At 40.4% G+C, this 280,075-nt stretch overlaps 14 protein-coding genes, 1 long non-coding RNA gene and 5 other non-coding genes across 29 annotated transcripts in view; 5 read left to right on the top strand and 15 right to left on the bottom strand.

Moving 5' to 3' along the window:
* The first annotated feature begins 8,070 nt into the window (after positions 1-8,070).
* Positions 8,071-61,959, top strand: plcb3 (phospholipase C, beta 3 (phosphatidylinositol-specific)). Its single transcript, XM_058624916.1, has 34 exons — positions 8,071-8,675; positions 26,182-26,268; positions 41,620-41,688; positions 43,042-43,179; positions 43,763-43,842; positions 43,939-43,992; positions 44,137-44,209; positions 45,100-45,200; positions 45,311-45,477; positions 46,926-47,072; positions 47,553-47,710; positions 48,115-48,197; positions 48,339-48,423; positions 48,886-49,033; positions 49,769-49,870; positions 49,960-50,033; positions 50,119-50,215; positions 51,181-51,265; positions 51,577-51,701; positions 52,066-52,220; positions 52,308-52,469; positions 52,550-52,649; positions 53,675-53,779; positions 54,556-54,650; positions 54,776-54,905; positions 55,960-56,001; positions 56,189-56,298; positions 56,435-56,544; positions 56,644-56,803; positions 56,930-57,006; positions 57,096-57,182; positions 57,291-57,348; positions 57,616-57,702; positions 58,559-61,959. Exons 1-34 carry the CDS (start codon positions 8,577-8,579, stop codon positions 58,874-58,876), a joined length of 3,768 nt encoding a protein of 1,255 aa, XP_058480899.1. The 5' UTR covers positions 8,071-8,576; the 3' UTR covers positions 58,877-61,959.
* A 25,482-nt stretch (positions 61,960-87,441) lies between these two features.
* slc8a4b (solute carrier family 8 member 4b) lies at positions 87,442-182,468 on the bottom strand. Of its 3 annotated transcripts, XM_058625926.1 has the most exons (19): positions 182,393-182,468; positions 175,547-175,620; positions 175,274-175,355; positions 130,818-131,077; positions 129,972-130,111; positions 129,669-129,821; positions 129,353-129,580; positions 127,617-128,027; positions 124,659-124,769; positions 124,420-124,572; positions 122,383-122,479; positions 122,009-122,200; positions 121,299-121,491; positions 100,494-100,600; positions 98,788-98,912; positions 98,000-98,035; positions 97,260-97,359; positions 96,527-96,799; positions 87,442-93,728 (listed from the first exon to the last, which is right to left on the bottom strand). In XM_058625926.1, exons 4-19 carry the CDS (start codon positions 130,996-130,998, stop codon positions 93,349-93,351), a joined length of 2,880 nt encoding a protein of 959 aa, XP_058481909.1. In that variant the 5' UTR covers positions 130,999-131,077; positions 175,274-175,355; positions 175,547-175,620; positions 182,393-182,468; the 3' UTR covers positions 87,442-93,348. The 3 variants fall into 3 exon arrangements, with proteins under 3 accessions (XP_058481909.1, XP_058481908.1, XP_058481911.1); XM_058625925.1 differs by lacking the exons at positions 175,274-175,355; positions 175,547-175,620; positions 182,393-182,468 and adding an exon at positions 168,006-168,135; XM_058625928.1 differs by lacking the exons at positions 98,000-98,035; positions 175,274-175,355; positions 175,547-175,620; positions 182,393-182,468 and adding an exon at positions 168,006-168,135.
* Positions 180,168-185,443, top strand: badb (BCL2 associated agonist of cell death b). Its single transcript, XM_058625935.1, has 4 exons — positions 180,168-180,329; positions 181,811-181,963; positions 182,413-182,633; positions 182,842-185,443. Exons 2-4 carry the CDS (start codon positions 181,819-181,821, stop codon positions 182,977-182,979), a joined length of 504 nt encoding a protein of 167 aa, XP_058481918.1. The 5' UTR covers positions 180,168-180,329; positions 181,811-181,818; the 3' UTR covers positions 182,980-185,443.
* LOC131457111 (uncharacterized oxidoreductase YtbE-like) lies at positions 184,781-188,823 on the bottom strand. Its single transcript, XM_058625929.1, has 6 exons — positions 188,441-188,823; positions 187,509-187,823; positions 187,275-187,420; positions 186,378-186,517; positions 186,137-186,295; positions 184,781-186,034 (listed from the first exon to the last, which is right to left on the bottom strand). The coding sequence occupies exons 2-6, from the start codon at positions 187,757-187,759 to the stop codon at positions 185,855-185,857; spliced, it is 876 nt and encodes a 291-aa protein (XP_058481912.1). The 5' UTR covers positions 187,760-187,823; positions 188,441-188,823; the 3' UTR covers positions 184,781-185,854.
* Positions 188,824-188,934: 111 nt separating this feature from the next.
* LOC131457112 (glyoxal reductase-like) lies at positions 188,935-191,660 on the bottom strand. Of its 2 annotated transcripts, none has more exons than XM_058625930.1 (6): positions 191,546-191,660; positions 190,781-191,095; positions 190,547-190,692; positions 189,903-190,042; positions 189,662-189,820; positions 188,935-189,558 (listed from the first exon to the last, which is right to left on the bottom strand). In XM_058625930.1, exons 2-6 carry the CDS (start codon positions 191,029-191,031, stop codon positions 189,379-189,381), a joined length of 876 nt encoding a protein of 291 aa, XP_058481913.1. In that variant the 5' UTR covers positions 191,032-191,095; positions 191,546-191,660; the 3' UTR covers positions 188,935-189,378. The 2 variants fall into 2 exon arrangements, with proteins under 2 accessions (XP_058481913.1, XP_058481914.1); XM_058625931.1 differs by having other exon boundaries at positions 191,441-191,625.
* A 67-nt stretch (positions 191,661-191,727) lies between these two features.
* Positions 191,728-198,228, top strand: LOC131457113 (membrane-anchored junction protein). Of its 3 annotated transcripts, none has more exons than XM_058625933.1 (10): positions 191,728-191,843; positions 192,455-192,562; positions 193,239-193,266; positions 193,392-193,467; positions 193,634-193,744; positions 193,895-193,917; positions 194,264-194,400; positions 195,938-196,001; positions 197,369-197,553; positions 198,013-198,228. In XM_058625933.1, the coding sequence occupies exons 2-10, from the start codon at positions 192,462-192,464 to the stop codon at positions 198,050-198,052; spliced, it is 765 nt and encodes a 254-aa protein (XP_058481916.1). In that variant the 5' UTR covers positions 191,728-191,843; positions 192,455-192,461; the 3' UTR covers positions 198,053-198,228. The 3 variants fall into 3 exon arrangements, with proteins under 3 accessions (XP_058481916.1, XP_058481915.1, XP_058481917.1); XM_058625932.1 differs by having other exon boundaries at positions 191,809-191,949; XM_058625934.1 differs by lacking the exon at positions 193,634-193,744 and having other exon boundaries at positions 191,809-191,949.
* A 3,793-nt stretch (positions 198,229-202,021) lies between these two features.
* On the top strand, positions 202,022-205,454 carry gpha2 (glycoprotein hormone subunit alpha 2). Its single transcript, XM_058625944.1, has 4 exons — positions 202,022-202,332; positions 203,912-204,044; positions 204,306-204,490; positions 204,808-205,454. Exons 2-4 carry the CDS (start codon positions 203,924-203,926, stop codon positions 204,910-204,912), a joined length of 411 nt encoding a protein of 136 aa, XP_058481927.1. The 5' UTR covers positions 202,022-202,332; positions 203,912-203,923; the 3' UTR covers positions 204,913-205,454.
* A 1,793-nt stretch (positions 205,455-207,247) lies between these two features.
* Positions 207,248-209,578, bottom strand: LOC131457013 (glycoprotein hormone beta-5-like). Its single transcript, XM_058625762.1, has 3 exons — positions 209,500-209,578; positions 208,488-208,689; positions 207,248-207,564 (listed from the first exon to the last, which is right to left on the bottom strand). The coding sequence occupies exons 2-3, from the start codon at positions 208,686-208,688 to the stop codon at positions 207,376-207,378; spliced, it is 390 nt and encodes a 129-aa protein (XP_058481745.1). The 5' UTR covers position 208,689; positions 209,500-209,578; the 3' UTR covers positions 207,248-207,375.
* Positions 209,579-213,291: 3,713 nt separating this feature from the next.
* On the bottom strand, positions 213,292-241,541 carry ppp2r5b (protein phosphatase 2, regulatory subunit B', beta). Its single transcript, XM_058625460.1, has 13 exons — positions 240,115-241,541; positions 226,085-226,281; positions 224,837-224,938; positions 223,827-223,919; positions 222,980-223,110; positions 222,279-222,338; positions 220,221-220,329; positions 217,841-217,894; positions 216,738-216,788; positions 216,515-216,634; positions 216,008-216,135; positions 214,914-215,015; positions 213,292-214,469 (listed from the first exon to the last, which is right to left on the bottom strand). Exons 1-13 carry the CDS (start codon positions 240,305-240,307, stop codon positions 214,238-214,240), a joined length of 1,572 nt encoding a protein of 523 aa, XP_058481443.1. The 5' UTR covers positions 240,308-241,541; the 3' UTR covers positions 213,292-214,237.
* Positions 241,542-243,221: 1,680 nt separating this feature from the next.
* Positions 243,222-249,077, bottom strand: batf2 (basic leucine zipper ATF-like transcription factor 2). The gene is made up of 3 exons (XM_058626260.1): positions 248,609-249,077; positions 247,608-247,727; positions 243,222-245,728 (listed from the first exon to the last, which is right to left on the bottom strand). Exons 1-3 carry the CDS (start codon positions 248,936-248,938, stop codon positions 244,646-244,648), a joined length of 1,533 nt encoding a protein of 510 aa, XP_058482243.1. The 5' UTR covers positions 248,939-249,077; the 3' UTR covers positions 243,222-244,645.
* Positions 249,078-250,017: 940 nt separating this feature from the next.
* On the top strand, positions 250,018-252,554 carry arl2 (ADP-ribosylation factor-like 2). Its single transcript, XM_058626262.1, has 5 exons — positions 250,018-250,236; positions 251,127-251,237; positions 251,436-251,598; positions 251,838-251,918; positions 252,121-252,554. The coding sequence occupies exons 1-5, from the start codon at positions 250,025-250,027 to the stop codon at positions 252,253-252,255; spliced, it is 702 nt and encodes a 233-aa protein (XP_058482245.1). The 5' UTR covers positions 250,018-250,024; the 3' UTR covers positions 252,256-252,554.
* Positions 252,555-253,216: 662 nt separating this feature from the next.
* Positions 253,217-257,468, bottom strand: LOC131455729 (uncharacterized). Its single transcript, XR_009239834.1, has 11 exons — positions 257,408-257,468; positions 256,805-256,835; positions 255,768-255,808; positions 255,444-255,495; positions 255,209-255,260; positions 254,860-254,910; positions 254,589-254,635; positions 254,352-254,399; positions 253,890-253,945; positions 253,542-253,689; positions 253,217-253,361 (listed from the first exon to the last, which is right to left on the bottom strand). It is a non-coding gene; the product is annotated as an uncharacterized LOC131455729 (long non-coding RNA).
* LOC131457365 (small nucleolar RNA SNORD31) lies at positions 253,433-253,503 on the bottom strand. The gene has a single exon (XR_009240012.1). It is a non-coding gene; the product is annotated as a small nucleolar RNA SNORD31 (small nucleolar RNA).
* LOC131457364 (small nucleolar RNA SNORD31) lies at positions 253,761-253,836 on the bottom strand. The gene has a single exon (XR_009240011.1). It is a non-coding gene; the product is annotated as a small nucleolar RNA SNORD31 (small nucleolar RNA).
* Positions 254,067-254,192, bottom strand: LOC131457366 (small nucleolar RNA SNORD22). Its single transcript, XR_009240013.1, has one exon. It is a non-coding gene; the product is annotated as a small nucleolar RNA SNORD22 (small nucleolar RNA).
* LOC131457362 (small nucleolar RNA SNORD29) lies at positions 254,747-254,810 on the bottom strand. Its single transcript, XR_009240009.1, has one exon. It is a non-coding gene; the product is annotated as a small nucleolar RNA SNORD29 (small nucleolar RNA).
* LOC131457363 (small nucleolar RNA SNORD26) lies at positions 255,621-255,696 on the bottom strand. Its single transcript, XR_009240010.1, has one exon. It is a non-coding gene; the product is annotated as a small nucleolar RNA SNORD26 (small nucleolar RNA).
* Positions 257,469-258,175: 707 nt separating the features above from the next.
* Positions 258,176-263,625, bottom strand: sb:cb1058 (uncharacterized protein LOC394209 homolog). Its single transcript, XM_058625675.1, has 3 exons — positions 262,588-263,625; positions 260,634-261,380; positions 258,176-259,209 (listed from the first exon to the last, which is right to left on the bottom strand). Exons 2-3 carry the CDS (start codon positions 261,333-261,335, stop codon positions 259,060-259,062), a joined length of 852 nt encoding a protein of 283 aa, XP_058481658.1. The 5' UTR covers positions 261,336-261,380; positions 262,588-263,625; the 3' UTR covers positions 258,176-259,059.
* A 633-nt stretch (positions 263,626-264,258) lies between these two features.
* On the bottom strand, positions 264,259-269,989 carry b3gat3 (beta-1,3-glucuronyltransferase 3 (glucuronosyltransferase I)). 4 transcript variants are annotated; one of them, XM_058625672.1, is made up of 10 exons: positions 269,834-269,989; positions 269,321-269,423; positions 268,276-268,456; positions 268,006-268,189; positions 267,744-267,941; positions 267,457-267,543; positions 266,734-266,937; positions 266,532-266,624; positions 264,824-264,873; positions 264,259-264,274 (listed from the first exon to the last, which is right to left on the bottom strand). In XM_058625672.1, the coding sequence occupies exons 2-9, from the start codon at positions 269,412-269,414 to the stop codon at positions 264,856-264,858; spliced, it is 1,059 nt and encodes a 352-aa protein (XP_058481655.1). In that variant the 5' UTR covers positions 269,415-269,423; positions 269,834-269,989; the 3' UTR covers positions 264,259-264,274; positions 264,824-264,855. The 4 variants fall into 4 exon arrangements, with proteins under 4 accessions (XP_058481655.1, XP_058481654.1, XP_058481656.1 ...); XM_058625671.1 differs by lacking the exon at positions 264,259-264,274 and adding an exon at positions 264,304-264,407; XM_058625673.1 differs by lacking the exon at positions 264,259-264,274 and adding an exon at positions 264,304-264,407 and having other exon boundaries at positions 267,744-267,905.
* A 322-nt stretch (positions 269,990-270,311) lies between these two features.
* Positions 270,312-280,075, bottom strand: part of naa40 (N-alpha-acetyltransferase 40, NatD catalytic subunit) — a 10,178-nt gene continuing 414 nt past the window's right edge. For both annotated transcript variants that reach the window (XM_058625704.1, XM_058625705.1), the window contains 7 exons: positions 277,610-277,705; positions 275,753-275,805; positions 275,472-275,567; positions 274,778-274,936; positions 274,615-274,698; positions 274,178-274,255; positions 270,312-273,667 (listed from right to left, as the gene is read on the bottom strand). In XM_058625704.1, the coding sequence (XP_058481687.1) occupies positions 273,520-273,667; positions 274,178-274,255; positions 274,615-274,698; positions 274,778-274,936; positions 275,472-275,567; positions 275,753-275,805; positions 277,610-277,705 (714 nt within the window). In that variant the 3' untranslated portion in view covers positions 270,312-273,519. The remainder of the gene's footprint in view (positions 273,668-274,177; positions 274,256-274,614; positions 274,699-274,777; positions 274,937-275,471; positions 275,568-275,752; positions 275,806-277,609; positions 277,706-280,075) is intronic.

Here is a 280,075-nt window from a genome sequence, read left to right as displayed (position 1 = left end):
TGATGATACTGGCCAAAATGACCAGTTCAGATGTCACAAAAAAGAAAAGAAATTTAAAATACAATATGACCCGTACTGTCAAGCTCCGCCTAGGTGTCCTCCTTTTTTCCCAATTCCTTCATCAAGCACCTACTTATTTCTGGGTTCTCCGGTACACTCATCGCCAGAATGCAGGTCTTTTCCCTTGCAGCCATATCAGTTTGAAAACGCCATTCAATCATTGTTAGCGTAGCTGTTAGCAAAGATGGCGGACACCGTGTTTACGTTCTAGGAATTAAGTCTTGTGTGGGTGAGTCTAAAAAGTGCGGAACTGGCATTGTAGTGTCAAACCTTGAACTGAGGTTTGCCCGACTCAGTGGAAAACTGAGGCACAATTTAAAAAAAATACTACTATTCTAGCAATCCAAAGCCACATGCAAATCAGTGAAGTATTCCTTTAACACGTTCACACTTCAGTAAAAACATTTAATATGCTGCACGGAGTGATGTTCACCCCACTGTCATGTGACAAGGACGTGATGGTGCATTCCGTTTACTTCGGAAGTAAGAGGTCGGAACTGGGAGAGACATCGCCCCCCCGAGTTGACCACGTTCTACTTGAGAAGTAGGGTTGCCAACTCTCTCATGAGAAAATAAGGAACAACACATTTTCACAGTTGAGTAACATGACAGTTTCTGCTGCCCCACGGGAATCATCGCGACACAAACACAGCTAGTGGCGAGGAAAGCCGTTGTTTTCGGTGTAACTGAATCATTAGAATTGGTTAATTTGAAAGATTAGTTCAGTACTTCCTGCAGAGCACAGACATGGTCACTTAATACCGCGGAAGCTTCCGTTGGCTATTGACTGTAATATATTTAAAACAAGATGGAGATACCGTGAAAATACAAACTACTATATTCTAATGTAAGGAATGTTTAACATTTGTGTATTGTAATCTTTTCATTGGAACAATGTATTTAACCTTTATTTGTGCAGGTAGTCTCATTGAGGTACAAGGTCAAGCAACAATTAGTTCAGGACACAGAAATATAGACATATGGTAAAATCAGTACATTAAAATCAAGGTACCAAGCGGAGCAGATTAAAACGTGAAGAACAGGAACAAGTTTCCAGAGATTTTTCAAGTGCCCTTAAAGATCGTTTGAAGTCCCCCAATGGAATCACACTGCACCGGAAGAGTACGAAAATCTGTACGTACTGAAGGAACGCTGACAGTAATCAATAGAATGATTGAATTGCAGCTTTTGCGATTGGCTAATGGTGTTGTTTCAAATTGTGATTTATATTGGAAAATGACGTGTTTTGGCCTCACTGTAGTTGACGTATGAAGCTGAAAAAAAGGGGGCAGCAAATATGACTGAGTGGGTGTGAGCCTTCATAAGCCTCCTTGTGGCACCAGGTCCACTTTAGCCCATTATTTATCCATGTGTGCATTAATCTCTTACCAGAAGCAAACCCAGGTCTGCAGAGTTGTCCCTGGAGGCCTATAACTGCTTCAAACACTCGAATGCTCATTCGACTAGAGTTCATAACTGTTAAAATGTCCTCTCAGCTATGTGTGTCGGATGTTTGCAGTGACAATTTCACACCCATATTTCACACTCGGGGATAAGATAGGCTCATTTCTTTTTGCTCAAGCTAAGGAAATGAATGTTGTGTGTATTATATTTAAAGATTACTCACTGTATTTTTTGTTGTTTGTACAGTTTTAAAGCAGCTGTGACATCTGGACTTTCTAGTTGGGTTATTGTCATGTCCCAGGCCATGGTAAGGTAAGAAAACCAGCCACGTTTCTTCACAGGGAACCTCCAACCCCTAGGCAGGCTGGGTAATAACAAGAACTTTTAATCATAATAGTGTTAGGAAGTGAATGAGGAGGCAAAGACAAGGACAAGAAATGATTTCTCTGCCTCGTGTGTGTGTGTGTGTGTGTGTCATTTTCATAGACAGCCATGGCAACAGCATGGAAGACAGAAAAACGTGAATTATTCAGCGAGCATGTCTGAGACTTCCAGTTGAGTAAGCACAGACGGACCAACACACACGGTAACTTGAATGTTTACACATGCGCTCGCTTCATATATAACAAGCGCTCCGCCGAATGCACAGTATGCAAACTAGCTGTTCACGTGCATCATCATCATCGTCAGTGAAGCTGCTGGGCTCGTATGACCTTTCGGGTCCTCTGTCATCCAGACAGAGGAAGGTCAGAGTGGAATCTTTGCCTGTGTTGCCCTTGCAGAGTGTTGAATGTACAAGTATATGGCATGTGTGTGTGTGTGTGTGTATGAAAGTCATGTCAGAGGCTCAAACAAGAATCTCAAACACTCACTGGAATCTTTACAGAGAATAAAGACCAGACATGGGTGGGTGCATGCATGTGTCACGAGGAAGGTTTCCTGACACTTACTTTATTATATATATATATATATATATATATATACATGTACAATACACACGTGTGCGTGATGAAAGGATTCTCCTCTATTACTTTTATTGGCAGGAGTTTCACTTTAAAGCCGTATGACTCCGACATCTCCAGACACATACATAACAAGTCATTAATAAATAAATAAATAAATAATAACAATGACAAAATTGATACAGAAGAAGTTGGTCCTTTTACAAAAACACAGTGTATGAAACCAGCACAGTAAAAACTATCGGTAATAATACATCAGTATTTGTAATACATAAAAAATAATAGTATTTTTTAGACTTGTAATGTTACTTTACATACATTTCTGGGTTTTTTTTCTTTCAAAGAGATATGTGACTTCCTTCCACATGGGGGAGCTGTGAAACTGTTCCCCCACACACAATGAGAAAGAGCACAACTCCGACCTGAATGTCACAGTTTTGCAACTTTATTTAAGTGACTTTTAACACCAGGTGCTTTACACAACAGAAAGCAAACAGTAAAGAACAGTGGAGCATCTTAAAACAACAAATAATAGTATGAAAGATAGAAAAAATAAACACACTTCATATTAATCCAAAAGGATTAGGAAATTACTTTATAAAGACAAAAAATAACCACATTTTCACTACAATTTTAGTTCGTTTTAGTTACTTTTATAAGCACACAATTCAGTTTCAGTTAGTTGTTTTTGGGTTGTTTTTTTTAAACTTTCCAAAAGTTTTTATTTTTATTTCAGTTAACAAAAATGTTTTAGTTTTCGTTAACTATGATAGCAGGGAAACACACCCCGACTATACACTCACAGCAGTATCTGTCAAATTGTATTGGCCCAATACTGCCACTAGATGACAGCACAGGATTCTAATGCAGCCGTGTGCAGACTGTGACAGTGTCAAACGTTCATACAAAGCAATAACCGTTTAGAGGCAGTAGATAGGATTTCCTGATGCAGCTAAACAGATTTGGGCAGACATGAATGAATCTCTTGTGAGAGTTGTTTTTGGTCACATTTATCCAAATGATCTGTGAGTGCCTCTTCTGCTCTCTGTAATCCACATTGTGCCCACATGACTGTGACAGTGATGCTGAGATGTCATGGACACAGATGGGTCCACTCTCCTGTGACCTGTCGTTGCAGGTTTGGGGCCAGAATCTCCAAAGCGTAATCTGATCAAGGTTTTATTGCTACTGTTGACTGAGTCAGACCTTTTCCATTAGAGCTTGTGTTTGTGTGAGTGTGTGTGTGTGTGTGGAGGGAGGGCAGTGGATATGTCTGTGTACAATGTGTCTTTGTGAGTTCCTGGCTTTGCGTTGGAGAAAAAGAGCTGGCTTTCAGTCAAGAAAGAGAGGGAAAAAGAGAAGCTGATAGAGGAGAGATGAGTGGTTGGAGATATTTTTTCCTTGCAGCATCTTTTCCATATGTCTCTTCTTCAATATTAACCTCTTTTAGTAATCAATGTTGTCTGTTTTTGAACCCTTTTTTAATTTTTTTTAATCAATAGGCCATTATGAGTTCACCTTTTCTTTCCGAGCGTGCTCCTATTCCAAATGTTTCCTCCTTTCCAACATCCATTCTTTCACTTTTCCTTGCTTCCTTGCTTAATTATGTTGCCCCAAACACTTGGAATGTCACTATCTGCCACACATGTAGTAGTGAAGACTAAATATACTTGCTTCCTTGCTGCCGTGAACACAAAAGTCTACATGCCTGACCTTGATTAGATCTCATTTTCATTCCAGTGCCCATGAATGAAAACTATCTCTGTCTTTGCTTGTTCTATTTATTATTATTATTGTTATTATTCTATCTATCTATCTATCTATCTATCTATCTATCTATCTATCTATCTATCTATCTATCTATCTATCTATCTATCAAGCATCCCTTTTTAATGGCAAACTAGCACTCAATGACTGCTAAATAACAGTAACATATGGTATAAGTCCTGTACGATTGTACAGTACTAGTGCGAAAGTAAAGTATACTATATACAACTATAGTAGCCAGTATCAGAACTGTGAATGTACAAATATTCTTAATTTTGAATGGATAAACCAGCCATTCCCGAGATATATACAGTACATATATATATATGACAGATGAATCACAAGTCCATTTTATGGACAACAGACAAAAAAGCAGATGGACACATGCATTTGCATCCGTCCGTGGGTCCTGACCCAGCAGGCAATGACTAACTGCTTCCTTGACACTGAGCAGAAATGATGGAGGAGAGAAAACAGGGAAAAACCATCTGAGCTGTATTTACTGCTGTTACTGAATAAAAAATACATTTGTATCCCATGGGAGAGAGGGACACCTGTTGGACCAGGGGGCGCGATAGGAAAAACACTGAGGACGAAGCGGGTTTGTGAATGTGGCCGGGAGAAAAGGGAGGGAGGTAAAGAAAGAACGTATTCATACAGAGAGATAGAGGAGAGGTGAGGTGAGGTGAGCTGAGGGCAGAGGCAGACTATTGACACCACAGGTGCTTGTACTTCAAATGCAGCATTCAACGCAGCATTGTTCATCTAAAAATACGAGTATTTGCGTGTACAAGAGAGGAGGGCTGTTATTATGTGTCTGAGAAACATAATATCCCTGTTTCACGTGTGTGTGTGTGTGTGTGTGTGTGTGTGTGCCATGCTGCTGAGAGAATGCAAATGCATGTGTCCATCTTCTTTTTGTCTGTTGTCATCTGAGAGGTCGCGTTTGTGTGAGAGTGCGTGCGATGATTCAACAGATGAATCAATGAGTCTGAGTCCTGGTCCTGGTCTCAGTTACAGCCAGAGGTGGAAAGTAGTGAATTACATTGACACGCGTTACTGTACTTTGTAATTTTACTTTTACTTAAGTACTTAAGTACTTCACTATGCTTTAAATAAAAAGTAAAAAAAGAAGTTGGCTTGAATTAAAAACATTTTTTTTAAATTCATGCACAGGAAACTTGCTCACAGGTGCACCCATGGTAATAATACACACATCCTTATATGGACATCCTGGGGATGTGTCTATATGTTTTTTTCATGTTCTTCCATGTTGTCGAGTCAAAGTTAAGATTCATTTCATATCGCATTTTTAGTAGTGGAAAAAAAAGGATATAACACACTCCATATTGCACATTCTTATAGTATATACTGTGAGTTTAAACATAGTCATGGAAAAAAGCAGCCGGAATGCTCTGTGTTCTACGGGCTAAGGGGACAAAGTAAAAGCATTTGTGACCTTTGACCCAGTTTGACCCATACATTCAATGAGTTTACATATTTTATTTTGTCTAGTTGTATCTCCTCTGCTTCCTTGGATCTGGTCAAGGAAAAACACACCAACACTAAGTCACTCACTCCATCACTCCCTCACTCAGTCGGTCAGTCAGCAGGCTGCAGCATAGCAGACATTCCTGCTGGGTGTAGTGAGGGAGTTGCTGCCAAAAAATCTGTTGCTCCATAATGTTTTTTTTTTTTTTTTTATGAGAAAGAGAATAATGTTGCTTGGCAGCAGGATTTGGAACGGATCGGACTGGAATTGTGCAGCCTCCTTTGCTCTCACGCTTCTTAAGACATGAACCACGTTGCCAGGGACGCAGAGGGAAAAGTTACCTAATGACCCGACCTGGGATCCTGGAAATCATTTCCTGTTCCAGACTTTAATAATATCATCATTCATAAACTATGCCACAATGGGACTGCCCGAGTGCTACGAACACTCGCTTCATGTTGCTTTCAATGAAGTCGAAGTTGATTACCGGCTTCCAATAACTGTGATAACTGCTTTCATATTTAATAACATTACCGACGACAAGCGTAATCTGTCAGTGTCAGTGCTGGGGAAAGCAATTAAAGGCATGATTAATTCAAAGAATCAATGACGTCATTAGATTACACTGAGGAAATGACTCGACCAGTGAGATTAAACTAAAAACAAGATCAATAACACTTTTATTTCTGCAGGTAAATATGGAGCAAGTTCATTTTGCTGACTGGAAAATGTGCCAGTCAATATCAGCTTATCAACTCCTATATTCTGACTTTTTTTTAATTAGCTTTGATTAACCTGCACTCACTTATGGTTTGGCAGCAGCGCGACGGCTTCCTACGGCAGCTTTGTGGCTGCTAAAAACAGTGGAGTTTTATATTTGTCCTGCTAAAGACATTTGCAGCCAAGGACAACTTAAAGAGGCAGATTTAATACATCAAGGTCACCGTATGGAAATGGCTCTTCAGCATACAGTATATACTCTGAGGCACTGTAAAACAAAATTGCTGCTGTTTTCCCCTGAACTGGTTTTGATTTTTATGTTCAACAGTTGTATTCTGTAGTGTGTGTGTGTGGGTGTGTGTGGGTGTGGGTGTGGGCATATTATTTTAACTGAATAATAACTTAATTGGTGAGGCTTTTTTTTGGCCCTCATTAAAAAACAGATTTCTTTCTTCCTGGTTAAATAAAGGTTAAATAAATAAATAAAGAAAAAATGTCTTCTGGAAGTTTTTCAGTTTGAAAAAAAAATAATTTTACTAATGGGTATTTGCAGGGCCGACCCAAGCCTTTATGGGGCCCTAACCTGACTTCCCCCCCTTCCCTCTTGACTGTTATTGATACTAATGTGACACAATAAATTGCACCAAATCAGTGTCACTCTTGTGTTTTTCTTAAACCTTAGAGGGCAGGAAAAGCACAAAAGTGGTCGCGTACTAATTTGCATTTTCAAAGAGCGCGTTCGGTGCGCATGGACAGCACATGCGTGAACTTAATTTCCCGTAGCTCAACACTATTTAGATATCGGAATATATCTAAAGAAAACTAGAACTTTCCACACACTACCAGGGGGGCCCCCCCAAGCAGCTGCTTAGTTCGCGTTTGCCTTGGTGCCGACTCTGGGTATTTGCCAGAAAAGGAGGGTCTGTGACGTCTACGGGAGTTGCATTATGGGACACGTATGATCTATGTTAAGTGCGTGACTCCATGCTGAGGAACAAACGTCAGGATATCTCGAGCCCAGACAGGATCACGTCACCAGATTGATATCTCCTTCCAGCTCCAATCATCTGTGTTTCACACACATGAACACACTGTTAGACGATTATATCTGCAGCCACTGATTTTTGTGTCCTTGTCTTGCTGCTTTGGTCATGTTGATTTGCTTTTTTTATTCAGTATTCTGTCGATATGTCTTAGTTTTCTATGTGCTGCTGAACAGGAAGCTACTGTGGAACACTGTGCCAAACCACTTTAACTGACACTTTCTGGCCATTTTCTATAAAATAACGAAAAGAAAAGCAAGAATAGCTGGTGTAATTTAGACAATTCTTTTAATGTGAGTCTCCTAACTGAAGGGAAGTGTAATATTACACCAGTGGAGCAACGTTCTAAGTTGTAGCAGACAGTTTTGCAGCATTTAGTATTCATAATCTGACATTCTATACATATGGCATCATTCACTACATTTCAACCCCTCTCTCATTTCATCCACTCAGCTCGGTCAGATGCTGTTTTTTCCTCTTCTTTCTCTCTCTCTCTCTCATCCTGAAATCTTCTCTTTTTTTCCCCCTCATAGAAAACATGTAGAGAGGAGAGGAGGAGACACGAGAGAGAGAGAGGGAGAGAGAGAGAGAGAGGAAGCAGAGAAAGTTGGTGGAGGAGTGAGAGGACGAGGGGTGAGTTGAAGGAGAGGAGAAGGGTCGAGCAGATGGGAGGAAGGAAGGAAGGAAGGAAGGAAAGGATCGCTCAAGTGCGCGATTAAAGGATTCTACACGAGTAAACAAACATATGAATCAAATCCATAATAAAAGCCGAATTATATGCGCGCCACCGCGGTGCTTGCGTGGACGCGGACAAGATAGCGGCGGTGCGCGCTGGAGCAGCCAAATCCTGTCTTCCTCCCGGACTCCACTCATGTTCTTCAAACTCTCCGCAAAGCTCTCCTGAACTTTCGTGAAGTCCGTGTGTGAATAGACTACTCCCCCCCCCCCCCCTCCTCCGCCCCCACCCGCCCGCGCGCCTCCGTCGTCTCCCCGGAAAAGAAGAAGTAGAAGAAGAAGGAACTCCGGGGTGGAAGCGGAGGAAGGAAGCGCGTTTTTGTTCCCTCCGAGCAGTGCAGCTCACCGCAGCCGGGGTTTAGGCGTTGGCACCCGGGCAGGCAGTCCCTCGCCATGGCCGGGGCCAAGCCGGGAGTCCACGCGCTGCAGCTCAAACCCGTGTGTGTCCACGAAGCTCTGAAGAAAGGAGGGAAATTCATCAAGTGGGACGAGGTGAGGAAGAGAAAATGTTTGAAAGTTTCCCCGTAGCCCAGCGTGCTCTACTCTACTCGACAACAGTGTACTGTGTAACAGGCTGCTTTCAGTCAAGTCATGAATCAGAGTTTGTGTCATTAAACAGTCAGTTTGACTTAAAGAGACGACACGAGACATAACAACCTGTTTTTGACAGTAGGCCCAGTGTGTGTGTGTGTGTGTGTGTTTTGACACAGTTAATGAGCATGTGTTGGGGGCAGGTGTGTGTGTGCACACACTCCGTCCTGCGGTGAACACAGTAGCCCCACTATACTTGTGTGCAGTCTTGTGTAACATACCTAGAAGGAAGGGATACTTGAGTAAAGGTACCTCAAGTATCTTACCAGAAAATGTCTTTGGTAGAAGCTGACGTCACTTTTATAATAAAGTATACTTTATATGATATGTACTGTACTTGAGTATCACAAGTAATGTGCTGATATGACATGTACTCAAGTTTTAGATGTAAAAGTATTAAGGATTGAAAAGAGTAAGGATTGAGCCATGGTGGCTCAGCAGTAGGACAAGTTGTCTTTCAACTGGAAGGTTGTAGGTTAAATTCCTGGCTCTGCTAGTCTATATGTGTCCTTTAGCAAGACACTAAACCCCATGTTGGAGTGTGTGAATGGCAAAACTGTGGCGTCAAGACTAGAAAAGCTCTTTATAAATACAGACCATAATACCAACTCTTCTTCTTCTGATTTTATTTGGTAGTAACGAGCAACAAAGACAGTTGGAGGGAATGTAGTGGAGTTAAAGTAAAAGTTGCTAGAAATACAAATGACAAAGTAAAGGACAGATAGGTGATTTTTGTACTTTAGTACAGTAACAAAGTATTTGCACTCTGTTACATTACAACACTGCTTGTGTGTGTGTGTGTGAGAATCAGAGGCTCTCGTAGAAAAAAAATTCCCCTATAGTTGCCAGCAGGCAGCAGAGCCTGAATGTGTGTGTTGCGTCGTTGTGCTGAATTCTTGTTCAGCCGGTTTTGTACCAGGCTCAGGTTTAGTTTAAGAGCTTCCCTCTTTTTACACCCACTTCTTCTCCTCCTCTCTCTCTCTCTCTCTCTCTCTCTCTCTCTCTCTCTCTCTCTCTCTCTCTCTCTCTCTCTCTCTCTCTCTCCTCCTCCTGCATCTGTGCCTTTTTTTTCCCTTTCCTCCCGAGGATCAGAGGAGAAAACACCTGTGACCTGTCAAACTGGAAATAAGGAGAAGTTGTTTGGGTTCAAATCAAGCACACAGATTGTCACCTTGATCTTTTGTTTTTGTGTTAAAGCTGTAACACTTTACTATGATGCTGCTGTATGTTTTTTTTTTCTTTCCACATATTTTGTCTTAAACCCATCATAATAAGAGTGTGTGTGTGTGTGTGTGTGTGTGTGTGTGTGTGTTCCTCCAGAGAAAGTGTGTGTGCATGTGTCTGAATGGCCATCAATGATTAACTAAGTCGCTGTCTGCCATTGAAAGCCTGTGTCTTCCACTTGGAGGAACCCCCGTCTGTGACTTACAACACACGTGTATGTGAGATATGTGCTTCTTCTTGTCTACAACATAGAGAAATGCATGTAGTCTTCCTGTTTGGAAAAAATGGAGCCAAGGATGTATGACAGAAACCAAGGAGTCACTCCGGTGCTTGCAGAAAGAAGTCCTTTTGAATGAGAGTTGGAGAGTTTATGACATCAGTAAACATTTTCCTGGGGAGCTAATGGTCGCTGTACCTAATTTCCGCTCTTGTTCGACAGCACTTAATGTCAGTTTTGTAAATAGTCTTCCTATTGAGAGGAAAAAGGGATGATAAAAACAGCACATGAGCGGAAATTGGAAGACTATGCCCATTTAATATAGTCTGATACCCCTATCTGTCCAATACAGTAGTTTTAACATCTTAGTGTTGATGCACTTACCACCTAGTCATAGAAACATTTTAAAAACACCATGTTCCAACCGGATAACACATATTCTGACTGACCAGGGCTGTTATAAAACATGATTTTTATTGTTTGTAGCCGAATACACTCTCTTTATTGTGATAAAAGGAGTGAAATAATCACTTTGAGTATGCATGTATACATATATACATTAACCACAGCTGTAAGGTGCTGCAAAAGTGTGAAAGTGGACTTTGAATTTGACTTTGACCCTGTTTAAATGGTTAATTTGTCTGAACTTTAGGCTTTTTGGATTGTATCAGAGTCTCTATATGTGGCGCTGTGATGGACTGGCGATCTGTGTACAGCTGAGATTGGCAACCCTCATGTGGAGGATCAAGCAGTAGAAGTTAGATGGATGGATATCCAAGCCATTGATTCTGAACAGCATCAGCCCGACACATATACTAGTGTAGTACTGTAGCGACTCATCCCTCCTGTGGGTCGTCCACATCTTGCAGAGTGAGGTGTTATTACCATATGTGTGTAGATATGTGGTCAGGTGTGGTGTTGACACTTGCATGCACTGTTTGTACTGTATGCAAACTGCTGCCAAAGGCCATAAAAAATGGTCAACATAAGTAAACAAGTTATCAGCAACAGAGCCGCACACTCTGGAATCATGACGTGATGTGTGTGCACAAGTGTTTGTGTGTGGCCTCCAAAGAAGGATCTTGTCACGCAAACAGTGAATGCCATGTCCTTTTGATTTCCTCTCTCTCTTTCCCTCTCTCTGTGTCTTACTCGCACACACACTAACCCTCTCTGTCTTCTTCCCTCTCTCACCCGCTCAAAGGGAATTCCCAGGAAATGGTTATGTGGCAGATTAAGTGTGTGAACACTTGAAAACATGTGCATGCTTTCTCCCCCGTCCGCCTCTCCCTCTGTCCCCTCTTCCCTTTTATTTCTCTCCATCAGCAAATTGTCTTTTTTGGAGAATTGGAACACTGCTTTGGGAAATATACAGCAAAGACGTGAACTCTAATCACAAAAAGAGGTTGAGATAATACAGATTTGATCTCGAGGGAGTTAGTGGAGTAAATCATGATGTCTATTCAGTGAAGTTATCCTGTTTTATCTGATTGTAAGAAGTGATGCTTCTACTTTCCTTGAACTTAAAGCAAAGTTACTGAGGTATATCTTACATCATTAGGGATGGGAATCAGTATCTGTAGTGGCAAAGGTGAACTAAATTCCAAAGCCACCCAAATCATTAGCTGTAGGCAGCTTCCTATCAGCTGATTTGTTGCTACCGTTTCAATTCCTCAATCACTAAGGTGAGGAAGAGTCATGTAAAGGGTTTGCACATTGATTTCCACTTTATTGTACGTCCAGGTTACATTTCCATCCACATGTATCCAAGCCTCTCTTGGATCAGCAACCCTTGATGTTCCAGGTTGTCAATGGCAATCTATAGATTTAACAGTATCCATCCATCGCAGGGTGTGGCCCTATAGAGACAAACAACCATTCACTCTCACTCTCACACCTATAGTCATGTAGGAATGTTTTTATCTTCTAATTTTTAATATAACTAGTACAGAACCTGTTCAACATGTGCCTGTTTTTACTGTATTTTACTGCAAATATGTCAAATATGGGCTGCATGAGTGGCGTTTAAAATATCTTTGATGTCAATGTCAATTAGAGTGGCAAGATGCCATTCTGTCTGCCACTTGTTGTCTGTTGCTGGTTGTGCTTTGCATGTGTGGGATTCTGAAACGTCTTTAAATTCGGGACCATTATCGCTCGTTTAAATTTGGGACCTTGCATTTGGAATTGTCGTTGGTTTATTTAAAGTCTAAAGACTGTCCAAAGAAGGCTGGGCTACTCTAAGTGTCAGTTTATTGCACATCATGTTTGGCATAGTTTTGAATAGCCTCTGCATACCCGTGTTTGTTGGCCTGTTGTTGCAAAATCCGCTGACTCATTTTAATGCAGGCACACCGCATTCAGGGAGTCTTTATTGTTGAGGTCAGACATAATAATCACCCACACATCTTGCACTCGCTTAACTGTTTACCCGCTGATGCTTATCCTCTCAGGTAGCCCACAGTGCTGTGTGAGTGAGAGGGGGAGGGGCTACAGTGGAGCGGCGAAAGCCAATGTGTGCTTCTTTTACCGAAACGTGGCACCGCACTTACTCGTGCAGGTAGCAAGTAACCTGTCAAGTTTGAAATCAATCTGACCATCGGTTTGAGAGATATTTAAATAACAGACAGACACAGACCGACGTTCCTGCAGTTTATAGATAGATTACACTCCAAATTGCTGACAAAGCTGTTAAGTGAAGTGGACTTTGGCATCTTCTTTGCATATTAAGGCTGTGCTGAAGCAATTATTGCATTAAATCAGCCGTTACTAATTTTCTATTTTATGATTTATCAAGATAAAACTTGAACAGTTTGGCTTAAAAACCTGAACAGTCACCTGACCCGACACAGAGAAAAATCATCTAAACTGACAGGTCATACGAGGAAAAGCTGACGGTCGAGTTCCCTGATGGCTCCCTGTCCTGTCTTGCTTGAAGTGAACGGAGACATTGTTGATGATGTCAGAAACACCTGTGCTTTTCCTGTTAAAACATGTGTGAGTGTCTGCAGTGAAAAAAAAGGGCCCATTCCCCATTAAACCCCTACTGTCCCCTGAATAACACCTCTACTTCGTCAGGAACTCAACAGCATATTTTCCTGTTTAGTCCCACAAGGCACTAGAGTGGATTTCCTGCCAAATCCATAATGTAAATCAGTCTTATCCGCCCATTTTTCTTTTCCATTTTTCTTGCGGTTGAAATTAAACTAGCTCTGTTGGTGCTTGGGTTCAAACTCTTACATCATTAATTGAAAACTAAGAGAATTTTTTATTAAACAAATGTTCAATGCATGTTCAATAACAAATTCTCTTAGTTTTCAAAAATCAGTTTTACATGTGAATGATTATAACCCTTTTTAACGCCTAAGCCTCAAAATGTCCGTCTGGACTTTTTTTTTTTTCCTGCTTATTTTAAGCATAAAAGTCCCAGAAAATGCTTTTGTCCTTTTTTTCCCCCAGATTAACTTTCAATATCTGGCAGTTATTGTCGATTTATGGGATGTTAACATTATTTTTAACAATTTAAAATGAAGGAAAAACAAGTTGTTTTATTTAGAAAAAACACTGTACTTGTACACAAACACCAGATTCTGCCTGTCAAATTCGAAATTTGAACAGTATAACACAAAATAACATTTGTTTGAGTCTTTTGTCTCAATGTCCAAAAACAGGAAAATGCAAACTATGTACAGGCGTTTTTCCAATTCTCTCCTCTCTAGTGACAAAGACACTGATTCGTCGGCTTCTTTACCGTAATAACCACACATTGGCTTTGACGTGCAACTTCTCAGCTTTCAGAAACTGTTTTAAGTAATTACGGTAAACGTGTCACCTGCGATACGCTCGGTGTTGAAGAGTTAAAACATTTTTTCAGGAAGTTAATACAATATAGCCTGATTGTGCCACAGAAAAAATGGAGAGGAGAGAGGGGAGCTGCTAAAAATGTTTTACGGTTACCTTTTTAAGGTCCAGTATGTAAGAATCTCCCCTTTTTCAAGAGCATCAGGGAACTACGGTGGCCTTTGCATGCCAGAAAGTAAGTTTTCAAGTGTGATTTATACTTTCATGCAAAGATACTTATGGGTAGAATATTCAATTTAATGTACACACCGGTCCATTATGATGTATTGATTACCATGTTAAAGTAACTTTTTTAGCTAATAAAACAACGTAAACATTCAGAAATGAGTGGTCTGATGGGAACAGAGTGGTTTTATTTTAGCGACTGCAGTGCTCTATAGGGAAATTTGACCATTTGGGCTGTCGTCCCAAAAACTTGGCGTGTTCCTTTAAGGGCTTGGCAAAGTGAGAATAGAATTAGGACACACACACAAACCAGAAAGTGCCTAAGGGCAGTGCCGCTTGTTTACATGAAAAACCCCACTTTTGACCCCCAACCCGTTCTTCCCCCGTCTACTTCCTCATCGCTGTGTTGTTCTTCTATATGGCTTTATTTCTATATTTATCTTCTCATCTCCTTTTCCCTTTATCTTGTATTCTGTCATATGCCATGTTTTTTTTCTTTTTTTTTTTTCTCCTTGATTCATTCACCTCTCCTGCAGACCATACAGTCTATCACTGAGCCGCTGCTGTCATCTCTTCCCCGTCTTATCTTTTGGTCTCACAACTAAACCTCTGTTTCTTAATGGCCTGGGGAATTCTACTGTAGGGCCCATCAAATCTCACACACACACACACACACACACATAAACATGGACACTGACTCATGTAAGGGGGAGGAGAAGGAGGAGGAAGAATGCATTCCAAATTGACCTTTTTTCTTCTGTGCTTTGGCTTGTGTACACATGTGCGCTCACATGCGTGCACGCTCGCGTGCGTGAATGCGTGTGTGGTTGCTCTGGGTGTGTATTTCACGTTGAATGACTTCCTGTTCCAGCTTGTTGCAAGGGTTCCAGAGCCAAACCATTTTCCCTCTCTGATTCCCTCCCTCCCTCCCTCTGTCTTTGCCTCGGCCGTCGCTGCTGCTCCGCCCTCTGTGGCCGGGCTGCAATTCAATTGAGTTGAATTCCAACTGGAATTCAGTTAAAATTCCTCTTAAACGAGCAATTAAACAAACACAGACAGACAGTTTGTCTACGGAGCAGCTTGGCACTCTGTCAAAGTGTGCCTGCAGAGTGCTTTGATACGAATCTTAAAAGCACACAGAAGTCAAATAAATAATCATCTTAACACATAACATTAACATTTACCTCTTCTGTGGAGTATTTGGGAGTTCCATTCAGCTGGATTATATTATCATAAAGCCCGAGAGACCACCTTTCCTTGAAACTGAATGGGGAACGTAGCGTCAGACCCGCTGTGTTTTGTAAACTCACTAGTCTCCGGCATTGTGTGCTCAAACCAAACACTGTACATGAACCTTTCTCCGAAGCAAAACACAGCTTCCACACGTTTTCTTTGCCCAGAACCATATGAGGAAAAAGTGTTTTCATCCACATCTCTGGCCTTGATTTGTTTGTTTGTTTATATTAACGTCGCACAATTAGGAGGGAACCGGGGCTTTTGAGCGCAGTTGCGTATGATGACAAGATGTTCATTAATTGTATGGAGGAATGGGAAGGTAACATCTTTTTGAAATTAGAGGTTCTGGCTCCACTTTGCGTCCCCGTAACTTTGAGCAACATACGACGGACCATAAAATGTTGCATTTCACGGCCGTTTCCTGTAATTTGGGTGCGATTATTTTGTTAGACCTTGTCGATGGCTCTGCACTCCACTCAACTCTGTACAGACACCGCCGAAGACATCAAAGATGGTCTAGTGCTATTGTTGCGTCGTTCCGCCAGGTTTCCAGTTCCTAGATATCATGACGAGGCATTTTTCTGTCTACTGTTTTCATCACCGGCAACAAATGTGTAGACGACACAGCGCTTTGATGTGTTAGCCGACAGCTGGGAGTTCCCACACTGACTCTTTGCCCGCTCTAAAGGAAATAGTTTTAGAGGGAAATATACACTAACTCTGCTGCCTGCAGGCTCTTCAATCAATGAGTCATAGAAACCTCTGACAGCACGTCTCCACATTTTTAACATGTTTTCCTGATTTAGTGTGATGCATCCAGGAAACTTTATATCCTTTAAAAACAGCCAAACGTTTAGCTCAGTCTCAGGCCTGGCCCTGGCCCTGGCCACTTTTAGCGCATCTTAAAAACACCGTAACTGAGCAGGAAGTGTGATAAAATGAACCCTGTCACACTGAATGTGTGTCTTGTTTTGTTTATTCAGATGAACAGAGAGAAAATGGATGTTTGTGGGACATACGATGAGTTTTAGCTTCATAATATTCTATCATCCATCAACATGGATTCTCAAACATTTTCATGCGAAGGAATTACACTATAGTAAATCTCATTACCAAGCTATTACCTGGAAAGATCTCCTTATTACTAACTAACCATTATTTTTATAATCGATTAATCTGTCGATTATTTTCTCGAATCATCGTTTGGTCCATAACATATCAGAAAACCTTAAAAAAGCTTCAAACCGATTAATCGATTATCAAAATAGTTGTTGATTAATTTAGTAATCGATTAATAATCGATTTATCGATTACTAGTTTCAGCTCTAACTATTACCAAGCTGGAAATTGCATTAGAAATCAGATTACCATAATATACAAGGGTTATTCCCATACTGTTACATGCTGTTACTATAATATCATGTTAAGTGTTACTGCATTCACTTCTTTTTCTTTTAGGTGGGATACAAAAAGACACCGCTATGATTTTAGGTGGTTCCACGGGCAGAATATTCATAATTATGTTTTTTATATTAGCTTTTATTCCCCTTAAACTAAGAATCACGTTTTCATTTCCTCAGAATAACTATCGAAGAATCCATTTAATAACCAAACAATGCATTTAGAAGTTAAATGACATCACATTTACCCTCTGCAGGATTGAGCAGCTCCTTTTTTTTGTTGACTTGTTTTTTTTTTTATCCTATTTGGCTTCGGGTTGTTTCTCATGACGCCTCAACACGGAGGAAGCTGATGCACCGCAGCTTCTTAGCTCCTTACACAAGTTTGGAAGATATTTTGAGAACATCTGAACGCCGCACTCACCGTTCATCTGTTAGCATTTACTGTTCTCACAACGCGAGCGGCGCTTGATATACGAGAGAGGTTTTATAACGGCTCGGAAAATACTTTGCACCTGAAACATGACAGCCCATTTTTCAAAATGAAAAGACTCCTCTTAGGAACAGATCTCTTTTGTTAAAGAGAGCTTTGTCAGTGGGACGCTGCAGAAAAGCACAATTTGTTCCTCTATGTCTTTAATGCATTAAAACCAAAATCCAGTCACTGGATAGACGTTTAGCGCAGAGAGGAGGAGGAGGAGGAGGAAGCACGGGCTTGTGTGAAGTTGTGACGCTGAGCTGAGAAACACTGCTGACATCTTGACAGAGTGGTGAGAAGTGAGCGAGGGATGGAAGGAGGGAGGGAGATGCAGAGTGAGGAGAGAGGTGGAAGGTCAACCACAGCCACATGTGAAGTGTGGGACTGACATCTGGACTGCTCCATCTCTCCTCCTCCTCTTTGGCTCTCTTCATACACACTTCCCTTGTATTTACTACACATGTGACCTCATTGTATCTCTATAACTTAATGTGACGCTTTGTAATCTCTTAACCACTTTCTCTTCCTCGGTGTTTGTCCTTTTTCAGACTCTTGCTTCCTCTTTGTCCACTTTTGTCTCTGCTCTTTTTTTTTTAAAGGTTTTTAGAAAATACACTTGCAGGCTTTTAATCAGAGCTGCACAATAATGGTTATAAGTAGGGCTGAAAAATCGCTGTTTCAAATAATGCAATGTGTAAATGAGTTGTTCTATTTTTATTCTATCTTTCTTTTATGGTACCTAATGTTCTAAATCTAAAAACACAGTGAATACGGCTGTAATCAAATATCAATGTACTGAAAATATTGTGGTACTGTGTTGTATTTAACCCTCCGACCAATTGAGTTGAAACATATCACCTTTCTTATTGTATCGCAATGTATTGTTACAATGTATCGGGATATCGTATCATCAGATTCTTACATTCCTACATACACAGCCTTAATGGTGAATGTTGAACCGCAGAATCTGTCAATTATTTCCAAGATTAATCGAGCACTCGTTTGGTGAATGTTGACGTTCTCGAATGTCTCGATGTTTCGTCCACAAACGTTTTTTTAATGATTTCTTTGTTACGTGGAGCAGAGAAACCAGAAAATATTCACATTTAAGAAGCTGGAAAACATGCTTTAATTATTCAAAAGAAAAACAAAAAAACCTTTAACCCTAATGTATTATCAAGATAGTTGACAATTCATTTAGTAATTGATTAATAATCGACCAGTGAGTAATTGTTGCAACCGTACTTGACTTACTGTTTTTAGATTCCATAGATTTTTTTTTTCCCCTCTCTGGCCTCAGTTCTCTCTCTTCACTTCACTCTCAGTCCAAAGGTTACCACTGTCATCAACTTTTACCGTGTTGCCAAAGCAGCAGTTCAAACACACTCGCAGTGAGCGTCTGTTGGCCTTCTCCCACCACACCACGCCCATACGCACGCACACGCACACACACACACACTCAGAAACTGAGCAAAGGTGCACTTGAATCAGCCTCTTTTATCAGTTTCTCACTAATGGCCCTCTCTCCCGACTGATACGACTTACCACACATTCATTTGCGGTGAGGACAGTCCATATGAGGAGTGACGGGACGGCTACGTCTTTACGTTCTTAATAGATTGTGATAGTGTGTGTGTGTGTGTGTGTGTGTGTGTGTGTGTGTGTGTTACCTCTTTTGAACCTTTCCTTGCACGGACGCTGACCTTGTCAGGACCAGTAGTCCTCGTGAAGACCAAAAAACCCAGTCCTAATGAGGCAGAACCTCATTTGTGAGGAAGTGTTTTAAGTTTAGAGCTAAGATTTGAATTGTGGTTGGGGTAAGGCATTAACTGGTTATGGTTAAGGTTTGTTGAGGCTGTCCAAATGAATGGAAGTCAATGTATAATCTGTAAGTGTGTGTGTGTGTGTGTGTGTGTGTGTGTGTGTGTGGTGACCCAGGTAATGAGGGTCAGGGCATCTGGAGGGGGTATGAAGAAAGAGACATGATCTTCAATCAATTAAGGAGGGGAGAGAGAAATTGGAGGGGAAGAGGATGATGGACATGAAACGAATGAGCGGTGAGGAGGAAAAGTCAGACTTCAGAAGGTTTCTCTACACATGGCGGTTAATTAGCGAGTGGGCCCACATCCAATTATAGACTTACCACCCACTCTCACATAAAAAGCACGCAGTAGGGTGCGTGTTTATTGTAAATAAAAGTTTTTTGATTTGTGCTAATGACTTCCTGTGTAGGTGTCGTAACATTTCAAATTGAGCTGCGACTTCAAACTGAAGTTACCTTTTGTTCTAACATAAAGATGACCTTGAAAATCTCTATTTCTTTATGATCTGGAAACCTGTTGATTATGAACACATGTTTTTGTCCAACAAAAGCCGAGTGATGGCAAATTTATTGTGGAAAAAGTAGTTCCTCTCATTTAAGATGCTGGAACCACCTGTTTTTCTCTTAGGGCTGCCATGATATGCTTTTGTCGTGAATATACTTTTGCAATTGTGGTTCTACAAGCTTTTCGCTTCCTCCATAAACCAAAATGAAATGATACATTTCTTGAGATCTATTTGAATAAGTCCACATTGTTTTCACAATAAGAGCTCTGAACTTGATGTGAAGATAAGCAAATAATTTAATCAGATCAGATTTGTTAAATCATCTGCCGGCCAAGGGACTGATGCTGGCGGGCCGGTTTTGGCCCACAGGCCACCAATTGCTGACTACTGGCCTAAATGAATAGAGCCTAAATTTGAGCCTCTGATATGATATAAGACGCGTGAGAGAACAGTTATGACAGTTATGGCATGCAAATATTGGTGGTGACATGCAAATAGTCCAGATCATCATGACATGTGCATGTGTTTCTCATCCCTGTGGCGTTTGTTAGAAATCTGTATGTTACCGGTCACATGAGCCTGAAGGCCACATTCTTCTGGGTGAATGTTTGTGAGTCCGGTCCCACAGGAAATCCGCATCTACTGTAAAGTCATTTTACCGCATTGTTGGTGGATTGTCCGTTTTGTTTTATGGTATTTGTTAGCGGTGTTGACTGTATCCAGATCCAACCTTCACCCAAGTAGTTATGGACAGTGTTGGGTTGGGGGGGAAGAATCTTTTTAACAGGAAGAAGTGTGGAGCAGAATGAGGCTCGGCGACAGCGTGGGCGGCCATCTGCCTCAACCGGTTTGATCTCAAAAAAAGTTAGATAGAGAGATTGAGAAAAACATCATCGGATGCCAGTTTTGGAAACTCTACCCAGCCGTCTTACAGTTCGCCAGTGTTCCCTAAATGTCTCGCGTTGGTACACGCGAGCACACAGGATCCTGCAGTTGTCACTGTTGTCAGTGAAGCATCTCAGCAGCTCACACCGTGGCCAAAGTCATTCAGTGAAGCAAGATGTTCAGATGGTAGACTCAGTCTGGGTTGAAACGGAGTCGACATTTAAAATGTCCTCTTCGACCGTACGTATGGAAAATGCTGTATAGCAGAAATGCAGCTGTGTCAACACTCTGCACTTTACTCTTGTGATAGTCTTGCATTTGTTTTTTTTTTTTCTATGCTTCGCTACACAAACACAGTCACTATCACTCGATAAAGAATGTTGACACTTGTGATGCATACATGTGCATACAGTACATGTGATTCTTTGTTTAGTGATACTAATAAGACTGATCCAGCTCTTGTGGGGGCAGATTGTGTGTTTAGTGCTTGATGAATACAGGTCTCTGTTTCATCGACCCTACAGCTCCTGTCCCCAGGGCTGTGTCCTCCTCTCTCCCCGCTTTTGTTTTATACACAAATGAATGTCGAAGCCATTGCAGCCGGCGCCATATCATCAACTGTGCAGATGATTCTGTGATCGTGTCTCTCCTCAATAATAATGACGACGACGACGACTGTGATCATGGTCCTGGAGTGAGAGATTTCATCCACTGGTGTCAATCTATGGAATAAGATTTGTGTCGATACACTTTGTCACAAAGCAAGCAACACTTTATGCATTGAGCCAACAAAAATGAACCACACAATTGAAAATACACTTTTTGTTTGCATTTTAAGAGTTTGCTTCGACTCTTTTGCGCTCCCCGATTTTGTTCTTTGCGCTGCGTTTTTTTGTTTGTGATTCTGACCCCGCCCATGGTCAGGAAGCTTAGGAAGCTGCTTCCTGATTGGCTGCTGAGTTTTAGAGTGACAACTCAACGGACTGATTGATCCGTCTGGATCAATCAATTATTTTGTCTGATGTCGACGGGGGGGAAAGAGTTCCAGACAGAGTTCCGATCATTGCACACAGAAAGTCAGTCAGTCAGTCAGTCAGTCAGTCATCATCTACCGCTTTATCCTCCACCAGAGGGTCGCGGGGGGTGCTGTGCCAATCTCAGCTACATCGGGCGATAGGCGGGGTACACCCTGGACAGTTCGCCAGTCCATCGCAGGGCCACTGCACACAGAAAGTGTATTTTCAAAAAAATAAAATACAATATTATTTTCTTTAAGTGTTGTTTGCTTCATGAAAAGTGTTATTTGAAGATATTCACACAGATCTACTTCCATATGAATCTTCCTATTTAAATATTGACATTGAAAAAACAAGAGATGCAGATTGATTCTTAGGGAAAAACCCTTCGTCTATCTCTTCTGTGGTGACAGTCCACCAGCCCCTCAGTACTATAATCGACCACATGTTGTGCTTTGAACCCGGTGTTGATGCTGTCTGTAGAAAAAAGCCTACACAGTTTTATCATCGACACCACTTGTGTCACTCTTGTTTTCTTAAATCTCTTCTTACTTTCTCTTATCTGCTAGCATGGGAAAAAATGCCTTATTGTGCAGTAAAATCCCTGGAAAAGCACTGAATGACCTCCAGGAACTTTTATATCAGGTCAGGTGCTTGAAAAAAGCCCAAGTGCAGAACAAATGGGTTTAAATCATCATTTATTATTCCTGCGGTAATCTGCCTTCTTAATGGATCTTAAATGTGATTCCACGCTTATTACGTGTGATGTGGCGCTAATTAATTATTTTATGTATGTGAATGCTGGCTGTAACCCAAATTGCCCCTTGGAGATTATAAAGACATCTTGAACCTAATGTGTAGTAGCTGAACAAAAAATATCTTTAAAGAAATGACTTAAGATTTCTTATGACCATCATTTTTTTTTTTTTTTTTTTTTTTTGCTTTTATGAAGCCCAGATAAACTTGAGTGTTGAATCCCAAGTGAGGCCTGAATGTCACTTGAAATTGGGTCTAACGGTGTAGGAGTGAAGTGTGTCGTTTATGTGACATTTGGTATGACGAGGTCAAATCATAGTCGTTATTATGACCTTGATGAATACTATCATCTCCCTTTTCTCTAGTTTCATGCATTTTTCTCTTTGTGATACTTTATATAGTAGAAAGTAGGGATTGGAGTTGAGTCATGTTTGGGCTGTTATGTTGTTCTTTTTGGGAGAACAATGTTTGTTACACAGCTGGAGAATTATGTCTTTAAAGATGACTCAGCATAAATATGTTCAACAGCTTTATAGTTCATAAATGGTTGAAAATGACTGTATCGGACTGGTATCGGTAAATGCTCGAGTTTGTGATTTGGGTATTGGTACAGGACACAAAACAGTGGTATCGTCCCATCCCTAGTAGAAAAGCTTGGAATCAAACTTCTATACACATCTAAACGTCCTCGGTGTCACCTCCATATAGAGAAATATCACCCAATGAATTCATTCCATCAAGCATTTTTTTGAGTCTGTTTAAAATGCCATGGAGCTGGAAAATAAAGTGAAAGGATTTTATCGTAATGTGTATTATAAGTTTTTGTTGAAATGGATTTCATAAAGTTTATCATGAATTAAGTCCATAAAAGGGATTTATAGAGTATAAGTCTCTGTATAAGTGAATGTGTGGGCACCACTGATTGCCTGCTTTATAGTAATGGCTTCCATTATGTGTTCACCATGATCACATTTCAAATGTATTATGAGTTCTTGAGCATGTGAGATGATTCTGTTTACAGGTTAAAGTGAAACTGGTCGCTGCTGAAAAAACCCTGAATCTGACTCATGCAAAGCGTGGATTAATCCGGCCCCCGCAGGCATTTTGCATATGTTTTTTCTGTACAATATGGATTTGAATCACAGTTTCTAACTAGGTGTATCATTGTTTTTACAGCACTTTGAGCAAGTGTAGCGGTCTCGATTGTTTGCCGTTTGTATTACACGCTTGAGATGAACAAACTTTGACAAACGGATTGACAAGTTAAAGAAGTGCTCAGTGCTGCCATTTGCAAACAAGCATGTCTGACACGTCCACGGCCTTGAGATGAACACAGCGTGACATTTGAGTAATACATGCTGTTCTATGTAGCGATGGGCACTTCACAAATAATGATCAGCCGCCGTGTATTATCTGACAGTCGGCTTAATACGTAATTCTACGTATCGTCTTTATGAAACGACTGCATTTTCCAGTGCATATATAAAGTTGAACATAATGCATCTCTTCTTTTACTCCTGATCATTTGTTTCTGTCTTTTTACCTTCACCCCTCTGTCAAACCCATTTACTCTCCATCTTCCTACTTCCTACCATCCTGTCCTCCCTTTTCCTTATCCCCAATCCAAACGTAACCATTTCCGTGTTAGCCAATCGTGGAGCCTAAACTTAAGGTACGTTCAGCTTTTCTGAGGGAATAGGACAAAGTAAGAATAAGCTTAATGTTGAACAATTTGCTTTTGTTTCCTTGTGGATGAAGCTACTGTGAAAGCTGTGTTTATGCATTCTGCTGAGATGAAGCACCAAATATGATATAATCAGTTGATTGTAATAACGAGTAAGTAATGTGAGTCTTTTTGCTTGAAGTTAGAATTAGGTTATGCTATAATAAACAGTCCCTCATGGACCTGCTGCAAAGTTTGCTTTAGTTTCCCAGTTGGACGTCACGAGGAAACTGATTTGCATTAATCATTTTTACGCTTGGCAGATGATCATTCAAACGTTCATTGCTCTGCTTGGCAGCTTTAATGATCTTTAATAATTCCACTTTGGTTAAATATTGCACTCCATACCTTAAAACCAAACACCTGCTGTTTATGTGTGGTCAGTGGTTTTTGTAAATCCTCAGTTTGTTTGTTGCAAACCTTTCGGTGGGTTTTGCAGGCCGATCTTTTCCACTTCTTACCATCTGGTGTTGATGATGATGATGATGATGATGATACTCATGACGACATGTGAACATGAGTCATCTGTCACTGTAATAACAAGCAATCTGGATCATCATCATCGCTGTTTACGCTGTTTGGTTGGATGATGTGTTTGTTGGACGGAGCATGAGCACTTACTTCTGTAATCACACTGTCTGTGTGTGTGTGTGTGTGTGTTGTATTGCTTACCTCTTTGGGACCTTTTCTGGCTTAAACGCTGAACTTGTCAGGACCAGTAGTCCTCATTAAGACACAAAACCTGGTCCTAATGATGCAGAAACACATTTTTTTAGGAACTGAATATGTTTAGGGTTCAAATGAATTAATTTGTGTGTGTGGTATCTTGTGTATGACTCCATAATGATGATGCTAATGACATGTTGATTCAGACTAGTGCACCATCATTATGCTCTGCATGAATGAGGACTTCATATGGCCAAACTGTCTCCAGCATCGAAACAGCTGTTGCATGGCAGGTGCACACATGCACAAGCTCTATATGTGTGTGTGTGTGAGACTGTAATCCCATAATGCTTCAGACTAAGTTAATTTTGGGAAGAAAATAGCTCACTGGCCCTGTGTCTTTTTGGAGCCTCTCGATGAAGTAGCTGCACATAAATAAACCTAACAACATCTAAACGGTAAATGGTTAAATATTGCAAATACTACATTGTTTAGATGTATTGATTTGTTAATTAGAACCCAACTGGATTTACATGTTGGGCGCTTGCAGTTACAGTCAGTTTTATCCTCAGTTTCTGCTTCTGTCACAGTTCTGCTCACATGGTTTGGTATCTTTTCTTACCCATTCAGAGCAGCTTCCTTGTTTTAGTAGGAGCAAAGAGGACAGGACACCAGTCTGCTTGACTGATAGGGAAAACAGGGCATAAAGATGACAGTCTTGTGTCCACAGAGTAAAAAAGCCTGGTCATGGTGGCGGTGCTAGCAGGCAGTTTGCTTGCACACTGTTTTCCTTATGTAGTGTATGCTAATCATCTGTTTTACATATTGTGACGTGAAATGCTCTTCAAGTCAAATTTCGGTAAAACAATTGGACATTACCTCATGAGATAACATTTAAAGGAATACTTGACTGATTTGCATTTAGCTGAATGCAAAGACAGAATGTAAACAGTGTCCGCCATCTTTGCTAACAGTTACGCTAACAGGACCAAGTGTCACTGGTGGGCACGTACCAAAAAAATAAAGAACGAAGATATTTCTTGACTCGGGAAACTGAGGTTGGGAAGCACAATTTTTCAAAAATATTACCACTATTCTAGAAATACAAAGCTAAATGCAAATCGGTGAAGTATTCATTTAACTGTTAATCTCTCCTTAATGCTAGGATGATACCTTAAAGATATGAGATATTTCTATCGATTTTTTTTAATTGGCAACGAACCATCAAAAAAATAATTGTGAACATTTTTTTTTTATTATTTGTAAATTGAGCCTTTTCACATTGTCATTGTAGTTTGAGGACAAAGTCATTCTTCAGCCCAAGTGCTCAGTGGTTAAAAAAACTCACAGTTTCTCTTCACTTGCATATGTGAGATGTGTTAGTTGTGACAAATGGTTGATGTTCTATTTGGAGTGTGTCCATCTAACACTTTTATTTCTGCGGTTGACTAGGATACCAACAGTGGACCTCCCACGCTGGTCACCCTTAAAGTCGACCCAGATGGATTCTTCCTCTACTGGACTGGAGGGTCCAACCTGGTAAGACACGCACACACACACACTGATCTCATAGTAGACTGTAGAAGAGATGGAGTACAAACAGGCTGCTCTAAATCAGACCACAATAAGTTTTTAATGCACCATCTTAAGTGCTGATACACTTTACACTTTGTCGGTGTTAACTCCCTCCTTAACCACACTCCCTCTTCATCCAGCTATGTTGATTGATCTTCTAAAATGTGGTTTAGTTCTCCTCCTCCTCCTCTCTCTCGTTTGTCTCTATCCGGTCTGTTAGTTTAGCCAGAATGGGTTTCATCCATTTTGTTTAGGTTTTGTTTTCCGTCCTCTCCTTATTCTTCCTCCTCCTCCTCCTCCTCCTCCTAAGGTCTCCCTGTGGTCCTCATCCTTTTAGTTTCTTTGGTGAAGTCACGTCAGTAGTTAGGTGTTTCTGTGCACGTGTCCGTCTGATTGTTCACAGGATAAATTTAAAAAGTAATGGATTGGGAGATCTCCTTTTATTTTAAACCTTTTGAAACTGAAAAGTCATGGCAAAGTCTTACGCTCTGTCTTTCTCTAGCTAGATTTGGTATTTTCGGTGTTAAAGTCACATAATTAGCCTCTGCGTATATACAGTATATCCATATGTATATGTGGGAGATGTTGTCCTGCTCGGATCAATTAACTCTCTTTCTCCACCCCCCGCTAACACACATTGCACTCTTTATTTCTGGCCGTCTATTTATCCCAAAGGCACGTATGGAATGACCTGTTGATGTATGTGATAATATCCCCACTGCTTTGTGTCCACTACTTTGTGCTGTGTGTCCGTGTCTGTGTATGTGGGCCTAATCACCCGCATGTCTCCCAGTCTGTCCGTCTATACGTGCGTCAAAATGTGTTAATGTCCACACAGTCTTTAAATACTCTTTTCATCCTGGTGTGTCTCGTGTGTGCGTGTGATATTAAGATAATAGGCCGTTTGTCGCCTGAGGTGTAGCTGTGACACTGTTTAGCCGAGACGCTCTTTCATTACGGTGATAAAAATGACTCTCTGACTGCAGTTTTATCTCTCAACTAGAGAGAAGAGGCTGCTCCGTTGTCACATTACTTGTAAATGATCAGTAATCAGAGAACAGTGGTCTTCTCTTAGAGTAATAGAGCAACATTCTCCCTCATTGTTCTCAATCAACATTAAAGGAGACTTTTTTTTAATGTTAAATATTGTTATCTCCATTGTGCAGCTTGACAGTGTAGTCAGGAGTTTTATATTTACTGTAAAGGGAGGGACTGACCTGTAACCAGTCTCTGATGGGTGGGGTTTCCTTTCAAGACATCATTGAGTGATTAAATTGTATGTCTTTTAAATCTGTCCTGGTTCAGTAGCAGGTTAGTCAGGTCGTTCTTTTTTAGCCCGTTCAATGCTCGTATAACACATCGCCTGCATGTAGTTTTGCTATATTCTTACTGAGGGGTGTGAATATTAGAAAGTAAATAAGTAAAAATAACACATTTATTCAGAATTAGTTAATACAGTAGCTCTGTCCTTCTGTTTATTATTTGGGATTCTTGAGATAAGCTGGCATAACTGTTAGGTCTCTACTTTTCACAACAAAGTCATCAGGGCTCATGAGTTTCCTCTCATTTGTGTTTGCCAAAAGAACAACATTGGCTCAGTTTCATCAAAGGGCACTTGGTTGTTGTTGATATTATTCTGCCGCTCTTTTTGTCTTTGTGAACAGAGTTTGTTTTTATTTGTATGTGGGCCACACGGTTGGTGTAGGGGTTGGCACTCTTGCCTTTGCAGCACATAGACCCGAGTTTGGGTTTTCTCTGGTCCAGAAACATACAGATTTTGTCACAAAGCTGCAGCAGGAGAAGACGTGTTTCTCTGTCACTCACTGCAGACGCTCGATTCATGTCTGTTTACATCCAGCAGCTTGTCTTTGAGCTTTAGCTCACCCACTCCTCGTTGTAACGTCTATTATGGTGCCTGAGTTACTTGGCTTCGCTTTAACAACTAGAAATCATTGACATAAGAAGGATATAATGCTACCTTATTTGACTGGTTGTTCCTGATTTTCATCTGTTAATGTTGGCATTATCCGAGCTGGCTAGTGTTCACTATTCTTACTTCCTCCAAACATCCAGACCTCTGAGGTCAATTGCAGGGAATTGTGGGTATAGTACTGCATTAAGTTTTTTTTTCTTTTTTCTTTTGATTTGATTTATTTTTTTTGTAGTAATTACTGTGGTGTTTTTGAACTATTCACAAAGATCACTTGTCAGTCAAGCTGTGTGGCCAGTGCTGTGATGTCTGTTTCTTCAGCTTGTCTCTGTATTGAGTTTCTACAGTGACGCAGATTGAAATCTGGACAGTAGACATGGAAAACAGAACTCTGCCCCTCTGCAAACCTAGTTTTAGATCTTAGATCTAACAAAGCTCCTTGGCAGCGCCGCTGTAAGGTGAAAATAAGTGCACCCAAATAATTGTGGCTTCACAGAATTCGTTTTTTTTAAAAGCACTTTTCTGGGCTTAATGACCGTTCATATAGCACAGTGCGTCTTCATCATTCATCCATTTGAGGGCATTTGAAGGAGCAGGGTTCAAACCACTAGGCTTCTGATTGGACCTGCTGATCCACAGTCGTCTGCTCAAGTGTCGGGAGTTTTGATTTTCTAGAGTGAAGCTTTAACTCAGTGTTTGAGCTCCCCAGGAGATTTGAAACCAGAGCTGAATAGAAGGAGGGCATGGCAACACAGACACCCAGCAGTTATTAATGAGACGACAAGGGCATTCTAGATGGAACCCATTTCTCTGAATAGAGGTACCTAAAATATTTGAACTCCAGTGTGGTCTTCTGTTCTTCTTATTACTTTTAGATGTGAATATTTAAGTGAAACTGATAAGGAATGCATCATATTTAGTCATACAATGACCATGATATGTCTTCAGAGGTTAAGGATTTGACATTTTGGTCTGTTGCACCAACACTTTGATACTTGGGCTGCAAGCAACACACCAGGCTGCAGCTTAAAATGTCTCACTACCCTTCTCAAAGATGGGGAAGAGGAAATATGAGGGTGTGCAGTGGAGAGGCGTTTAAATATAGACTGTTGAAGGAGGAGAGGAAGATGAAGACAGAGGTGCCAGTGTGGATAATGTTCTCGACAAGGAAGCAAAACAGGGAACTGTCTCCTCTCATCATGAGTCCACTGCTTTTACCTAGAATTGGATTTGAATGGCTGACGTTATGAAAACGTCCGTGAGCAGAACGACAATGTTACACCGCAGTAACTTTTAGTGTCTCAGCAAAAGACAAGGACGTCGTCCAAAAGTCCCGCAACCTAAAACTGTCACACTGCTGCACTTGGGGAAAAGAGGATAGTAAGTTCTGCTCACAGTATCAAGGGAAGAAGGAAGGAGTACGTTGCGAATAATATAGGACACGGATGAATATGTTGAAAGGCTCGGTCTCTGTGGGTTTAAGTTTTTAGTGACTCAGCACATGGAGAACCTTTTTAAAAGCACACACTTTTCCCAAACTAAAGAAATAGTCTCTTTTTTTTGGCAGTAACTGGTAGTTTGGGTCAACCAGTGCCATGATGTCATTTTTAACTAACAGTGTTTTCATGTCTGTATCTCTTATGTAAAGATGTTTCTCTATCAAACAAACCATGTCCAGTCCTTTTCTCTGTCTTTTTTTTTTTTTTTTTTTGATCATCAGTCATCCTTTCATTTTGTCACATTTTCCTTGTAATTTAATCTGAATAAATTGTATGTCCTTCACTTGTAATCGTCCTCATCCAATTCCATCTGTTTTATGTCACTTTCTTCATAGGCCTCGCTTTGTTAAACATTCACTTCTTACTTTTTGGTCTTTGGGTGTTTTCATTTGTCTCTGTCACTTTCTTTAGGACAGGATTTATGCGCCTCTCCTTAAACAACATTCTTCCTGCTCTGCTCGTCAGCACAGATTTCCTCTCTTCATGTGAAATTATCTTCCACATCAGTCCCGTTTTCTTCCTCCCCTCCTCTTCCTCCTAAATTCCTCCATATTTTTTTTCCTTCTTTCCAGTCACTTAGACCACTCTCTACATGGTCAGATGTTCAACTGAGGAGAATTCTGAAGTGTGTGTCTGTGTGATAGAATTCCCCACAATGCTTAAGGCAGTGGCGATAATGACCAACTTTAGCACACACACACACACACACACACACACACACACACACACACACACACACAGTGGTTTGGCAGTGAGACGAAGGAGACACACCCCACCACACACTAGTCTCAACTGTTTTTCTTTCATTTTCATTTACTCTTAAAATCCATACGCTCTTTGCTCTTTGACAGAAAAAAAAAAAAAACGTACTAACATGATCCCAGATTACCTTGAAAGAGTTTGTCCCCATCTAACGGAGGCGTAGCCACACCTCGCGTGATTTATCGTGGACGTTCTGGTCGTGCAGGCGGAAATCTGTGTGGGGTACACAGGAGGTGGAAGTAATGACAGCAGGACTCACTAACATAACACACAGGGCCAGGTCATGCGTTAGTGTAACACGGCTGACACTAGTTGATGTAGCACCACGGAGAGATACTTTCCTCCTACACTGCAAATTTATACAGTCCAGAAAGGGCTTTGCTCTAAGTGGTAGCTTTACTTAAACAGTGCATATTTCACCAGTCCCCAAACTTAGAGACTGGTCGCATGCTTAAACCATATAAACCTATTTGACAAAGGAGTTGCTGCAGGGGAAAAAAAACTACCATTGTATACATTAAAGTGATAGTTGAGGTTTTGTGGGATTGGATAGAAAATAAAAAAGATTTTAGTGGGGACGATGAGACAACAATGAACAAGTAAACTCGCTCATCTGTTGGTTAATGCAGGACAACTTCTGTTTCCGCCACATGAGAGCAAAGCATGGAGCTGCATCAAATCCCATCGCCTTTTGTTTTATGTGAACATACGACACAAACACGCTGCAACAATGGGCTCAGCCATTTCTCCCGGCTATCATTCTACACGCACATGTGTTTTGGTTGCATTTACCCACAATGCCCTGTGTTGTAGTCTGCTACCCTCAGTTTCCACTTGGCTGTCTTCTGTGAGATAAAGTGAGGATCATGTTGTTTCGATAACATAGACTTATGCGTATAGATCTATCTATACGCATAATCTATAGATTAAGGGAGAATCTGCGTTTCCATGTGTCATTACTAAGCGTACCCCACTTTAACATGCAGCATTATTGTGTTATCCTTTAAATTTACCGTGCAACTCTATTACTCTCTATATTTGGGACTTGTTATCGTGTCATTAAAGAGGTTATAACAGCATACCAGTGTTGGTGTCTACATTCACATCCTAAATCCACACATCTGTCACAACATCTGCTTGTCACTTCTCTGTCCTTGGACCAAACACACTTCCCACTTCCTTTTATTTTGCAAAATAAGTGAGAATTTTGAGGTGTTGAATGATACAGATTGGTGAAAAATTAAAAATATCAAATGATCAAAATAGAACCTGAGTTCCTGAGAACCTGAGAATGCTAATACCTCATTCGTCGTCATCCAAAAATCCCCCCCCTGTGCCTGGATTTGATGATTCATGTGTTTTTTTTAAAAACCAGCACCACTTTAAATCAGAGGACAGGTCTTATTCTTGGGACCTGGTTTTATTGTTTAAGAACATTTAGGCATTAATTCTTCCACATTGTCACAACCAAAGCAGGTGATTTGTCAGTTAAGATGTAGTTTATAATAAACAAAGAGGAGCTATGATTTAGAGCTGTGCAGCTGCTCCTGGCAGCTTCACCTGCCACAGACGGGGAGGCCTGAAATGCACCTGGCATTATGGGTAATCCTCCCCATCACTCTGTTTAACTTTTGGCTCTTCTTTCCCCTCACACTTTTGCTGTTGGCTGCTGTTTTGCATCTACACTGTAAATCCACATTCAATTTGTTTTTCTCTCCCTCTTGTTCTCGGGGCAGCTGGTAGTCGTCAGGGAGATGAAGCAAAGGTTGTTTCTCTAATATAAACTGCAGGATGACATTTCCTCCCTCTCTGGTCTCCGTCTTCTCTTGCTCTCTGTCTTCCACCCCTTTATTTCCATTCCCCCCCCCCTTCTTCTCACTTCTTCCCATCTTATAGCTGCTTAACTTCTTGCAGCAACACTTATAATCTTCCTCATTCCTTCTCTTGGTGTGGGAATGTGGGCAGGAAGTTGCACAGACGGGGAGTTTGGGATTCTGGGGAATTTCATTGCCTCCTTTTCCCCCTCCTCTCAAATTCCTAGTCCCCTTTTCCCTGAAATCAGTTCTCCACTTCCTCCGTCCTTCCTCCTCTCCCTCCCTAAACATGTGCAGGTCATGTCAAGAACACCTGGGCGGTTAGACACTTGTCCCCAGGGATGTTATTTAGCTCCAATTTAGACCTAATTGTGTGGATCTGATTGTTCATACCCTGAAGAGATTAGGACTCGTAAACACCAACTACAAACAAACACTCACTTTTGTGTGACAGGGATTTTTAACAAACATCCCAGGGGAGTTTAACTCATTCCAGGAGGTGACTGGAGGCATGAAAGGTCAGGGTTACATAGTGCTAAACAAGGGTTATTTTAATTTTGTCAATAGTTTAGTAAAGATTAAATATGATTTGTCTTGCTGAGAATCACTGGATTGGATATCGGACAGATAAAAATGTAAAATCCGAAAAAATCCCAAAAAAATCTTAATTGCAAATAAAAATCAGCAATTTTTGGCACAAATGTGTTGTTAACACCTTTATTGTTAATAAATGGTCTAAAATGACTCGTTATCGTTCACAAAAAAAGTGGTACCGTCCCATCACGAGATGTATTCAAAGTAATATTCAGGAAATGGCCTGATCATTTTCTATTCCATTGATCCTTGTGATAGTATAACAATAAACTTCCTTATTCTAAAGCATTACCATATTGTTTGTGTACTGTAAAGTACTGATTATTATTATTATTATTGTTATTTTCAAATGATAAGTGACATTTATTTCAACAAATAAGGTAAAAAAAATAAGTGTTTCTTTAAGCAGCTGTGTGAAGTGACTCTCTCGTCATTATGGATGTGAACGGCTTCACTTCCCTCCACTGAGGCAGTTCCAACCATATCCTGCTCATGTGGAGACATATGAGGTGCGTGTGGACACGTGAAGGAGGCGTAATCTAAAGTCGGACTTGTGTTCTTCATGGAGTCGTGGCTTCTCAAGTGCTGCCGCACTGAACCAGGCTTGTTCCTAAGTGTGCTAATAAGTAAGCCAGCTGAATTGTTATTAGAACGATTATTGGCAGTTACAAGTAGAAATCTAATAGAGATTATCTCCCCGGCCCAACTCAAGTCAAACACCCAGAAGGAATTAACTTGGACTTCTCAAGTGCTGCCGCACTGAACCAGGCTTGTTCCTAAGTGTGCTAATAAGTAAGCCAGCTGAATTGTTATTAGAACGATTATTGGCAGTTACAAGTAGAAATCTAATAGAGATTATCTCCCCGGCCCAACTCAAGTCAAACACCCAGAAGGAATTAACTTGGAAACAGGGTTTGCACAGCGCGCACACACACACACACACACATTCTTCTTAATACACTGCACTGACTTTCATTAATTTGAGCAGCCTAAACAAAGACTTGTCCCTAACCTCAACCATAACCACAATATAAATCTTAGCCCTGAACTTAAATAGTTCCTAAAAAAATGGCAGTTCTGCTTTAGTAGGACCAGGTTTTGGTCTCCATGGGGGCTACTAGTTCTGGGAAAGTCAGTGTTTATAGAACAGAATAGAATTGTATTGTTCCTAGTTGGCATGCTTACGTTACACAACACATACAATGATAATGCATAACAACTACCAGCTAAACTACATTACACACAATAACAATTGTCAAATGATAAATATAAGACATAATCAGTTCAATAAAGTATGATAAACCCTGCTAAAAGTACACTTTATGCCAGAAAAAGGTCCTAACAAAGTAACAAATACAAGTGAACACACACACACACACACACACACACACACACACACACACACGGGGGACAGTTTGCAGGGGAAGTTGAGGGTGTCAGTAGATAATGAGACAGCTTCCTCCCTTGTTGTCCTCTCTTTACATGCTTGGTCACATGTTTTATTTTCTGTTGACATTATCTGTTGGTGCACATGACACACACACACACACACACACACACACAGAAGCGTACACACAGAGAAATTAAATTCAGTTCTTATCTGTACGATGGACTGACACTTTACATATTGAGTTCATTGTTATGAGCAGATGCTTCCTCCAGTTTTGGGGTGGGTGTGTGTGCGACATGGTGTCCTGTTATTCTCTCTGCTCTGCTAATTAAGGGCATTATTACATTTGGCTCTTTACTTTTGTGGCGAGCATTTCTCTTAAAAGAAATACGGCGTACCTGAGGACAGTAAAGACATCGCAAATGAGACAATTTAACCCTTTTTGTTCAATATATATATATACAGAGTACGCTTCCTCTGTGTTTTGCACCAGTGAGGAATCGTTTTCATTTTCACCTTCAAAGTGGTTTAGATCGTCTGGTTCGACTGTTTACACCACATGTGAGAGTGTGACTGACTCCAATGTTTCTCCTGCTGTTGCTGTAGCGACGTCCGTGTCTTTCCAGACGTTGGTTTTCCACAAGCTTTTACACTGGTAGTTTGGTCAGCGCAGCGCTGAAACACAGTTCAGGCTGCAGTGAGTTTAAGCAGACGTAAAAGGATCAAAGAGAGAAACGTAATCATCCAGACTGCAAAGTTATGTTTAATGACACATCGGTTATTAGAAAGGGTATTAACACAAAACTAAAAATACAATGTAAAATGTAAATGCTTCTAAATATCATCTGCATGAGATATATCTTGATATGAAGCTGGACAGGCTGAATTGTTGAGCTCATTGAGTTTTCTTCTTTACAGTGACAATTCTTTTTAAATACCGTAATAAAAGAAAACATACAGTCACCTTTAATTCTAAATAAGATCTTGTGTATTTTTTTTTGGCTTTTTAATGTTTAATAAAGGATATTTGCATGTGTCAGAAACAGCGACATTGCCCATAAATGTGGCCAAATTCTCCCGTAACACAAATAATCAGGCTTACATCTGAAGGATTGTTTAATAATTATAATATTGATACATTTCCCAGCCCTTGTGTCCCATTTGTGCTGAATTCAGACTCTCACGCTAAGCTATGTGGAACAACTTGTGTCTCTTGCTTCGTATTTAATTTTTGAATCCCATCATTGTTACATTACATTACATGTCATTTAGCAGTCACTTTTATCCAAAGCGACTTACAATGGAATTGAGTACAATCAGCCAGGGAAACGTCATTAGCCTCAGTCCGTGTTCTGTTACAATTCACTAGCACACGAGTGTGAGCACACCTGAAATAAATCTTTGTGTCCTGGAATGGTTTTTTGTATTGTAAGATATGACGTATTTGTTAGGCAGAGACATTATCGGAGGTGAACATGCTCGGTGCTCACAGTGCCCGGCACAGAGAGCAGCGTTAGATGATCAAGAGATTTGGTGTTGACGTATTATTTAGTTTTTAATGTAAAAGTTTTGACCTGACTGAATGCTATACATTTTAAGTTAATGTAATAATTAATACCCCAGTATGCAAGTAAATCCTTGCATTCTTGGCAATTGAGAAATGGCCTATCACTTCTGTTATCTCACCCAGTGTGTGTGTGTGTGTGTGTGTGTGACAGAGAGACATATATCTGCAGAGACAGAGAGAGGCTCATGTTGTAACTTCACTCCCAACGATCTGTGTGTGTTTGTGTTTTGTTAGGGAAGATTTATGGCACACGCAACTATTTTTGTGTGCTGTTTGTTTTTGTGTGCGATCACTCCCGTGATTCCACAAATCTGGAAACTGAAGATTGCACACCAAGGTCTATAGTGAAAATCAGTGTTTTACTGCATCACGGCACATAGATGATGTCGATCCACTGTCACCTTATTCATTCAGAACACTGGTTTCCTCTTTGGTGTGGGGGAGTGAGTGGTTTACAAACTCATTTTATTGAGGTTCAACTTTGCATTTCCTGATGCCGGAGATGATGTTTTTTTTTTTTTGCATCCTCTTACATCTGGATGTCATTTCTCTCATGTTTTATTCTCTTTCTGTCTTTCATTCGTCTCTTTCACAGAGTCTAATATTGCACCGATTACAAATAACTCCACATTAGTTTGTCCGCTGAATGGCTTTAAACGCAATCGTTAATGCACTCGCTCTCGGGTTTACTCTTCGTTTTCGTCGTCTCCAGAGCACGGAAATACGAGCACTCAGAAAGCAAGAGAGATAAACTGATAAAAGAGGGAGAGATAGAGGAGGAGGAGGAGGGGCGGAAAAGGAGAATGACATCCTATTGATATACACAGAGGAAATATTACGAAGTGACACAGAGACTGTTATAGAACCGCTTTCTCTCTCTATAAACACCTTGCCAACTCTCCCACAGGCAGCCATTAAGTAGTTTGAAGTTCTCTCTGTTCTAGTTCTACAAAGTCTCTGTGTCCTTTTAAAGTCTTCTGTCAAGTGCTGCTCTTCTAGCAGAGACTGGATGATTCTCTTAGCTTTTTTTTACCCTCAGATCATATGCACACCAACTCCCTTTTTTTTTTTTTTTTTTTTACCAGCTCTTCTTCTTGTCTCTTTTGCTGCAAAAGTCTATCTGTCTTTCCTCTCCTCTCCTCCATGCCGATTGACCAACTGGGTTGTAGCCAAGTGGTAATGGGTGGAGAAGTGATGGACACTGTCCCTGGCACATTATGTGCGTGTGTTCATCAGAATCACTTTTCTAAATGCCGTCATCACGTGCCATTTGATCGGGGCCACGAGTGGTCATCTGAGACGTGTTTAGCTGCGGTCATCTTTCAAACTCCCTTGCAGGCGCGCCACAGGAAAAGGAGTGGTGCTCTCTCGATTGTTTAGTTGCCCTTTCATATTCCTCTAATCTGGTGAAAATGAATGGAGTGGAGTGGTGGAGGCAGGAGGGACGAGGGGAAGTGGAAAGGCAATCAAATAAATGAGGGAAGGAAAAGAGTCGGTGAACGATGCCTAATCAAAGTAACATTTACTGTAACTGTGTTTTTGTGCCTTCATATAAAGATAAACCTGAAAGTGTGTGTGGAGCAACAATAGATCAGTGTTTTCCTAGCGTATTATATGGGGCCCAACTTTTTAAACAAACTGCCATGACCCATTTCACAACATACTGTAAAACAAAAGTGCACAAATGAGTGCATTGTCTAATGTTTCAGACTATTATTTATGGCCATATCCGTCACACCTCATATTATTCTTAAATGTTAAACCAGCAGTTTCGTGCCAGACAAATGTAACATTAATCAAAAAGGATGACATTATGGGAAATGAGTGTAAGATGAGCATATTTGTGTGACGGATAAATGAAAAGCTCCAGCCTTTGCTAATCAAGGGCTTTCTGTATGTTGTTTATGTACTGTATAAAAAACCCACGTATAAAAACATAGCTAACTTCTTTTTTTTGAAAGGTATTAGTTGGACTTATTGGAGGAAGAAAATCTCAACTTGCTTGTTTTTAAGGATTAAACAGAAGAGATTGAGTTTAATGAGCTCTTGATGCATCAGTAGCTCAATTAAGTGGAATTATTCTTGTACCCAAGTAACCTGCTGTACTACTGAAGTACAGTCATGAAAAGGGATGGATTTATACCTCCTAAATACTTCACGGTGCCATTCACACTATCATCTTCTTTAATATCTTTGCATGTGAACATATTGGAGGCTAATACTTGGCAGGTTATACCTCGCCTATTCCTTTGTACTTGTTGGAATAACTTTAAATATGTCGGTACAACCCCATAAAATGCTCATTTGCACTTGCGTAAAAGTAGCTGCACCTCCTACCTTGTGAGGTAGGTTTTTATTTTGCCTCAAAGTCACTTGATTTCATTCCAGACCAAGCCTCCCTTGCCATTACACTAAAACGAAAATCCTGTTTAGAACCCTGTTATTGTTTATTTTTACTGATGATAACAAACCTGCTCTGCAGAAATGACATATTGGCTGCATGTTGTTTGAATTGTCTTGTCAATGGAACGGTGCTATATGAATAAACTTGCCTTGCCTTGATATGTCATGTCGTACTTACACTGATGCTGACCATAACTAACTTTGATGGCAGAATCACATAAATGGGGAACTTTGTGTTTCTTCTGTGTTCTGTGTCGACAATATATCTTGAGTATGATAAAAGCCAGGACAGTTTTGAAACCCACAACACTGCCGTGTATGTAAACTTATCTTGATTGCGAGAGGCACTGCTGACTTAAAATGACTGTGAATGTCTTTTTCACTATTGCACAACATCCATTCTTAACCTTGGAAGCGGCTGCTGCGAAAACAGTCTCACCACAAGGTCTGGTTAAGACGTGGAGCTTTCAGTCACATCTGTATCTGGACAGCGGCGTCTGCTCAGCTGTCATGGAAGTGTACATGTTCAAGTTTGGTGGCTAAATAGCTGCAGCAGTTTGTATACAAATTATAAGACGTTAGGTCGCCACGATTTGGCAGCGGTGGATCACAATCACTGCTGTCATTGTAGATAAAGATGATTCAAAATTGTAATGGAGCAACACAAATGGATTTGATGTGCCTCTCTGCTTTGTTGCACTACAAACGCATTAGGTTTTACGCAAGTCAGCTTTTCCCAGCTGGAAACATGCACGGTCCTCAGCTGTAGTGCAACAAGTTCAAAATAGAAGGCATGTGAGCGTGCACGCACACGGGGGGAATGGAGTAAGTGATGAGGCAGAGGAGAAGCTTTGACCAGTAAAACCTGCAAATTGAGGTGATATATGACACCCAGACTCATTTAGAGCAATAATGATCCTGCAGCAGAGTCTTGAGTGATAAATGGAGTGAGCTTTGCACTGAGGGATGATTGGAGGCTACAGCTGCCATGACTGGCTAAATATTACACACAGATACACACACACGCACACGCACACACACTAACTGCGAAGGTTGGAATATGTGAGGAATGTGCTCTTTGAGATGACCGACCTTCACACGGACAAATGCACCACACTGTGTGTGTGTGTGTGTGTGTGTGTGTGTGTACAGATACACAACCATGTATGTTCACGCTTACACACTCGTCAGATCACATGATGACACATTTGTACTTGTCTCCAGTGAAGATTTGCTCATTGAGAATTGCTAACACCCCTGATGTGCACTGACATACAAGGATTTTACACACATACACACACACACAGGCACACACACACACCCTATCTTGCTCAACAGGTCAGGATGTTTCACAAGTTGGGACCTGCATGTTGAGGATTTGTGTGTGTGTGTGTGTGTGTGTGTGTGTGTGTGTGATTTACAGTACTAACCGGTGACAAAATGTTAACTGTCAAAGATCCACGCGCGCACACACACACACACACACACACACACACGGTTGTCACAGTTGTAGTCTCATTATGGTGGTCTCCAAGGAGTCGCCATGGTAATAGCAAAATGAAACCACGGCCTGTGGGAGGGCAAGAAGTGTGTGTGCGGTTTGTGCGCATGTATGTGTGTGTCCTACAGACTCCAGCACTTTTATTTTCCCAGGAAGTAAGTTAGTCTTCACAGGCCAATTAGAGGACAAAGTTTGAGGCAGAGATTGATCCAATTGGTCCAACACTTCTGATCTTTCATGACTCGCAGCCAATCACAGGAGAGCGGACAGCCCCGCAGGGTGATGACATCTCAACTAGTGTGAAATAAAGAAAGCAGGAATGAGGAAGACATGGATTCCAAAGAACGACGCCAAAGAGAGTGACTTTATTTATTTGTGTGTTGTTGTTTTTGGAGACCAGACGGGGAATAACTGGAAGAGAGAAGTGAACATTCAAATATTTGTCCTTTTTTTAATTGAGTTTATGATCACTGGACGTTGTCCCAAAAATGCACTTCATTCCACGGCAAAGCCACAGAGACATGGATGAAGTCAGACAGCTTAGAGAACAAATGTGGAGCTAAACAAACAGCGAATTGTTCTCTGTGTTTATGGCTGCGTTTATGACCACACTCTCCTCCTCCTATCCATCCCTGCCATTTTCTGAACTATCTTCGTCTCAGTGTTATCCTCCACGCTCAGGGAAACGTCTTCTTTGTGTTTGTCTTGTTTGCGTAATGTACCCATACATATATTTATCTGTGTGTTTTTGCTGCATTATCAAGTCGTGTAAATTTGCTCTGAAGATATGTCTCGGATAAACAGAGTTAATATGGCCGTGGTTGTGTTTTATGTCTTTGTCCATTAAAAGATAAATAAAAGAGGTTTAATGAGATGAGAGGAGAAGAAAGGCTGGCGGGAGCAAACGCTTTTAGTCATCGTCAGACTTTGGAGTGTCCCACCACCTCAATGTTCTTAACAGGCTTTAGAGTGTGTATGTATATATGTATATACTTAATCTTCTTTTTTTTGGGAAACATTTCATAAATTTAAATGTTAAATATTTCAAATGGTAAAAATAATATCCAGACTAAGGAAAAAGTTTTGATGTATGAATTGTGGAATTTTGGCTGAAAACTGTAGTAGGATATAGTGACCATTAGGGGTGGGTGGGGATTGATGCAGTGAAATATCGCAATATTTTCCATGGTGATATATTGTTTTTCAGACACCAAGTATAATATATGTGTGTGTGTGTATATAGATTTTTTTACTAATGTTACAAATAAACGTGTAACTGTTCGTGGATTAGCAAAAAAAAAAGGTCCACTAGATGCTGTCATTTTCACTCGAACTATTGTGCGAGTATATCACAATTAGGGTTGGGTACTGTTCATAATCTGGTATCTGGAATCCAATACCGGTAGCAAACGGTACCTTATTTCAGTACTTTTAAAATGTTTTTCAGTTGTAAAACAGTCTAGACTTCTCAGTTTCAGTTTTTTAAGATTTAAGAACAGTAAATAAATAAACAGAAATAAATGTTAGTTAGTAATAAATATAGCACATTTAGGACCAGGTTAACAACAAGACCTCTCTCTTGCACAACAAAAGTGGTAGCAGTGCTAGCACCAGCACAAATCAGTCCACATAGTGTCTATACCACACTAGCAGCTACATGAAGCGAAGTATCTTTTGGAAATCTTTAAATGCATGTAATGTAATATTATTACACGTTTATAAGAAGGAAATGTTCTACCATTGATCTTTTGTGTCACTGATAAGGTGACACAATAATATATTAATATTCTAATTACTGATGCTGTTACTGACCCAACAAAGTGATTGTGGGCTGACATTGTTTCTCATCCCTCAGGAGGTGGAGATTCTGGACATCAGCAACATCAGGGACACCAGGACAGGAAAATACGCCAAACAACCAAAGGTTTGTACTGTACTGTGTGTGTGTGTGTGTGTGTGTGTGTGTGTGTGTGTGTGTGTGTGTGTGTGTGTGTGTGTGTGTGTGTGTGTGTGTGTGTGTGTGTGTGTGTGTGTGTGTGTGTGTGTGTGTGTGTGTGTGTGTGTGTGTGTGTGTGTGTGTGTGTGTGTGTGTGTGTGTGTGTGTGTGTGTGTGTGTGTGTGTGTGTGTGTGTGTGTGTGTGTGTGTGTGTGTGTGTGTGTGTGTGTGTGTGTGAGAAAGAGGGAAGAAGAAGAAGAAGCTGTCACCTCCTGCTGTTGACAACTTTGTCCTCTGACCAGGAGCAACGTTCAAGTGTAGCTGTCACCGAAATGTGTATTTGCATGTGTATGTCTGGGCGTGTGTGTCTCTTCTCTCAGCTGATGATGCAAAAGTGACAGAGCACTGATGGGCCTGATGACAGATGGACTGTCAGACAGGAAGTGATATAACCGACTGTTGGCGAGGAAGTCGTTGTGTAAAAGAAAAACTGGTCAATAGAGAAACTAATAGATGTCAACCGTTAAAAAATGCACAGACAAACACATTAAACGGTGATCGCTATACACATTGTTATGGTTTGATTTGCCCCCAGGGTTCACTTACTGTATCTTTCTGTTGTCGTTTTATTGTCCTGCAATTTTACTTTGGTCTATTCCCATCAGCTACAGCAGACAGATGATTTTAGCGTCAAAATATTTTAATGTTTTCCTCAGGATCTGGTGGACATCCTAGCTAAAAGTCAGTGAAAAAATATCGGACTTTTCATTAATCAGATGGACAGGAGGAATTCTTATCTAAAAAAACAAAACAACATTAATATCCAGAGGCTGTACGTGTTCCTGTTATTCTCGAAAAACTGCACTATCGAAAGAGAAAGTAATGTAGAAGAGAAAACCTCTCTTCTCTTTAACAACACTGATGTTTCTTGAAAGACAGGTTGCCGCTGACTTGTTGCTTATTTTTGATAACGCTGACCATTTTTAAACTCGCCGTTTTCCTGTTTACAGTAATGGCAGTGTACACTATTCTGGCTTCAGCCCTCCATCCTAATTTGTTTAATTGAGATGAAACGGAGAGGTTGAAGGAGGGTGCGTTTGGTTGTAGAGAAACGGTCTAAAAAGCAGGAAAGAGTCATTTGGTTAATTAGATTGAAATGCTTCACCACATGCATCACATTTACTGTTACTCAGGAGACAGAGAGACAAGCGAAGAGCGGATGTAGGACGGTACTTTGCTCGAGTCAAATCAGCGTGTATGGATTTTTGTGACATGTTTGCATTTAATCTAATCAAATGTCCCCCAAAGTACATCAGCATTACAAGTGTTTGCGTTTGTCAGGACGCAAAGCTGCGGGACGTGCTGGGCTTCGGTAAAGGTGACAATGGAGAAGGGAAGCTGGTCACCGTCGTCCATGGCAACGACCTGGTCAACATCTCCTTCCTCAACTTCCAGGCAATGCAGGAAGATACAGCCAAGGTAACCATAATCTGAAGTTGCAACTAACTGTCTGTTATTTTCATGATTAATCAAGTCATCGTTTGGTCCGTAAAATATCAGTCTATGTTAAAAAAATGTTGATCTGTGTTTGTCAAACCTGGAAATGATGATGTTCTCAAATGTCTTGTTTCGTCCTCAAAGCAAAATGATGGAGTTTTAATGATTTCTTTATCTGAAGCAAAGAACATCTTCACATTTTAAGAAGCTAAACAATCAGAAATATTGTTTTAATCATGAAAAAAGGCTTCAAATTGATTAATCAATTATCAAAATGGTTGATTAATTCAGTGATCGATTAATAATTGATTAATCGAGTAATTGTTTCAGCTCTACAGTAATCCATTCAAATGAATGATACTTTCATACCTTACTCCCCACTAGATAGGTTTAGTGTATGTGATCTGTTGATACACTGTAGAGATGTACATGTCTAGGTGTTTAAAGGATTGTTTCCTCTCTTTTGTGTTGTAAATAGAAACTGTTGCTCTTAACTTTGACATCAGCTGAACAGTGAAACAGCTCCGTGTTATCCTGTCGTTCTCGCTTGTGTGTGTTTTCCCAGATTTGGACAGATGAGCTGTTCACTTTGGCCACAAACATACTTTCCCAGAATGCATCACGGAACACCTTCCTCCTCAAAGCGTAAGGAGCTGTGTGTCTGATCCTAACATTACGCAGCTGCAGACTTTGGATGGTGATCTTCATTTGGTTTCTCTCCGTTTGTCGTCTGCGTTTCAGGCACACAAAGTTAAAGTTGCAGGTGAATCAGGACGGGAAGATTCCAGTGAAGAAGTGAGAACCACAAACTTCTTCTTTCCTTTCCTCTTCTCTGCCCCACTTTCACTTTTATAAACCATAGGATGCTGAAAGGTTGTAATGAGTCTTGATTTAAACACTACTAATCTCTCTCTCTCTTTCTGTGTGTGTGTCTGCCAGCATTCTCAAGATGTTTTCAGATAAAAAGAGAGTGGAGACGGCTCTGGAGCAGTGTGGCCTCGTCAATAACAGGGTAATCATTCAAAACTATCCCCGCCGGCCACTGAGCTACTCCACATATTTGTGTGATCATACGCGGCAGAAATGGGTTGAAAAGCCGCAATTTAGCATCTCACCCTAAGGTGACAATGTTACAGAGCATTCTTTACATGCCTTTGTAAGAATTGTAAACAGCTTTCTTCAGGGGAGAAGCTTCAGAATAATATGAAAAAGCACATTTTCATTAAAGGTCGAGTCCACGTGGTTGTGGTGGAGTTGGTGAAACAAGGTTCAGTCTGTTTTGATCAGTCGGTGCGATTCTTCTTCTTTTTTTGTTGTTGTTGTAAAAGAATCACTTTGGAGTCACAAGACATTTCCTTTTTGGACAGAGAGACTTGATTGTGCAAACTGCACTGTCAGCATTTCTCTTCTTGTACTATTGAACTCTTTTGCCTCCTGCTGGTCACATGGAAGAAGACACACTGTGGGGAATCTGAGCTACAGGTTACCATGATCTCCACATTACCAGTGTTACATGGTGCCTTAGAACACATCATTATTTACCATATAAATACTATATATTTTCAGAGTTTTATTTAAAAAGAAGGCATTTTGTTTCTTTATAAAGCAAATGAAATGAATGATAAAAGATAATCAAAGTAGATAATATTCAATCTATCTTAATTATTGAAACATTTAACAACTTTTATTTAAAAGAATGATCAGATTAAAACATTTTTGGTCTAAAAAATGTGCTTTTCACGGCTGGTCAATAAAAGAAGAGAGGAAATAGTAGTTTGTTGAAAGTTAAAATGGGTATGACACAATTCTTCTTCTTATTATTATTATTATTATTATTATTATTATTATTATGAGTAGAAATATTTGCTTTTTTAATCTCTTCTTCATGTTGTCCCTCCACAGTCTGAGGGATTAAAGCCAGATGATTTCACGTGGGAGTCCTTCCAGAAGTTTCTCGACACCCTCTGTCTGCGGCCTGAGATACAAAGCATCTTTGAGGAAAGGTATGATGTTATGTAGAAATACTTGCTGACATTTTCCAATAGTTTCTTTACCCCTTTTTCCAGTGACGCTCTCTTAACTCCACGTAAAATGCTCTGTTTTTTTGCTTCAGTGGCTCGAAGAGGAAGCCGTTTATCTCTCTGGACCAGCTGATGGACTTCATGAACCGCAGGCAGCGAGACTCCAGGCTGAACGAGGTGCTGTACCCCCCGCTGAAAAGAGAGCAGGTCCGACAGATCATGGAGAGATACGAGACCAACAGCAGCCAGCTGGAGAGAGGTGAGGAACTGTGTGTGTGTGTGTGTGTGTGTGTGTGTGTGTGTGTGTGTACCAGGTATTACTAATGTTGTGGGGACCAAAACCTGTTTACACAGTCACATTATGGGGACTTGTCCTCCTTGTGGGGACAAAAAGCAAGTCCCCATAACGTAAATTACTACATTTTAAGGTGAAGATATGTTTCATGGTTAGGTTGAGGTTGAGGTTAGGGTTAGGATTAGGATTAGGCCAGTAGTAATTGTGGTTAAGGTTAGAGTAAGTCTCCAAGAAATGAATGTAAGTCAATGCAATGTCCCCTCAAGTCATGAATGTGTGTGTGTGACGTAATCATGGTATTTTTAACTTTTCCTTTGACTTTTTTGGGACTTTCTGTGAGTGAATTTGATGAAGAGAGCATGAATATGTCTGCCTTTTATCATGAGAAATGACCGGGATAGACTCTGCTATTGTATTTTGTTTAAATATAGGTTTAGGACAGACACAAATTACACAGTTTTATAGGTATGACAACTTAAAACGTGATTGATACCAGCTGTCAGTCACACCGGTGTGCCGTACTTTGTCTATTTTCTCTTAAAAGGGAACGTAATATACAAAACTTGACATTGCACTCTATTGAAGGAGGCATGAAACCAGTGTTTTATTTATAGTTTGCTGCTATTATTCACTCTATTGTTTTACGATTTGCTAATTTATTGATGTGGCTCTGAGCAGCACTTGGGTCAACCTCGGTTGTTGTAAATGTTGGGACCATAAACTTCTCAGGGAATTTGTGTAGTAGAAACTCATTTTCCTCATTGGCTTCCATTCAAATGCACTTATTTTTGCAACCAGCAGAGGCGCCTCCTGGTGGCTATTTAATCTAGTTTTACTTCTTGATTGACTTCAGTGAAGAGTCTGTGATTCTGAGCTGTCAAGGGACTACAGTGTCTGTGTGTCTTAGTACATCACATGGTAACATTCATACAGTATATTGATTGTTTCAAAGAACTTTCATTAATATAATGGATCAGTTTCCTTCACTTGAACACAGTGAAGAGAAGCACAGGTTGCCATCTATAAAAATCCTGGCCGTGGACCTGATTAAGGCTTTTCCCACTTTCCATCTGTTATAATAAAAAAAAAAAGCATAATGTGAAAATCATCCACTTATGTCCTCCATGGTCGTCTGTGGATGTTTGTGGGGAAAGCAAGAACACTGTGATGCCAAACTGTGTAAGACGATCCACTGTCTGGCCCGCGGTGCTCAGACGTAACCTGGAGCTGCCCCGTTGTTGTCTGTCAAAGACACAAAAGCCTTTTTCCGTTAAGGGTGGTGTATTGCGCGGACGGATGACGTACATTTATTTGTTTGTTTTCCAGTCCTTACCCTTTAAATCAATGCGTCGTGATGGGCAGATGGATGCCGGTCGAACCAGTTCAACCAACTGTTTGTCTCTGTCTTGCAGACCAGATCAGTTTACAGGCTTTCAGTCGGTACCTGGGAGGAGAGGAAAACAGCATTGTGCCCCCAGAGAGGCTGGATATCATCGATGACATGAACCAGCCACTGTCTCACTACTTCATCAACTCCTCACACAACACATACCTCACAGGTAACAGTGAAGCAGAGGAGGAACACGGGCCTCTTGTTGCCCTTGTCAAATTAATACCACTAAGAACTGAACTACCATAACATATAGATGGATAAGTATGGATTCAAAGCCCTAGAAAATGATTATTTACTAAGTTATGTTGCATGACAGACCAATATTAACTGGGTCTTGTGAGAATATAACTTCAAGTATTTATTACGCAATCACTTTTAGAATTATTTCCCTTATTTATCCACTCTTTAATCTTTAGAAGTTGTGTGTGCTATGGATTTTCAACTCGTGCTTTGCAAAAGTTAACCATCTATTTTTCTAATGAGGCATTAAAAGGCCCCGTCATGCAAATTTCATGGGCAATTACAGATTATTCCACGGGCAGTTTGCCTCAAGCCCATTGTAGCATGGCACACTTTAGGTCCAATGCCCCACATTGTTTTTTTTAAACCATTTTCCCCCTCTCTCTCTTTCTCTCTGTGTTTTCAGTCGGTCAGCTGACAGGTCTGTCTTCAGTGGAGATGTACAGACAGGTGCTTCTGACCGGCTGCCGCTGCGTCGAGCTGGACTGCTGGAAAGGCCGACCGCAGGACGAGGAGCCGTACATCACCCACGGGTTCACCATGACCACTGAGATCCCCTTCAAGGTGGGAGTCGCACGTTGTTCCTGCTTTCATGCAGCATTTGCTGCAGCACAGCAAAGGTTTTCAGAGCCGCTCTCCAGACAAAGCTGAATCAGTTTGAATAATTAAGCAACAGTAACATCATGTCTCCTGTATCATCTGTACCTGTATTTTAGAATAAACATTTGTGCAAAATTGTCCAAAAACCTTTGTAATTAGTTCTTTCTCTAAGCTGTAGAGACCGTGTATGAGGCAGATTCATGTCTCCACTTTCTGTTCTACACTCACTTGATTGACTGAAACGAACCTCTGTGCCATATTTTGAGGTTATATGTTGAAATGAGGACATGTTTGTGATGGTTGAATGTTCCGTGTAATGAGAAATTAATATCTGGTTTAATTGTTTTCGATCTTTTTCCTGACTGCAGGAGGTGATTGAGGCGATTGCAGAGAGTGCTTTCAAGACCTCACCATACCCCCTCATCCTCTCCTTTGAAAACCACGTTGATTCGTAAGTGTGTTTTGTCAGGATGTGGCTTCATAACTGGATTACACGCCAAAGATTCAGGGCCCGTAATGAAATCTTGTCTTCAAATGTGGGCGCTGTTAAAATGGATATTGAGAAGTGAAGTGAAGTCTCTTCTCCTTTCAGGGCCAAGCAGCAAGCCAAGATGGCAGAATACTGCAGGACCATCTTTGGAGATGCCCTGCTTATCGATCCACTGGAGAAATATCCGGTACGATTTCCTAGATTTCCTTCTTTATTCTATATTCCATTATTTTTGTTTTGTTTTGTGGGGCTTCATCAAAGGAAGAAACCGTGACATTTTGGATAGGATCTGATTACAACGCAGAATGGTGAGGATCAACTTGTACCAAGAGTGTGATATGCAGACACACGCGACTTTAAAGAAGCCTCTTTAATTTGAGGTGAAAAGTGTAGCTGCTACTGACTCAATGACATTTGCAGAACACAAATCCTAAAATGTACTCATGGCCTGCAAAAAGGGACACAGTAATGACCTGATATAATGATATGTGAATACTGTAATAATAAGATACTTCAGTTTCTGCTTTAGAGGATGGAACCATGTCTGCAACTGAAGCTTAAAAATAAACACAAAGAAAGGTGACGTGGCGTGATGTGATAGCACATTTATTCTGTATTCAGTTTACTCGTGTCTCCCGCCCGACCTTAGCTGGTCCCAGGTCAGCCACTCCCTACGCCTCAGGAGATGCTGGGGAAGATTCTCATCAAAAACAAGAAGAAGCACCACCACCACCGGCCCTCGAGCGGCGGCAGCATACGACGCAGAGAGCTGGAGGAGCAGTCGATGCCTAACAATGGTAAGTGGACGCACCTGTGGAACAGGAAACACTTCAGGTTTTCGTGAATGACTTTACGCGGTCACATGAATACTGCACATTGTAAATAACACATTTGAGTCATTTTAAAGCTATAATATTTACCATGAATGAATATTTTGTTCATTCATGATTGTGGATTTCCTGTTGAATATAGCCAGCAACAATTTTTAAAATAGTAATAAGTTAAACTTACTTAAATGTTTTGCATTCAACATTAAATTACACACATATATATATATATATGTAAGCTTGTTTTACAGTTGTCCACATTATTTACTTAATTTGAGATTTATTTCTCTGTTTTTGATATAAACAGATTTATTTTGGCACCATTAATATGTTTTTGTTGTGAAAACTACACCGTTATTATATATGTTTATAATGTTGTGTACTTTTTTTTCCACCCCCAACCCCCCCCCCCCCACAATTTCTTTCTCTAATTGGAGTTTGATTGTGTTTGAAGTGTTGTATTTACATGGTATACATATTTATAGCAAGTTTATGTTGTAGTATTTATAGTATACTGTATGTACTGTTTATATGGATATAAATTGATGATAACATGATGATATGTATTATTATTTTTTTATTTAAAGAAAAGCGACAGCAATGTTACAGCTAATGTGGATCCTAATAACTTCTGTTTAGAGGCATATAAACACCTGTAGAGTTGAAAACCTCACAAAAGCTGATAATTTGCTGCATTTGTCGTAGAATCTCCTTTGACAGAAAGTGAGAGCGGCCAGATCCTGTCCAACGGGGAGGAGAAGCTCGCCGAGAGGATGGTCAAAGACTCGGAGCCTCGCAAGTCCATCGGTGGGTTTGGAGTCTAACGGGATGGATGAGGCTGTGAGTGCGCTGCTGATTGTGTTCAACTGGTTTTTTGTTTTTTCCGTCCTCACCAGGAGGCGAGGGAGAAAGTGAGGAGGAAGAGGAGGACGAAGCCGCGACGGAGCTGAAAAAGCCAAACAGTGATGAGGTGAGAAGCGCCGGGATCACGGCTGATGGGTGTGTGAATGGCTGATGGGGCTGATTGATGGATCGGCGGCGTGTGTTTCTCACAGGGCACAGCCAGCAGCGAGGTGAACGCCACAGAGGAGATGTCAACCCTCGTCAACTACATCGAACCTGTCAAGTTCAAGAGCTTCGAGGTGGCCTGCAGTAAGTGTTTGTGTGGGAGCGGTAACCAGGCAGACGCGTGGAAGTGATGATACATTTAGTAACGGCTTATGAGGTCGATTATTTGAGCGGTTTATTGATAAGGACACATTTGTAGTTAACAATCAGTGGGTTCACACTAACCTGTCGCACAATTCATTTTTGTTTTCATTTTCATTCCAATGCAGTCATTTTAGTACGACGGAGTATTAGGGCCAAACCACAAAGAATGAAACATTTTATCTTTTGAGAATAAAGTCGTAATATTATGAGAATAAAGTCGTAATATTACGAGAACAAAGTCACAATATTACAAGATTTTGTATCATTATTTAGTTTAATTTTAGAATTTAATTGCTCTTTGAATATTACCAGTTTATTTCGAAAGATTAATATTTTTTTCTTGTCAGTTTGGCCCTGATACGCCGTCGTATACAAAGCTGTTAACAACACATTTGTGCCATTTCATGCTAATTTCAAAGACATCATTTTCTATCCGTGTAACAAATATTCTTCTCCCATAATGACGAAAATAAACAGTCCACAACATGACTCGGCTAAAATGCTGTTGCTGATTTTAATTGGCATTTTTACAGTCTGTGCATAGAGAAGCATGTGATAGAAGATATTTATAGACCAGTAACAAGAGAGACTGAGTATTTTATGGGCTCAACCCCAATGACATATGTATGTGTACTGTACATACACATACATTAAATGAATAGTTCTTCGGTTTGCATTTAGCTTTGTATTACTAGAATAGAGGTAGTATTTTTGATACATTGTGCTTCCCAACCTCAGTTTCCCCTGAGTCGAGAAATAGCTTCCTTCTTTTCTTTGTTACGTGTCCACCAGTGACTAAATACTACCCCTATTATACCCCCCCAAAAAAGCAGAAAAACATTTTAATGAGAATTACAGCTTGAGCAGAACTGTCTTCATTTTCCTTCTTTTTTTCTGTCCATCAGAGAGGAATAAGTTCTTTGAGATGTCCTCGTTTGTGGAAACTAAAGGCATGGACATTCTGAAGAGCTCCCCCACGGCCTTTGTCGAGTATCCTAGACACGTTGAGCTTCTCTGTGTGTACAGTTTAATTGCGATCTTTGCAAATACAGTTTGCGTGTGTATGTGTATACTTCACCTTGGACCTATAATACATTTTTTTTTCTGTTTTTAGGATATAGTTTATAATTCTGTGCGATAATTCTTTGAGATTTTTATTGAATGGTTTAATGTTTGTTGTCTCTTTTGATTAACTGTGCATTTGTTGGCAGTTTCACATTTTTGTTCCCACTGTGATTTTTAACACACAAACACACACACACACACACACACAATTTCATTCCTTAACAACACTCCTCCAGGTACAATAAGAACCAGTTGAGCAGAATCTACCCTAAAGGCACGAGGGTGGACAGCTCGAACTACATGCCTCAGCTCTTCTGGAACGTCGGTTGCCAAATGGTGGCGCTGAACTTCCAGACCCTTGGTTAGTCCTGGTTTTTCTTCTGTTCTTCTGCTAAGAAGAAGTTCAAGTCTGCATTATAGGTTTAGCTTTCCTACTTTTTCACGGTGTCATTACTTGAATTACCGAACTAGATTAAGCTTTTGAATAATTTCCAAGAAACATAAATAAGGTCTTTTTAAATGTCGTTAAGATTGATCTTTTAAATGCTTCCTCAGCCTCATAAATAACTAAACACTCTCAGGCCAAGTTAAAGCAATCAATCTTAACATTTTTCCCTAGAAATCTCTTTATCTCTCAATTTTCTTGGCATTTCCTTTAACCCTCGTCTATCTCATTGCCATCTCTCTGTCCCCTCTCTTTGTATCCCTCTCTTTATCTCTCGCAGACCTTCCAATGCAGCTAAACATGGGCGTGTTTGAGTATAACGGCCACAGCGGCTACCTGCTCAAACCAGAGTTCATGAGGAGGACGGACAAACAGTTTGACCCTTTTACCGAGAACATCGTGGACGGCATCGTCGCCAATACAGTTAAAATCAAGGTGAGTGCATGCTGATTTAAAGGGATTGTTTATTTAACTGCTGAAGAGTTGATATAATCACCACCGTGAATCCAAATCCCCCCCCAGGTGGTCTCGGGCCAGTTCCTGACAGACAAGAAAGTGGGCGTGTATGTGGAGGTGGACACATTTGGACTTCCTGCTGATACAAAGAGGAAGTACAGAACCAAAACATCCAATGGGAACTCACTGGACCCCTTGTGGGACGATGACATGTTTGTCTTTAATAAGGTAACTTTTTCCACACACTCTCACACTTTTTCACGTCATATTCTGTCCTAAACAAAGATTTACACCACTTTTCTGTCCAGGTGGTTCTGCCGACACTGGCCTCTCTGAGGATAGCAGTGTTTGAAGAAAACGGCAAGTTTATTGGCCACCGTATCCTCCCGGTGTCGGCCATCAGACCTGGTCAGTAAGCACACGTAACATGCAATACATACATAATATGACAATTTAAGTGTTTATAGAAATCCTTCTGTCTGTATGTTGTTCTATGTGGTGACATGAAATAGATCCTTTTTTATATCGGACTTAATTTAATGACTTTTCTAGGTAGCCTCCATGTTTATGAAGTAAAACAATTTACTTCCTCAGCAAAACGATATTTTATTCAGCTGTCCATGAACAGGGAGAAGTTGAAAATGAAATGCCCTTTTTTGTTTTTACTGTCTTTCGCATCATGACACAAACAACAAAATCCAGGTTCTTCTTTTGTAAAATATAATCATTTCTTGTCTGTCTCATAAATGCAGACTTCATTTTCTATTTAGGAAGAAATTCTTTGTTTTGGAATCTCATTGGTGTCAAAAAAAAGAAAAGAAAAAACAGTGGAGGAAAACAACTATTCACTATATGATATATTCAGTAAAGTTGTTGTTTTTTTATAGGGAACAATGTATACTTCACAATATATAATGTATAAACAATAATAATATAAATAATATATGTATATATGATGAAAAATAAATAAATCTAAAATTAAGTAAATTAAGTGGACACCTGTAATTAAAACACTAAACAAGCTGATATACTGTATATGTAATTATTTTTTATATATATATATATATAACGTTGAATGTAATACATTTTATAATGCCATAATGTCTTATTATTTAATATAATAAAAATATAGCTAACAAACATATTTAATATTACATTCTATCCACACATGCTGTGTATGGAAGAGGACGTCGTGGGCCGTGTTGTCATTTTTACAATGATATTGAGTTGTTGTGCCGCATGCAATCGATTTAGGGGGCAGCATGTGGCCCGCGGGCCTTGAGTTTGACACCTCTGGTATGGATTGTTTAGCATTCAATGGCCTCCAACATTACAATTGCTGCTGTACATGTTTTCTGTTTGAGTCGCCACATTTTGGTGCATGAAAACTAATAACCACTTATAACTAACTGTACCTGTTTGCTTCCTTGCAGGTTACCACTACATCAACCTGAAGAATGAGTTAAACCAGCCTCTCCTGCTGCCGTCGCTGCTGGTTTACACCGAGGCTCAGGACTACATTCCTAACGAACACCAAGGTGATGACAGTACTTGACTACTTTACTCTATACAACCCTGTCAATCACCTTAAACGAATACTTCACTGATTTGCATTTAGCTTTGTATTACTAGAGTAGGGGTTGTATTTTTTGAAAAACTGTGCTTCCCAACCTCAGTTTCCCCTGAGTCGAGAAATATCTTCATTCTTGTCATTCATGTCCACCAGTGACACTTTGTCTGAGGCTTGAAACTGCAATGCTAATTCCGCACTTTATAGACCCACTCGTAGGGGGACGGGACCTCATTCCCAGAATGTAAACAGTGTCCGCCATCTTTGCTAACAGTTAAGCTAACAGGACTAATCGAGTAATAAAAAGCTAAATGCAAAGTATTCCTAAATGTCATTTGAAATAATGAATGAATGTAGGTCTCTAAATAAGTTCCTGATAAGATAAACACCAGATTATTTCAACTGTTGGTTCACTGCCTTTGTCAAACATTTATCTATTTATGAACACTCAGTTTATTTAAATCTAGAATTGTTGGTTGACATCTGTGACAAAAGTGGTGGAAATTATTTTTCTTTATTAAATATCCCCACACTGAATTTGCTGCTCCATTGATCCATCGTGCACGGCCTTTAAAATAACATGAAGTCATGTGAGTCCATCTGTGGACGTTTGACTGAATCGCTTACTTTATCGTTTTGTATTTTACTTTTCTTTTGGAAGAATATCATGCGAGTGTTAAGTTGTGTTAAGATCTGTGTTATAGTCGTCTGTGTGTAACCCTGTGTTTGTGTGTGTGTTGTCAGAGTACGCAGATGCTCTGACCAACCCAATTAAACACATCAGTGAGTTGCACAAGAGAGAGACACAGCTGGCTGTTCTGCTAGAGGACAACAGTGAGGTGAGACACACACACACACACACAAAGAAAATAAAAAAACAATCTAAGACCAAAACATTTTCTCTCTCTCAGTAAATATCAGATTTTCACTGATTCTTGCCTGAAAGTTGCCTTTTTTTCCCCAGCATGTTCCCAACCAGCCTAAAGATGGAGAGAACAAGAGCGTGTGTGTCATTCCAGTCCGACCTCCTTCGCCGTTCAACTTCCCACCTTCCTCACTTTGTGAACCCACTGATATCAAATTACCTCCACCAGGTACACACACACACACCATTCTGTCGTTTATCTGCGATGTTGATCTTCATCTGGTTTTCTTGGGTCTAATCAGACGTTACATAAAATAAGATGCAAAATTGAATGTATAATGGAAACAAGACAAGAAAAGAAATACCATTATATCATCGCCAGTGGATTATCGCTGTTATGTCATATAGATAATATTGTCTGCCTCCATAGTGAGGTGGGTTGCCAGTTTAGGGTTAAGTGAAAAAGGTTAAGGTTGCTTCTCTGCCTAACTACTGTACTATGCAAGGTTATAATAGGTTTGCATGTATCTTTAGTTTTTGTCCTTATTTAGTTTAGTTTTTTGTAATGTGGAGTATTTGCCTGGTGCATGATTCAAAAAGGCTGTTTGAAAAATGTACAGACTGAAGACAAAGACAAAGAAAAACCTCACTTAGATGAACCAACTCAACCCAATTAACTACATAACAAATGTTGTGTTTAACTAGCATAGCCCTATGTCCCACACAGTAAACAAAAACACATTGAAAACACTTTATTATGAATGAAAACAATTTTTATTTTCAGTCACAAAATTTCCATCCAGTCAATTTGACTTTTCATTATTTTGTTAGTTTTCCTATAAACTATAAAAAGCCTGCTACTATGTAAAATTCAGTAAAAAGCAAGCTAGTGTTTTACGTCTAAGTAAATATCCCCTGTTATTATCGATGCCATTGAAAGCATGCGCCTCATTTGTCAATAATTATCTCCAGATGCTTCTAGAAACAGATGAACACAGTAGTTTCTCACTGTGTTGTTGTGGTTTTTTTGTTAAAACTCCATGTGCAGAAAATCCTGAGGAGGATTTTCATATTTCATCACGTTTTTTGTTTTTTTTGTGTACTCTCCATCTTCCATCTCAAACAAGTGTGCTTCTCCTGTATTCTTCTTGCTCTGCGTGTGTGTGTGTGTGTGTGTGTGTGTGTGTGTGTGTGTGTGTGTGTGTGTGTGTGTGTGTGTGTGTGTGTGTGTGTGTGTGTGTGTGTGTGTGTGTGTGTGTGCGTGTGCGTGTGCGTGTGCGCAGCTCCAAGTCAGAAGGAGGATCTCATAGCCACTGTCCTCACAGGTAAGATCACCCGCAGCACATCCATTTCCACACTGTGGGGATGGATGTTTCACATCTGTGTCACATCCAGAACATTTCTTAGGGCACTGTATTTTTTATTTTTCCACTGTGCCAGTTGTACTGAAGATTCCCTCTGGCTAGTTTTCATAATTCACTCACTGTGCGTGTTTGTGTATTCGTCTCTCAGACGTCCAGGTTTACTCTACAGAGGACCTGAAGCTGCAGAAGAACTATGTGAAGCTGCTAAAGAAACAGAGCAAAGAAGTCAAAGAGCTGCGCAAGAAACACCTGAAGAAGGTTCAGTATTTTATTTACATGCTGGGATTTTGTAGAATTGCATACAAAATTGATGTGAAACTGTTCCAGATCCAGGAAGTTCACCTCTTTTTGTCTGCTACAAAACAAATTGAGTTGTGTGATTGTGTTGGCACAGGTGGGGAATCTGAGTAAGGAGCAACAGAATCGCAGCAGTCAGCTTCAGTCTGACAGCCAGAGGAGGCGCACTCAGATCGAGAAACACCTCAAACGTAGCATTAAGAAAAAGTAAGCATGGGAGGATACGTGACAGGAGAATGAAGCTAATAATCTCTAGTTTTTAGTTGGTTAATTAGTTGCACCTGACCACGTAATCCCTGTGTTCAGTGAACCGCATGAGCCAGTGCAGAGCGAACTGACGGCGTTGGATCAGGAGCTGGAGAAGCAGAAGGTCCAGCTGAGAGAGTGTCGGATGCAGGAGCTGCTGAAACTAAGACAAGAGCTTCACGCACTGGAGAGAGAGAAGCAACACGCACACCTGAAACAGGTAACAGGTCACACGTACATGCCTGTGTGTGTGTGTGTGTGTGTGTGTGTGTGTGTAGAAGCATCACCGCTGCACACAGTGATGTGTTGACAAGCGCTCGTCCGCTGTGTTGTGCTGTGTTTTCAGGCCGTACAGAAGTTAAAGGAGACGGCAAACGAATGCCAAGCAGCTCAGCTGAAGAAGCTCAAGGAGCTGTGTGAGAAGTGAGTGCCACTCTTCTTTTTTTTTTTGTCTTCTTACACCACGTGACTTCCCCGCAGCCTTTGTTGACCACATGTGTCTGTGGTCGCAGGGAGAAGAAAGAGCTTCAGAAGATCATGGAAAGGAAGCGACAAAACAGCATCGTCGAAGCAAAGAGACAAGACAAGGCTGAAACATGGCAAGGCTGAGCTCGTCTTTGTTCACTCGTGCTCCTGAGCAGATATTAAGATAATTAGAGAGGTCTCTCCTCATTTTGATCTCTATCTTTTTTCTCTTCACTCTGCAGGGAACTGAATGACATCAACAAGAAGCACATTCAAGATTCTGTCGCCTTAATCCTCAGGGCAAGTTCCCGCTTATCTCATTCATAGCACATTTTCCTGCTGCTGTCAGCACCTTTAAAGCACTCTTCTTCTTCTTGTGTATTAACTTCCTAATGCTAATTCATTTGACATGTTTTGCCAATAATGCTAAATTCTCCCTCCTCCATATCACTTTTTTTATCCCTCATCTCTCCTCTTTTCTTTTCTTTTCCTTTCTTCCCCTCCTGCTCTCCTTTCCCTCCTTCCTGAATGGTCCTCCCCTCTCATGGTTCTGTCCTCACTCTGCAGCTGGAGGAGGCTCAGAGCAGGAGACAGGAGAAGCTGATGCTGAAGCAGCGGGAGGTGCTGCAGCACATAGACGACGAACTACCACAGGTGAGCGTCGCACATAAAGGATTAGGGTCCTATGAGTACCACCGAGACCCTCTTAGAGGTCCTGTGTGTGACATTTAGGGGAGGTTTGCCATGTTGTGTTTGTGTACAGTAGCCCTGAATGGACAAATCAAACACTGGCTCCAGGGAGAGCTTTGTGTGTTTCTGTGTTTCCTGAAGGCCACAACAATAGTGTCACAATGCAACTTCATCCCTAGATTCCACTTTATTTTACACAATGTATATATACACCTTTATATCTTTTCTTACGTTTGTTTTTAAAGGTCCAGTGTGTAAGAATTGGTGACTACGGTGGCCTTTGCATAGCAGAAAGGATGTTTTTTCTCCTTTTGTTTGCATAGTAAGCTTCTACTTATTAACCTGAAACACAAGTACGTATAGTGGATACTAAGGAAAGCTGAATAATTTTAATTTTAAAGCAATTATACACTAAGACAAGCATACTTATTGGTAATATGTTCCATTTCTGTCATAAATGTTACAAAATAGACCTTCAAGAGAGTTGACATGACTCATGACGTGTAATTATATTATGTTTTGTAAGAAAAAATGATTAAATGATACGATTGAAATCCTATATAATATCACTGCAGAGTTAAATAAGACACAATCACTCAGTATTGTCCACATGTGTGCATAATTCTCCTTTTCAGATCAATGTTATTCTCTTCAGTGTGGATTTGTGTTGCTTTTAACTTAACAAACATCCCAGATAAACGTTGGTGAATCTTTGTATAAAACTACCTGAATAGGCTTTGAGAACAAATTCGAGAATGAGAACACATTTGCCACCAAAGCAGATCGGCGACTCACTGTTAAACGCGCGTTTTCTCTCCAGCTGAAGACTCAGTTGCAGCGGGAACTGGAGGAAGAGTATCAGCGACTGCCCGAGGAGATCTGCCAGCACCTGCAGCTGGAGCTCCAGAACAAAGGTCTCCAGAAGGACACCCTGTTCTCGCCCTTCTCCAACCACAGCAGCTCCAGCCCCAGTTCCGGCTCGGGCCCGCCCTCCAACTGCTCCACCCCCTCCAACCCGTCGACGCCCAACCGGAGCCTGTGGAACAGGAGCATGGACAATAGCACCGCCTCGTTGGCCGATTCCACGTCGTCGTCCACCACTCCCGTCCAATCAGAGGCGGAGTTGTCCTTCAGTTAAAATCACTAATTTTATTTTGTGTAAAAAGGAAAAAAAAAAATAATACATACATTCAACCGGGGTCTATAATGATTATAATGTGGGATAGTAATGATATAGATTATTTACTAATTTTATTCTTTTTATGACGGACTGATTTGTTTGCGTCTGCAGAGCTCTATTGTTTTTTATATGTTGCAGTTTTTGTCACGTGAAGATTCAGAATCATAACCAAATGTTGTTGTTTTTTTACATTTGCCCTTATTTGTTTGTTATCATCCATCCGTTTTGTTGTGGTCGCTAAGCTTTGCTCCAGTTTTGTTGCCAGACCACAGGATATTTGCTCTGAAACTTGACTTGACACTCTGTTAAACCTTTAAACCTTTTAAACTGATTATCACGAGAGTCGGAAGATGCAAATCTCATCACACACTTTTGACATTTTGTCTTAAAGGCTGCATCTGACCCTTGATAATAATATTAATTGTTTAAAAATGTGCATTTTCCCAGTCTAGAATGATCACGTTTACAGAAGTTATTAATTCAGAAATTAGTATCAAACGGGGAAAGTGAGTTTGGAACCAGATTTTTTTTAAAGATCTCACTTTTAAAAGTTTTATCTGTAATGTCAGCAGCTGTCCAGTAGGTGGTGCTGCAGCCTTTGTGGTTGAAGCTGCACATACATGTAGTCTGATCACAGTATGCTGCTAATCTGCACACACACACACACAAGCCTCTAAAACCTTTGAAAAATAGAACTCATACACTTATTTAAGGTATTCCTGAGGTCAGAGGTCAGTCTTATGATCTTCAAACTGATTTCCGTGACGTTTACTGAACTCAATAGTCGTCACAGTCTCGTCCCGCGTCGCCGTGGAAAGCTGTCGTCGAGCTTTTCCAGAATTCTCAATTCTCGTCGTCATAGGAACAACTTGTGTACATTTTATTTGAGGATAAATATGCTCTTTTTTTTAAAGGTGTGTGTGTTAGGTAATCTACCCTGATATCGTCAGTGTGGCATTTTAAAGCCATTCAAACTAAAAGGTACTTTAACTTTAATTTAAAAATTCTGTTTTTGTGTCTTTGCTCTCTGTCTTCATTCTTTCTTTCTTTTTTTTTTTTAAAGCAATGTTAGTGGTTGTTTATTTTTTATTATTTTTGTGGCCCACTTTAAAGGGTCAAAGGTCGGCACCCTGTGTATGTGTACTTTGTGTATATGTGAAGCTGTGCGTGTATTTTACTACTGACCACAAGTGCTTGAGAGGGACGGCGGTGGAGGAAGACGGAGAGGTTCAGCGAGTCCTGACGTGTCCTCCTTCACCTCCTTCACCTCCCTCCCTTGGATGAGCACTGGCTGCCTGTCTGTCTGATTATCTCCCCTCACATGTGCGCACACAAACCCCTTGTAAACTATCACCTATTTAAAAAAATTTAATTTTAACAACCTTTTTTTCCCTTTTGTGGTTATTTAAGTTTTTATGGATGGAAGAAGGTGTAGAATTCATGCTGCTTATCAAGGTTTTCATTTTAAAATCCAGTCCCTGCCCACCTCAACGTCGTGGCTGTTCTTGGAATGGTACTGTTCCTGAAAATAGCATGAGACAATAACCGTTATGAAACAGTTGAATATGGGTCAACCATTGTTTAGGATCAGAACATGAATATGCTGACTTCTTTGTTGTCTGATCACCCTGCAGTATAATGTGCACTAATACAATCAATCAATGACAGAAGTCGGGATATGAGACATTCCTCGCATGGTGTCTGTTTTTAGGGTCCAGGTCGTCCGAACGTAACTTACTGTGTTGTCTTTAAGCTCCTCCTGTTCACTTAAACCAGGCACTTAAGGGTTTTTTTCCCACTTGTAGGAACCTTGTGTTCCTGTGACATGGACGTCAATACAAAAGTATCAGTGCTGGAGTATTTTGAGTATTTGAGGAGGGACATGATAGTCTGCGTCTTTATTCTTTGCACTTTGAGCTCGGATTTAGTTTTTGTTCCTGAAGTTAAAACACCAGATAAATAAGAACGAGGCTTTTTGTCAATACTCTGCCCTCGAGATAAAATGTCAAACCAATTTGTTACCAAGTGTGGTCGATCTAACAAAGGTGATGCTAACGTTGGATACAATATTGTTTTTCCCAGTCAATCTGTAGACTTACTGGTCATTTTGTTTCATGTACAGCTTTGGGACTTTAATCTTCACATGCTAATGCTAATAAGGACTGAGACCAGGTTTATCGCAGAAGTGAAAATGACTGCTTCTCTTTTAATGCATTTATTTTGAACTCTTCATTTATACTAGACTGCACGTTTAGATCCTCTCTCATCAAATCAGCTAATGTTGATTTTAGCGTTAGAGTAAAAACCGCTACAAGGATTTTTAGCTTATGTGTAAATAAACACTTAAAAACCAGTGTTATTCACAGTTCTTCATCTTTTCTAGTGTTGTAGAACTATAACAATAATAATAATAATAAGGTCTATATACCATAGTCCCTTTTAACATAATTATGTGGTAAAAAACTGGACGTTGTTTCCTTTAGTGCAATTTCACACTCTTTCATGCCCTGGCACACACACACACTCAAACTTGTGTTTATATCTTAGTGAGGACACATCATTGACCTAACCCTAGCCCCTAAACCAGGGTTTAGTTCAAAGGCCACATACAGCACAAATTTGATCTCAAGTGGGCCGGACCAGTCAGATTATAGCATAATAACCGACAAGCACTCCAAGTGTTTCCCTTTTGTTTTACATTCAATTATCTTTTTACAAAACAACCTGACATTTCTTGAGAAAAAAAAGTGGAATTTCAACAATATTACGCCTGTGTGCTTAACCCTGGAAAAACCCTTTAAAACCAAATGTCTCCACAAAGATAGGTTTTTCAAGTTTTTTGGACCTCACAAAGATATAATTACAAGTAACCACTCACACAGAGGGAGGAGAGAGACAGATTAACAGTTGGTTAAACGCCGATAGCTAGTTCCGCATGAAGCCCGCTGGTCATTTGTTGCCATCTGTGGACTTTTTCCGTCCTCTTCATATTGAAAACGTGCTTAAATGGACACAAACAATAAAAGACTCTGACTCAAACACAGCAGTGTTCCTGCTCACTTCAGCATCACACACAAAAAAACCCTTGTTGATCGTACTCTTTGTAAACATTTGGTGTAATTATAGTCTCCTGCTGATGGACCCTGAGGCCTCTCTCTCTCTCTCTCTCTCTCTCTCTCTCTCTCGATGTCCCACTTCCTTGTCCCCATCATCTTCAACATTGGACGAGTGTATAGAGTTTCAAGCAGCAGCTGTTTGTACTCTTTGGATCGTGGAAAGTGGACGCGGGCAATGATACGTCAAGACCTGCAGACACTCTGACACTGGACGTTTCATGTATATGATGTTTGAATAGTTCAATAGTTCAATAGTTCACACCAATCCAGGATTATTTCAATATGATGAACATAAACTATATGACTGAATATTCAGCAATAAACTCCCACATTCCTCTCTGAACTGTCTCTCACTTTTTTGTATATATATATATACGTATATATGTTGTTGTTTTATTATTGTTTTTTATTATTATTATTATTATTATTATTATCATTATTTATTGTTCATGTTTGTTTTCAGGATAACAGTATATTATTTCCAAATTGTCATTCTTTTTAGCCCGAGAAGTGCTTTTGTCTTTCAATGATTAAACATTAATTGTATTTTTGCATTTATTTTCAATTCAAGTGTCTAGTGAAGTATGTTTTTCATTTAAAATAGATCATTACAGCATCAACAATGTACAGAAAACATCACCCATGTGTCAAAGACGCCACCGATACCCAATAAAAAGTCACGTTGTTTCATTTGAAGCAATTTTATTTTGTGCCAGTTCTACTTGTAAAAGGCACAGTTAATCTCTCTAGATACCAACAAACTCAAAAACAGATGAAACATAAAACAATTCTCTCAGAACTTTTATGTTCCCCTAAGATGTTTTTGTCTCATTTTGGACGACATACTATACTATGACTTTTTTGACTGATTTTGGACGACATGCTATACTATGACTTTTTTGACACATTTTGGACGACATACTATACTATGACATTTTTGACTGATTTTGGACGACATACTATACTATGACATTTTTGACTGATTTTGGACGACATACTATACTATGACATTTTTGAGTGTTTTTTGGACGACATGCTATACTATGACTTTTTTGAGTGTTTTTTGGACGACATGTTATACTATGACTTTTTTGAGTGTTTTTTGGACGACATGCTATACTATGACATTTTTGAGTGTTTTTTGGACGACATACTATACTATGACATTTTTGACTGATTTTGGACGACATACTATACTATGACATTTTTGACTGATTTTGGACGACATACTATACTATGACTTTTTTGAGTGTTTTTTGGACGACATGCTATACTATGACTTTTTTGAGTGTTTTTTGGACGACGTGCTATACTATGACTTTTTTGACACATTTTGGACGACATACTATACTATGACATTTTTGACTGATTTTGGACGACATACTATACTATGACATTTTTGTCTCATTTTGGACGACATGCTATACTATGACTTTTTTGACTGATTTTGGACGACATACTATACTATGACTTTTTTGACTGATTTTGGACGACATACTATACTATGACTTTTCTGAGTGTTTTTTGGACGACATACTATACTATGACTTTTTTGACTGATTTTGGACGACATACTATACTATGACATTTTTGTCTCATTTTGGACGACATGCTATACTATGACTTTTTTGACACATTTTGGACGACATACTATACTATGACATTTTTGACTGATTTTGGACGACATACTATACTATGACATTTTTGACTGATTTTGGACGACATACTATACTATGACATTTCTGAGTGTTTTTTGGACGACATGCTATACTATGACTTTTTTGAGTGTTTTTTGGACGACATGCTATACTATGACTTTTTTGACACATTTTGGACAACATACTATACTATGACGTTTTTTGGGTGATTTTGGACGACATACTATACTATGACTTTTTTGACTGATTTTGGACGACACACTATACTATGACATTTTTGACTGACTTTGGACGACATACTATACTATGACTTTTTTGACACATTTTGGACGACATGCTATACTATGACTTTTTTGACTGATTTTGGACGACATACTATACTATGACGTTTTTGAGTGATTTTGGACGACATACTATACTATGACATTTTTGAGTGATTTTGGACGACATACTATACTATGACATTTTTGAGTGACTTTGGACGACATACTATACTATGACTTTTTTGACACATTTTGGACGACATACTATACTATGACATTTTTGACACATTTTGGACGACATACTATACTATGACATTTTTGACTGATTTTGGACGACATACTATACTATGACATTTTTGACTGATTTTGGACGACATACTATACTATGACATTTTTGAGTGTTTTTTGGACGACATGCTATACTATGACTTTTTTGAGTGTTTTTTGGACGACATGCTATACTATGACTTTTTTGAGTGTTTTTTGGACGACATGCTATACTATGACTTTTTTGACACATTTTGGACAACATACTATACTATGACGTTTTTTGGGTGATTTTGGACGACATACTATACTATGACTTTTTTGACTGATTTTGGACGACACACTATACTATGACATTTTTGACTGACTTTGGACGACATACTATACTATGACTTTTTTGACACATTTTGGACGACATGCTATACTATGACTTTTTTGACTGATTTTGGACGACATACTATACTATGACGTTTTTGAGTGATTTTGGACGACATACTATACTATGACATTTTTGAGTGATTTTGGACGACATACTATACTATGACATTTTTGAGTGACTTTGGACGACATACTATACTATGACTTTTTTGACACATTTTGGACGACATACTATACTATGACATTTTTGACACATTTTGGACGACATACTATACTATGACATTTTTGACTGATTTTGGACGACATACTATACTATGACATTTTTGAGTGTTTTTTGGACGACATGCTATACTATGACTTTTTTGAGTGTTTTTTGGACGACATGCTATACTATGACTTTTTTGAGTGTTTTTTGGACGACATGCTATACTATGACATTTTTGAGTGTTTTTTGGACGACATACTATACTATGACATTTTTGACTGATTTTGGACGACATACTATACTATGACTTTTTTGACTGATTTTGGACGACATACTATACTATGACATTTTTGTCTCATTTTGGACGACATGCTATACTATGACTTTTTTGACACATTTTGGACGACATACTATACTATGACATTTTTGACTGATTTTGGACGACATGCTATACTTTGACATTTTTGACAGATTTTGGACGACATACTATACTATGACTTTTTTGAGTGTTTTTTGGACGACATGCTATACTATGACTTTTTTGACACATTTTGGACGACATACTATACTATGATGTTTTTGAGTGATTTTGGACGACATACTAGACTATGACTTTTTTGACTGATTTTGGACGACACACTATACTATGACTTTTTTGAGTTATTTTGGACGACATACTATACTATGACATTTTTGACTGATTTTGCATCATACATGACACATACACTGCATCATACATGACACATACGCTGCATCATACATGACACATACACTGCATCATACATGACACATACATGCAAGCACACATGTACATCTCATTCTACAACGCCTTTATATTTTTTATATATTTTTTCTTTTTTTCCTTTTTATACATATGTTTCAGTTTATATTTAGACTGTACATAGACCTGCATGCCTCTTATGTTTCTATCGTGTAACATATTCTGGAGCTGCTGAACTGTGAATTTCTCTGTGAGATGAATAAAGTATCTATCTATCTATCTCTATCTATCTTTTGGACGACATACTATACTATGACTTTTTTGACTGATTTTGGACGACATACTATACTATGACTTTTTTGACTGATTTTGGACGACATACTATACAATGACTTTTTTGAGTGCGTTTTGGACGACATGCTATACTATGACTTTTTTGACACATTTTGGACGACATACTATGACTTTTTTGAGTGTTTTTTGGACGACATGCTATACTATGACTTTTTTGAGTGTTTTTTGGACGACATGCTATACTATGACATTTTTGAGTGTTTTTTGGACGACATACTATACTATGACATTTTTGACTGATTTTGGACGACATACTATACTATGACTTTTTTGACTGATTTTGGACGACATACTATACTATGACATTTTTGTCTCATTTTGGACGACATGCTATCTATGACTTTTTTGACTGATTTTGGACGACATACTATACTATGACTTTTTTGACTGATTTTGGACGACATACTATACTATGACTTTTTTGAGTGTTTTTTGGACGACATACTATACTATGACTTTTTTGACTGATTTTGGACGACATACTATACTATGACATTTTTGTCTCATTTTGGACGACATGCTATACTATGACTTTTTTGAGTGTTTTTTGGACGACATGCTATACTATGACTTTTTTGACACATTTTGGACAACATACTATACTATGACGTTTTTTGGGTGATTTTGGACGACATACTATACTATGACTTTTTTGACTGATTTTGGACGACACACTATACTATGACATTTTTGACTGACTTTGGACGACATACTATACTATGACTTTTTTGACACATTTTGGACGACATGCTATACTATGACTTTTTTGACTGATTTTGGACGACATACTATACTATGACGTTTTTGAGTGATTTTGGACGACATACTATACTATGACATTTTTGAGTGATTTTGGACGACATACTATACTATGACATTTTTGAGTGACTTTGGACGACATACTATACTATGACTTTTTTGACACATTTTGGACGACATACTATACTATGACATTTTTGACACATTTTGGACGACATACTATACTATGACATTTTTGACTGATTTTGGACGACATACTATACTATGACATTTTTGACTGATTTTGGACGACATACTATACTATGACATTTTTGAGTGTTTTTTGGACGACATGCTATACTATGACTTTTTTGAGTGTTTTTTGGACGACATGCTATACTATGACTTTTTTGAGTGTTTTTTGGACGACATGCTATACTATGACATTTTTGAGTGTTTTTTGGACGACATACTATACTATGACATTTTTGACTGATTTTGGACGACATACTATACTATGACTTTTTTGACTGATTTTGGACGACATACTATACTATGACATTTTTGTCTCATTTTGGACGACATGCTATCTATGACTTTTTTGACTGATTTTGGACGACATACTATACTATGACTTTTTTGACTGATTTTGGACGACATACTATACTATGACTTTTTTGAGTGTTTTTTGGACGACATACTATACTATGACTTTTTTGACTGATTTTGGACGACATACTATACTATGACATTTTTGTCTCATTTTGGACGACATGCTATACTATGACTTTTTTGACACATTTTGGACGACATACTATACTATGACATTTTTGACTGATTTTGGACGACATGCTATACTTTGACATTTTTGACAGATTTTGGACGACATACTATACTATGACTTTTTTGAGTGTTTTTTGGACGACATGCTATACTATGACTTTTTTGACACATTTTGGACGACATACTATACTATGATGTTTTTGAGTGATTTTGGACGACATACTATACTATGACTTTTTTGACTGATTTTGGACGACACACTATACTATGACTTTTTTGAGTTATTTTGGACGACATACTATACTATGACATTTTTGACTGATTTTGCATCATACATGACACATACACTGCATCATACATGACACATACGCTGCATCATACATGACACATACACTGCATCATACATGACACATACATGCAAGCACACATGTACATCTCATTCTACAACGCCTTTATATTTTTTATATATTTTTTCTTTTTTTCCTTTTTATACATATGTTTCAGTTTATATTTAGACTGTACATAGACCTGCATGCCTCTTATGTTTCTATCGTGTAACATATTCTGGAGCTGCTGAACTGTGAATTTCTCTGTGAGATGAATAAAGTATCTATCTATCTATCTCTATCTATCTTTTGGACGACATACTATACTATGACTTTTTTGACTGATTTTGGACGACATACTATACTATGACTTTTTTGACTGATTTTGGACGACATACTATACAATGACTTTTTTGAGTGCGTTTTGGACGACATGCTATACTATGACTTTTTTGACACATTTTGGACGACATACTATGACTTTTTTGAGTGTTTTTTGGACGACATGCTATACTATGACTTTTTTGAGTGTTTTTTGGACGACATGCTATACTATGACATTTTTGAGTGTTTTTTGGACGACATACTATACTATGACATTTTTGACTGATTTTGGACGACATACTATACTATGACTTTTTTGACTGATTTTGGACGACATACTATACTATGACATTTTTGTCTCATTTTGGACGACATGCTATCTATGACTTTTTTGACTGATTTTGGACGACATACTATACTATGACTTTTTTGACTGATTTTGGACGACATACTATACTATGACTTTTTTGAGTGTTTTTTGGACGACATACTATACTATGACATTTTTGTCTCATTTTGGACGACATGCTATCTATGACTTTTTTGACTGATTTTGGACGACATACTATACTATGACTTTTTTGACTGATTTTGGACGACATACTATACTATGACTTTTTTGAGTGTTTTTTGGACGACATACTATACTATGACTTTTTTGACTGATTTTGGACGACATACTATACTATGACATTTTTGTCTCATTTTGGACGACATGCTATACTATGACTTTTTTGACACATTTTGGACGACATACTATACTATGACATTTTTGACTGATTTTGGACGACATGCTATACTTTGACATTTTTGACAGATTTTGGACGACATACTATACTATGACTTTTTTGAGTGTTTTTTGGACGACATGCTATACTATGACTTTTTTGACACATTTTGGACGACATACTATACTATGATGTTTTTGAGTTATTTTGGACGACATACTATACTATGACTTTTTTGACTGATTTTGGACGACACACTATACTATGACTTTTTTGAGTTATTTTGGACGACATACTATACTATGACATTTTTGACTGATTTTGGACGACATGCTATACTATGACTTTTTTGACTGATTTTGGACGACATACTATACAATGACTTTTTTGAGTGCGTTTTGGACGACATGCTATACTATGACTTTTTTGACACATTTTGGACGACATACTATGACTTTTTTGAGTGTTTTTTGGACGACATGCTATACTATGACTTTTTTGACACATTTTGGACGACATACTATACTATGACATGTTTGACTGATTTTGGACGACATGCTATACTATGACATTTTTGACTGATTTTGGACGACATACTATACTATGACGTTTTTGAGTGATTTTGGACGACATGCTATACTATGACTTTTTTGACTGATTTTGGACGACATACTATACTATGACATTTTTGACTGATTTTGGACGACATACTATACTATGACTTTATTGAGTGTTTTTTGGACGACATGCTATACTATGACTTTTTTGACAGATTTTGGACGACATACTATACTATGACTTTTTTGAGTAATTTTGGACGACATACTATACTATGACTTTTTTGACTGATTTTGGACGACATACTATACTATGACTTTTTTGAGTGTTTTTTGGACGACATACTATACTATGACATTTTTGACTGATTTTGGACGACATACTATACTTTGACATTTTTGAGTTTTTTTTGGACGACATACTATATTATGACTTTTTTGACTGATTTTGGACGACATACTATACTATGACATTTTTGAGTGTTTTTTGGACGACATGCTATACTATGACTTTTTTGAGTGTTTTTTGGACGACATGCTATACTATGACTTTTTTGAGTGTTTTTTGGACGACATGCTATACTATGACTTTTTTGACACATTTTGGACGACATACTATACTATGACTTTTTTGAGTGTTTTTTGGACGACATGCTATACTATGACTTTTTTGACAGATTTTGGACGACATACTATACTATGACTTTTTTGAGTAATTTTGGACGACATACTATACTATGACATTTTTGAGTGTTTTTTGGACGACATGCTATACTATGACTTTTTTGAGTGTTTTTTGGACGACATGCTATACTATGACTTTTTTGAGTGTTTTTTGGACGACATGCTATACTATGACTTTTTTGACACATTTTGGACGACATACTATACTATGACTTTTTTGAGTGTTTTTTGGACGACATGCTATACTATGACTTTTTTGACAGATTTTGGACGACATACTATACTATGACTTTTTTGAGTAACTTTGGACGACATACTATACTATGACATTTTTGACAGATTTTGGACGACATACTATACTATGACTTTTTTGAGTGTTTTTTGGACGACATACTATACTATGACATTTTTGACAGATTTTGGACGACATACTATACTATGACTTTTTTGAGTGTTTTTTGGACGACATACTATACTATGACATTTTTGAGTGTTTTTTGGACGACATGCTATACTATGACTTTTTTGAGTGTTTTTTAGACGACATGCTATACTATGACTTTTTTGAGTGTTTTTTGGACGACATGCTATACTATGACTTTTTTGACACATTTTGGACGACATACTATACTATGACTTTTTTGAGTGTTTTTTGGACGACATGCTATACTATGACTTTTTTGACAGATTTTGGACGACATACTATACTATGACTTTTTTGAGTAATTTTGGACGACATACTATACTATGACATTTTTGACAGATTTTGGACGACATACTATACTATGACTTTTTTGAGTGTTTTTTGGACGACATGCTATACTATGACTTTTTTGACACATTTTGGACGACATACTATACTATGATGTTTTTGAGTGATTTTGGACGACATACTATACTATGACTTTTTTGACTGATTTTGGACGACACACTATACTATGACATGTTTGACTGATTTTGGACGACATGCTATACTATGACATTTTTGACTGATTTTGGACGACATACTATACTATGACGTTTTTGAGTGATTTTGGACGACATGCTATACTATGACTTTTTTGACACATTTTGGACGACATACTATACTATGACATTTTTGACTGATTTTGGACGACATACTATACTATGACTTTTTTGAGTGTTTTTTGGACAACATGCTATACTATGACTTTTTTGACAGATTTTGGACGACATACTATACTATGACTTTTTTGAGTAATTTTGGACGACATACTATACTATGACTTTTTTGACTGATTTTGGACGACGTACTATACTATGACATTTTTGAGTGTTTTTTGGACGACATGCTATACTATGACTTTTTTGAGTGTTTTTTGGACGACATGCTATACTATGACTTTTTTGAGTGTTTTTTGGACGACATGCTATACTATGACTTTTTTGACAGATTTTGGACGACATACTATACTATGACTTTTTTGAGTGTTTTTTGGACGACATGCTATACTATGACTTTTTTGACAGATTTTGGACGACATACTATACTATGACTTTTTTGAGTAATTTTGGACGACATACTATACTATGACTTTTTTGACTGATTTTGGACGACATACTATACTATGACTTTTTTGAGTGTTTTTTGGACGACATACTATACTATGACTTTTTTGACACATTTTGGACGACATACTATACTATGACTTTTTTGAGTGTTTTTTGGACGACATGCTATACTATGACTTTTTTGACAGATTTTGGACGACATACTATACTATGACTTTTTTGAGTAATTTTGGACGACATACTATACTATGACATTTTTGACAGATTTTGGACGACATACTATACTATGACTTTTTTGAGTGTTTTTTGGACGACATGCTATACTATGACTTTTTTGACACATTTTGGACGACATACTATACTATGATGTTTTTGAGTGATTTTGGACGACATACTATACTATGACTTTTTTGACTGATTTTGGACGACACACTATACTATGACATGTTTGACTGATTTTGGACGACATGCTATACTATGACATTTTTGACTGATTTTGGACGACATACTATACTATGACGTTTTTGAGTGATTTTGGACGACATGCTATACTATGACTTTTTTGACACATTTTGGACGACATACTATACTATGACATTTTTGACTGATTTTGGACGACATACTATACTATGACTTTTTTGAGTGTTTTTTGGACAACATGCTATACTATGACTTTTTTGACATATTTTGGACGACGTACTATACTATGACTTTTTTGAGTAATTTTGGACGACATACTATACTATGACTTTTTTGACTGATTTTGGACGACGTACTATACTATGACATTTTTGAGTGTTTTTTGGACGACATGCTATACTATGACTTTTTTGAGTGTTTTTTGGACGACATGCTATACTATGACTTTTTTGAGTGTTTTTTGGACGACATGCTATACTATGACTTTTTTGACAGATTTTGGACGACATACTATACTATGACTTTTTTGAGTGTTTTTTGGACGACATGCTATACTATGACTTTTTTGACAGATTTTGGACGACATACTATACTATGACTTTTTTGAGTAATTTTGGACGACATACTATACTATGACTTTTTTGACTGATTTTGGACGACATACTATACTATGACTTTTTTGAGTGTTTTTTGGACGACATACTATACTATGACATTTTTGACTGATTTTGGACGACATACTATACTATGACATTTTTGAGTGTTTTTGGACGACATACTATATTATGACATTTTTGACTGATTTTGGACGACATACTATACTATGACATTTTTGAGTGTTTTTGGACGACATGCTATACTATGACTTTTTTGAGTGTTTTTTGGACGACATGCTATACTATGACTTTTTTGAGTGTTTTTTGGACGACATGCTATACTATGACTTTTTTGACACATTTTGGACGACATACTATACTATGACATTTTTGACTGATTTTGGACGACATACTATACTATGACATTTTTGAGTGTTTTTTGGACGACATACTATACTATGACTTTTTTGACGCATTTTGGACGACATACTATGCTATGACATTTTTGACTGATTTTGGACGACATACTATACTATGACGTTTTTGAGTGATTTTGGACAACATGCTATACTATGACTTTTTTGTCTCATTTTGGACGACATGCTATACTATGACATTTTTCACTGATTTTGGACGACATACTATACTATGACTTTTTTGAGATATTTTGGACGACATACTATACTATGACTTTTTTGTCTCATTTTGGACAACATACTATACTATGACTTTTTTGAGATATTTTGGACGACATACTATACTATGACTTTTTTGTCTCATTTTGGACGACATGCTATACTATGACTTTTTTGACACATTTTGGACAACATACTATACTATGCCTTTTTTTGTCTCATTTTGGATGAAATACTATACTATGACTTTTTTTGTGATTTTGGACGACATACTATACTATGACATTTTTGAGTGATTTTGGACGACTTACTATACTATGATAGTATAGTATGTCGTCCAAAATCAGTCAAAAATGTCATAGTATAGTATGTCGTCCAAAATGTGTCAAAAAAGTCATAGTATAGCATGTCGTCCAAAAAACACTCAAAAAAGTCATAGTATAGCATGTCGTCCAAAAAACACTCAAAAAAGTCATAGTATAGTATGTCGTCCAAAATCAGTCAAAAAAGTCATAGTATAGTATGTCGTCCAAAAAACACTCAAAAAAGTCATAGTATAGTATGTCGTCCAAAATCACTCAAAAAAGTCATAGTATAGTATGTCGTCCAAAATCAGTCAAAAATGTCATAGTATAGTATCTCGTCCAAAATGTGTCAAAAAAGTCATAGTATAGCATGTCGTCCAAAATGAGACAAAAATGTCATAGTATAGTATGCCGTCCAAAAAACACTCAAAAAAGTCATAGTATAGTATGTCGTCCAAAATCAGTCAAAAATGTCATAGTATAGTATATCGTCCAAAATCAGTCAAAAAAGTCATAGTATAGTATGTCGTCCAAAATCAGTCAAAAATGTCATAGTATAGCATGTCGTCCAAAAAACACTCAAAAAAGTCATAGTATAGTATGTCGTCCAAAATCAGTCAAAAATGTCATAGTATAGCATGTCGTCCAAAATGAGACAAAAAAGTCATAGTATAGTATGTTGTCCAAAATCAGTCAAAAATGTCATAGTATAGTATCTCGTCCAAAATGTGTCAAAAAAGTCATAGTATAGCATGTCGTCCAAAATGAGACAAAAATGTCATAGTATAGTATGTCGTCCAAAAAACACTCAAAAAAGTCATAGTATAGTATGTCGTCCAAAATCTGTCAAAAAAGTCATAGTATAGCATGTCGTCCAAAAAACACTCAAAAAAGTCATAGTATAGTATGTCGTCCAAAATGTGTCAAAAAAGTCATAGTATAGCATGTCGTCCAAAAAACACTCAAAAAAGTCATAGTATAGCATGTCGTCCAAAAAACACTCAAAAAAGTCATAGTATAGCATGTCGTCCAAAAAACACTCAAAAAAGTCATAGTATAGTATGTCGTCCAAAATCAGTCAAAAAAGTCATAGTATAGTATGTCGTCCAAAAAACACTCAAAAAAGTCATAGTATAGTATGTCGTCCAAAATCACTCAAAAAAGTCATAGTATAGTATGTCGTCCAAAATCAGTCAAAAATGTCATAGTATAGTATCTCGTCCAAAATGTGTCAAAAAAGTCATAGTATAGCATGTCGTCCAAAATGAGACAAAAATGTCATAGTATAGTATGCCGTCCAAAAAACACTCAAAAAAGTCATAGTATAGTATGTTGTCCAAAATCAGTCAAAAATGTCATAGTATAGTATGTCGTCCAAAATCAGTCAAAAAAGTCATAGTATAGTATGTCGTCCAAAATCAGTCAAAAATGTCATAGTATAGCATGTCGTCCAAAAAACACTCAAAAAAGTCATAGTATAGTATGTCGTCCAAAATCAGTCAAAAATGTCATAGTATAGCATGTCGTCCAAAATGAGACAAAAAAGTCATAGTATAGTATGTTGTCCAAAATCAGTCAAAAATGTCATAGTATAGTATCTCGTCCAAAATGTGTCAAAAAAGTCATAGTATAGCATGTCGTCCAAAATGAGACAAAAATGTCATAGTATAGTATGTCGTCCAAAAAACACTCAAAAAAGTCATAGTATAGTATGTCGTCCAAAATCAGTCAAAAATGTCAAAGTATAGTATGTCGTCCAAAATCAGTCAAAAAAGTCATAGTATAGCATGTCGTCCAAAAAACACTCAAAAAGTCATAGTATAGTATGTCGTCCAAAATCAGTCAAAAAAGTCATAGTATAGTATGTCGTCCAAAATCAGTCAAAAAAGTCATAGTATAGTATCTCGTCCAAAATCAGTCAAAAAAGTCATAGTATAGTATGTCGTCCAAAATCACTTAAAAATGTCATAGTATAGTATGTCGTCCAAAAAACACTCAAAAAAGTCATAGTATAGTATGTCGTCCAAAATCACTCAAAAAAGTCATAGTATAGTATGTCGTCCAAAATCAGTCAAAAATGTCATAGTATAGTATCTCGTCCAAAATGTGTCAAAAAAGTCATAGTATAGCATGTCGTCCAAAATGAGACTAAAATGTCATAGTATAGTATGCCGTCCAAAAAACACTCAAAAAAGTCATAGTATATAGTATGTCGTCCAAAATCAGTCAAAAATGTCATAGTATAGTATGTCGTCCAAAATCAGTCAAAAAAGTCATAGTATAGTATGTCGTCCAAAATCAGTCAAAAATGTCATAGTATAGCATGTCGTCCAAAAAACACTCAAAAAAGTCATAGTATAGTATGTCGTCCAAAATCAGTCAAAAATGTCATAGTATAGCATGTCGTCCAAAATGAGACAAAAAAGTCATAGTATAGTATGTCGTCCAAAATATGTCAAAAAAGTCATAGTATAACATGTCCTCCAAAAAACACTCAAAAAAGTCATAGTATAGCATGTCGTCCAAAAAACACTCAAAAAAGTCATAGTATAGTATGTCGTCCAAAAAACACTCAAAAAAGTCATAGTATAGTATGTCGTCCAAAATCAGTCAAAAAAGTCATAGTATAGCATGTCGTCCAAAATGAGACAAAAATGTCATAGTATAGTATGTCGTCCAAAATCACTCAAAAAAGTCATAGTATAGTATGTCGTCCAAAATGTGTCAAAAAAGTCATAGTATATAGCATGTCGTCCAAAAAACACTCAAAAAAGTCATAGTATAACATGTCGTCCAAAAAACACTCAAAAAAGTCATAGTATAGCATGTCGTCCAAAATCACTCAAAAATGTCATAGTATAGTATGTCGTCCAAAATCACTCAAAAATGTCATAGTATAGTATGTTGTCCAAAAAAAACTCAAAAAAGTCATAGTATAGTATGTCGTCCAAAATCAGTCAAAAAAGTCATAGTATAGCATGTCGTCCAAAATTAGACAAAAATGTCATAGTATAGTATGTCGTCCAAAATCACTCAAAAAAGTCATAGTATAGTATGTCGTCCAAAATGTGTCAAAAAAGTCATAGTATAGCATGTCGTCCAAAAAACACTCAAAAAAGTCATAGTATAGTATGTCGTCCAAAATCAGTCAAAAAAGTCATAGTATAGTATGTCGTCCAAAATCAGTCAAAAAAGTCATAGTATAGCATGTCGTCCAAAATCAGTCAAAAAAGTCATAGTATAGTATGTCGTCCAAAATCAGTCAAAAATGTCATAGTATAGTATGTCGTCCAAAATGTGTCAAAAAAGTCATGGTATAGTATGTCGTCCAAAAAACACTCAAAAAAGTCATAGTATAGTATGTCGTCCAAAATCAGTCAAAAATGTCATAGTATAGTATGTCGTCCAAAATAACTAAAAAAAGTCATAGTATAGTGTGTCGTCCAAAATCAGTCAAAAAAGTCATAGTATAGCATGTCGTCCAAAAAACACTCAAAAAGTCATAGTATAGCATGTCGTCCAAAATCACTCAAAAATGTCATAGTATAGTATGTCGTCCAAAATCACTCAAAAATGTCATAGTATAGTATGTTGTCCAAAAAAAACTCAAAAAAGTCATAGTATAGTATGTCGTCCAAAATCAGTCAAAAAAGTGATAGTATAGCATGTCGTCCAAAATCAGTCAAAAATGTTATAGTATAGTATGTCGTCCAAAATGTGTCAAAAAAGTCATAGTATAGCATGTCGTCCAAAAAACACTAAAAAAAGTCATTGTATAGTATGTCGTCCAAAATCAGTCAAAAAAGTCATAGTATAGTATGTCGTCCAAAAAACACACAAAAATGTCATAGTATAGTATGTCGTCCAAAATCACTCAAAAAAGTCATAGTATAGTATGTCGTCCAAAATCAGTCAAAAAAGTCATAGTATAGCATGTCGTCCAAAATGAGACAAAAATGTCATAGTATAGTATGTCGTCCAAAATCACTCAAAAAAGTTATAGTATAGTGTGTCGTCCAAAATCAGTCAAAAAAGTCATAGTATAGCATGTCGTCCAAAAAACACTCAAAAAAGTCATAGTATAACATGTCGTCCAAAAAACACTCAAAAAAGTCATAGTATAGCATGTCGTCCAAAATCACTCAAAAATGTCATAGTAAAGTATGTCGTCCAAATTCACTCAAAAATGTCATAGTATAGTATGTTGTCCAAAAAAAACTCAAAAAAGTCATAGTATAGTATGTCGTCCAAAATCAGTCAAAAAAGTCATAGTATAGCATGTCGTCCAAAATTAGACAAAAATGTCATAGTATAGTATGTCGTCCAAAATCACTCAAAAAAGTCATAGTATAGTATGTCGTCCAAAATGTGTCAAAAAAGTCATAGTATAGCATGTCGTCCAAAAAACACTCAAAAAAGTCATAGTATAGTATGTCGTCCAAAATCAGTCAAAAAAGTCATAGTATAGTATGTCGTCCAAAATCAGTCAAAAAAGTCATAGTATAGCATGTCGTCCAAAATCAGTCAAAAAAGTCATAGTATAGTATGTCGTCCAAAATCAGTCAAAAATGTCATAGTATAGTATGTCGTCCAAAATGTGTCAAAAAAGTCATGGTATAGTATGTCGTCCAAAAAACACTCAAAAAAGTCATAGTATAGTATGTCGTCCAAAATCAGTCAAAAATGTCATAGTATAGTATGTCGTCCAAAATAACTAAAAAAAGTCATAGTATAGTGTGTCGTCCAAAATCAGTCAAAAAAGTCATAGTATAGCATGTCGTCCAAAAAACACTCAAAAAAGTCATAGTATAGCATGTCGTCCAAAATCACTCAAAAATGTCATAGTATAGTATGTCGTCCAAAATCACTCAAAAATGTCATAGTATAGTATGTTGTCCAAAAAAAACTCAAAAAAGTCATAGTATAGTATGTCGTCCAAAATCAGTCAAAAAAGTCATAGTATAGCATGTCGTCCAAAATGAGACAAAAATGTCATAGTATAGTATGTCGTCCAAAATCACTCAAAAAAGTTATAGTATAGTATGTCGTCCAAAATGTGTCAAAAAAGTGATAGTATAGCATGTCGTCCAAAAAACACTAAAAAAAGTCATAGTATAGTATGTCGTCCAAAATCAGTCAAAAAAGTCATAGTATAGTATGTCGTCCAAAAAACACACAAAAATGTCATAGTATAGTATGTCGTCCAAAATCACTCAAAAAAGTCATAGTATAGTATGTCGTCCAAAATCAGTCAAAAAAGTCATAGTATAGCATGTCGTCCAAAATGAGACAAAAATGTCATAGTATAGTATGTCGTCCAAAATCACTCAAAAAAGTTATAGTATAGTGTGTCGTCCAAAATCAGTCAAAAAAGTCATAGTATAGCATGTCGTCCAAAAAACACTCAAAAAAGTCATAGTATAGTATGTCGTCCAAAATCAGTCAAAAAAGTCATAGTATAGTATGTCGTCCAAAATCACTCAAAAATGTCATAGTATAGTATGTTGTCCAAAAAAAACTCAAAAAAGTCATAGTATAGTATGTCGTCCAAAATCAGTCAAAAAAGTCATAGTATAGCATGTCGTCCAAAATGAGACAAAAATGTCATAGTATAGTATGTCGTCCAAAATCACTCAAAAAAGTCATAGTATAGTATGTCGTCCAAAATGTGTCAAAAAAGTCATAGTATAGCATGTCGTCCAAAATGAGACAAAAATGTCATAGTATAGTATGTCGTCCAAAATCACTCAAAAAAGTCATAGTATAGTATGTCGTCCAAAATGTGTCAAAAAAGTCATAGTATAGCATGTCGTCCAAAAAACACTCAAAAAAGTCATAGTATAGTATGTCGTCCAAAATCAGTCAAAAATGTCATAGTATAGTATGTCGTCCAAAATCAGTCAAAAAAGTGATAGTATAGCATGTCGTCCAAAATCAGTCAAAAAAGTCATAGTATAGTATGTCGTCAAAAATCAGTCAAAAATGTCATAGTATAGTATGTCGTCCAAAATGTGTCAAAAAAGTCATAGTATAGCATGTCGTCCAAAAAACACTCAAAAAAGTCATAGTATAGCATGTCGTCCAAAAAACACTCAAAAAAGTCATAGTATAGCATGTCGTCCAAAAAACACTAAAAAATGTCATAGTATAGTATGTCGTCCAAAATCAGTCAAAAAAGTCATAGTATAGCATGTCGTCCAAAATGAGACAAAAATGTCATAGTATAGTATGTCGTCCAAAATCACTCAAAAAAGTTATAGTATAGTGTGTCGTCCAAAATCAGTCAAAAAAGGTCATAGTATAGCATGTCGTCCAAAAAACACTCAAAAAAGTCATAGTATAACATGTCGTCCAAAAAACACTCAAAAAAGTCATAGTATAGCATGTCGTCCAAAATCACTCAAAAATGTCATAGTATAGTATGTCGTCCAAAATCACTCAAAAATGTCATAGTATAGTATGTTGTCCAAAAAAAACTCAAAAAAGTCATAGTATAGTATGTCGTCCAAAATCAGTCAAAAAAGTCATAGTATAGCATGTCGTCCAAAATTAGACAAAAATGTCATAGTATAGTATGTCGTCCAAAATCACTCAAAAAAGTCATAGTATAGTATGTCGTCCAAAATGTGTCAAAAAAGTCATAGTATAGCATGTCGTCCAAAAAACACTCAAAAAAGTCATAGTATAGTATGTCGTCCAAAATCAGTCAAAAAAGTCATAGTATAGTATGTCGTCCAAAATCAGTCAAAAAAGTCATAGTATAGCATGTCGTCCAAAAACACTCAAAAAAGTCATAGTATAGCATGTCGTCCAAAAAACACTAAAAAATGTCATAGTATAGTATGTCGTCCAAAATCAGTCAAAAAAGTCATAGTATAGCATGTCGTCCAAAATGAGACAAAAATGTCATAGTATAGTATGTCGTCCAAAATCACTCAAAAAAGTTATAGTATAGTATGTCGTCCAAAATGTGTCAAAAAAGTGATAGTATAGCATGTCGTCCAAAAAACACTAAAAAAAGTCATAGTATAGTATGTCGTCCAAAATCAGTCAAAAAAGTCATAGTATAGTATGTCGTCCAAAAAACACACAAAAATGTCATAGTATAGTATGTCGTCCAAAATCACTCAAAAAAGTCATAGTATAGTATGTCGTCCAAAATCAGTCAAAAAAGTCATAGTATAGCATGTCCTCCAAAATGAGACAAAAATGTCATAGTATAGTATGTCGTCCAAAATCACTCAAAAAAGTTATAGTATAGTGTGTCGTCCAAAATCAGTCAAAAAAGTCATAGTATAGCATGTCGTCCAAAAAACACTCAAAAAAGTCATAGTATAGTATGTCGTCCAAAATCAGTCAAAAAAGTCATAGTATAGTATGTCGTCCAAAATCACTCAAAAATGTCATAGTATAGTATGTTGTCCAAAAAAAACTCAAAAAAGTCATAGTATAGTATGTCGTCCAAAATCAGTCAAAAAAGTCATAGTATAGCATGTCGTCCAAAATGAGACAAAAATGTCATAGTATAGTATGTCGTCCAAAATCACTCAAAAAAGTCATAGTATAGTATGTCGTCCAAAATGTGTCAAAAAAGTCATAGTATAGCATGTCGTCCAAAATGAGACAAAAATGTCATAGTATAGTATGTCGTCCAAAATCACTCAAAAAAGTCATAGTATAGTATGTCGTCCAAAATGTGTCAAAAAAGTCATAGTATAGCATGTCGTCCAAAAAACACTCAAAAAAGTCATAGTATAGTATGTCGTCCAAAATCAGTCAAAAATGTCATAGTATAGTATGTCGTCCAAAATCAGTCAAAAAAGTGATAGTATAGCATGTCGTCCAAAATCAGTCAAAAAAGTCATAGTATAGTATGTCGTCAAAAATCAGTCAAAAATGTCATAGTATAGTATGTCGTCCAAAATGTGTCAAAAAAGTCATAGTATAGCATGTCGTCCAAAAAACACTCAAAAAAGTCATAGTATAGCATGTCGTCCAAAAAACACTCAAAAAAGTCATAGTATAGCATGTCGTCCAAAAAACACTAAAAAATGTCATAGTATAGTATGTCGTCCAAAATCAGTCAAAAAAGTCATAGTATAGCATGTCGTCCAAAATGAGACAAAAATGTCATAGTATAGTATGTCGTCCAAAATCACTCAAAAAAGTTATAGTATAGTGTGTCGTCCAAAATCAGTCAAAAAAGGTCATAGTATAGCATGTCGTCCAAAAAACACTCAAAAAAGTCATAGTATAACATGTCGTCCAAAAAACACTCAAAAAAGTCATAGTATAGCATGTCGTCCAAAATCACTCAAAAATGTCATAGTATAGTATGTCGTCCAAAATCACTCAAAAATGTCATAGTATAGTATGTTGTCCAAAAAAAACTCAAAAAAGTCATAGTATAGTATGTCGTCCAAAATCAGTCAAAAAAGTCATAGTATAGCATGTCGTCCAAAATTAGACAAAAATGTCATAGTATAGTATGTCGTCCAAAATCACTCAAAAAAGTCATAGTATAGTATGTCGTCCAAAATGTGTCAAAAAAGTCATAGTATAGCATGTCGTCCAAAAAACACTCAAAAAAGTCATAGTATAGTATGTCGTCCAAAATCAGTCAAAAAAGTCATAGTATAGTATGTCGTCCAAAATCAGTCAAAAAAGTCATAGTATAGCATGTCGTCCAAAAACACTCAAAAAAGTCATAGTATAGCATGTCGTCCAAAAAACACTAAAAAATGTCATAGTATAGTATGTCGTCCAAAATCAGTCAAAAAAGTCATAGTATAGCATGTCGTCCAAAATGAGACAAAAATGTCATAGTATAGTATGTCGTCCAAAATCACTCAAAAAAGTTATAGTATAGTGTGTCGTCCAAAATCAGTCAAAAAAGTCATAGTATAGCATGTCGTCCAAAAAACACTCAAAAAAGTCATAGTATAACATGTCGTCCAAAAAACACTCAAAAAAGTCATAGTATAGCATGTCGTCCAAAATCACTCAAAAATGTCATAGTATAGTATGTCGTCCAAAATCACTCAAAAATGTCATAGTATAGTATGTTGTCCAAAAAAAACTCAAAAAAGTCATAGTATAGTATGTCGTCCAAAATCAGTCAAAAAAGTCATAGTATAGCATGTCGTCCAAAATTAGACAAAAATGTCATAGTATAGTATGTCGTCCAAAATCACTCAAAAAAGTCATAGTATAGTATGTCGTCCAAAATGTGTCAAAAAAGTCATAGTATAGCATGTCGTCCAAAAAACACTCAAAAAAGTCATAGTATAGTATGTCGTCCAAAATCAGTCAAAAAAGTCATAGTATAGTATGTCGTCCAAAATCAGTCAAAAAAGTCATAGTATAGCATATCGCCCAAAATCAGTCAAAAAAGTCATAGTATAGTATGTCGTCCAAAATCAGTCAAAAATGTCATAGTATAGTATGTCGTCCAAAATGTGTCAAAAAAGTCATGGTATAGTATGTCGTCCAAAAAACACTCAAAAAAGTCATAGTATAGTATGTCGTCCAAAATCAGTCAAAAATGTCATAGTATAGTATGTCGTCCAAAATAACTAAAAAAAGTCATAGTATAGTGTGTCGTCCAAAATCAGTCAAAAAAGTCATAGTATAGCATGTCGTCCAAAAAACACTCAAAAAAGTCATAGTATAGCATGTCGTCCAAAATCACTCAAAAATGTCATAGTATAGTATGTCGTCCAAAATCACTCAAAAATGTCATAGTATAGTATGTTGTCCAAAAAAAACTCAAAAAAGTCATAGTATAGTATGTCGTCCAAAATCAGTCAAAAAAGTCATAGTATAGCATGTCGTCCAAAATGAGACAAAAATGTCATAGTATAGTATGTCGTCCAAAATCACTCAAAAAAGTTATAGTATAGTATGTCGTCCAAAATGTGTCAAAAAAGTCATAGTATAGCATGTCGTCCAAAAAACACTCAAAAAAGTCATAGTATAGCATGTCGTCCAAAAAACACTCAAAAAAGTCATAGTATAGCATGTCGTCCAAAAAACACTAAAAAATGTCATAGTATAGTATGTCGTCCAAAATCAGTCAAAAAAGTCATAGTATAGTATGTCGTCCAAAAAACACTCAAAAATGTCATAGTATAGTATGTCGTCCAAAATGTGTCAAAAAAGTCATAGTATAGCATGTCGTCCAAAAGACACTCAAAAAAGTCATAGTATAGCATGTCGTCCAAAAAACACTCAAAAAAGTCATAGTATAGAATGTTGTCCAAAAAACACTCAAAAAAGTCATAGTATCGTATGTCGTCCAAAATCAGTCAAAAAAGTCATAGTATAGCATGTCGTCCAAAATCACTCAAAAACGTCATAGTATAGTATGTCGTCCAAAATGTGTCAAAAAAGTCATAGTATAGCATGTCGTCCAAAAAACACTCAAAAAAGTCATAGTATAGTATGTCGTCCAAAATGAGACAAAAAAGTCATAGTATAGTATGTCGTCCAAAAAACACTCAAAAAAGTCATAGTATAGTATGTCGTCCAAAATAACTCAAAAAAGTCATAGTATAGTGTGTCGTCCAAAATCAGTCAAAAAAGTCATAGTATAGCATGTCGTCCAAAAAACACTCAAAAAAGTCATAGTATAGCATGTCGTCCAAAATCACTCAAAAAAGTCATAGTATAGTATGTCGTCCAAAATCACTCAAAAATGTCATAGTATAGTATGTTGTCCAAAATGTGTCAAAAAAGTCATAGTATAGCATGTCGTCCAAAAAACACTCAAAAAAGTCATAGTATCGTATGTCGTCCAAAATCAGTCAAAAAAGTCATAGTATAGCATGTCGTCCAAAATCACTCAAAAACGTCATAGTATATAGTATGTCGTCCAAAATGTGTCAAAAAAGTCATAGTATAGCATGTCGTCCAAAAAACACTCAAAAAAGTCATAGTATAGTATGTCGTCCAAAATCAGTCAAAAAAGTCATAGTATAGCATGTCGTCCAAAAAACACTCAAAAAAGTCATAGCATAGCATGTCGTCCAAAATCACTCAAAAATGTCATAGTATAGCATGTCGTCCAAAAAACACTCAAAAAAGTCATAGTATAGTATGTCGTCCAAAATCAGTCAAAAAAGTCATAGTATAGCATGTCGTCCAAAAAACACTCAAAAAAGTCATAGCATAGCATGTCGTCCAAAAACACTCAAAAAAGTCATAGTATAGTATGTCGTCCAAAATCACTCAAAAATGTCATAGTATAGTATGTCGTCCAAAAAACACTCAAAAAAGTCATAGTATAGTATGTCGTCCAAAATGAGACAAAAAATTCATAGTATAGCATGTTGTCCAAAATCACTCAAAAACGTCATAGTATAGTATGTCGTCCAAAATCAATCAAAAATGTCATAGTATAGTATGTCGTCCAAAATGTGTCAAAAAAGTCATAGTATAGCATGTCGTCCAAAATGAGACAAAAACGTCATAGTATAGTATGTCGTCCAAAATCAGTCAAAAATGTCATAGTATAGTATGTCGTCCAAAATGTGTCAAAAAAGTCATAGTATAGCATGTCGTCCAAAAAACACTCAAAAAAGTCATAGTATAGTATGTCGTCCAGTGTTTTTTGGACGACATACTATACTATGACTTTTTGTCTCATTTTGGACGACATGCTATACTATGACTTTTTTGACACATTTTGGACGACATACTATACTATGACATTTTTGACTGATTTTGGACGACATACTATACTATGACTTTTTTGTCACATTTTGGACGACATACTATACTATGACTTTTTGTCTCATTTTGGACGACATACTATACTATGACATTTATGGGTGGTGTTGGAGGACATACCATTGATTCCCAAACTAGTAATTGTACCCCCAGGGGTACACAAAGTGATGTAGGGGGTCCGCGAAGATAAACAGAGAGACACAATTTTTTTTAAGTGTGCAGGAATTGGGGGTACATGTTTGGAGGTCAAATGTCTGAAGGGGTGCAAGACTGTGAAAGGTTTTTGAACCACTGTAATATACTATGATGTTTTGGTGTCATTTTGGATGACATACTATACTATGATGTTTTTGGGTGATTTTGGACAATCTTATATCCACAACAGTGTAAGTTTTGATGTGTATTTTTATGTTTGTACGATTATCGTGCTCAGAGGAGTTTGTTCATTTACGAAACGTGTAGTTTTCCAAATGGGTCCTTGCACCACTGTGTGAGCGCTCGGGCCCTAAAACTATTATAGTATCATGAAAATATTATAGTGGAAAAATATAATAGTAATGCACTAAAAAAGTTCAGGGGGAAAAATGACACAGTATAAGTTAAAGCATCAGAAATGTTGTAGTAATTTCAAATGAATGCGTCCAAAACATTGTCTGCTGAATAATAAGTTCACCAATTAGCCAAATAAAAGTGTCAAACTCAGTTTATTCATGAAGGCAAATGTGGACTCAGGAGAGGTGAGGTGATCAGTGAAGCGTGTCAATTCCTGTCTTTTTCCTCATCCCATCGGATGAGTCTGCGTCGTCTTTGTCGTCCTTTATCGTGTCTTGATCCCCCCCCTCCATCTTTTACTGTCTGTCCTCCTTCTCTGTGTCTATCTGCGTGCGTTTTTCTCATCCTCCACTCCACTATCTCCCTCAGGACGTCTGTGTTTATGCACGTCTCCGTCTCGTTCTTCTCCAGTGGAGGACGGAGACGTGTCCTACTGTTGTGGTTACTGCGGGGTTGCCGTAGGAATAACAGCTGCCACTGTGTTGTTCAGAACTGACAGGGATGAACGAGAGAAAGGGAAGAAGTGCGACAGGGTAAAAGAGAGGCAAAAACACAAACTGTTCCAGACCTTCAAGTCAAAGTTTGTTTGTTTTGAATCCTCGCAGTTACCAAACACACTCACTCTTTCCAAACTGCCTCACAGCAAATTAGGGAATCACAGTGGAGCTGTTTAACAGAGCAACACAACACAGTGGTGTGTGTGTGTGTGTGTGTGCATGTGTGTGTGGTTACAGGTGTGAGAGAATAATTCAATGTTTACCCTGTGGTCAGTGTTATAAATGTGTTGCCGTGTCACAAAGTAGTGAATACTGAAGAGCTGACTAATTACTCTGCAGCTATTTTGTTCGCCCATGAGACATTTATGTAAAAAGAAATGCGGAAAACAAAACTTTGACCTCATTCTGCTCTGTCTCACAGAAGTTGTGAATAAAAGTTCTGGACGACAAAGCACGCAATTCAAAAATGGGTTCTTAAAATCGATTGAAGAGGGAAATCAGAAATACCGTTCGACTGTTTGCACCAGGCTACGTGATCGGAGTGGAGCCGAGGAGTGCAAAACAAATGCTAATTTAAATAATAATAATTAGTCACCTTATCTCTCGCTACATCTAGCAAATCTAATTTCACTACACCAGTGTGTGAAGTATATGTGAGGAAGAGGAGGATGATGAGATGATCCTATTAGGAATAAATATCTGCCTCCTGTGAAAAGACTATTTACACCACTGTATTGTTACATGTTGATAATAGTGTGACATTGAGAGCTCAATATGTGCTCAGGTTGTACTTGGTATAAAAGGTTGGAGAACCACTGATCTTGCGTTGCATTAAAAATACAAAAAACTGTATTTTTCTAATCTGACTGAGTGAAACTTAAGCTCAAGCAGGTCATCTCATCCGTGTTCCTGTGGTACCTCTGGCTCCGCCTCCTCCACAGAGTACGTGCTGGTAGATTTGAAATGATCCTCACACAGTGTTCAGGTCAGCAGCTCTTCATCTAGATAAAACTTCATTTTTTTAGATGATTGCTCAAAAATCCTTTCAGATAATTAAAATGACTATAAACCATGTGACATAGTCTGAAGTCACGTGATTGTACTTCATCAAACTTGAGTGAAAACATTAAAAAAAAAAGGGATACAGAGACTCTTGTGAGCATTTGCCAGTGAAGTTTTATTTAATCTTTGAGAAAAAAAAGTTTGGTCTTTGTAAACATATAGAACATCTTTTCCAGTCATGTCATTTTCAGCATTTTAAAAATACTCTTTACTCTTTAACTACGACATTTCCAACACCAACATTGTATTCAGAATGAGTCTAAATTCATGCATCGACACACTCATGATATGATGGAATGATATGAAGAAATGCACGTCCTCACGCACACACACACACACACAGTTGTTCCACTCTCTGAGGAAAACACAAAACAATAAAGACAAATACGTCAATAATATAATAAAAAGAAAAAATTAAGAATACCAAGTGTTTATATCAAAAGCACTTTGTGAAATCATAAATAGGACTGCATTAGAAGTAAATAAAGTCAAAACAACATACATTTAGAGTGGCTCAAACATAAAGGTAAATCACCACGGTGTTCTGGGGCGTCAAACTGAATTTATTCATCATTATTTACTATATTTTACATCAATGTCAACATTTACCAAAGCACAGAAGCGCAGTGTCGACACCGTGCTCTGCTCGAGAATCTCGTCGTTAAATACTAAAGGAAAACATTAAATTAATTATGTGGATAAATACAGGCAAATTATACACGATCACAATTAAGTTGTTAAATAATCCGAGAGGAACGATAATAAAATCAGTCACATTGAAAAAGAAAAAAGAAAAAAAGAATGTTGTGAATAGAATTTGAGTGGGAGAATTTACAAACAGGAGCAGCAGCTGCTTTTTTAAACAAACCTGACGAGCTTCAGATCAGCTCGTAAAACGACGGGATTATTTAGTTTGAAATGGAAACACCTCTGGTGTCGACCACATGATCGCACGCTTGAAATGTGCATACGATAACAAGGCTCATGTAAAAGTGTGTTGCTTTTAAGAACGCTGTCACACTCATAGACTCACACAAACGTCTGAGAATCAACTTCACTGGGCCAGTGTACACACCACCTGACTGTGTGTGTGTGTGTGTGTGTGTGTGTTCACTAAACAGTGGATGAGTAAATGTTGTGTATAACACCAATGTAGTAATGGCAGTCTCTCCACACACAGTCTTATATATATATATATATATATATGTATATAATATATCCATCAGCCACTTTATTAGGCACACATGTTCAACTACAGATTATCTGATTGACATTGGTCAGTCGACATTGGTCAAGGTCACTGACCAGAGTTGAAAGAGATTTAAAATGACCTTTGTGACCCGTGTACCTAATAAAGCAGCCAGTGAGTGTACGATCAGCTCACAATTTTCATAGGATGTAGATAGACATAGTGAACATGACATGAAAGCTTCACATGAATATCAGTAATATGCATTAAATACATACTTTTTCATGGTGAATGTCTGGACTGGTGGCACTGCCATACATACACACACGTATCTGTCTTTACTTTCATAACCTTCACTTCACAAAGGAGTTGTGTTTTCATCTTGGACAGTTAGAGTTAGAGGGACTGCCAATCCCTAGAATTCAGCGGAGTGACGACTTCATCCGGAGAACGGACCATTAACGCTTAAATAGTGAGTGAAGACGTAACTGTGTCTCAAGGACACGCAGAGGACACGCAGAGGCCAGACTAGCAGAGCCGGAAACTGAACCCACAACTCGCCCGACCACTGAGCTACAATGGCTCCATCCTTACTTCTCACTTTAAGACTTTTACTTCCAAAACTTAAGTACATTTTATATCAGAAAATGACTTTTGATACTCAAGTACAGTAAATGTCATGTAATCTCATGTTCAAGATACTTGTACTTTTACTCAAGTGTCCCTTTATGGTACTTTATACAAGACTGCACTAGTGAGGACACTCATAGACATAATGCAATCCCTTACCCCTAACCCTAAAACCAGGTCTTAACCCCCATAAAAGCCCTTTAAAAGATAAGAGGACCAGCCAAAATGTCCTCACTACGTTTGGTTTATACCATTTTTGGTCCTCACAAAGCAACTAATACAAGAACACACACATCAAATTTCCGGACATTTCGGCATTCTGATTCATTCATCTAGCGTATGGGACTCAGCCAGGGACACGCGGGGTGAAGCCTCATTACAACACAATCACACACACACACACAGTCACAAATACACATGCAGGTGTGTACACAATGAACACACATGCAAACAAGGGAAGACATGATGAACATATGTTAAAATCACCCTCAGAGAGAGAGAGAAAAACTATGATGCATTTCCTGAAGGAAAAGGGCAAGTAGACACAGTGAGACCCATTAGAGGATAAACACACACACACACACACACAGGAACAAAGTGCCTCACACACACCAGCTAAGAAGACAACGGCTTGCAGAGAGATGGTCACTAAGCAACAGGCAAGAGACTAAAAATATGGTTGCATTTCTACACTCACTTAGAACGCGTGCATTTACATGTACACACACATGCACACACACACACACACACACACACACACACAGCTGTCTTCCAGCAAAAAGGCTTATCAACCTTTTTAAAAGCCAACATTTCTAAATCAGCCGCAGCATTCTTGTGTTCCCACAGCGCTCTGTCTTACACTGGCAGCCGTTCCACAGACGGTGAGGTCATTGAGGGAATAAAAAAAAAAAAAAAAAGGAATTAGAAAGAAGACTGGGCCAGTCGCCATGCCAACATGTGTGTGTCAAGTCAAAACTGGCAACAGGCTCATGACCTGTGTCACGTCAACTTCAGTCTGCTGCGCACGACAGAAACAACGTGACTGCAGGAGGTTTATTCATGAGAGTTCTGATGGAGGATATTGATCCAAACATGTCAGCATTCAAGGCCGGAGCCACTGAAAAGACCAGCATCACGGTCTGGGGATTATTGTTCATCTTTTAAAGATACTTCCTTGGCTTTCTTGAACGTCTCCGTTAAGTGACAATTTCATAAATATGACCAAAACATTCAGATGTTGGTGGTTGTTTGTCTGAAAAAGAAGGAGGGGCCAGAACCACCTGCAGGAGGAATTTAACAAGATTTTTTTTGCAATTTGTGTTCTCTTGGAACTCAATTAAAATAAAAGTAACTTTTTAAATTTACAGAAAGGACAGTGTTTGTGTAAGAGTGGTGTGTGTGCATCCATTACAGTACACTACACACAGTTCACTCAGCAAGTTGGAATAATGTAAATGAATGAAGGCTTTAATAAATCAGGGCTCAGGCTCAGATTAGACTGTAGTAAGTAACTAATAAGCTGATGTATCAAGAGGAGGTTAATGCATACAGACAGTTTTTACTCTCACTGATCAATGACCCTTTTCTCCAAAACACACTCTTCTCTCACACACCAGAGAAGACACCACTTCGCTCTCTCTCTGCTGAAATCAGTGGGTAGTTGTTTGCATATTTAACACGATACACGTTACATGACGGGCAGGTAAATTGTTGTTTTCAGTCTAAATGACCGTTTCCTCTGGAGAGAATTCACCTTCACGTTCACACTCAGCACTGTGGGCAGTCGTGAGGAACAATCACCTCCTCTTTCTGCATCCATGCTTTTGTTTACAACGCGCCGACAAGCCTCATGCTGCCCCTTCTGTCCCGCTGCAGTCCAACCGCTAAACATCATATAAATGTAGTCTAAGAAGTTCATGTCACATCACACGTGACGTTAAATGAATTGAAGCTGATTTGACGGCCTGTACTCGCTTCTACGCTGAACTCACGCACGCGGTGAATGGAGAGTCGATCGATCGATGCCAAACTGCATTGTGGGTCCATTCTGCTTTGCTCGCGTTGTGCGTGGCAGAACGTGAGAAATCCAATCACAAACGTTTACTTCAAACACTACACAGAGACGAGGCTGTTGTCCTCCGTCCGTCACTGATGGTTTTTGACGGACACCAACGACAATCTCCTCACCAGCGCTTTAGCAACATTAGCAGCTCTTGCTAAGTAGTTAGCCGCGACGGACCCAACAATCTCCAGCTCAGAAACCGGCGTTATCCACATGTTTAAATGAACAAACCTTTCACAGAAACTAAATAAATAGCACGTCTTAGAATAAAGGCTCACACCTATAAAAAGTACCTATGGTCAAGCACATTTAGCCATAAGTCTGAACATATTTATGACTCTTTTTATTAGTTGTTTTGTTTGAGCTACAGAGGCAGCTTGTGGCAGCTTATTCAATAACACTAAGATCAAACTACACACTGAAAATTGATGGTTCTCTACCAGTCTTCTATTAAACCTTTGGATAACAGAGACAGTGTGTGTGTGTGTGTGTGTGTTTACAAAGTAACGTTAGAACTGCCGTACATTCCCCTCAGAGCAGTGGTCTCTACCGTGTGTGTGAGTCATCTCTGGATTCATGTTCACCATCTCACAGCTGCTTTCCCTTAAATGATCTCCTTCAACTTTGTATCAGAGAAGGACGGAGCGTGCGGGGCCTTTCTCAATCTCCCGCCGTGGGTTTTTCCTTACAAAGAGAAAGACTTAACATAAATTAAATATCAGTTGAGGTTTTTTTTCTCTTTTTTTTTTGCACACACATCTTTAAAAGTTTCGTATACTACCATGTACAGATAGAAACACTGGTTTCTTCACCATCGACATCACCGCCATAGTCTGAGATTCTTCTGTCTCATCGGTCCTCCTCGTGTCTTAGTTTATAGACGTCACTTGTTCATGTTTTCCCTGCAGTTCACGAAAAACGTAAGATTGTAAACAGTACAGATGGCTACTTTGACACAAGACATAAAGTAGACTGCTTCCTTGTTGGTTCTCCAAAGTTTTTGATTCCACTTTTTCCAGACGCTCATCAGTCTTCTTGTGAACACTCTCTTCTCCTAATCCTTATCGCAACATACTGTATTTAAATATCTTATTTTCATCTTCTTCTTTTTTTGTACAATTGCACGGTAACAACATCAACAGGTCACATGACGCCATTGAAAAGTTAAGAAAAAAGGGGGCAAGGTACGTTTTTTTGTTTTTTTTTGAATAACGACGCTGTTGAAAGAATGGCGGCTTGAGACTGGATCAATGGTGTGGTGACTACAGCGTTTCATCATCACAACTATGAGACGACGGCAAGAGGGAAGTAGGGAAGGGGTTTGTACAGTATGTGTGTGTGTGTGTGTGTGTGTGTGTGTGTTTGTGTGTGAATAATCCATTTAGCACAGTGTTATTAAAAGGAGGATGATTAAAGAAAAAAAGGATGTCAGTTTTCATCTTGCCCACAATTGGTTAATCGTCCTCTGTTGTAGGATCAACTGAGGGTCCCCAAGTGTGTGTGTGTGTGTGTGTGTGTGTGTGTGTGTGTGCGCACAGAGGGAGGTTTAAGGTCATAAATCACTGCAGTCGTTCAACTGTATGATGGGAGGATCCACTGTTCCCACGACATTGGGATCCAGTTACGACCGGAGATCCAAAAGGAACTGAGGAGGGAGTCCTTCCTTCCTGTCGTCTTTCCATTAATGTTATAAAGAGCCATGTTTGTCTTTAGTTTTGTTTGCCTTCAGCTTCTTTTCTCTTATCATCCTTGCTCCGCTGGCTGATTGGCTGTTTGGGAGAAACCTGGAACATATTGCAATAATATTAGTCATTAACGCTGTGAATCATTCTTAATTGAGCTGTTGATGCATCCAAGACGGTGATGGTAGGGCCTCCATGTCTACCAGAGACTATTGGTGTCAGTTTATCATGATGTTACACGCTGACGAGGCAAACACTCAAAGAAAAAAGAAAAAAGGCTATTTTGGGCTTGTACAAAGTCAATTTGAAGATTTGCTGATTCCACCGGAAAAAAGCTCCCAATATTTCCCTCCTCTCGTCATCTCTGTGCGTGTTTCCTCCTTCTGTCCTCTTCATGTTGGCAGTGGGTCTCTCTCCCTCCGCTCACCTCTCCATTTAAAACAGTGGTATATGGCAGTAGGCCTCCAGTGAAGCCAGCATGATGTAAACCAGCCACAGCGAGATGAACATCAGTGACGTTAGCAATTTGCAAGTCCGTGGCCCGCCCAGCTCGCCGTTGGCCACATTGGCCCGCCGCCGGTACAGCAGTGTGACCACACACACCATAGCCATGATGGTGAACAGGGTGACGGAGAAGGCCAGGTTGCCCGGGTCCACGCGGAAGGTTTTGCCCCTGGTGCGCCAGACGACGGCTGCGATGGTCCACGCCACGCCGATACCCAGGAAGACGTTGACGGCATTGGAGCCTGTGACATTGCCGATGGAGGCGTCGGCGTACTGGTCCTGGATTGCCGCGACTTTGCTGGCAAATGTGTCTACAGAGACAAGACAGAAATCATTAATAAACTTCATCTTTTATGTACTTTTTTTTAAGTGTAACATACAGTTTAAAACTAGCCAGACATACAAATACACTGTGTATGCAAGGAAAAATGAGCGGATGATTGTTGGAGGCAGCGAAAGAGAAAAACAACATTGAAATAATCATAAAAAAAAAGAAGTGGTAAACCTTACTCAACACTTTTAGTCTGGCAGTCATCCTCCATTATTATAATGTATCTTATACTATACAATCTTACAGGGATTTTATCAACAATCTCTGCTGCTGCTGCTTGTATGAATGACACTGTAGTACTATAAACACGCCTTAACTGATTCAGAAATGTTATATATCTGCTCCAGGTCTCTACCTCACCTCCCTCCTTCACTTTCTCTCCCTTCCTCTCCTATGTCCCCCCCTATGTTTCAATTCACCCCAACCTGTCGAGGCAGATGAGTCTGGTTCTGTCAGAGTTTTTGTTTTTAATCTCTTTCACTGTTGGGTTTAATGTATGTTGTGATTTGGTAACTATACAAATACAACTGAATTGAATTGAAACATCAGTCTGACTGGTTTTCAGGAAGATTCATCCTTTTTCCTGGAATGTGCAGTTTTATGCTGACAACAGCGCGTGACACAACAGAAGTAATAAATGCTGTAGGTGTGTGTGTGTGTGTGTGTGTGTGACACAGTTTGGTGGTGAACATGTGAGGAGAAACTGGATTGGAGACTCTACAAGTGAGTTGGCAGAGTACGCCATGGAAACAGCTGCCAGTTACTGTGTGCTTGTCTTGGCTTACTTCTATTTTTAGACGAGCTGGTGAGATGGGTGTCAATTCTTATTTGAGCATGTCAGCAAGGGTTAGCAGAAATTCATAAAAACCAATCAAACCACCAGGGGGGGGGGGGGAATGAAGAAATTAAATACACGTCGACAAGCTGGCATATGAGATTGTTGTTATGAAAATACAACACAGATGATCAAACCTAACTTTAGACACCCACAGCTTCACGCTCTGTAGCCTACACTCACAAGGTTTATCACTCTCTCTCTCTCTCAGTCAAGAAACTATTAAAGATCCAAATTACACAACACAATACTGTGCAATGTGATGTTCATCTTTAGAGATAATTACTGTGCCATTTAAATCAGAGGAGATGCATCTCTGCAGCAAGACAAATATGAACCAACACATGCTATATAAATGCCTCCGATTATTACATGAAACTTCCAAACGGAGAGACACGTTTAATAGTTCAGAGTGAGCAATGTTTTAAAGACCTTCAAAGGGAACCTCTGAGTAGCATTTGCTTGCAATTTCCTGAATCTGCAAATTTGGCCTGATAATCGTCGAGTGTGTCTCTGATGTGATAACGGCAGAAAATGGTTTTAGGATTCTGAAGGAGTGCGGAGAGCGTGGGTCGGACACAAGTGCACATCAGAGCCCGGGCAATCACGAGAGGAGGCAGTTTAAATGTAACTTCTGAGAGAATCACAATCACACGAGGGAGCGCGCGCTCCTGGGGGAAGTTATAATGACCCGCTGGACTGGTCACACACAAACTTACATCACCCTGGCAGAGCAAACACTTTTTCACCCACACACACCTTGGCATGATGGATGATACAATAGTGAAAACACAATAACTCCACAACAGGGCGGGAGAGAGACAGTAGTGAGGTAGCACCCAGTCAGAATAATAAATGAAGCAGGATGGAGCATGAGAGCAGGCGTTTAAGATAAGTGAGGTGGAATATAAGAGTGTGAGGGAAGAACAGATAAAAAGAAACCCAAAAAGGTGTTGGAGGAAACAGTGAATGAGTGTGTGTGAGAACAAGGAAAGGGGTAAAAGAAAAGCAAGAGCAAAGTAACGTCTGCATGTATCAGGACAGAACAAATTAATAACTGACATCGGATCTGAGTTTACGGCTTCCAATTCCAGCACACAATATAATATGGCTGATGAAGGAATTGATTCTGCTGCTAATTTCCAGAGACCTTGCAGCAAGGCATCAAAGTTATCACTGGCAGGAGTCGCAACGCAGCCATTTCTATAAATCATACAGAGGGGCAACAATAAAAGAGCTGACGAGCAGAAAGAGGAACGGAATTGAATTAAAGCCTTGGGACGATGCGTCGCGTCACTCAGAGACGGGCTCGGGCTGAAGGCTCTGATGGAGCCTCGCTTTTAAAATGCAATTTTGGTCTGGAGTCTGCTTCCTGAGGACAGCTTCTTCTGGAATGAGATGGAGAGCAGATCAGTCACTCCTTTTATCCGTTTACTCACTTTTCTGGGAAGAAAACATGCGTCCTGCTTGGAAATCACCATTTACTTTTACGGTTCGCTTTTAGTGCAAAGAAAGAAAAAACTCATGGCTGTTGTGCATAACTTTCCATTGTGGAAAAGAAGTTTGACTTTGGATATCACTGTCTCACATTCCTGATTCTCAGGGCGACCATGATCTTCTGCAGCAGCTGACTGGCGTAATCAAGACCTTCAAACTCACGTCAATCATGTTTGCTTCTGCTTTAAAGCTGCAGTATGTCATTTCTGTTGATTTTTGTGGTTATAATTCCTCTGTCTGCTCTTTGTGACCAGAAATAATGTAACATTACTTGTCCTTCATCTATAAATGTGGGCTTTGTCAAGTAAATCTATCAGACATTACGGAGGGAACATTTGTGTGTATATGGAAATGAATTGACTTTGCTTTTCCTGTTAAAATCCAAACAGTACACTGTTTATTCATACCATAATGAATATTCATAGTGTATTATTATAATCACACACCTGGCACTGATGTTCCCAGCGCCACAAACACCACGGCCGTCACCGAGTCCTTCAGGCCTACCGTGCAGCCAAAGTGTGACGCCAGATCGCCGGTGACTGCCGTCAGGACGCCAATGAGCGATATTGAGACAATGAAGCAGGCCCAGCCGTTCCAGTACTCAGTGGGCGGGACGAAGGCAAACAGAACCTTCCAGAAAACAGTGAGGAAGTGCATGATGTAGTCGAAGCACGACGGCAGCCGCTCCTCACCGCTCTCCTCTTCATCGTCATCTCCTGTTACGTGCGAGAGGAGATGGAGATGGAGAAGGTGGCAAAAAAAAAGTGAAGTGAGACAGGGAAATGTGCAAGAATTACTTAACATCTCCCAATGAGGTAATATCTCTCTGATTAAAGAAGCACTTCACCATTGAGGAAATGTGCTTATTGGATTTACTGCTGCAAGAAATTGACACAGAACTAGAGTCGGGTAGTGAATAATGTAATTGTGACACAGCAAAGTCACACTCATGCGTGTGAGGACATGTTGACCTTGAGAAGACATTAGACTTTAAAACACTTAAGTCTTGGTTTTCAGGGTAGAATTGGGTTCATGTTAGAGTTAGGTAGACGGTTAGAGTTAGGTGTTTAGTTGTGATGGTTAAGGTTAGGGCTGGGGAATGCATCATGTCTGTATGTGTATGAGTGTGTGTGTGTGTGAGGGAGAGAGAGAGACAGAGAGAAAGAAGGGGTTTACCTGCACTGACAGTCACAGCATTGACAAACTGCTCCCTCCAGCTGCTGCTGCCCACCACCAAAGCCAGGTTTGTCTTCTTGATCAGCTTATCTACCGTACTCTACACACACACACACACACACACACACACACACACACACACACACACAACATGCAAGTGGATACAGACAGAAGAGGAAAAATAACCCTTTAAGTTGTTAATTTACTTGCAGCCACACAGATAGGAGAAAATGCTGATTCCATGGCTTGCCATTAGCTACATATATATTCAATAGGTCCACATTAAATAACACAAAGAATGTAAGGTATAGGATCTGTTCATTATAATTATTATTATGCAGCGAAAATTGAAAGTTCCACTGATGCACCCTGTGAAATCTAGGGAAAGCCTTCAGGCAGACTGGGTTTTATGTTAAAAGCAGCGAGGAAGAGGAGTAATAAAAGATGTTGATGCAAAACAGCTTGCAGCAGTTATGGGGCATCGCACAAGCAGTCATTATAATAACTCAGCTGACAGGGCTTTGAGAGAAGAGAAAAATCCTGCACGGTTTACAATCTAATTAGCGAATGGTACCATAAAAACATACTTAACAAAATATACATATCAGCACTTTCGATAGGGGGGAGAAAAAATGGATTTATACAATGGGAAATTCATACATAATATTAAATGCATTGTTGAGTAGCAGAAAGAAATAGCGTTGCATGCAAAAGGCAAACTGAGGAGAAAAATGTAAAACCTTTTCAGCTCTGCCAAATAGTGTATTCACTGCTTTCTGCACACACACACACACACACACACACACACACAAAACGACACAATGGATTAATTAACAAATGAGATAACAAAATCACAAATTAAATAAAACACAATGTTCGTCATGAAGAAAGATGAACAAAAACAAATCTGAGCTGAATCTCTTATGCTGCATATAGTCTGTACCACCATCTTTGCTTCCTATGAGGCGTGTCGTGTACTGGAACAAGATGGCAGCTCACTTTGAATGAATGATATGACACGTGTCCCTTCAAAATGAAAAGCATCTCATGAATCACTCCATCACACGCTAACAATGAATCATTCACGCCCTCGGTCAACTGAGGCAGCAGACGTTCACGTTAAATCACTTTAGATCTGATTTGCATTTCAAGTCGGGTGACTTCATAGGTGATTTTAACCACTGATCATTGTCATTGATACAACTGCAGATCAATGATATGCTCTAGATAATGAGCTGCTCATATACCAAGGAATTTCTAAAGGGCTAAATTAAAGGTGGGGTGGAAGATCATTTTCATTTTCTGCTGTGTTGCTTGAAATCCTCAATTTTAACCAATTAATTAATGCATTGTCACAAAAATGAAAAATATCACAAATCCGTGTCCGTTGCGTGTTCCTGTGCTGTGGAGGCGTAGCTACGCAGGGAAGTCTTTTGAGTTGCTCGAAACTTTATCCAGCTTCATCCAGGATCTGAAACATGCATGTTCACAGTTAAAAATATTAGTCCATGTGCAGCAACACGCTTACCTTAAACTCGTAGGATTCTTCTATGACCACTTCTACTTGTGTGTGTTCACCCAGACTGGGACAGCCCATTTTAGCCACCTCTTCATCCTCAGCTCCCACTAAAGGCTTGTTTTCATTGGAGTCACCTATTTGACCACAGAGATGAACGTGTCAGAAACTTGACTTTTCTTTTCCTTTTCTAACTTTTTAAACAAGTTTTAAGTACAAACGTACTGCTAAATAAATACTTTTGGATTAAATCTTAAAATACATGCAGTCACTTATTAAAGACGTAAATGCTAATATTCAAATACTGATGTGCCACATGGAAATCCAAGCTATCAAGCGCCCCATGTAATTATAAATACACATATAGATCAAGACTTTTCTCATTCTGTTCCACGACATGAGTCTCCAATGTCTCGCTTCCTCTACGCACACAGTGACAGCCCATAATTGATTCCGCGGTTATCAGTGCAGACCAGCTGTGAGTGAAAAAACAGAGTATCTTACAGTATGCGTGCTGCCGAGTGTGTGTATGGTGAGTAATTGTCAGTCCACGAGCTCCGTGACAGTGTCATGAAACTAATTATATTTCTCTGTAATGACACATGCCCCAGGCTGTTGGCTCTTCATGTCTGACATCGAAAGGATGAACCTTAACATCACCAGGAAGATTCTCTGGGTGAGTCTGCGCATTAAAAGTGGCAGAGCGATAAAACACTTGTTCAACACCATTGAGACCAGGCTTTAAGATCCAGTCTGGAGCTGTTCTCTCCATCATACACAACCGCTGTTGTTCACGCTGGTAAGAGACGGCGTCCACAGGCTTGAGGTGAGACTTTGTTGGCAGGTGAACACAAAGTAATACCGTGTCAGTCCAGTGGAGGCAGAGAAGAGTGTCAGAGGTTTTGCAGATATTTTCTCATAAAACAGTTTTTTAATTAAAAACGTTGACCTGATTAAGCACATTTGTTACAATTTACCCTGAGGTAATGAAGGTCAAATCATAGATAAGACATTTTTATTGAAACTCAGAGTGGCATTAGCAGTAAAAATGAAGGATTACTGTAGCATAGTGAGCAATCCTCTGAATTTCAGGACAGACCGACAAACCAACCAACGCTGCTGTTCTCAGATCTAAAAAAAAAAATTAAAGTGATAAATGGTTCTGTATTCTGTGTTAAATAAGTACATAATAATCTACAAATTAATCTCCATCCAGTCCCTCATATATGGAGTATACACTGCACCCTCACGGTGACACTACTGTAATGACACATTTTTCTGTAAAGAACTCAACCGAAATAGTTGATCGAGCAGAAATAAACTGAACACCTTGTTCAATCTGTTCCTTTTGTGCTTTGTTTGAAGCAGGCAAATCGCTAAAGCTAACACCTCGATGCACAGCATCTGAATTTTTATACATGGCGTGGTAATAGTGAATGAATCACATGGATGCTATTGTATCAGAAACATCAGAGTTTCTAATTCCAGTCAGGTCCATGGTGGTTCAATGTCAAATGTTTCTTATGTTAATCAGAGTTAAGATCAGAGGACTCAGTTAATCAATGCAGGTTTGAACTGATTATAAGAGACAGGTGTGTAGGAGGATGAGGGGAAGCTGAAAACACTCCATTCTCGCTGTCACACTCCCCTTACTCCTGTTCCGGCTCTTGAATTCTTCATATTCTCTGTGAAAAGCGTTTACAGGCGGACAGACCCACCGTGTTTCTGTCCAATCTCCAACAGAACCGGTTCCCCCAGCTCGATGATGAAACTCTTGTTTTTCTCATACTCTTCATCATCGATTATCTTCACCTCAATGATCTTCCTGTTAAACAAAAAGAGGACGATGATGATGATGATGAGACTGTGTGTATTTCATACAAGCGACAATTTTTGCTTCATGCACCCTCATTATTAATTAGTGATCACAACACAGTCTATTTTCTCCCTCCCATGACGGGAGGTCATTTCTTTTCTGCTCGGCGACAGAACGCGGCTCCACGTGTGAGGAACGGCTGCCATGTAAGTCACACAAAGAACAAAAAATGAACAAGATTAAATCTGCACTCCTCATGCACAACATGATAACGAGCCTCCTCTGATGGAGATGAAAGCTGAAGCCCGTGTCATCGTGCTCGGGGAGACACTACACGAGGCTGTTAATCTGTCACCAGCTGACAGTGCACAGTCCAGACATTTTCACAACAATTAAATATTAACAAGGCATAATATAGTGCAGGGCATGAATATCTCTATATTGAACCTTTGTTATATATAATATTGATAAAATGTATATTGTGATGTGCAGTGTAATTTCCCAACACGATGATCCTGACCAAAATAATTGTGATTATGATGTAGCCTTCCGTCTCCACTCCATCACATATAGGTTACATTTTATGGCTGAAACAATTACTCGATTAATTGATTACTAAATGAATCATCAACAATTCTGATAATCAATTCATTTTTCAGCTTCTTAAACGTGAATATTTTTCTTCACTCGCGATTATCACGATAATAAAGTAACTTATTATGCTTTTTTTATCACGATGAGTGATAATATTGTATATTGTCCCATCACTAGTGATGTATATTGTAACTGAAAGTCAAAAACTCACAATAAAATCAGTCATTTACTCATGAACACGGTACGTGTCAGTATACAGGAAAAATGAGCCATTACCATGGCAACAATAAGAACGTCATTAACGGAATTGAGCTAGAGTATAGGGTTACTGATGTATGAAATGTGAAGTCTCTCAGTTTGGGATCAGATTCAGACAGAAAAATGTGTCCAAAGCCGTCATCCAACATACACGTTGAGATAATTTGGTCTCTGTCGCTCTCTCTTTCACCCCGTGTGTATAATTTCCATTGCAACACTTTATCAGTATGTGACAGACAGAGGGAAAGAGAGAGTGTTCACTTCCACCTGGTTGTGTCATCATATGCTTCACTGTCAGCCATGTGGACTCAAACGCCACAAATAAGCTTCCGTTTCGACAGAGAGAAAAAAAAACAGGCGAGATAGATGGAGGGGGAGTGTATACCTGCGAGGACGGAGAGAGCGGTGTGAGTGATGGAGGTGTAGAGAAGTGGAAGCACATTGTTTTCATAGGTGAGCTGTCACAGCGAGTGTGGATTAAACTGACTGCATTTTGCTTTTTCTAGCGACACATCAGCTCCTCACGATTTAAATGCTTCCAAACAGAAGAGGAGAAGCACTTTGCAACTCCAGTCAAACTCATTTCAAGAAGGAGTGAGTTGAAACCATTTCGTATTATAAATGAAGTCTTACAGCCGGCTTCATTTCCATCTAAACTAACAATACACTGCAAACCGGAGCTCCATGTGAAATCACTTGGAAAGAAATGAATGGCAGAGTTACTGAAGGCCTGAGTCAAGAATTTTAATTCAACCATTTCAAAAACACATAACAGCTCTGCCATAACTAGCAGCAACAGTTAACTAGCTTCCAATCTCACACATCATCATTCATTTATAGGCCAAATAATAACGTGTTACGTTTGGTTGAAGGGGTTACAGGTTACATGATGCCACATTTTTGTGCACTACACACAAACACGTGGCCATAGGAGGGTGCACTTTGTATACGTGTTTATATTAAGGAGGTAACCCATAGACAAATACACACAGTGCACCCTCTTGTGGCCTCTTTAATACATGGATAGAGATGCCACTGCAAATATCGGATTAATGAACTGTCCCACATTTACATAAGAAAATAACATTGAATTTGAAAATGTATCAAAACGATTAAACAAGATGGAGAAGAACTCGAGGCAGAGCGAGAGAGATAGAGAGAAATGAGACTGAAAGAGGCTGAAAGAGCAGGATGAGTAATGCATCGACTTCACTGTGATGTGAAGGGTTATTCAACACTCGCTGAGTTCACTCCAGGGGAGAAGAGTGTACACACACTTACACACACACACAAAAGTCATCATCCTACAATGGCGTGTGTGTGTGTATACATGCCTACATACACACATATTTCTTACACATACAGTGGTTTGCGTAAACAGACACCCCCACACGTGTGCTACTGCTCGATCATCACACAGTGGATCTGAGATACAGGTCTCATTCCCACAACAACAGAGGAAGCTGGGATTGAAAAAAATAAATACAATTGACACAAAAGTCGACGTCAGAGTCACTTCCTTCCAAGAAAATAAAAGCCCTACACTGCTCTCTACTGTGACCATTTGACCAAGTGGGTCAAAGTGACCTTTAGATTAATTTGGACAGTCTAACCAAAGCCGTGTCCCTTAACATAACCAGAACCAGATAAAGCCTAACCAGAAACTTAGCTCTAAACTTCATCAGTGTTTATGCCAGAGAAGATTATAAGGAGGTAACAAATACTGTACAAGCACACACACACACACACACACACATACTCTTTGTCTTTCTCTACACTGACTTTAGTGCTTTCATTATTCATACTTGGTGCTGGCTGTATCAACACTCCCATCTGTGCCCTCTACTCTCCATCTCTGTCTCATTCCTCCTTATGTCTCTTTTAGTCCCTTCTTCTCTTCTTCCTCCTCCTCCTCCTCTTCCCCCATCACAAGAATCTAAATCTTTCTCTTTCCTTAGGGCCACACATGACAGTATATTCAGGTCTGAATTAAGGATGAACTTCTTTGCAGCTCTGAGTGTTTGGATGAAGTCGGGTGTTTGTGAAAAGCTCAAACATCCCCGCGTTGATACTCAGCACTTCTTGTTCCTGGGGATTAAGACCCGGTCCCATTTCTTATTTTTACAGCTACCACTTGCCTCTTGGAACTGCATTTTCAGAAGGCAGTGGTTAAAATCTAGCTCTATAAAAACGGGACTCCCCTTCAGTAGTGTGACAACAAAAAGCTGTTACTGGTAACATTAGTTGCCTTGGATTCGGGGATAAAAACTCTTAACTCTCCGTTTGACGTGTGTCCCTGAAAAATCTCAATGTGAAGGGCTCACACTTCACCCACGCCATCTACTTCAACAACAGTGTAGACACCTTACACCTACATGTGAAGGCACACAACAGAGGAGTAGGCCTCAGTGGTCGCGGTGAAATGGGATTGAGTATAAAAGTGCTGGCTACAATTTCAGTGCATATCTTCTCCCCACTCCCTATAATAACACAAGATGAACTGATTTCAGAAATCATGTATTTATGAAATCTGCTGACATTTATTAAAATTCAAAAACCATGTCAGTGTCCGCCTGACATTTAGCAGCACAGGCAGAGAGAGAGAGAGAGAGAAGACATATAGACCTCAAACTTCGACGACTACTGCAGATATAATCTTAATGCAATACATCACGTCATTTCCCTCCGCCCTCCCTCTTCTCGTCTGTCTCGCCTCGTCTATATATTTCTACCTTGTTACTTTTTGACACCTGCTCCCTGGAAAGTTCCTCTGTCAGACAGTAGCCTCGGTGCCCCAATCTGTCGACAGACTGACATGAAACACACAAACACACACGTCGGCTTCACTGAAAACACAGACCGCACTCCCAGAAATAGAGTGAGACATGAAAAACAGTGGCTAATTCAACAGGTCATCAAAGCGAAAAGCCCTCAACCGGAATCAAGTAGGCTTTTAATGACTTCAATGGATAAGTTTCATATTGCTGCATGTGTGTGTGTTTGCATGGGGCTCTAAAGTTTTTAGTTTTTTTTTGGTTGAGAATGATTGAGTGACGACTTGATTTGATTAGTTTTGACCTCATCACATTACTTCATCAACTAAACCTCTCTCTCCATCTCAGTCTGCGTTGCTTTCCATTTTCATTTGGCTGCAGTTCTACTTTTGATTCACCGCCACCGCGTTTACGTGCACGCACACGTGTGTGTTCATCAGGCAATGACACGCGAGACGGATCACTTTAGAGAATAACCACGTTAAACAATGTATTTCCCTGTGTGAGGCTGATTTATATAAATAAGCACTCCCGTTTAGCCGTTTCTGCATCGGGCGGAACCTCTAAATCTCTCTCTCTCTCAAACACAAATAAAAACAGTTGTGACAGAACTGCCACGACACAGCAAAAGTGATGAAATAGGAGCAAACATTAGCGAAAAACACTAATATTTCTTCTCACGGTTCGCAACAGATTTTGAAGAAATATCTAATTGCTATTATTTTTGACAGAAATTGCGATATGATTTGCGATTACTCTCTTTTTCATTTAAATAACATATTCAAAAGGATTACTGTGTGATATTTGTGCAGATCTGTGAGAAACAAAGTTGCTTTCCTCAGTTTGTAGAACATGACGTGTCCGCTCAGGACAATATTTGAGCTAAAATGAGACTTTTGATACACATATCGCGCCTCCTGCGATTTGAAAATTGCAGTAGGTCGTAATGCAAATTTTTGATGAATTATTCAGCCCGACTAAATACAATAGATGCACGATATTATCCGCACAATATCAGTATCAGAGATTGGCTTTAAAATGTATATTGGATATCGACAAACACGCTTAGATCTCCCGATGTGACTAATGGCTAAAACACTAGGCTAAATAAGCTGCTATGAAGAAAATGTAGATCTAGATCTGCTCTGACACGAGTGTGAAAAACATGATGTTAATTTCTATACAGATATAAGATTAAATACAATTGGGCTACAATTGGGTGCAGAATTGGGTGCAAAATCTAGCATTTTAGTATTTAGTAATTTATTATTTACGTACCTTTAAGTCAGTATACCCAATACCATTTTCATCTACTTAAGTGCATATAAAACTGCATAAACACAAATCCGTGCCTGAACTTTGTTTTAATGAACTGCGAGGCTGTTAAGTGCAGTTTGAATTCATCTGCAGTCACTTCAAAAGTAAACCAGTCTGTGTGAAAACTGCAAACGTTGCAAAGCTGAGCGACAGCGGCCATTTAGTATTTAGAGTTAGTGTGACGTGCTAAACGGCAAATATGTAGAGGTGTTTCGTATGAGTTGCTCTGAATATTTACGCCTTTGTAGCACACGCACAGGTTGTCTAAAACAAATCCTCTATTCAGCTCTTCATGTCTGAGTGAAGGCAACACACAAAACAATATGAGGGAGGCCAACAGGGAGAGTGAGAGAGCAAGTTAAAAAGCTCTTAAGGGGAGGGATATTACCCGTCTTAATCATATCATGGAATGCATAATAGGAAATCTCACAAAACGCACACTCTGTCACCCACAAACACAGTGGCGCTTAAGTGATCTCCTGCTGCGGTGAGTAATAATGTTGGATCTCTGGTGTGTGAGTGTGTGGGAAGACAAAGACGGATGCATGGGTGCAGGAGATGATCTGAGGGAGAGGGAAAGGGACAGAGTGAGATATGAACACAGGAGGATTAGACTGTGGCGGAGAAAGGGCGAGGGGAACGGGGACAAGACGGCAGGAGCGAAGAGGACGACGCAGCAGTTGGGATGTGAGCTGAAGAAAATGGAGTTAACTGAGGGTGAGAGAAGACGATAAAGGTTTATCCTGCCTCTCACTCTGGGAATTCATTATGTTAAAGGCAAAGTGACCCGCGGTTAATAAAAACACACACACACACTCTGTCTGATGAACATTTCCAGGGTCTTATCCTTCTCTACAGTTTCAGCTCATACCATTCCACTATTCTCCAAACTGCAGTGGATGTATTTATGGGAGAGGGTGGTGTTTTTGCAAAGATTTTCAAAACACAAACTTTATATGTATATATTGGTGTGTTTTGGTTTGTCTGAAGTGAACATCTGCCACAGATACGGTACACCTAGACCTACAGTAGATTCCATTCCACCTAGATTGGAGGCAAGATGTTGATCCCAAGTTTCCAAAGACTTAGGACGGAAATGAGAAGAGGAGAAATAAAGGAGAGATAAACAAGTTGAACCTTAAATTTAAATGCCTTTGTGCCTTTCTACCCTGTATGATCATTTGTTATTCAGATCATTAGACTACTGCTTTGCTAAGCCACTACAAACAAGAATGTTTGTGAGATTCATGACCTTTTAATCCATCGAGAATATGGCAACGGTGCTAAGACAATTTGTGTGGAACCCAAGAGGCCAAATCACCTCTATGGAGACGATATAGCGGATCCAGCTTCTCTCCTTCTAACAGCATTTAAAGTTAAGACTGTGGCTCGGGAGACTTTTTCACTGTGAAAGTCCGTCTTTGAGCAACTGCCTTAACAAGACTCTGCTGGTATCCGGGAAGGAAAGGGACAAAGGAAGGACAGATAAAAGGGTGATATGGTATGGAGGATGTATGGTCGGCATGGAAACCAAAGAGACATGCAAAGACAAAGTAGAGTATCACTCACAGCCGCACATAAGCATGATAAAACACACATTACACACACACACACACTCACCTCACAGTCACTTATATATCTTATATATCTTATATATCGTACAGGCTTAAATATGTCTTCAGATCAGTCTTGGGTTGTCTACACACATTAAGTATGTGCATGCTAATGCCTGCCTATCTGTATTAAGTTGTGTAGGATTAGGCAATGTCACATGCATACATTACCACACACACAGACAAGCATGCACGCACACGATGTGCTGTAATCCAGAGGAGCAACTGTACTGTTATCCACCGGGGGATAGAGAAGAGAATGTATAAAGAAATGTCCATGGTGAGAGGAAGAGAGAATGAAAAGACTGAAAGAAAAAAAAAGAGAAAATAAGGGTGTAAGATAACAGGCTCCGATTTATGTGGGAGAATGAAAGAGGTGGTGAAAAGGGCATTATTTAAGAAACGATAATGGGATAAAAAAGGATGAAGGGGAAATGAAAAGTGGAGAGGAGGAAAATAGAATGAAGTAATGAAGAGAAATAAGGGGAAGGAGGAGGAGAATAAAGAGGAAGGAGAAAAGGAATCGAGGTAGTAATGCCCACATGAAGGCTGGAAAAAGCTGGAAGAGCATGTAACCATGACTGTGACTTCTCCCACTGGGTTTAAAGTAGACTAGAACAGATAGGAGCTGAAGCATACACTACATGTATAATGTACATTACATACATTCAGCGTGGCAGCAGTGCAGCACGCAATCTGCACTAACAATCTGCACATTTCTCCTTTGCTCAATACCTTTCCACGACTTTTCTACCTTTTTGCAAATGTTGTAATGTTACGCCGAGAAAAAGGCTGCACTTGACAGTTTTCAAGAGCGAGGACAACAGCACCTAATAGAAATGCACACTTTGTTTACACTTTACGCACATTATTTAAGTAAAAAAACAAAAACAAAGACAGAATTTGATTCATATTGACAGCGTGGAAAGTCAGGATTAAGAGCTTGATGTAGCTGAAAATCCTCCTGCTACTTTTACACGGCAGTTTTTCCCTCCCTGTGCAATCTGTGTCCATTCTGAGAGTGAGAAAGACATTTATCATCCCAATCTCCGGCTGACAATATCACTGGTTTTGGATAACGAGGAATACCAGCTTGCAGTTTGTCTCAGAAGGGATTCACCCAAATTCACAACAGCACATGAATCTTTTTGATGTGGCGTGTTCATTATGGGTCATGGATTTGGCCCAACACACTGACTGAACATAATAGTTTATGTAACAGCTTGTGTTGTCTGCCATTTCGCATCCAAAACAGCCCTTATTTGCTTTAGGAAAATGAACTTTCCTGTTTCTTTATGTGTTTTATCTTATTTTTGTTTACAACAAATATGGAGAAAGTAATTGTTTTATAATTGCCTTTGTCGGACACAGTATTTAAACCACTGCAGCATCTTAAAATTGCCCCAATAGATGATTCCCTACACAACAGTGGAAAGCACAAATCATTAAGTCTCGCTTGACAGTGTTTCAACTTAAACCTGTCATTAGGCAGTTGCCATGGTGATGGCCAAAGTATGTAATAGCCACCCTGTTCGCCCGATGTTATTGTGGTGTTTCAGAAAATGATGTATAAATGTTACAGCTGCCAGTTCCGCTCTCCCCCGACTTCCAAACCCTTTCAGAGTCTTTCAATTATACATGAGCATCAGTTTTTTACAGTGCGCAGAGATGCACGGGGACATGGGCGGATGAAAAAAATAAATATTACAGTCGACGAGGAAGGAAAGGGGGAGTTTGGGAAAGGAGACCAACATTCTGGAAACACGGAACAGAGATAAAGAAACAAAAGAATGAATGGAAAGATGAGGGATGGATCAAAAAATAGGCGGCGACAGATGAAGAGATTAAAGACGAAAATCAAACAGACAAAAGCACTTTATCTTAACGACCTCGTCCACCTTTATTACGGGTGGAAACATTTGGGGGAAAAACAGCTGCGTTCAAGACAAAGGCAGACAAATGAACGACAGGCTCTCATCATCCGTCACCTGCCTCTCTCCTTCTCTATCATCTCCTCTGCTCTCATACATGTTTTAACTCCTGTCATCACATATTCATGCTGTTAGAACCTACTCATTCCACAAGTTTTTATACATGTATTCAGGATTTTTTTTATTATTATTATTGTTAGCACATTGAGGCCAGATTTAGTGATGAAATAGATGCAGTTATAAATGAATAATAATAATCTGGATTTAATGGACTCTATGGGTAAAATTTCTTTCTCTTTTTTAATGTCAATTCAATTAGCACAAATCACTTGACACATGCCTGAAGATTCTCTGACCCCTGGAATTTTATGTTTCATATTTTTGACCAATTGGCATTTCAGTCTTGAATTGAAAAAGTGTATCTGGCTGCAGGGCATGTTTTTCCAAACAGGCGATCAACTGGTGGTCTGTAATTAGTCGTGGATCTGCTTTTTGTGTAATAGCACCTTGGTTTGATTGAATGATAGAAGATCAAGGTGAGAGTCTTTAAACAGCGGGCTATAGACAGTATATCGTCGAGGTAACCACTGCCAAAGGATGCATGCGGCCGAGTGCCAAATGCTTCTTCACACACACCCTAAATCTTTCCCTGCCACAGTAGAAATGACCACTCAATTCCCCGCTTCTCAATCTTCCTCACATAATTCCTCATCTCTCTTTTCTTCTCTCATCCCTTCATTCGTCAGGGTGCTAACAATTCATCCTTTCTTCCTAACTCTTCCTCCTTCTGCTTTGTTTTGCTACATCACCCTGCAGCTATTATTCTCTCCCGTTGTCTTTTCCCACCTCGACCTGCCCTTTCTCCCCCCCCGAGCGATTCACCTGCCTTTTTTGTAATCTCTGCCTCTGCCTGTGTCTGTCCTTCTGTCTCGCTTCCCCTTCTCTCCCATGTTCTCATTTACTGACCGTCTGTGGTCATATTCATCTTCCTCTAACAGTGTCACTTACCTCCTGTGTCCTCCTCATCCATCTCTTTGTCTTATATGTATCATTTACAACACCTGCTCATGTGTGTTTATAATCTGTGAGAGTGTGAGGGGTTTTTAATCTCTGACCATCATGGAACGGTGCAGTGAGGGAGGTGAGTGACTCTCGCAGAATATTAATGTGCATTAAGTGGAAGTGGAATATTTATAACCATTTCAAGATTCAAGATTGTGACCTTCCTCCACACAAATAGAATAAAATCTACAAACTTAACGAAGTGCGGCCTAAATAAATATTAACGAAAGTGCGGCCTAAATAAATAATTGTGTACACCAGGTAGTTTATTTGTGCAGTACTGTCTCAATGGTAGACATTTGGTGCAAATGATATTGTATGTGCAAACATGCGAGATGCAGGATTTAGGACATGTGCAAAAGTTAGTGATTTATTAGTGATGTTATTAGCACTTAACTACATTTAACCCTTAGTGCTAACACGACACAGATCCGTGCCGCAGGTGCATCCAGGGTAAATTGCCATGGGAATAATACACAACTCCTTATATGGACATCCTTGGGGTGTGTGTTTATAGGTCACATATTCAGGCTTTTCAAAATGCACTTTTTTCCTCTTCTGATGTGTTGTTAAGTCAGAGTTATGATTCAGTTTATATGAATTTTTTTTTTTAAAGTAGCGATAATTGTGCAGAAGTCACAAAATAGTCCATTTTTTTTCATTTAGTTTTGTTCATTAAAAACGAGCCAAGTGAACTTTGAACTGTGGTGTGTTTCCAAATTTCACTAATTTAATCAGATTTTAAACATTTTGTCAATATAGTATAGTTGGTGAAAATATATTTTTATGAGACTGTCTATAGGTTGTGCGGAAAAAATTACTATAAGACACTCTATATTGCACATTCTTATAGCCTCTGTACATACTGTACGTTTAAACATAGTAATGGAAAAAAGCAGCGTAAATGCTCTGTGTTAAGGGTTAAGCAAATGTGGATTAAGAATTTATTATGGCAGATTTATCAGCTTGACATTTTCTTTGCTGATCAAGCAACTACAAATTCACGGCTATGAAGACGGCCAAAGTGACAGAATGTTAAACATAATGAAGTAAAATAATACTGTGTCCCTTATTACAATCCGTGCACCTTTACCCAGTTCTCTTCAGTATCTGTGTTTAGCGACTATTAAGCATGAAAGTCGTCTCTACACTGCACTTTATTGGCAGTGCATTTATGGCTCGAAAGGAAAATCAATAATCGCAAATGCAGTACACTAATAATGGCTTTCAAACACAGTATTAGTACAGTAGTGTGAGCATGTGTGCACCTGCAGTGTGAAGGTCTGTGTTTAATGTCAACCCTATGCTTACCTTTAAAAGGCCAACATTTCTTTTCTCTCCCACTAGCACACATTGTTAAAATATCTATTAATGCTCAGCCCAGGAAAAAAAGAAGAAGAAAGAAAGGAACGGCATGTTTAAAATACAGAGGGAAACAGGGGGAGCAGTGATACAGTGAAGAGTGATGAAGATGGAGGGGAAATGATGAAGGGGGTCAGATGAAGTGATGCAGAGAGCAGGGGAGGTGAGAAGGAAAGGGTGGCGTGGAACATAACACAGTGAGCGATGATGATAAATTGTCCTGTACAGTAAAGATAGATTGAAGATATCTACAGAGATTAATAAAAGGAGAGGGAGGCTGGAGTGATGGACAGAATGACGTGGAGGAATGAGGGGCAGGCCAGAGGAGAGAGTTGGAGAAGGGAGAATGACAGTGGAGGGAGAGAATAGAGTAAAATATGTGGGGGCAGAAAGATTAAGTCACAAGTTTAATATGTTAAGTGGAGAGGAGAAGAAGAAGAGCAAGAACTGTACTGGAAAGATCTCAGAGAGCTTGTGTGAGTCACATTGTCTCCTCTGCAAGCTATTAGTGATTTAATCACTCTGGCAGTGTGTGTGTGTGTGTGTGTGTGTGTATCATACCAGATTACCCTGAGCTAGTGCAGTCAGGAAGTGGCTCATCGGCCTGCATTCATCACGTCAGTCTGGTTTCTCAATCTCTGGGCTTAGACCACTTACAGGTCACCGCATTTTATGAGTGTGACCACTGGACTGATCTAAGCCCTTAGTAATCTATATCTGCCGTGAGACTGACATTATCAGTGTGATAAAGCGCAGGAGTGGTGTAATGTGGCGGGATTGTTGTGACACAGCAGTAAGCGCGCACACACATTACACTTCCTACTTGCAAAACTGAGCTACAAAAGGCCTCGTACACAAACAGAATCTTAACTAACAATGTTGCTTTGTTTTGTTTTATTTAAAGGTGTGAAAGATTTAGGTGGAATATATATATATATATATACACGTCACTTGACAGTGTTGAAATGATGCTAACAGTACCTGGAAGTTATGTATACTGTATATATAAAAGGTTTCTGGATCTGGAAGGGCGCAGGTTTGCATATGGACGATGGGGGACATGTCCCCACTAACATTTGGAGAATGCCACATTGTCCCTTCTTATATTAGAGGGCTGTAGGAAAATTAAAAAGGGCCGTTAGTTGAATAGGCCTGCTATAGATTCTCAAACACACTCGGAAGGGAAGGGTGAATTAATGGATATTCAGCTGCAGTCGCCAAGATTAGAGAATTCTATTAGTTGTTTTTAAACAATACATTTTTTGTGCATGCAATTTTGCAATGCTGCAGGCTCGGAAGCTTAAGCAAATGAAGGAAGCTATTTCAGCTTATTAGCTGCATTTGCTCCATCTTATTTAATCCTCCTTTATCACAGAACAAATTGTTCCGCCAAATGCCAGCAAGAACCTGCAGTATGGATAAACTCCTTCTTTAAAAGACAATAAACCTTTTTCTTTTTGCATATATATCATTGTACAAGTACAATGAGAAACAGAATGTTACATTTCTATGGTCATTAATAACAGAAATCACTAAGAAATGTGGAGCTAGTATGTAAAATCCTCAACAATTACACACTAGATATATTTTTTTTGTACCTGCTCTGGCGAGGTTCCAAGCGAGCTACGCCAATACTATGTGTGACATCATCATACTGAAGGCCACTGATTGGTCAGAGTGTCGTCACAGGAAGAGGCATGAGCAAGACATCCGACACAAGAATCAAACCGAACAATGCCGAACTGTAGATCAACTAAAAAGACTTCAAAATTCTGAAAACTTGCATTAATCTTCAACATTTGGCATGGAAATGTCTAAAATATCAATATTTAACAGAGGAGTCTGGTGTATTTAGCGATATGAAAAGCGAAAATTTTAATTATACAAGATCCTAAGGTCCAACACTTTAGAGGCAAATAGAGAAAGAATAGGCGGCACAGACCAAACAGAGAGAAGCTTGAGAGGGTGTTGTGTCTATTGTCTGATGAAACTTGAATATTCTTTCCTTCTTTCCTTGTTTCCTTGCAGCAGCCTCTCAGCAACCTCTACTTGACATAATCACACCCCGTACCTCTTGAATGGCATAAAGGAACAGAAGAACAGGGAACTGTTGAGAAATATCACTCACTTTTGTTGAAGCTGTGACAGCTAATTAAAAAAAACCTTCCCTTTTTTTACTGGAAATAAAAAGAAAAGTGAAAAAATTTTCATATGACACTGATTGGCCAAGAGAAGATCAAGCTGCACTCAGAGCGCCCTCTGCTGCTTCACAGACAGTCAATTATACAGCACTTCTAGGTTGTATAATTCATATTAATTATATATTAATGTACATCTCTTTCATTGGATGAATGTATAAAAGGTTTAAAAATGTACAAATCCAACCCTCGCTCGACCAAAACATACATAAAAATAGCACTTGATTTAGTCGGTCTCCTTAGAGAGTGTTTTAAAACTTGCAGTCAGACTAAATAAATAAAAGAGCAGCCCTCAACTGACCCACCCTGAAGCTTCTACCACAGCCTCAGTGGTCAGTGAACCCAGACTTTTAATGTGGTCTCCGCATAACAGGGTGGGGGCACTATGAACCGAGAGGCCCAGGGAGAATGTCGAGGAGGGAGCAGAGGGGGGTTCGTGTTTCTGTCCTGTGTTGAAGCTCTAATCATGGGCATGGAAGGGCAGAGGACAGCTCATGGTAGGTCTCCCAGCTGTGATTACAGGGTATGTACAGCCCACAAGGGTTTGATCACAGAGATTCGCTGGGAAGAGCAGCATGTGCATCTGCTTCTGTGTGTATAATATGATGTGTGTGTGGGGGCAGGGGTGGGGGCACAGAACTGACCATAGGGTGTGTTCTGTAGGAGTGTGTGTTACGCTTGGCAGAGAAAATTGCAAGGACTGCAGGGTTAAGAAAACGACCACAGGGCAAAGAAGTAGGGGGGGAAAAAAAGAGAAACACAGAGACAGGGAGCGACAGGGACGCTAAATGGCAGAAGTGCCGTGTAACAGAGAAACAGATGCAAGGAGGACAAGAGGATACAACAACAGCAGGGGTGGGGAAGAAAAAGAGAGAGCGTCGGATGCAGCGGAGTTTCAGTGTCAATGCTGCTTCATCTGAAAGCTGTTTTGTATTGTAGCATACAGCAACATCTCCACCTCTCCATACTCCCGTCAAAAGCACTGCTATAAATTCTTTAACAGCAGCTTTAAGTGTCAGGTCCCTGGCTTCATCTAGACCCACAAATCAATAGACTTTTCTATTGTTAAACAGCAGCAGTGCAAGGAGAAGATACACAGTGAGACAGAGAGAGACTGAGGCAGGGATTAGAAATGGGTTACGATTGTGTTTCGAAGAAGCCAGAGGTGTTGATTAAGTGTGTGTGTGTGTGTGCATGCGTGTATTTGTGTGTGTGTAATTACTGTCGTTCAGAAAAAATAGGAAAACAACAGATGGCGGAAGCCACATGATTTTAATACACACAGGCCTGAGCGCATGATAAGAAAAACTTCTAAAGTTGCTCAAGAGCATGACTTATCTACTTATCTCTGACTGCTGTGACATTAGAGGAGATGAAGAGAAAAAAATAAGAGCAGCAGGAGGGGAAAAAAGAAGCAGTACAGAAAGGTTAAGGAAAATGGCAGATAAGCACATTTTGCATCCTCCAGCTTCCTCTCTGGTCCAAATCTGTCATGTCCTTGGCTTTCTCTCTGCCAGACCGATCATGGCAATGTCACAATGTGATCTTTTGCTCTTCTGATCTTCATAATCCATTTAGTCTTCACTAATTAAAGACCAAACTGCAGTATATACACTATCTGGCAAATAGAAAAAAGTCACACATTTGGCTTAGTGACTAGACTATACAAGCCCATGGGGGCAGTGTTATGATCTGGGCTTGCTTCATTTGGTCAGGTCAAGGCTCATCAACATTATGAGCCCATGAAAATAACATCCGTTGATTACCTTAATAAAATAAATGAGTATTTCTTTCAGGGGGTAAGACATTATTTTCACTCGTGGATTGGCCACCACAGTACAGACCTTAACCCACTGAGAATCTTTGGATTGTGCTGTGGAAGAAAATGCAAATGTGCACTGAAATAAATGTTCTGACAATGCAAAAGCTTATTGAAACAATGCCAGAGCACATTTTAGCGTTTCAAATTGTAGTGCAATCGCATTGCAGCAGGAAAAACAACCAAAAACCAAAGCAATTTTGTACGTCCATAATTGTCCTCGTTCATTCTTTATCGCCCTATTTTCCTATCCCCTTCTGTTGTCTCCGCTTTGTTGCACATACAATAGTATGGAGAGATCAAAAGTTGCTAAGGCAACAAACATAATTAAAACAAGAAAACCCTGTCATCTTTGGAAACACGGAGAAATCCTGATGTTCTTCAGTGGAATGAAGAGAAGGGTGGAAATTGGGGGAGGAAGAGAAAGTGAGAAAAGCGTTTATCTGCACATTAGCAGGCTGCTATTTAAACAGGAATGAACATGGGGTGTGTAGACTATATGAGAAGACACAGGAAGGAGGAAATAGAACAAAGTGTGAAACAATGTCCTGAAATGCCCTGTAAATAGTGGTTAAATATCTAGTTAAAACACAGTAAGCAAAGAGCTTTAAGAGTCTCAGTTTTGTGGCTTTAAAGTGGTGTCACTGTACTGTGACTCATACCTAAGCCACAATAGGCCATATTTGTACCAAACCACCACCTGACAAATTTAACACATGTGATTCATGCAAACCTTCAAACAACAAGTTTATTTCTACAGAATTGATGGATTATTGTATTGTTTCCTCTAAGGCTACATGCATACATGCTTAGTATGGATGCAGATTACTTCTGACAAGGACCTAGATGTAGATCTATATACAGTATGTGGTGAACAGCACATACCCACTTTATCATCACACGTTGGTTGAGATGGATACGATGGAGCCAACTTGAGATAATGAACATTGTAATTTCTCACAAAAAAAGATATAGACAACTATCATTTTCTGATGCACACAGGCAGTGTCCACACACATTTGCACAAGAGTATAATAATGAATACAGTATCATGGCTGATGTAAGAGCAGTGGAGGCGAAGTCACAGTGAGTGCACACAAAGCTAATCAACCTCTGATCACAGTATTAATAATGAAATCACACACACACACACAAACAGACAGTCCACAGCTCTCAGGGATTTCAATTTTCAAAAACCTTGGGTAGGTCACCCTAATTTGGAGCCTAAATGAGAAACAAGTTACAAATATCACACCTTTTCCATCTTTTACTTCATTCCCCCAGCTCTCTTAATTCCAAGAGAGACTTTACCAGAGAGAGAGAGTGATGTTTAAAATGTATAGGGTGACTTTATTCCTCACCAGCAGCAGCAGCTGTAAGGCGTGATCTCAGCTCACTTCTGATAAACTTTGTCGGAAAGTAAGACGTTATGTTTGGACTTGATTAATACACAACACAACAGGATGCTGAGGTTACAGTAGATACAACTACTGTGAAGAGGCAATTTAGCTGATGCACTTCAGAGCACTAAATCACAGATGACCTCTCACTGAGCAGCAGTTGCCAATTGAAATGTGTTCTGTGTCTCGTGTTGACCATTCGCAGCTTAGCAACCATCATTAAGCGCAGCATGCGATGGATGCATGGACAGGGCTTGCTTTTCCAAGACCAAAATACAAGAATAAAAGCACAAAAATGTGACCAATGTGTCTGCTATAACATAAACTTCCAACATCAGCATAGTGAATGACTTAAATATTTCAATTCAGTCAGTAATAATACTGCACGTTCTGTGTTGTTAGACGCGACTAACCCTTCTGTTATCTGCTATCAGTTGATGAATATAGTCCGGCAGAATTTAATGATAGCAAGGGGGTAACATTTTAAATGCAGCGTCATTTGTATGATATCATGTCATAAAAAATTGACCCAAGTGAAGTGTTGCAGTGTTAATTAATGGGTGATTGTGCATACACACAGCTGTCTGTGTCTAAGCTATGACACAGAGTCACAGGCCAGACAAAGGCTAAAAATAAACTGGTACTGCTGTGTCACACATGGACACACACACACACTGTCCACTTTGCCTTTGGCTTCTGCACACACTAAACACAATTAAAATATTAGCCCTAAACTTAATCAATGAAGGTTTTGAGACTCGTAGGCTCCACAAATAAATGAAGCAACAACAGAATAAATGGAGAGAATTCTTCCATTTCTGCAGTTAATGGCTGAGTCCACATGGTTACTAAATATAGAGTTACTGTCCTCTATGCTTTGTGGGTATGTGTGATTTCCCAGTGTGACACTGAATAAATACCACATTCTGTGAGAAAACAACACACTGACAGTGACATACTTGCAGTATGTCAATCACTTCTGCTCTTGCATTATTAAATCATGAAACATGCGTACATACAATTTCTTTTCTCTTGTTCTTATCCTTGGCTCTGCCTCTCTATACTTTTTCCTCATAACTAAAAAATATGTTCTCTGTGTGAATTACCATACATGAGCCTCTGTGTTTTCATTTAAGTCACCGGCGCAACAACGTTCACACGACAGGGTGGCACGCTGGGTGAACAACAAGTGTTAAGTTAGCAGAAGCAATTTAAAGGGCTCCTAAATCTGGACACCTTCTAAACATCAGCTGCCCACGCACACAGCATGAAGTGGAATACAAGAAAAACAAAGAAATGTTCTATATCTGCCGTGTGCAAACCAGGCTTTGTGTGACAGGTGCTGCTGTTTCCTTCACCACGCTGCTCCAATAAAATACCTGGATGCAGTCTGGACATGTAAGTGAGTAGGAGTGGGAGTCCTTTTTTCCCTCCTCTACACTTCAGTCAGTTCAGCTCCATCGACTTTTAAATTCCTCGAAGAATCTTCAGCAGAAACTGGCTATACCCTCCATCACTCAAGCTTTATGAACGCTTCCTCTAAAAACTCATTCCCACTGGCTGACTAGACATAAAAATGAAAGATTTGAATGCATCAAATTCACAAAAGGATAAACAGAATTTTTATGGATGAGTGACTTTCAATAGGAGACACAATAATAGGGAGTGTGCAGCCATGGACTTGTGATCCAGCAAAATTACCTTCTCTCCAAGTAAAGATTATGATACAGATGAATGGAGAGAGAGAGACGATGAGGAGAGGGATTAAACAAAGGGAAGATGGAAATGTGTAAAGAAGGGAAGGGAGGTGAGAAAGTGAAGGTGGAGTCAGATGACATATTTGTGAGGAAGGTGAGGAGGAAAGAGGGGAGGAAAGGTATTGACAGTCTAAATAAGTGAAAAGGTGAAAGGCAGAGGGGAGGGAGATGCAAATGAGGAGCAGTCACGGGTGTGCAAGGAAGGAAGGTGAGAGGAGAGGAGAAGGTGAAGAAATGAGAAGACTGAAGACTGGAAGAGGAGGGAAATGACAAGAGTCATTCTGCTTGAAAGGAAGTCTACAAATATAGTGATGCAGGGAGGACAGCGAAATGAAAACAAAAAAAACAGAGAAAAATAAAGGAGGACTGTTGATATTGATAGTGACGCAAGTAAAAAGACACCATAAAGCAACCATTCACTCTCACACTTACAAACACATGTGCAGTTAACCTAATCTGTATGTTTTTGGATAGCTGTACAAGGACAGAACCCACACACCCGCGGGGAGAACATTTAAACTCCACACAGAAAGCATATGGGTTACACCGGGATCCAAACCAATGATCTTCTTGCTGTGAGGCAACAATGCTAGCCACTGTACCACGGTTTGGTCCAAAGGATACTTATATGTACCAGATTTTAGCATCTGAATACCGGTTTGTTTCAGAAGTGACTTTAAATCTACTCTTGACCTTTAAGGCTCTGAACATAACAGGCTTTGAAACTGAGATCCCTGGCTGAGATCCTGCGATAAGACCTCATTAGCTATATCCTCCAGTCAGGGCTGAAGACAAAAGGTGACAGGAGCTCCAAACCTTTGGAACAGCTTGACAAAAGAAGTCATCAAAACTTACAAATACTGCACGACTTTCGCCTTTGCTGCATCTGTTTCCCTTGTACTGTGCTGTATGTAATCCCGCTTTAGTTAAACTAAAATCAAACTCTGTTATTAACTGCAGGCCATTTCGTCACAACTCACCACCACCAGAGGAAGAAGCTTTTGTTTGTTGTTTTACGTTTGACCCACAAAGGTCACCTCTTTGACAGTAACACACTCTTAACACCAGAAGCTTCATCTATTCAACTGCAATCAAATCAGCACATATTCCATTTCCTGTACTGACACACAAGCTCCCTCTTAACTGAGATACCTCAGGGCAGCCTTGATACTGCACTATATCTGTATCTTATCTCTCCGTCTGCTCTCTTTCTGTCTACCTTCCGCTCACTCTTCTCTCAACCCTTCATGACCTTACTGTTCACCAGCAGCAGTGATTTAATCAGTGAATGTAGATCATTACAGACACACACACACACACACACACACACACACACAGGTAGTGACACTTTTACATATCAAATGGCAAGCAAACAATTACACCCCTTTAACTGTGAGGAGCCCAATTAAGATGCATTCATATAATGATGTTTACAGTACAAATACAAATCTGAGCTTCACCTCAAGGCAAAATCCTGACCCTGAAACAGTCCTTTGAGATGAACTATTCCTCACATTGAACGTACAAAACTAAAACTGAGCACGGAGTGGACACACGCTTCATTGTCTTAGCTGTTCTCTAAAGGGAAGCCACAGATGAATACCTCTTGAATGGCTTTGCCAACATTAGACACACAAGAACACACAAGCACAAGTCTGCCTGTGTATTACACTTGCAGGTACTGGCATAAACACAGAGTAAATACAGTGACTGTACTCAGGTCATAATAAAAACACAGATCCACTGTCCTAACCCTGTGTTTGACCTTGAGAATCAAGAGGAGGCAGGAGCTTTCATAAAAAAAAGTTCTCACTTTGCAGGATGACCCTTGTGGTTAATGAGTAAAACTCTAATTGGTTACCATACAGATACAAATACAGTATATGGATAGAAATACAACACTACATGCACTCTTTCACACAGAGCACGTGCTTTATAGGCCCCAGGAGGTTCTGAGTAAAACTGCTTTCCCAGCCACTTTACGTACTGGTCAATTTAACACCACTAACATCAGCATATTAAAAATGCATGTGTGCGAGTTTGCAAGGACGATTTTGTGCGACTGTGTGTGTGTGTGCGCGCTTAAAAGAATAAGAATGCATTATTATGCTGTTATCTACCTTTTAAAGCTATTTATATTTCTTGTATCTCTTCTCGCTGGCTTTTAGCACTGGTTAGGAAAGATACCTTGGTTTTATTGTGCAGACTTAGACTATTTAAATTCACTCATTCAAAGTTTTCCTTCTATACTTTTAAAGTTGTTTTTTTTATCATTTATCAAAGTGTGTTTATTTTTTAGTCCGTTGTATTGTACTGTTAGTTGTATTTTGTATTTGTTTTTACTTCCTTATTTAGTGATGTATTCAATCAAAATGAAAACATGATGACTGTTTCTGTAATGCAGAAAACATCCCAGCACTTTAACAATAGTGTGGAGGCTAAGACATTTTGAGCAGCTTGTACTGAAATATAACACAGTAAACACATGTGACAACCAGGAAAATCATTTTGGGAAGGAAAATGTATAACTTTTCATCACATCAAGAAAGTCTAACGTTCAAAAGCGGATTTCTCAAATGTGCATCACTCGCAGCAGAAATAAGACAACATCTCTGTACTCACATCGTCTCGTCGTTCTGAAACTCCAGCTTGCCCGCAGACAGCTCGTAGTCTTCCCCACCTCTTGCGGTGCCATCCAGGGTGCGATAGGGGACGGCTACCAGGCCTCTGGCTCCTGAAGTCCTCAGCACCTTCACTTCCATCACACCTACGCTCTCACTCACCCTCTGACTGGCACTCTCAAAGGTAAAGATACCTGGAAAAGAATGAAAGGGAAGGTATAACTTCACGGAGGCAGATGAGTGTGCTGAACACCCACGCTTTCACTCGCTAGCTTGCTCTCAAAGGTTTATGGTACATAAAGAGCTATGGCGAGGATAATAGATTACCACCCACTCTCTCTTGATGAAAGATAATTAGCATTAGATGAACACCCCCCTAAACACTTATCTGCGTGCATATCCATTCTCTTCAGACGTTATCAAAGTCCTGTAAGTGACTGGAACTCTTTAAACCTTCCTATGATAAATTTAAGTGCACAGCCTGGGAATACATGTGGCAACAACGCTATGATCACAAAGGGATTTAAACAAAAACTAAATGACACATTTCTATCACATCATAATACCTACTTTTGTCGCTTTTGCATGTTTTACTTCAAGTTTTTTTTACTTGTGCACTGATTTGAAAACTATATTATAGTTCTAAAGTTGTGTTATAATTCCTGTATTATTGTGAGTTGAAGTAGGGTATGAATTAAACATAATTCTTACCTGCATGATCGTCATCATAGATGGTCACTGTGGCTGTGTGATTGTCACCCAGCACGGCTTTGGGCGCGACACTAGTATCCAGAGGAACTGTGCCAATCTCAGGATAACCAGCCAGCCTTGGGTTACTGAGGTGGACGTAGAAATACTCATCCTCCTCAAAGATGTCATCGTCAATCACTCCAACTGTGATCTCTGGTCAAAGAAGATTTCATTAAGGATGTATCACAGCAGAGTGTTAGTGGTATCAAAATGATTTTTAATAGTGTTTTTATTGGAGCCAAAAATGTAGATGAGCTCTGCTTTTTCAGGATTAGCTTCAGTGGCTTGTTTTTCCAAACTATGCCATGAGTCACTGCTGTCACTGTTGCTTTTACCTTTGAGGGTCTCGCCGGGCTTAAACATCAGTGTTCCCTCCGCAAACTCATAATCGGAACCTGCGTTTGCTGTACCGTCCTCTGTGCGATAATCCACCTGCGGGAGAACGGGACATAAAGAGATAAGAAGTGGTGTTGGGGGAGAGGGGGAGGGAGAGCGTGAAAAAGAGCCGTCGGAGATGAAAGAGAAGTGGAAATGTGTGAAAGAGGCAGATAAGCACAAAGGGAGAGGAAGAATACCCGACAAGAGAGAAGAAGAAATTTAGAGCAGAATGGCAAAGAAGAGGTGCATTTGGGGGGGGGGGGGAATCAAGAAAAACAGCTCAATTAAACCGCGGCCTGTGGTCAGATACAGTCTAATAAACACAATTAATTAACATAACAACATTATCCGTAATTCTTTCCTCTCTGTTTGTCCTCTCACTCAGCATCTCCCTGCTTTTTAACCTCCTCTATCTCATACAGAAGTTTCCACATATACTTTCAGAGGTGCATTCATTATTTATAGTCAAAAACAAAAGGGTAAAAATTCAAATGACTTCAAATTCATCTCTGGCAGTTTATTAGCAAAGCTGAATCAGCGTTTCACTGTTGCTGGTGTTGTGTTGTGTTGTAGTCACTCTAGCATTGCTCTATTTTTAGCCTTCTTGAAATGTGCATACTGTACTGTGAATGCAGCTTTAAACCTATTTTTGAATTCACTAGTAAAGCTGGCTGATATAGTGACTTGATAATCAGCTCTGCTTTCAATAATTAATTAAATCATGAGCTCTATATATGATTAGTAGGACATCTGTTGCAGTAATATGGATAATCTATCAGTCAATCATACTGCTTAGCTTGACTTGACAGAGATTTCTGTATGCAGACCCTTTTTTAAAAAAAACATAAAGCAGGGGTAAGTCTTCCGTGTTAGAGCAATGCACATGGACAAAACCAAAAAAAAGAAGATAATTCAAGAAAAAGACAAGATGATTTTGATCCCAGTAGTTCAGGTGGGACTTAAATACTGTAGCTCCATGTCTAGATCACTACTGCTCTGACTAAGACACCACCAGTGCAAGATGTACACGTTGTCCGTCATCTTATTCACAGCTTCTTCCAGTGACTGAAGTCCAAATATACACCGTTCACAAGCTTCCCTGCAGCGGTTGACAGTTACCATGTCGCTAGTGAGTAGTGAACACAGTGGTGACTTCAGCAGCTTAAGATATTTCCCTGAGGAGTCAGTGGGAGTGCGGACTGAAGCTAATGTTACTCAGTGTCTGTTGGACGAGGTTACACACAGAATGTGTTTGTTTGCAAATAATTTAGCTACGTTTGCTTAAAATAGTGATGGATTGTGCCGAGCATAGACTATGATGGACAACAAAATGTTTACTCCTTTAAGTGTTGAACGAAAATGACTAAACATAATAAGAAGACTTTGTTTTAGTGATTCCAAATATTCTGAGACTAAGGATTGTTGTGTAGCCTTGTTGAGGCATTCTACTACGAAATATGCTTTTCTCATCTTTAATGTGCTGCTCTGACACCGAGCCAACAACAAGCAGGCTAAATAGGCCACTTGACTTTAGAATCAGCCTTCAGGAGTTGACACACTGAGGCCGTGCCATCACCATAACTCTGCAGACAAGGCTGACATTGCAGCATAATAATTTAATTAGTATGCAAGCAGAGACATAAAAGGAAGAGACCACCTTGTAAAACCTTTTTAGTAAAACCGAGCAGCTAGGGTTTAAATTCCAGTGACACAGACTTTGTAGGAGGCTTCAAAGTAAGTCTGTTCAGAATATCTGACTGCTGTCCTTGATCAAAAGAGGAATAACAACTCAAAGTCAAAACTGAAATCGAGAAAATGTTCTTTGGTCCACCATCTGTGTGTGTGTATCTGTGTATGTGTTGCCAGTCAATGTCTATTGATTAGCATTTTTTGCTTGAAATGCCTATCCCTACTAGGTATTGCTCTCTCACACATACACTTTCACTGAGCAGTTTGCTGTCCTGCAGACATCACACACACACACACAAACACACCTTCACAGTAACTCCAGGGTCTCCTCCGTGTCTGCCAACTGTCAGTTTCAAGGAACCACAGTTTTCAAAGCACTGGTACTGAGAGGGTTCAAAATCCATCCTGATGGTGTGAGGGTCGTCCTCCTGGGCTTGGGTCTCATGGCTGCTCACCACCTAGAAGACAGTTAGTTACACGTTACCTAAATGAAGAAAGGAAGCAATATTCATGTGTTCATGTTTTTGTTTAGTGCTCGTCTCACCTTGCGAGCCTGGTCGGCAGCGTGCTTCTTAAGGATGTTGCCGGCTCCAATCATCATCCTGGTCGCTTGGATACGATAGAACGCTCTGCTCTTCTGCTGCTGCATCAGGACCTGCAATCAATGCGTAAAGTCAATTATTGTATTGATCATTTTTTTTATCTTTAACTCAATTTGTCCCACTTTTGTTATCGCTTTCACTTCTAAACTGTCAAATGCAATTCAAAGGTGAACCTCTCATGGGAAATTCCTCTCATGCCCCCCACAGGGAGTTTAGAGATCCACAGGCACTGACAGATTCATTAAAGGAACTTCAAAAGGTTTGAAGCTGTGTGTTAGAGTCCTGTCCCCGAACTTAGAAAAGTGAGGGTTGTACCTTTCTCTGGAGTGTGGGCTTCAAAAAAAACCTTTACTGTAAAATAGTGAATTAATGGAATCCCACTAGTATAGAATAATAATAATAATAATATTGTGTTTGTTTGGCTGGCTTTTTTAGCTGCAAAATTAGGATCGAATGAGGCTTTCCATTATATTCTTAATGATTTTAATAAAAAAAATGATTAGTGACTAGCAATTTAATATCCCAATAACCTACCAAACTGAATAGGAAGAGTGTAGCTGCAGAGATCATTAGACCATTTGGTGAGCTGCTAAGTTTGAAAAGTCTGTCTCTTGAGAAGGACAGAGTTAGTAATTGCTAGGTTAGTGAAAAAACTTGATGTGTTTTTGCAGTACAACTTCTATCAAAGTCCAATTATTCCCCTTCTGAGTGAACAAACTACTTGTTTTACTTAAGTGTTCACCATGACCACAAGAACCCCAATTTACCTTGACGAGTAAAATCTCCAAGGCAGCTGTCTGTGACTGCAATGGGAGGGAATGAAGGTTGCCCAGTGTCGGAGAATGGGAAAGCAGAATGTTTCCCTTCATTTTAAGCCATCAAAACTCAATTAAGCTAATGCCAAAAAGCTCAGTGCTTGGCTCTAAATGAAAGTGCACATTTCATATAACATTAGATTCACTTGTAATGCGTTTGAAGAGCGTTTCCCTGCATATCAGGCTTCAAAAGTTAATTCACTGCATAAGATGTTTAAGGGTAATGTGCTAGACACCAGTCTCAGTAGCCTTAAAGAAAAATATATATCCACATCTCTAAACAAAGCAGAGAGAAACCTATTAGACTTTTTACTGCTGTTGCATTACTACCTTCAGGCTGCAGATACGGTGACCCAGACTTTTAAAGAAACAAAATTGTCATTCCCTGCAAGTGAAATAGTTCTTCCTATGAATGGCAATATGACTTGACTTCTCTCTGTGTCTCTTTAGTGGGCCTGAAAACTTATAGCATTTATTTTTCATGACTTACACTAGATCAGGAACAAATGTTATTATCTTTATTTGTTTCCACTGTGGACTGAAGCTCCGCATCTGTGATGGGAAAGTTTGTGTAGTTACATTTTAGAACGAAATTTTATAAACGTTAAATAGTTGAAGTGTCTTTTGTGTTTATCCTGTTTGTATTATCTCACCAATAAAATCGTGACATGTTTTTCTCCAAGGAAATGTGTTTCCCTTTGGAGGGAAAAAAGTACCACCACCACCACCAAAACTCTGTGCTGAAAACTGTGTTATCCGTGCCGAGTGAACGTTTAGATCATTAGGGATGTAGTGAGCCAGTTCAATTAATTCCTCCAGCTACAATATAAAACACAACAAATTAATTAAAAGCAGTGAGGCAGTTATGTAAATATTAGCTGTGCAAATGCATACAAAAAATTTGTTCAACACCTCTGAAGTTGCTGTTTTCAAAATGTTCTCTGTGTAACATCTCCGCTGTCACCTTCTAAACTCGTCTTCCTGCTGTCACCCAAAGCACCTTGTTAACCCCTCAACATTGTCACCTTCAGAGTCCCAGTATGTGGTGTGGTTGTGAGTCATTCTGTATCTGGGCTTCAGAAAACACATGTTTCGCGTCAGCAGAAGTGGGGAAAAAACAGGGAGCATTGTTTTCTTCAGATTCAGCTGCTTAATTTAAGCTACATCAGCTATTTTCCCTTGGACTAGTAATGCATTCACGCAACTCTTTTTGCCCTAACATTGTTCTTTTTAAGCTCTCAAAGCACCAAACACTAGGACTGCACTACTTATTCCCTCAGGTGCATCTCCATTTAAATTATGCAACTTCAAACCGTATGAACAGTTTTCAATATCTTCTAGTGCACCGCAGTCCTAATGCCACTGTTTACGTCCCGTTTACACTGTATATATTGATTTCCTTGTTTACTTTAGTGTTTTTATTGCTGCTGCAGGCAAATGTCCCCATTGTAGGGCCGACACAGGAATTTATCACGTTACAGTATATTTAATCATGTTAGCTTACAGGAGTTATAGCCGCAGCTTTACCTCTTTAACTACACCTCACTGCTGTAAATAGCTACAGCTTGTAAATGTTCTGTTTGTGTACAAATGGTAATTAGTTAATCTGTAGGTACCACCCAGAAAACATAGTTTTTTTTTACCTTAGCAGAGCCAGTTTTACCTGTTTTCACATGCTTCCAGTCTTTAATCTAAGCTAATTTATCTAAGCTAGCTAATTGGGTCCTTTGCACAGCAGCCATTTTGATAAGTAACATTAGGGGGGGGGAATCACAGGTGTAAATAATAAAATTGATTAAGCTTTCACAGTTTCATGCTAGTTTACTGTCACACTGTTCTGACTTACTGAGTGAACAGAGCCATCGTTAGCGTTAGCGACATCTTTCCTGCTAAAACGTGTCAAAATGGCTGCTGTAAAAGTGACAATTAACACAGAAAGATGAGATGTATGTCAACCTTCTCACCTTAGTCTTGGCGCTGAACTTTTTCCATAATATAAAACCATTCCTGAACCCTATTCATTGAATTTTATTCACAAACCTCTGCAGTAGGTGCATGAATTTGAACACATGTGAGCGCACTCACCTGATAATTAGCCATCTCAATCAGCTGCTCCATGTCTTTGTCCGGGTGCCTCTGCTTTAGCTCCTTCAGCGTCCTCGCCATGTCCCTCCTCGCCTCGTCCTCCTCGTCCTTGGCTCCTCCGTCCTCCATCAGTCCGCCGTCCATCCCACTGTGACAGTTCAGCGCCATCTGTCCGTCCAGCTCCAGCATGTCCATCTTGGTGAACCCGCCCGGACCCAGAGCCCCTCCTCCTCCGCCCATGCCTCCAAACCCTCCATCTGCCCCTCCCTCAGTCTCAATGATGATGCCGCGGCTCTTGTCTGCCCGGTAACGCTTGCGGACGTACTTGTAGAAGAGGAGGCGTCGGTCAGCCACCCAGGCCTGGACCACGCACAGCGGGAAGTAGAGGAAGGTCAGCACCGCCTCCCACACCTGGAGAAGAGAAGAGGAAGCTGGGGTTAACACCTGATTTTCATTCCTTCCTTTACTTCCTTACCTTCCCTGCTGCACAATACTACGATGACGACTACTAATACTACTACTACTACTACTACTACTACTATTATTATTATTATTATTATTATTATTAATAATAATAATAATAATAATAATAATAATAATAATAATAAAGATACATTTTTATACTGTGGTTTTAAAAAAAGTTCACCAGTAGCAGGTGGTGCAAAGTCAACATTGACAGATGAGAAGGCACAACTTGATTAAAGTTGGCACTTAAAATTCTCATGTCCATTTAAAATAGCAGAATAAGTCATCACTGCATCATCCAGCAGGGGGCACTGTGAGCTCAGCTCAAGCAGAAAAAGTGTTTTTGCGCAAGTTGAAATTGATCATAAAAACAGGCTAGCAGATGCCCAACTAACGTTCAAAGATCTCTTTTCTTAACTTTCCCTTCTGAAGCTAGGGTCATCTTTTTAAACACTTTATATCTTATTCTTAAAAATGTGCTGTTATGTCCTGATAGAATCAATAGACCAGACTGAGCACAAACCTCCCCCCACGCTGCTTTTTTCCCCCACACTGTCAATACATTGCCTTATCTCACAAGGTAAGCAATTGTTTGTTTAAATTGAATCTGGATCACCACTAAAATCTAATATTTTTTTATTAGGCCATACATGTCCAGGAGAAAACTCTGTCCTGCACACAAACAGACAAACAAACAAACAAAACATGACCTGTCTGTCTGCACACACCCTGCTTTTGCTCTTACAGGACATGAAAGGACACTTCATAAAAAGCAGACACTGCTGAGGCAGAGGCACTAGCAAGATGTTAGTGACTAAATCATGGAGATATGGCAGACAGATGGCGCTTTTCCAACGTCTACATGGTTGTCGTTTTCCATTACTCCATAGCATCTCCTCACTTTACTGAAATACGGCGGATCGCCAGTTTTCGGCAGTGCTGTGGCTAATTACACCAGACTGTGAAATATTGAGATTTTAGACATTTCCTTGCTAAATGTTGGAGATTCATGCATGTTTTCAGGATTTTTAAGTCTATTTAACAGATCTACAGTTGGGCATTACGACATTCCAGTGCCAGGTACTACCCCTAATGGAGAAGGAATAAACAAATAGAGTCATGCTAGAACTGTAGAAAAGTGGAAACGCACCAAGAGTTCCATTTTCCTGCTATAGCTGACTACAGAAGACACTAAGCTTTCTTGTATTTGGGGCAGTAGGATATATCTTTGTTTCCTAGCTTTATCACATTTCTTTGTCTTCCATCCTCACCTCCACCTCTCCGGGTGAGAAGACATTCAGAATCAAGTAGAGCCAGATGTAGGCAAAGATGCTCCATGCTGCTGTGACAAAAAACACCCGAAGGTGCTTGATTTTGCGAGTCTCTCCATCAGGAACCACGTACACACACAGGGCGATGATGACAAACATGTTAAAGGCAGCGCTGCCCACGATGGTGCTTGGACCCAGAGATCCGGCCTCGAAGTCATGACCACACACCTATACGTCGGATGAAAAACATTCATTGGATAACTGTCTTTGTATTGGTTCATATGATGCGTAACCATCTGGCTCATATTAGACCTACCTCAATAACAGACAGCAGTATCTCCGGGGCGCTAGACCCCAACGCCATCAGAGTGAGATTAGAAACCGTCTCATTCCAGATCCTCACTGTGGTGGTGGTTGTCTCACCATTTGGCCTCTTTATGGTGATCTCCTTCTCCTGGGAGGTTATAACCTGCAAAGTGAGGAGAAAATAGAAGAGGCACCAACAGTTGAGAAGAGGCAAAATGAAAACAAAGCCTGTTCCATCTTTGTTGTTCCTTAGCAACATAACTAATGACGACTGGTGGTAACTTGTGATGTAGGTTAATAATGTATTGCCTACCTCTATGGATGACATGAACCGGTCCGCTATAATGCTCATGCCCAAGAACATGTAGATGAGTGCCACGAAGTAAACGATGGCCCGCGCCACTTTGTCCCCCACAGAGGGGTTCTGGGGGTTCCACACGGGCAGCACCACTCCTGAAATTGACAATCAAACAGAGATTTGCAGCAAGACGTCACAAGCAATATTCATTTGCGGGGATTTTGTGATCACTCATTTCTCTTTTCTCCTTGTGATCTTACACTGTGTTTATTAGTGTATTGGCAAGTGGAGGTTTCTGAATAAATCTATTTTTTTCTATTTCCACAGCCTCTGCACAGACTCGTCTCAAAATATACTCTTTAGTTTTTAGATTAACACGAGCAGAGTAAATGATAATGATTTTTTTTAAAGATAAATCACAAGTTATATTTAATTACTTATTACTGCAGGGACCTATTACTGACTAGTTATGACCCATCCCACTCAAGGGACATTTAACATCTTGTTCAATGTGTTAAAATAAAAGCAATAGCATAAATAGAATCAGGGATGGAAATGATTGAATAATCCACTTTGAGAAATGAAATACTGTAAATGAGCCCATTACAAAATATACACAATAGGTCAAGCTGTGGGTTGTTATCTGAAATTTGCTCTAAAATAATAATAATAATGATAAAACAGGATGTTTTCAGTTGTCATAAATGTTCAGTATGCCGACATGGCTGGCACACAGCTTTTAACCCGTCTTAACCCAAGCTCCACTCTCTGAAAGGTTTAAGTACAGAAACCCTGAGTAATCGTGGTAATCCCTCGTATGCATTAAACTGCAGCGAGATCACAGATTAGGGCACAACTCACCTTCCATACATGGGTCTCCACCAGATGTACAGTTTTTCTGCGGCGAACTTGCGTGGACCGATCCGGGACACGACATGAGCAGCGAGAAAGAAAGCAAGAGGAAGAGGAGGGATGAGGAGAAGCGGGAAGGGCAGCGGGAGGCGAGAGAAGATGATGGCACAGACATGGCTGCTGGAGCCATTTCTGCTGATGCAGCCTGGGATTCACTGCGCTCAAGTGGTTTGTGTGGGGTTGTCTCAGAGTGAGGAGGCGTCCAAGTCCTGGAGAAAGACAAAGAAAGAGTGGAGACAGAAGGGGAGTTAGTCACCACTTCTGTTTTAATTACATTTGTTAAATTGAAAAACACCTCCTGCCGCTTTCAAATTCACTTTCATGTTCTGAGTTAAAGGTGAGAAATCTCTAGATTCAGTTTCCTGTGAGCAAAACCATATTCTTCAGTTGTTTCTTGGCAGGACTCAATAGAAATGTGGTTGCAAAGTGCTTCAGGGTGGATTCAAAAGAGAACAAATTAAATAAAAAAAGTAATAAAAGTGATTATGAAAGGTCATTACATCAACAAAATCTAAGAAAAAAAGAAAGAAAAAAAAGCCTTCAAAAAGCACTGTAAATGATGATATATGTAGCAAGCACTGGTAATAAAGTTAAAACAATAACATCTGAGGTAGATATAGCAGGACTGAGCTCCTCAGGAGTCCAGATGAAAGAAAATCAATCTACTCTTTTGAGTTTGGAGTGCAAAACGGTCAATAGGAGGATTTCAAAAAAAAAAACTGGACCAGAGTGGGCAGGAAAAACAATTCTATTTGTAATGTGGACTTTCAAACTTTCAAATTGTCTGCATCATTCAGACGATCAGATTATAAACACCACCTCTTCCTTCTGTGATGTGTTTTCCAGAGACGTCTTAAAGTAAACTGCAGCTCCCACAGCCAGAGCATCACCGCGGTTACATTTCCAAAGAAACTTCCCAAACCTCCCACAACGCAACCAATTTTCTCAGCTGTTTCCCAAAAATGAGGTGGACAGAATGTAAGATTTGATGCCAATGTCTACTCCACTCAGTCAGTTTCAGTTTAGATGTCAGTTAACAACGCCGAAGGTTTTGTCTGTCTGTGATCAGCAAAACTCAAAAAGCAAAGGTTGGATTTTAATTTAATTTTCTGAGGATGTCGGCTGTGAACCAAGGAAGAAAACCAGTAGGTGATTTTGGTGGCGATACTGATACAGACTTTTGATTTTCTTAACCTTGAGAGATACAGGGGTGTACTGACACTGTGGGAAACAGGATTAATGGAAGTATAAATAATGTAGTTGGTGTAAACAGTATCTGAAGAAACAGAGGGTTGTATACAAGTGCATAAAAAACTCTGAGGCTGAGGCTGAACAACAACAAAAAAAAACAAGAAAGAAATTCCCCAGGCTCTCTGCTACAGCTCGGTAATCTATTGGTGTGAGAGCACAGTGAAGGCCTCTTAACTTTTTTTAACACACTCTCATATATGAGCATTAATCATTAGAGCAAACCACAACAAGACTTTCCAGAGCTCCCACTATTCCCCAGTGGAAATACAGTCCTTGGATGAAGTGTTTCGTGGGTGAATAATGACACGGGTCATTATTGTATATCACTGCAAGTGTGTGTCTGTGCAGCCGACTGTAAACGCTGACTTGAGAACGGGACACGATGCAACGGCAATATCTTTCCATTATGAGGAAACAAAAGCAACGGAGACAATATGTCGTGAGTGAGAACAGACCAAAAACAGGAAGAGACAAAGTTTCAAGTGGCAGCGCTGGGTCAAGTCAGTGCAAACACACGGCAGACCGAGGAACAGAAACTAGAGGGGAGGTAATGGCCTACTTAGCCTACTGGTGTAGACATTAATCATATTGGCAGATCTTGGTGTGTTTCACCGATAATATGGTGCATCCCTAACACATATATTATATATAAGTGAAATAAGCAGCAAGAAAAAATAATAATACAAAAGTGGTTCATCAAAGACAAGGCGAGAAAAGAAAACAACCAAATCAAATTCACTTACATATCGGAAAATAGACAAACATGTACTGTACAGACACACACACAGACACAAATGCAGAAACACAAACTTGCGGCTCATAGTTCAGATGTTGCTGAACTCACACTCTCTCTCTCTCTCTCTCTCACACACACACACACACACACGCACACACTCAGGGTTAGTCAGCCTTGGATGAAAAAGTGCTGACTGTGTTCTCACACAAACACAAACACAAACACACACACACACACACAAACAGTTAGTCATCTGTTGTGACATTAGCAGGAAGTCGTTGACCCTGTTGTCATCTATCTTCCAGGGTCTCTCTGCCCTGACAACACACTGTCACTTCAACACTCCACTCTCTTGTGTTCTCTCCTCCATCATCTACTGCACTCCTCTATACCTTCCATCCTTTACACTTCCTTCTTTACTTAAATAAAATCATGTTTGTGGATTTGTTTAGATCTATCTATCTAACTCAAGCGCTCCCTCAGTCAGGTCTGATAGTTTTGCTTGACTATCTATCTATCTATCTATCTATATATCTATCTCAAGCGCTCCCTCAGTCAGGTCTGATAGTTTTGCTTGACTATCTATCTATCTATATATCTATCTCAAGCGCTCCCTCAGTCAGGTCTGATAGTTTTGCTTGACTATCTATCTATCTATATATCTATCTCAAGCGCTCCCTCAGTCAGGTCTGATAGTTTTGCTTGACTATCTATCTATCTATATATCTATCTCAAGCGCTCCCTCAGTCAGGTCTGATAGTTTTTCTTGACTATCCATCCATCTATCTATCTATCTATCTATCTATCTATCTATCTATCTATCTATCTATCTATCTATCTCAAGCGCTCCCTCAGTCAGGTCTGATAGTTTTGCTTGACAGAGCCTGCTTTCAGATGAAATAACGTTACATTATCTCTGTTCGTGAAGACAAAACAGAGGCAGAACAATAACATCATCGACTAAAAGTTACACACTGCAGCTTCAAATCAATAGATTCAGTATTTTGTGCAAAACTCAATGGACAAATATGTCCCAAGACTCCTTTCAGCATTAACTCCTCCCTCTCTCTCTCTCATTCCCCATCTTCTCCATCTGCACATCCTTGTCAGCCTCTGTTAGACTCTTGCATCCTCTCATCCCTGCTTCATTGCTGTGTACAGTATATGTGTAAGTTAACGTCCTGCCATCTTGTGTGTGTGTGTGTGTGTGTCTGTCTCTCTCTCACTCTCACCGCCTACTCGCTCGCTCACCACATCAAATCTCTAGCACCTCTCCACATCCGCTACACTATCTCTCTCTTTTCACACCTCCTTTCAGCCCAAACCTTATCGCCCCTCACACATCGCCCTCATCTGTAAATAAATCTGTGGCTGTCACAGTGAGCAATATGTGCATTTGCCTTGTTTGCAGAATGCATCCTCGACTGTGACACCCGGCGGAAACTGAATGGTAAAACGCATTCATCTGTTTTACACCACTTTAGTCTCCACGTGAGGGTCTGCCATTGTTTCTATGCTGACATTTTTATGTTCAGGTAGCCGGCGTTTCCACGTGTATTGATGCGCAAAGAAGGCTACCAGCTTGACTTTCAAAGCCAACGTAAGAGCGATCCTTAACAACAACGTTTGACGCTGCACATCCATCAAAAATCGGATTAAGATGCGGCACAGAGACCAAACCGAAGCACAACACTGTAACATCTGAAGAAGATGGAACTGGTTAACTTCTCTTATGCTGCTGTAGGTACTGCTAAAATGATCTATGCATGTGTGTGTGTGTGCTGGGACCTGCTCGGACTTTTCTCGACACTGACAGTGACGCTTGTGCACATGTGGGTGTGCAGTGTAGGCAGCGGACACACAAACTGCATACAATCCACTGACACGCTCGCAATCTGCAATGTTTTAGTTTGTTCGGCTTTTGCTCGAGCCAACTGCTGTGCAACAGATAATGGTGTTGTTGTTATTAGAAATAAAGGTCAATAGAGGATGACGATGATCCTGTGCACGGGCTGCATGAATCACGTCGTCGCGGACTAGCCTTGCCTTCCTACTTCCATCAGTCCGTCTTGCCTTCCCCTCCTTTCTTCCATCTGTCTCTCCTTTCACACTGCCAACAAAAAGTCATATGACCTTTATACTTCACTCCTCTGAACACCTCAGTGAAGGAGTGAAGTGCAATTATACCACTGCTTTCAGTGCAAAACACCTGTGACTTCTCAAACAGTCTGAAGAAAGTGCAGGTCGTGGATTGGCTTTTGTAATATCTGTCTTCCCTCTGGATAAAAAAACATTTCATACAACACAGTAGTGGCTTGATCTGATTTATACTCTCTCTGAGTTACATTTATTTTCCTTATAGGGCATCGTTTCAGTTGAAAACATCTCCTCCATCTTCCCTTTCTCCATCTGTTCCTCAATCTTCCTACCACTCTAGCTCCTCATGTCTCATTTCATCCCTTCCTCCCTTCCCTCCATCCCTCATTTGCCCCTTTCCTTCGTCCTATAGCTATAGCTCCCGCCCTCCCTCCCTCCGTTGCTGATGACATTATTGTCTCCACACCACAGAAAGTGTTAAGGGACGAGATAAAGCCAGCGTGACCGATCTTGGCAATAACTTCAGAACACACGTGTGTGTGTGTGTGTGTGCAGGCTGGCTGTTCTGTACAAATTTGCTGGTGTTGTGCTGTGTGGCTGGATCTTCTGGGTGTGTGTACGTGTGCATGCATGACTGATCTTTGGCCGCAGCCTTGGAAGCTCCAGGCTTAGGGGGTGTTGGGGGGGGGGTGATGGTGTGAAAGAGGAGAGGAAGGCAATGAGGCAGTGAGGCAAACCCAGGAGGGAGAGCAGAGTGGCACTGGCTGCCTGTGGCACACACAGCTCAAAGAGCTTGGTTTACTTGGTTCGGACAAGATTAGAGAAGAGATAAGGAGAGGAGAGGATGATGCAACCGATGGAGAGAAAAAGGGGGAAAAAGAGGAGAATAGGAGAGCAAGGTCTAGTGAGAAAAAAACAAAAGAAATCAGAGACTGAGATGGAAATCCGTGAACGGCAGGAAGGAGATGCACAGAGATAAAGGAAGAGGTGGAGAAAGAGAGTCAGCGCGTGAGAGTGTGCTGCTCTGGGATTACAGCTATCGAGCGGCTGAGGAGCTGATGAGATGCGTAATTAGGCAGATTTAAGGGCGATAGTGAGCGCGCCCCACTGGGCCGTGGATACAGCTGTCCAAGCATGTTAGCGAGTGTTGCCAAGTGCGCTCCATACTGCAGGCGGAGTGCAGATTGAAGGCGACGGTGAACACAGCTCAGCGGAAAGAAGACGGCATCAGGGATGCAGCCTGCGCTGTCCCCTCTAAACAGCGATAAAAGTGGCTGCGGAGTGTTGTACATGCATCACTGAACTCTCACTCTCTCTCTGTGTGTGTGTGTGTGTGTGTGTGTGTGAAGACATGAATGTAGTCTGCAGAGAGAATGTGGGCAAAAATGCTCCTCTTATCTTCTGAAAGAATCAAAACATTGAATGTAACCCACTGAGGGGCAGTTTATTTTTAAATCACGCTGTAAAAGCCTGGTATGGATCTGCACATCATTCAGTCATTCATTCACTGTCTACCGCTCTATCTTCCACATTAGGCTGCAAGCCATTATCATTTGTTTTGTATATGTTTTTATGAATTTTATTTTGTTTTATTTACATTCACACATTAAGCGCAGCCGTGTCCATGAGTCAACTGCTTGTTTGGTTTTGAACATGCTTGTTTCACTACTTCGTGTTAAGCTCTTTGTTTGTATTTAATTTAATCTGCTTGGCTTTAGCAATTTAAAACATTGCTAAGAAGAAAAGTGCTATATTAATATATAAACTATTGGTAGAAGCTTGATGGTGGCATGAATCAAAAGTCTTCATCATCCATCCATCTCCTGCCACTTTATCCTCCACATGAGGGTCGCGGGGGGGGTGCTGTGCCAATCTCAGCTGACATAGGGCGATAGGCGGGGTACACCCTGAGAGTGTCCAATTTACCTAATCCCCATATTGCCCAGTACAGGAACCCGGAGAACCTGGAGAAAACCGACGCACACCAGGGGAGAACATGCAAACTCCATGAAGAAAGGCCCTTGTTCCAACCGGGGCTGGAACCCCTTGCTGCAAAGGAAAGAGTGCTAACCACTACAACCACCGTGTGGCCCAAGTCTTCATCATGAACTTTTGCACAATTGCACAAAGTAAGAGCTATATCAGTTCACTGAGACATTAAGAAAAAATCTTTACTTTGCCAAGAGTTGTCGGCTGTCAGCAGCGCATGTGTGTGTGTGTGTGTGTGTGTGTGTGTGTGTGGTCAGTACTATGGTGGTCACTCACTGCCTCTCCCCACAGGACTGTGCTCCACATTGATCCGGCACCAGACTCATCAATCACTTCTAGAACAAACAGACTTTTTTTTTTCCCCGCACACAAACACAGAACAAAGACTGAGAAATGAATTCATATATCTAACACAGCCAACACACACTCGAGATGCTCTTGCACACACACACGTATATACGCACATAACTGGACTGGTGTAAGTGCATGTATGCCTTTATCATAGACTCCACGGTTGTAATGTAAATTTTTTTTTACCACTGACAGAATTCAAATCAGGGGTTTTTAACCTCTTGATTCCAGCCTCTTCCAATTACACTCTGTGTTGTATTTTACTGTTTTATTTGCATCTTTTGTTTTATTTCAAAGTTAAAACAGGGTTTTTTTTTTTACTTCTTGATTTTAGACTTTTCCTTTTTCATTCCACCCTGTGTTGTGTTTTGTTGCTGTATTGGCATTTTAAATAGAGTTTTCTTTTTATTGTGAAGCACTTTGGTGCTATACAAATAAAGTTTATTTTGTATTACTATACGACAGAAGCAACAGCACAGGATTAACTGCACAGCATACTGAAAACAAAACAGACTAATAAAGAAACAGGCGCGATACATTTGCCAGAAAGTATAATTAGTCATTTAAGTAATTTCATTTTACATTTATTGAAGAAAATAAAATTTCTGTCTTTCAGTATTTAGAGGGTGAAACAAACGTGCTTCCATATAGACCTGGTTTAATCAAAATGATATGTATACTAATATACAGTATATACATATTTATATATATATATACATATATATGTATATATATATATATATATATATATATATATATATATCTCTAATAACAACATATATACATCATATGCTCGGGGCTCACACACACTTTCATGAGCGTGTAGAGTCAGCTTGAGTCATATAGAAAGTTGTCTCAAGCCTCTAGCCAAGGTCACAAAGGTCATGACTGAGAGAGAGACAGCGACGAGTTTATAATCACACAGCTTTTCCTTCACATCACTTCTCCCCTATTCATACACCCACCACCACATTTTAGAGCCATCAGAACCTTTCAATTAATAATAAAACACCTCCTGTTTTTTAATCGCGTGTCTTCACTCAAGGATGGTCGGTGATAACGGAGGAAACAAGGGAAGGTGAAGTGAAGGTAATGAGCAAAGAAGTCTTGCTGTTCTCTGTTCCCAAAAGAGTCTGCCTCGTTCATTTGCAGCACACATATTCACCACAGGCGACCAAAGTAGCTGTAGGTTAATATTATCCTGCCTCGAGTAATAAAACTCAAACTGGGCTCCTTTCCTCTTTTAACGCCTGATTCTGTCTATGTTCGAATCTCCCATGAGACGACGTGTCACATGAAACTATACACAGTTCAACACTCTGGTCCCACAGCCACAGTCTCTTTTTATTCACTTTTCTTTCCCCGTCTGTGGCCCATGCTGCATAAACACATGAAAGCTTGTGTGGGCGACGACGCCAGTCGGATGGGGTTCTTTCAGGGTTTTAACGGGCTGTGACATTAATACAGCAGAAGCTTTGCATGTATATGAGAGAGCTTATTTCAGTGGCCAGAGACGTGAAATCCTAAGAACTCTGAAGTTCCACACACCTACTTATCGAAGTTGTGAAGACATTAGTCAGATTTTAGCTAGTGGCAGCAGCGAGCATGAACAAGGGTGAAACAGGCAAACTATAAAAAAACCCAATGAATGGCACGATACCACGTTTCCATTTCTGACACCGCAGTGACGGTTGCTGGTCTTTGAAGCAGGGGAAGCTAATTTCAGGCCCACTTATTTAGACATAAATTCTTACATGACACTAGAACGAAGGAAATGTGATAATGATGTAAAACTGAAATGCTATAATAGTGTTGTTATTTACAGTGTATTTACAAACAAAAATGGGCTATATAGCTGCAACGCTGTCAATCAAAAACAGACTCCGCCTTTCAGACAGTTCCTCCAATCATCATGAAGAAGCCCAGCGTCCACACCTCCCCCCCCATCCACGGTCATGGAAGCTGAGCTCGAAGTGGTTTTAATGTGGAGGCTGCTACGGGAATACGAAAATCACGCAAGATGATCCGTCATCTGTGATAAACGTTCTAGCGCACGTTTAGTATTTGAGTATCTACTGATGCCGATATCAGTCTGATACTGTTATTTTAGACTTTTTAAACTACAAAGCTGTATATCTATATAGATATAGATATATATATCTATATCTATAGACTGTATAGATAGATATAGAGACTGTAGCTAAACCAGCTCTGTGCTTGTGTACAACGCATCATTCAACTGTGACCCCAAAACAATGAAAATGTCACTTCTCTACATGTTTTTTTTAAAAAGTCGCTTCATACCAGAGCGTTTATGTTAATATTCTGTGCAAACACTGACAAAGATGGACTTTAGTCCCCACTAAAGCAAGAAAGTGTGTGTGTCAAAGTCAGTGAGGGTGAAACGTTTACCATCACAAACATCCCTCAGGCTATTTTTAAAACGGGCGATTCAACTTCTCTTTCTTTCACCACTGTTTCCCCTCCCATCTGTTTACTCCCCCCTTTTCCACTCTCGTCTGTTCTCTTTCTTGAGGGCGTCGGCTTCTCTTTCACTCTTCGTCCTCTTTCATTTCAATCGTTCCATGTTCCTCCCCAGCAGACATCCACTGAGTCTCATTCACACGTCTAAAACCTGCTTCTTTTCCTCCAGCCCTCTCCTTCTCCCTCCATCCTCCGTCTCTCTCCTGTGTGTCCCATAATATCAATCTTAATGGAAAGCGCTGAAGAACAACCTCTTGTCACTGAGAGCTTAGAGGAAAGTGACGGGTCAGCGCACGAGTGTAGGAGGAAAGGGAAGAGGAAGGAAGAAAGAAGGGGAAAAAGGAGACAATGCAGGAATAATTGGAAATTGCATTAATCCCTACTAATCTCTCTCTCTCTCTCGTATATTAGTAGACATGTAGACACGCACACTCCATCTGTAAAGGACCTCTCTCTTATATACTCATACACATAGCAGCATCTTTTTACACATTCCCATCCTATTCATTCTGTATCCCATTAGTCACCATGGTAACAGTGTCAGTGCGAGATGGCTATTTTCCGGATTTTCCACGCTTCCCACTTTCACCTTTTATTCTCCCTATAAACTGCATACACTTCTTTTACTCTTCACCTGTCATCGGGTCACAGAGTAAGGTACCGAAGAAGAAGAAAGAGAAATTCAGAACAACAAAACAAAGACACCACTCCATTGTTAAAGACAGCAAACGCTCTGGACCTTCTTAAGTTCACTTGATTTGTTGAGCGGCTTAAAAGTGGATTTACACCTGACCAGAGTGTCTTCTTGGTTTTGGTTAAAAGTACATTGTTATTCCTCTCTTTCTTGTGGTTTTTATGATCTGTTTGATATTCAGATAAAAAGAGGAACACACACTTAACTCTCATCAAAGTTGCTTTCTTACAGCACATAGCACAGGGCATTTCTTTTCTCTCCGATATTCAAAACTGTTGATTATTAGAATAAATACATGGAAAACAATAAATGACGTTATTCATCCCCAGATACAAGAATCACTTGTGTCGCGTTTACGTGCGTTTTACAAGCCTGATTTTAGTCCGACTAAGACTTTCTTAATGTCATGTAATTACACAAGTCTGGCTACAATCGAGCTAGTCTTAGTCGGACTAACATACCTGGATCATGCGATTCATAGTCTGATTACTCCTGTGCATATACGCTTAGTCAGACTGGAGTCGGACTTCTGCGCATGCACCAAAATGTCCTCCCCGTTCTTTGACCCGGAAGTAGAAGGAGACGATGTATAAAGTGCAGTACTGTTGCCAGAAAACAAACAACACGACATTTGGACTCTTCACAATTAACATAAGCGTACAGAACCACAGCACAATCCATCTCGCCATTGGCAGTTTGTTTTCCTGTGACATAAAGGTCAACAGGAAACTGATTCAATACGCGCTATCTTATAGAGAGATGCATCGCCACCTATGGGGGCGGAGTTAGACTTACGCGGCCAATATATCAATGTTCTCCCCTGCAATTTGTCTAAGTGGCCTTCTTAGTCAGACTATGGTCTTGGCTGGATTAAACTAACGTACTGACTCTGTATGAGGAACACATAGTAGATGGGGAACTCTAGGAAAACAGAGTCAAATACATGAATTAGAAGTAGCTGGAGATGGGTGGACCTGAGAGCTGAGTACAGTGTATATTTATGAGAGTCATTTTTTTGACCTCAGGGTTGGATTTTATAGAGTAATTTAAAGATTTATGAAGTACAGCTTCAGCTGCTCTACGATACACTGGGAGATATTAATGCTGCATATGTTTTGGATGCAAACTTGACCACCAGTGCACCTGTCACGTTCTGCTGTGTTGTATTTAAGAAAAGAAAAAGGAGAAAAGAACAGAAAACACAATGACGGTGCTGTTGTAGTGTTACCACAGTGATTAATGGCACGGCAAAGTTATCATCATTGTCATTATGAGCATGAAAAGAGTGAGTGGGGCCCTCACCGTGGTTATGTACTGTATGTGTGTGTGTTTGTGTGTGTGTGTGTGCCAGCCAGATGGGAGAAATGAGAGAATAATGTTAGCCGATTATACATGGAGAAAACATTAGCTGAATCAATTAGATAAGAGGGTTTTCCACATAAATCAGACTGTTAAATGGAGATTACTGTAACAAGCTCAGGCAACAGTCACCGTACACACACACACAGGATTTCCTAAAATAAAGAGCATCATATTTAGTAGTTCTACAGTATGATGATCCAGTCTGAGCTCTGCTGTGTACGCTCAACTACAATTATTAATAGTAATACCAAAGTCAACATATTCTTTGTTTACTACCTTTATAGCTCTAACTATATTTGAGTAAAAGGATAGGGTCTACAGGATACTAAATGGGTAGCAAAGGAAAGGTTTTCTTCCAGGGAATGTGGGGGACCCGGCAAAAGTAAAGTCTAAAGTATCTTGCCATGTCCATTCTACTTCCTCTGCTTCACTTTCCCAACCGGAGTGCGACGTCCATGTCTTACATACAGCCCCCGATTACAGCACCCACGACGAGTAGACCCACCTTCATTCAACCAAATCACAATGGAAGTTACAGGCCGCGTTGACTCGAGCTGTGACAGGAGCACACGCTCGCTTATCAGCTTATATCTTCATCACATGCACAAGCGCAAACAAGCGACTGCAAAACCCAAATGAATGTGGATAGACCTTTACTGTCAGGGGTGTAATGACTAGGACGGTTAAGCAATGAGGTTGGCAAGAGTTTTAACCGTCGCAATTAGTCCAGAGAGACACACACACAGACATACACACTGCAGCACATGCTGAGCCAAAAATGTGCGAGGTTGGCGGAGAAGACAGAGAGAGAGAGAGAGAGAGAGAGGCATAAAAAGAAAGAGGAGGGATTCAAATTCAAAGGGTGAAAGTTTGGGGCTTGGCACTGAATCAATTTGTGGCATTACCAGCAGTGACACCAGAGAGACCTGGCAACCCATAGCTGAACGGACCTCTGTACCTCAAGGTCACACACATCCACACACATAAACTCCACAGAAGTGTGAAGGATGTCGAAATTTCAACCTGCTGTCTCGCTGGCACATAAATGAAACCTCTTCAGATTCACCCTTGAACACTCACCTTCCAAATCATGTCAACAGGCTCAGTTACACACCAAACTATGCACATAGTGTGCGGTTACCGGCGACTGAGGCAGCTCAGTGGAAGGATTATCCTGATTATAGAAGAGGGGAGTAGTTATATAACATTCTTTGCACCCAATTACACCTCACCTTTTAATGGGACCATTTTAAAGACACATCTTCAGCCACAATTTAACACTGAGCGCCAAAAAGAAAAATGTTACACATCGAGAAGCCACTCTATTCCAGTCACTGATGGGCCACAGCATTTTCCAGGCTCCAAGGTATTTTTATTTTTATTTATTCCTTCCCTTCCCGGCATTGCTCCGTTCTGCTGACTCTGCAATTATCAGTCACTCACACGTAGCACCGATCTGATAGACCTTGAAATCTTTCCCTGAACACATATCTGCAAAAAAACAACAACTGTGCTTTTAATGTAAAGCTGTAAAAAAGTTACATTACTATTAAAAGCAGCTTGTTGCAGCAGGTTTTTCACACTTTGTGATGCCACACCACACACAAGTTGTACTACTCATCTGGGGGGTGCTTTTCTGTTAATATGAGATATATATGAGATGTATACAGCAGTGACAAGATGCATAAATGCTCCATATATTATACATATTGTGTTTTGGATACTGGGGTTGGGATATCGGATATTTTTAAGAAACACAGGCCCCACAATTGTCAGGAAACTCATTCCTTGGTTGTTGTATTGGCAGCAAAACGGGTTATTTCCCAGTGCTTTGGTGCAAAACATCTCAGGCCTACAGCTATAGTTGCAATCAAGCTCAAATCAACGTGTGGTCGTCTGATCAGTCTGACCTTTGCGAGGCAAAGTATGAGGTGGTTTCTCCGACTGGGACAAAGTAAATCAGTGTGAACGAATTCTCTTAATTAACATTGGCTACAATCGATAGAGGACAAGGCCGAGAGGAGAGAGGGGAGATTAGACAACAACAGATTATATTTAAGACGCGGCAGACAAAAGGAAAGAGGGAGAAAGCAGCAAAAGCAGCCTTGAGGAAGATCTTCTAGGAAGACAGGTATTATTTAGATATTTAGACTGATATGGACAGTGTGGAATTCCGTTTTAACCTTGACGAGGGATGAACCACACAAGCACACAGACAGTCTCTGGTAGACAGACCCTAAAACCCTCTGATCATCTGCAATGAAAAATATAGCACACAATAAAACATCATTTTCCAGTATCCCATGAATGATTAAACGTTGGTATATTTGCTGAAATCCCTTCTATTAAACAAGAGAAGATGGGGGAAAGGATCCGTACTGACAAACAGCAAAACCACACGTACACTGTCTGCAGTGGCCCGCTGTGAATGCAGCAGCCACACAGTGTTGTTTGGCCACAGCCTTTATGCCAGCTCCATTAACGCAGACTGAGTGGTGGGAGGACAGTTTCACCCAATTTGTCTGGCGGCTAATGCATTCATCTCAAGCAGGCGAGCTGGAGATGTTTAATTTTAAAGTGCACTCCTTCTCCCATTGCACTTTGACAACGTGGAACCAATACTTGATCGCTTAAAAGTAAAAGGTAAATAAACTTCTTGAAAAAAACGAAATTCTGAAATTCTACCCGAGAGTTTGCTGACATCTGCAAGGAAACAGGGCAGAGTTAGGTGGAAGTTAAGTGTAATGCAGTTATTTAAACCATTGAACACAAACGTACCGGTAACAAACTTAGATCCGAATCCAACAACACAGAGAACGTCAAGAAAAGAAACATAGGCGTGAGTGAACTAACACACAAACGGAATAAATACTCATGGTAGGTGAAGGAAAAAGAGAACAGGACCTGGTCAAAGTAATCAAGGCAGAAAACACGGGAAAACAGTCAAACACACGACTGATAAGTGATAATAAGCTAAAATGAACTCACTAGAAAAATACACTGAGGATCTGAGACTATGAGAACAGAAGCAGAGCCACTATGGAAGCCTCTGAAGAGCTTGTAGCTCCTAAAATACAAAAGTTGGCCGACTGATGATGGTCTAAAAAGGTCTGGCAATGAATCAGCAGTGGATGCTAACTGGAGATCAGGAAAGGGTCTCAGAGGGGACAGCCAGCTGGGAAGCCGGATCGGGTGTTGGCCGGACCACAAACTGGAGATCAGAAGGAGCAGATGGAAGTAAGCAGTAGCAAACATCGGCCTAGTCCTCCTCCATGCAGGAGCAAACACCTGGGGACGTCCCCCACTGCTGCTCATTGTCTCAGACTCTACACATCTTTCCCGGTGAGTCTACAGCAAAGGAATCTCTTCAAGGTCATCGAGATAAGACCCACACAGACTAGTCAGGTTGGGGGAAGAATGTAAATTGAATACATACTGAAGGCTATAGGGTCAGAAGGTCTAGTTTTCTTGATGCAACATGAACCCCAACAGAACTCAGACAGATTTGAGGCCCAACCTGAAAGTGATTAAGCCACATCCATGTGATCCTCAGGCCCAATACACAATTCTTCTAAATTGCCCAAAATTGCCCCCTTTTTTTCCCCATCGTCTCACACAGACACTAACGTCTGGATCTTCAATGTTCCAGTGACTTTCGGAAAAGACGGTGCAGGCGTTTGACGAAACGGCGCTGAAAGCGGCCAAAGTCAATTTCGGCATGAGCCCTTTTTCTTCCGACGAACCTCAAATTGTCTGTGATTGGACGACGCTTTGTCATCACCCCCGATCCCCAGCCAAACCATTGGTAATGTCCCAAAATGTATGTTCACAGTGAACCCTTTTGTGTGCTAAAATGACCACAACGAGACCCTGAAAATGCCTTGTACAGTGTACTCCCGTGTAAGAAATGTCCAGCGCTATCACCGCAGGACTGGCTGACTTTCCTGTGCGTCGGTGATGCAGAGACTAATTGTCCATTATGTAGATGGGAGTGTCTGATCCCACCTCGTTCTTTTAATGATAATGGCGTCTCGCAGTTAGCTGTTAATTACTGCTACTGCCCGTGTGTGTGTATGTACAGTATTTCCTCTGTGTGTGTGTGTGTTCATTATGCTAGGCACGCTCGCTCAATGAGTGTGTGCAGCCATGGATGAAACCAACCCTTTGTTGCAGGGAGACGAGTGGAGAGAGAGAAAGAGTAAAACAAGGGGAGATTAAGTTAGACAAAGACTCGTTTCAAACAGGTGTGTTTACTTCCTGAGTCACCGTGACCTTCCGATTGGTCCAGCAGCGCGCACACACACACACACACACACTCACTTGTATTAACATGCACACACGTACAGTGTTTGTGTGTGGGGCACGGTGATGTCACATCAAGCGACTGTTATTGTTCTGCTGTTGACACCAGCATCTGGGTGAGCTGCAGGGAGCCCACACACACATACACACACACATTAAAATGAGAAATAACTCACATTTACTATTAGAAACACAGAGGAAGCATTCACACACACACACACACACACACACTAGGAGTGAGTGGAACTGCGACACCTTTTCCCGTCGACTTCTGTTTGCGGCACCTTATCACAGATGATTTCTTTTCCTCAGAGAAACCACATCACTGTCCGCTCGGCATACTAATGCAGAGTGGGTTTTTTTTATTGACACCGTTATTTACTGTAGTCACGCTGACAAAGTGACCCAATTAAGAGCACTCAGTGATGTCTGTATGCATATGAACGGGCACGGTTTCCCAAAGTGCTATTTGATTGTCCCGCAATCAAATAAATCAAGATTAAGGAGGGGAGCGGCTCAGTCATAAAAGGTAAATATAGATTAACGGCGAGCGTGGACAACAAACAAACAAATATCCTCCACAAGTATTCCTGCTCGTCACGTACCAGGAGCAAATCTACATATACTATGGATAGTTTAAAAAAAAAAGAAAAAAGATGCATTTGCCATGAACAGAAATGACAAGAAAGAAGCAGGGAGTGTTTACTGGAAATCCATAAAAACGATCGATAAAACCGTAAATAACGGTGGCCTCAGCCTACAGTTATGACAGCATTATACCCAGTAAATGTGGGTGTGTTTTGAATGTAACGTGGAACTAAACCAACTCCAGTTTCCAATGAAATGTGGTGCAGGATTGCACTTACTGTGCCCCTTATAACACTAAGTGCATACGCTTTTTAAACGATTTGCTTGGTGGGCGATTAAATGACAAACGCATTGATCTGAAACTATCAAACATAATTGTTCAAGTCCTGCAGCTGCTTTAATTGTTCAAAGGAGGGTGGTTTTTGTATGTCTCTTTTACACATTCTGTGTCACAGTGGTGGTGTGACCAATCTGTGGACATCAATGTGGTGGAGCTTTCATTTCATAAATAAATCAAATTACTACCCCTATTCTAGTAATACAAAGCTAAACGTAAATCGGTGAAGGATTCCTTTAATGCACCCCTTTTGCATCTAGATGGAGATACTTATTACTATGTCACTTAGCAACCGGCATCAAAACAGAACGATCATCGCGTATTATTACATTATCCTTCATCTATAAAAGCTTGATTAAGCAGAGCTGCCTTTGGTGCACCGAGCTTTACACTCACAGCTCTGCATTGTCGCTCTCAGTTAGGACTTTAGTGTCTTATTCAAGGGCAGGGTAATGGTGGCTGCCAAGGGAGGACAATGTGTCTGTGTGTGTGTCTGTGTGTGTGTGTGTGCATCTCTTTCTTTGTCCAGACTCTTCACAGTGACAATCTTGCGGTCACACACTAACCTTATTAGCCGCTCGGCCCCAGTTGCCTCAGCTGGAATGACTTCTGTGCAATAATATTGCCCGGCTGCGGCGACATTTTGTATTGGCTTTAATATACAAGCATCTGCAGATTCACCTCCATTAAAATCGCTATATTGCACTCAACAGTGCTGTGGGAATGTGTGTGTGTGTGTGTGGACATTCATGCATATGTGTGTGTGTGTCCAGTTGAGAATAGGCAGAAGGGAGAGTTTGGGTTATTTAAGCTTCCTTCCCTTTATTCACTTTCATTTATTCACACACATTTGCGTAGCACTAAAGTTGCTTTTCAAAGCGTTATGGAAATGAAGTTGATTGCTTGTGAAGCTTTTATCTTTTTGAGATAAATGAGGGTGTTGATAGCCGTTTTCTGGTTATGAATTTGGCAAAGTGGCCAAGTAAACATCTTAATTTCCTGATCGTATCAACTTTCATCACACCAGCATGTCTTCATAATAGGGTTAACGTGTCTATAAATCACAACGCTCGCTGACTGGCAGATGTCCTGCTCTCTATTGGGAAGGAAATGTACCTCACATAATTGTGGACGATGTCAAAGAATCTGAAGGGAGCAAAAAACAATCCTATCCTTACTAAATAAAAATTCTACAATGCAGTCAGACAGAGTTGAAAAACTTTCAAAGATAATTATGTTCAGGGCAACTCTGAGTTTAGGCTAAGATCTCCGTCTCAGCTTCTGATGTGTCACATTAAATGAGACACATTAGACCGAGACACTGTTGAGCAGAGCCGAGCGTGGTAAAAACACACCAAGGGCAAGAGCCGAAAATATGAAGTGGATGCCAATAGGCCTGAACCAATTACTCGATTAATCGATTATGAAAACAATCGTTAGTTGCATCCCTAGATGCCAACCACACACTAACATGAGACATGGAGCATAAACGTGCCACTTTGGTTGATTTCAGGACTAAAAACTTTCCCTCTTCCCTGACATTCCGGGACTTCCCTTTTTCCTTTAACTCACTTTTTGCCCTTTGCTCTTTCCTGCCACAAACGATCAACATCACTGTCATTTCCTCAGATTTGTCCAAGTGAAAACTGCTCATGATGTCATGCATAAGAATCTAAATGCCAGTTTTAAAGCCTTCAGAAATCCTGACTTGGCCGGCACCACGTTGACATTTTGCAAGCCGATATTCCCAGACGTCACCCTCGACCACGGTCCTCCTGGACTATACAAGCTGTCAATCCAACTGTGCCATACTTTGTTGTCCATTTCCCTGTAAATCTGAGAATTTGATTGAGACCATTAAGGAAAATGTTTCCTGAAGTCAAGGGAGAAGTCTAAACTCATTTTCCCACAGAATTCAATTCAAATGGACTTCTTTTTGCGACCAGCAGAGGTGCTCATCTCCATCCTACACTGCCATCATCACCATTTCCCTTCCGTTGTCCTTGTTTATTCTCTTCATGTCTTCTCGCTGCTTGAGCTCCTCTTAAACCATTACAACCAAAACAAGAAAAACAGACCCGGGTTAGAATCAGTGTTGTGGTTCATTAAAAGAGCAGGTCTGCCTCCGTCCTTTGTCTCCGACATAATGGCTTCCATCTCATCGCTTCCCCGGGCAAAGTCAGTATAATGTTCTAATTAGGTACAATCCTCAAAGCAATCATCCATCCATTCTCCACCTCTCGCAGCGGCTTCTGCATCAGCCTTTCATTTTGGTTTAGAAAATCTTCTCATCTCTTTTACTTGTCACTCCACCTTAACTTAAAACTGTCTTGTACATTTGCTCAAATCCAGCTCGTCACACCTAATAGTCCGCTAGACTCGGCTCAATTAGGGGGGTTGCAACATTTAGCCGGTCCGAGTTTGCTTTCACACTTTGGCACATTCTCCTCCTCGCCTGAGGCGGCGCTGCATCAAGAATTACTGAAGGACGTGCAAACTCGCTCATCTGTTGGTTAATGCAGGACAACTCTTTGGTGCGGATCAGAGTTCGGTTTGGCATTCACACGTACACAAACAAACTGGCTCTCTACTGCTGTAAAATCCTTTTGACACCATCACTCTCTCTGACGTCTTTATGACCGCTTCACCGCTCTACTTTATGCCGTTCCTCCATCCATCACTCATCCACTCCACAGTTTTGCCATTGCAGCTCCGTCACGTTCAACCGCTCACTTGTCTCTCTGAACATTTCCCCCTCACTCTCATATCGAGGCTCCTCTTTCCTTCATTCCCCTGTCTGTTGAGGGGGAATGTAGGTAGGTATGTAGGAAGAAGATGGGGAGGAAAGGATGGGTGGGTAGGTAGGTAGGTAGGTAGGTAGGTAGGAAGGAAGAAAAGGTAGGTAGGTAGGTACTGTAGGTAGGTAGGGAGGGAGGGAGGGAGGGAGAAAGCATTAAAGCAAGAAAGAAAGAAGGAAAGAAAGAAAGATAGAAAAAGAAAATTCGTATTTAAATCAGTTTTACCTCTCATCATTTCAAGTACCCACTCATTATTGATCCATGATAAACTAATCACAGGTTTCAGATATTGATCAGAGCTATGATCCATATCATGGCCAGAGTGTGCTCATAATACAACCATAACACACATTTCACAGGCATTACAAAGCCATTTGAGGGTTATTTCATTAAAACTGTGAGCAATTACAGTAAATGACCTCTTTGACCTGCCGGACAGACGTGTATCTTGGTCCTCTGACCCTCTTACCTTAGTAATCATGTCATTGTCATTGTTATAGAGAACAAATCGTACAAATTCAACTACGATATGAAACATTTATGACATTTCTTGCTCTCTGTCCGTCTTTCCAGGGCGCTCGGTGTCTACACACACACACACACACACACTGTGACACAATGGCTGGTGTGAGTGCATCTGTAGTGGAGCAGCAGTGTGCAGCGGACCAAGGGATTTCCAAAGGTCACACAGGAATATGGAGTCGACTTTTAAACGCAGGCACACACCAGCGCGAGACACATATGTTATACGACAGAAAAAAAAAAACACAAGCACGTGGCTCGATTGTCCACATGAACAGAGGGTAAACAAACAGACCAGTCACTGGCAATGGGAAGGAAGTACACTCGCAGATTTCAGTGTGAAAGAGGTTTACCTGTTAATGACTTTTGCTGTCAGCATTGACAAAACACAGAGATTCAATAAGCACACACACGGCTTTAAATGGTCCGGTGTGTATTATTTGAGAGGGGCTTATTGGCAGAACTATCCATTTGTCCGTCTTTGACCAGTGTGCACTTAAACATCTTCTGTGATCCCGCTCATGACCTGCACTGTCAATATACACTAAGATGTCATCATCAGGCACACGATACAGAGTTCAGTGCTAGGGACATGCACATGCTCCACTATGCACAGACTGTAAAAATGTAAATACAATTCAGCAAAACCATTTTAGCTGAGTCATGTTTGGACTGTTTGTTTCTTCTATTTTGGGGGAACAACATTTGTTACACTGTTGGAGAGTTATGTCTGTGAAATGACTCGGCACAAATGTGTTGTTAACAGCTTCATAGTTCATAAATGGTCTAAAATGACTGTATCGGACTAACATCAGTATCACTCGATACTCCATATCAGTATCGGTATCGGGACATCCCTATTGAGTGCTGCACATACAAACAATATAATCTCAATCCTAATCCTTAACACAGGGGTTTTTGTTAAGGAGTGCCAGATTTGGTCATGGTTTTTACAGTAAAGGTCACATACAAATGTACTGTTTTTATAATCCTTTTATCACATTATTATCATTTTTAAATGGCAATGTTTCCAAATCCAAGCCACCCTGGAGTGAACAAATGCAAAACTTCTGCCTTTCTTTCACATCTGGAGTCAGATATCATAATAACATCACGGAAGACGAAAGCATTTATCTGTCTGTCACGACTGGGTTGCAACTCTTTACCAGCTCAGCTAATACAGACTGGGACCGATTTTCGGTCAATAATCAATACATTACATTATAAACCCGTACAAAATCTGACTGTGATTGACTAAAATTAGCAGAGAAATAATGTATCTGTACATAGGTTGTCCTTAGTACACTACATAAGACACAGTATAAAAGCCCTTTAAAATTGAAATTAGCATAAGTAGAATTAGAATCAAAGGTCGTTTCTAGTGTGCAAAGGCCGCGTGAGAGGGTGAGGGTGTCTTCCTCGAGGACTGTGCAGATGTGGACCGAGTCTCCTCTAATGAGGGGAGTGAAATCAAACATGTGCCAAAATCCTTTGGGAAAAGAAGCCCAGAACTCACCAGGTCTGTGGCTGAATTCACTCAGGGTGTTAGAGGTGAGGAGGAGGAAGTGCAGTAGTGACAGCATAGCAACAGCCAGTCAAGGATTTTCTCAGCCCGCCTTTTTTTCCTTTTTTTATGCAATAACACCACTCAGCACCTCCGTCTCCCTTTTGGCCCCTCTTGTGCCACCACGAGCTCTCAAAATCAGCAGCGAGACTAGTTGGCAGATGACAGGCTGGAGTGCGAGTCATCGACAGTTGACGCTTGGGCTTCAGCTGCTCGACACAGACGTGTGTTCTCATGTTGGATCGCGTTGCTAAAAGTATAAATGTGTAAACCATTGTCTTAGAAAAGCAACTGTTATAAAACAGACACGTTTTCAGTGGCTTCTCCAGTTTCCATGAAGACTTTACAGGAATTCAGCGTCTGCCAAAAAAAACTAAATGCACCATCAGCAGCAGAGCTGGACACGATAGCTTCATGTCGCAGGCTTTAAATATAACACGACACAAAATGACGAGTGAACCTTGTGTTCAGAGATCATGTCTAAAGACAAGAAATAGAAACAACCAAACTTCAAATGCAACACCCCCCACCTCGCACCTTCAGCTGCTATACTTTGATTTCATGTCATTCAGTGTAACGCAGCAGGTAAGAAACTCAACCAATTTGCCACCGGAGGATGAACCCCGTGATGACAAAATAACAATCACCAACATTGAATTACTGCAGCCTTGAGGGGACGAGAGGTCAGGAGAAAGAGACAAACATTGGGTCTTGTAATGGTGGCTCTGAGCCAAAAATAAGACAAGACAGGAAGTCTATAGCCAGGAGAGCGAAAGGTAAGTAACTTAATGGCAAACAACATTTGGCAACTGCAAAGCACCTTCAACACAAAGTGGCAGGACTGACTGAAGTGAAGGCTTCTTAATAAAACATGCACCAAAACTTAAAGGATCTGTAGTTTGTGCAGGTTTAAGATGGAAAGAAATAGATGATTTAAGCCTATTATGACTTTGTATATACAGTAGAATAAAGTCTTGACCACAACTAAAGTACACAATGTGGTTTTCCAGCTATATTTACATAATCTGGCGAAGATGGATTGAAAGTAATTGTAAGTAATCAGGTGAGTTGTTGTTAGATAATAAGTCAGTTTAATGGCTTGAAAGACAACACATTTTATCATACTTTGTACCTGTTAAAAAACAATTGAATAATCAGCAAAGGCTTTATTATTATGTGTATAAGTATATCGTGTTGTATTGTAATTCATTTAATACTAGATACTGCACATGCATGTTCAGTAGAGTTTTCCAAACCTCACTTCACTTGCTGCTTTAGCTGGTATGAAATTGTGTTTACATAATCTCACCGGGGTGACAACCACGCAAACGTGCACACACGCACACACACACACATAAATGAATCACGTAGCATACGCTCCAATAACATTGGAGCTTCCATCTGCTCTCATGCTCAAACATCTTGAGCGTTTCTCACCTGCTTTACAGTACAAAACACACAACTACACACTCCATTATACAACCTACATAACCCGGCCATCACACAGAGTCACGTGACTGTGTGTGATGGCCCTGGAGAACCAAACACTGCGTTAACAACGCAACTCTGCCCTTGTGTGTGTGTGAGTGTGTGTGTGTGAGTGTGTGTGTGTGGGGGGGGGGTTTCCACACCTGCCACAGCTTCCAGCAGCCACTCGCTCGATTCAGTGCACGCACTCGAGCTGCAGCTAACGATTATTCTCTTGATCGGTCCATAAAACGTCAGAAAACCTTAAAAAAATGTCAAAAACGTTCCTCGGACCCCAATGATTCACATTTTATGATTTCTTTGTTATCTGGAGCAAAGAAATTAAGAATATAATCACATTTAAGAAGCGGACACAAGCAGAAATCTTGTTTTAATCAAGAAAAAAAGCTTCAAACCGATTCACCGACGATCATAATAGTTGATTTCAGCTCTACCACACACACGCAATAATAATATAACATCTCACTCTCTGTACAGATTATTAAAGAACTAAACTATAATCTCCCTATTTGTGTGTATGTGTGTCACAGTCACAGAGAGCAAGTGTAGAAAGTAGGTCTAAACCTGTTGCCATGGTGATTAATGAGATACAAAAGTCTTTAATGTTATCATCATGATTGTGGAGAGGAGGGGGGTGATGTGTGCGCACGTGTGTGCGTGTGTGTGTGTGTGTGTGTGTGTGGGGTGAGACAGACGGATCTCACGGCAGCTTTTCTATCTTTGGATCGATGCTTCTTTTCTTGAATTTTACCCGAGACGCCAAGCGACAGCAGGGCAGCAGACGTAGGTCAGCGAAAACACTGTTTTTACAAAGGCTTATTTTCAGTTTTTTATTTTAAGTCAATTTTCTGCCTGAAAAACATGAATAAAACTGCTGTGGTTTTTTTGTGTCGGGCTGGAAAAGCGCGAGTGGGCATTTGACTGGAAAATGACCGGTTTAACTCCTTGACTGGCTCGGTAAACGTGAATGAATCAATACTTGTATTAAATGTCAAAAAATCAAACAGGAAGCAATTTAAAAACTGCATTTTCAATACAAAAGCGTATAAATATTCACTGTAGGTGATTAAGTCGAGCTGCTGCATCAATTGACTGTGAATAAAGAGGCCGTACGTGATGTTTCTAAATGTGTGGTGGTGAAGACAAAGAGACTCTTCACGCATATGTACAGTATGTGCTTGCTTTAGTGTCTTTGAGCACAACGTTTTTGTTGTCTCACCACACCTCATTAGAATTATTGGCTGTTCAACCCGGTGTGGTAGATTAGCAGCTCAATAAGAACCGACAACGGGCAGAGCTGGTGAAGAGTGGAACATTAAGCAGCTCAACAGTCCGATATTTGTCTCGCTGGACTTGCTGGAGACTGAGACGGAGACATTTTAGTCTTTGTTTTGGTTTCCTTGGCTGCTGCTTTACTCTCAGTCCAACTCTCCACGTTGCTATCTGTGCACATTTGTATTATTGTGTGTAAATGCATGAAAGAGTAGATGTTCTAACGCATTCTACGTGTTAATACAATGTAAAATACTTCTCCACATCATCGTCATGGCATAAATAGAGAACTTGTCCGAATTTTGGAAAAAAAACAATAGGTGAACCAACTAGAACTGCAACTAACGATTATTTTCTTAATCGATTAATCTGTCGATTATTTTCTTGATTAATTGATGAATCGTTTGGTCCATAAAATATCAGAACACCATAAAAAATGTTGATCGGTGTTTCGTCAAACCTGGAGTTCTCAAATGTCTTGTTTTGTCCACAAACCAAAATGACAGACTTTTAATGATTAATTTGTTATCCAGATCAAAGAAATGAAGAAAATATTCATATTTAAGAAGCTTAAACAATCAGAAATCTTGTTTTAATCATGAAAACGGTTTCAAACCGATTATCAAAATAGTTGAATCGATTAATTTAGTAATCGATTAATAATCGATTCATCGATTAATCGTTTCAGCTCTAGAACCAACTAAAAAAAAACCCTTGTGGCGTCCGTATTTGTTCGGTCTCCTATCGAGGTTGTAACAATCATTAATGCAGCGCATTACGTATTAATGTGCCTTTAAGCTATGCATATAAAATAATGTGTAGCCAAGTTAATGAGGTCGAGGGAAAACAGGCAGGATCTTAATTTAAAACACAGGATTATAGGCTACAAACATTCTGACAGGTTAATGTACAGCCGCAGAGCCGCAGTCCGTTAGACGTGTGCGAGCGTGCAGCCACGAGCACTCAAGTGTTCGATGGAGGAGTTCTAGCTTTCTCAAACCAAATTACAGTTAGTCGATAGATGCGCGGATGCAGAGGTCGATGCGGCCATGAAAGGGCTTTTTGAAGCCTCACCCTCTCACCTCGGAGTCCCGCTCAACCGGTTGATCTGAGGAGAGCGAACACTCCCTCGCATATGCACGCATAAAGTGCACATTACCCATGTTATTTATGTTGTGTACTTACACGTGTGTTATGCGAGTGGGTGGATGTGAATGAGTGAGTGAATGAGTGAGTGAGTGAGCGTAAAATAAAAAAAATGCAGCAGCCAGAGGTAACACACTGTGCGGCATTTATTCAGCCTTTGAAGCCATTCATTTACAACAGGCTCATTTGTGAGGCTGTGGACAAAAGTAATACTTTGATCCGTCTAAAAGCATGTTTGAAGCCACGAGTGAGATCCAAGTGAAAGGAAAGGAAAAGAAATAGCAACACGGACAATAAGAGAAGAGACTAATGACAGAAAAATTACAAAGAAGGAAATGAGAAAAGTATGAGTGGGTCCTTCAGGGTGTGCAGGACTGAGGAGTGAATGGCAAAGTGTTCATGAATGTTTCATTCTGCCTAGATTTAGATTAGGCGTAGGTTAGAGAATGAACCTAATGAACATGGCCGTAGGACGAGAGGTTCACACCAACACTGTCTTTATGAAGACATGCTCAGGGATGAGAGGGAGAGCATAAGTGAATGGAGTCCTTTTCACACCGAGCGTAAGCAGATACAGTATACTACATATGCAGGAAAACGGAGAGGAGTTTCAGCTGCCGCGCAGACTGGTACACGCCATTGCTCGGGTCTCATTTGTCTTTAGAAAACCTCCAGATACACATTACGACCGGAGATTCACAGATGTCACCTGCAACCAGATGTGAGTCACGCTGAAGGGTCCTCACATTAGCCAGGCTCTATCATCATTTCCCTCTAAATGGGAGCCCAATTTACAAAAGTGACATCGTGCGCCGTTGAAGAAGACCTGAAACGAGTCATTGAGGCAATTAACTCCTCAGCCAAAATGTTTACCGACATTATAAATCAAGTAGAAGCTCATTTTGCCATAAATCTCCATTTAAATTGAGTTCCTTTTGCAACCAGTGGAGTCGACCCCTAGTGGTGATTCAATGCACACTAACTGTAAACATACTGTACATGGTGTCTTGGTGTTTTAGGATTTCTAATGAGCTACAAAAACATAGCATGCATGCAGGGATCGGAGCTGTGGACTTCAACGTGAGCGTGAGCTTTTGAGGCTTCTTGCAGTGGGATGAATCGCTTACTGTGGCTTTAGATAATCCCAATAAACATCGTGTACGCAACCTCATAATGCATATTACACATACGGTGTTACGCAACACACACAATCAGCATAATCTGCCCTCCGGCTTTCTATGGATGTAGAGTCATGGATATGTGTTGTTCAAACGCACGCACACACACACACACACACACACACACACATTCACTCTGCTCCCCCTGAGCGCTAGTTTTACTGCAGATGTTCATATCCAGTTTGTGCCTCTGTTTATTTTTTGCCCCCACTCTCTGTGTGTGTGTGTGTGTGTGTGTGTGTGTGATGCTGAGAGATAGTGGCAGCCCAATGCTCAGACGTCCATCCCTTGCTAATGTTACACACAGAGAGGAAGGCAGAGAGCCTAAGGGAACTAGCAAACACACACACACACACACACACACACAGGTTTGTGCAGCTATCCTTCTAAGGACGCTGCATTGACATCCATTCATTTGGTTGGACAGTCTAAACAAAGCCTTATCCACAACTTTAACCTCACCACAATTTTAAATCACTGCTGTATGTAACGATGCACCGTAATAAACAAAATCCCGCATTTAGTATTCATCAAACTCCAAAAATATAGGCGTAGTTGCATCAAAATGAGATTATAGCATCTGTACTACCCATGATAACTCTATAGAAGTAGAAGAATAATGAACAATTATAAAGTAAATAGTAAAGACATTACGTTATGTTCCATCACTGTGCACAGAGAGATCCTTGAGAGGGTGCTGGCTGCAGTTTTATTCATCTCCCTCATCTGTTATCATTTATTCATTTTATCTCACTGTAATAATCCCTCTGTTGTTTTCTCTCCATCTCTCCTCCCCTCTGATTCTCTTTCCTCCACCTTTTTCCTCCCAATCGCATCTTCATCCGTCCCTGTACATTTCCACGGCAGGCTCTCCGTCACGTGAGAAACAAGTGCTCTTTAAAAATCCTTTGGTCGCAAAGGCACTCAACAATATCCATAAAGAGCCGGCGATACTCTGCACTCGTTCTCCTCCATTGCTTTAATTTCTAAAGTAAATACCCCCAATGGTGATGGAAAAATTACTGCTTCTTGAGCTGAATGCCAAAAAGAGGTGTGTGCGTGCGCGCGAGAGTGTGTGTGTGTGTGTGTGTGTGTGTGTGTGTCTGTGTGTGTGTGTGTGTGGGCCAGTGAGTAATGCCAAAAAGCAGTACGGTTTGATAACAGAGCAGATGGATAACACGGCTGCTTTTGATTTGTTGTGTTCAGGAAATGAAAGCGACAGAGCTGTGGTAAAACTAATGAAGTTAAATGGAGGCAAGTCTTTCATTAGCTCAACTCTTCCTTGTTTGATAACCCCCCCAACACCCACCCACCCACACACACACTTTTTTTTTTTTTTCCCATTTCACAGAGAGGCAGCGACAATGCTCCGTGTTCTGGATGTGCTTTCAAAGGAGATCATTCTTCTCAGCGAGCAGAAGAAAAGAAGATAAAAACCTGCGTTATTATCAGATTCGGGCTGTCACTATAACCTTCTGATGTCATCGCAGCGAGGCCTACGAGGAGACACACGAGTCCCACACACACACACACACAAACCGTGGAAAGTGGAACAGTAAATAAAGAGTAGTCACAGTGAAATGAAAACAGCGGTGGCGTGCGGGCGCTTATGAAAGAGAATGCAAAGCTAAAGAGTGTCTCTGATAGAAAGAAAGAAGAGAGAGAGAGAGAGAGAGAGACAGAGAGAGAGAGAGAGAGAGAGAGAGAGAGAGAGAGAGAGGAAGGCAATAGCACCAGAGTGGATTATGGGTATTTAAGTGCGCCTGTCTTCCACTCCTGCTTTTTTATTATCATTTTTTTGTTGTTCTCCCACGTATCACTTATGATTTTCATCCTTTCTGTAATTAGAAATATCAGACATGGCAATACTCTACACACACACACACACACACACACACACACACACACACACACACACACACAGTGCAGTCATGCACGCAACATGGCTGGACAGCTTATGTGTGCGTTTGGCATGAAAGTGTGTGTGTGTGAGGCCTCTTATCAGATTATATAATCCAGGTTTGGGTTTATGATGCTGTGACAGATTATACACAGACAGAAGAATGATTGGATCAGCCAGGAGAGAATAAAAAATATAATGTATGACAAGGACTGATCCAGCGCAGGAAGAGACAGTGATGAGGACATGGAGGAGAGAGGGTGAGACAGAGGGACAAAGTTAGTGAACAAGCCGGGGGGCAGAGTGACGGAGGACGAGCGACGGCACGGGGTGAGGACAGAGTCACGAGGCGAGCTGAGAAACAGACGTGGGACGGCAGGGAGGGACAGAGAGACAGACGGACAGAGACGTGGGAGGATCAAACAAGAGTAAAAGTAGTAGGAGCACAGATGTGAACGTGGTGAGTGATGAGTATTAACACCGTCAACCTAATCATTTCTGTACTCCCGTCGTGTTTACCTTTATTATACTGGATTATAGTGTATGTGTAATATGAAGGGCTGCACATACATACTGTACGTACATACTGTTGGTGAACCATTATAAAATCCCGGTAAGAAGCTTCGCGATTCATGATTTGAAAGCAGGATTTCACAGACCACACACCTGTTGGACGACAGCTGTCAATCACACTGGTGTCCACTCATATGTGCCACGCTTAACTGTCTCCTTTCAACTATGTGGGAACAAAACTTACAAAAGTGACATCGTGTTCTATTGGAGAAGTGATTGAAAACGAGTGATTGAGACCATTAATTCCTCAGGAAAACGTTTACTGTCATCTACTTCCACTCAAACCGAGTTCTTTTTGCAAGCAGTGGAGTCGCCCCCTGGTGGCTAACTAAAATAGAGATAGATGAACTTTAAACTTTATTGTCTGTCCCTATCAGTGACATACATTTCAAACTCTCAACATTATCTGACCCACAGTTATTTTTGAGCACATCTCTGGATTCTGTCTCACAGCATCACCTACAATCATTAGTGACACATGACAACGTCCTGTCCAAGTCAACTCAAAGCTGCCCACAGTGTTGAATTATCACCCTCTCATTATGTTGGTTTCAGGCCTATAAACAGAGGACCGATGCAGAACGACTAGAAGACTCATCTTGCCCAAATTGATCATGGAAACATTACACTGATAACAATGAATGAAGCACTAATTACTTGCTTTGCATCCTCTAATGATACCAATCCCACACCTCAGCTCACCCAGCTGCGATCTTCATAGCCCGTGCTATGAAGATGAACAGTGTAACCTGGCGCCATCGTTATATAATGTATAATGTTCCGTCTCACTCTGTTTAGTCATAATCTTCTTTGTCATGTTCCTGATGCTCCAACTGTCAAATGTTGCTCTGGACTTGAGTTTGGTTTAAAAAAAAAAAAAAAAGGTTAATTCGTGTTCTGGGACGAGCAGAACGGAGAGACGGAGAAAATGAAAGAGAGGGAAAGAGGAAACACAGGGCAGAGAAGGGAGAGAGCCAGACACGCACAAGGAGGGGGAAACTGTCAGGAAATAAACCTACGCCTGAGAAACAAGTGCTTCATCTGTTTGACAACCAGTGGCCAGCATGTTCCTGCCACTTCTCTTCTAATTCCTCCTTTTAGAGCTGTCCACTTCACATGACGCCCACTCAACGCTGTTCTTTGAGAAAAGTGTTGAAGGTCAGTGTATTTTTAATCTGTGGCCCCCTCTTTTGCACAGATAATTTGTCCATTTGCAATCTCCATTTGCCGTTCATGAAATCAAAATGAGCAGATTGTGTTGAAGCTGGCCTCAGAGGGCGACTGGGAAAAGGACAAAAGCTGGTTTCTCCTTCCCCCGTGCCTCGTTCTCGAGCTTTCGCTAATCGTAACTGCAGCAGTCGCTGCTCTCCTCTTAGCACAGTCTCATGCTGCCGAGCATCAAGCCGAGCCTGAAGTGTAATTTAAGGCATTGCTGACAACAATAATAACATCTCCAGAAAACGTCTGCCCTGTGACCCATGGTGCACACACACACAAACACACACACACACACAGACAGACAGACAGACAGACAGACAGGTTCACAGACATGGTTACTGCCTCTACAAGAAGCACAACAACTGCTGTGAGGACATTTGTTGTTCATCAACACTGTCCAGCAATTTCATTGAAACTGGATGTCCGTGACTGTGAGGGGTTTGGCATCACCACTGATTTTTACTGAATTCATTTGTTTCTTATTCACAACATGAAGATTTGATTTCCGGTTTCAATATGATTCTAACCTGGTGCATCCTTTGAATGTTTGAATGTTTGTATCAAACAAAAAAGGCTCTGCTGTCATGTATGTTTCTGCAACGCTGGAGCTTCAAGTGGTTTAAGTGCGGAAGCTGCCGCGAGAATACGAAAATAAACAGCAGATTCTGAGCGGACTAGTGGTGCGTTCTAAATCGCGTTCTAGCGCACGTGTAGCATTTTAGAGGAAGCCGAGCTTCCCTTGCTGTCTTAGAAGCAATCCCCCACTGACTGAAACTTAAACCTCAGCCTCTGAACTGTCCTCTTGAGCAAACAGAGCATCTGGAACGCGAGAAATAGCTGTTCGTCCCACAATAGACTCACAAAGTCTATATTTTTTTAACACAGCCTTAATGCCTGTGCATTGTTACCACGTCTCTCACACGCTGTCACCACTTCAACTGTGTGTCATATGCTGAGGTTACTTGAAAAACAAATGGCTCTCCTCCACCTTGGTGCTTTCTATTTTTGGCAGCAGCAGCAGCAGCGCGACCCTCTCTGCATGTCAATGTCTGCCTCATCAAGTGTGTTGGTGTCTGTTTGGGGGTTTTACATTATGTCATATTTATGCTCTCTGTGTGTGAGTGTGTGTGTTAGGGGTGGGGAAAAACATTGATTCTTAGATGCATCGCGATTCAGACGAGGACGATTCTGCATCGATTGACAAATGAATCCAAAATCTTGATTATTTAAATGTTAAATAGCATAAAATAGACCGAGAGGAGACAATCGTTTCATAGTCGGATCGTGAGGCACCTGTGTGTGTGTGTGTGTGTGTGTGTGTGTACCAGGTATTACTAATGTTGTGGGGACCAAAACCTGTTTACACAGTCACATTATGGGGACTTGTCCTCCTTGTGGGGACAAAAAGCAAGTCCCCATAACGTAAATTACTACATTTTAAGGTGAAGATATGTTTCATGGTTAGGTTGAGGTTAGGGTTAGGATTAGGATTAGGCCAGTAGTAATTGTGGTTAAGGTTAGAGTAAGTCTCCAAGAAATGAATGTAAGTCAATGCAATGTCCCCTCAAGTCATGAATGTCGAACATGCGTGTGTGTGTGTGTGCACTGACGTCCGTTACGACACGTTGACCCCAGGACTCTGAGGACACAGAGCTGCCACATGGTATCATGATTTTATATAATCAATAAATAACCTGGTTATATACTGTAAATCCTGGTTAATGATCATGGCTCTGATAGATTTCTCATTGGAGCCTCCAGTCATTCATTTTCAATGTCAGTTGTTGAATGTGTCGCCTGAAACACATCTGTTTTAAAACTGATGAAATAAATCTGATTTATTTACTGATTTAATACGTTTTAGTGCAAAAATAATATACATAGAACTGATTCATTGCCGAGTATTGAAGTGCAACGGTTGCATCTCATCAGGGCATTGGAAAGGTGAACTGACATTTATTATCACTAAAAAAATAAGAAATACTGTATATTACACATCACTGTCCTAAAACTATTTATCAGCTGAAACAACAAAGTTTTTTTAAACTTGTGCGACCTTTATGTTTCCAATTACCCTGAGACTCGCCACCTTTCATGATGATGCAAACACAAATCCACTCCTGCACACTTCATGGAGCATTGTAAATACTGGGATGGCAGGTGATATAGAGGACTTTTTATTTATTTTTTTTGTCTTTATGCAAATGACTAAAAAATCTGCCTGGAGGCAAAACGACAGACAATGGGATGACGCGGCGGGTCAGGGAGTTAAATCTTTACCTGCTGTGGGCAGATGTGTGCGGATGAGGAGGTCATTATTTTAGTGTTCGGTATCAATCACATCTGCTCGCAAGCGCAAGGTCACACTGACAGACAAGAGGGAGAAATGTGCAAGCTGATGTTCACTTACTGTGGATCTCCACATTTCAATGATTACAAAAACGATATTACCTTCATATTTTGTAACAATAAGGTAGATTCAAAGTAAGTAAAGTCAGTGATCAGAGTCAGGAGCGTGAGATCCTGCCTCGGCCAATGCAAGGAAACTGCTACAGGCTATTAAAGGCTCATCATTAAGCACTTTTACTGTGAAGGACTAAGTGAGGTGCACAAAGTGTGAGGGCCAAATCAGTGTGCCGTGTAAGTGAGATCACTGACGGTGCACCGGAAACTGCTGCCCAGCTTAGAAATCGCACCATTTGGCAATAAACACGTCAGCTGAACCCCTCAAGTGATGCTCTGGGAGTGATTGGAAGCGGTTTGGGATGAATGATGTGTGGGGCAAATGTTGTTCTGGTCTCAGAGTGATATTAGGTCAGCGCCACTCATTTTAAGGTTGAAATCCCATATTGTCCCAACCATCTGTCTCTGTGATTGTTGAGTTCTTATTGAATTTCCTTTGTTAGTGGCGCAGTACTTTGAGCTCTAATTTCTTCCAGGCCTTGTAGTCACATTAGGCTAAACAAATGTTCTACTTTTCTTTCATTTCTCAAAGATTTATAGCAAGCGACATGGCCGCGGTTTTCTAGATTTATGGCTGAATTTAACAAATGCATGCACTGGCACTGAACCTTTTTTGGATGTGATGGACTATAGCTTTATAGTTTGAACACTGCCCCCTGGCCTTCACTCACAGTACACTCAATACTAGTGCAGCACCAACAGTGAGGACCAGTACCTTTGAGCCATAGCTGGAGAAGTGATGAGCGCTATACGATATATATCACTGTCCTCACATGCTGTTGTTACAGCGACTTAATTTATCAACCTGCAGCAAGGAGGAAGGGGAGGAGGAGGAGGACGGCGACGACGAGGCCATGCTTTCAATCTCCGGGAGGGAATTCACACTTGATAAAGTATAAGATTAAAATGGTTCCTGAAACGATCCTGATTTAATAATAGTCGAAACGGATGAAGGAGACGGAGTGAACAGTTAAAAACTCAACTGAATAAACCAATATGTCAGAAACACTGCAGGCCTTCAAGGAGGTAGGAAAAATAAACCGCTAATGTTTTGTGTCAACATTTTTTACGATTGCACAGGACACACCCACACCAGTGTGCTAATCCATCGTGAATCGGTGAAAACCTCGTATTATTCGAGCCCCTGCTCCTGTTCCGCTCCTTCATTTCTTTTCCACTTTCCTTTCATTATCTTCTCCCCACCACACTGTTCACAACATAAGGCATCTACTGTATCTCCAGGGCCGACAACAAACCCCCTACTAATAACAGCATGTAGCACACACACACACACACACACACACACTCATACATACATACATACATACAAACAAACAAGAGAAAGATGATTACAACCACGGGGACTTTCCTGCTTCTCCGCCGCCAAGAAGGGACGAGTAACAAGTCACACAAAATACCCCGAGACTGAGTGCCAGTGATACACATAACCAGATTAACACACACAAGAATAGAGGCTGAGTTGTGGCCAACATGAGAGCGAGCGTGATTTAAGTCATTAATGGATTAGTTGAGGATCCACTCGCAGGTAAGGAGGAGGAGGAGAAAGTGACAGAGTCTTGGTTATTTTTGGCACAGAGACTTGGTCGGTACACAAGAAGCATACGCAAAACCAGGAGGCAGACTATAAATGTGAGAGTCCGACCGAATCGATGTCAATATTGACATTTCTAAGATTAGTCGGCTCACAAAATAGTGTAATGAATAAATGCATGTGCAGTTTTCCTCCCAACACCTGGTTTCTCTGCACCTGCGGTCATTTCCAGACATGGATCGCCTTGGTAGAATATGTTCGTTAGTTTCTCGCTGTTGTTACACCTACTGTATACCTGCATCATCAGACTGACTCTCCTAACCACAACCATCGTTCCCACCGAAAAAACAACAACTTCTGTAACAGAGACTGCTGCTATTCCGGAGTTCAGGCTTTCATAAAAATGAAGTTTAATGACATCATATCGACATGATTTGCAGAAAAGGCTTGCATTTTCTATTATTTACTGTTTGACTATTTACTTTAAGGCCTCCCATGTTCTCCAGTTTCCACCCACAGTCCAAAAAAATGGTGCAGATTCGGGAATTAGGCGAAATGGACCAGGATGCAGCCCATGTTTTGCCCTATGTCAGCTGGGGTTGGCACCGGCGCCCCCAGTGACCCTCATGTGGAGGATAAAGCGGTGGAAGATGAATGAATGAACAATTAACTCATTCAAGAAATGGTGGAAAAGGAAAATGCACAAAGTTTGCAACCCTACGCTCAACCGAAATTAATAATATCACATTTCGTGCACTAATCGTGCATTCTCAGAAGACAACGCCAGAGCTTATGCTCGCTTGCTAAATCCAACAAGAGTTGCAGCAACGTTATGGAAGAAAAGGCGCCGACAACAGGTGTTGGTCGCAGACGAAAGGCGGGTTTTTGGGAAAGCTACCGCCAAGAAAAAGGCTGACGCAGAGCGATCCGAGACCAGAGTGAACATCAGTGCTGCGTTTGAACGGTGGAAAGCTCTGTTTCTACTGGACAGGTGGGTTCACTCTGTCTTTATGATCTTTTGAGAGTATTTGTTGTTTTTCTGCATCAAGTATCCAAAAACGTTAGTTATTCGAAAAACCCTAACCCTAACCCTGAACCAGTAACACAACTATCACTGAGTCCCTTCATTTTCTTTCCTCATGAAACCATTCCACTTTACTGAAGCAAATGACTGATCGCGTGCATGTGGAGGGTCTGCAGTGCTTTCACCACACTGGACAATGACAGTGAACCAGCAGCAAAGCCGCTTAACACAAGAGTTATTGTTGCTGACGTGAGCTGGATCATGCCTGGAGTTGGACGCAAATTAGTTTTTAGCCTACATTTCCTCAGACAGCTTGGGCCCTTGAATTATTAAGAAGGCGACATATCTTTTATTAATTATGAATCACTGTTGCAAAAGTCCCTGTAACCGTCTCTATCGCCGTAAAAACTATGACCGTCCTCATCGTCTTCGTCAAGAACTGCAGGAAAACAAAGTCATCTTCATCAGAGGGATTGTAATTGTCAGAATTATCATCATCATCATCATCATCATAAGAACTCCCGCCACAGACGGTTTCATTATCATCTCCCACCCTGTAACCAGCAGCAGCATTATTACTCTACTTTTACCGACATTCATTCACATCATCATCATCATCCTGCTGCTGCTGCTGCATCATCATCATCATCAGCAGCAGCAGCAAGAGAAACACCACAACAGACCATTTTATTATAATCAGCTCCATCATAATCATTATCATTACCAATCTTTCTGGCAATTTTTCATTTTCTTCTCCATCCTGTTCCTTATCATCATCATCATCATCACTCAAACTCACTGGCTCGCTTTATTATGTACACAGAAGAGCTACTAAAGAGGCAGAACCGGCACCCGGTGTGGTTTTCTGCTGCTGTCGTTTCCCGCCCAGAAAACTGTTGCTCGCTGGATATTTTCTCATTTTGGGATCATTCTCTGTAAGCCCTCCAGATGTCAAACAGAAACCGTGCCACGTTCAAAGTCACTAAAATCACCTTTCTTCCCCGTTCTGATGCTCAGTCTGAACTTCAGCAGGTCGTCTTGACCATGTCTACCTGCCCAAATGCTGCCATGTGATTGGCTGAGAAGACAATTGTGCTCACAAAGCAGTTGAACAGGTGTATCTAATAAAGTGGCCAGTAAGTGTATAATGGAGTGCTAACGCTGCATGTCATTGGGTTGAATCTTATTTTAAAGCAAACTTATAATAACAACGATCATTCCATTTTCCCTGAAAGTTGGCAGATTTAAAAGTGATAATCACATTTTCCTCTACACGGTCGTCATTATGATGAATTAAGAATTCAAACACTGATGGAAATGTCTTTTCTGAGAACGCTGTGGTGCAATGATGATGCCAGAATTTAATTTTGATGTCTAGAAAGGTCAGGAAGGTTTTATTTGTCGAAGAATATTGTTTGTGATTTATGTTCTACTCGTCAACATATTTGTCTGTAATTCTAAACAATGGTGTCTTGTAGATTTTAAACGCAGGATGCAATAATAAACAAAGGCAATTAATCACTGGATGTAATTCACAGGAAAACCCTCAGACTGTGTACTGTACATTCCAATAGACTCTTTTATGTCATATATGCATTCCTGCCTTGCACTCTGACCCTGCGCGAGCTCTCCACAGTGAAATCCTGACCTGATTCTCCTTCACAGGCTGCTCGGTCCACGACCCTGTTCCAAACCCTGTGAAATGTCACCGTTTTCTCTCTCTCTCTGTCCCTCTCTCTCTCTCTCTATCTCGCTCTCTCTCTCTCCAGCAGAGATGTCTTCAATCTGCTCTGCTGTCGCTCCGTCAAGACGCTCTATTTACGCACGTACACGAGCCTGCTCGTGGGCAGAAACTGGATAAAATGCGTAACCGGAGCGGGACTGACACTGAAGGCGTCTCCCAGACTTGGAGGGGAAGAGCTCGGCGGTGTCGCACACACCTGAGACGGAGGAGAGAGAGAGTCCCATCATCCCACATCCACATCTATCCCGTTCCTGTGCGTGATCTCGACCTGACCGGTTCTGCCTCTTTACGCACGAGGCGATTTGTGGGCAAATTACAAACAGCAGTTGCAATTAACGAGCAGACAAAGTTCCGCACCACATTTAACATTTGTCTTCACTTCTGTCACCTCTTTCTCTCTCACACACACACACACACGCAGACAGACAGACACACACACACACACACACACTGACAGACACGCTTGTTTAAAACAAAGGTAATACACACGTTGCGTCTTCTCACCGGTTCGGCACAAGAATCCGTTCGTTCGTTCGTTCATTCACTCATCCTCCCGTCTGTTCATCCCTCACTCCGTTCGTTTCGTCCCTCCTTCAGCTTCTGAATAAACGTCTCTCCTCCTCTGAAGCGGCGGCGGCGACAGAGCACGCGCGCAACTCTCTCTCTCTCTCTCTCTCTCTCTCTCTCTCCCTCCCTCTATCTCTCTGTGTGTGTGTGTGTGTGAGTGTGTGAGTGAGGGAGGATGAGCTAATGTGAGCAGGAGTGTAGGGATCAGCACAGGGCCAGACAGTCAGTGTGTGTGTGTGTGTATTTTCTGGCATAAACACTGACCCTGTCAGGACCAGTAGTCCTCATGGAAACCAAAAACCTGGTCCCAGCACCTAATTTCTGAGGGAAATTTTCTGTTAAGTTTAGGGCTAAAATTAGAGGTGTGGTTAGGTTAAGGTTAGGATTAAGCATTAACCGGTTATGGTTAAGTGTGTGTGTGTGTGTGTGTGTGTGTGTGTGTGTGTTTAGCCAGCACTCTATGTTTGAGTCCAATTGTTTAAAAATACCTACAAATAATTTGCTGATTGATTTTCTGTCAGTTGATCCATCAGTTCAGCTCTATTGTGAATTGAAGAAATGCAAATGTGGAAATTAGGTTATGTGTATATGTATAGATAAAATATATATATAGAGATAGATAGATATCTATCTCTATATATATATAATAGAGAAAACCTCAAAAAATTGACCAGAAAGGTTGAAGATCATTCTGAATTTCAAAGAGGTGGCGGAAAGGAGGTACGAAGAAGGGCAGTGAGGGCATTGTAATGGGAGACACGGAGAGAAGACAATGGAGGTCAGCGAGGAGGAATGAGAAAGGGAGGACGGAGAATGGAAGGGTGACAAGAGTGACGGCAGGGATGGATGCTGTGAGGAAAAGGAGGGAGAGGAGCGCAGGAGTTTATGTAATGAAATAAGAGAGAGGAGGAGTTTTACATTATCCCTCTTTTTCGACGCAGTTGATCAGAGGTCTGTCTTAGCATGAAGCATGGCCTTTACACCACAGACTCATTTACACCCTGAGGGGAGATCATCACTCACACACACACACACACGCACACACACACGCACACACACACACACACACACAGAACACATTAACCATCGGACCAAAAATGTATAGCTTGACAAAAATGGCAAACATGCACTAACAACATGACAAAATGTGCAGTAACAAGAAAGAACACACAAGCACAAACACACACATGCACACAAGTGCAGACGTACAGATGCCAACAGCTGCTCAGGAGACCTGATGAGTCTGTGAATGTCTGCACATGTGAAATTAAAGAATTTACTTCATGACTGTGGTTAAACATGAGCAAATATTCTCCTTTAGAACAAATTAAAACAGCCTCCGTTATTTAAAAAGTCATTGTTCACGCGGAAGCAGGCCTGAGGTCACAGCGTCGCGTCGGTGTGTAGTTTTTATATTTTGCCATGCCTGAACTAAACCGTTCAATGTTCCACAAAAAGAGTGCCTTGGTTTTAAAGTGTTACCAAGGCACTTTTGTCTGAATAAATCAGTGTCAATGACTGTAACCCCGCTACATTCCATTCCTTCCTACCTCCTTCTCCTGCCTCAGCGTCACAGCGGTACAGTTTTCAGCGCGCGACGAACCCTCCCCCACCACCTCGCAGCGCACGTGTTTCTGTCTGCTACAATATTCCCAAACAAACCAGGATAATATCTTCAGAGGAAGCTACACATCCACCCAGTTTCTATGGTAATAAGAGAGAAAGCAGATCCCTCTGTGTTACCATTAGAATACAGCTGAGAACCATAAACATACCATAGTGCATAAGCATCTCTGAGCGCAGCAGCGCGAGCCATCTCTGCCAGCAGGATAATTGCCACTTCCCATGAAATATTAAGTCGCTTCTTTAGCTTCACACTTGTAGAACCATAAACACGGTGCATACTCTTTTGTTCAGTGGATAATACTCTACTGAGTCTTTTTTATTAATTTAGTAGGAGGAGCTTCGTCCGACGGCAAAACAGCATGTAAAACACAAATACTTTGGTTCAGCAAAAACCTCCTGAGTATACTACTGTATACTGCAGTACACGCTCTGTTTCTTCATTAGCCTCGATGTTATTACAGGCTAGAAACGAGCCCTAATTAGAGACGCGCTGAACGTGAACAATGCAACTCTCGCTGTTATAAAACAGCATTTCAGCAGCAAGTAAAACCATGACAACAATGTATGACGACGACTGCTGCTGCTCAGACTCGGGCGATTCTCCTTCATGAATCGCCTCCCCCCCCGCCACCATCCATCTCTAAGACCACACAGCACTTGGTTTCCTGTTGATTTCCTAGCAATTGCTAAAACTATGTGTGGCCTCTACCACCGAGCATGTATGACCTAGTTTTCGTCTCCCTGCCCCTACCCACTCTTTCAGAAGATAAAAAAAACATTTCTATGACATGTCATGTGCTGTACATCTGTTTTTTTTTTATTTACTTGTCCAGACTCCATCAAGGAAACTTGATTGGAGCTGCGTAGTGAAGGAAACAGCAGCAACTGTGTTTGAACATGCAGGCACAAAGTCATGCAGCTGTTCCCTGAGCACTTGAAATAAACATCGGGTTTATTTTTTTAGCCATAGAAAATGTTTGCCTGCACTTTCCAGCCAGGGCGTTGAAGCGGTCTAACTTTACTCGCACTGTGTGCTTCTTCTGCCTTGTCTGCTGTGATGTAAAACGCGTCACACACTACAGTCATGTTCACCATGTTCAGACTGATTTTGAGAAGATGAAAAATAACATGCCACCTGCCATGTCTCGAGGATTTCTTTTTTTTGGAGGTGGTTGTCTTGCCCCTCCTCACAGGGATCCCGTGATGTGGACATTAGTGTGTTGGAGGACCACAGACATTCTGAGCCATATCGGTTTGAGCTTTCACAGACAAGCCTGGTGTCCATGGTTTCCAATTATAAATGCAGTGTGTTCCTATCAAGTTTCTGTCCTTATATCTGCAACCACTGCTGAGCCACATCAGACTCTGAGGAGAGAGAGAATGCAGTAATGTGGCGATTCTACAGTTGTCAAATCACACGTCTCTAGTACCACTGCAGCAAAAACTAAAAATACTGGGGAGAGTTTTCAGAAGACATGGTGTAAGTTTATGTGAGTGATGGCAGTTTCACATATTCCCCATCCAAACATGGCAAACCACACAACACAGATTATTATTATTATTACTATTTATTTTTTAATATGTCAATTATGTCATTTAAATGTTGCTCACATTCAAACCACTGTCAAATAAGCTAACCGGCTACACACAACTCTCACTGTGTTTAGCAGTGAGCCAGCACTGCACACAGGAAGTGATTTGTTTTATGACAAGACAGAGGGACATAAGAGCAAAATTGCCCTGCTAAAGTGAGACGGCTGCAAATAGGCTGAAGTATGATTGAATGCTTCCTGCCACTGCATTGCTGTCGCTGTATACACACAAACGCTCCCTCGTTTTTTAACGTTACATCGTTCCTGTTTATTCAGACTAAACAGAGGCAGAATAATCAGCATCAACAACAACAGAAATCACCAAAGGTTACACACCGCAGCTTTACGCACACGTGTGCTTCTGGTTTTATTCTGCTATCACATCCCGTTCACTTCTTGCAACAGCAAATTTTAATGATTCCACAAGAAAATAATAAGGGACAGAGACAATCACAAATAGTAGCTCATATTGGGGATATTAGTTTGTAGCAGGGTGTTGTTGGAAAGGAGCTGGTGGAATTAGAAAAACTATCCTCGGTAAATAAAGGCTAATTAAGGCCAAACTCCCCAAATCCCATGTCACAATCCTCTCATGCCCAGCTCAAATATTGGACATGATTGCACAGTGGTCTGCTAATGAAGTCATTCTGCTTTATCTCCAACTTTATAAAGAGTGCTGGCTCCTAATTATTCAGAAGTTAGCTCAGACTGTGTCCGGCCGCCAAAGCTATTGTAAGTCATGCTGAGTGTGGACCATAGGGGAGACATGAAACACAACTAAATGATGATGAGCTCTGCGAACAAATGAGCCCTGGTAATCTGAAAGGAGATTGGCGAGCGACACTGCACCACTACTTTATTTCTCTCTGTCGCACCTGCTGAAAATACAGGATAATTCATTCTTGGCCACCTGCACATTTTACAGTCGAGTCCCAGACACATGAAACCGCATGAAGGGCTATCACATCAACACTGTGTGTTTTATGTCTGCTTGAGGTTGTTAAAGGGCTCACACGGTCACACAAGTGCATCAACACATCTGTCGCTGTTGTGTTCTGGCCGTTAGACACGTCATCAATCACAGCACAAGTCAATTACTAAGTGCCTGCGTGTCTTTGGGAGAGACTGTTAATGTACACACACACACACACACACACACTCACACATTCAACATACTGTAGCATTCAAGACAAACGTCTATTCACACACACACACACACACACACACACACACACAATGGCATAGAACCGTTTAAACACACTCACACACACAAAAGAGGTAGATGAGATGTGGACCACCTCCATCAGCCTGCTGCGTTATTGATCAGCGTCGAAATGGAGCTGCTGATTAATCAGGAGGCAGAAACCAATCAACTCCATGACACACACACACAAACCCGTTTTTGTATCTTAATGAGGACACGTCATAGACATACTGCATTCCCTAGCTCTAACCCAAACCCCAAAAACCAGGTCTTAACCCTGAAAAAGCCCTTTAAAGTTGTGGGGTCAAAGTGTCCTCACAAAGATAGGTTTGTAAGACATAAATACAAGTACACACACACATACACAGGTTTGCACAGCTATTCTTGTTAGGACATAAAAAAACAAAGCTTGATCCCACAGTTCAACAAAAACTAAGCTAACGATAACCTTCACATAACCAAATTTCAAATCTCAGAAATCAGGTTCTGCCTCATTAGGACCAGGTTTGGTCTCCATGACGAATACTGGTCCAGACAAGGTCAGTCATTACACTTACATGCACTGTTTAATCGAGCGAAGGCCATAGTCCGACTGAGTATACATGTCTGACTCCGCCTCCATAGGTCGGGCTGTATTGCTCTATACGCTATTGTCAGTTAGAAATTAGTTTCCTGTTGACCTTTACTTCCAGAAAAACAAACAGCGAACGGCAAGAGGGATCGTGCTGTTGTTTTAAGGCATAAATCTTGTGTCTTCGTCAGTCCAAAAATGGGTCTTCTCCATAACTTTCACTCTAGCAGACGCTGTCATGTTTCGTTCTTTTCCAGCAACAGTACTGCAGCTTATACGTCGGCTCTTTCTACTTCACCTCTACACTACTTTACTATAGTGACATTTTGATGCATGCACAGAACGCCAAGTCCGACTCCAGTCCGAGTAAGCGTATACATGCAGAAATAATCCTATGACTATGAATCGCATTATCCAGGTATGTTAGTCCGACTAAGACTAGCTAGATTTTAGTCGAAATAACGTTTTAACATGTCATTAAGAAAACCAAATTACGATCTTAGTCTGACTAAGACTAGCTTGATTTTAGTCGAAATAACGTGATTACATGTCATTAAGAAAACCAAATTATGGCCTTAGTCCGACTAAAATCGGACTTTTGACATGCATGTAAACACACTGCTGAATGTTTATCCCGAAAAGGTCCTAAAGGTGCACACACACATATAAAATTCCTGCATATTCAGACAGATCTCACTGTGATTTGTGAAAATGAAAGTGCACCCTATAGGCCAGGTACTGTCTGTATTAGCAAAGGTGTCGTAACTGAATATCATCATCCAAATGAGAAGTTGTGTCTCATAACACGTCATGTACCTATTCACTGCAGCCATGACGGAGACACTGTGTGTCTACACCTCGACAGCGAAGTTGCTGCAAATGAGGCAACTCACCACTGAAACTGTGACAATGTCACAGAGTTTTGTAACAACAATGGGAATTTCTGCAGCTTGCACACCTCAAATGAAATTTCCGATACATACATGTCAGTAATCAAAACATACACAGCTTTTAACTGTGAACTGAAGTTATGACTTGAATGTGCAAATACTTATATACAATAATACAATATATCGCCAATAACAATCACCACAAATTACAAATATGAAAAAGAAACATGCCTGCATTTTCTTTTTCACATACAATACATACACATGTGCTATTTCTCTCTCTCTCTCACACACACACACACACACACACACAGTTCAATATAACTCGGGGTGTTGCAAGAGGAATAGTCCCAAAGTGCAATTCATCACTTCTGTCTCCTCTGTTTCTTCTCACCTCAAGCAATACTGACCTTTCACAGTGATTCATATCGCACACAGACACACACACACACACACACACACACACACAGAAATGCACGTACACACAAACATGCTAATCTGCTGCTAAAATGTCTCCCTCCTCTGAGTTGTCCATCAGTGATCACAGTGATAATAATCATGATAAAAGCAGTGATATATGAGGGTTTCAGTGAATCAAAAATACATGGAATAATTGTCAGTGTGCTGCAGCTCCTTTCTTTCTAATAATGTCCATCTAACAGTATTATTTTTACTCAGATATGTATAATTATTATGTCGACTTATCCCATTTGTTTTCTGCAGACTGGGAACTGCTGGAGCCAGCAGTTAGTGTGTGTGTGTGTGTGTGTGTGTTCTCATTAGCATTCAACATAAGCATTGTTAATGTAATTGTGCTGCACATTTTTCAACATGCGTCTTATTTTGCACACTGTGAAATCACCAAACGCAATCGCTCATGACTTAAACTACTTTGTGTCCCAATCAAGCCGGACGTGTGATGGAAAGTCCCAAACTTCGAATGAAATCTTTATTAAAAGGTCCAGTACGAAACATTTAGAAGGGTTTATGCGCAGAAATGTATGTCTGTGTAGATTCAAGAAGTTCAAAACCACATTTGACAGGTTCCAAAACATCATTTCAACATGGAAAATGTTGCCATCAGTAATCAAACCGAGTTCAGTCATGAGAAAAAAAAAACGGAAGACGGAACTGAAACTACAAGACACAGAGATGGTGGGAGAGAAAGAGAGAGTGTGGGGGAAGGTGGCGAGGGGAAGAAAAGAGAGCGCAGAAGAGGGGGAAGGAACAGAACAGATGCACAAATAGTGATGGAGGCCGAGCAAGGCACGAGGAGAAGAGATGGGCGAGAGGATTAAGGCAATGAGGACTAATGCACATACCGTGTATTCTCATCTGGGCTGAAAATGTGGCTTGTTTGGTTTCCATGTTACGGCACTCCATCCAATTTCCTGCCTACCATCACTGTCAAAACAAAACAAATATAATCTTTAAGGAGGATGGATCACCCTCTCTTCGTGGAAAAGATGGGGAGGGAAAACGGTGACATGAAGCAGAGCCAGTGAAGGGCCACCTTGGCTGACATGTGACATAAGGACAGTTTTATAAAAGGATAGAGTGTTTCTTAAAAATCCTAATCTTAATCCTGTACTTACTTAATCCTTTGTTTGTTTTTGCCACTCTGCTCATTTCTCCACTCCTCTGACCATGTTCAATGATGCCGTCATCCCTGTGAACAAGCACCAAGTTAGCAATCAAAGCAATATCACTTTTATTTTCTACTTTCACACAGAGGGCACTGTAACATATGTGCAGAGCAAACTGAAATGCTCACTTTTAACACCAAAACAAACTCTTCTGTGCCATGTGACAACAGATCACACACACACACATACACTCATTTGTGCACAAGCACTGGAAATGCCGCTTGAGGTATGGCAGCGTCCCGTATGGAGGCTCTATCATGTTTAATCAGCGAGACGTGATCATATGATTTGCTGCAGGCAGAGCTTCACAGTGAACACTGTAAACTGATTAGCCGGCTAAATTTACTGCAGTCAATTAAAGCAGCGTCGTGATAATGAGCTTATACTCTTGAAAGATGGGGTAACAAAGCTTAATGATCCACGGTTTTATTTAGCTGCAGCAAAACGTGCGAGAGCCGACGAGTGGAAAAGGTACAGAGGTACTGTGCCTTTTTTCCCTCTTCGGCTAGTCATTAGACCTCTACTATACAAGGTCAAGCGTAATGTGCACATGTGGAGCACAAATGTTCAAGACTAGCACACACATATATATTCTGTAGGTACCACTTCAACCACCAAAAAAACCCTATAATTTACAATGACAGAGGGTTAAGTGAGAGTATGTGTGGACTCTACACTGACCAGCAAGAGTGCTTGTATTTGTACTTGTTACCTCTTTAGGACCTTTTCTGACATAAACGCTCAGCTTGTGTCAGGACCAGTAGACCAAAACCTGGTCCTAATGAGGCAGAACCTCATTTCTCAGAGCCAAGATTTGACTAGTGGTTAAATTAAAGGTTGGGGATTAAAACTGGGTGTTGTTAAGGTTCGAGAAAATGCTTTGTTCAGGCGGTCAGAATGAGTGGTGTCTAATGTGATGCCCTAAAATGAATAGCTGTCCAACCCTAAAGTCAAATTAAACATCAATTATAGGCTAGTTTTTCCCGTCAGCTTCACCAGCCTCACAATGAAAGGGATTATTCTGTTAAAGAGCGTTAAACTTGTATAATAAATAAATATGGTGTTATATGAGCGGACAGTTAAAACTCTTATGTCTATATCTTATAATATGCAATGACAAAGAAGTTACTGGATAGTTTATGGCTCAGTTTAAAGTCTCTATCCACATTTAAAACATCCACATAAGAGCACTTCTATAAAACTAAAAATGTTTTCTAATCTGTACAAAAAAACGAAGTTTAAAAACTGCAGTGACTGTTGGAGGGTTTGGGTGCCTTGGGTGTTTTATTTTGCTGGATTTTCCTGTCCCTCCAGTATTTATGCTAATCCAACTGCATATTTAGAAAATGTTAGTGCCCCATCCACATTCAATGCATTGACTTTATGCACTTTGTTCTCAATGTTGTGAATAAATAGAGAAATCCTGCACTTTTAACTTAGACAGATATCGTGATGTATCACTATGTGATTGTCTTGCAGTATATTGATTATCACAGAGAAGTACTTTCTTTATTTACCCTGAGAAACATAAGAAGAGAAAGATTACATGACTTGTTGAACTGGACATCCGTGTATTTTTATCCACCAGAGGAAAACAACCCGTTTTTTAGTCCCAAATTTAAGTTGAAGCAGAAATGGGATGCAGGAGCAGCAGGCTGCACAAGGGTGGAGTGAATGTGAATTAGAAAGCTGCCATATGTCAGCCTTGTGATCAGTTATACAGCGAGGGAGTGGTCGGTCTGTACATAATGAGCATGTACTGAGAAAAATGATGAAAGGGTTGGAGTTGAATAAGTGGGCCACAGGAGCTGGGTTTGTTCTTTCCATGTCCCTCTCTTTCACCGAAGCCATTTTTCTGACTCTTGTCTCGTCTTTATTCAAAGTCAGCCTCGCTTTCACGTCCGTCATCTCTCCACTTCTGTTACCTGAACTCTCCCTCTCCCTCTCTCTATCTCTTCTGCGTGAGCACTCTCCCAACTCTTCTCTCATCCTTTGGTCTGCCTTCACTTTTCATCATCTGTTGCTTTACCCGTTTCTTTGTCTGCATCTCTGCCTATTCCACCATGTCTGATACACACTGTCTGCCTTTCAGATATACTTGTCATCTTTTTGGGAAATGGGAAACTGAGTCATCCTTCTCTTTTTTTTTAACACCATGCCTCCTGTCTTCTCTCGAGGCTTCCATACTTCGAATAATTCAAAACCTTCTTCTCTGCATATTCCTCCTCTCCAACACCGAGCTACCCGACTAGACCTGGATCTGCGGGGGGGTTGAGGGGGGGTATTTTTGAAAGGACAGCTCTGCCCTGGCACTGAATTTAAAGGAACATTTCAGGAGCTGCTTGGATCTGCTGTCGCATTTACTCTCAAGCAGCCACACGCACTCTCACACAGTGAGTGGTGGTTTGGAGACAGTGTGGGCGAGCATACGCCTCCGATTCCAAAAATAACCACCAGATGAGGGGCAGGGAGGCAGGGCGAGGTTGGTACAGGGAGATAAAAATGGATGCTAATTGTATGGCTCCCTCAGATTACACTCAAATCCTGCAGACATATACACAAACGTGTGTGTCCATGTTTGCTTGTACATGAAAGTGTGGAAGATCAGCTTTTGTCGCCCTCAACCTCTTATTGGTGGCCGTTTTACGACTCTTAAATGGTAAAAACGTGTTGCCTACACGGCTTTTCAAACACACATGCAACACTGACTGTATAATTCTTAAACCACACTCAAATCCAATCCAACCAAAGGAAAACTCCAGTGAATTACTTCTATAATCCCTCCAAAAATAGAGTTCAAAGAAGTCATCTTCAACAGCAGCTCAGTGTGTGAACGGCTGAGTGTGCAAACTTTGCTTTGCATGTTTGTCTAAGCTTGGAGTCTTTTCAGTGCACTGAATTAGAACAAGTTGAATGACATTGCTTTAAAAAACAAAATCACTGCTTTAAAAACGCTACTCTTGGCTTTGTGACATTCCTTTACATTAGTTTTATTCTAGCGTCACATCTATGAAGGTAAAAAGAGGGAGGATGATGTAGTGAGGGAGGAGAAGCGGAACAGAAGCAGCTCCGGGTAAAAATGTTGGATAATTACATGGCTGCAACTCCTTGATGTGGATGTGAGGAGGGAGCAAGAGGAAAAATAAAAAGCAGAGGACGCACAGAGCCAGCTCATTCTCATACACTTCTGCTCCACACAAACAGGACATGTTCATTACATCTACAGTATCTATGAGCTTTTCAGTATTAACAAATAAAAAACAGTTTAACCTGAGGTTATTCCTGCAATCAAAATTGAACATATGGATTTATTTTTTCTCTCCTACAATCTGGAACTGAAGACTCAGCATTTCAGTTTGTAGTCCTGCCTCGCCACCTGCTGCTCAAGCAAGAAATGACAACCAACAGGTGTCCTCTGTGTCCCCGTCTCAGAATATAGGAAAGATAAAGAGAATTTATTTTCCTGTGTGCGTATTTCATGTCATGTTTACAAGAAGACTGTGTTTGTGTGTTAGTGTGTGCATGCTGCCTCTTTGTGCCTCACACATTCTCTTATCAAACTCAACATCTGCCAAAAGCATACATTGCACAACTCTTGTGTAACACACTTTACTCCATTTCCCTTAGATTCACCATTTTCACTTTTATTTTCATGCACTTTGGCAAATGCAGCTGTTAGTTCGTATTAAGTAAGTATTGAACTAATTTATTATGAGCAGACAGTGTTGGCTAGCTCATTGTTTATGGTATTTATTATTCAGGAAATTATCAAATAGATGCTGTTGTTTTGGTGTTTATTTCCAAGGAAAATAAGGGAAAGTATTGTGATAATACTTCCTTTTAAAGTCTGTTTGTAAAAGATTTGCCACTTTTTTCAATCAATAAATTATTATTAGGGGAGAATCAAAATATCCTGAGAGTATTCTATTATCTTATTATTTTATTTTATTGTTTGTTCAAGTGGGTCTTTTGTAATTTTACATAGTTAAAAGTTCTTTATATATTTCATTTTCAAACCATTTTATCTTGTTACGGTTATCTTTTTTAAATAGTTCTTTATTTTATGCAATACTGTCTTTTTGTGCATTTGCACTTATTTGTGAATTAACGAGGTGCCGTTTTACTAAATTATTTGAATTTCATTGTAGTGTTATTTTTACAATAGTTATTTATTATATTTTATGTATTTGTGGCACTTTAATTGTTGTGGCACAATTGCTATTTTGTTTTATCTTGTTAGTTTTTAGTAAGCTGACACCATATTCATCTCTTAGTATTGTGCCATTTTGAATACAAAGTGAAAATCAAGATTAAAGCCAATACCAGTGCAGAATTCCCTCAGACGCATCATGTCATTTACTGCTTTATTATTGGTGTTGATAAAGGGCCCCCAAATCTAATTTTGCTGAGGGCCCCATGAAGACTTGGCCCGGCCCTGCACATCACTTCAGTACAGTTTTGTAGTCTCTTAAATTGCGCCTCTTCCTCGTACATTACGGTGAGCTGTTCAGACAAACAAAGCCCCAGCCCAGTCCTGACTCGCAACAGTGACGTCAGCGCGCAGCAGCGGTGCAGTGACGCGCAGCGATTGGGTGAGCGCGGAGCTAAACTGTGTTGCACAGTAAAAAAAAAAAAAATACTCGACACCGATAACAACAACTACAGCTGCCGCCACACGAGGCTAACTAAAGACACTCCCGCACTTTCCGAGCTGCCGCTGCAAACATTTCGGGTAAGGAATCATGTTAACTGTACGTTTCATTCACGTTGGCTATTAGCTAAGACAGTCGCGCGGCAGCTGCCGCCCTGCAGGAAGTTTCTTTTGTCCTCTTCAGTCAACAACAACACAACAAGAGATGACCGGAGACGAAGGTGTGCTAGCTAGTTTACCAGCAGTCAAACAACACGTCGTTAGTTACATAAAATACGGCTCCGTGTTTTCTTATCAAGTGGGTTTATTTGGCGTGTTGATACACTTTAAATACCATTGGACTGGTTAACAGCAGTAGAAGGCTGGGTGTGTTAGGTACGGCCAGCAGCAGCATCAACAGTATCATGGGTAATGCTATATGAAGAGTGTGGAATTATTAGCATTCTGCTAATATGTGGAATGTGACAGATAATCTGTAACACCTAACATCATAGTTCATTAATAACATAGTTATAGTGAGGTGATATTGTTGTAATTACACCTTATTTACCCTATAACTCCCAGGTAACAGTTATAGTTAAGTGGTAGATGATTATAGTTATTATAAATACATAAATCAGGATAAATTTCATCTGTATAAAATGGTAATTATATATTCATGCGATGTCATTTACTGTAACTCCCATTACAGTATATTACTAAATATTACCTTGAAAGTAAATGAATATTATTGTAATAGTATCAAATTTTTACCACAATATTATCACAATTATCAAATTATTTATTATTATCATTATTATTATTATTACAACAATTACATATTAGTATTGCCATTAATATTACCTTCCCTTTCTTAGTACTAGGTGACAGCTTTGGTTGTTTCTCTTGTTGACTCATTAATTTCTTTTAATCATCTATTAATCTGAACTTTTTTTAAAACTTTTATTTTGAACCTTCATTATCATATTTAATTGTTATTTTGTTGGTGTTTGAAAAGGGCTGTATAAATACATATTTACATTGAGATAGATTTATTATTACATTTTATTATCATATAGCATACTGTAACGCAAAGTGTTCAATGGGTAACACTCTTTTTATCATTCGCTTGTTTTATTAGCAATTTCTAGTCCCACTTTAAGTCCCTGAATGAAAACAGAAAATTTAGTGGATAAGCGAAAGGTTTTATGCCTGATGGAGGTCAAAACGCTGGGGAACAGATTGAAGATAAATGTGAATGAGTACAGGGGGAAACAATGGGCAGGTGACAGGAGGTACATGTGGACTAATGGACTAATCAAATCAAAATATTTTCTTTTTTGGGTCAAATTTGTGATACATTTCGAGGTGTGAACGATCAAACGTTGTTTTGGTGTGTATTCATCCGCAACATCTCTGTTCTCTAGCTCTTCCAGACTGGTCAACACATATGTGGTCTAAATAACATCGACGTGTATGTGTATGTGTACTATATGCATTTCTGTAAGGATATTTCCTTGTCTGTGCTACCCTGGCCACATAAATAATTCTCAATTCTTTTTCATGCAACCTCCCCTCTTCAGATGTCACAATGGCAGCAAGGTTCTGTATTTCAGACAGCGATTCAGAGCCAGCTGATGAGGTTGAAGAAGGAGAAATGAAACAATCGTTTACTGAACCTGAGCAGCATTTTTCTCAGCGGCACAACCTCACGCTTCCTGAACTCAGAACATCAGGTAGGAGGACAGCTCAATGAATATGAATTGAAAAGGTCTACATGTACATATTGCTGTAACACAACATGCTAAACTAGGTTTACTAGGTTTATATATACACACACATACATACATACATACATACATATATATATATATATATATATATATATATATATATATATATATATATATATATACACACACATACATACATACATACATATATATATATATATATATATATATATATATATATATATATATATATATATAACACATGCATCAAAGTTTCACAAAGTCTTTTACACCTGGCTTTTTCTCATAGTATCATAATGTAATTGCAAATTAAAGCTATTTTTAATGTAATTTAGATTAGAACAGTTGTTTTAAAACAGAAAAGTTCAACATTCAAATGAAGTTATGTGTGCTATTATTCTAACCCGTCACCTTTCTCGCTTCCAATGCAGCAACTGGTCGAATCAGGCTGAACTCAGAGTCCCATGCTTCCACTGTTTCAAGAGATGAGGAGCTCCTGGCCAAGGGGGACGATGGAGCCGGTACACCCACTGAGGGCGCTCCATTCCGGGGACGTTCAAAGTCGGCTCCTCCTGCACTGTGGGCGGCAAGGAAATATGGCCAGCGGCTGCGAAGGATGAGCGATGAGTTTGACAGTCTGCTAGACAAAGGGGTGAGAATGAAAAGTCAGAGGATGAATGAAGGGTTAAAAAAAGATCACAGAGTGTCTTAATAGATTTGGTGTAAGAGGGAAAATGGTATGCTGAAATGGTAGCTTCAAAATAGCTTAAATCTATTAAAGATAAGTTGTTACAAAAATAACTAGATCAAATCTTGATTTTCCAGTTTACACTTCACATAATTTACTCTGTTTCTTGCAGACGATGAGGAAGGTGAATAGCACTGGGTCGGCCAAACAGATGCACCACTCTAAAAGCTGGTGGAGCTACCTCTTCAGTCACCAGGAGCTAGAAGGAGAAAACAACCATCATGAGAACCACACTCACCGTACTGAGTAGGCACTGGGAATGGGAATCAGTGGGAAGGAGGCGAGAGCAATGGAGGAAGCCACAAGAACAATTGTGACGAGAACAATGAGACCTGCGCTGAGTATGAACGTGGGAAAGGTTGGTTTGATCAAGATCGAAAACATAATGGCATGACCACTCGAGACGAGCAGTAGAGCTGAGGTCTAAGCTCACAGTCATGTCATTTTTAGACACCAGTGGTAACTAAATTTCTATACATTTTGTGGTTTTGTTGGTTGTGATGTAAAGAACACTGTGAAATGGTAAAATGTGAGACAAGACTGTCGGCTATTTGAACGCCATACAAATGATGACAGAATCACAGTAAAGGAATATAAGCAAGGGATTTGAAAGGTGACCACTCAGTAAACAGATGCTTAAAATGTTCACTTGTCTCTCACGTCAACTTTATGCAATATACTGTAGATGGAGAGATACGTGATCTGAAAGTGAACATGTGACTATGTGAGGCCGCCTTGAGTGCTGTTAGAACTTCCTTCTTTCTTCATTTGTGTAAGGTGATGTGTTTGCTAATGCAGGTTTCAATCCAAATATTGGTGCTTTGAATTGTAAAAGTCAAGATCACTGTATTGTGTGCCAAAATAATCTTCAGGCAACCGAAGAGAGAGAGATTATAAAAGGAAGGATTTTCAACAGGATTCAACTTGGGGCCCTTTATTCAGCTTCCTGTTATGCTCCCTGCAAAACAGAACCATTTCCACCACTGTACTTGACTATCATTAACTGCTTTATATCTCAAATTTGTCAAAAGAACAATCTTGAACACAGACAATCTCTGACAATGCAGAAATAATATCTTTTGTACAACTTCAGGGTTAGATTATATCTGAAGAAAATCACATTAAACATACATATTTTAAAAAAAAGCACAAAACAATATGAATCTATCTTTTTAAAGCCTTGGATGAGCAAAAAAGAACTTTGTAATTTTTATGTGTACATATTTTGTTAATATATTATCAAATGGCATTGGAAAAAAGGTTATATACACAATGTGGGTTAGAAAATTAGTAATTTTACAAGGTTGCCATGCTATTTAAGTCTGGTCAACCTAGCAATAGGCAGTGTACAATCTATGGCTGTTGTGATTCATGTTATGTGCATATTTAAAGCTGTTGTTGGGGATGGATTAACTGCTGTACAATGATAAACCACACTAGCCTTTGGGCCCATTTACTCAGCACCAAGTGCATAAACAGGATATATGAGTTCAGTCCCATTTTAACACAGGTGTAAACTACTTTGATTTGTTTGTTCAGGAGAATTCTTGTCAAGAGTAGAAACGCAATTGTTGAAATGTGTTTTTCACTTTGGAGGTGAGAAATAAAACATCCAGGCTTTTGAAGATTGCAGGGCACAATAATACCTATATGAAAGTTATTTTTCACATTAATTATAATAATAAATTCAGATCTGCACTCCTCCGTAGCTTGGTGAATAATAAGGCTATTTGTGATTTGTCTATGGAAAATGTGATTCTGGAAATGGTAATAGGTTTGTCCTCCTTGTGTCTTATTCTCTGGACGTGTAGGGTTGAGTTGTTAAGTGTTTGGGGGTGCAGGTTAAGTTAAGGGCTGTGTTTGTATTGTCTTGATACTCAAAAAAAGAAAAAAAAAATATGTATAGCCTCTGCTAAACCTGTTGAAAGACAATTTTTTAATCAGACATTATGACAATCTGAATGAGCAGCCTTTTTTAAGATTGATCCAATTGTACTGAAGGTTTTTTGACTGATTCTTTTTTTAATTTCCTTTTACAATGAATTAGTATCTGGTTTAAAAAAAAAAAAATGCTGTTCAATTGAAAGCACATACTGCTACCTAACAAGTGACTCCACAGTCATGTGATATCTGATATGAACCGGGAAAACAGGACTGAGTTTAAGTACATGTGATAAGAAATACTTTTAACACGTCACTTCCAGTAGGTCTCCTTACAAAGGCAGCACAGTCTGCTGATTGAGAATACATGCAAGTTGTTCATACTAGCATTATACTCTTATCAACTGCCTTGAACATGCTGTGACCCGTGAGGTGACACTGCAGAACCAGACTTGCCTGTACTCAATCACCGCCTTAAACCTTTTACAGCTCTCTGCCACAGATTTACACTCAAGAGGAAGCACAGAAAGGCAGAGGTGTGTTTACCGTCAGAACTACGAGAAAACGTCACAATTGCTCGTCTCGACTTTCCATTTCAGTAGAAGTCGTGTGACCACTAATGGTTTTGACAGGGAGCGCACACCCACCTCTGCCTGGGCACCTGGAGTTTCGGAACCATCCTTAGTGTTATTACTTGAATCTGGAGACGTGTTTGAACAAAACTGATTTTTTAAAATCCTTTTTCATTTTTTATGGACTTTTGTAAATGTATTTTCTCTACGGCTGTCCAGCTTCTGGTATATGCTGTCCTGAATAAAACATTTTTAAGAGTGGTTTTAGAGTGAATATTGTTTGTGCAGTTCTTTTAAGCGTCGGCGTCAGAGTTTATTCATCTGCAAAAAGATGGTGTTTCACAGACAATTCAAACTGAATGTTATATAACACTTTGTAAGAGTGTTACATCAAACTGACAAATCTGTGAACAGAAGAATATCAGGCAAAAAAAAAAACACAATAGGTATTAATTGGAAAGACTATAATGTTTAAGATAATACAAACAAGGCTGTTATTAAATATGTTGACTGAAGCAAATACATGTAATTCTGCCTAAATGCTACTTGGTGTGTTTGTTATGTGAAATCACCAGGAAAAACTTAATTTAGTGCATGTGATTTAACTGTTATTGTCAGAAGTGAAGAACAGAAGTAGTAAAAATACTCCCAAGGAAGTCAACCAGTGGTTTATCACACAATTCCTGCAGAATCCCTGCAGTATTTGTGCCCACAGTCTAAAGATGACAGTGTCTCCATTTCTGTGTCACTTAGCGTAAAGTCAAAAACTGCAGCGTTCTCCTTTATCCTGTCTGGATTCGAGGACTTGGGGAGCACCGGGACTCCCTGCTGCACTGCCCAGCGCAACAGGACCTGGAGGTGAAGAAAGACAAAAAAATTTATTTTAAAAAACCTTACTCGGTCAGTTTGTACCAAGAGGAGAAATGCATTTCAATGCTTTGTGCATGTGTTTACCTGGGCAGGTGTGCGTGAGCAGTTCTTTGCCACCGCTGTAACCCTGGGATCAGTGACCAGCTCTCCTTTCCCTAAAGAGGAGTAGGCCTGGAAACACACTCCATACTCCTCACACACACGCCTCAGCTCAGTCTGGCACAGGCGTGGGTGAAACTCTACCTGAAGAATAAAACACTCATATTCTCTGTGCTGACAAATCTCATTATTTTGCATTTGTGTACAGTTGTGGATTATCCAGTACCTGTAAAACAGCAGGAGGGATTCTGCACTTCTGCATCAGTTCTCTCATGTGTGCTGGTGTGTAGTTGGACACTCCAATGGCCTTCAGCTTCCCCTGGTCATGCAGCTCCTCCAGTGCGGCCCAACTCTGAGCTCGGTTACCTGGAATCACAGATTAAATACTAGCTGTGTATGTTTCAGATGTTTGTCCACTGTATACTTTCTGTATACTGTATACTTTTGTCTTAAAAGGTCCAGTGTGCAACATTTATTGGCAGAAATTGAATATACTACCTAAAAATATGATATAAATATATAAATATATAAAAATAATATAAAAATAAAATATGTTTGTAAAAGTCTATAATCACTTCAAAATACATAGTTTGGTTTCTGTAGCCTTAGAATAAGACTTTTACACAAACTATAGCAGCCTTAGTGACAAACCATTTGTTTTAATATGTAACAAAATGTACAGCTCACAAAAAACATTATGCAAATGAATCTATAAATAACAAAAATAGACAGAAATAGCTCATTATGACACAAGTTTTAACTTGCCTTTTTTGAGACATTTTCAGATTACCAACAGGTAAATGAGGTATGTTGACTTGGTCACATAAGTATGTTTATGATACTTATCTGTTTATTTATTTGTTATTATTATTAGTATTACTACTGTTATGGTTATTGTGTTTGAATACTGCTTGTGCATGTGTCAATGTTTTCTGTGTCTTGCTGTGCTTTCTATTGCTGTATTGAACTGTCTTTACTCTTTGTGCCATATTTTCCAATATTCTCCAAAAATATATTGAATGAATAAATAAATAAATAAATAAATAAATAAGGTAACTTGAATTGACTTGTGGAGAATTTGCTCAACACTCAAAAGTGCAAAGTTACAGTTTTAAATGTTAACCTGGGTTACGCTGATCGCCCACTTCCAGACCCTTAGTGCCCGGCCAGTGGATCAGGTAGAGGTCAATGTAATCCAAGTCCAGCTGTGTCAGGCTGTGAAGAGCTCCCTCCACTGCGCTCTCACCCTGATCTTTTGGGTCCAGTTTACTGCAGTGACATGACAAAAGAAAAGGAACTGATGAGGGGGAAAAATTTACTATTTAAGTAATAATGCTCAAGCTTACTGTATGTATACCTGGTTATAAACACATCCTGTCTAGTCAAGCCATATTTGGGCAGGATCTTCCTCAGGGCTTGACCCAAGTCGGTCTCATTCCCGTAAACGGCCGCACAATCAAAAGCACGGTAACCTGCAGCGAGGGCCGCATCCACAGCCCGGTAGACGCCGTCAGGACCCTGAAGCTTGTAGGTCCCCAGACCCAAAAGGGGCATTTGAACCCCCGTGTTTAGACGCACAGAAGAGGAGGAGGAGGGTGAAGAAGACATCTGGTCTGAATTAAAAGGCACCTTTATTTCTCCTTAATCTGTCAGGACTCTTGACTCCAGTCAACTGTGTAAAAGAAGGAAGGAAAGAAGGAGCAAATGAGTCTTAATGGTGATACAATGAAAACACAATGACAGAACAGTGTTAGAGCCATATATTTAAACAATCTGCATCACAAAACACTTTGAGTAATACTGCATCTTTACAACACTGTGCTACACAGTGATGCACAAACACTAATAGGCCTACAATTATGTAGTTTTACAACATCAGAATGTCATGTAGTAAAAGGTTTCTTGTTGCTAACATAATGTTTATTGTCATGACAGCCACTGCTCTGAATACTACACTGTCCCAATCCGATTATTGTTCATTTTGTGTATGACCTTATTCAAATTAAGGTCATTAAAACGTGCTGTTTACAGTGTAGCAGAGTCTTGTGCAGGGATAATCGGACTACTGCCGTCTATGCAAACATCGTAAAAGTTGCAATGAACTTTGGTCAGTCAGAGTCGAGTCACACTGTAATAACAACAGTCATATAGACTGTAACATTCCATTTAGGTGCAAAAAGTCAAATGTAGCGAAATTAAAACGGCGTAAACTCGCGTACATGTTCTCACAAATGAAGAAAAATGTCAATGAAAGGCTTTTCACAGCTTTAAAAACTCTTTTTACTTGACCTTTAAAATGTTGTCTCAAGACGAGTTTTCACAGGCGCTTGCCTCTTCCACACGTGGTCAGCTAACGCCATGTGACCACTTGGGCGGTTTTCACCGTCACCATAGTGACACCCTGCTCTGGCGCCGCTGATTGGAAGAACATTTGACCAATCACAGAAGCCCAAAGGGACCGGAAGGCGGGAGTTTACTGTGTCCGGTGAATCCCGTGACGATTTCAAGATCTGATTGACGCGCCTTGGAGGGTGAAGTTCACACACACACACACACACGTATGTCCATGGTGAAGTTATTCTGACGGTCTGTTTTCTTCAGGTATTACGGTAATTTTGAGAAAGAGAACGTTTCAATCAAACATTTGTTTTTAAAGTTGTTATCCAAGAACTTAACTGTTAATTATATAGATTTTAAGCGTTAGTTGATATTATAGAAGTTAAAATGGCAGTTATAAAGGTGACAGTTGTTATAATACAAGTAAAGGATTGAGTTAGGCTGAGGTGTTTTTCATTTTTTATTGACTTTTGTAAATGTATTTTCTCTACAGCTGTCCAGCTTATGGTATATGCTGTCCTGAATAAAACAATTTTAAATGTAATATAGACTCTTTTGTTGTTACATGAAACTGGTCTTTAAATGATGGCATGCACTGAAAAATCTGTAAACAGTAGAATATCATTAGGCAAAAAACACAATAGGTATTAATTGGAAAGACTATGATGTTTAAGATACTACAAAGAAGGTCATTATTAAATATGTTGACTGAACTCTAAGCAAATACATGTAATTCTGCCTAAATGCTACTTGGTGTGTTTGTTATGTGAGATCTCCTGGAAAAAAAACATGAAAAAACTTAATTTACTGCATGTGATTTAACTGCTATGGTCAGAAGTGAAGAACAGAAGTAGTAAAAAATACTCCCAAGGAAGTCAACCAGTGGTTTATCAAGCCACCCCTGCAGGATCCCAGCAGTATTTGTGCCCACAGTCTAAAGATGACAGTGTCTCCATGTCTGTGTCACTTAGCGTAAAGTCAAAAAGTGAAGCGTTCTCCTTTATCCTGTCTGGATTCGAGGACTTGGGGAGCACCGGGACTCCCTGCTGCACCGCCCAGCGCAACAGGACCTGGAGGTGAAGAAAGACAAAACAAATTTATTTTAAAAAACCTTACTCGGTCAGTTTGTACCAAGAGGAGAAATGCATTTCAATGCTTTGTGCATGTGTTTACCTGGGCAGGTGTGCGTGAGCAGTTCTTTGCCATCGCTGTAACCCTGGGATCAGTGACCAGCTCTCCTTTCCCTAAAGAGGAGTAGGCCTGGAAACACACTCCATACTCCTCACACACACGCCTCAGCTCAGTCTGGCACAGGCGTGGGTGAAACTCTACCTGAAGAATAAAACACTCATATTCTCTGTGCTGACAAATCTCATTATTTTGCATTTGTGTACAGTTGTTGATTATCCAGTACCTGTAAAACAGCAGGAGGGATTCTGCACTTCTGCATCAGTTCTCTCATGTGTGCTGGTGTGTAGTTGGACACTCCAATGGCCTTCAGCTTCCCCTGGTCATGCAGCTCCTCCAGTGCTGCCCAACTCTGAGCTCGGTTACCTGGAATCACAGATTAAATACTAGCTCATAATTAGAGGAGAAAGATGAGAAGACAGTTCAGTCATGTTTCAGATGTCTGTCCACTAAACACTTTTGTCCTCAAAAGGTCCAGTGTGCAACATTTATTGGCAGAAATTGAATATACTACCTAAAATATGTTTGTAAATAATCAGACAGAAATACAGTAGTTGACTAGTTTGAGACAGTTGTTCATGTTCAGATTACCAACTATCAAATAAGGCAAGTTGAATTTTTATTTTACACATCTGTTTATGTATTTGTTATTATTATTATCATTGTTATGGTTATTGTGTTTGAATGTGCATTTGTCAATGTTTCTTTGTCTTGACCACTTTGAATGAACTGTCTTTTCTCTTTGTGCCATATTATCCAATTAAAAAAAATATATTAAAAAAACAAAAACAAAAACAAGGTAACTTGAATTGACTTGTGGAGAATTTGCTTAACACTCAAAAGTGCAAAGTTACAGTTTTAAATGTTAACCTGGGTTACGCTGATCGCCCACGTCCAGACCCTGAGTGCCCGGCCAGTGGATCAGGTAGAGGTCAATGTAATCCAAGTCCAGCTGTGTCAGGCTGTGAAGAGCTCCCTCCACTGCACTCTCACCCTGATCTTTTGGGCCCAGTTTACTGCAGTGACATGACAAAAGAAAAGGAACTGGTGAGGGGGGAACATTCACAATTTAAATAATAATGCTCAAGCTTACTGTATGTATACCTGGTTATAAACACATCCTGTCTAGTCAAGCCATATTTGGGCAGGATCTCCCTCAGGGCTTGACCCAAGTCGGTCTCATTCCTGTAAACGGCCGCACTGTCAAAAGCACGGTAACCTGCAGCGAGGGCCGCATCCACAGCCCGGTAGACGTCGTCAAGACCCTGAAGCTTGTAGGTCCCCAGACCCAAAAGGGGCATTTGAACCCCCGTGTTTAGACGCACAGAAGAGGAGGAGGAGGTTGAAGAAGACATCTGGTCTAAATTAAATGGCACCTTTATTTCTCCCCAATCTGTCAGGACTCTTGACTCCAGTCAACTGTGTAAAAGAAGAAGGAAAGAAGGAAAGACAGACACAATACAGACACAGATACTCAAAACACTTTGAGTAATGCTACATTTTTACTACTAATACACTAAAACTAATACAATAATGTAGTTTTACAATAATCAAATTGGCATGTAGTAAAAGGTTTCTTGTTGCTAACATAATGTTTATCGTCATCACAGCCACTGCTGTGAGTACTCCACGTGCCCCAATCTGATTATTGTTCATTTTGAGTATGACCTTATTCAGATTAAGGTAGTTAAAACGTCCTGTTTACAGTGCAGCAGAGTCTTGTGCTGGGATAATCGGAAATAAATCGGAGTAAACTCGCCTCACCTCGCCAGCAGAATTATTTTTCCGTAAATGTTCTCACAAATGAAGAAAAATATCAATGAAAGGCTTTTCATAGCTTTAAAATGTCTACTTTTTACTTGAGCTTACTTAAAATGTTGTCTCAAGACGAGTTTTCACAGGCGCTCGTGTCTAAACTCTGCCTGCCTCTTCCACACGCGGTCAGCTGACACCGACAGACAATCATGTGACCACTTGGGCGGTTTTCACCGTCACCATAGTGACACAATGCTCTGGCGCCGCTGATTGGAAGAGGATCTGACCAATCACAGAAGCCCAAAGGGACCGGAAGGCGGGAGTTTACCGTGTCCGGCGAATCTCGTGACGATTTCAAGATCTGATTGACGCGCCTTGGAGGGTGAAGTTCTCACACGAAGTTATTCTGACGGTCTGTGTCCTATAGGTATTACGGTAATTGTGCGCGAGAGAGAGAGAGAGAGAGAGAGAGATTCACCAAAACAGTTGTTTTTAAAGTTGTTATCCAAGAACTAAAGGTGACCGCTGTTAATTATATAGATTTTAAAGCGTTAGTTGATATTTTAGAAGTTAAAATGGCAGTTGGTGACAGTTGTTATAATACAAGTAAAGGATTTAGTTAAGCTGAGGTGTTTTTATGCTAACACAATGCTAACTAAATTAAAGGTCCAGTGCGTATGAATGAAATACATATAAAGTGAGATTGTAACAAACAGAAGACTCATAGTGGGTCTTTGCATACCTGAGAATATGTTGTTCTGTGTTTTTTTCCAAAGTGAGCTGGGCGATTGTAGACATGGGGTACAAGATTGGGCCTTTGCAAAACAAGACTTTGCCAAAAGTTCATATAAAAGGCTTATTCCAAAACCAAGTGATTTTTAAAGTAAAGCAAATATACACTACTAACATACATATGGATAGTAAATCAAATTTCTCCCCATAAACCCTTCTAAAATGCAATACTCTGGACCTTTAATTAAAGTGTAGTAACATCGTTGTTTGTTTTCTTGGTCAAACCTTTAGTTCAGCCATGACTCTGCAGAGCTTCTCCTTCCCCGTTGCTGAGACTCGATTCCTCCGAGCTGGTAGTTTCATTTACAAGTTTAAGATCAGAAGAGGCGGGAGCTTCAGGCAAGACAGAAACACAACATTTATCTCCATTTTTCATTGTCTCCTCCCTTTTGGGCAGACTGAGAGGTATAAAATGAGAAGCTCTGAATTGGAACCTCTGATTTTGAGCATGACCGTACTCAGGTTTGCTGGTATTGCATTACCTCACGTCTTTATTCGATAAAATTGTTCCTCACAGTGAAGAAAACAAAAAACATTAACATTTAAATATCTTGTCCCAATTGCAAATGCATAATCACGATACTGTATGTTCTTGATCTCATTAAATAATTGTGATTACCATTTTGGCTACAACTAAGAAACCTTATGTTGTGTTTACAAATGAACTTATGTCATTTAAATGTTTTTTGCTTTAAAAATGTTTGTGCCCAGTACTGTTCCAGAATCAGGACTGATCATGATCAGCCTTCAAGCTGTTGTTTCTCCTTGTGACCAAAACAATTTTTTTGTTTAAAAAAAAAAAAGTCTAGTTTCTTGTAGGGTTATTTATCTGAAATCTAATGTTTCTGCCCCTCAGGCTCATCATAGCATTCCAGAATTATGTATTTATAGTTAATATTTGTCCTGTATGAGCAAAGGTTATTGTCTTCTACTGTGATCAGCCTTTTAGAGCGTTTTAAAAAGTAAAACTGGAATTACTACTATGATATACAGTAATTTGTTCATTTTTCATCAGTGGGGAGGAGGTGAATCAGGAACTGGAGGTAAATATGAATGTCATACACTCACAATGTCAGCATTTGTGGTATTGGCTCATTGTCATTCACAGAGTTTTGTTTTTTTGTCAAACTATCTGTGTCTCTCTCTTTTTCGTTCTGTTTGTATTTAGGACATCATTCGAACTGTTATTGGCAACCTGGACACACTTCAACCCTTCTCTAGTGAACACTTCAACGTCTTCCCTAGTATCCTTCAATTTAACTTCAAAATGTTTATCGCTTATTTGATAATCATCTGCCAATCATGATCACTGTGATCCACAGATCATACATGCAAAAGTGTGATCACTATGGTGTATATAGCTACTCGTATTATGTCTGTAAATCCCAGTATTTTGATAACTGATAGCAGATAAGAAGCAGTGGGAGGGGCGATCTGAGGAGATGTGCAAACATGACAGGAAGACGCTAACAGCTTACCCCTTTGTCCTTCTGCTCAATCTGGAAAAAAAAACACAAAAAAGTGAGAAAAGAACACAATTATGCAGTTGATGAGAGTATTCAATCCAAACTATCCAACAAAGACTATGTACCTGCAAAAAGTTATATGTTGTAACAAGAAGACAATAACTGTACCTATTCCTGTTCTATTCGTTTCCATATGTTGTTTCAGGAAAACAAACAAAGAAGAATCCAGTAAGTTCCTTTCTTTCTTTCTTTGAGAATGCAGTTTGTATAGTCTGCAAGTTTGTTTACATTCTCTATATAAAACTAAGGTATCCTGTCTTTGTCATAGTACCATCTGTCCCCAGTGTTTGTTTGTGTAGCACAGAATCACAACATATTTATGTCATTTAATCCAGCCCAAAATACAGTCTTTGCTTATTAAAATAGCCCATTGTGGTACGGCACATTATAAGCAGCTGTAGTGTGTAGTATATTGCATTGCATCATATTGTATGGTGTACCTAATATTTTTGCTACAGCTATACAGAACACTTCATGGTCTGGGTCAAAAACTGATCACTGTGTGTTTTTCTAGAGGAAAGTGATCGAGCAGCACTGCTGTGAATGTGAGCCTCTGTCAAAGTGCTATAAGAGAGACTCGACACTAGAGGGCGCCATACTAAAGGACTTAATTGAGGACATGGTGGCTGACAGCAACGCTGCTATGGTGGGGTGAGTCAGTGCTGTCATAACTCATGTAGAACTGCCAGCTACAGTTAATCTGCTCCACTCTGCTTCCTCTGCTTCTGTCTGATTTAAAAGTTCCACATTGAATGGGCTAAATTAAACTGATTTAAATCCAACAGAATCCTCCTGTGACAGATTAATTCATTGTCTAACTGGGGAACCTGGAGAAAATGTACACATTGCAAAGACTGCAAACCTGGGTCTTATTGCTGCACGGCAACAGTGCTAGCCACTATGCCACCATGTGACCTCCTTTTAAATATCTAGCCCTTCTCATCCGTTCATTCTCAGGTCACAAACATATCACAGACCCCAATCAACCAGTCACATTCACATTCACACTTAGAGTCAATTTAGAGTCTCCATTTAACCTGACCCCAGTCTGCATGTCTTTGCACTGCAGGAGGAACCTGGAGAAAAGAATATGCACACTAGATAGACCCTGGTCACACTGGGATTCAAACTGGAAACCCTCTTGCTGTGAGGCACAATTGCTAACCATCATACCCAATAAAGATGCTGCAAATGTGTTCACTTGCATGGTATTAACCATACAAAACGGTAGCTGTCTGTTCCACATCACTGAGTGTCAGGACATTGTGGGAACTGTTGCCAATCGCAGGGTAGGATTTACTAGAGAAAACTACTGAGAGAATTTAAGTTTTTAATCCCTGTTACAATCACAAACACTGTATTGCTAAGTGAAGTGTAAAAACACTCTCTGCAACAAGACTATACTACTCTTATATATGTAATGATGAGAGTGCATGTGATGATAGTGTGTAAATGCATGTTCAGTATGCAAATAGACTGTATCTACACATGTTTACACATCATGTTGAGATGAAAAGTTATTATCCACAAAATCACCAAGGTAACCAAACTGATACATACACACACACACACACACACACGCTCCAGTGACTCTTGCAGTTATGAAACAGACAAGAGGCAATCGGGCGCCACCTCAATCACTCTGACAGTCAGCTCAGTACAGGCCTACACACATACAGCGCCTTGTTCTCCACTCAGTTTGTATTTAACTTTATGTAAACTGAGTTGTCTCCTCTGTTTAAAACGGGTAGAACACACAGTTAACTGCACACAAAAAAAAAATCCCAAAGCCTCAAGCATCATTTTACCACTTCACAGGAAATAAAGTTTCATTATCGAATTACATTCACCACATTGACTACTATGTTAACGTGCCCATACAAAGGTGCAACACATTAGCACACAGCAGGATAATAGAATATATAAGTTAGATAACTTGTATAAATATTTCACATTGTCGAAAATATGAACGGGCTGCAACGAAAAAGCAAGTCCAGTTGACCTGGATGACTGAACCTTCACAGACAAAGTTCCACTTAAAGTAATGTCCTATTCTCCCCTGCAGCATTGACAGGAAACTTGACCGTCCCGTGTCTTGAAGGTGTAGTCTACTGTATGTGATAAGCAATTGTGAACTACAATTCTCCATAAAAGTAACATCATTATTGTGATGTCAATCTTTCATCAGGCCACACGTGGACAATCCTCACGCAGAGGGAGAGGTCAACGAGGACACAGGAAATGTCGATGAGGTAGTACTTTTCATTTGTTTAATCTATTCATAACCTTTAACCGAGGGAAATGATTTGTCTCTTCCTTCAATGTCAAACGACAAAGTCGATCATTTCAGGCCACAGTTGTTTGAAAGTCACTGAATCAAACAATTCATCTTTCACCTTTAGTCTCATAACTCCCTTTTGTTTCCTCTTTACACACACACACACACACACACACACACACACACGTTTGTGGCATCGCTGGCTTTATTGCAGCCCCAGGCTAACATTAGCGCAGACAGGTAGGATAACAAGTGTGATTAAGGTTAATAATAGCATTACATCAGACAAAGAGTGAGACAGAGAGTGAAGGCTACATGGTTCTGTGTATGTGTGATGTAAAGCAACTAAAGTCTCTAAAGTGCCCCGCCCTGCGCTCTTCTCATCCACGGCCCTTCATCTCAGCCTTTCTCTCTTTTTTCTTTTTACACTTGTCCACTCTGACATTTCTTTCCCCCCCACGTTTGTTTTAAGTGGAAAAAATGATTTGAACTAATTATGTCAGCCCAGTGAGTTATTTATTTTCTTAACACCGAGGAGAGGAAGTGCCAATACCAGTATCCAGAGCTTTAAAGAGGATTAAGTGGGAATATGGTGGTGATCTCAAGGTGATTTCACTCGTGTACATATGCGAGAGAAAACAGGTCATTTTATTGTGATGAAAGCACAACATTTAATTCACTTGCAAGTGACTCAGTGAATTGGGTAAAAATGTTATTGTTTCTGAAAATTTTTTTTGCCAGATGACTATTCCGGATGCAGACAGGAGGAGCATTGTTTTTGTATCAAGTACTTAGCTTTTGTTTTAGGAAAGAATAAGAAATTTGTAATATCCGATGGTTTTTTTGTCATAAAAAGCGTTACTTAGAAGAGCAAAAACGAGTTGCATGTAATGTATTTCTGGCCGCAGTGTAGAGAATAGAGAGCTTTTGCGAAACTCATGTGATGAAATGTAAAAAACTTAAGATGACAATATAACCACAATTAGGTAGAGGATCAGCATTGTTTCTGTATCACACTGTAGAATTGTTGGCTGTACAATTGTAAATGCATGCTTCGATGTGATTTTGAGAATGAGAACAACTCAAATGTTTAAAACCCTGAGAAAACTCAGTGTTTCTTGAGTAAATGTCCCCAAATGTCCAGCACAGTAGGACAGAGATACTATGTTAGCTGAGGCCAGGGCCAGGGCCAGGACTTACACTTCTCAGACTTCCTTGAAGTGGATGTGTCGATCCAAACATGACTTTTTCTGAAGAAAATACTTGGTACTGGTTACGAGAACAGTTAGTTAGCTCAGTTTGCTTTGCCCATCACCTGCATTTCTGCTTTTCCTCTCAAAGCAAGGGGCCGAAGGGTCTGTAGAAGCCCAGCTGAAATCAGGCATCAACAGGATTAGAGGAAGTGGGAGTCCGGGCAAAGTGGATTTTGAGACAGACCAAGATGTAGAAGAGGAGGAGGAGGAAGATAACGCAGCCTCACAGTCACAGGAAGAGTCAAAGTCAGGGATTTTGACTCGACTGGCCAGGTGAGTGTGACAGCACAGTGAGCAGGCACGCTTTAATACAATAGAGGAAAAGCAACAGGTTTGCACACAGCAAACATCAGAGCAGCGGACGTGATATGTCATGTTTTTTTTTTTTCCTGTAGATTTGATTGACTTTTACACCCACAGGACAAATGTAGTGGACAAAATGTTGTCAGACATTAAAATGGATCGGGGGAAATCCAGCTAATATGTGCACAGAAATTGCGATTACAATATTCCCGTGAAGCAAATGGGTTCAGACAAGCTGGGGCACCAGATGTCCGCAGGCAAAACAAAGGCTGACAAAAGTAACCTGTCAAATGTAGTATTTTTATGGTAATAATGGTATTCAGTTGCAGAGTTACTGATTGAGACTGAAGAGCAGAGTTGCAGTAATCATGTGTGCAGTTTACAACAACTACAACAAATAAATCTCTCTCTCTCTCATTTACATTGCAGCTATATCTTCCCTTTCTCCTTGTTCTTCAGAGACTCATAAGTTTTTAAAAATTGTTCAAGTTATTTTGATTTGCTCCAAAATGTGTTGATTTCATAATGTATGTAGCAGTATAGTTTTGTTTCTGCTGTTGCCTTCTTTCATCATACATGATACGTTGACTTGTTCCATGTGTTTTTGTAACATGTAGTTTTGACAAATAAAGGCTTTCTCCTCTGCTTCCTTTTGTTCATTCACATTTATTTACATATTTATTGATACTGGGTTTTCAAAACGTTCCAAAAATAGAGACAACACAATCCTTCCTTTAGTATCAAAAAAGTGAAGGTATTTATAGAGGGAAATACATGTAAATATGCATTGTATCTCCTTTTTTCTCTGACTTTAACTAGATTATATTCGACATGAACAGTTGTATACTGCAGGTTGTCCATTATTCAGTGGTTGAATTAATGCAGATGCTTCACTGACGAGTTCGTATTTACGAGCGATGTGAAAGTTAAATATAGAAACATCTTTGTTCAGAGTGCACACTGTCACATGACCTCAGTTAAGCATGTCATGTTCTGAGGCTTTTATCCTGATAATTGTTGCGTGGACACTTCATATTTCCACTCTATTGTGTGTGTGTGTGTGTGTAGAATGTGTGCGTGTGCACACCTTGAGCTTCAGTGAGAATTACCTTGTGGAAACTCCACTTTCCTCCTGTCAATCTAAATTAGCTAAGTGTTCTCTCACACACACACACACACACACACTTTCTGTGTGTGTGTTGAACTGCAATAGTTTAAAAGCTTTAAATTCATATCTTACCTGATGTTTGCAAGAAAAAAACTAAATGCAAAAGGCATGAATGAAGCAAAACATGCAGTAATGTGGTTGAAGTGTGTGTGTGTGTTTATGCACGTGTCATACATGTGTTTATATATGGGGGTAAATGGGTCAACTGAAACATTATCTTAGAAACAGGAAAACTTTGTCTAATCCTCTCCGTACATTGTCATAGAGCCCACAATAACACAACATCATTTATCCTGCACTCACATTTACTTATACTCTTTGACCACACACACACACAACACATCCTGTCAGACATGATGCACACATGTATTGAAAATAACAGACGCACACACCTCATCTAATGTCTCTCTCACATACACACATGCACTAAGATTAAAATAACAGGGCAGAAGTGGAAGCGGACACATTAATGATATTATAGTTATTCAAGACGCCACAGTTACCACGGCAGCCGAGAGCGCCGGGGCCACTGAGTGATACAAACATCAGTCACCCCGCTGAGTCACACTGGAGTAATAGTAGTGTGTGTGTGTGTGTGTGTGTGTGTTTCAGCGACAAGAGTCTCCAGTTTAACAAAGTTCATTCATCTCTCTCTGATGAGGTGCTATGGTCCATTCACATCTTTAGTCTCTCGACCCCCCCCCCCTCTCTGGTTGGCATGGAATTAGAACAAACACACACACACTGCAGCCGTCCATGCAACTCAAAAGTCAACACACTAATAGTTTTGTGTGTTTGTGTGTGTGTAGGTGGGGGGTTTAGGTGATGATGTCACACATTCCGTTTTCCATTGACATAACTGGATTGGGAATGTTTGGGGTAGAGGGGCCATAAGATGATAATTGTGTTTTTGTAAGAAGGTGTGTGTGTGTGTGTGTGTGCGGGCACGCGCTCGTGCAGCAACCCATGTTCTTTAAGCGCCTTAAAAACAACTGTTTCTTCAGTCATGAAAAGCATGAAAGGCAAACAAAATGTGAATAATGTGAACAATAACCTCTGTCACTTGCTGACATGGATCGCTAGTATGGTTTACAATAAATGTGCGAAATGTAATGTAAGATCTTATTTCTAAAATTAGATTTTAAATTGAAGATGGGAATGATCTAAAGTCCACCAAGTATAAGTTTGTACAACATGTTTTTGGAGCTTTGACAAATAGATGTTTTCTTCTCTGCTTCCTTTTATTCATTCATGTTTATTTACATATTTATAAGATTAATATTCATATTAGGTTTTCAAACAATTCCATTAAGTAAAGACCTTTATCGAGGGGAAATGCATGTCAATGACAATAAAATAAAAGTAGCAAGCTTATTTCTTTTTCAAATTGTATTTTACAGGGCAAAATTAGATTTTAAATTGTACATGGGAATGATCTAAAGTCCAAGAAAAAACAAAAGTCTGTTAGATTCAAACTATTGTCAGATGAGTTCACACAATGCTGAGAGAACCTATATTAAAACAAGATGGATTCAACCACTGAAGACACAAAAAAGGCCTGCAAAAAGTTTGAGAAATAAATTCTACTGCCCAAAAAATCCTTTTGTGCAGCATGTTGATTGCATAAATGCATCTTGATCACCCGCCTCTGCACTGCTGCTGTTTGCACGCAAGCACTCCCTCAATCAGGTCTGATAGTATTGCTTGATATAGCCTGTTTTCAGGGCACGGCATATAAATAATGTTAAATTGCTTCCAGAGTCTGAATAATAACATCAAAACATAAATATGGAGCCGTTGGTGTGGAGATAAATATCGACTGAAACTATTCTTTTAGCTGGAATACAATCTCATTTTAGAGGCTAGTTTTGATATTGTTTCGTGAGTTGCTTGCACCATTGCTACTGGCTGATTCTTGAACTTTGTAAAGCACCGAGAGTTAGGTTTTATTTTTAGGTCCTCGTATCAGCGGTTTATAGAGACTCTGCAGGGTTTGCTGGCAAACGAGAGCAGTGACTCCCGATGAAGCCCAAGCCTCGAGGAAGACATGGAAAAACTCACTGAGAAACCAAAAGCGTAACCTCAGGAGAGGAAGTTTAAATAGAGGAAACCCCCTCCTCCTCCTCCTCCTCCTCCTGGGCAGCTGTTCCAGCAACTACGACGCCGTGAAACCCAGTTCCATTTGGACACCAACCAAAAGACAACAAACTAAACCCACGGTGGGTCTTTTAGCAAAAGGTTTGAGCGACTTAAACGCATGAGAAGTGACAGTGACGCTCCTCAGTGGTCTGATGTGTCGGACGGTGACCTTTGTGACCCGTCACTGAAGTGGACACACACATGCTGCAACAAATAATCACATCACGGGCAGCGCTGGAGTTTGGAGAGGGCGGTTGCTAAGCTGACATCCTCCGTTCAACAAGACAAAGAAGAAGAGAAGCAGAGCCAGGCGTTCCCCCAAAATATACCCAACATGGGCCACACACACACACACACAGGTTTGTGCAGCTACTCTTCTTAGGACACTAATTTCCATTCATTTGGACAAAGTGTTAATGCCTAACTCTAACTTAACTCAACTTAACCACAATACAAATCTTATATCTAAACTTAGAAATTAGGTTCTGCCTCATTAGGACCAGGTTTTGGTCTCCATGAGGACCTCTGGTCCTGACAAGGTCAGTGCATGTGCCAGAAAAGGTCCAAAAGAGGTTAAAAAAAAAATTAAAATACAAGTACACCCACACACACGCGCGCGCTGCCTGGGTTTTCCATTTGTGGTTACAAGAGGAAGGGCAGGGTCGGGTCAGAAGATATTGTGGGTTTGGGTCAACTCTGTGTGTGTGTGTGTGTGTTCTTGGATGTATTTCTTTGTGAGGACCAAACTAATAAACCATAAGACATTAGGACACTTAGGAAAGTCAAGACAACTTGAAATGCTTTTTCAGGTTCAGGGTTATAAATTGGTTTTAGGGTCAGAGCTAAAATTAGGTTTATGTGAGGAAAAGGTTAAGGGTTAGGCATTTTAGGAAGGGACACAGTATCATTGTTTTTTCTTTTAACATGCATGTGCTTTTATGTGAACACGTGTGTGCCTCCCTGCATGTGCAGATACTGTATGTGTGAGGTAAAGCTGTGTGTGTCCGGCGGGTGCGTTGATGGAAAACCTATCTAGTTTTCCTCTGTGTCACTGCACCAGTCCCCCTAAAGGTTTAAAACACAGAGCGAGGATGGGGAGGTAGGAGGGACACAGAGATGTTCACACACACTCCAGGAGAGAGACAAAGAGAAGTCCAAGGCAACTCTTAATATTTCGAGTGAAGTTTTCACGTGTGTTGCTGCTCAGGTAGAACAAAGTGGAGAGAGGGACAAGACGAGGAGAAGGAAAAAAAAAAAGATTCCGACACACTCAGCTCTTCTAATTGTGGGTGTGTTCAGAGTGAAAAGTGTCTTACCTGTGTTACTTATATGAGGCTTGGGAGAGAGACACACACACTCACTCACTCACTCATACACACACCTGTCTGTCAACACACCTGCTCTGCACTTGAGAAGCTGCGCTCTCCACTCTGCATCTCCAGGTAAGACCCAGCTCATTTTTACACCTGGAATAAATGTTTTGAAATGATGCCTTTTGGTCTGCCTGACTCCTGCTGTTTTAATGCAAATGTGAAAATCTGCACGTTCAATGTAACCTCTGGGTAAATGTTTATTCATATTTCTAGGAATGTTTAGCATTTCTTTGCATTTTTCCTTTTTGCATTGATTGCATTGTAGTAAAAATGCAAAAAGTTGCAGTTTTCATTTTAAGATTTATTAATTCATCTGACCAATATACAGAAGTGTTTTATAAGCGTGAGCATTATTGTCCTGATTTCTTATTAAACTCATACAAATAATAACATATTTGTTGCTCTACATCAATAAGTCTAAAAACATACTGTATTAAACCCAGTGTTCTGATGCATGATGTCCATTTTTAAGATTGATTGTTTGTATTATATAAAATAAAGTCTTATTTAATATTTTATAAATTATAAAAAAAGACCAGTTTGCTGCAACATCAAGGTTAGATCAGAATTCCTAATACAATCTAATTTAGATTATAAAGATACAGAAGATTATTTGGCTGGATTAACACTGCAATACTATGAACTCTCAAGTACAAGTATATTTGAATAATTGGGGTTTTTTTTAGCAAAGGGAACGACAGGTTTTGGTTTAAAGAAAACATTTCTTAATTGCCTTAATCATCTCAGAGGAGAAGTTGGAATAATATTAAACACTTCTAGGGTCCAAACTTTTCCAGGCTGTTCTTGGTGGTCTTCAGCACCAGCCCTACCTCCCTCCCTCCCACTGTCACTTCCCCAAGTGTTATGTCCTTTCCTCAAAACACCAAACCTTCAGGCGTGGAACTGCACATCAGAGGAACAAAAAAGCCGGGGATTTCCCCTGCCCTGCCAACTGACACGGGTTAATGGCCTCGCGCTCACACACACACACACACACACACACACACACGCTTGCACGGAATCCTGACCTGCTAATTTGGTCTCACCAGCAGCATTAATGGCATCCCTGTGGGGCTATTCCACCATCACCACAGCAGTGATCCCCAACACTCCCCGTTGCAGCAAAGCGGAGCTGGAAACAGCAATTTTAGAGGGTTCAAGGGTCAGGATCTCCAAATTCCCACGGAAAACATGACTTTATTGTTTACACACGTGTTGCAGCGGGAGTGTGTGAGGGAGGGACACGGGCACGTGCATCCGTGAACGCTCAGGATCATGTATGCATGTGTGCGCGTGTCAGCAGGTAGCTGTCAAATGAGGCAGACTGAACAGGTGAAGACAGTCGATGATTGGTTTTATTCACTTGCTGCTCAGCTGAGTGACACACGGGCAGACGTGCAGGATGGGAAATCACCTTAGCAAAGTAGAGGAGGCTGCTCTGGGCAACACTTTGGCTTGAGGGCAAAGTTCAGCTGCTGAAATCGGGATTTAAGAAGGTCACAGCCCCTTTGGTTTCCTAAGTTAAAGCTAAAATAGACACTTTTTGGCCTTAACTTGTCATTGTGATATTAAAACAAATTGAACAGTGTGATATTGGACCCCTTTTTGTCTTGAGTCCAACATGTTTTCTCCTGTTTGGAACCCACAGACTGCCATTCAGATGTCGCTCTGCATGATCTCACACCTCTGCCTCCTGGTGCTGCCAGTGATGTCACTGCTGCTGCTCTTCTCCCCGATTGGATGGAGCTATGATAGCCCCGCCCCTGGCTGTCACCTTTACCGTGAGTTATTCACGAAAGAATCGCACATTGTCCACGCAAACAGCCCACTCGTTTGAATCAGGTGTGTTGGAGCAGGGAAACGTCTAAATCGCGCAGGGCAGGCGTCACCAAGGAAACCCTTGTCAATGATTATTCAGTATTCAGTTTTAGAGACTAAAACTAGTATGAAAGTTATAGCAAATGTAACAGCGATGCTGTTCTAACACACACACACACACACACACCCTCACTCATCTTTCTGTGGTTTTACCTCATCTCCAGCCTTCAACGTGACCATCCGCAGTGACCGCCGCAGCACATGTAAAGGCACCCACCTTGTCTACGCCTGTGTGGGCTACTGTGAGTCCAGTGCCTTCCCGTCCAGATACTCTGTCCTGGTGGCCTCCAACTTCACCCACAACATCACCTCCACTTCCCGCTGCTGCACTATAAGCAAGGACGCCAAGGTGAGGAGGTGGCAAAAAGTAACACAATTATGCATTTGTCACCTAGTTGACTTACCTATATTTGTTGGGCTTTCACCTGTAGGTGTAGGCTGACATTTTCTGTGCATTTTCTGACATCTGCACTTCACTTTTTGTGTCGTTTTTTGTTGGTTTCTTTCTCTTTTTTTCTTCGTTTTGTTGAAACAAGAACATGATGACCTGTGATGTTCTCCACGAGGTGTCCCATTGTCCCAAGTGGCAATGGGTGCGAGGGTAGTGTTAGAAATGAGAAATTGTAATTTGTGCTCACAACTTTTGCCTTCACTGTGTCCCCGCAGGTCAAAGTTCACCTGGACTGCCCCCGCGGTCGTCACCATGAAGAGATAGAGATACTGACGGCGAAGGCCTGCCGCTGCGACATGTGCCGCAAGTCACGCTACTGACGCTCATGCTGCGTTGCTAACGATCCACCGGGATTAGTTACAGTTGAAACAGTTGAATTATAAGAGTTTCAGTAAGAATTTCCACCAGCTTATTTCTACAATAATGTGGCTTTTTTTTTTTTTTTTTTATGTTGTAGAGCAGCGTTTTGTTTTTTTCCCCAATCCTGGTCCTGCTCCTGCTCCAACACACCTGATTTAAATGAATTCATCAAGCTCTGCAAGAGCCTGATAACGACCTGTTCATTTGAATCAGGTGTGTTGGAGCAGGGCAACATCTAAAACATGCAGGGCACCGGGTCCCTGAGGACCGGAGCTGGGAAACACTGTTGTAGAGAATTTACTTTTATAGCTGAAAACAAATTGGCTATAAACCATGTTACTCTTTAAAAAACAGAGGGGGTCTTGCTTTCTTTCTTTCTTTCTTTCTTGCTGTAAGAGGTTTGGCAGGAGATGAGAAGATGGATCTGCAGAACCACCTGAACCACACGACTGAAACTAAGATTGACTAAGTTTGCTCTGGATCACTTACCCAGTGCTTTAGTATTGAAACTGTACACTTGTGTATGTGTGTGTGTGAGAGAGAGAGAGAGAGAGAGAGAGAGAGAGAGAGAGAGAGTGTGTGTGTTTGCTCTGTTGTGTATAATGTGATGTAAGGGTGGTTCCTCTAGAAAACTTGATTGACACACATTTGTGTTACGGGCAGTATGAAACCATTGTGTCACACGAAATGAACCTTTTTCATATTCTGCTTTGAGGCTTCACACACAGCTAGAAATAGTCATAGTATAGAAACCTTAGGTACGCAGAAAGATAATAAAAGTCTTCACCGCTCTCTTATTTTGAACGATACGATATGTCAAAATGACTGAGAACATTACCGTTAACGAGTAAAATCCACAATTCATCAGCAGTGGTCGGAATAGTTCAAGCCTTTGCAGTAACCACTAAACACAGACACGAGACTAAAGAATGTACAACATTTTATTTATATTTATGAATTTGAACTGAGCTGACACTTTTGTAAATAATAATCTATTGATGAAACGAAAAGAATGTTGGAAATGTCAACGGAAAATAAAAAGAGAAAGAATGCACTGTACAGTTTGTGACGTCGTCGTTTTCCAATAAATTTCTGTCCTGCGAGTGCTCGTCGTTGACTTTATTTCCTCACATTTACACACACGTTTGCATTACTAGCCTAACCAACACCTGAACAATAACTACTTACCTTAACCTAAGCACAATTCACATCTTAATTCCTCCAGACTTGAACCAGAGCCTCATAAACGAGGTTCTGCCTCATTAGGACCAGGATTTGGTCCCATTTTGGACTACTGGTGTTGTCAGTGTACCAGAAACCTCCTGAAGACGTAACAACGTGGTTTCCATCGCAACTAAAAGTCTAACCCCAACACTAACGTTGTCCTCACTTTGCAGTTTTTCTCTTTCAAAACAAAAATCCTTACAACCATTGAAAGGCCACACACACACACACATTACCACACATTCATTCCCTGGTGATTCTTATCTAAATCACAGGGAAGTATTATGTCTTTGTGTGGAAATGGTCCTGGCACTGAGACGGGTCATACAGAGGCTTAGCACTCTGTTTAAGTTTTATACATCTACAGAAAATGACTAAAAACCACAGAATTATTGGAGGAGATTTGTGCAACTCTATCAAGTGCTGTGCAATGTTGAAGTTCTTTTTCAGGTAGCCCATACGCCATTTTCATGTGGTAGTGTAATGTTATTTGTGCTTAACCCTTGTTCCCCCCCGGTGTCACAGCTCTGCAAGATGTAAGATTTTTGAGCATCCTGTCATGGCTGCATTGACCCTTTTGGACATTTGAATGGGTCACACACACGCTGGCTTCTTTCTATGTATTGTTTCAGACTCTTTAACACCAGCGAGGTCTAATAAACACGCACCTTCTCCATCGTCTCTCACACACACTCATACACAAACATTAATTTATCTATCTATCTATCTCTCTTTCTTAAGATGTTGTAAGTGTAGACTGGAAATAGACATGTCTAATGGTTTCTATTGTCTTTCTACTTTTGTTCATCTTTATACTTTGACCTACAATTTTTGTTCAATTTTTGTGTCATATTTCTCATAATTCTCTGTCCTTCCAACTGCTGCAACATGTCCTCTTCATCTCCCCAGTGTAGGATGAATAAAGTCTAATCTAATCTAATCATCCATCTCATCTTTGGGTACCACATAATTCAGACACAGTTGAAACACAGAGTGTATAAAAAGGAAACCCTTGATCTTTTTGTTAATATCATGGCAAAAAGAATCACAGATCTCTTATTTCACCATCGTTTATTTGTTTAAGTAAAAGTGTAAAGTTATCGCGGACAGTGTTGTTAGAACGAGTAGACGTCCATAGCCTTTCTGACGGTTATAGGTTAAAGGTTAAAGGTTATGTCGCGTAAGAGATGCTCTGTCCCTCAGAAGGTCTCACACTCGGTGTCCTGTGTGGAGCAGATGGCACAGTGGCAGTGCAGGGCCATGGGGTAGTGGTAGAGAGCGGAGACGTTGGGCTGGCAGCCCGGCAGCCGGGCGGTCATGTGGCGGGTGCGACTGTACGTGCACACACGGTGGTGCCGCTGGATGTAGGGAGGATCCGGCAGCGGTTTCTGGAGGGTTAACACAAATACATATACGGAGCACACGGTTTGTTGTCAGTGAACGCAAGAGAGTCTTTGACATGTGTGTCACAGGATGAGTGTACAGAACATTTAAAGCTGTAGTGTGTAACTTGAAGGGGTCATTCTGCCTCTGTCTGGTCTTTGTGAACAGAAATGATGTCACAATATTTGTTTGCTGTGTCCTTCCTCTGACTAAAGGGTGCATTTGTGTGTATACGCTGGCATCAGGGTGACTCTCTACCACTCAGCCACTGCACCCCAGAGGTGCTTTTTATTGTGTCTACATTTTGTGAGCGGTTAAACTCTCATCGTCTCTCTTTTTAATTGAACTCCACCCTCTGAGGAGGGTTAGGAAATGTGCTTAAAAAGCTCAGGAGATTAACAAAATCACGACATGCAGTAGAAAAAGTACGAGGGGGGAAAAAAAGCAGCATATGAACTTTAAGATTGCTTCTTTGTTTTGTTTCTCAAGCCAGTTAAATTCTAATATTGACGTCCTACCATGAGTCATCGCTAATGTTGCTGATTCAGACCTCTCTCTCTCTCTCTCTCTCCATCCACTCTGAGAGTTCCTGACCCAATAAACTTGGTTTTTCATTACTCTGAGGTGAAATATGAATCTCCGTGGACCAGAACAAGCCCAGTGAAAGTTCGCTCACCCTCCCTAACCGTCTCGGAGTGATTTGAGTATCTTTTATGACAGTAACATATGGGTCAGAGCTGAGAGTTGGGATGTCAGCCATTTCATGGTTTGGGTTGAGTCCTGGGTCATAAATCATTCATTGGATTTCTCAAAATTCCAGTGTAATGGAGCCTTTTCAGAAATAGCCTACATCGGTGAAATATAACTGACGCCCTCCCTCCTTACTGTGTGTGTGTGTGTGTGTTGATGTACGCGGTGTGAGTGTTACCTCCCAGGTGTGGCAGCGCCCCCAGCAGGCCTCCGTGTTGATGCGCAGTCCCTTGCAGCCGGGCTTTTTGGCCACGAAGGTGAACTCCCGCACCGCGCAGCCACGGAAGCCGTGGAGGGCGGTCGTCACAGCAACGCACATCACCGTTGCCTCGGCAACCAGGAGGAGGAGGAGAGAGAGACACAAAGGGTGGAGATGCATGCTGGGTATGATGGAGAGAGAGTCCAGTTTAGTTTAGAAACAATGCTCATACTATATACAATTAGGTTTTTTTGTTGTTTTTTTACATTCATATCTATCACATGACAGGTAAATACAGTGTATGGAAACAGTTATTCACGGGTAAGAAAGAATGAATTCTGCAATAACTCAATAATCAATGTCAGTCATGTCTTGAAAGAATGAATGAGTGATGTTTTCTGCCACTAGTTTCATGAGTGGAAGGTGTTCAATGAGACACTGAGCCACATCTCCCTCTAGTGTCTACTTATGCTACTGCAGCCAATAGCAGAAAGAAAGAAAGAAAGAAAGAAAAAGAAAGAAAGAAAGAAAGAAAGAAAGAAAGAAAGAAAGAGTTGGTGCAGAACCATATAAAATCTGACATGGGAGTTACTTAATGTGATTTAGGAGCAGCAGTTTTTCTCATTTGGGCTGAATGAGAATCAAGAGTCCTGCCTCTCTGCGATGCTATTCGAGACATCCGCTTCATTATTCTGCACATTGTCAAGCAGAACCACTTAAAGTGCACTGAAAAGACTGCAGTCACATCAGCTTAGCGGAACATTTCACTCAGATTAAAATACTTTCTGCATGAACACAACAATGTAGAATACGTGTATAAACTCAGACACTTACAAACATCACACTCTGACTTTACTGAGCACTCTAACACTTGATCCACCTGAGCCTTAATTAGTTGGCATTACAGTGGAAAAAAGTCTTAATGCTTCATTTTTGCAATAAAGCATATCTTATATAATTGAGGTAAAAGAGAAGAAGAAAAAACACTTACACTTATCCTTTGTGCTGAAGATCTTATGAGCTGCTGGAGTCCTGTGTGCGTCTCTGCTCAAATAAGCAGTGAATGGAACCAATCTGTCCTTGTTATTGTTTTTAGAAGGCCATTAGGGCGGACGGACACTCTGACATCATAGCAATTACAATGAAATACCATTAGAGACCCCAAGCCAGAAATAATGAGTACTCCCTGGAAAATGCTGATGCTTGTCTATGTTGTTTTAACCTCAGCCTGTATCTGTGTGTGTGTGTGTGTGTGTGCAATTCTTTATCCAACAAGTCTACTCCCAATTATGTAAACTTGACACGTCTCCTGACAAAGGACTGGACGTATGGAGACACATTCATTACATTACATATACATCCACTGTTGTCAGTTGCTGCTACCTGTTACCTTTGGTCATTTTAAACTGCTATGTTTGATTATTGAATAAACAAATTCATCCTATGCATGATTTATTGGATAAATGTCACGTTAAAGACGCGTCTGTGTGTCCTGACCTCGTCTGTGGGAATGACAAGTGATTTTTGTTGAAGCAAAAGTAAAATTACATTAAGCTGCAGAGACAAAACAAACAAACAAACACACACACACACACACGTGACACACATAAAAAACCAGCACAGACGTCCAGAGTGTTTTCTCAAAGTGAAGTTTCATTTTTTTTTTAGCACATAGTTGTTGTTTTTTTTTTCTCTCCATTCTACACCCGCTGTAATGTTACATACAGTGGTAAGCCTCTCTACATTCAAACCCCCCCGCCCCCCCCCCCCATCACCACCACCACTGTGTTGGTCCCCAAAATATACATCTTCTTCTTCCTCTTCTGCATCATCTGTCTCGTCATCTCTAAGGTTTTTCTTCAACACAACAAACACAGACCATTGGGCAGACAGTGCAAATCTAGAAAATGAGTGACATTGCTACGTTATGCAGTTGTAGGTTTTTGATAACATTATATTATTTTCATTGTTACTGTTGCTCTGACTTATTGCCATTCTAACGTCTAACTATGTCTTTCCCGTCCTTGTTCTCCTCCTCCTCCTCCTCCTCCTCGTCGTGTTTTCATTTTTACATTTCATCCAATCCACTCACGCCTACTTGACTTGATTTTTTTTTTTTTTTTTTTTTGAAACTTTTGTTTCAATTTGGTCAGAAACGGCCACGGGGGCAGCGCTTGGCGGTCGTCCGTGAGGCGATGGACGACCCCAACGCTCTGGATGCAATTCTAGAAGTGAGGAAAACTAGCCATGGATCAATTTGGTCATTGAGAATTTCTAAAAGAGTGGGAGCTTGGGGTTCCATTTCTCCACCCCCGGGGTCAGCTGAATTACAATCATGAGTGTTTGTGAACAAGCAAGCCAGAAGAAAATAATAACACAAGCTCAGTGAGGTCAGGTTTTGTCTCTTGTTTTTCTTTTTGTTTTGTTTTTTTGTGTTTTTTTTGCCTGAATCAAAACAATGCTTGAAATCCAACTGAAGGTGAAGCTTTGGTTTGTTCTGCGTGTTGTGCCCAGAGTGACGGGCGTGTGACTGTGAGGACAGTATTACATCAGTGCAGAAAACAGGGACAATTATTTGTCAGTGGTTCCCAAACAGAATGGAGCCCACAGGGGTTTGTGGGTAATTAAGAGAATCAAAACATTTTTGTTTCACATAATTCTCCTGATTTCCGCTCTTTCATCTTGTATTTACGTAGTCTGGTCCCGTAACAGGAATCACTGGGAACTATTATCATGCGTATATATATATTTTTAAAAAAACTTAATTTGGGTTCTAATTTCTAACTTTTTCCAAAGTGTCCAATCATGACTTTGCTTGGTCGTCACGGTGACGCAGGTGGTTTTGTATAATGGCCAAAAGATGCAGAACTCTTGCAAGTGCGCCTTTAGTTTGACTTTATTTCGATTATCGCTTTTTCAAGCTCCACAATGAAGTGTGTTTATTTCACAAATTTGTTTCAGACAATTGCATCTGGAGGTTGGGATTCGACGTGTGCACACTCAACTGAATTCAAAGCTGCAGCGTCAGATTAAAGTTTCACCACAGGAAACAAAGCGGTGAGGAAATCTGGAGCTAAATCATTAAATAAACGGATTTGAAAAACCTTGATGTGATTTGAAGCGTGTTTTTTGTGCCCAGAGTGTTTTTTGTTTTTTTGAATGTTTGGTTACGGAGCAGCTGGCGGATGTCTATGTGTCGAAAAAAACAAAAAAACAAACAAACAATCGCTTTGTTTTGCGTTACATTCGGATTCAAACCCTGTCCCTCAGGAAGAAGACAAGGATAGAGAGATTTTCTGTCCACGTGCGACTCCTGTTCTCTGATTCACACGCGCGCACACACACACACACACACACACACACACACACACAACCTGACCATCATCTTCAAATAAGTTTACATTTCCTGATCAAATAGAAAATAAATAGCATCAGTATCAGTTTTTTCCCCCCACAAAATGAACAAGATCATACAAAAACCCGAGAAAACAAAACAACATAAGAATTACAAAGCAAAATCTTTTTTTCTTTTTTTTTTTTTCATCAAAGAAATGTACACAGAAAGTACCTTTAAGACAATGTGAATATCAAGGACGCAACAGGAGTAAAAACAAGAGTAAGGAGGGGGCGTAAACGTGTGTTTGTTTCACCCCCTAAAAACACAGATTATCCTGAAAGAATGAAAATATTGCTAAAATGTTAGTTTTTTTTTTCGGATTTTTTTTTTCCTTCCACCTCCACTCTTTATGCCATCGCTCAATCATAATATCAGACAAGAACAAAGAGATTTTTTGTTGTTGTTGTTGTTTCACACCGAGAAAGTTATCATCATCATCATCATCATCATCATGGTCTTAATCTAAGCAGCATCAGGGTCTGCTGAGCCTAAAGGACCAGACGCTCTGGGTTCAGAAAGCCAACTGGATGATGGCGTTTTTCTTTTTATTTGACACAAACATGGCGTGCGCTTCATTCCAGCGCTGTAACCTCCCTGTTGGGCGGGGAGCATTGTCTAATGGGAAGCTTCAAATGTGACCGAAAGCTGAAAAATGATTCAAACTGGTGTGGTTCCGTGTAGTTGTGGTCGTGTGGTGTGTTTTCGGAGGTGCATGCAGTAAATGTAGTAGTAGTAGTAGTAGTAGTAGTAGTAGTACGCCATCAGGTTCAACCTCTTTACTTAGGTTATTAGGAGGCAGTGTTAGCTACCAAACATGGATATAAACAAAGAAAGATTCAAATTTAATTTCTTGTGTTGAACGGGGGGGAAATGCATTCAATGCATGTTTTAGGCCTGGATTGACACGCACGCTGCATTCTTAAAAACAAGTAAATAAATAAATAAATAAATAAATAACATAGTGATGACCTTTAAAGGTGGAATGTTTCTGGAATTGTTTTTTTTTGTTAACGCAGTGCCCCTTTAAAGGCCGCCCCACCTCACCGCCATCGCAAAACTATTTCTCAAAATAAAAGAAAAACAGCCACCGCGCATCCAGTTCACTCTTCCCCTCTCGAAGGTCTGTTCCAGGGGAACTCCCGCTGAATTCCGCCGCTCACGTTATGGCCTCGTACGTTGAACGTGTGACGCGAGCTCAGAATTCAAGCCGACGTTCCCCCTCGTGGTTTCTGCTACACTAGTGTTTCTCCCATAATACACTACAGAAATATCCAGAGACATATGTATATTTATATATATATATATATATAAAAACATTATCATCATCATCAGTAGTACTTAAGAGTAGAGTAGAGTAGTAGTAGTAGAGTAACAAGTAAGAAGAAGGAACATTATTGTACTTTATATCATTTTCATCATCATCATCATCATCTTCATCTGTGGTTATTTAACCTTGAGGGACTTTAGACTCGTTCTTCTGTGGAACCTGACAGAATGGGAGCGGAGATAGTGCCAGAACCAGCTGTGTCGTGTGAGTCACTATATGTACTGTGTGTGCGTGTGTGTGTGTGTGTGTATGAAATACCTGGTCATCAGTTAATGTTGTGTGAGAAGAGTTTAACCTGGATAAACTTTCTGTAGCTCCATCTTCTCATATTTACAGCAAATACGTGCATTAGTGTGTGTGTGTGTGTGTGTGTGTGTGTGTGTGTGTGTGTCTGGTCTGTGCAGCGATAGTTTTGGGACCTCTTGTGTGAAATTGCTTCTTTTGTTTATTTATGTGTTGTGCTATCCACGCATGAAATAAGCACCTGTGACCAAAAGGTAAATACAGAGCCACAGCACAGACTGGGGTTGGTTAAATGTTGAGTGACAACAGATCTGGACACGCGTTGGAAAACGTCGACAGTGTCGTTGAAAGGCGGGTTTGAGGACAGGCCAGCTCCCGGTTTTTTAGGTACTGACCTGCAGTTTAATAAACCAGCTGTTACTTAAAACGATAGTCTGCACTAGTGGACCGTATTCATCTTCTGATCTGACACATAATAATGTGTGTACAGCTCAAAGTGAACCAGTTTCACACAACTCAGGAAAAAGGTACATTTGTGTGTTTGTTTTTTTTTTTTGTTTTTTACCTTGGATCAAAAAAGCGTAAAAAGCTACGTTCCCGATGACGCAAGGCAAAAAAAAAAAAAAAAAAAACGACAACACAACACAACAACGGAGGATGTGTTTTGTACCTTTCTCTTTCTCCCAACACTTACACCATCAATGTCATGTCTTCTCCCTGTCCCCTAAACCCCTGTGTTAACCGAATGTTAAAGAGTAGCACCTAGGTGGCGCTCTCCCCAGCTGCAGAGGAGGCCCCGCTGTGTTTGGGCTCGGGCAGGTCGGAGTGAGCCGTCTGTGGGGACGAAGGTGACGGCGGGTCCCCTCTCTCTCCTCCTCGCTCCTGGAGGTTGCGTTGGTTCCTGGCGGCCTCGGTGAGCATCTGCATCCGGCGCTCCTGGTACTCCTCCAGGCCTCGCCACAGCTCCGTGCGCTCCCTGTCTCGCTTCATCTCCCTGGAGAAGGAAGAGGAGAGACTTATAGTGCATCCAACACATTTGTATTTCTCTCCCTTTCACTGATCTCTCTTACTGGTGACAATTATTTGAAGTTTGAAGTTTTGGAGGAAACCTTACATTGTTGCTGTAAGTGGGTAAATCCCTCCAGGTGGATTCATGCTGAATAAACCCCACCAGAGGTTTGCTCTTTCTTCAGTCTTTATGTTAATAATATCTCAGTTTTTAGAAAGGACGAGCAATTTCCCTCAAAAACAGAACTATTCCTTAACAATGATCTCCTATCTGAGTTTAAGGAGCTAACGTCACGATCACGTCCTTGCTGAAGAGATGACCTAAGTGACGCATGCTTGCGATGTTGAATGGAACAAATAGGGTTGAAAACATGACTTCAGAGCCTCGTGTCGCGGTCACACGGACACAAGGAGCGCGAGTCACACTCACTTCTGTTTCTCCACTTTGTAGGAGGCAGTGAGGTCATCAAACAGCTTGCTGTTCATCTCCATGAAGGTCTTCAGCACGTTGTAGATCAGAGACACGATGGTCCTGCAGGGGCGGACATAAATAGGGAATTAATCGGGTTCATCGTCTGTCCCACGGGATTGTGGGTCGAGGGTCAGAGTGAGCAGGTAGAGGAAGAGTATTAGCAAGTGATGTGAATATAATAGTGATCATTTGTTATCTTCAGCTTCTGGTACATGCACGTGCATGGAACCATGAAACAAACGCTAATGACTTGGTTTAATTATTTAAAATAGGCTTTAAAGTTGAATATTTAAAGGAAATAAAGTATTCTGGCTCGAGTTAATATGATCTCTTCATACAAGATTGACTGAAACTGCAAAATAGCATCAGATAAAACATATCAGACATGACTGAGGGAGCGTTTGTGCGTATACAGCAGCAACTACTGAATGTTTAGGGGGTTTTTTTGAGCGGCAGAATTAATCTCTTTGTGTTTTCAGTCAAACTCTGACCTGTTTGCAGTTGTCCCTTGTGTACTAAGACACTAACCCTAACATAGCTATACTGAGAGCTGCTTCTATTTACAGTTTCTTCTTTCATTCAAATGAGCAGCAGGAATGAATTGAAGTGCAAAAGGCAACGTGTGTGAAATGTGTGTTGCTGATTTCCTAAACTCGTACACACAGCACAGAACTGAGGAAGCCTCTTAGATGAGAGATGAACCGTCTTCAAAGCTAACGACTGAGGATGACTGCGATCTTTTTTCCCCCCTCGCTTTAACAGGTCAATCAAAAAAAAACAAAAAAAACTTGGCATTCTTTGAAACGTCCTCACCGGCTCCAGTGATCGGAGGCGTTTCAGCGCAGCTGCTGAGTGAGATAAGGGACGGTGCTGCTGCTTTTATCCTGACTGAAGCTCCCCGTCAAACAAACACTTCTCACTTAGCTTTCCATCGCCGTGGCGATAGAGCGGGAGGCTGCGCCCGAACTGACCGGAAAGCTTAAAAACTAAAAGCTACGCCTTGGAGTTATGAGTTGTGTGTTGTGCATTTGTGTTGTTTCTGTGCCACTGACTGGTTCCAGTGCTCCTTAGAGACTCTGTAGAGCGTGGCGAAGACCAGCGGCAGGATGACTTGACAGTTCTCCTCTATCAGACTGAGGATGTACTCGTTGTTCCAGAAGTAAAGAGCCCGCTCCGCTACCTGAAACAACCACACACACACACACACACCGTTAAGTCCTGGAAATGTTGGTGAATCACTGGGTACCTCACGATACGATACATGGTCCACGATACCAATGATTCCCTCGATAAAAAAGCCATTCTGTGATAATCGATATACTGCAAGACAATCGCACAGCGACACATCACGGTATCTGTCTGTGCACAATTTCTCTATCTATGCACAAGATAGAGAACATAAAGTCTATGTGTTGAACGTAGCTTTTCTATAGTGACAAATCCGGTGGGAATTAGGTCACTGTATTGTTTTTTTTACTTCTGGAAATACTGTAGCTTTTAGTGATCATTTTCCAGTATTGCTGTGAATGCAGACGACGGGAGTATAGAACTGTGTTGACCTGGAAGTGAGGGCTGGAGATGCAGGCTGCGATTTGTTTGAAGAGCGGCTCCTGGATCCTGATGAACTGTGACGGCTCAATGACATCCAGGATCTCCTCAATCTCCCCCAGGAACATCACCTTAAACAAAACACACACACACACCACAACAACACACATGCTTTATACATAAATACAAGAAAAAAGGGTCATTAAGATGATTTAATGTCATCATCTGTCTCACCTCTTTCTGTGTGCAGGTTTTTGGCCAGTACTTGAGCAGCCCTCTGATGATCTACAGACAAAAACCATGAAACACGAGTATAAATGCTGCAGCATTAGCTCAGCGGGGGAAACTGGCAAACGTCCATTTCTACCATCTCCATTAACTCGTAGTGTATTCAGACGTGTTGTTAACTTTCGTTCTATACTTATATTAGTGAATTTGTTCTTACGGTATAAGTTTGTGAACATGGAGTTTGTCCATCATTTCTATGACTTAAAACATGTAACAGCTTATTATAAATACTGTGTATCTTAAGTCTAGACAACACAGTTTAACCTTTCGCTTCCTTTTACTGTTTAAGTCTATTTTACAAATTCATTTCTTTCATGTAACCTGAGGCTTTGTAGAAGGAACTGATTATTAGATTATTTTTCTGACTCATTTGGAGACATGTTTTTGTCTAATGAGCATAAATCCAGGACTTATTTAGTAGGGATGGATCAGTATCAGTCAGTATAGGCCTCGTGAAGGAGGAATTGATCTCAACGGGTCTTTTATCTGGTTAAATAAAGGTTAAATGCAATTAAATCGGTCTGACGCTGGTCAAAATTACAGGACGGGATATCGGACAGACAGAAATTTAAAATATATCGCGTGCTGAGTCATGTTTGGGCTGTTTATTTGGTCTTTTTGGGAGAACAACATTTGTTACACAGTGTTTGAAATGACTCAAATGAGCTTCGTAGTTCATAAAAGCTTTAAAATGACTGATTAATATCAGTATCGGACACAAAAAGTGTGTCTTTACTCCGCTTTATCCTCTGCTTTGGTCTCCACCACCATTCTGTCGGACTGTTAAACGCTCCACAGTGTGCAGCTCCTCAAAGAGCTGAGGAAGTTCCATCATATTTCGACATCATGATAATTTGACCCGGTGTTCCTATGAAATATTCCTCAGTGCCGCTTTAAAAAACTTTTATGGAAAAGATGACATCATCTGAACGATTTTGGCCAAAAGCGATATTAAAAATAAGCAGCGACACTTTAGCTGGATCTCTGAGGTTAATGTGATTGTGTCGTAAGTGCGTGGTCTTGACAACGCGACGTGAACGTATCCTTACATATTCAGTGACTGTTGCATCTTTCTCCATAAACTGCACCACACAGTAGGCCAGCTGTAAGAACAGAGAGGATGAGGTTAGTGTACGCACACACACGCACACACACACACACACACACACACACACACAGCTGTCAAGATGACAAGAGGATCTTAGCAGTTATCCACCTGGGATTAAACACTGCTAGAGATTGGAAAGACAAGTTTTCCGATGGGAGAGAGGAAGAGAGAGAGAGAGTGTGTGTGTGTGTGTGTGTGTGTGTGTGTGTGTCATTCTACATGAGCTTTTTTCTTTTATATGATCTGCAATCATATCCCATTATTCTGTGAATGTCGTGTGCCGCGTGCGCTCGTGAGTGTGCGTGTGTGTTTTGCGGTTGCCCCCCTTCAGTCACGGCCCGTTGCCGTGGCGAGAGGGCACCGTGGCGACGGAGACTGTGTGTGCGTGTGTTTACGGAAGAAGTGATGTCACACACACACACACAAAGTCCCTTAAGGGCAATGTGAGATAGAGTTTAGACCTTTTGTCTCTGCCTCTGTCTTTTCTCCTCTGTGCTTTTTTTTTTTTTTCATGCTGGTTCATTTCAGTACTTAAACACAGAGAAAGGTTTTTAGACACTAGAGCACTAGATTGTTGAGTTTTGCAGGTACAGACACTGAGTGTTTGCAGATTTTAGTTTCAGTTTTTGCAGTTGTTTCCTCTTTTTAATCATTCTTGATCCTTTTAATCTGTTTAATCTGTTCTTCTGACTCCAGCCCCAACTTTCCTGTCCTTTGTTCTCACCACAACACTACAACACCACAGCGGGGGCTGTGAGAAGGCGCCGCTGACAGCAGGGATGTCAAACTTGAATAAAAAGTAATACAGGAAAAAGATGAGGATTAAAATAAAGGTACTCAAACTATTTAAAGCCTTCATGAGGCATTAGAGAGATTGCTCAGGGCAAATACGCCGTTAGATCCACTTGTCAGGAGGAGCTTTGTGGCTGCACAGGGTCGTCGTTAGGTTTAGGATTATGGATTGTGTCTTTTTTTTCCCCCTGCTAAGATTTAAACTAATATTGATTTATCCCGGTGACACATCGGATTAGGTTCTATATTTAGGGATAAAGTCATTCAAGAGAGTTTTAACATTTGCCTCTGATCTGCACCTTAAAGAAGTCGCTATTACGTGGTCAAGTACAGAGCAAACGTGGATGTTCATTATTTATTTGAACTGGAATTTAAATATGTCATATCTGTGTGTATGCAATGAATTAGTGGATTCTAACAAGAAAGCTGCTGAGCTTATCTTCTAAGATAAATACATAAAGTGACATCGTTTTAGTTTGCTCTATTTCAAAACCGCACTGTTTGAGCATAGCAATCGTAGTTTTTAATGCTCCCTGAATGTCGTAGCTGCAAAGCTTTTACCACATTCGGATGGAAACAGTAAAACTTTTCACAGGCTACATTTACATTTGTTATACAGCAAAACCTCCGAGGTTGTGATAAAAGGTGAGCGTGTGATACGGTAGTTGATATTTAGGTGTAGAAGTGGGTCACTGCTGCACAGCCGTGTGTACGGAGAACGACACTGCTGTCCACCATGACCCTGTCACACTGAGCGAGCGTGTGTGTGTGTGTGTGTGTGTGTATGAATAATGTATGTGTGTGAACCACAGGGAGAGAGATGTGGAGGAGAAATGTAGGGCACAGTGATGCTCAGACCCAGAATGCTCACACTGCCCCCCCCCCCCCACACACACACACCAGTTTATGAAGGTTAGAGAACAAACCTGCATAACCAAATAATGTGAATGTGTGACACACACACACACACACACACACACTGCATTGTTCTCCCTTCATTTAGACAGCCTAGACAAAGTGCTAGCCCTAATCTTAACCTAACCACAGTTCAAATCTTGACCGTAAACTTCACCAGCTCCTCAGAAATGAGGTTCTGCCTCATTAGGACCAGGATTTTGGTCCTGACAAGTTCAGTCTATGAGTCACAAAGTGTCCTGAGAAGGTAACAAATACAAGTTCACACACACATCAAACACACAAACTCAAACACTGATGTGCCTCTTTCTACGGAGTCATATTTGACTCAACTCTGCCTCCTAGTGGTATATGTGGTGCACCGCAGAAACATGAAACTACCACTTCTTTCGTATTGTATGCTCCCAGTTATTTTCCAACAACATGTCACATGTTGGACAGGAGATGATGATGATGATGATGATGATTAAATGACTGCTAACAAACATACTATGAGAGGTGGAGGACTGGAATCTAGAATAGCAATGTGTGTTTCTATCAGGAGAATTACACAGTAGCCTTCAAGGATTTACACAGTCTGCGTTTTTTAGTTTTAATTAAGACGAGTCACTGACCTGTGCATGGAAGATGGAAAGGGACTTTGCTGTGTGTAGCGGGATGAGAACCCGAACCAGGAACTGCTTATGTTCGGCCTTGAGAGGCAGAGCGAAGCCATTTATGATGCTGCAGAAGAGACAAGAGGACAGTGGGGGACAGTGGGGGATAGTGGGGGATAGTGGGGGACATCGTTGTGTTAAAATGTGTCCAAAAGAGAAAGAAAATAAATGCTCATCACATTTCAAATATCAACCCCCCTAAAAAAAAAACACATATTTAATGAAGAAAATACAAAACAGAGAATGAATGTTTCTTCACTTAAAGGTACAATGTGTCAACTTGATTTCAATATTTATTATTAAATGTAATGAAAAACTTTTAATGAAGTGTAATTATTTTCATACAGTATGTGTCTCTTACACACTAAAAGAGTAGTTAAAGCAGTGCCATATGTGAACTTCGAGATAACACGGGGACCATTCAATCCGTTTATGACAAGGATCATCGTCGTCATCCTTCTGTATAAATACTTTAACGTTGAAGCTGATAAATGTATGTACACAAGTGGACACATAAAAATGTTTCCAATAATATACTATATAAAAGAACAAAGATAAAGAGCCAGGTTTATATTTGTCTGTCACCTTTAAAAACTGTCTGTCGGTCTACATAAAAATGTTTCAGATAAATATCCTCTTCCTGTGTTATGCATCCCCCCCCTCGCCCATCTCTCTCTCGCTCTACACGTGTGGGAGGAGCTATAAATACCTCTGTTACCACCAACATGAATACAAACCTCTCTCTCTCCTCTTCTGACTCATTGAATGTTCACTTGCTCATCCTCCTCCCTCTCCCCATTGTCTCCATTAACCTGTAATTGTCTAATGTCGTCGTGCACTTTTTGATCTCCGGTTTTCCAGACATATTATTTCGCATGTTTAACCACAGTAGCTGATTTAAGGCTGTTGTTATTATTATTATTATTATTGTTATTATTATTATTAGAGTCTAATTTGCTTTGTCGTGGTGTACTGTAGTATTGTTGCTTTGCAGACGTCCGTGCTAGGAAAAGATTACAGGAGCATCTGATAATAAAGAACTTCCTCCTCTACGCTTGTCATTCACTCAGCGTTGAACTGCATTGTGGGTCAGCTGAGCAATGTTCAGCGTTCCAAAACCTCGGCCAATTAAATCACATTATGCAAATATCCCAACAAAGGCGGGAACTACTTAACGTCGAGCTCAAACACTACACGACCCAAACTGAGCTCCCAGACGAGGTTTGTTGCCCCCTTTGTCGACAACAATGGCATTAGCATCATGAGTAAACATATAGACACGCACCTACATGTTTTACTGCATGTATAACTACTGTAATCAAGTACATATAAAATGCTAATTGTACGGCGAAAGGAGCGTAAGAAGTTAAAAGTGATTATACACTTGTACAAACACACTTAGGGGTAGTATTATTCCATTTGTGTTGGTGAACCACCCTCAGTACTGCATAATGTGTTGCCAAGTGTTTAGGGAAGTTAGTAATTATCTAATCAGAGCTGCGATATGAATAAACTCACGTCTTTCCTTTTGCTGTGAACCCTCACCGTGTCAACCGTCGGCTTAACTCACGGCTCCATAAAACATGTTTGTAAAGTGACCATTCATCAACTATAATACATACATACAAACAAAGAAAATACACAAACACAGTAAATAATCCTACGTTTTGAACGCCTACAGAGCTGGCATGTGATCACAGGCTATTTCTGTTGCTTGTGAAAATCTTTAACCTTGTTTCTGTCTCTCCTTCCTCACAGAAGCTTCTCCACCTTCACTTGTGTCCCTCACAAGCTCATCCTGCAGTTCTCACTTAGGTGATGAATTCAAATAATACACCGTGTTTATGCTTTGTCGCCGTTTTTGTGCTGTTTGATGGTGTTTGTTGTTCTCTTCACTGGGCTCACTGGCTGTGTCATGAACACGAGCCACTGTATCTGTCGTTTAAGGCATTCACCAGACCATAACACGTGTGTGTGTGTGTGTGTGTGTGTGTGTGTGTGTGCGGGAACACAAACCTGCCGAGGATTTCCAGCAGCTCTGCGACTCCATTGAAGTGCTCAGTTTCATATATGAACCTGAAATGGCACAAACGTGCAAAGATTGATCAGTAATTGAATTCATTCCCATTAATTAACATTAATTGAAAGCAGTGTACATTCTGAAGCAGCAGTTAGTTAAAAGCTACTTAATAAAAAGCCTGGCCACGCTTAAACACCGTCTGTTATCTCCATGTTCAATAATGTCCTGATACTTCAGCTTTTACAAGAGAATTGAAAAACAGAATTCCCTGCAGCTGGAACAAGACGTGAACAATAATCCCAAAACCACTAAATTGAAATATAAAAAAAAAACCAACTTGTACTACACAGCATTTTCTTTGTTCATTGTTGTAAATAATCTGATGACATAATGATGCCGCTCTCTGCATAAGAGCAGGATGATGACACGGTGCAGAACACTACCTTCACTTAGGCAGAATTACATTTGTCAAACGCAGTTATCATTAATTCTTATGCTTTACAGAGCCGCTCAACCATAACCTTCTATAACCACGGGTTTAAAGCTGTGGATTTGACATTGCACAGAGGTCACAGAGGCAGCTTCTCTTTGAACTAACGCTTTTTTTGTTTGCCAATAATGTTTGATTTGAAAACTGACGTGACGAGATTATATGCAGCACCTCCAGTATCAGTCCTGTACTGATTGCAGCGCGTACCTGAGGAAGATGTTGTTGATCTGTTTGCGGATGTAAGCTCGGAGACCCAGTAGTTTTCCATAGACGCGGTGCAGGATGGTCTTTAGGTACTCCCGCTCCCTGGGGTCCTCGCTGTCAAACAGCTCCAGGAGCTACACACACACACACACACACACAGACAGAGATTAGATAATTACAGTATGTGTGCACATGAGACTGCATTTTATTCTCTGTCGACACCACTAGGCTCCAAACCCCACATTAATCTAATCAAATAGTCTTTCCTTGCCCTACTTGTAAGAACTTGCATTTCATAATCACAGCAAACAGCAACATTAATTCCTCTGTGTTCTATTTTTATTTATCTTTTTAAATTTTAGAACATGAAGTTGTCATGGGTGTTTTCACAATTCCACACCACACATGGGTCCAGTGTTGGAGTATGAACGTGCCACCATCTTCGCGTGATAGCGTTCCTGCTACTTGTCTAAAAGTATCTTTAATAAGTATTTATCTCTGATTAGAACTGTTTCAGTTCCCTGGTATAGTGTAATAAATGAGTCGTCTATATACACTCCCATGACCCTATATATATCTTGGAAATGATTAGCCGTAGATGTTCCACATTGCTTCCAACACAAAAAAGGCCCTGTCTCTGCATGTGTGTTTGCTGAGCTGTTATTTTAGGAGTGAGTTTTCTGTTTTCTAAAAGAATATTAAAGATAAAAATTGCATTATGGCATCTTGGATGTAATTTCTTCAAGCAAGCACCCACATTTAGATAAATAACTAAATTTATTTATGTTTTCCCTTCCTTTCATCAGGAGTAAAAACACGTTTTTTAAAAGAGAAAAGGAGACAGTATTACCTGCAGGACAAACTTCTGGTCAACATAGCGCTTGGCCATGGAGGGCTGGAAGTCCGGGCTCTCCAGGAAACGCAGAAAGAACTCGTATACCAGCTGGTAGGCGGAGAAACGGCAAAAGTGTGGATGTCATTTAGTGTCTGAGTTTGTCTTTAATAGCTATTGGAATATACAATAAATATCTATGATATGCTTCTGGCACATAGTTCCTTTTAATTGCATTTTTTTTGCTACGGTATTTGTTACATATCAAATTCAGTGCCAGTAAGGACCAAATACACTCCGGAAGAGAGTTATATTTAACTCTTTTGGTGTTAATTCAATATAAAACTGCTCATTACAATCATAATTCAGAGTGTATTTAACACTTTTAGTGTTATATGAATATTAAAAGAGTTAAATCGATAATGGAGCTGGTCCTAATCTAATCTGGTGTTAAAATGACTCCTACTTTAACTGACTCCATATCCTATATTTTCATTTAACAGAGAAATCTAACGTGTGTTTTGGTCTAAAATTTTTCCTCGCGGCATGAATCATTCACGACGACTGCGACAGCAGCGGGGGGGGGAGGCGGCAACGTCCCAGGAAAAAGAACATCTAAGCTTCAGAACCCAGAAATGTTACGATGTGACGCTCGTGTCGCAGATTTCACGCTCATGCTTTGACTCATATTGTACTAAAGGTGCAGCGGTGACTGAACACTGCACCCAAACGTCACACAAGACCCATCACAGGTCCGTTTAAGTGTTCTTCAGTGATGAGTCTGATAAAACAGTCAGGCTTCAATGCATAATGGCACTTATACAGTACCTGAAACATAGTGGAGCCACATTTTAATGCCACATTCTCTCTTAAAAACAAACTCAACGTTTTCCATTTTTTGTTTTGGAGAAGAAAAGCCAAAGTCAACAGCGTTTGTCTCTGTTCCAAGACCAACTGTGGTGCGATGAAACAGGGGTAATAGATATCATCAGAAGGTTTTATCACAACATGATTTGTGCATGATGTACCTGCAGATGCGGCCAAGAAGCCTCCAGTGTTGGCTCATCTTCCTCTGGGTCGAACTCTGGATTCTCGCTGGGTGGGAGAGTCCTGAAGATATTTACAGAGATCTGAGGGAGGGGAGGGGGGGAGAAACACAACCAAGAAGAGGGGAGGTAGTGAGGAAGGTGGAGGTAAGACAGGGATTTGTAAATCCTGCTTATTTTTACTATGGAGTCTCATCTATCAGCTGAAACAGTATCTTAGAGCAGGTGACAGTGGCTGCAACTTTAACCATGAGCCCGTCTGTGAACGTCTGCTTTTATCCAGGTTCGTAGACAAGTAAAACATATTCAAACCTAACTTCAGTAAGCAAATCCAGGTGTCCACAGCTTAGTGATGCAAACCTTCACCAGACACTGAACGTAACTTCTGCCACTAAGGGGGCCCTCAACCAAAACAATAACAGAACACTAGTTTGTTGACATCGCAGCGTGAGGTCATGGGAATTGTTGTCATGTCGTCTCGTGTGGTCTCCCCGTAGGTTTGCTACTCGCAGGGCGACGTCACTAAAAAGCGGATACAAATGAAACTGTCCACAGCAGTGCACTCGTCAACACAAAATTAGCATTATTGTTACGTAATCACACATATCTAAGGTACAATTATTACCTAATTGACGTTTTGGGAACATTGAACCTCTTAGCCACTCTCCATCCACTGATCCACCCTCTCACCGCCTCTGAGTGTCGTCACTCCCTCACATAAGCTCCTCTCTCTCTCTCTCTCTGCTTTCGTCTCCATTTCTTTTCTCTTTAAATCCTGAGGGATCTTTGCTGCCACACTCTCCACCACTCCCTTCTCTCTATCCTTCCTGTCCGCCCTTCTCCCTCTCATCATCTGTGCAGCTTTTGTATCTTAGCACCCTTTCTCTCCTTTCCTTCCTACACACCCAAGCACCACTGCCGTTGGTTCGTGGCCTCTGATGTCGTCACCTGAGGCGAAAATAAAACTCAAATACGGATTTCTGATGTCGATGATGATGATGATGATGGGGAATGATTCATCTGTGGAAACCCATTTCGAGGTTTCTTCTCCCTCCCTCCATCTAGCTATCGATCTGTTTGCTCATCTACCTTGACCACTGTTTGTCACTGTCTGTGCTCGGATGGTCAGGGTTTTTTGTTTTTTTTTATACCTGGTATTTATTTATTTCTCTTTCATCCATAGCTCCCCTCTCCTCCCCTCCCCTCCCCTCCCCTCTCCTCCCCTCCTACCATCTTTATAGCCTCTGGGTAGAGAGGCTCTATGAGGACTCCTCTGCTTGTGGCCACACTCTCCACCAGCTCGTTGAGCGCCGCACGTTTAATCTCCTTCCCCTTCAGGTCGGCCACACAGTCCAGGAAATCAAAGAGCACGCAGCACTGCTGCAGCTTCTTACAGAACAGGTCGTGTAACTCTGCCACCGGGGCGTCTGCATGAAAGACACAGAGAGAGAGAGAGAGTTAGACAAGAAGGTGGAATCCGTGTTTAGTAGTGAACTGTAGAGGTTGGGGCTGGAGATATCGATACAGCAGAGTTTTGTTATAATTTGAATGGTACAAAAAACACAACATTTTAGTCAATTTAAACAAGACTATGAAGACTATTACTCTATAGCCACATTTGTACACACCTGCACATATACAGAAGCATTTATACACACACACACCTCCCTGCTGAGGGCTGTGTTGTATCTCAGTCCTATTACCTGTCACATTCGCTCTCCCAACCTGTTCGTCACAATAAAACACTCTGCTGCCGGCCATCGGATTCAAACCCTGTACCTCTAAAAACTCGTACTTTTCACAGATGTAGAGATACAGCGGCCGATGACCGGGGTTTACTAAAACTGTGCATGTGCTGAAATAAAAGTTGAAATACCATAATAGACATTTACAGGCTCAGACAGCAGCGTGATGGGAATGCTTGGTTCTTTTTCTGGGAAACAAGATGATAGATGATTCACGAAGCAGGCAGATATCTAGAGTCTTTACGTGAGGCTGGCAACGCGTACATCTTTATTTAGATAAATGATACAAAAATGCAGAAGAAAGAACTGATGACTTATACTGTATATAACCATATTTTTGGACTGTGGGAGTAGCAAAAGAAAACCATCTTGCTGTGAGGCAACAGTGCTAGCCACTATTCCGCCTTCCAAAGGTCCAAAAGCTTGATCTAATACCTGTATTTCTTCACAAATGAGTAAAGTTGGACTTGTGTTTGTGTACACGTGTAGCCTGTGTGGGTGTAACGTGCAACACAGTGTGCACTAAACTTGTCTTGTACAAATAATCGGTCTCTGACAGAGCAAGACAATGCAGAGGAAAAGAAGAAAAGAGGAAACAATGGCTGGGAAACAGTCTAGACTCAGTGTGCAGGTGAGAGGAGCATGATCCAAGCTCTTCAGCACACACACACACACACACACACACAGACAAAGCAGGATACAGATTCAATTTTGACCCTTCTTAACCTCAGGTTGGAATCACAGGAGGGGGGGGTCAGAGGGCCTGACTGGAGCTCTTCCAGCCCCAGAGCCCTTCACCTGTTGTGAACACACCGGGGGCCATCTGCTGCCTTTGGCACAGAAAAGAACAACAAACGACAAATACTGTCCTTTGCATAAGTTGTCCCTCTGTGGCTCTTCTTTAACATTTCTCAGTGAGTGGACAAGTGTGTGGTGGAAGAGCTCACACTGTTTTCTGACTCTGAAAAACAAGTGTGAAAAGATTGTTCTGGCTGGTAGAGATATCTGCCGCTTTAACGTCTTCATCACTCCTCTACCTCTTTCCATACATTTTTTACAGTCCTTCTCCACTCTGTTTTCCTTTTTTGTTTCCTCACGCTCCTTCTTTTCCCCTTGCGCCCCCTCCATCCCTTACACCAGTTCTCCCTCTGAAGGCGGCCTGTGGAGGTGAAGTCTAATCCATTTTTAATGCAGTGTAATTGTATGAAGATGTGCCGTGCTGGGACTGAGAAAGAAAAGGGGGGAACAGAGCGAGAGAGAGGAGGTGAGAAAAGAGGGACAGACGATGAAGGGAATGAAAGACTCCGTGGGTCATGTGAGAGCAAGTGTGGGAGAAATAAAAGAAATGAAAGACACATCCACTCGGTGTGTGTGCGTGATACAGCAAAGTGCAGTGACGTGAATTTCAGCTTCAGCGTCCAGTCTCGTTAATATCATGTCAGCGCAGTGATTAGAATATTAGCCAAACAAGTGAGTCATTAATAACAGCTTCTGCACAGTGGTATTTAAAACACCTGCCGACACAAGCTGTGACTATATCACTTTAAATGCAACGTTAAATGCACACGGTAAACTTGATTTCACTAGATCGTTCACCTTTAATCATTTAGAAAGGTGCAAACACCGAGGTACAGCGTGTTGATGATGCAGCTCGTAAGAAAAGCAATTACACCTTTCATTTAATGTATTCTAAATCATAATCCATCAGTGCTAATATAAAGCAGCAGAAGCTTTGCATTACTCTGGATATTCTCTTCAACTTAAAGTGCAAATGCATACAAGAAAAAGAATAATCACCGCCGTCTTTTGTGGCCTTTTAGTCATTCTGTGAAAAATTACTTCATCTCTTTTTAAGCACAGGTTAGCTTTTGTGTAGCGTGTTTTATTTCATCTCAGTAAAGAGGTAAAAACTAGATACTGTATATCTACCGTCAGAAAATCCTCTGCTCCTCACAAATATCCTTTTTCTTACAACACTAACAAACACACACTTCCCCTTTTCCACCGGAACGCCAGCACACATTTATCTTGTGCGTCCCTACAGATGCATAAATCAGTTTTTTGTGTTCCATATTTTTTATTAGATTATAATCTGATCTCAACTCAAGTCAAGCCAGGCCTGGTATTACTGTAACTTCCATCGTCAGTGATAAAATAGTAAAGCAGACTAAGTGCAAGTGTTCACACCTGGTATACAAATGTAGCCTGGGTGCGTCTTTTATGACCACATGAGATTAGATCTAGTTCTAACCCGTATTGTTTTATTACAATACTTATGAACTAACTTCATTTTTAATGTATAGAAAAATGACAAGACTAGAATTTTAAAACTTAATTTCTCCCTTAAGGCCACCAGGGGAGCTCTGCCACAGCCGTTCAATGTTTACATCTAAAACTGCTGCCCTCAAGTGGCAAGACTGAAAACAGTTCCTTGTGTACGCGGCCGTTTGACGTCATTTGCTAATAAATGTTTAATTGGCCGAAAGAACTGTATCAGACTAGAAGTTTGAAACGGCACAATATTGCACTTATACTAATATATGCCGTTCTGCCACATGATGCAAACTTTTAAAAATGTGTCGCAACATTACTCTGACATGTGTAGATTGTGTGTTAGTCTAAGAGTCTATTTTCAGCTGCAAATGAATGCCCTGTTGGTGCTCGAGTGAGTATTTACAGCAGTGGTTGGTACGGTGTGTATTTATGGCCATGTTCTGACTAATGAGAGGACATGAATTTAACAACAATGGGCGGAGGAGAGGAGAGGAGGAGAGGAGGGGAGGAGGGGAGGAGGAGAGGAGAGGAGAGGATGAATTCCGTACAAGCAGCAGAAACATTCAACTGAGCAATGCCGAGCATCCTGCATCAAAACACGACCGCACACATCCACAGCTGCACATCTCTAAATATAGTCCTGCTGGACAGAGACAGAGAGGAGAGGAGAGGAGAGGAGAGGAGAGGAGAGGAGAGGAGAGGAGAGGAGAGGAGAGGAGAGGAGAGGAGAGGAGGAAGAATCTGGGGAGGAAACGGGAGGGAAGAGAGGGGAGCAGTATAGGGTTAAAAGATGACATCATGCCCTTCCTCCTCCTGCTTCCCTCACATCGTTCCATCACTAGGAACCTCCCTTCTTTTGCTCCCTTCCTCTCCTCTCCTCTACCCATCCATCTCTCCCATGGCTTCTTTTTAACGAGCAAGCGCAGCTCTAGTCCTTAAATTACAGTTATTCTTTCGGGGCTGAGTGTTTGACAGAGAGAGAGAGAGAGAGAGAGAGAGAGTCAGAGAGGAGGACAGCCTCTGTTTTAGCTACCATCCAAAGCCGCCTCTGCACCGCTGTCATTAAGCACGCGCTGATGCTCAATGCACAGATACAGTGACGCAGAGAGGAAGGTGGGGAGGGAGGGAGGGAGGGAAAAGGGGAGAAAGACTCAGAAAGGGATGGAGGCAGATACAAAAAAAAAAACACACAAAAAGAAACACAGTTATTAATAGTAGATGGAGCTACAGCACCTGTCAGGAGTGCGGCACCATGCAGTGTAACAGCCAGGGAAATATAAATACCACCTTAAGGGGTTTAAGTGACAAGCCCTGAGTCCATCTCTAAATAATCTAATCCCCTTAATAACGCTCAATCAATACTCAGCACGACCTCGGAAACATGTGCAACACATTTTTCATGACGCTGCTCATGAACAGCACGATTAGACAGAGGAACAGAGAGGGAGGCCATGTCGTGTGATTGACTGCATCCTCCGCCTGCTCCTACTTTCAAGAAGACATGGCGCGTAAACAGCAGTTTACATGCAGGGAGGCTTCAGAATTAGGAGCAGGAGATTCTCAGAAGTTGAAGAAGGCACCGGGTATTAGCATGTAAGATGTAAATTGCATGTTGCTGTCTGTTATTCTGCTGAGCGGGCGGAAAGAAGGCGAGCGCCGAGCTGTTCTCGGCCGAGCATGTTCTGTTCCGTTCCTCGACGTCATGAGCTCGTCTGTCTGTCAGCAGAAGGTCTCACCGAGTAATGAACATGAAAGCTGAACTCACGAAGGCTGACAGATTCTGGGATGTTTGCAGGGGTCAACGTGAACTTAATGTTCATAAGGGAACAAAGGGGACAAAAGTATGTCTTTATTATTGTATTTTTTCACTTCAGCTCATGTCCTATATACTTAATATATAAAATAAATAAATAAAAAGATGTGCAACTGCATCATTTCCAGGTCAAAACTACAGCTTGAAACAAACTGGAAAGGCCACGTGTTGGAAACTATTTATTATTTGTTTATCCTTACATTAAAATATAGCCGTTAATGTTTTGATGGTGCTGCGTGGTAATGCTCCATTATGTGTTTTCAATGTGTTGCATCAGAAATCACAGTTAGAGCACAGTATTAACATTACTTTTATCTTACACCATAACGAGGGGTGATTGTTCTGGTCTTTCAATAACGTCGGCAACTGTCTTTGTCTCACATTTGATTAGAAGATTTGATCCACTTTATTCAATTTTATTCCAAATTTGTGAAAATATGTCAACGTGTGGAGTTGGAACTACCGATTATAACAATAAAAGTGACTCCTACTATGTAAAAGCATGGGTGCATGGATGACGCGACGACGGCTTTAAGTAATGAAATAATGAGAAGATGAAGTGACTCACTAAGATAACAGAAGATAATGAACAGACGGTAAATTATATGTCGAGAAAGCAACAAAAAAATGAAGGTTGATTGTTTTCTAATTAAATATCAATTCAATTTTAAGTCGCTTGGATTATTTTCGAATGAATGACTTTCAGGAACGTAAGATATTAAAATTCTCTCCATTACAAACGATGTTCACCGCGTATGCGGACTGTAAACACAAAGTGGAGACAGTTAGTAAACAAATTATCCCAGCTGGAGACGTCCTCAACATTTGATTAGCAGTTCTGTGGCCCTCACCTCACTTGTTGAATAATAATCCGTGCAGGTACAGCTGTTCACCACACCGCTGCTATGTGTCATAAACAAGGAAGTGTTAATCTCTCACGTTTCGTTCCAGCTGATTTTTTTTTTATTTTCACTGCAACCGGAGCTAATTAGGATCTGTTCAACAAAATCACTTCTGCTAACATCTTCTCTTTTCTTTTTCTTTTTTCAATCTCTCATCCCATCTGAAGCGAATCTTCCTTTACAATTTCCCCTCAGGAGTGGTTTAGCACCGCTGCACATCAGCGCTGGTCTTTGAAACAGGGGAAGCTCATTTCAGGCCCAGTTATTTATACATATTTATACAAATTCTTTCGTTTCAATCCCGCAAACGAACAACTGGAACGAGGAAAGGCAAATGTGGTGTAAAACTGAAATGCTAGAATAGTGTTTTTACGCACAGCGTTACTGTATATCGCCCTGTATGCTTCTGCAACGCTGTCAATCAAAAACTGGCTCCGCCCTTTCAGACAGTTCCTCCAATCATCATGCAGAAATGATGATCGACTCCCAGAGAAGCTGAGCTTCCGTGGAAGTGAAAAATCCGTCATCCGTGATGAACAGCTGATTACTAGTGAGAACTAGTGACACGTTGTAGCGCACGTTTAGTATTGAAATGTCAATACAACACAGTACATATTTGACACTGACATTTTAGAGGAAGCTGAAGCGCCACTGGTGCACACCCACACTGTTAGATCTTCCTTTGTTGACCGCAGCTCTGCGTCAGCGCAGAACAAAATATTTTATTTTACACAGTGAATATCTATCCAAGGACGGAACAATGTGAGAGGATATTTGCTCAGGTTTGTGTGTATTCCTTGAAAGAAAGTTGTCTGTCTGTGTGATTACTGCACGGCTAGTGCTTTCAATACATCGCCCCGGCAATGTCCTCCCGCCTGTCTCTGCATATATATATATATATATATATATATATACTGTCTTTCCTCCTCCCACTGCTCCTCCCTGACCCGTCAACTTAATGTTCAGTCATTTCCTCTTTCCTCATCCACTCTGTATCTTTCATCACTAACCTCACCTTCTACCCCAACCCCCCCAACCCCCACACTCTCCCTCTTAATTGATCTGAGACAGTCACGGAGCAAAAACTACTCTGTGCCTAATGTAACCTAATACCAGTGCCAGTCAGCCAGCCAGCCAGCCTCTCCCTTACACACACACACACACACACACACACACACACACACACACACACACACAGACAGACACACACGCTCGTGTCATTCAATCTCCCACATACAATCTGTGTGAGAGAAGGTGACTGTTTTACAGTAAACAGCCTGCCATACATTTATTAATACAAATGTAAAAATGACAACACACACACACACACACACTCAGATTGACATGTAAAAGAGCGAAATGAGCGATTTTCAGACACACAACAACAACAACCACAAGAACACACACGCCCTTCTGTTCGATATCTACGGCTGCAGCGTCTCGTCGTGCAAAAATAGTTTTTGTGTTTTGACATGGGGACCTTCTGTTCTTTCTTGGTGAGCTTAAAACGAGACACTGTTCTGGGTGAGCTTTGTAAAATGAAGGTACTGGTTCATTTTGCTCTGGTATTGTGATGACTATGTAATACTTACACGGTGTAAGCACTGTGCTTGGGATTTTGCACATGTTAATGTAAACAGACGGACTGAGCATCTCTTTGAAGGAAGTGTCAAGGCTGTGGAACGCGGTGTGCTCATTTCTGATGTTGAATGGCGATCATAAGTGGAGGTGTGAATTTGCACAACGAAGGGAATGTGTATAAACGAGCTTTACGGGAATTGCTTCGCGATGAATGATTTATTGTTTGCGAGGATTCCGCACCAAACTGATTCATTTTCAAAACAGCAGTATGGCCTGATGCTGCACCACTGTGTGGCAGATAATAATAAACAACTTGGTATCAATTTTTGATGAGACGAAATCCAACACCACAGATGACAGAATGAAACAGCTGTGGGAGATAAAAAAAAAAAAAAAAAAAGCTGGACCTTTTAAACTGTTTTTAGCTTTGTCTGCTGCTGAAAAACTGAAAACACTTTTCCCCTTCACGAGGATGACATAACTGAAGCTGCGGAGTTGAAGCGAGAAAAGGTCGCAATAGAGGCTGAGTGGACGCTTGTCTGTGACACGCGTGGTCAAGTATCATTCTGCATTTAAAGACTCTTATTTATGTTAGCAAACGGTCAACAAAAGAAAACACGATGAAGACCACGCCCCAATTACACCTTCGTCTTTCATCAGCTTTTACCACAACGTGAGTGGAACTTTTATGTCGCGTGTGTTCTCATGCTTGTGTTGTTTTACTGTATGTTTTTATGTCTATTTCATGTACGTACACATTTTAGACTGTATAGCACTTTGGTGCATGACGTCGTCACACTGCCAGAGTCATGAGCAAGACGTCCAACACAAGAATCAAACCAAATAATGCCGTACTGTAGATCAGTTAAAAAGACTTAAAAATCCTGATTCACAGGATCACATTCAGCAAGGAAATCTCTAAAATATCAACGTGTGAGTGTGTGTCACATGTTAAACGAAGCCCACATTGAGGAAGTACTATAGTAAAACAAACTAAACCGTGTAGAGTCGAGTACTATGTAGTGGTAAAGCGCCAAGGTTTTTGGACCTCCCTGAATGCATCCTCTCAGAACCGATCACAAAAAGTCTGACTGGATTCCTGAGCTGCATGAACGTAATGTGCCCTCAGGACAAATTCAGAGAGCGCACAATATTGACACCGATTGCCCTTCGATGTTTTCTGATGCCTCTGACTCACTCCAGCAACTCCTTTTTTCCTTTTCACTTGCACTCACACGCAAACACAGAGTGGCCACACCGGTACAGTCAGGCTCGTTGCTCAGATGTGATCTCGTGTGGTCAAAGGAGACGCATCCGGGATGCATTCGAATGTGTGAACAGTCCTATTTAACTTGGACTAATATTAATAGCAGATGTGAATGATTGTTTCTTCCTCCCAGAAGTGTAATTCTGGTGATATGTATCTACGGTAATGATGCTTCTACAATTATGTTACTGAGCCGACGGTGTTTCCATCTGTTGTCGTGATGTTTGCATGAACACCTCCAGCTGAAGAGCTTCTTTCCTCCAGTTGCTGTGCGCAGTAGAGCACTTGCACCTGGATGACTCATACGCAGTGTAAGTCAAATCAATATTCCTCCTGGGAAGTCAAAGGTAATCATTTTGTGATTGCCGTATATTGCGTCTCTATTAACATGTGTTTTTCCATCATCCAGATAAGATTCAAGTCGATCTTGCATTTTAACACAAAATAAGAGGACGATCAATCTCAAGGTCAAATCTCGGCTGATTGCAGGGTTTGTGTCGATGGTGGGAGGCAGTTGGATCAATACCACCTCTGTGATGTTTTATTTTGGTGTGATAAAAAAGGACATGAATCATAAGTTTGTTTATCTGGTGACTCGATGTTAGGCATGAGTGTGACCTTTGCCTAGTTAGTCTGTCAGCAACTGCACCATACCCGTGACCAGGAAGCCTGGCTGGTGTCTTATCTGTGGCCCCCAGGGGAGAGCCTCGCAGCTGGGGAGGAGCGCTGAGCTCACAGCCTGCTCTCCAGTTAGACAGAGCTGCAGTGTAACTCAAGACAAGGAGGAGAACCGACACTAACAAAGCACAGTTTCCTTCCACGTCTTCTGCCAAATTAACCTGCAACTTCTGTCCTCTTAACTCTAGAGCTTTTATGGTCATTTTTGTCGTTATTGATGTTATTGTTATTGATGTTATTATCATGAATTTGTGCGAGGAACCTATCGTTATCCTTCACATTAGTAGTATTATTATTCCGTGTCATTGCGGTCACTTTTGAGGGGGTTACCGTGCATTAAAACTTTTGAAACTTTGCATGGAGGCAAAACTGCGATATTGGCATAGGGCTCAGACCCATGCGTTGCACCAGGGCTCTATGGCGCCCCCTGAGGTGAAACGTGGATGGAGCAAGCCAAGATTAAGTTGCACCGAATTTCACGAAACTTGGTGGGAACTTGTAACAGCCCAAGACGTACAAAAAAGTAAACTGGGACCACGGTCTCAACGCAACAGGAAGTCGGCCATTTTGAATTTGGCGTCCATCTTAAATGGACGCTTCGTAAATGATAACGCACTCGCGCCTTTATCAGACTGACATAAAAAACTTGCATCCTTCACCTGAAAACAGACTCTGTCATGTGCAAATACATGAAGAACTGACTGAGGGAGCGTTTGTGTGTATACAGCAGCAGTACAGGGGCGGGCGGGGGCAAGAAGAATTCATCACATCCAACTGCAGTAGAATGAACTTCCTCTTCTTTTTTTTTGCTTACTTGCCATTCATTTCTAACTCTGCTAATGGAAACAGAAAAGAGATGATGACTGCAAGTTAGGGTTATACTGGGCTAGTTTCCAGAATCATTACCTCCCAGCACCATCTCCACTGGCACCCCATGTTTTCAATCAATTATCTTATCATTCAATGTCACAATGACACTGCAGGGAGAACAGAAATGCTCTGTAACCGCATGAAAGCAGATATTAAATATTTTCACTTTGCCTGGGTCCCACAGAAACACTGACTTTATCAAGGCCTGGTGCCTCAGAGCGACTAAATCATTTGGGGCTGTGTCTAAAAGAGTTCAGCAGTACTTACATTGAAGCTCCTTTTTTTTACCAGAGACAATTAGAGAGAGGACTTGAAAATGAGTGAGTGCTGACAGTGATAAAAAAAGAAAGAAAATGATCAAGTTTGTAGGTAAATAACGATGAGTGGTCGCGACAGAAAGGCGATGTAGGAAAGTTGATGTGTATTTTGATTAGATTGACCTAAATTGATTAAATAGACAAACAATTAATCGAAATTGTATCGGAATTATATCGAAATCATAATAATAACACAGCAATTCTCAAAAAACGAAGGAGGCGCAATATTTGTCATGTGAAAATATCATTTTAGATGAATTATTGTCTCGATCTATACACGGCTTATTCTACAGACTGAAGATCTACAGATTTGCACAAATATCACACAGCAATCATTTATTATATGTTTTTCAAAGGAAAATGAGAATAAGGATGTAAAAATGACCATTCCCTCTCCTATCGCAAACCATATGGCACTCGCATTTCCTTGTTCCACTGTTCAGCCTTAGTATAAAGTATAGTGTCCATTTTTATAGACCTAGACGGTGCGGATTGGTCCAGAGGCACTGCGGCCAGAAAAGGCTAAAATGTCTGTGTGTGTGTGTGTGTGTGTGTGTTTGTTTGTGTACACACACACACACACACACACACTTACTGCAGCCCTGTGACCAACCACAACCATCCCAGAACGGGGATTACAGGGACCTTTTATGCTTCACCCTTCATCTGTGGGTTAATTGGATGCCTTGACCCTTTCTGTTGCCTTTTTATTGGTCAATTCAAGGTTCCAGCTCAGTCACTGTTGACTGGAGCATCACAGGGATAGCGGAGTCGCCTCGTTGTCTCTGTATTTACATGTTTACTCCTTTGGATACATTTTTCAAATCCTAACAAATGTGTAATATTTCAAATGTCATGACGATCAGACATTGGACTGTGAAAGAAGACTCCAGTAAGTGAGAAAAGTAAAGTTCTTTAAATGTTTTCGACACTTCTTCTCTGCTTCTACAAACGACCTCTCAGTGTCGTGTTGTTCACATGACACAAGGTTGTTGGTGTTGAGGTTGGTTTGGGCCTGTTTCACACGTAACTGGTGACAGACCTGAGATACACGACAGCAGCAGTGGCGGCCGAATGAGGACACTGCTGATGGGGAAATCAGTCGTCTGAAGATTTAAAAAAAACAAGTTGAGAAACTACTTAAACGGCGCATGCACTAAACTTCCTTGTTTCTATACTCATATTGAACTTGTTCTACTTTTGGTAACGCCATCCTTCTCTTCTATATTGTCTTCTACATTGTTTTAGATGGTGACACATTTCCCTAACTGCTTATGACTCAGCCTGCCTCTTCAGTGATGGACGTCTCCCTGGTTTGGTTGTTAATTTTTGATTGTTAGCAGCTTCCCCCCCCCCCATCTTCTATCTTCTTCACTGTTCCTTCACCATGTCTCTGTGTGTCTGCCGCATATTTCAGCCTGAAGCTGAGCGCCAGAGAGGAGCGCTACTCATGGTTTAAAACGAAAGAGATGTGCCATTGTTAACAAGAGAAATAGCTCGAATTAACAATGGCAATGTGATTCCCTGGAGGGCAAAAAAACACCCACAAGTCTGTCTACACTTGGCCTACATACTGAATGGTACAGACTTTTCCCACATCAGGCTTTTCTCTTGCACCAGTGCTGCAGGATCTTACTATCAGTTCCTCATGGGGTTCCAGAGACAGTGCTGCAGCAGGGCAGCAGCCATGTGATAACTGGCTATGAGGGCCACCGCACGTTCAGTACATATATATATCTGAACCGAAGGTGCCGTAAAGACATAATGAAAGCTGTCCATCATCGCGCCGCACACACTACAATAACCGGACCTGAGAGGAGGTCAAAGCTGAGGAAATGAAGTGTGAAAACACAAGAGTATTTGCACACGTCTAAAAGCAGAAAGGTCCTCTCAACATCGAGGGTTAATGGGAACAGATTGCAGGCTACATGAAAGGAAGGGGGAGTTGCCTTTTAAAGAGGGGTCACAGGCGTATTCTAGGACATTATCTACATTATGTTAAGACAAGGTGAGGAAGGAGTGCGGCTGGATAATATAGACAGGAAATAGAGAAGAGGGGAAGGAGGATAAAGGGATGGTTCTCTCTCTCTCTCTCTCACTGTGTGAACCAAAAGGAAAAGAACACAAATATTGATTTGTACAAATCTGACATGTCGCCACAGGTGCACAGAGAGAATATCTTCTCGGGGTAAAAGCGACAGGAGAAAAGTGCGGCTTTAAGAGGCAGTTACACAACAAAGGTAAATGCTGACATGTATAAATGCTGCAGTAACGTTAGTCACACAACAGCGAGCTGATGTCTGTGCGGTTCTCCACAGCCACAAACATTTAAAAAAAAAACAACAACAACGCTAAGATATTTCATCAGAAAACCCTCACACCTGAGAAGCTGAATCCAGAGGAGATTTAGCAAACTGATATACAGCCCAAAATGGAGTTAAACAATAAATCATTTTCAAAAGGAAATTACAATTTAAAACAATGCAATTAGCAAATTGCAAAGGCTTGAATCGAATCCCCTTGTTAGGATTGTTTTATGCCAGATTAACAGATGCAGTGCTTAAATGTAAACATCTTTAGTATAGTTGTTATAATTTTGATGGCATCCCGAGTGGTAATGTTTTAAAACACAGCAAATATTGTTCTGAAGCTTGACTTTCTACAGACAACACTACATTTTATGTAAAATAAGGTCCTGCATCTTACGCCGGACGATGGTACCGCTCTGTCTTCTGAAGGAGAATTTTGTTTTGGGTTGATGTGACACAGTGTCGCGCTGTAGGCGCACGCTACACGTGACTGTGGCGTCATGAGAGAGGAATCCTGGTGACGGGATGATGGATTTAAAGGTGCCAATGCCAAGATCAGTGACTCGAACTACGTGTGTGGATTTGAACGTAAACCTCTGGACACACTCACACCTCAAGTGTGTGAGGCATATAATCCTCCACAGAAGCACAGCATTTCATCATGAATGCATACAATACTGTTGTAGTTGTGAGTACACCTGTAAAACCACAGCATTGACATTATGCAGTGAAATTGTAAAAAGCAGGAGTATTCTTTCCTCTATTACCTAAATACGATAATTGAACCGATATGTTCAACTAAGCCATTTGTAATTTAATACAAAATGTATGTGATGCCTTTTGACTTTTTCACAGCTAGACTAAGGATTTCAGCTTCTCTTGTGTTGCACGAGACGCCTGAGGACATCTGTTTGAACTGTGGGAAATAAGGGTGGACATGTTTCTGAACAAAATGCATAAAAAATGATCAAATATCAGGAATGATGGCATCTGTGAGCACCGCGGCAGAATATTCAGGCCTGTGAAAACTGGCTCCTTTGAGTCAAATCATTGAAAGACGGTGTTTTCACCTCATAACAGGAGGACAGAAATGACAGGTGGACATGTAACAAAAGTGGACCACAGTTAAAATTGGTGCATTTTATAGACTGTATATAAAATGAGACGTCTTCTGGCTTGAAAAGTGAAGCCCAGGGCTGAAGTAACAGTTTGCCATCAACTTTCAAATGGTCTCAATCACAACACATTCAGGTCTTCTCCAATGGAACAGGAAGTTAGTTCTGTAAATGATGTTTACAACGTTTCATTGGTCAAATCTTAAATCTAGAGGCTCCACATGGAGGTCTATGTCCAAAGAAGACTATGTCCATTTTTCAAATACAGTCTATGATTATGTGTACATTAAGAGTTTATGGCCTAACATGACCTCCTGGTTTCACTCTAAAAGTGTCATGCTATGACACTGACCCACATGAAGGCTCTTCTCCAGTACAGTGAGACTCACCTTTGAGCAGAGGCAGCGGGGTGAGCTCCACCTGGGAGCTCTGGTAGCGGAACTGGGACGAGCTGTGGGACCTCCTCTGCCGGGCTCTGCGCATGGACCTGCGCGGGAAGCCGTCCACCTTCTCCGCGGACGGCACCGAGAAGCTGGTGGTCGGCGAGGACGGACTAGACGGAGGCAGCTTGGTCGTCTCCATCACGGCTGTGGATGGCGCTGGCGCGTGCCTGGCCTCGCGCGTATATGAGTGCGTAAAGAGGCGTTTGAAAGCGGGTGTACAGGTGAAGTGAGGAGTGGGTGGCTCTCACTGATGAATCACTGACGGATTAGCAATTGATGAGGATGATCAATTAGGGTGGTGGTGGGAAAAGGGGGAGGGAGGAAGAGGAGGAGAGGGGGGAGAGGTGCAGAGGCGGAGGAGAGGTAATATTTTGTGGAGGTCCAGTCCCGAGCTGTGCGCCTCGGTGTCTGTATCAGAGGCGGACTGGGAATGGCAGCAGCATCAGCAGCATCTCCGAGTCTTCGTTCACGCACAGACGAGGAAAAATCGCGCGTGTATCATCCCCCGTGGAAGAGTAGCCTGTCCAGCTACCAGATGATGCTCAGACATGCAGGCGCGTCTCCTCACACATACACACACAACACGCACACACGCGTGCGCGCGCGCCTCTGTGCTGCTGTGCTGGCGTCACACACACAGACAGACTCAAGTCATGGGCCTAAATCGGGATGTGTGTGTTTCTAGAACTGCTCACACACTCACACTCAGCTGAGCTCCTGGTGGAAATAAAATCAGTGTAATCAAACACTGACGGAGCCACCTTCTGTTTATCCAAAAAAACAATAACCAACAAAAACCGCACGGACTCCAGGTCAGTTTACAGCTTATTCTCCTCGATGATGCTCCCGATCAGTGAAATCACAGGCGGTGGATGATGTGATAAAATCATCAGTGTGGGCCCGCACCTCTCCTGCTGCATCACTGTTGTCCTTCCCTTCCCTTTAAACGGATCCAGTTCACCACTATCTCAGCCTCCGTCTTCTTCTCACCTCCTTCTTATTATTGTATTATTGATAAAAAAAAATGACCTCAGCTGCTGATTATCTGCCTCCTCCTGTCCGTCTTCCGACCGTATCAGGGCGGGGAAACACACGGTGCCTCACCGGGCCGACATGTGCAGGTCCTCCGCAACACCGAGCCCCGCAGCTCCGCACCGTCTCTAACCGAAAAGAGAACAATAACGAGAAAAGCAGCAGCAGTAGCGGCCGCTTCTCCACACAGCTGCAGCCTGGAGAAAAAGAGCGAAGGCCCGTGTTATACAATAGCACCTCGTCTCTGTATACCGGACTGACGCGCTCCGCTCCTGTCCCCCTTCTTGGTTCCCGTTATCCGGTCGTCCTACGGCGCCGTGGAGCGCTGCGTCAAGACGCACGAGGTGAGTTAGGCTCGCACAGGAAACCAGGCACCATACCTTTCAGAATAAAATAAGAAGGTGGTTAAATTATAAATAAACACCACAGTGAAGGTCCATTTAGTCGTTGTTTACCGTTTGATCCTCCACATGAGGGTCGCAGGGGAGCTGGAGCCAACCCAAGCTGGGGTCACATCCAAGGACATCAGGGCCAACACACAGAGAGGAACAACCATTCACAGTTTGGTCCATTTAGAGCAGATGTCTCATACCCAAATGGCCTGGGGGCCACTGAGCATCTGGTCTGGTCAGGAGAGGTCTGGTCAAGTGAACAAAAGAAAATGAAACACTTTTTTGGAAAAAGCAACTGTTCAGTAAGGGTATATCACAACTTTCCACCGTGATATCACAATAAAAGCATTTGTAAAGATATTTTACAAATGCAAAATGACATACTGAAACACGTACATTACAGACTCATTACAACTTCATATTGAGTGGTGGGCCACATGAAATCGATTGGAGGCCACATGTGGCCCACGGGCCACGAGTTTTGAGACCTCCGATTGTACTTGTGGGAGGAAATGGGGCGAACATGTAAACTCCACACAGAAAAGTCAGAATTTCTGCCAATAAAACATCCTACATATTATAAATTGGACCTTTAAAGTAACTTTCAACTAAATAAGTAATTGAAGGCCCATGCAGGTCACCACTGTTTCTCACAGAATATACACAAAAGCTCAAGATCAAGACTTTAACGCACAAATCAACAGCCTTGATTAAGCTTCAGCATAACTCAAATATTCCCAGAGAGAGTTACAACTTATATAATAAAGGAGCAGTTTCTCGCAGGAGTACAGAACTGTGGCCCAAATGCATCAATCCTCTCCCACTCCTCATCACACTCTTGATGATATCAAAGTAGCTGTTTTAGCTTTTAAAATAATGATTCTATGGTTTACTTTGTCTTATTTTAGCGTGGATGGCATTATGTGACGAGGCCGTTCATTAGTGAGGGTTTTATTTTGAAGGCTGACACCGAATAACTTCCTCTCGACTCTAACTCTGACTTGAAATGGTTCCTCAGCCTGAGGTGGTGCAAGGAGAGAGAGAGAGAGAGAGAGAGAGAGAGAGACCCCTCACTGCGGATGACGCTATAGGATGGATTTATTTATTTATTAGCTTTTATATATGTGCTCTGGCTGTCTTTCTTTAAACCCGGTTTATTTAAAACACACATGCGTCATTAGTGTGCAGTGCTACTCCTTCACATTCACAGTCTCTCTCTCGCTCTCGCTCAGCATCATCACCTCTGCCAAACCTGTGGCTGCTGTTTTCATGCCGTTATGAAATATCCTCCTGTGCTCCTGTGCAGCGCAGTGTTTATGTCTGACTCCCCCATTCCTCCCCACTTTACTCCCTCCTCTACATTTCCTCGCTTCCCATCTTGTGCCTATTTGAGGTGAGGGAGCGCGCGCGCGTGTCGGTGCTGTAGTTGGCTTTGAGAATCAAGTATCATCCATTGTTCCACTACATATATCTATGTATACATATTTATATATATATAATTATATATATATATTTATATACATATATATATACAAATATATATATATATATATATATACACACACATGTATGTATGTATATCCCATATTTTGCTTTGTGACATCAATAAAAGCACATCTTATCTTAAACATGTTTATTTTGTTACATAGCAAGTAGAATCTTAGCAAGTAAGATACTAAAAGGCACATGTGCTGGAATTTTGAGCAAATGATGATGAGGCTGATTTAAAGGTCAGGGGATCACATCCTTAAAGGAGAATAATTGTTTATAATAACAACAATAGCTAACTGAGAGCTGGTTTACTTAAAAATAAATCTCATATTTAACTTTATATTGCAATCAACAATGTAGCATAAATATATAACATCATAATTACATACAAAATGGTCAATAGCTCACACAAATTCTCACTCGAAATCCTAACTCCTTCAATATGGAGTGAATTTAAAGTTTCCTACATAGGTTTGCAGACATAAAACAGCATAATCATCATCTGAAAGACCAAAACCATCATTGCAATACAATCAGGATGCACAAGCACAGTTAGGAGAAGAAAAATACAATCCGTTTCCTCACATCTGTAGTTCCTATAACATATGTTAGCAGCCATAGCAGCAATAGGTTCTCCTATTGACAGTCGTGTTTGACTCATTTGGAATGAGCACAAACGGAGGATTCATCTGGATTTATCATTAGACAAGACACGTGATGACTCTAATGCTGTAGTTTCCTATATATTTAAATATCTCGTCATCAAACATTGAAATCACAGCTGCATTTGACCTACTGATTTGATCACTAAGTGCGCCCCCTAGAGGACAAAATGAGCATTGTACATGTAAGATATCAACAAATATTCACTCAAAAACTGAACTGAACAACAACCAGTAAACTGATTGCTTTTACAGGCCTATAGCACACCTTAAATACATGTTAGTGTGTGTGGCTACTGTTGGCACTATCATATGTTCACACTGTAGCTGCAGACAAAGATAAAAATTCTCCCATTGACATTTCCATGAAGTTACAAGGAAGTGTTTACTTCAACCCTGTAAAAAAGAAAATAACATTTTCAAGTCATATTTCCTCATGTTGAGTCAGTTTTTTTTCAGGCGCTTTGATTTTGAAAAGCCTTGAAAAAGATTCCATCACAAGTTCTGACATCAAACTTTGGCCTGCTGTTTGAAAAAAGTTTGACATATTCCCTGCACAGAAGGGGATAAAACAACATGCGACGTCAGTCTCTAAAACGTTAGTGGCCGCTCAGGAGATTAAAAAAAAAGGTAGATGAATATGAGCACCAGCCAAGACAGCGGTTCATCTTCTGATGCCACTTTCCCATAAATTACCTAGCAACCAAATGTCAGACGTGAAATGCCAGGTTTCATGGATGGATTTCGCAGGTTTAATCAGTTTAATTTTGAACCCTGCGAGTAACACAGTAGTTTGTATCTTGCTAAAATCATAAATGAAACAGCTGAAAACATAAATTAAACAACCATTTTGACACGGGGACGCTGGTCCTCCTTCGCCATTGGGTCATAAAGTCATATTTAATGGTTGCTAGTTCCACTTAGGATCCAATCATTGACCTCCAGGAGTTCAGAGAGGGAAAGGTCAGTGGAAGGATCACCCAGGGATGGCAGCGAGGGTGGAGGCTCAACCAAAAGTCCATCAGAGGTGCTGGTAGTCTGAGACGTGTTTAGAGGACTCGGGACAGTGAGGAGGGAGAGTAGAGGCGTGGGACTGGGCGTCATTTGTCTGTAACAAGGCTTCAGTGCAAAGGCAGGAGCAGGACACTGCTCCAAGGTTGTCTGAATTGAAACTGTTGGGGACTGAAGAGGCTGAGGTAAAAGAGTACACAGTGGATGTGACTTGTTTGGAACTCCACTGTACTGACCTGAATGAAGCTGGGGAACATTCAAAGGGCAAGCCTGTGTTTCTGGACCTCCATTTTCTCCAGTTAAATTGGGGTAAGAAGGGACCACACTGGCGGAAGCGGTTAGAGAAGGTGTCTGGCTTGTTAAAAACTCATCCAAGGAGCCCGAATCAAAAGTAGGGAAACATGCATTTTCTGGCACGGTGGAGGTGTTATGGATGACGTCATGCTCAGACCGAGGCTGAGCAGCTGTAGTGAGGACGCTGGAGGTCATAGAGGTTGAAAGAAGGTGGCTGAGAACAGCTGTCGGCCTTCGGGTCACAAGCGCTTTGCTAAACAACGAATGAGGAGGCGAGAGTGTGGAAAATGAGATGGAATGAGGAAGAGTCACAGAGTTTGAAGGGGACGGGGAGGAAGCGAGTTCAGTCGTGGAGAGTGATGTGGTCACTGTTGGAGCAGGGAGTGCATTTTTGACACAGTCAAGAGTTTGGAGAAGGCTGGAGGTTAAGGAGGTAGAGACTGGAGGAGGAGTAGCCAGAATGGAGCTTGAGGCCTGGGGAAGGTTTGGAGGAGGGATGGAATTGGGCTGACCACCACCTAAGGAAGAAACTGTTGAACTTTTGGTGGATACAGATGCTCTGAAGACACAATAAGGTTCATGACGAGCCAGAACGTCCGTGTAGTGATGGAAGTCTTTCTTCAATGCAGCGATCTCCTTTTGAAAGGCCGAGTTTGCTTGCTCCAAACACTGAAGCTCCTACAGTGGAGAAAGTGAAGAGCAACAGAAAAGTTAATTGATGGCATTTTTATTTTTTTTTGCAGGAAAAATCATTTTAACCACTTGACAGAAGGATCAGCAAATAAAATCTATGTTTCCCTAAGTCTATGATATCTATACGTGATTTGTTAATCACATTCCATAGGAGTTAATGATAAACTGCTGGCTCCATCAGGAAGTTTAAATTTCTGTGACTTAAGTGTATGAAATCATTCAACTGGATTTATTTATCTGACTCAAACCTGCACTTTTGTGGAGGGTGGAAGTCAACAGTTACTAAACTTCAGTTTCTAGCCTGAAAAGGCTGTCTGACAGCGAGATAAGACTTTTGTTTTCCGTGATCAAAATCTGTTTTTCCTTTTGCAAGATTGCCGTTCTCACACCGATCCTTGGCAAAGGGGGCAACTATCACTTTAATGTGAAGTTGAGTCAGGTTATGTTTTTTCACCCTCAGAGTGGCACTCATCAGCTATAAAAATGGATTCATGAATGGAAAAAAACAAGCAATCACACCTCACCTACACAATATTATACCAGGCCTGACCACTGCTGCAATAAAACACTAATGACACACTTCATGACGAGTCATCTCAAGTGCTGTAATAGAGAGCGCAACGGCCATAATGCAGAAGATGTGTGGTCAAAGTCAGGACCTCTAAGGAGAAGTGAAATATCGTTCTGAGGTGACAGCAGTGCAGACTCAGCCCCAAAGCAGAGGAATTGTGAGTAGCGTTGAACGAGGACAAAAAGCTGTTTCCCTGAAGAGCTGAGAGTTGGTTTGAAAATGTAGTGTCGATAATCTGTGACGATACAAAGCGTCTAAAACTGCTATCACTTATTCTCCAAAGCAACCAGTGCTCAATTTCACTGAGCATTGATGTGTACAACTACCATCAAATACAGCTGAGGAAATAGTGCTATAGAGACGACGCAAGGAGTTTTTTGTTTTTTTTTCAGTGGCTTTTGGATCATTGCAGAAAATTACATCAAGTTTAAGACACTTCAAAAGTCTTATTACAATCACAGAATGAGGGGAAAAAAGCAGTTAGTAAACTATAAACAAAGTAGCATGATGTCATTGACTGTAACAACAATTCATGTTCCCAAAACTCATGGTTAGGGTTCCTTGAAGAAATTTTAAGAAAAGATTCTTAATTAGTCAGAGACATTGTATGTAGTGTAGACTCAAAAAGCTAAACTTAAAATGTTTTCCAAATTAACCCGAAGGACAAAGAGCAGAACTGAACATACTGAATGAAACAGAAAGTGAAAGATGTTTATGATGTCCTGACTTTACACAATCCTGTTGGAACATTTTAAAATACTAAACAACATTCAGCCAATTCTAAGTATTGAAAAGTGGGCTTTTTTTTATTATTTCCAGAAATGGTAGATGCTGAATAAAGAGAGAAGAGCAGAACAAACAGGACAAAACTGAACATTAAACGTTTGACTGTGCAAAAACTTGATTGAGTGAACATTTTGAATTGGTCATCAGTGAGTAACAATCAAGCTTTTCCTAAAAGCATGCAACAGGATTTCCGACAACCAACAGTATTGCACGTCAAAATTAGATTGTGTGTGTGTGTGTGTGTGTAGAGGACAGGGAAGGGAGTGGGAGGGCCAGAGTGAAAGTCCTTTCCTTTAGAGCACCCAATTTACAAGAAACGGCTTGTGAGCAGCTGGTTACACAAGACAAGCTCAAGAGAGATATAGCCTCTCCCTCTCTCTCCCTCTCTCTCTCTATCTCTCTCTCCCTGTGTGTTTATGTGTGTGTGGTTGTAGAGACAGCTGAGGATGCTGTCAGCACATAAAGAATGAAAGCAGAGACAGACATTGAGCAGTGTATGTTTCAAACCTCATGAAGTTCATCTGCTCTCTCAGTTTGCTTGCGGCGAGTTCTCCTGGCCGCGTCCCTGTTCTTCGCTCGTCTCTTCATCCCGGTGTGTCCCACCTGTTGTCCCTCTCCTTCCCGCTCCTGTAATGCACAAACAGTGCGAACAGTCCACGTCCACTCATTAACACACGTGCGTGGTTCCCCCAGTACCTAACAACTTTTCAATATTACACAAAGTTTTGCTGAAGATCATGAGACAAAGTGGTCACATGCGTCGTCATGTGCTCTCTCGATTCTAGCAGGTCAATTAAGAAGTCAAAGACCTGGACGTGGATGGAGAGGAACTAGCGGCATGTGATGTCAAATTCAGCAGCAACGAATGGAAATAGTGTGAAATTAAATCAGCTTAACATTTCAGGGTTGTTGCGTTTAATTCTGTATCAAATTTTTAACCAAAATAACAAGTAATCCACAGTGAAGACTAAATTAATAGACGACAACTGTATCCACTGCTACTGGACAAGAGCATGTATTAAGTAATCTGATGTAGTTATTAAGAGGACAGGTGCAGAACAATGGAAAATAGTAAACCAGTGGCAGATACACTATTATACATTGGCAAGGCAAACTGTAATTTCTTAATCTCAAATTAGTCTGCAGATCAGTCCAATCACAGGGATTTGAAGTGTTGTTTAATAACCGCCGCATTGTTTTGGTAGTTTAAATGCTAAGGTGTTTAACAAAGGACACAAAAGAGCAGGTGTGTGCTGGAGGAGGGATTAGGACACATGTTGTAACGGATATCTTCCATTCTCGTCATTCCTGTTTTCCAACAATCCAATAAAGGAACATTTACAATTTCAAAAACTTTTATTATTTTTTAAAGAAGAAGACGAAAGAAATATGGATACGAGTGGAAATGAATACAACTATATTATGGTTATTTAGTAAAAACTTACTAGTTAACTGATGGATTCATTCATTAATCTATTAACCTATGGATCCATCAATGAAGCACTCACCGATCCAGCAGTGTTGCTGTTGCACTCCTCTGCTGACAGGGAGCTGGGGCTGTAGCGTTCATCCCCGGTGTCCATGAGTGAAGGAGTCATCCCTCCTTCTCTCCTTCTCTCTTCCTCCCTCCCTCCTTCCTCGGCAGACCGGTTAACCGGTTCAATGTCTGATTGATTGATCTTCCACAATGTCTGAATCCCGGTCCAGCCAGGTTCATCAGAGCAGCGAGTCCGCGTGAGTCGGGATAAGGGCACGGTTTCCTCTGGTGGTTGCGTAGCTACTGCTTTACTCAACAAATGTGTCGCCAAAAGTGAAACGAAGGCTTTTAAGTGTGGCATTTAACAGCCTGTGATGCAACATGATAACGTTTCTGCTTTCAGTTTCTGATTATTTTAAACTGGCGCATTGCGAGTTAGGGGTGGTGGGACTGTGTTGCCTTCACGTGCAGTATGTTCATTTCACTTTCCGAGCTTGTGTCAGACAGGCAGCCTTTAAAGCAGCCTTTCTCAAACTAGACTACAGTTTATTTTGAACCCTAATTTATTTATTTTTTAAAAAGTGAAATTCAACTTTACTTTGCATTAACCTGTTGCAGAGTCCAAATGTAAGTGTGAAGTAAATCAGTGAAATCCGAAACACATGTTTCCGACAGCACTTGAATGCATCGGAATAAATGGATGAGAAAATGGGTTTTGCGACAGGAAAAGCTCTGCGCTAATGACCATATTAGGAATATGACCGTCCATCCTCCATGTGCAAGGAATTTTGTGAAAGGATTTTTGCCTGGAAGTTAATGGCTTAGTGCCAAAAGTGCAGCAACCAACAGCTTTGACCAATTTCCGGGAATAACGGATGCAAATTAATGTCTTTGACTGCATGAACGTAAGACTGACAACCCAGCACTCACTCAGGGTTTATAGCAGGTTTGTTCATATAACTGAGAGTAAAATATGTCACTAAAACTGGATATAGTTTTACAATTCTTAAAATAATGTTCTTCTAAAATAAACATGACATTTTATAAGAACTGTGTGCTTTTTTTTATTCTATTCTTTATAGCACTTTATGAAGAACTTTCTAGTATTATTATCATCATATTTATCCTGCATTGTGTCTCTTATTCTTATGTAATTCAATAAGATTGTCCTCTATGGCCGAACAATCAAAGTGATTGTGATTATTAATTGAAAAATAAATAATATGTTACACATCACTGTGATGTATCCTTTTATGCTAAAGGTGTTTCGTTATCCTATTATCTTGTGGAATTTTGACACAACATCTTCACACTGTTAAGTAGTCATTTCCCACAAACAGACCCACGCGCGCAGACTGACCACACCTTATTAAAACCACTGACCAATCAGCTCCAAACATTTACTAGAGCCAATCAGAGTTGGCGCTCCCTGATATGGACCAGTCAGATGCTAGGTGAGGCGGGACTACGAGCACAGTCGCTTCCTGCATGCGATGCTGCTAACTACAACCTTCCATCACAAACCGTACATCTGTTAAAAAGTAATAATAGTCGTATTCACAAAGCCACAGCAGCGGAGCCGGACAGAGCAGAGATGGGTTTGCTGACGATTCTGACGAAGATGAAGCAAAAGGAGCGCGAGCTGAGGCTGCTGATGCTGTATCCTGTCTGTCAGCGCTCGCTAGCTTAGCGGGGAAGCAACGTAGCATTGACGCACTCACGTTATTACACATTAATCTACGCCAACAACGATGTAGTCATGTGCGACAGTGAACGGTAACAATGTGGAGAGAATGTGCGGTTTTCATGATTGTGGCGTTTGTTTTGTGCGTTTTTTTGTGCTGCATCATGCTACCTCGCTAGCCACGAAGCGCTGAGCTAGCTTATGCAAGTATGTTGTCAAAACTAGAAGCTTCCACCAAAACAATATACACAGTCATTTTAAGCTCATGTCTTGCAGAACAATTGAAAACACGAGCCATCAAAGTGTTATTGTAGGTTTTGGCTTCACATTTTTCAAATGTGTTAAAGTGTGGAAGAAAGTTTCCTTTCAATCCTGTCAATTTAATGAATGGTCACTTGTCTGTTAAGCATTACAAATGGTTCATTTTTCACATTCTGACACATGATTGGAGTATTTGCACTTGGGCTGCAACTAACAATTGTTTTCATAAATGATTATCGATTAATCGAGTACTTGTTTGGTCAGAAAATGTTCACATTGAAGGTGACAAATCTGAAAAACTGTTTTGATTAATTTAACAACACTCTGATAATCGAAATAGTTGACTATGAATTTAGTTATCGTTTAATTGTTGCAGCCCCAATTTGCACAGGTGCAATATGAGTTGGTTATATTGATGTTATCATTTTAAAGGGGCGTGTTTCTAGGTGAACAAATTGTGCCAAATCATGTAACACGGCTCCAACATTTACTTCCAGTCTTCAGAATTGTGTGTACAGATGGTGTATATAACATGGGGGGGGGGGGGGGGGGGGCAGTCAGGTGTGTCACTCGAGTGGTCAATTCTTTAACATGGCGTGTGCAGAGGTTTGGACAACGCGGGGAAAACGACGATCTTGAAGAAATTTAACGGCGAGGACGTCAGCACCATCTCTCCAACCCTGGGCTTCAACATCAAAACACTGGAGCACAAAGGGTAAACACTAATCACATATACAGCACATGCATATTATTGTAGGACTGCACAATATATAAGAAAACTACACATGGGAAAAATAAAATACTGAAGTATAAGTATTCAGATGTATTTTTCCCAGCAATGTTTCACTACCAGGATATATTTTTCCCAGTCTTACTAATAAGTCCTTGTGCTCTTCATCTGTTTGTTTTCTAGGTTTAAATTAAATATTTGGGATGTCGGAGGTCAGAAGTCACTGCGTTCCTACTGGAGGAACTACTTTGAGAGCACCGACGGGCTGGTGTGGGTGGTGGACAGCGCAGATAGACTCAGACTGCAGGACTGCAAAGATGAACTCAGTGCACTGCTGCGGGAGGAGGTACACACAAATCATACTGACGGCTGTTAGTATTTATGTGAGGGGCAAATGCGGATTTAAATCATTTTGTCTAGTCCAATACAGAAATTGATATTGTTGAATCAGGGGTGTTTGTTTTGATTCTTAAAATTGGTCTGCCATCCTCAGCAACTGTCAATGATTTCATCATACTATTGTTAAAAAAAAATTAAGTTTGAATGACCACAATCTTGCACTCTCCTGTTTCTTTCTCCCTGCAGAGGTTAGCTGGTGCAACACTACTAGTATTTGCCAACAAGCAGGATTTACCAGGATCCCTGTCAAAAGATGCCATACGGGAGGTAAGATCTAAACATTACACAGCAAGTCTTATATTAAGCCATACTTCACTTTCAGTTGAGGATTAAATTATTAGCCCCCTATGAAAATGTGCTAACCCAGGTCAAGTGCTGTTAAATTATTCCACAAAGGCCAATGGATTAGTCTTAAACATGCTTGTCATTTTAGACAAAAGTATTGCAACTGCTTGTTCTGTTCTTGCAGGCACTGGCTCTGGACGAGTTAAAAAGTCATCACTGGTGCATCATTGGTTGCAGCGCAATAACGGGAGAGAATTTATTAGCTGGAATGGACTGGCTATTAGACGATATTGGTGCAAGGATTTTCACTGCCGACTGATATTAAACACAAAACTGCACAGACACAACAGCAAAGCACCATGGCTCGAGATTGATAAATGGACAATGAAGAGAAGTACCAGAACTGCATTTGTTTCAGAAGCTGTTTGTGTCAGACCACCACGTAACTTGTATGTATGAATAAAGTGGGTGCCTCTATCTAATAAATGTAAATGTCTTCAGTGATGACTGTTTAGTATAGCCCAGTGGTACTTTTAAGAGTTGTATCTATATTCAAGTTCACAATTCAGTTTCTGCCACCTCAGATATTCCTAGAGAAATAAATTCTGGTGAAAATGAGCTACATGCCTGGACTCAACTTTATTCAATTTTGAAACCAACTACATTTAAACCTTTGGAAGCTTTTTAAATCAGTGCTTCACACCTCAGTATAAATCACATCCAGGGCAAATTAGTGATGAACATGACAAATTTCACTTTCGCACAGGTTAGCCAGCCACTTCATGTGTTACTCCATTTTATCATAACTTGAGTATTCAACGGTGCTCAAACTGGTACATGTGCATCCTCAGGTATGCGAGTGAAATCAAACTGTTCCACTATACCAGGGTATGTGATTGAGGAGAATTTAGTCACACAATTTTACTATGCCTTTGTGATGATGGAAGGGGAGTAGGGCCACGGGAAGAAAAAGTTCTGACCTTAAACTCAATTCTGAGAAGTATGATTCTATAGAGTCAGAAATTAAATATTTTTCTCCTGTGTGGCCCTAATCCCTCTGTAGGTCAATCTCAAAGCTCTGCCTCACCATAACTGTAAAATTTAGCCAAATTATCAATGGGCAGGAAAAACATGATTGAATGTTTTACCCCAGAAATTTAAGAGCTGGTCAGCTCTAGAGGCTACCAGCCCCACAATTGACAATACAAGTTGATACTGTTTTAACACTGCCCCATTACTGGGACTTTCATATACCATATTTTCAAGCAAAAACATGAGAATTATTTTTCATTTTCAAAAACGTTTAATGTCAAATGCTGGCTGTAGTTCACACTTTAAAACAAAGGTTTTGTGAACCAACAGTTGAAAGTAAAGCTTGATGGCAGAAAACCAGGTGATGTCCTTCACAGCAAAGTTCTGTCCAGACTGGAGAAAACAAAAGGACAACTTAGAAATGACAAGAACCCTACAGTGAAATAGTTCAAGCTGAACCGTTTTAAATCAGATCGTATACCAATCAGTCATGAATTCTCAGACTGGGGCGGTAAAAACACACATCACTTTTCAAACACATTCTGAAACTTAATTTGTGCAATGTAAACTCACATTAGTGGCAGTTTCTTGAAATTTTCCAACATGGTGAAATTTGACAGTGCCACATTATTGAGAATGGCATTGGCATGCTGAGCATCTTTCAACTGTAGACATCTTTGGCTCCTTTACCTGCAGCTCAGCTGCTGGCCTGTGTCCAAACCTGCCAAAAAGATCAACATTATGTTAAGTCTCTCCAGTTTAAATGACTGGCAATTTTTTTTACATTTCAAATTGTGATCAGAGAATATACCAATCAGTCATGAATTTTCAGACTGGGGCGGTAACAAGAAGCTCATCACCTCTACATTTAAAAAAAAAAAAAAAAAAAAAAGAGAGGACAGAATCAGAGAAGACACCTACCTTATTTGGATCACCATCAATCCCAGTGACATTTGCACCGTTTAGCACCCAGCAACCTAAAATGAGAATACAACACTGGTAAATGGAATTGCTCAGCGTCTTACCAGGCACACAAGGCAAACAAATTCAAACCCAATTTTAGATTACTTCATATTGTTAGCATTCAATATGCCAGTTTCCCATCAGACTGTTGGTAACCCCAACAAGTCTTCCCCTTATTGCCAAGGTTACACCAGTGGGTTCACCTTTTCAGGTCTGGCATTAACACAAGGCGTAAGACATGTGCGGGTGTCATCATGCAGGAAACCTGGTGCAACACTGATTAGCCTCCAAGCCTTAAATTGCTTTTTAAATGGGATGGCAGAAAAATATTCTAATCACTACAGCATTTGAAAATAGAACCTGGACAGTTTCCAGACAAGCATGACAAACACACGTCATCAAACCTCCATTAAGACTCACCGAGTTAGCGGCTATGGAGACCGACCATGTTCCCATAATGTTCTGAACCTGTAACAGACAAGACGCCATTAGGTTGAGGCGAAAAACTCAACATGTACAGCTACTACAGTTGACCTTCATATGTCAGCGATACGAAATTTCTCAACAGGAGTTCAGACGAACGAGATTCCAGATATATCTCATCATTTTCAGCAGGCCTGGGATTAAGACTGTTTGACCATTATGAGACCAGCTTACCTTCAAATAGGTTCTCGGTTGTGTTGCTGAAGCAGTCTTGGACTCATCTGTTGAAAGAAAGACCGCTATGAATTTCATTGGATGATAACTTGTTTGACATTATAGAATTGGCAAGTTGATGAAATAACTTCACAGCACAAAAGCGCTTAATAAATGCAGTTGCTCAGACGTTCGTGTCGTTTCACATCGGTTCAAAGTGAGCTAAGTTAATCATCACAGAAACTGCACCAAACCTTTCCATATTTATAAATGGCAGAGGAAACATTTTTACCTTTATGACATGAATGGTCACATGTCTTCCAAGAACCCAATCACAAAGGCCCTAAAAGACAAAGTTTCTCATGAGTGGAGTTCAACTATAAGCTTGTGTGGTGTAGTTTAGACACGTTGTTTGATCAGGGCTTTGGTGACAAAACCGCCATGTGACAATTGTCGTCCGGGTGTTTGATGGGTGTTAACCCAAATCATCCTTTCAAACAGTCAGAAACACTTCACATTGACTGGGTCAGTTACTGATGAGCTTATTTCTCTTCATCAGTAACTGTTCATTACAGCCACATTAAAAAAAACAGCATTTCTGATATTTATAACCAATCAGCAAAACCAGTGTTCATACTCACATCTTAAGATATGGAGGGGGATGTGTTCTTCCTCAAACATCCAGTTCATCTCCTTCAGATGAAAAGAAAACATTCTTAACTACATGCCCAAAAGATTTACACTTCTCTAGTTAAACTAGAGGTAATCAGATTAAAAGTTGGCATCACTTTAGTCAGGCATATGCTTGTCTTTAATAAGAATCATCATGTTTACACCCATTTTTATTAACTTATCAGTATTTAATAAACATCTCACCTTGGTGTGATTTCCAGGTACCGAGTCATGTGAAGGAGCACTGCCGACTGACCTACAGACAGTAAACAGGAAAATCAGTGCTCTATTATTGATTTGTCTAAAATGACAAACTTCAGAATGAACTCCGTATTCCCTTATGGAGTTATTTCTCTTTGAGACACAAAGAGAGAGCCCTTAGCTACTCAGAATCTGGTAAAGAGGTTTCTTCAAAGGCTGATTCAGTAAGAGAGAGTTCAGAGTATCATCACAGCAGCACAGAGCCCCTAAATGGAGCCAATCAAAGGCTGATCTTAAGGAAATGTTAATAAAAATGACTGTTCTTACCCAAGATTCTGTAGAGTCCTGCCATGCTCTTTTTCTTGAGCCTGGACAAGAAAGAAAAAAAAAGACTGAGCATTTCATGTAGTTAAACCAACTCACTTGTTAAGTCAGACAGCTTCATGCTACTCAGAGGTTTGATAAAATAAATTTCCTCAATGATTTTCAGTGAGAGAGTTCAAGTAGTACATCACTGTAGCATGAGGCTGCATCTACATGATATCAAACAAGGCATGGGAACACATGGCCATTCCGTTATCTTAAGGAATATGAGACATGATATTGCAATATCATGAGACAAAGCACAGACTAGTTCAATTTATTGACCAGTGACTGAGCCTTACACCGATATGGTCAACGCCCTTAAACTTCTGCACTTCTTTTAACTGGCAAATGACAACTTCGACACAAGTCATCAAAAACAAATGTAGTTTTATTAAATAATGTGAAAATAAAATCTGTATTCATCATTTAATAATGTAATGTGTCAGTTTAGTCTACTGCACTCTGAAGTCATGACAAAATGTCCAGTTCCAAAAACATTAGCCTCATTATTTCTACAAAAAAACAACTCAGATTTTACCCCCTTAAATGCCAGTTTGATTACTTGATGTCAGTTATAAAACCTGTGATTCTCCATGCAACTCATTTGTGTGGTTTTCATAAGTATCAACGTGGAATTTAAAGTACTGATACTTACTCAGCATTTTAGTTTTGATCAGGACTGATATTCCTGAGATTTATGCAGGAAACAATCTGAAAGTTTAACATTTTGGCGAAGGGGACTTTTGTCTAATGACTTTAAGAGTGCGGCAATAAGTCACTATTCTATTGATCCGTTAGAAATGTTACATTTGAAGTCTAAAGTTTGTCAAGAAACTCCATGTGCCCCAATGCACAAAAATATTTATGAATTTGAAGATTAAGGAAAACCCAAAATTGACTTTTAGGCCTATGCACACCTCACCCAGTCCCCCACATCGATGATGAACATATAACTCATGCACATCTCGCTGTGTAAAATGGCCTCCTGGTATACTTACTTTTAAGGCACATGGTGTCTGGATCGTTCATCTAGGAAATGAAAGAAGCAGAGAACATCATATTAGCATGTTGCTGCACGTAAGGGCCAACACGTGACTGCAGCACGTGTGTATGCAACGTGCACGGACCGGCATTTCACAGCACGGTTGCATTTTAAAAGCGTCTCACATCAGAAATAGAAAAGTACAATCACAGTCAATCAGTTCAGGTCTGTGAAAAGTATCATCATTGAGAGACACAGGTTTGCACAAGCGCCACACGAACAGCGGCCATTACTATCGAGTCATACACGAGCTCAGTTATTATTTGCCAACAAATAGCAAACAAAACATGGAGAAAACACGATAAGATTCTTGTGAACATAATGAATAAAAATAATTTAAGCGCGTATAAGGTGGATGGTTAAGGATTGAGCTCAGTTCTGGCAGACGTTACACCCAAGCTGTGGCTAGGTGCAACTCAATAAACACATATTAACTTTAAACAGTAAAAACATGCTGAACCTTTGACACATACTATATTTAAGACAACTGGGTTACTTGAACAATATCCTTGTTCCCGAGTTTAAAAGTAATTAAAGAGAAGTAGGCACAAGTTCTTACCTCGTTCAGACCAGAGAAGGAAGTGAACGAAACAGTGGGTCCGCCTGTCTTTTATGTCCGGCTGACTCCTCCCACCTGCTTAACCAAAATGTGAAAACGGCGCTAACGTTTCTTTTCACGAATTTCAAGCAAATTTGGGTTGATTATAATTAAGAAATAAATCGTTTTTAAATCTTAAACTCGTTGTTTGCAGAGTGAAAATGTCGCACTGAAGACACAATCGTTTAAAGTTTATTTTCTGCGTCACTTCCGTTAAAAAACGTAATCATTTCCTTCGTCCACGAGGGGGCAGTGTTGGTCCTCTGTGTTCTACTTGTGACTTTCCAACTTTAGGTGAATCAGTGACATTGTACGGGGATTTTCATATTTTTCAGGTACTCTGGGTTTGTTTTATATTTTTATTTAAAGGTCTATATAGGTAGTCAACTGAGACACTTAAAATACCTGACACATAAACTTGAGAAATCGTTTTAATTATAATGATTTCCTTGAGGTTCAAACTACTGGGGTCAAATTAACCCTAAGGATTAATGGTGTTATTTAGATTTGAGGATAACACGAGGATAACACATTAACTCCTGGGCAACTTTGAGCCTGGTCTATTTCTCAAGGCTTTAATTATGACAACTGTCCACCATGTTATGATTCTGTGTTGTGACATTTCAACCCCTGATTCACGTTTTTTTAAAAAGAAGTCATTAAAAAGATCACTTATTTTATGTGACCTACTAATTGCATAGCAGGAATAGCAGGACATTACGACAGGTGTATTGTAAACATGGTTGCTTTATTAAACAATGGCCATTAATACTTTACAAATTCTGTTTGACATGTTGGTTGGTTTTTAAATCAGAATTTATGAATGCATAAAAACAAAAACAAAAAAAGGCTCTTTCATTCTCCATCATACATTGCTCCTTCAGGTTAAATAACCTTCACTGGAACACACTCAGAGCTATGAGAGCAAACACTGTCAGGCTCTACCTGACATCACATGTGTACTTCTGAGTGCACACATGGGGGGAAAACTTGGTAGAGTTGGTGAAAACTTAAATTCTTACTCTTATTCATTTTAATATGAGAGTCTAGACACAGACATTCTGTGTGCATGAGTGTGTTTGTCCATGTCTCATTAACCACAGTCGATTACTGATTAACGGCAGTGATCACCTCACAGATATGTGAATATCACCAGAACAAACGTCCACAATGTCCCATTGCCTTTGTTTACACATCAACACATCACTAGTTTCATTGTGCTAAACCAAAGGAGGTTTTAATAGTGAACTGGATTTAAGATGTTAAGACATTCTTACACTGAAATCTGAAATTAGTGACATAGAAGGAGGGAACCAGGTTTAGTTGAACTCCGTCATATAAAGGCTGCTTTTGAAGTTCAAACCAGTCTCATAGACTTCAATGTAAAATCAACTTACTTAGCTCCCACAGCTCCTGTTTGTACATGAAAACACTGTTAAATGAAAAGGCAGCGAATCTAATGTCGAGTAATTAAGACTCAGGAAGTAACATAAATAATTAATGTTCGCTGAGGCCGAATGCATGACACACACACATATGTGGCTGTAAAAGTCCTCACAGATTCAACATAAATCATGATTTGAACAAAGCAAATATTAAAAAAGGGCCCGGTTCTACCGGAACTCGGCTAATACTGAGTTGTGCTGTTGCTTCTTTTTTAAAGAAGGGGAAGGTGGCGAGGAGGGAGTCACTGGTGTGAGCGTGACACTGTAGAGGTTGGTGATGAAAGCCTCCCAGCCGCGACGCAAGGCTCGGTCCAAGGTCTGATGGAGGAAACAAGTGGGTGATGGTTAGCACCTACAGCTGAAGAAAAATGACTTTTTACTTTTCCTAAGAACAATAATTTGCTGGAAAGAATCAGTCTTGTACTTGAAGGTTTGGAGACTCTTTCACTGCACTTTGCACTGGATTCCTAGTTTCATTGAATTCCCTTGAAAGAGCTGTTTACATTTTAACTTGTGTAAATATTCATTCATCCTTCATTTGTTATTGACAGAACCTTCAGTGCACTGGGTGGAGGCAGTGTAATCGAATAAAAAAACAGTTGGTGTATTTGAAAGCTATTTAATGACCTGGAGATGCAAACCAGCATTAAAAAGGTTTAAAAAAGCAAAATATTTAAATTTTCATTATAATATGCAGTATCCTAACTACTCTCAAAAGACAAACGTAAGCAGTGGCTGTCCTCAGTCTTATATAAAGTACCTACAAGGGATATTTGATATTTGTAAAAGTATCTTACCAGAAAATGACTTTGGCAGAAGTTGAAATCACTTTTTATAATATTATAAGTAAAAGTCTTAAAGTATATGACATTTACTGTACTTAAGTATCACAAGTCATTTTCTGATATAAAATGTACTTAAGTTTTAGAAGTAAAAGTATTAAAAAAAAAAAAGTGAGCAGCAAGGATTGAGCCATGGTAGCTCAGTGGTCAGGTGAGTTGTCTTCCAGCTGGAAGGTTGTGGGTTTAATTCCTGGCCCTGTAAGCGTGTCTATAAATACAGACCATAACCATGTCTTCCTCTTCTGATTTTATTTGGTTGTAATGAGTAACAAAGACAGTTAGGGGACAGCAAAAGTTGCTAAAAAATACAGATACATGAATGTTGTACTTAAGCACAGTAAAAAAGTATTTGTACTTCATTACATTACACCACTGGTTGTGCTCTAATGGAGCAGGAGGTCAGACCATGAGCTGATTCGTTAACAGCACTGGAATGTTTTCATGATGTGGGTTTAGTAGGCGAGTCACCGCTGCCATACTTCAAGACACATGAGGCCCAGGAATGTCACCTCTGTGCACGTGTTTCAATGACAACAGAAAATCCATTTGATTTCCATCCCATTTAAAGGTGACATAAGGGAAAAACTCCTACTGGGTAATTAGGTAATTAGTAATGAGGTAATATGCTGGTGACATGGACCACTGGCTGCTGTACCTTGACCCTTGAGGCAGTGTGTTCCTGAGGTAATGTTATGGTTTCCAGGGTGATTAATAGCCCAGTGTGTAGAGGATATAGCCAAAGAACTTTACCCTCTGTTCCACAACGTCTGACCACCAGATTATGTAACCTCCAGAGGATTAACGTTTAACCAGGTGGGTGAAGCTTAACGTGGAATGTGCAAGTTAATAGGAGTGTTTTTCACAATACGCTGGTTATTGTGTGTCCGTGTTTTCTCTCACCTTGCGGTAATTCCTCATCGTAGTCCTCTTCAGCATTTTCATTCCCTCCTCCTGCTCTCTCTCCATCCTCCTCTCCTCTTCTCCCTTTTCTTCTCTTGCCCTTTTCTTGTCCCTAATGAGGACTTGGTCATCCTTATCCTCCCGTACCTGAAAGTGAACAAGTGCAGGCTCCTTTCCTCTTCCCACCTTTTCGTTTTCTTCCTCCATCCTCTTCAGTTTCTCCACCTCTACCTCAGTTATCACCGCGGTGGCCTCCAGTGCCTGGGGCTCAGCAGGACTCTCCATGCCTAGACCGGGTCTCTCATCCTGGGCTGAATCCTCCATGACCTTCCGGTCCTTCTGTTTCCTCCTGGAGCTTCTCTTCCACTTGCTGCTGAGGCGATTGGGTTTCCTGCTCAGGAGAGTCTCACCATCATCCTCAATCGACCCCTCATTGAAATCAAATGCCTCATCCTCCTCGTCCTCATTCGACCCAGAACTGTGCACCACACCTGGGGCTGTGGTACTCACTCTCCTCTCTGTGTTAGCGTCTTCTATGCCATTCCCTCTGTCCTCTACATGATTTCCCTTCACCTCTTCTCCTCCTGTGGTGGTTTCAGGCTCATCCAGGCGACCGTAGAAGCCGCTGGATTTATCCAGAAACTTTGGAGCCCGGATTGAGCTTCTGGACGAGCTTTTCCTGGAATTCTTGCCGATTGCCATCTTCTTTAATTTGACTTCTCGTGCACCTTTTCTTCTTTGTTATCTCTGCAAGAGAAGTGATGCGATTAATTTAATACCATTACATAACCCTGCTCTCACCCTCACCTTTTGGCTTTTCTGAGTTTAATCATTTCATCTCGGCGGTGAGGACATTCCATTTGACTCAAAGTTCAGGGAGGTTAAAAGGAGACCAAAAGATGATCAATCAAACACATGTGCGTGCAACTGTCTGCTTCATGTGTGTGGACAGTCTGCTGTGCATCACAGCCACTATTGGTGTGTAAACGTGTGTGTCAGGGTTGTGATGCTGATATCTGGATGTCAAGGATGAGGACGTGCATGTACTTGAGCTGAAGATAAGCACACGCACACAGAGAGTCAGACTTTGGCACTTATCGAACTTGTTGGATGCTGAATGGCTGACAAAAGCAACACCATCGTGATGACTATCTCTCAGTGCTAAAGTCTGCCTCACTCCTGTCTGTATTAATAAGAATGATGGGACAACATGTACGGTAAAGGTTTTAAGTGAAGGAGGTAGCAGCCTACTGATCAGAGGATGTTGGCATGTTTGCAGACATCCAATAATACCGATACCGATATTGTGCATCCCGACTATAAACCCTTTCATGTTTCTACATTTCATTATAAACCATTGCCAAGGTGATGCCTCTTTTGTTGTTGTAACATCCCTGAACTACCTTCTCTGTACACCATAGGGTCCATTTTTAAAAGCAAGACACAAGCAACAATGAAAACTCCCATTAAATGATTATTTTTTAACTTTCCAAGATGAGACACTAAAATATCTTTAGCTTTACATAAAGTTATGTTCACCGGCTGTTTGCTTTGTTAAGCACAAAGACGGAAACCAGGGAGACAGATGTCACCAGTGACCATTTTAGATTTAACTTTGCTACACAGTAAAAAAAAAAGTAGTATTATGGTGTGGATGTTGCAGGTGTCACTTCACATAAGGTTTGGAACAGATTATACAGTCGGGCTGAAGACGAATGTAACTAATCAAGAGAAAAGAGAAAAAAGAAAGGAATGCTGAGAATGTAGAGAAAGCAAATCAGCTTATTATTATTAATACATCAGTGAACAGGAACATTGCTGTAAGAAGGAAAAAGGAGAAGAAGAGAACTGGTTTCTCTTCCTTCATAAAGTAACTTCTTACACAAAATAAGTGTAGTGAAGTGTAACGAGGAGAAACATGAAGATTTCTTAGATAATGAGGTGCAAGTCTTACCTGATGCTTTGCTGTTGTCTCCTATCCCGCTCTCTGTGTGTGTGTGTGTGTGTGTGTGAGAGTCTGAGTGAATGACTGAGAGCTGGAAGCTCAAGATACTCCCCTAACACACAACGTCACATGTTGACCCTGCCCAAACCTGCACTTCTGTCGTCCCCACACGCACACGCACACACGCACACGCACACGCACACACACACAGACACGCACACACGGTGAACAACTCTCACTATCAATGACTTTGTCTTTGTTTCTTCTTCAGACTCGTTGTTTCTTACACACCTTTTATTTGCGTACTAAAAATACACACCAACTTAAAGTTAACTGTGTGACTCCACACACACGTATACCGTCAAATATTTGACTGTATGTTTGCGATACATTCCTAGCTACTAGTTGCATTACTGTACATTCACAGCAAATGACTGTTTTCTATGTGTCCTATATTTCAGTAGTTTACTGCATCATCACATAGTACAGTAATGTAAATTGACAGCAGGCAACTGTAACTTCCGTCATGCCATATATTACTGTAATTTAGCTGTATTTTCTCATATGAATACATTATTTATAATAAAAAATTTCCACCATAGTAGCCACACATATTCTGTTAAATGTACACAAGAAATATGGTATTGTATTGTAAACTATTGCATTTAAAGCATTTAAAGCCTGCAAAAAATGAATTTTACAGTTTAAGTCTATGAAATGGAAAAGAATTGACAGTGTACACACACAGACGTGTATACCCAAGAAGAATTTCCAAATGTACAACCAACAGCAAACCAACAGTCTCCTCTCTGATATCAGCAGCTATCAGTCATTAACCATGAATGTCCATGTGGGTACCACCTTCAACACACAGACACACACACACACACACACACACACACAGGCCTTAGTTACTGTACATGTGGGAATCAGTTCAATTCATAAACACTCCTAAAACACAGCCTAATGGAAAGTATGAGTGTATGTAGATAAAAATGACTGGTCACCGAAGGGTATGTCAGTGTTTGGATATTAAACACTGTCTGGGTGGGACAGGGTGTGTGTGTGTGTGTGTGTGTGTGTGCACGCTGTTATTGTGTGACTTCCATTCATTTGAACAGCCCTCTGAAAAAAACACAACCAGTAAATATGAAAAACCCTAACATTAACTTAACAGCTGAGCCCTAAGCTCCTCAGATAAATAGGTTCTGACTCAATAGGACCAGGTTTTGGTCTGAATTGGGACTACTGGTTGTGAGAAGGTCAGTGTTTGGTCCTGAGGAGGTTAAAGAAGTGTGCACACAGACATATTATCCTATATGTTATGTATGAATGAAAGCATGACAGTGTAGATGATGACAGTTGCATGTATACAGGTGACTGTATGTGTGTGAATCACTGACTTCCACCCATTAGTCAGCCCCCTGTGCTCATTCATCTTTACAGTGGGAGCGTGTGTTGTGTGATGAGGTGAGCTCACCCCTCCCTGCCTGTCCATATATAGCCACAGAGCGGGCGACTTCCCTACAGAGAGGGTGTAACAGCTGCCAATCACCTGAGGCCTGTGAAAAAAAGAAAACCTCAGCTGTGTTGAGGTTTGGAGAATCCCCACCTGTGTGGATAATCACCGATGACAGAACCGGACGCTGGGAGCAGGTTGCCATGGTCACTGACGAGTGTGGACAAGCTGTGCTCTCTGTAGTTACACGACAAGCACTGATTCAGACAATCGGGCAGAGAGAAATGAAGTCTGTTACATCCCATCGCTGCCTCGGGGTAATGAGATGTGTGACCTGACACAGTCAGACAGAGAACAGGTGTGCTGTCCTCTGGCGGAGGACACAGACGAGACATAAATGAACATTTCAGATGATATCAGACTATAAAATGTACTGAAGACACACTTCAGTGTAAGAGTTAGACCTGCTCACATTTCATCTGCAGTGGCACAGAGAGGTCAATGTTTGCTCTTGCTTATCATCCGCTTTCGCTTTTATGTCAAAATTGAAATGATCTTTTCATAAGGGAAGGTGGAGGAAGCTTTTGTAATGTGAATGGAAAACCTGTGAAGCTTCGATAGTCTGAGCCAGATTCTGCAGCTTAGTACACACTACTGTTTGTTTTCTTCAGTTAGACAGATATCGTGATGTATCACTACATGATCGTCTTATAATAAATTGATTATTATTATTATTAAACTGGACAGTGTGTGTGTGTGTGTGGTTACAGTATTATCACAAAGTACCTGTTTCCACTCAGTTTCACCCGCTCACACTCTTAAGGAAAGTTCAATATCTGAAAACAGACAAAGACAAATCACTTGAACTTGTTTATTCTCAAGACCAGGGACAGACAGGATCACATAATACAATCATTACAACAACATTACAGTAATAATAAATACATTATACACCAGTAGAGAAGTGACTTACAGGCACTAATTATACATAAGCAGGCACCAGCTGTTTTTACAGTATCATACAACAGTCGATGAGTAGCAATTATTATTATTTTTGTTTTAAATCATGACAGATAATCAAGGGCACACAGAACAGTTTAATTTATATTTAAAGCTTTGATTTTCAAATATAGTCTTGAAATACTGCGAGGCCATTAAAGGCTAATTCAAGTTTTTTTCCTCTGTGTAAATATAACACGGACAGCATGTTTTCTGTTCCCTTATTGCATGAAGTATTCATGTAAGCATCGGCGATGCTGTCCTAAAATGGACTCTGCGACCGGTATGAACCCAAAAAGCATCACGGAATGTGCACACGCACACACACACACACACACACACACACACACACGTCTGTGTTTATGCTGAAACCATGTTCAAACGCACGGCTGTGCTATGAAACTATTACATGACACAACAGCGGTAACACTGACGCTACACTGGGTGTGGGATCGTTGCCCTGTCTGCATTGCAGCATCGTGTTTGTAACAGGTGTATGAGAGCATCATAAAGAAAACAAGGCAGTGACTAATTACTCGGGATTTGTTCCTTGTTTTGTTTGTGCAGCTGCGAAAAACAAAAAAGCACCTTGGTGTGATAATACTTTTTCCATGCTTCTGATTGTGAAATGTGGTGACACTAGCATCTATATGGCTGAATATGGACTTTACAGATACTCATCTCATAACAGTAGAGGCCATGCATGAAGGAAGTGCTCCATGGTAACTCTGACAAGATGAAGCTGAGAATTGAGCAGCAGCAGGAGCAGCAGGAGCTGAAGTATGACATGGTGTCACATGCAATACTTCAGAATTTCCTTTTTTCACTATATGTACAACCATATCCAAGACTGTAATGACACGGCCTATTACTCCCATTTAAAAAGCAACATTTATTGGTGAAGTTGCAGCTGAATATACGTCACAAGTGTGTTGGAGAACCTATGTAGCCTTCAGTTAGCTTGTCCACTGTGGGCTACTGCAAAATCATGATGGTCCAAAGTGGTGTCCTCTCTAAACCGAACCTGGCTTCTGATATAAATAAAAAAAATAAAAGGCTCATTCTGGGGAACTTGAATGAAAGAACTTGAAGTGGAACCTAACATTTTACACACTGAACCTTTAAGCAGACATGTACTGGTGGTACAGCTGCATAGCTCTGCAAGAAAAAATTTACAACTGCTGCCCCCATCAGGCAACTGTTTGAACTTGTACTGCTAAAACATAACAAAAAACCTTATATATATATATATATGTATATGTACACAAGCATCGTCAGTACAGTTACAACACACACTCGGTATGTACACAGACTCACACATTTACTACATGACAGCAAAAAAAAATCTATTTAGATGTCAGATATTTTTCTGTTTTACAGACTGTACAAGGTAAAGTTGCATAATATGCAGAATTTAACAGCAGAATATGATTTTCAATACATGTGGTGTGTGTCTGTGTGTGTGTGTGTGTGTGTGTGTGTGTATTCCTCAGACCTCCACAACAGGGTCTGAACCAATTCCCTGAGCCTGTAGAGCTTCCTCTCTCTTCATCTTCGGCTTCTCTGTCCTCGTGTGCCACACCAGCACCTGCAAAACATAAATACACATTTTGATGGACACGTGATTGAATACTAACTGTTGCGAGGAAATGAATACACAGTTTTTTTGGAACTTTAACGAATTTGGCGACTAATACTTTTGAGCAATTGTCTGCTTTGGGCTCCAGTTCATCCATGGTAACCAATCCCTGAAGAAGGCTGCTTTCTAAGAAGCCCATGGGTGCCTCTCCATCAAAACACGCCTCTGGATTGGCCATGACCAGTTTGAGGGACACGGCAAATCCGGCCATGTCCATCGGGAAAGGGCGACTAGGACGCCAGCCGGTGTGGAAGCGAACCACCTGAGAAGAAGCAAACCAAAGCCACGCATATACTGTAGGTCACCATCAAATGTACACATTGACTTGATTGATCATTTTTAGACGCCAATACCACAACCTTGAATATCCCCACGTTTGACATATTTTAAATAAATGACTAAGTTGTGCTGATGCATTTCAAGCCACGTCGACAACAAGCATTACAAAAACATATTTCTCCAATGGTACAACAGATATTTCGCCCCCATACAGAAAGACACACACAGCCCACTACATGATTCATAAAATTGAAATCTTTTTAACAAACACAATTATAAGTGGCTGGTTTTTCCTCATCCAATGCAGGGATTTTGACCAGTAGTGGACCCTAAGATTTTTTGTAAAGCACATACTCGTCCTCAACCACAGAAGCACTTGTTCAAAAACTCACTGAATTGCTTTTGCTTTGAGTAATTTGGCCAATTGACTACCATTTCTCTAAAACAAAATTCCTTCAGTCCCACAGTTAAAAAACCAGAACAAAAAAAAACCAACACCAACCTTTCCTCCTTCAACCACCGGCTTCTCGTATTTCATCCCTCCAACCAGCCCCACAGGCCACACAGACACTCGCTGGGTACTCCTCATCTGAGATGAAAAGACATTTAACACACACGTAAATAAATAACTCGTCAATATTTATTTCTGTTCTTACATTGGTTTGTGAAGTACTTAAAATGAAACTATTGGACCACCAGACAAGGCTTTCCTTTTCTTTGGCTGGATGCTACAACACAAACAATTCCACGACTATTTGCGTAGTAAACCTCGACATAGGCAACACTCACCTCTTCAAATACTTGCAAGCTGTATGTGTTATCATCGTCAGCAAAGTAAATCACCCCCTCCTGGGTGTCTCCACCTGGCTGAGCCCTCCTGTCCTCTCTGAGCCACCGTAGACCCTCGTTCCTCTGTTCGACTCCACGAGGCTTCAGCCAGTTGGGATCCCCCTGACGTGGAGAGTGAGCAGTGTGTCTGATTCTAACCTAAAACAATAATATAGACAGAGTGACCTTTGTTTCCATAAACAGCTTCCCTGTCTGTACCCACCTCCTGCAGTTTGCGGTCCTTGGCCGTGGGCATGTGTAAGTGTGTGTAGGTCAGGCCGCTCTTCACCAGGAGGTCCGTCACCAGAGGTGTTTTATGAGGCGAGTCTTCCACCACAATCCAATGGAGCTGAGGAACATGGAGAAATGTCTGGGACAAACGGGTCAGCTCTGCCTTCTGCACCAGCCTGGACAACAGAAACCAGAGGGAGGGTGAGCTTGTGAGTGAAGGGGATGTGGAATAACAGAGACGGGGTAAATTAGGTAAGCTAACCTTGCATAAGTCGGGGTGATGACAAAGATGGTCGGCGGAGAGAGCTTGGCGGCCTGTTTCAGGGGTTGTTTAGTAGCTTCAGACTTCCTCATCTGTTCCTGAAGACGGTGCAGCTCCCCCCGCAGCCGGGATATGGTACGGTCTTTGGGCAAGTCATGTTCTGTGCAGTCACAGCGTTGACCTACAAAGCACCAGGGGCAAAAAAACAGACAAAGACAGAGGTGGGTATAGAAGCAGAGCAGCTTATTTGACAGCATTTTATAAATTCTAAATCTATACAAACGATCATTTTCATAATGAATTAATCTGTTGAATATCTTCTCAATTAATCGAGTAATCGCTTGGTCTTCAAAATGTCAGAAAATGTTGATCAGAGTTTTTCAAACCTGGAAATTATGTTCTAAAATGTATGTCCACAAACCAAAGTTTTATAATCTCTTTGTTATACGGCGCAAGAAACCAGAAAATATTCTCATTTGAGAAGCTGAAAAATCAGAAAACCTAACTCTTTAAAAAAAAACTTGACTGACGATTCATTTAGCAATCTACTACTTACAGATTAATCGAGTAATTTTTTCAGCCCTACTGGATCATAGGAATGATGTATTGTGATTTCAAAATCACTGTCAACAACAGCTGATGAGGTAGTTTCCTGACAATGCTTACGATTCAGGAATTAAGGGGAAACTTAAGGTAAATGTGACTTGCATTTCTGAGAGATTCTCCATGAAAATTTAAGATATTTTAGATTAACCCTCAACCCACTGAATTCTAGACATTCTGAAGGATTTATTTTTATTTGTCAAGATAGTAAAAAAAGGGACACTTCACTGTTTTAGTCACACCTAGATTGTATTGCACCAGGTGCTGCTCAAAAACATACCTAGTTTATATGCTTAGTTTTGTCAAACCGGGACCTAATTGTCATAGACAGTCTAGTGATTCATTAAAACTGTTTGGGAACTGTCCCCAACCCCTCCACTCTGTCACACTGACCTGATGTGTCGTGTCATGGTTTGTAAACTGCCCACAGCTGACCACTCACCAAGCTGCATCAGTGCATAGATGAGGCCCAGGAGCGAGACCATGAAGTACAGCACAAACACAGTCTTTAGCTTCAGCTTCATCCGTGTTGCCATGGTGACCAGCTGAAAGAACGGCAAGAAGACATGTAAAACATAACCAGTCAAATGCTATCAATGATTCATCCATATACACTACAGTATTTCAACATAGTGTATGTTGCGCTACACGCTGAACACCCTTGATCTGTACACCGGATGTTTGAGTGTTTGTTTTAAAGAGACTAAACACAGTTGGTCATCATCACTTGGCTAACTAGCAGAGAGGTATAGCATTCCCGCTGAGCTCCATTAAAGCGACATTTTCTACCAGACTCTAAAATGATTAAAGCTGAAGGTGAGTTTTTGTGGGCTAATCCCGAGAAGGTCGGCTGACGTGAATATGCTCTGAAGTTGATGACAAACCAGTGCATGCTAAGCTAGCCGAGCAATGTGTTTACAAATTAAAATAGCGACAGTCGTTTGCATACACTCACCGGGAGCGAGAAGTGGGGATTATACGTTCATGTCATGGTGGACAGATGTAAACAAAGGCACCTCAGTGTTTCACAGCATCCATTCATCCGTGTGAGCTACGACATTTTCCTCCACAAATCTAACAACGGCTTCCGGCTTCGGTGCAACACGGTAAGGCGTCCCCCATCAAATACGCAAGCGATGCAAACGTTCCACAAAAAGATAAACTCCCGAGACCGGGCTAAAACAAACCATTTACTTTCGTTAAAATATTATGCATCACGTATACAATATACAATACAGAGGGTCAGCCATTCAAAGGAAAAAAACACGAATTTAAAACGGCTGCATTATGGTTGGGGTTTTCACATTTTTTTGGTTTTGAGAATCAAACGGTTTTAATTTTTATTTCCATTCTAAAAAGAAAGAGCCTATGTATACATTCCTCTTTAAAATGAAAACTCAATCACAACAGTACAAATGAAAGGGCATCTCTGGAAAAGTCAAACAACTTTCCTTTATTTGTAACATACAAATAAAACACTGACAAGGCAGAATGACTTAGTTTTCCTTTTCATTATCGTTAAAGGACAGGACTTGAACACTCACTCTTAAACCTGGAGGTTTTTTTTTCACATGTTTAAAAAAGTGTGTGTGGGGGGGGGGGGGGGGGGGGGGGTTACCAGTAAAAGGCCAAGAAATGAAAATGAATATGGATTAACTGCTTATATATATTTATATACAAGAGAAAACAGAAGGATCTGATTTATGAAGGTATGTCACCATTTACTAAAATAACGTACTCACCAACTTCAGAACAAGTTTGGCTCACTTAAGTGAGCCTCTTTTTGTAACACAGCCCATCCATGTGGATTGAATGCAACCACTGAGCACTTAACTACGTGAGCTCAATCCTTATTTCACATTTGCTTTCAAGACATTTCCCATCTCCAAGGCATAGTCTCTTTTACTGTATCGTAACATAAACCAAAATCACTCCCTGGATTGTAGGACCATCCCTTTCTTTGTGTTAAAACAAGAAAAACCTAGATTCAGTTTTACGCAAAGTAATTTGTGATTGGTTGGACCCGGGGTCAGAGCTGCAGCCAATTCAATCCAGCAAACGCCAAAACTGACAACATGGCTGCTCAGTAATACAGATGAGGTTTGATTATATTTGATTAACCTGAGAGAAAGAGAGAGTGACCGTCAGTCAGTTGATAAAATACCACTATGTACAACCTTTTTACTGTAATTTATGCAGTACAAAAATGAACTACAGTACATATCAGAAGGCTGTCTAAAACTAAAACAAGCAATATGTTGTTTCATTTTTGTTGTTTATGGTTTAAGTTCAAACAAGCATGATATACCATTACATTGTGTACAGATGCTGGATTTTCCTTGTTTTTTTCTTTATACGAATTTTGTCTCCACCAAGTCTGGAGAGGAGCAGAAAGCTTCACCCCAGGTAGCACAGATCATTTCAGCATTAATGGAGTGCTAAGAACTTTTGACAAAATGAGCCTACTTTCTATTTCTGGCCCTTTTTTGACACACTAACCAGGTGATGATCTGTAAGAAATCTCAACTTGAACCTTAACGATAAGAGCCGTTTTCAAACATTTCAAAGCGTACCTAGTTAAGGCCCTCTCCTATACAGTAGTGTAAAGAAGAAGAAAAACATCCTCCACCTCCTCCTCTAGCCGGCACACAAAATCTGTGCAAATTGACTACAGTCCTGGAATTAAAGGGTGTTGTGTTTTGTTTTGTTTTTATACATAGGGCTTCTAAATGCAGCTGACTAACACTTGCAATTGTCCGAAAATACCCTGAAGGTTGTGTAAACAGATATGGAACAAAAAAGGTTGAAGTGGTTACAGCAGCCTTTTTAGTTCGACTAGTAGAGCAATGTCTAAAATCCTCAGCTGCATCTCACATTACCGTTTCAATTTCATGCAAGCCCTGCCACCTTCACATACACAAATGTTCGTGGAACTTTTGGATGAAATATCTAGGCTCATAGAACCACAAGGACTTTAGATAAAAGCTCCAACAAAGCAGCTCCAACTCAAAAGCCGAATCACCGCTGTGTCATCGATTCGTTTTGTTGTTCATTTTTAAATCTTGTCATGCAAACTAACGAGCACGGACTGAGAAAACATGTCACGACTGAGGTAAAGAGGAGTAACAACCATGATGATGCCAGTCAGTGATCTGTCATTTCTTCCATCATCAATCGACTCATCCATTCATCTGTGCTCATTCCTCCACAGCAAAAGCATTCACCAGCTTTGAATGGTAATAGAATAGTGGCGGCCTCTACCAATCATTGTTTTCATTCATGCTAATGAAAGTATATAAGAAGGGATGGAAGGTTTGATTTAGCAATTTTAAATACACCCAAAGTAGCATCAGCATTGATTTGTTCATCATTAGTACCTCTCGGAGACTAAATGAACGAAGAGGCAAGTAGTAGAAATGTAACTGTACAACAGTGACTAAAGATGAGCTCAACTTAAATGAGTTCGCCGTCATCTATTAGTACCTTTATAAGATGAAGGGAGAACGCAGAGGCACAATGAAGCGTGTGGAAAAGTGGCTTCACTTTCTCCGGTTGAAAAAGGTTTTTTTCTGATTGAAAAAGGGTGTGAAAGTGTGAAAATACTGTAGAAAAACAGAAAAGGGTTTCATGTCATGTACCTCCAATTAGGAAATATGAGAGTGGGTTAAAGCAAAGTTTACTTTCTGTGTTGGACGCAGATTTACAGCAACAGACAATGAGAAATAAGGTATTTTTTTTTTTAAACTCAAGTCACTGGAAGAAAAAGTCCTCATGATGAAAACCTTGAATGTCTTGTTTCATAAGTTACAAAAGAATAAAAGCAGGGGAGACACTAATATAGTTATCACCTGAACAGAGAAGTGGGCGACTGCTAATAATGTACTGTAATCATGTAACAGTAGTTTCACTGACAAACATGGTTCAAAAACAGTGCAGCTGCGGCAGTGCTTTTGTTTTAAAAAAATAAGTAACAAGCCATATGTGCGTATTAACCTGTGTTAAAAATATTGCAGGGCTTCTGACGCCGTTTAGGGGAAATGAACTTGATCTAATCCCGGGATTCCTGATTCAGTGAAACAAGCAAACAGTCTCAGTGCGAGATCCCAGGGAAACTTTACATAGTCCGATTTTCCCTCAGTGACAATATCGTGGATTGAGCATCACTTATCAACTTCATTTACTACTTTCGACCAAGCAGCAGTGCAGAATGATTTGATACAGTAAAGCACATTAGGAGATGAGAGTGAGGTGGAATGAGGTCGACTGTGGTGGTAAATGAAATCAGTAAAAGGCTTTTTCTTGACTGGAAACTACTAATAATCATTAAGAATGAGAAAAAGATAGTTTGTACACGGAACCAAGACGTAGGAAACAACAAACAGAAGCCATGTGTGAAAGCTCACACTGCATACTGCTTTTGGCAGGAATACACTTAAGACGCACAAATCTCAAACCCTACTATGTTAAACAGCTGTAGCCAGGTATTCCATGCTCCATCCATTCATACTCCATTAACAGCCACAGAGACCGTCGGTTAAACTCATTACTGTTTGTAGAATCAGCAGGCAGCTCAAGCTTTCACACACAGCCTCGAAAGTTGCTTGCTTTTTAACCAATCTTAAAGGGGTAACTGAAGTCCATTCAGTGGCAGCAGCCCCCGCAGTGCCCGCCCCCGTGGGTGTGTCCCGCCGAGGCCTCGCCGTGTTTGGTCCGCCGGCTCAGGATCTCGTAAGAGCAGTCGTCGCCGCAACAGCCGGACATGCTCGGTGAGGTTTCATCAATCTCAAACCTAAAAAAGTGTGATGAGAAGGATATGAAGATCATGTACGTACTCACAGCTACTTTCTGACTCTTAAACCTCTTACAACTTCAATTAACCAGCTAAAAAGGGGTCATTATTAACACCATAGCCATTGCATGTGGTTGTTCTGTCCTGTGTTTTGTCACTGCAGAGTCATTTGACCCAGGAGTGAATCCCAATAAAATATTAAATGATCTATTCTCCTGTCATTGACATGTAAATAAAGTACATTTCTCTCAACGCTGATCTTATCAAGTTATTATTTTATGAGTCAACTGCTCCATATCATATATTTCATTCACAATTTTCAACACTCTTGTGTTGGTGGCTCCGTCACACTCCGTCTCCCCGTGATAACTTATTTACAGGCCGCTAATAAGACTCCTAGAAGATATTTGTCCTGTCTTGTCTCACACCGTTCAGTGATTAATAAAGTGATATACAAGATAAGCGTTTATTTTTAACATTAAACCAGTCTTGTAGAGTCTGTATACTCACTGTAAAGCATCTCTGAAGAACTGATAAGCCCCATGGTTGTGTTTAAAAACTGTCAGCATCACTTTCTTCATCTGTGTACTGAACAGGAAGAGCAGAAAAACAAACACCATTTACCTTCATATTCACATGACCCAAGGATATGACCAAAGTATTTTCCTTGTGTGTCCTGCGGGCTTTTCTTGTCACAATCATTATATACATTGCTTCTTTACAAACAGTTTCATAGATGTGGTGTGTGAATATCCTCCTTTTTCTTTTGTACATATTTTCAATCCTATATTGCCTACATCCCACTAATCAAAAATGTAAACACTCTAAATTTTCCATTCTGACACGAGCTTCAGAGGTCAAAGACAAAAAAATGCTTCAAATATATACAAATGTCATCTTAATTTCCCACAGGCCCAGACTGATTTAATAATAGCTGCAGTTTCTACCTGTTGGCAATAAGCTGTAGTATCTGGATGAGGAACTTGCCGAGTCCTTTCCTCCGCACTCTGCTCTCCAACTGCACCTCATAGCTGACAAGCAAGACGATGGTTTAAAACAAGAGGTGAAACTTAAAATGGCTGTGCCCTGACTCTCCGATTGGCATCTTACCAATATAAAACCTCCTCCCCGCACTCCACGTCAAATCGGAAGTGAGAGAAGGCCACTGGAGCAGAGTCGCCATCACGGGCAAGCAGGTACCATGCCCTCTCGTCGTTCATCTCCTCTCTCTTTTCCCTCTCCTTCCACCCCCACTCGCTCTGCTCATACCTACAGCACAGCACAAAAAGAGAAGGTTGACACAAATGCAACATCTACATGTTTATCCATCAAACAAAATGTAATAAATCACATAGTTAATTTAAACAGAGTGTAGGCTGGACACATATATATAACGACAAACAAAGAAAAATGTCCTGCTCCAGCTGGGCAATAAAGTTCTATACTATTCTGAATGGAACACACTGAAGTTTCAAATGGCCATGTGCCTTTTGCTAAACTGAAAACAAGTCAAGATGATGAGCTGTAGTCATTTCTCTGTCCCATTTCAAATATGTCTGGATTGCTTCTGCTCTCTTTCGTCAAACTCCAGTTTGAGCTCATTCACACTCATTGAAAATCACTCATCCACATCTTACCCTGCTCCTGTTTGATGTCACTCCATAATTCTGCTGAGAACCAAGATTTTCTGGCTCGTCTGCATTTCTGCCCAGCTCTAATCTACCGTGCAAATCTGCGCGAGTGTGTCTTTTTGTTCCTGAACTACACCTCTAAATGAGACAAGGGGACAGGACAGGTTCCTTACAGTGTCTGCATGTTGGCTCTGGTGAGTTCAAAGGCCCATTCCACAGACAGTGGGTTGAGGGTGGTCACTCTCTTACACTCTATCTGTAGGTTCAGCCTGAAAGAGAGGACTACAGGGTCAGTAACGCCACAAATGTGTGAAAAAATGTGTTCCAAGTGGGAGAAAGACAGAGAGAAATCCCACCAGCAGATTAACTGTCCCCGCCATGTGGCAGATCTAACAATTATGCATTTCATGAAATACTGAATAAGTCCTTTGTAGGCTAACAAAGCAATGCATACCCATTTCTGTCGTATTTCTTGAAAGCTGGGAAGGCAGTCAGTGGATCATCCAGCTGTGAGACATAGAAACAAAATTAGCCTGAAATCACCATGTCTTCATACATTGAATTCTATAAAATGACTCGTATGACCTTATCTGTCTCGCACAGGCAGGAAAATAACATAACTATCAATTAGTCAACCATGATAATAAGTATCCAACCAAAGTCAGAATGAATAATCTAGATTACTGTGTTTCTCAAATAAGGAGACACTGGACCCCAATGCACAATTCAGCAATCATTCCCCCTGTTATTCTGCAATTTTTTTTAAATTCTTCACATTTTACATGCTTGTGGTATCTGTGACAAGTTATATTTAATCAAAAATAAACAAACTTTATACCACTTCCAACGAGAAAAGCACACATGTCGTTGGATGATATTGTTAATAAGTAACAATGTTACGTTTATTTAAATAAATGCAAACATGGTTAAAATTTTAAATATGACAACTGCCTCACTGCTATGCTTTGTACGAAATTCACATTTTGGAGCTTTGAATTGCAGTTTGTTGAAAATTCTGTGCAATGTACAATTATAAATTGTATAGGATTGTAAAGTCCAGTCCAAATACAAAGTATGACACTGTTTTCCACAAACAGCAGGTGGAGAAGCACAAACAGAAAATAACAAAAATTAGTTTAGACTTGGTTTAACATTTAAATATATGCTGATGACATATATCCATGCGGTTGATCGAGTATTTGACTTTCCAATGTCAAAAGCCCTTAAGACTTTCAATACAACCTCTTGCTTAGTGTTTGAGTTCTGGGCCTGTGCTCTCAGGCCAAATGATTTGGGGAACTATCCAAATAGGATTTTTCTGACAGATATTGCATCATCAATACATTAACAACTTTAAAGATATGCACCTTGTCCAACATTTTTTGATTTACGCATCAGCTAAAACATTCAAAATAGAATTGAATAGCACATTTTTTGATTTGAAAAGGATTTTACTGGTCGGCCCTGATTCGTGGTTTTGTTCAGTGGAACATAACTGGATCAGGATCCTGACTGTTTTTGTAAGAAATGAATGCACCACTTACTCTTTTGAAACAACAATCCCATGTGAAAAAAATGTTACTCTTGGCAACAGCATAATAAACCCAACCATATGACACAGAGAATTTCTTGTTGCAGTACTCCTCTGTTAGTTCTTCAAAAGAGCAGAGGGGCGGGAGGGAGAACAGCATGAAACATCAAGTGCCCCATTTTGAGCCAAAATGACACAGAAATCATTACAGCCAGGCAGACCTGCTCAGAGGAAGTGTGACTGAGGAAGCATCAAGTTTAAGGGCTCAGTTTTCCGCCAACGCTCGAGCACAGTTTACTAACCGAGCGGCAGTAGCTGTGTCTTCTGTTAGACAGGGCGGATTTATTATTGCTTATTAATTATGCATAGAGAAACATATGGCACTGTGTTCTGCTTTTCCTGTCATGTGCGTATCAGTTAGAGTAATTAGGGCAGCGTGGGCACAGTGGCAACAGAGGATATTTTAATTCTGAAAAGAGGTGGGTGCGTTAAAGTGAGACATTTGAAAACACAGATAGCATTTATTTTTATTTTTTTAAATCAGCTGTCACAACTACACAGCCAGAATAATTATTTTTCCGTTTGTCCTTGGTGAGCCATTAAAATCCAATAATGTCTTCCTTGGGCTATAACCTACAACCCCAGGAAATGTCATCAAAATAATTATTTTGTTTTTTAGTTACACTATTCAAAACCAAACAGACAAACCTGACTAAAAACACAGCCTCCAAGGCAGAGGTAAAATGTCTGTAATGCTGATGATAGCTGCTTCCAGGTTACCTTATTGGCTGCGTCCACCTTGGCACAGACAGCGTCCATAGCTGCCCTCTCCTCCTGACGCCGGGCTTTCTTCTCCTTTGCTCTGTTGGACTTCCTCTGGAGAAAGACAAGAGAAAGACAATAAGACATGAAAATAACATAATCTTGTCTGTACTTCATAATCCTCACAAAAAACATGTTAGAAGCCCAAGAGAGACAAAGCCCTGACATAATCTATTCATTTAATTTGCTTAGAATATTTCATTTTAATCCTCAAGTCTACATTTAATCCATTCTATTGCAGGACAAAAAGTATTCCTGGCTCTGCATTATACCATTTTATATTATATCTTAAGTTGAATCACACACAAACCACTTATAAAAGTGTGTGAAGAGCAAATCTGTCAATTAACAAGACATTATGCTGCATAAACAGCTCAACCCAAGAGACATGTCTAAGTTTTAGCATAGGTTCTACTGCATTAGATGCACTTATCTAGCAGTTAGTAGAGGATGGTTGATGCAATTTATGGTGCAATTGGGAAGAATCACATTTTTATAGCGACATGGGTGAGTTAGAAATACAGACATAAGTTGCAACTGGATTTAGCAGCTTTCATCTTATATTGTGTACACTTTGACTTTAACAAACTAAATAGATTGATCACAATATGTAGGTCAGGATCTGAGTGACTTATCAACGATTACTTAAAAAATAAAAAGCCACCTTGAGCCATAACCTTCATTTCCAGGTAATTTCATTAGAATCTGATTGAACCTTTACTTTCTGAGCTATGTTACTCACAAGAAAATACTTTCAAACCAGTCTTTAGTGACAATTATCAGGATAAATGTCAAATGATGACATACTGATCTAATTCTGTGCTGTTGGGTGAAAGAGACCAGTAAATTGTGAGTACTTTCAATGTTTTTTAATGGACAGAAAAGAACAACTTGTTTAAAGATTCCATTTTACTATGTTATATCTCAGAATGTTTGTGCAATGCATAAACATATTGAACCGTTATATGCACAAAGGTTATCACGAGAAGATATAGTTATTGTTTAATGCCCAGCACTAGGCGGAGGTAATAATATGGTAAGTCAATGGAAGAAATTAACAGATACATTTAACTAAAGTGAGGTTGATCACCTATTAAGCAAACACTGAACATTATCTGGTTCTACTTACTAAAATGTGACCATATGCTGCTGCCATCTATAAAAAAACACTGTTGTGGAGAGAGATGGATCAAAATGTCTTTTTGTCGACACATCGCTGACCTTCCTCATGAAATATGATACATGATATGCCAGGGCAAATATGAATATTTTAATTAATGAAAAAGGTGCTCAAAATTAAACAGTCCCTGCCAGTTTCACTCGCCGGGAGTCACTACTTGATGTTTACAGCAGGATAATGGCGGAGAAAGGTACATTAAAAAGATCCACGTTCAATATATAGACTTTATGCACTTGGTTCTCCATGTTGTAAATAAAGAAAACTCACACTTTCAACTTTTCACGGATGCTTTGATCCTTCAGTAAGACAGATATCATGATGTATCACTATATCACTGATTGCAATATATTGATTATGACAGAATCATTGTATTACAATATTATTGGTATCGTAGACTGTGCAACACATATGGACTAGTAGTTGTGGATTGTTGATCACAGAAAATGGGGCATTTGAGTTTGTCATCCAGAAAAATGTGATGGAAACTTTTTAGATAAATTGAAAATAATCACAAGTAAAATGCATTTGCAAGCTTTGGGGAAACCCCATCTGTTCACAACACGTTAATGAAATGAGGAGAAACGTGTTTTCAGTGCAGAAATGCCAGACTGGTGCATCAGGAACAAACAATGGCAGGAGACAGACATGGAGGAATTAGCTGGATTCCTTCATTTAGATCCAGACCTGAGCAGGAGAGGTAACATGGGAAGGAATGCACTGAAAAACCAAGTGTAGCTAGGAGCATTAGGTTTGTACCAAGCACAGAGAGGCTGCAGTCTGAGCCGGGACTGAGCAAACACGTGGACTGCTTTATCACGAGTGAAAGTGGAGGATAAACTACAAGACCGGGAAACAGACTACGACTAAAGGCCTGGTTGGTGCAATAATCACCAGAGTGTATTAAAACCAGGTGGGCTGACACGGCGCACTCAAATGTACACACATGCACGTTAGCATTAACAGCTAACCGAGCACTGGTCATTATTAAAGCACACCAAAAGGAGCTAACGCCGTTAGCACGCTAAAGAATGTCGCACCGGGGGATTTCAGTGTGTACACGAGTCAGGACAGTGCGCTAATAACGCTGGAAATGCCTAATAAAGCATGATGCGAGCTAATGCTAATGTCTGCCGTTGCTACACAGGCGGCTAAATGGCTAACCAACACCTAGAGCAACATCAATCCACCATGGTCTCTCTCCATTTCCCCTCTCTCTCTTTCTTTCTTTTACCATCACACTGGCC

The sequence above is a fragment of the Solea solea genome, chromosome 3 (assembly GCF_958295425.1).
Source record: "Solea solea chromosome 3, fSolSol10.1, whole genome shotgun sequence".
Lineage (NCBI taxonomy): Eukaryota > Metazoa > Chordata > Actinopteri > Pleuronectiformes > Soleidae > Solea > Solea solea.
Note: the sequence above shows the minus strand (reverse complement) of the source record. Positions and strands in the feature narration are given on the sequence as shown.

Bases quoted from the DNA above. Each gene is read 5' to 3' on its own strand.
- plcb3 (XM_058624916.1), top strand. From the start codon at position 8,577: ATGGCCGGGGCCAAGCCGGGAGTCCACGCGCTGCAGCTCAAACCCGTG. The intron at 48,424-48,885 runs GTACGATTTCCT...GCCCGACCTTAG, and splicing joins ATCCACTGGAGAAATATCCG to CTGGTCCCAGGTCAGCCACT. The intron at 56,545-56,643 runs GTAAGCATGGGA...CCCTGTGTTCAG, and splicing joins AAACGTAGCATTAAGAAAAA to TGAACCGCATGAGCCAGTGC.
- slc8a4b (XM_058625926.1), bottom strand. From the start codon at position 130,998: ATGGCTCCAGCAGCCATGTCTGTGCCATCATCTTCTCTCGCCTCCCGC. The intron at 124,573-124,658 runs GTGAGACGAGCA...ACTGTCTTCTAG, and splicing joins CTGCCGACCAGGCTCGCAAG to GTGGTGAGCAGCCATGAGAC. The intron at 122,480-124,419 runs GTGTGTTTGTGT...GTTCTCCCGCAG, and splicing joins ACCCTGGAGTTACTGTGAAG to GTGGATTATCGCACAGAGGA.
- badb (XM_058625935.1), top strand. From the start codon at position 181,819: ATGGCAGCAAGGTTCTGTATTTCAGACAGCGATTCAGAGCCAGCTGAT. The intron at 181,964-182,412 runs GTAGGAGGACAG...CTTCCAATGCAG, and splicing joins TCCTGAACTCAGAACATCAG to CAACTGGTCGAATCAGGCTG. The intron at 182,634-182,841 runs GTGAGAATGAAA...TGTTTCTTGCAG, and splicing joins ACAGTCTGCTAGACAAAGGG to ACGATGAGGAAGGTGAATAG.
- LOC131457111 (XM_058625929.1), bottom strand. From the start codon at position 187,759: ATGTCTTCTTCACCCTCCTCCTCCTCTTCTGTGCGTCTAAACACGGGG. The intron at 186,518-187,274 runs GTTAACATTTAA...CTGTGATTCCAG, and splicing joins GGGCGATCAGCGTAACCCAG to GTAACCGAGCTCAGAGTTGG. The intron at 186,296-186,377 runs GTACTGGATAAT...TTTATTCTTCAG, and splicing joins TCCCTCCTGCTGTTTTACAG to GTAGAGTTTCACCCACGCCT.
- LOC131457112 (XM_058625930.1), bottom strand. From the start codon at position 191,031: ATGTCTTCTTCAACCTCCTCCTCCTCTTCTGTGCGTCTAAACACGGGG. The intron at 190,043-190,546 runs GTTAACATTTAA...CTGTGATTCCAG, and splicing joins GGGCGATCAGCGTAACCCAG to GTAACCGAGCTCAGAGTTGG. The intron at 189,559-189,661 runs GTAAACACATGC...CTTCACCTCCAG, and splicing joins GCTCACGCACACCTGCCCAG to GTCCTGTTGCGCTGGGCGGT.
- LOC131457113 (XM_058625933.1), top strand. From the start codon at position 192,462: ATGACTCTGCAGAGCTTCTCCTTCCCCGTTGCTGAGACTCGATTCCTC. The intron at 192,563-193,238 runs GCAAGACAGAAA...ATTTTTCATCAG, and splicing joins AGAAGAGGCGGGAGCTTCAG to TGGGGAGGAGGTGAATCAGG. The intron at 194,401-195,937 runs GTGAGTCAGTGC...ATCTTTCATCAG, and splicing joins AGCAACGCTGCTATGGTGGG to GCCACACGTGGACAATCCTC.
- gpha2 (XM_058625944.1), top strand. From the start codon at position 203,924: ATGTCGCTCTGCATGATCTCACACCTCTGCCTCCTGGTGCTGCCAGTG. The intron at 204,045-204,305 runs GTGAGTTATTCA...CCTCATCTCCAG, and splicing joins CCCTGGCTGTCACCTTTACC to CCTTCAACGTGACCATCCGC. The intron at 204,491-204,807 runs GTGAGGAGGTGG...GTGTCCCCGCAG, and splicing joins CTATAAGCAAGGACGCCAAG to GTCAAAGTTCACCTGGACTG.
- LOC131457013 (XM_058625762.1), bottom strand. From the start codon at position 208,688: ATGCATCTCCACCCTTTGTGTCTCTCTCTCCTCCTCCTCCTGGTTGCC. The intron at 207,565-208,487 runs GTAACACTCACA...TTAACCCTCCAG, and splicing joins GGCGCTGCCACACCTGGGAG to AAACCGCTGCCGGATCCTCC.
- ppp2r5b (XM_058625460.1), bottom strand. From the start codon at position 240,307: ATGGAGACGACCAAGCTGCCTCCGTCTAGTCCGTCCTCGCCGACCACC. The intron at 220,330-222,278 runs GTTTGTGTTCCC...TCTCTTCTGCAG, and splicing joins CTGCTGGAAATCCTCGGCAG to CATCATAAATGGCTTCGCTC. The intron at 215,016-216,007 runs GTCAGTGGCACA...CCGCCCCTGCAG, and splicing joins TCTAAGGAGCACTGGAACCA to GACCATCGTGTCTCTGATCT.
- batf2 (XM_058626260.1), bottom strand. From the start codon at position 248,938: ATGCCACACTTAAAAGCCTTCGTTTCACTTTTGGCGACACATTTGTTG. The intron at 247,728-248,608 runs GTGAGTGCTTCA...TGTGCATTACAG, and splicing joins ACAGCAACACTGCTGGATCG to GAGCGGGAAGGAGAGGGACA. The intron at 245,729-247,607 runs GTTTGAAACATA...TCTCCACTGTAG, and splicing joins GAGCAGATGAACTTCATGAG to GAGCTTCAGTGTTTGGAGCA.
- arl2 (XM_058626262.1), top strand. From the start codon at position 250,025: ATGCTAGGTGAGGCGGGACTACGAGCACAGTCGCTTCCTGCATGCGAT. The intron at 251,238-251,435 runs GTAAACACTAAT...TTTGTTTTCTAG, and splicing joins AAAACACTGGAGCACAAAGG to GTTTAAATTAAATATTTGGG. The intron at 251,599-251,837 runs GTACACACAAAT...TTCTCCCTGCAG, and splicing joins GTGCACTGCTGCGGGAGGAG to AGGTTAGCTGGTGCAACACT.
- sb:cb1058 (XM_058625675.1), bottom strand. From the start codon at position 261,335: ATGGCAATCGGCAAGAATTCCAGGAAAAGCTCGTCCAGAAGCTCAATC. The intron at 259,210-260,633 runs GTGAGAGAAAAC...TTCCTCCATCAG, and splicing joins CGATGAGGAATTACCGCAAG to ACCTTGGACCGAGCCTTGCG.
- b3gat3 (XM_058625672.1), bottom strand. From the start codon at position 269,414: ATGGCAACACGGATGAAGCTGAAGCTAAAGACTGTGTTTGTGCTGTAC. The intron at 268,457-269,320 runs GTGAGTGGTCAG...GGTGCTTTGTAG, and splicing joins CTATGCACTGATGCAGCTTG to GTCAACGCTGTGACTGCACA. The intron at 268,190-268,275 runs GTTAGCTTACCT...TCTGTTGTCCAG, and splicing joins ATCACCCCGACTTATGCAAG to GCTGGTGCAGAAGGCAGAGC.